Below are 234,159 nucleotides of genomic sequence, written 5' to 3'. Positions count from 1 at the left end.
ATATAGATATTGCCGATACAAATCTTTATGCTTATTATCGTTGTTGTTCGTGGGTGTGGCCAATATGAAATTTGATTTTATATTTAAATTTTGATGCATCAAATAATCACTAATTTGTGAATCAATCGTTAACATTTAATTCATACAACAATAAAAAATTATAAATTTCACAAAAAAGCAATTTATTGTTCGTTTAAAACGCTTATTGTGGAAAAAAAACCTCAAGAATAAACATTTTCTAAAATAAATATCTGGCAAAACATTTTTTTTATTGTGAATACATATGGGTCCATTATATATGACGTTACTAATAATACGTCAGTTATGACGTCATAAAGGCTCTAAACTATTTGGAATGTTGCTGAAAAGTTTTTATGCTCTGGAATGCTGTCATTATTTGTATGATTTAAGCCCAACTGGATGATACCATCAGATTATTGATTATCAGAAATTCACGCCAAATTGTTTTCTTTACTGCCCTTAACACACCCACCCCACCCCCACAATGCCTGCTATTTTAAAGCTGTTATTAGACCTACAATTTTATATTTAAGCATTTTGTTAAATATATATTTATTTTTATTTATTTATTTTTGATATTCTTGCGACAAGTTTAATAATGTTGTGCGTGTTAACAGACATGACTCAAATTGTAAACAAATTAAAAGAGAATGTAGCAAAGATATCACGCTAGACCTCTGTAAAACAAACGAAATAATAAAAACATAGCTTGCTGTGCAAAGTGAAAATTTAAAAAAAAAAGGAATTAAAAAACGCATTTGGATAATCATCTACATTTCGGCTAAACAGAATCTAGGTCACGGGCGCGGGTTCATCAAGTGCAAGTGTTTTGACGAAACCCGAATCGATACACACATGCATATATACTATAACTATATTCTTTTGTACCAGCATATATAAGCTATCGATATAATAACTGTATATTTTAAAAAATCCTCTGAGATGATTCTTATGCATGTAACACAAAAGTATGCAGTTTTGTTTTATCCATGAAATCTCATAGAGAGAGAGAGAGAGAGAGAGAGAGAGAGAGAGAGAGATTCCTTAAAATGTTTTTAAAACTCAAAACAATAAACCAAGAATATATTCTTTGAAACGTATGAGCGTAAGTTGTTTATAACTGGTTATTTTATACCCAATGAAGTAGATTTTTTTTTATAATACATGAAATAATAATATTTTTTAAATCTATTGTCAGCTTATTCTGGTGTAGTACACTTGTACCTCCTTCCTCAGTATTAATTAATTATTAGTGTCATGATATGTAAAAAGGACTTATCGGGGGGGGGGGGGGTAGATCCAAGACTTCCAGTTGAGGTTGAAAAAAGGGGGGGGGGGTCACAAACTAATGACAGCAAAACTTGCAATTAATGTAATTATTTAAAGTTTAATCCCATAAGTTGTCTTGAATTTAAATTTCTTTATTGTTTATTAATTGAAATCAATCTAGAAATTGAAAATTGCTTTATACTTTCCTACTCCTCTCATTTTTTTTTCTCAGTGAGAAGGGGAGGGGTGCCTGGTGCGGCGCCACCACTGTGTACAAAAACTATTTCATAAAGAAAACTGAAAAGAAAATATAGGGACAGCTCTTATTGTTTCTGAGGGTGTTACCTTTTTAAGCAAGATTTTGTTGAATAAAATCAATCTTGCGCTGATTGCAGGACAATAAGACAAGGATAAATGAACACCCGTACATGTCTTTCACTTATGACTGTGACCCACATCATATGGCCGTAGGAACCGGAAGGGGGGTGATAATTTTGCCGATATATAGATTACTATCATAAACATAGATACTATATGCTTGTGCCCCTCAATAAAAACGTCTGATGACCTTTTTTTTTTCTTTTTGCTTGTCAGGAAATTTTTGGTAGTGCCTCCTCAACTGTCAACTGAAAATGTATGGCTGAGCCCCCCCCCCCCCCCCCCAAATGAATTTGCTTCCTACGGGCCTGCACATATCAGCAATATAAATGCAGCTCTACTCTTTTTATAAACCATAAAAACCATTATGTGCAATGAAATCGAAAGTAGGAATTTTACACTATAGTTACGTATGCTAAAAACGAATATTTGCTCAAGTTTAATTATTTTGTACATTTACATGAAAAATAATCATATAATTTTCGCAGATTTCTATCTTTACAAATTCCTTGCAATTAAGATATTTGGGAGAGAAATATTCGAATATTTTGCAAGAGAAGGGGGGGGGGGTTCTAGCAAATATCGATAAATATAAAATAATGAACAGGGCTGATTTATTTTCTGCTTTAGCCTTGAATTAGTGATTTTTAACAGGTTTATCTTTCTTAAGAATATTTTTTTGGAAATGTATTCCATATTATTCCAAAGAAACTCACATTTAGGGCGACAATGTTTTGATGAGTTTTGTTTGCTTAATAAACCATTCTGATAAGTTGCGACACCCCTTTTCAATTAATCTATGTCTCTGTTTCGAAAACGACGTTCAAAATATTGTTACAATTAAATGAATAAAGGGATTAGAAACAAGTCTTTCCAACTTTTTACTTCCTCCCTTTTTCCAAATCATTTAGAACTTTTATATCTTAAAATACTCGCAAGTTAAGGATCTAAGAATTTCGCATTAAAAGTCTATTTCCATTTAAACAATTTTTTTTTTTTTTTGCAATTACTTCTATCCATTTATTGAATTACATCGTAGTTCTTCAGTTTAGAAACAGTCGTTTTAAGATCATTTCAGGTATCTCGTTATTTTTTTTTCTGACTGCCCTCTTCCCCAAGGCCACTTTGAAAAACAAACTTCGTGCCTGGACGCGCATTCCAAAGATCAGCTAATATTTGCAGGCGTGTAGGAAAAAGTCCGGAAAACTAAGTTGGACAGGCTATCGTCATTTGAAGCAAGTCGTTTGTTTTTTTTAATGATGTTCAATACTCAATACTTACATGTAATTAGGAGCGATGCATCGCACAAAAATGTGTTCAAGGGATAGAAATACAATGTTCCTTCTTAAAAATTATATTAGCATAGGGACCAGGTAGAGTGAAAACTTTCCGAGACAGTAACACAGATTATTTTTACTGTACATGTATCTATAAATTTCAATTAGTTAAACACGCAGTTGCCATCAAGACTGCGATGTGAAATCAATTTCCAACTGTCCTTAATTGTCTTAAATTAATTATGAAGTTTATTAGTAAGATAATAAATATCTATCCCAATTAATACTAGTTTTAATTCAAAGTCACATATGTAAAATCGCTCAAGGTAATTTTTCCGCCCTACGACGTTACGTTTCAAAAAATGACGTTCTACTAGCATTTTTCTTTTAAAACACCGTCATACTTCAAACTCTCTTTTTCAAAAAATATAATCGATATCGAAAAAAGAAAAACGGCAAAGAAAAGCTAAAAGTCAACACTATCAATTGACAAAACCCCGTTACTTTTTGAGACAGGGCCATTTTTGATGGTTCGTGGCTCTTGCTCTTTGACCCTGCTGTTCTTCACCAGATTTGCCCCCTTGTTATACTTGGCTCCATCCTATCTTCAGGGGTCATGATTTGAATAATTAAGAATCTACACAACATCAGGAAGCTTGCACATCAGTTTCAGATTTTCTGGCTCAGACTGGTTCTTTCTTTAAAGATTTTTTTGTTATACATGTATTTCAATATAAAACTATGGATTCCTAATGTGGCTCCACCCTATCCCACATGAGTCATGTTTTGTACAATATAGAATTTATGCTATCTCAGAAAAGTTTCATGTAAGTTTCAGCTTTTCTGGCCCAGTGATTATGAGGAGGAAGATATTTAAAGATTTTTCCATTAAATTTCAATGTAAAAATTTGATTTCCAGTTATGGCCCCACCCTACCCTCGGAGGCCATGATTTAAACAATTTAGAATCTACACTATCTCAGGAAAATTCCACACAAGTTTCAGCTCTTCTGGTCCAGTGGTTCATAAGAAGGTTTTTTAATGACCCCACTCTATTTTTGTCTTTTCTTGATTATCTCCCCTTGGAAGGGGACTTTGCCCTTCATTTTAAGAATTTAAACTCCTCTTTACCCAAGAATACTTTGTACCAACTTTGGTCAGAATTGACCCAGTGGTTCTTGAGAGGAAGTTGAAAATGTGAAAAGTTTACAGAGGGATGTACAGATGATGGAGAACAGGTGAGCAGAACAGCTCACTTGAGCTTTCAGCTCAGGTGAGATAAAAACATTCAGAACATGAATACTCATGATCTAGAGATTTGATGCAGCAGTTCAAGTTAGAATTCTATTCTGTAGTGGTACATCAGAAGGTGAATAGGAGAGATGTGTTCTGTATTATTATTTCTGCAGTAATTAGCTTAGCTTCATTCACCTTGTTTACTGTTCATTGTTCTTTTTTTTTTTTACTATCTATTTTATTTTTAAATTGTAACAATGTATGTTCACTCATATTGAGCAGAAGCTCTGAAATTTTACACAGATAAAATGTGTTCATCTTTTATATCATATTGTTTTTTTTTTTAAAAAGAATATTTACAATTGGCATTGTTAATGTCTACTTTAAATTTTTTTACTAGAAGGCATTAGTAAAATAAGTGTATTTTCTTTAGTTGTGTATAAAGATATGTATAATTATTTAGCTTTTATAGCCCATATATATTGTTCTTTTTTTCAAGATATGCTTTTTAGTACATATATGCTATATATAAAGAACAATAACCGTTGTTTTGTTGAAATGACTGCCACAAATATATACCGATTATTATAAATAAATATGAACTTTAAATCACTTTTGATTTGTGAGAACTTTATTTTCAAGTACTTTAAGTCATTATAATGCCACAGTGTTCAAATTTCACGATTTCTCAAAAATTACCAATCACGATGGTTTTAATTTCACGCTGCAAGAAATTAATTTAAATTCGTATAAGCATTTAAACGTTTTTTAAAAAAAAACTAATGATAGCATTCACAATGGGTTTAATTTCGCGAAAAAATGATGAATTGTGAACATAGTGAAATTTAAAACCATCGTGATTATTTTTGCCAATCGACAGTTATTATGCAGGAAAGTATGCATGGGAAAAATTTCATTTTCACATTTATTTAAATTAATAAAGTAGTATACTACAGAAACCAAAAATCGAGAAAATTTTGTCTCGCTAAAATACTAATACCTAATACATGTAACCATCTTGCAAAATTAAGGTGTCATGAAAATTTGGTGATTTACAGAATTATTTAGAATGGTGTTTAATTCTCCCAAAGTTGTTTGTTATTTATGAGTCCCATGTTTTGAAAAATGAACAGTACTGACTTGCTGAACAAATTGATAGGAATTATTTAAGAACAATACTGATTTGTTGAACAAATTGATAAGAATTATTAAAAAAAACATTTCAAGATGTCAATCAAACATTCTAGAGGAATAATTAAAATAGAACATGAAAAGGAAGGTTTTTTTGGGGGGGGAGGGGTTTCTCCCCCAGAAAACTTGGACACAAATTTGCAAGTGATTCACATATTAGACACAGACAAGGATGAGAGTATCTGCAGGGAGTTCTACAAATATTTCATATTCTCACCTGTGTTCTACAAATATTTCATATTCTCACCTGTGTTCTACAAATATTTCATATTCTTACCTGTGTTCTACAAATATTTCAATTTCTCACCTGTGTTCTATAAATATTTCAAATTCTCACCTGTGTTCTACAAATATTTCAAATTCTCACCTATCTGTTTTTAGCAGTGTTTGAAATAACCTTGTGCCCAACTGCCTGAGATGCATAAACTTTGCTGATGGTGAGCGATGTCAGACTGGACATAATCATTAAACTTAGTTTAACTGTTTAACAATCCAAGCATCAGAACTCGTAAATCTTTACATTTGCATATGTTTTCTCTTATATAACATGTTAGATCAATCCATTAATTATATCACAAGGTCAAAGGGTCAAAGTTGTTCATCCAAAGGAAGGTCTTGTCACAAGGATTACACATGTGAAGAATGAAAGCCCTAGCACCAACTGTTCACAAAAGTTATGGCCAAGGTTAAAGTTGGGTAAAATTTTGTAAAACTGGATCAAACTCCATGGTCAAAAGGTCAAATGTGATGGTTCCCAAAGAAAGGTCTTGTCATAAGGAATACACATGTGAAATATGAACGCTATAGCTCCAACCAATCAAAAGTTATGAGCAATGTTAAAGTTTTTGCGGACAAACAGACAGACAGAGGGACAGACAGGGCAAAAACTATATACCCCTGAATCTTCGATACGGGGGCATAAAAATCTAGGTCAGATCCAGCATCCAAAGCATATGTGGTAGTGTCCATCCCTAGATTCAACGTCCATGCAAGTTTGGTCCAGGTAGGGCTTATAATTACTTGGGAATGGACCTGCTCCAAAAATTTAACTTAGCCACTTATCTGGAAAATCTAGGTCAGATCCAGCATCCGATGCTTGTGTGGTAGTGTCCAACCCTAGATGCATCATCCATGCGGACAAACAGACAGACAGATGGACGGACAAGGCAAAAACTATATACCATGCAAGTTTGGTCCAGGTAGGGCTTATAGTTACTTGGGAGTGGACTTGCACCTAAAACTTTAACCGGGACGTCGACGCCAACGCCGGGGTTATAGCATAAGATCATCTTGTCTTCACTGAGGTGAGCTAAAAATTACTTTCATAGTTTTTAATGGTTAGGTAGACTTGTAAATAATATAGAACTTTTCCTTTCTTAACATATCTTCATACTTTTTCAGCTGCTTTATGGAATGCCACTTGTCCCTCTAAGAAGTTGTACTGACTAATTAGATCGGTGAACTATTAAGTAGGTTAGAGTCTCATGTCAATGGTTAATATATTTCTTTAAAAAGATTAGAATTTTTTTCAGGGATTGTGGTGTTATAATCATCACACAAATAAAACTTGTATTCATAGATAAAAATGGGACAAAATACCTTAGCTTTGTACATTTACTGTTCTTCAGAGACCAAGAGAGGCCAATGCGAGATGGAACGAGATGGGTTTACTAATAGTGCTCAAGAACTATTGTTCTGTTTAGTCCACAGGGGGAGAGTGACAAATGGGGGCAGGTACAAGCAAGTAAATAGGTCAACTTTTTAAAGATTTGTTACCGAGTACTGAATAAATTATTTTGCTGATCCCTGACCATTCTCTTTCTTCTGCTTTCGGGCAACATAGCTTAATTTATCAGCTTATTTTGTTTTATTTTATACTTCAATCTATGGATCCTTTATAGATACATTATACTCAGGTGACCATTAAGGCCCTTGGGCCTCTTGTTTTATGTTAAGTTTCAAACACTGGCTTTATTTTGGTATATTTTGTCAGAGTATGCAAGCACTTTTCCAAACAAACAGTAGTTTGTCAAATAATAATTAAGCAAATGCTAGGATGCATGATATACATAGTTCTTGTTATGCTTACAGGGATCAGGCCAACATACATATATTTATGATCTTGATAGGTCAAGTTGACTCATGTCTGCATTGTGGCCCATTGGTAGGTCAGATTGACTCATGTCTTCATTGTGGCCCATTAGTAGGTCAGATTGACTCATGTCTGCATTGTAGCCCACTGGTAGGTCAGATTAACTCATGTCTGCATTGTGGCCCATTGACAGGTCAGACTGGCTTTTGTCTGCTTTGTGGCCCACTAGTAGGTCAGATTGACTAATGTCTGCATTGTGGCCCACTAGTAGGTCAGATTGACTCATGTCTGCATTGTGGCCCATTGGTAGGTCAGATTGACTGTGGTCCATTAGGCCATATTCAACCCATCAAATGGTGCAGAAATTTTTTTTTAAATCAATAAAAAATTTAACACTTTTTAAGTTTATTAAAATGTTTGCATCAACACATACATGTACATTGTTTCGAGTTCATTCTAATTTTTGCAAAGGGATTTACAGAACTTTTTTTGACAAAGCTACAACTTTTAAAACATACTAGTGTACCTCTAAATCTGTTAATTCCTTGTTCAATTTAACTAAGCATTTCAAGTTGTGAAGTTTAAGACCGTAGAATATTTGTTAATTTATTGTCTCCCTTTGGGAAAGAATTTTTTTAGCTATGTCCTGGATAGTGGTTTCACTGGTTTGATGAGGAAAATCAACACACACACACACACACACACAAAATGCCTTTCTGCACTAAAGATTTTATATTCATATTTGAATATTGCACTTTATAAAATTGCACAATTTGAAGTATTTTGATGTACATGTATATCCATCATGAATCGTCTTGTTAAAGCTGAAATCTCTGTATCAGGATATGCTTAGCTTTTAACACAAATTATGATATGTTTTTAAAGTATCATATATATATAATTAAATATTCACACAAAAAAAAACACATCAAAAAATGAAGTTTATCCCAGACAGTCTACCTAAAAGTTCAAAACAATGTAAAATAAATAAATAAGTATATGTTATACATGTAGTATCAAATCAAATTAGCATGAACAGAAGCCCCAGTATATGTTACGTATAGAAAAATGAAATGTATAATAAAAAAAAAACAATACAGATCTAATATATTGTACAGTCATTAGTCTCTATAAAAAATACAAGTTAGTACAAATGTACTGATATGATCATTGGATGATTTTAAATGCTGTATGTGTACTTAAAAAAGCGGGCTTCATATTTTAGCAGCTTTGGCGCAGACAGCGATGTGCTAATTCATGAATACTGCTAAGAAATCATTTATATATACAATACAGGCACGGACCTGTGTAGTGCTAATTCATAATTACGCCAACAACTCCATACCCGGTGATTGTGCTAAAATTTGAATACGCCAATTTATGTACACGTAATTTATTGAATACTCTAAAACAAGTAGATTTTGGTGTACAAATGTACTGATATGATCATTTAGTAGATTTTGGTGTACAAATGTACTGATATGATCATTTAGTAGATTTTGGTGTACAAATGTACTGATATGTTCATTTAGTAGATTTTAGTCTACTAGTCTTTGGTCTTGATAGAACAATTGAATGATAATTACGTTTATTGCTCCAACATTGTAATTTTAAAGAATTAGTTATAATGAAAATAATACCCCCACTGTATAAGTATTGCATCTCAACATAACATATGCAGTATGTTGTGAAATCTTAGACAATGCATAGAAAAAATGCTTACATGAATTAATGCTATCATGTTTCATTCACAGTGATATATTGTACGTGTACTGTTTTAGCATACAAAGTGATGTACATTTATTATATAGCTAATAAATAATCTATAATAAAAAAAATACTAAAATTCTACAGAATTTTAGCATCCAATATCTTGGCTTTTATTGTAGCCGAGTATGCAAAATGTATTCCGAAACATTCTGGGAGCAAGTGTTCAATATCGAACCCTCTGTATAAACAAGAAAAGTCGTCTGGTCAACCTCTCAAAGGCAATATTTATGATATTTAGTAGTGGCAGCTTGGTAAGATGTGTCTATTTTCACACAAAATTGAAATTATTAATTAATAATTTAGTAAATATAAGCCTCAATAAAACCTCAGTAAGTAAAACATAACACTTGGTAGGGTCACTGGAAGGATGTGATACTGAACACTAACTGGACAGACTCTGATATTGCAGTTTTAATTTAAATACCAGTACTAAAAAATCTCATTTATTTTAAGTTTTTTAATTTAATAATTATTATAAATCAATAGGAAAATGTTTTAGCTATCTAATAAAAGGAGTTATTGAACTTATATTGGGGAATATTGAGACAAGTTGGCTGTACAAATGCACGAGCTTGCGAGTGTATTTATACAGCCAACAAAAACCCCATAATATAAGCTTGTAAAGTGTTTATACTATTTTATTGGGTGTAAATTTTGAATACTCAAAAACAAGTATATGAACAATATACTGATATTGATCATGGATGAGTATGCACATTACTGCATCAGCAGTACCAAAATATAAATCTCACTAAGGATGAACACAGTCTACCAGGGGATTCAAAAACCCCTGGACTACAATGCTCTTTACAGCACAATATAATATAGCGCTTTAGCAAAATACAGCACAATATAAGGTAGTGCTTTAGCAAAATACAGCACAATATAAGGTAGCCCTTTAGCAAAATGCAGCACAATATAATATAGTGCTTTAGCAAAATTAAACTTAATATAATGTAGTGCTTAAGCAAAATACAGCACAATGTAATGTAGAGCTTAAGCAAAATACAGCACAATATAATATAGTGCTTTAGCAAAATACAGTACAATATAATGTAGTGCTTTAGCAAAATACAGTACAATATAAGGTAGCCCTTTAATAAAATACAGAAAAACAGCTATCAAAAATATTTCCTATAACATTATTTCAGTCTCTCTTTTACAAAAACAAGTACAGTGTATATCACAGCATATGATGAGACCAGTAGGTGATCACTGGTTTAAACAAATGATTTTTTTTCTGGCCCAATAAATTACTCTGCATTCTTTTGGATAAACTCTTCATCCTCTGTTGAAAATTCTTCCAAATTTTATGGATTAAATGCCATTACAGCCTATTCCACGTAATATATCAAAATCGCTTATTTTGAAATAGAACTTTGCAATAAAACATTGTTGAAATCACTTCTATTGAATTATCTTTTAGTTTGAAGTAAATTATTGGTCCGCTGAGCTAATAATGTGTATTCTTTTGTTATGATCAATCATGTAATTGGTTAAGGTTTGTTTATGGTTTGTTAGATCAGATAGAAATTTAAAAACATTATGCTCACATGGCCAATTTTGCTAATTTAGAACTTGGGTCAAATTGAAAAAAATAATGTGTTTGTTTGTTGAATTTTAACATTTCTGAAGTCGACTGTATTGCAGTGTGGTCTTTTGGTGGCAGTTTTTGTTTCAGTGGTTAATTCTTTTGTTAGGGTGATTGATTGTGTGGTTTAACACCAGGCAGCACTCTGTCTACACTTGCCAACAAACCACATGTACATTAACTTATTCCTCCTATTCAGACTCTGGAACTCTGGGTCATTAGTTGAGGGGGACCATTCTAAAGCAAACTCCTTAGTCTAAAGAGATAAAATGGAAACAAACAAAATCATTTCAAAATTCTTGAAAATAAATTATTATAAAAAGATACAGAAGCAGGATAAAATTGATTTACATGTAAAATGCCTGACAAACCAGTGAAATGTATACATGTAGAATATTTGATAGACTATGTATACATGTAGAATATTTGATAGACTATGTATACATGTAGAATACTTGATAGACCAGTGAAATGTGTACATGTAGAATACCTGATAGACTAGTGAATTGTATACATGTAGAATACTTGATAGACCAGTGAAATGTATACATGTAGATTACCTGATAGACTAGTGAATTGTATACACGTAGAATACTTGATAGACCAGTGAAATGTATACATGTAGAATACTTGATAGACTATGTTACATGTAGAATACTTGATAGACCAGTGAAATGTATACATGTAGAATACTTGAAAGACCAGTGAAATGTATACATGTAGAATACTTGATAGACCAGTGAAATGTATACATATAGAATAACTGACAGACCAGTGAAATGTATACATGTAGAATACTTGATAGACCAGTGAAATGTATACATGTAGAAAACCTGATAGACCAGTGAAATATATACTAGTACTGTTAAGTATGGGTAGAGATTCCAAATCCCTTGGACATAACCAAGATATTGACATTCGAGATATCTAAGTTCCAACTGTACTTTACATACTAAAATACTCTATGCTAATGCAGACATTAAATCATATTTGGAAATGCTACTACAATGTTTTACACAGACCACTATTGCATTATTTTTTGACTCTGAATAAGTTTCCACCTTCAAAGAATGTTTTTTTTTCAATAAGCCAGATACAGACTGCAATGTATGGGAGATAACTCTAACATTCCCTAATGAAGTATCTTTTTTAACATCATTAGTTTGCTTTTACTTTTGGTCAGAGAGCTTACCATTTTCTGTGGAAGGACACGACCACAGCTTCCTTTATTGATATGCTCTAAATATGCCAGCTTCAGTGTTTTCTTCATTGTCAGAGACACACATTGGCTACATAACTTACACATCTACAAAACAAACTTCCATATTTTATCAAGTTACTCTTTTATTGGAAATGCTTATATCAACATGTATTTATATTACATGTATTATCATTATCTTGATCATGTTTTAAACCTCTATCAAAATGGATAATGGATGTCAGTTATTAGATATTTTTTTTTCATATCCCAAACTTTACATTCCAACAATTACAATCAATTAATGTACATATGTGTGCAGTTTTAAAAATTTAATTTTGAGGTAGATTTCCTTATTATAAAATTAATGAAAAGAAAAATAACACTAAAGAAGAAACACTTTTTATGTCTCTTCATATTATATCCTAGAAGTGTCATATTGTTGACATTATGCAGTGTGTGCGGACTAGCTCATGCAAGAATTATGTGATCAAGGAAATCCCTGTTTAGTGAATGGACATTTTCCCCCATTTTTGGGGGTTATTTTATATCCCCTTGCCAAAGGACTCAGGCTAGAAAACATAATGCATGTTGCATAAAAATCACATCCAATCACAAAACCTTGGAAATCCTATATATTGTAGATACAGATCATGTTCAAAGAATGTGACATGAATGTATAAAACTAGCTGTGATAAAGTATCCCTTTCCATTCAGATAAAAACAAAACTGAGGGGGACTTCAGAAAAACAGGTTTATAATGAAGTGACAGGGATGGACGATTTTCCTTTGTTATAAGCGAAATTTGTTATATCCCTTAAGTTTACACTATAGTTTAGTCAATTCATCATAAGCGTATTCTCTATAAGTGTGTTTTACTGTACATCATTGCAGCTATTATAAAACTGACTTACCTCTTCCCTGCAGCTATGTAGACATGATTTACTGAGGCACCACTCTGGGAACACAGATATATCTTTGTCTGAGACCCTCATATTTGCTTCATCCTCCGAACTTAAGTCAAAGACAAAATACAAAGCTTTGAAATTCATTTAATTCCTACCTGGTATCCTTAATATAGGTGTGGTGATGTATACGCAGAACAAAACAAGAAGTCTGTGAGCCAATGCTCACTACTAATACCCCGCTCTGATGTGTATATACGCTCTCATGTGAACTGTGAGGAGTTTTTGCTGAAAAAACTGTGATGGAAATTTGCTATGGACAGATGCATGGATAAACAAGAAGTTGACATTAGATTCGTACAAAAATGAATCCCACCATATGGCATGCCTAAACAAAGATTGTGCTAAAATTTCAAGCATCTGCAAAGAGTAGTTGCTGAGAAAACTGCGAGGAAAATTTGTTACAGACAGACAGAAACACAAGGGTAAAACAGTATACCCCGCTCTCCTTTGGAGTGGGGGTTTAAAAAAAGAAGCAGATCTTAAATTACTATAGTATGATGCTTCAACTTAACATTCTTTTTCGTAAGAATTTGTATTACATAAACTGTACAATATTTCTGGATAAGAATTCATATTACCGGTATATAAACTGTACAATATTTCTGGACAATCCCCAAAATAGATCATAACTGTATATTTCAATACAGTTTATACATGTAGATGTAATGAAATATAAGCATACCGACTGCAAAATCTATATAAATTGGTGCAGAAAAATTACATTTTAGCAATCACTGTCTGTTTGTTAGTCTGTCTGTAAAAACTTTTACTGGACATTATAACTGGTATATTTGTTAAATTATAGACTCATATTTATTACACAGGTAGATATTTATGTGAGCTACATGTATAACTCAGGTGTAACCTAGTATCATTTTTTTTCACAGGAACTGGATTTTTAGGAAAAGAAAATAATTGATTTTGTGCTCAAAGAGATCAAAGTAAAAAAAAAAGAAACAAGATTATCTAAGTTAACACCAATAGGTCCTGTGTGATTTTGTCAGAAATCCAGCCATTCTACTTATCTAAAAGTCAGAATGGAGAGTTGCCAAGAAAACAGAAATACATGTATTATTAAATTTGATCTCATTACTGAACAGATATGAAAAATGTGAATCGGATACCTTTTAGAGAAGTCATTTTTGACTGGCCTGGTGACTAAGACAACACTTAGTAAGTTGAACACAACTTTTTCATACAACTCCGCATTTTCCTGGAAGTGACCTGAGGACAGGTTAGGAGACATGTTCACCTGGAAATTACACACATGAACAGAAAAACATTATAATAGTGAATTGCCAAAGAGAGATAATATTGCTCTGTTGTGTCCATTATTTTTTCTCTCCTTTTTCCTACTGGGAAAAAAAATGTTCATTTGATATAGGCACAAATTTATTTTATCCATGTTTAGTATGATTTAATATACCTATAATCAATGTACCACAATCACATGCTTTATTCAATTTAACAGATAACAAAAGTGTATAGCAAAAATGCTATAGATTATGAAAATAATATACATGTATTTATCCTTTAACATTGAACACAGTCTATCATTTACCTCCATAAGGTACACATTTAAATCCTCATCTAGGGCAAAATCAAATCGAACCATTTCAAAGAAATTTCTGCAAAACAGTATAAGTACTAAATTATTACTTGCAAGTTACATTTTATAGAGAATATGTGTGTATTTTATAGCCATTGTTTAACATAAAATTACTTGTACTGAGGAAAGCACTACCTAAGTTTTTGGAACTTGTGTCCAATCCCTTTGACTTGTTGTCAAAAAAAATATGTTCAAAACAAGTTTTGTACTAACCTTGAAGATGAGTATTTACTTGCAGAAGAAATGATGGCAGCCTCCTTCTGTAAGTAAACAGTCTTGATGGCAGCAGAAATATCTCTCCACAGCTTCTTAGCATTGTGACCTACAAGGCAAAGTCAAAGTTATCTCCCTTGCTGCATTCATTTGGAAACAGAAAAGATAAACCAAGTATCATGTGTCTGGGTATGATAAGTATTCAAATTTTGATTTTATAGAACTACATAAAAGTGTGTCCTATTCAATTTTATGAATACAATAGTTCTAAACATGATCTTAAGGAAACAAGTCTGCGGTACATTAACTTACATAAATACAGTAATTTAATATATATTCCTCACCCTGACTTTCCAAATAAGCATCAAATGATTCCTTAAAGTTGAAATTTAATTCTCTGTACAACTTCTTCAGGGATGGAATCTATATATATGAAATAAATAATCAGTAAACTTTCCTTTATAAATCACTCAATCCCCTTCAAGTACAAATGGCCTCATATAACCCTTGGGGGTCGTGATTTAAATAAACTTGAATCTACACTACCTGAGGATGCTTCTATTTTTATATGATTAATCATGGCTTCTTGAGAAGGTTTTAATAGATTTTTTTCCTAATCATTAATTATTATTATGCAAAACTTTGATCTCCTATCATGGTCTCAGGGGTCATGATTCGAAGAAACTTTAATCTACACCACCTGAAGATTTGAAGAAACTTGTTTCCATATTAATACGACTAATCATGGCTTTGCTGTTCTTGAGAAGAGACTTTTAATGATTTGACTCTACATATTCCTATGCATAACTTTGATCCCCTGTTGTGTCCCCATCCTATCCCCTGGTGTCATGATCTGAACAAACTTGAACCAACACTGTGTAACAAAGCTTTCACATAAGTTTATTCTTTTCTGGCCAGCTGGTTCTTATGAATATTTACTAATTCATATTAATTATCTCCTCTTGAAAGATGGTGTGGCCCTTCATTTGAACAAATTTAAATCTCCTTTATCCCAGGATGCTCTATGCCAAGTTTGGTTGAAAATGGCATGGTGATTCTGGAGATGAAATTTTGAAAAAGTTAATGATGACGCTAACAACAACATACAAAGTCCAAATTTCCATCAGAAAAGCTCACTAGAGCAGAGCCTTGGACTAGGACGAGCTAAAATGTTCAACTTTTAGGTAGACTACAATACTGGCTGGCTGTTTTACAAAAGAACTTATGACTAAGACCAGAGTATGTTTTTGTGAATACTGAGTATTTTTCTTCCTTTAATAAAATTGATAAAGGTATATAGAATTTTTAAGACTCACAGAAAAATATTTTTAAAGAATAATTTTAATAAAAAATATAAGGTAGGCAAGATGTTAGACAATGCCAGAATTATTGGTGTTAGTATTAAGTCCTTTTGTAAAATGGACCCCAGAAGTTTGGAGATTGCAGATTTCTATTAAATAAACAAGATACAGATTTTACCTCCCAGACTGGCATGTAAGCATCACCAACAACGTACTTGTTAATGTTACGGGCATCAAAAGGGTAGTAATCTTGGGAACAGAACCTACAAATATTATAATGTCACTGCTATAGAGCTACAAATATTATAATGTCACTGCTATAGAGCTACAAATATTATAATGTCACTGCTATTGAGCTACAAATATTATGTCACTGCTATAGAGCTACAAATACTATAATGTCACTGCAATAGAGCTAAAAATTGACATAACCAAATTTGTTTATTTACTTAACTATAACAATGATAGAGAACTTCATTCAGTGGACATTTTGTATACAAATGAGAAAAACTGTGCAATGACAACAATGCAGAAAAGTTAATTTTTATCAGTGATGGAAATTGGTATCAATACCTAGGATGAAAAAATGCTCTGCTAAACATATGTTTAGCACATTAACATAAGACTCTATCTATGTGTATATTACATATGTAAGACTCCAAAGTCCGATGGTCATGCCAAAGTCCGATGGTCTCGCCAAAGTTCAATGGTCTGCGCCAAACCCCATTGGTTTGATGTCGGTACGGACGCCAAAGTCGAATGATTTTGCCATAGTCTGATGGCTCGTTTCTTATAAGACGCACTGCACTAAAGTGCGATGGTCTGATATGCCAAAGTCCTATGGTGCAGAGAAACAATCAACATTTATGACTCACAATATTCCAATTTCAATCCTCGACATTGTTGTCCTGCATTCAAAAGCCATCAATTCAGTATTCGTCCTCGCATACAATTTTACTGATTTTGCTTATTGCTTGCACCCACCAGAGCCATTAGGGTTAGTCCTTGCACACCACTCGACTGATCAGGGTTAGTCCTTGCACACTATAGAACTGATTATGGGATAGCTTTGCACCAACCCGAGAGATTTAGGGTTAGTCCTCGCAAAATATTCAACTGATCCACCCAAGATATCTAGGTTATAGTACTTATACACTTTTTGACCGATTAGGATTAGTCTCGCACCTATCCGAGAGGTTAGGGTTAGTCTTTGCATATTATATTTATTTGTATCAAAGATCTTGGCATGGCACGGCATTGCAATTTGACGCAGTAGTACTATGACGTCACAAGTATTAATTGTTTTTGGCACCATTGGACTTTGGCGTCACAAACCATCAGGGTTTGGTGCAGCCATCGGACTCTGGCGTGACCATCGGACTTTGGAATCCCATTGCACGAGTCCTACATATATATTTTACAATTAAAGAAAAAAATTATCAATCATGCATCATTGCATGGTGCCAGTATTAGACCAGAATCTTTGCAGCTTTTAATTTCATTTACTGGTAGTATGTAATGGTTATAAGCCAAAAACTGTCCATTATGTCAGATATTAGTCAGTCCGAGGTGCATTAGTGCCTAAGAGAGTCTAATATCTGACATACTGGTCAGTTTGAGGCTTATAACTTAGTGAAACATTTCACCAATATCGAATGTAGAAATTTAGCAGCTTAAATTAAAAATATTTCACAAGATAATCCTGCATGAAATTTGCATGAATAATCTCAGACTCTAGAATATACTATGGATGTCAAAATGATGTTCTCTTTGATGTCAAGTTATACTGACCTGAATAAAGCCTCAGATTCTAGAGTATACACTCTCAGTGGATCTATGGATGTCAATATGGTGTATACTCCAATGTCAAACTTTCTGTAATCAGTTTTAATTTATAAAATCACAATACATATCTGTATAAGAAAGAGGTCAGAAATATGGTTAAGCTTTCAACTGAGTTCATTTTGAATTTTTCTTAAAATCCTACATCCTACAAAAACATACAATGAAGTCTCCAAATACAAGTCATTTCCAGTCAATCGTATGTATTTTATGCCATATTGTTTAAATTAAAGCACAAAAAACTTAATAAATACACTGGTCATAATGAATTGGTCTTTCTGTCTATAATCTATAACAAAATGGCAAACGAAATAATGTAACAGGCACATTGAAGACAGAGATGTTTGCACTTTACTGATAGGCTACTTTCATTTTTGTTCATGCAGCATGGCTGACACAAAGTTGTAGGTACACAATAATAGCTGCAAAATATGGCACTAGTGGCAACCCTGTATTTACTTAGAGCTATAAAGTATTCTTTAGGAAAATACAAAAACTAAAATTGTATTTACTTTGCCTGGGCACAGTTGCATTGCTGTTTTTGTTTAAAATTTGAAATTTCTATTTTTATTAAAAAATATCCAAGTTTAATGGATTGAACTCACATGAAAATTCTTAAAATTCAATGACAAAAACATTCTTCATAACATCACGTCAAACACCTTGTGTTTGTAAACATTGGGCACAAGCTCTGTTATTGTTAATGTTTACGTTTTACTGGGTGTGTTCAATTTGTTTACTCTGCACACATCATTGAGCATGGACTGACAATACAAGTGAGTTGGTTTTGCTTTCTCACCTTTGTAAATTTTCTGTATTGTACTTTAAATATTTTTCATTGATACACGACAAATTTTCCACTTTCCTTAACAGCGGTATTATCAATTAACAGTAGATACTTCCATTCATATGTAGACTCGATATATCCCAGTGAGCTTGATATAAAAGATACCACAGAGTCTGACACATCTGTTTCATATTTAGATATTTTACTAGAAAAAGACGTTAATGGTAACCTAACAACAAAGCTTTATGATAAACATGATTTCAACTTCCCTCACTAAAGCAGCAATATACCCTTATCACCTGCATATGGGGTTTATGTCTCTCAGTTAATTCGATACACAAGAGAATGCTCTAAGTATGAACAATTTCTAAAATGAGGCAAGCTATTGACAAACAAGTTAATGAAACAAGGATATCAATAGTCTCGTTTGAAGTCATCATTTCGCAAGTTTTATGGTCGATACAATGACCTTGTCAGCACATACAACCTATCATTGAGTCAAATGCTGACTGACGTTTTTCATACTAATTGCTAGACCATTATTTATACCTTGAACTGTCTACAGATTTTTCCGATCATGACAAGGAGCACAGGCAGGTGTGACAGATCAGCAGGAGATGCTCACTCCTCCATGGCACCTGATCCCACTTCTAAATTTTGAGGTCCGTGTTTGCTCTGCTCCAAATTTGTATTGTTTCGTTGGACTTTTGAGATTGAATACTGAACATTATCTTCATATTTTATTCACTGTGCATATACACATCAATGAAATATGAAAATAACAAATAGTGATCAAGTTCAAAAGTCCACTGGAACAATACATAAACACAGACTTCTAAAAACATCAAAGTTGGGATCAGGTGCCAAGGAGGAGTAAGCATCCTCTATTGACATGTCACATCAACCTTGTGTTCCTTGTTATGCTTGGGAAAATGGAAAAATCTGTGGACAATTCAGTGTGAAAATAATTCTTATATAACTAACCAAAATTCTTATATTTGTTTTTTTTTTTTTAGAAATATTGTATATGTTGTTAAACATTCACCAACTTACATATATTGTCAAGTACATTTTGTTTCCTTGTGTCACCTTCTCAGTAGCTGGACAACAATGTAACAGGATAAAAGTAAATGTTATAACACTCATTCTCACAAACTATTTTGTTACTCATTGGAAGAAACTAAAAAACTACGTATATCTTTATATTTGTTAGAAACCAAAGTGAACAGCAAACATATCTTACCTGCCATCAATAAGAAATGGTTGATCAACAAACACCTGAACAAAAGAGCCTTCATCTGACAAGTCTAGTTCTGTAAATAGACAAGGGAAGTTCCTACAGTACTGACCCTGTACATGTTTGATCTTGATTCCTACAGTACTGACCCTGTACATATTTGATCTTGATTCCTACAGTACTGACCCTGTACATATTTGATCTTGATTCCTAGAGTACTGACCCTGTACATATTTGATCTTGATTCCTACAGTACTGACCCTGTACATATTTGATCTTGATTCCTACAGTACTGACCCTGTACATATTTGATCTCGATTATTACAGTTCTGACCCTGTACATGTTTAATCTTGATTCCTACAGTACTGACTAGGGCTGTATACTGATATATATCGATACGTATCGATATTCAAGAATGCATTGTATCGAAGAAATAACTTCCAATACGTATCGGGCAGGCAGTTTTCTTATAATTTTGTGAAAAAGTTAGGAATTTCAATCACCAAAGATTATACTTGACTGTTCTGAATTAAAACAGATCAATAATGGTTTAAACATTAAGGAGATAGGGCACCTTAAATAATTATTATAAAATGCATAGGTAATTTTTTTAAACATGTTGGTTTTACAGTCATTAAAAGTTTGAATTTGAAGTGTAATTTGTAATGACAGTGAGTATTAGACAAGAACTTTGAAATGGTTTATAAAACACTCATTTTTTATAAATTTTATGCATTAAATGATTTACAAGAGTTTTTTGATAGACATGCTAAAGTATCCAATATATCACATATCGCTTTATAAAATATTGTATCGTATCGTATTGAAATTCTTTGCTCAATACACAGCCCTAGCACTGACCCTGTACATGTTAAATCTTGATTCCTACAGTACTGACCTTGTACATGTTTGATCTTGATTCCTACAGTACTGACCCTGTACATATTTGATCTCGATTCCTACAGTACTGACCCTGTACATGTTTAATCTTGATTCCTACAGTACTGACCCTGTACATGTTTAATCTTGATTCCTAGAGTACTGACCCTGTACATGTTTGATCTTGATTCCTAGAGTACTGACCCTGTACATGTTTGATCTTGATTCCTACAGTACTGACCCTGTACATATTTGATCTTGATTCCTACAGTTCTGACCCTGTACATGTTTGATATTGATTCCTACAGTACTGACCCTGTACATATTTGATCTCGATTCCTACAGTACTGACCTTGTACATGTTTGATCTTGATTCCTACAGTACTGACCCTGTACATATTTGATCTCGATTCCTACAGTACTGACCCTGTACATGTTTAATCTTGATTCCTACAGTACTGACCCTGTACATATTTGATCTCGATTCCTACAGTTCTGACCCTGTAAATGTTTAATCTTGATTCCTACAGTACTGACCTTGTACATGTTTAATCTTGATTCCTACAGTACTGACCCTGTACATATTTGATCTCAATTCCTACAGTACTGACCCTGTACATATTTGATCTTGATTCTTACAGTACTGACCCTGTACATGTTTAATCTTGATTCCTACAGTACTGACCCTGTACATATTTGATCTTGATTCCTACAGTACTGACCCTGTACATGTTTAATCTTGATTCCTATAGTACTGACCCTGTACATGTTTAATCTTGATTCCTACAGTACTGACCCTGTACATATTTGATCTTGATTCCTACAGTACTGACCCTGTACATGTTTAATCTCGATTCCTACAGTACTGACCCTGTACATATTTGATCTTGATTCCTACAGTACTGACCCTGTACATGTTTAATCTTGATTCCTACAGTACTGACCCTGTACATATTTGATCTTGATTCCTACAGTACTGACCCTGTACATGTTTAATCTTGATTCCTAGAGTACTGACCCTGTACATGTTTAATCTTGATTCCTACAGTACTGACCCTGTACATATTTGATCTTGATTCCTACAGTACTGACCCTGTACATATTTGATCTTGATTCCTACAGTACTGACCCTGTACATGTTTAATCTTGATTCCTATAGTACTGACCCTGTACATGTTTAATCTTGATTCCTATAGTACTGACCCTGTACATGTTTAATCTTGATTCCTAGAGTACTGACCCTGTACATATTTGATCTCGATTCCTACAGTTCTGACCCTGTACATATTTGATCTCGATTCCTACAGTACTGACCCTGTACATGTTTAATCTCGATTCCTACAGTACTGACCCTGTACATATTTGATCTCGATTCCTACAGTACTGACCCTATACATGTTTAATCTTGATTCCTACAGTACTGACCCTGTACATATTTGATCTCGATTCCTACAGTACTGACCCTGTACATATTTGATCTCGATTCCTACAGTACTGACCCTGTACATGTTTAATCTTGATTCCTATAGTACTGACCCTGTACATGTTTAATCTTGATTCCTACAGTACTGACCCTGTACATGTTTGATCTCCATTCCTACAGTACTGACCCTGTACATATTTGATCTCCATTTCTACAGTACTGACCCTGTACATATTTGATCTCGATTCCTACAGTACTGACCCTGTACATATTTGATCTTGATTCATACAGTACTGACCCTGTACATGTTTGATCTTGATTCCTACAGTACTGACCCTGTATATGTTTAATTTTGATTCCTAGAGTACTGACCCTGTACATATTTGATCTCGATTCCTACAGTACTGACCCTGTACATATTTGATCTCGATTCCTACAGTACTGACCCTGTACATGTTTAATCTTGATTCCTAGAGTACTGACCCTGTACATATTTGATCTCGATTCCTACAGTTCTGACCCTGTACATATTTGATCTTGATTCCTACAGTACTGACCCTGTACATGTTTGATCTTGATTCCTACAGTTCTGACCCTGTACATATTTGATCTTGATTCCTACAGTACTGACCCTGTACATGTTTGATCTCGATTCCTACAGTACTGACCCTGTACATATTTGATCTCGATTCCTACAGTACTGACCCTGTACATATTTGATCTTGATTCCTACAGTACTGACCCTGTACATGTTTAATCTTGATTCCTAGAGTACTGACCCTGTACATATTTGATCTCGATTCCTACAGTACTGACCCTGTACATATTTGATCTTGATTCCTACAGTACTGACCTTGTACATGTTTAATCTTGATTCCTTTAGTACTGACCCTGTTTATGTTTAATCTTGATACTTATAGTACTGACCCTGTACATGTTTGATCTTGATTCCTCTGTGACTGTTCCTTTTCTGGACCCACAGGGTGTTTGGGTGCTCCTCTGCCTGTAAATAAGCTTTCATGATAATAATAAGGGCAACAATGAAATAACAAAACTGACAGTCTCTTCATAGGAAACAATTAAAAACGAGAGGCCTGTTGGCCACAACGCTCACCTGAGTAAACTTAGTAAATGTACTTCTGTTCTTCAAAAGATTTTTTAAAAGATTGTTATATTTCCATAAAAATTGAGACCCATATTATGGCTCCACCCTAACTCTAAGGGGTCTCTTAATCCACACATTAGGGGGATGCTTCAATATGACTAACATGGCCTTGCAGTTTTGGAGAAGAAAATTCTTTTCTTGTTTACAGAAGATAGGTCAATACTTTTTTCCTCAGAACTGTTTGGGGTCACCCTATTTCCAATCAACCTTTCTAAGGTTCAAGTTGTAAAAAATGCCCCCAAAAGTATATATTAAAAAAGTCATCAATTTTAATGCAAAATTGTGCCCTCTTATATCTTTTTAGATTATTTAACTGTAAAAAAAAGAAAAAGAAAAAGAAAGAGTTAAAGAATTTTCCATTAAATAAAATGCCATTAATTATTCATGCATGTACAAAACACAATTTATTTAATCGCCTTGTAAATATATCCTGTCAATGTACTTAACAACATGCTTTTAGTGTATCCTATATATGAAATGAGTATAAATGCAGGTGACAAAAATATAATTTTAAGTGATATTTAGAAAACCTTTTTAAAACAAGAGGCCCATGGGCCACAACGCTCACCTGAGTCAATATGGCCCTGCTGTTCTTTGTCAGCAGATTTCTTCTTCTATATATTCATACGGAAAGCTTTGATCAACTGTTCTAGGCATAACCTATCCCCATTTGCCATGTTTTGAATGAAATTAAATCTAAACTTTCTGAGGATGCTTCTATATTCATATAACTAATCATGGTTTTGCTGTTCTTGAAACGGAATTTTAAAGATGTCTGCCATCCTACCCTGGGGGGAAGGAAGGGAGGGGGGGTTCAAGATTTGAACAAACTTGAATATACACTACCTAAGGATGCTTCCATATCAATATGACTAATTATGGCTTTGTTGTTCTTGAGAAGAAGATTTTTTAAGATATTTCTTATATATATTCTTTTGTTAAACTTTGATCCCAGATTATGGCCCCACCCTACTACTGGAGGATGCCTTGAACAAACTTGAATCTACAATACTTGGGGATGCTTCAATATCAAAATGACTAATCACGGCTTTCCTGTTCTTGAAATATTTTAAAAGATTTTTCCTATTTATTCCTATGTAAAACTTTGATCCCCTATTGTGGACCCACCCTACCCCCGGGGGTCTTGATTTCGACAAATTTGAATCTACACTACCTAAGGATGATTCCATATCAATATGACTAATTGTGGCTTTGTTGTTCTTGAGAAGAAAATTTTTAAAGAATTTTCCTATATATTCCTATGTAAAACTTTGATCCCCTATTGTGGCCCCACCCTACCCCCGGGGGTCATGATTTGAACAAACTTGAATCTACATTACCTGAGGATGATTTCATATCAAAATGACTAATTGTGGCTTTGTTGTTCTTGAGAAAAAGATTTTTAAAGAATTTTCCTATATATTCCTATGTAAAACTTTGATCCCCTATTGTGGCCCCACCCTACCCCCGGGGGTCATGATTTGAACAAACTTGAATCTACATTACCTGAGGATGATTCCATATCAAAATGACTAATTGTGGCTTTGTTGTTCTTGAGAAAAAGATTTTTAAAGAATTTTCCTATATATTCCTATGTAAAACTTTGATCCCCTATTGTGGCCCCACCCTACCCCCGGGGGTCATGATTTGAACAAACTTAAATCTACACTACCTGAGGATGATTTCATATCAATATGACAAATCATGGCTTTGCTGTTCTTGAGAAGAAGATTTTTAAAGAATTTTCCTATGTATTCCTATGTAAAACTTTGATCCCCCATTGTGGCCCCACCCTACCCCCGGGGGTCATGATTTGAACAAACTTAAATCTACACTACCTGAGGATGATTTCATATCAATATGACAAATCATGGCTTTGCTGTTCTTGAGAAGAAGATTTTTAAAGAATTTTCCTATATATTCCTATGTAAAACTTTGATCCCCCATTGTGGCCCCACCCTACCCCCGGGGGTCATGATTTGAACAAACTTGAATCTACATTACCTGAGGATGATTTCATATCAATATGACTAATTGTGGCTTTGTTGTTCTTGAGAAGAAGATTTTTAAAGAATTTTCCTATATATTCCTATGTAAAACTTTGATCCCCCATTGTGGCCCCACCCTACCCCCGGGGGTCATGATTTGAACAAATTTAAATCTACACTACCTGAGGATGATTTCATATCAATATGACTAATTGTGGCTTTGTTGTTCTTGAGAAGAAGATTTTTAAAGAATTTTCCTGTATATTCCTATGTAAAACTTTGATCCCCCATTGTGGCCCCACCCGACCCCCGGGGGTCATGATTTGAACAAACTTGAATCTACACTATGTAATGAAGGTTTCCCATAAGTTTCAACTTCTCTGGCCCAATGGTTCTTGAGAAGAAGATTTTTAAAAAAAGACACCAAATTTTCACTTATTCTTAATTATCTCCCCTTGGAAGAGGGCATGGCCCTTCATTTGAACAAACTTGAACCCCCTTCTTCCAAGGATGCTTTGTGGCAAGTTTGGTTGAAAATGGCCCAGTGGTTCTGGAGAAGAAGTCGAAAATGTGAAAAGTTTACAGACGGACGGACAGACGGACAGACGGACAGACGGACTACGGACAAAATGTGATCAGAAAAGCTCACTTGAGCTTTCAGCTCAGGTGAGCTAAAAATGAAAACAAGCTTATTCAGGTAATTTGTGTCGCAAGATTCAGGAAAAAGAGAAAAGGGTGGAAAATCTGAAAGAAATGTAGATAAAGAAACAAGAGGCCCATGGGCCACATCGCTCACCTGAGCACATTGGCTAGGCAAAAGCACAAAAGCACAAATCAGTTCAGTATTGAAAAGGTTACGGGGGGGGGGGGGGGGGGGGGGGGGGGGAGGGGGGGGATACCTGATGATGCTTCCATGTCAATATAACAAATGGCTTTGTTGTACTTGAGTAAATTTTGAAAAATTTTTCCCATATAATCCTTTGTAAAAATTTGATCCCCCATTGTGGCTCCTCCCTATCCCAGAGGTCAATATTTGAAAATTTGAATCTACACTACCTGAGGATGCTTCCATTTCAATATGACTAAACATAGCTTTTCTGTTCTTGAGAAGAAATATTTTTTCTGCATGTTCTTATGTAAAACTTTCAATCCCCCATTGGGCCCCACCCTACCCCAGGGGTCATCATTTGAACGAATTTGAATTTACACTATCTGAGGATGCTTCCATATCAAAATGACTAAACATGATTTTCAGTTCTTGAGAAGAGGATATTTTCCTATATGTTCCTATGTAAAATTTTCGACCCCCCATTGTGGCCCATCCCTATCCCCGGGGGGTCATCATTTTAACAAACTTGAATTTACACTACCTGAGGATGCTTCCATATCAAAATGACTAATCATGGCTTTACAGTTCTTCATCAGAAGATATTTACCTATATATTTCTATTTAAGACTTTGATCCTCCATTGTGGCCCCGCCCTACCCCAGGGGGTCATGATTTGAACAATCTTGAATTTACACAACCTGAGGATACTTCCAAATAAATATGATCAATCAGGGCTTTGCTGTTCCTGAGAAGAAGATTTTTAAAATTTTTCCTATATATTTCTATGTAAAACTTTGATCCTCCATTGTGGCCCCGCCCTACACCAAGGGGTCATGATTTGAACAAATTTGAATTTTTACAACCTGAGGATGCTTCCACATAAATATGACCAATCAAGGCTTTGCTGTTCCTGAGAAGAAGATTTTTTAAAGATTTTTCCTATATATTTCTATGTAAAACTTTGATCCTCCATTGTGGCCCCGCCCTACCCTCGGGGGTCATGATTTGAACAAATTTGAATTTTTACTACCTGAGGATGCTTCCATATAAATATGACTAATCATGGCTTTGCTGTTCTTGAGAAGAAGATTTTTTAAAGATTTTTCCTATACATTTCTATGTAAAACTTTGATCCTCCATTGTGGCCCTGCCCTACCCTCAGGGGTCATGATTTGAACAAACTTGAATCTTCACTACTTGAGGATGCTTCCATATAAATATGACTCATCATGGCTTTGCTGTTCTTGAGAAGAAGATTTTTAAAGGTTTTTCCTATATATTTCTATGTAAAACTTTGATCCTCCATTGTGGCCCCGCCCTACCCCCGGGTGTCATGATTTGAACAAACTTGAATCTACACTACCTGAGGATGCTTTCATATAAATATGACCAATTAGGGCTTTGCTGTTCTTGAGAAGAATATTTTTAAAGATTTTTCCTATATATTTCTATGTAAAACTTTGATCCTCCATTGTGGCCCCGCCCTACCCCCGGGGGTCATGATTTGAACAAATTTGAATTTTTACTACCTGAGCATGCTTCTATATAAATATGACTCATCATGGCTTTGCTGTTCTTGAGAAGAAGATTTTTAAAGGTTTTTCCTATATATTTCTATGTAAAACTTTGATCCTCCATTGTGGCCCCACCCTACCCCCGGGGGTCATGATTTGAACAAACTTGAATCTACACTACCTGAGAATTCTTCCACATGAGTTTCATCTTCCCTGGCTCTGTTGTTCTTGACAAGAAGATTTTCAAAAGATGCTATTAATTTTTCACTAATTCTTTATTATCTCCCCTTGAAAGAGGGCATGGCCCTTCATTTGAACAAACCTGAATCCCCTTCACCCAAGGATACTTTGTGGCAAGTTTGGTTGAAATCGGCTCAGTGGTTCTTGAGAAGATTATGAAAATGTGAAAAGTTTACGACAACAACGACGCCGACGACGCCGACAGACAACGGACAAATTTTGATCAGAAAAGCTCACTTGAGCCTTTGGCTCAGGTGAGCTAAAAAGGTTAACTTTGACCTTTCAGCTTTAAGCCATTAAATCAACAGTGGTCTTTTTTTATTTTAAAGAAATTCATGACCTTAAGTTTCATTCAAAAGCTAACAAAGAACTTAATTTTATCATCTGAAAACTATGTATGCAATATATGAATTTCTGACCTTGGTCTTTGACTTTTGACCTTGAAATCCTCAAAATTAAGTGAGTGGTTTTTTCAAAAGTTATATTGACTAATGGTATAAAATGATACTGCAAAACTCAAAGAGAACTAAAGTTATCACCAGAAAACAATTTTAGGCAAGATATAAATTTTTGACCTTGACATTTTGGCCTTAAAATCAATAGGGGTCTTCTTTAAGTCATTGGGACTTCAGATGTAAAATTTAATTGCAAAAGCTTGAAGAAAACTAATCATCTGGAAACCTGATTTTGCAATGTATGAATTTCTAAGCTTGATCTAAGATCTTCTGACCTCAAAATCAAGGGAGTTATGGTGTAAAATTTCATTGCAAAAGCTAAAAAGCTTTTTGAGATATCATCCAGAAATGAAAGTGTTACACATAGACAGGATGCATGATTTCTAAACCTGAGTTTTGACCTTTTGATCTCAAAATCAATAAGGGTCTTTTTTAAGACCTTGAGAGTTAGGATATAAATTTTCATTGAAAAAGTTTGAAGAAAACTAATCATCTGGAAACCATTTTTTCAATGTATGTATTTCTGACCATAACCTTTGACCTCAGAATCAATAGGGGTCTTCTTTTGGCCATAGCGAGTTGTGTCAATGTGATATAAAATTTCATTGCAAAAGCTCAAGGATTTTTGAGATATTGTCTAGAAATGAAAGTGTTCCACACAGACAGAATGACAGATAAATAGATGGATGGATTTCAGACAAAATGTGATCAGAATAGCTCGCATGAGCTTTCAGTTCAGGAGAGCTAAAAATTTACTGATGTTTTAATCATTAGAAACCAAGTAAAGTTGTTTTATTAGATCTGATCCAGTGAACTGCACTCTGACTTACATATAATATATATATATGACCTGATTAACTGCACTCTTACTTACATATTATATATCTGAACTGATTAACTGCACTCTTACTTACATATTATATATCTGAACTGATTAACTGCACTCTTACTTACATGTTATATACTGTATGTGTACTTAAAAGAGCGGGCTTCAAAATTTAGCTGATTTCGCGTGAACAACGATGTGCTAAATATATGAATACCGCTAAGAAATCATTTACTAATACAATACACAGCATGGACATGTGTAGCGCTAATTCATGATTACACCAACAACTCCATACCCCTTGACTGCGCTAAATTTTGAATACGCCAGTTTAAGTGCATGTACAGTATCTGACCTGATTATCTGCACTCTGACTTACATGTAATATATCTGACCTGATTATCTGCTCTCTGACTTACATGTTATATATCTGACCTGATTATCTGCACTCTGACTTACATGTTATATATCTGACCTGATTATCAGCACTCTGACTTACATGTTATATATCTGACCTGATTATCTGCACTCTGACTTACATGTTATATATATCTGACCTGAATTACTTGCTCTCTGGCTTACATACTAAATATCTTACCTGAATTAACTGACTTGCACACTGTATATCTGGCCCCAAGGCCATAAACTAAGAATGAACTTCAGTCAAAATTTTGATATTCAGAATCTTGATTTTTTTTTATTGCACACACGTGTTGAAAAACTTGCACATTTGTTTCATGTTCAAATACAAACACACAATGAAAAATTTGTTCGATTATCAAAATTATTCCAAATTTATATTGATTTGAAATTTTGACTTAAGTCTAGCTGTTCTCAGTTTATCTGTATTCTTTTAACATATTACATATCTGACCTGATTATCTGCATTCTGGCTTACATATTGTATATCTGACCTGATTAACAGTATTCCTATTAACATATTACATATCTGACCTGATTATCTGCATTCTGGCTTACATATTGTATATCTGACCTGATTAACTGTATTCCTATTAACATATTACACATCTGACCTGATAAACTGCATTCCAACTTATACATTGTATATCTGACTTGATTGACTGCACTCTGACTTACATATTGATAAAATTTGTCCTTTTCCTTGGGAATCTTGAAAGCCCTGGGTATGTAAGGATTGTTGGAGACTGCCAGACTGACCTTGTTGGTTATGTAACCTGACCCAGGGAAATGGTTTACCTATACTCAGGTGATAAAAAAATTGAAAATGTCAAATAATGTCATAAAAGGCAATTTTAAATATTATTTCTCAGATAATCATAATAAATCTACATGTTAATATACTGTAAGTCGTTTTAATTCCACGGTGTTAAAATTTCACGATTTCTCAAAAAGTACCAATCACGATGGTTTTCATTTCACGCTGCAAGAAATAAATTTAAATTTCCTAAAAGCAATTAAACGTTTTTAAAAACTAATGATAGCAATCACGATGGGTTTAATTTCGCACAAACAAGATGAATCACGAACATAGTTAAATTAAAACCATCATGATTATTTGTCAATCTACAGTATATGCTTAAACAAATAAACTGATTGAACTTCATCTAGATATCAGTCATCAAACTATTAGCAATGTAACTTGTTAAACACACAAAATTACTGCATGTACCCTTAACATGGCTGAGATTTTATGAGCAAAACTTCCTCTTCTATTGACCTTCTGGAGAAAATGTTAAAGCAGAATCTTTTCGGATTGTTTTCTAAGTTTTAAATGTTTTAACACAATACAGACCTTCTGATGAGGCTTGAGATCTGAGATTTTTTTGGCAAGCTGTTCAAATGGATATTCATGTGACCAGAGTACATCCCAATCAGACTCGCCATCACCAACAACATATCCTATCCTCTCAAAAACAGCAAACACATGCTTCAAGTATCCAGACTCCAGCTGAAATACATAAAATACAACAAATCCTATCCTCTCAAATACAGCAAACACATACTTCAAGTATCCAGACTCCAGCTGAAATATATAAAATACATGTACAACATATCCTATCCTCTCAAATATAGCAAACACATACTTCAAGTATCCAGACTCCAGCTGAAATATACAGTGTATAAAATACGACATATCCTATATCCTCTCAAACACAGCAAACACATACTTCAAGTATCCAGACTCCAGCTGAAATATATAAGATACAACATATCCTATCCTCTCAAATTCAGCAAACACATACTTCAAGTATCCAGACTCCAGCTGAAATATTTAAAGCACAACATATCCTATTCTCTCAAATACAGCAAACACATGCTTCAAGTTTCCAGACTCAAGCTGAAATATATAAAGCACAACATATCCTATCCTCTCAAATACAGCAAGGACATATGATGATTCAAATATCCTGATTCCAGCTGAAATATTTAAAGCACAACATATCCTATCCTCTCAAATACAGCAAGCATATAATGCTTCAAATATCCAGATTCCAGCTGAAATATTTAAAGCACAACATATCCTATCCTCTCAAATACAGCAAGCATGTAATGCTGCAAATATCCAGATTCCAGTTGAAATATTTAAAGCACAACATAGCCTATCTTCTCAAATACTGCAAACACCTGCTTCAAATATTGAGAATCCAGCTGAAATATTTAAGCAAAACATAGCCTATTTTCATAATAACTGCAAATACAGGCTTGAAATATCCAGATTCCAGATGAAATAGCAGCATATAAAATGCAACATATCCTATCCTCTCAAATATTGCAAATATTAAGTCTCCAGCTGAAATATATAAAATACAACATATCCTCATCATGCTTCAAATATCCACACTCAGGCTTAAATATATTAAGTACAACATATCCTAATATCTACGCAAGTACTGCAAAACATGCTTTAAATTCAGATTCTATATCTGATTTATTAAAGAGAAGACTTATTTTAAGATTTTAAGATTATTTTTGAGAAACTATTGTTTCAAACTATGAAGTTGAACATTATTCTTGCATGACAATGGAAACCCCTTTGTAACATGTTCTTTGAAATTGCCTCTTTCTTGATCTGAGATCTCCTATGTTCAATGAATCTAGCTCTGTCCAAGAATGTTTTTTTAACCACTTAATACAATAACATCCTAGTTATCACATTGTTTCTTTTTTTGCTTTTCTTTAAACACACCATAATTAAATGAAAATTACTAGGACTTAAATACACACATTTTCTAATTATTTTAAAGCCACTGCCTTTTACTCAGCAAATAAAGTAAATAATATGATCCAATTTTTCTCAATCTTTTGGATTTTAATATTTTTGATTTGAGCTGATTTTGAACTAAACAAGACACCAAGGCAGACAAACACAAAACTCTTCCTCTATGAGACACATGACCTACCTTTTTGCCCTCAATCCACACTACCGGCATCCTGACAGCATATTTTCCGGTCCTTCCCTCCACCTGTGGCATATTGGCCTGTTGTAACACTCCAGTTTCCCTCATTTTATGAAGTTCATAGATATTCAGCAGTGTAAGAACGATCCCTAGTCCCAACACTACAATCACTAGTGAGAAAAGGCGGCCAGGTTTCTTCATCTTAGGTTTGGGTTTTCCAAAAACTGGTAGAGAGCTGTCCTGGAATTCGTGGAAATTAATTAAATGGTAAATAAATAAAAACAAATCTTGATCATATTAAAAAAACTCATCCAACCTTGATTTTGAAAAAAAAGTTATCAATAATAATTTTAATTTGTCTTGGATCAATTTTGAGGTAAAAATGATAAAAATGCAAACCACAATTTTGTAACATAAGAATCTAGTCAGGCACACATACACCGTCTTATCAATATATTCATTACACGTACATGTCATATGCACTTAAAGTAAATTACATCATTTATTAATTAATAATAACACCTTGCATCAAATCAAACAATATAAGTGCATTTTAAAGGCTGAATACTTAATTATGAATATAAAATTAAGTATATCCAAAAAAATATATACATATTTCAGTTAAAGTACATGGTCAATTTACTTTACCAAATTTTTATAAGGTTAAAACTCACACTTTAAGTATTTCTTATATTGTCTCTCTCTCTGCCAGCAGAAGAAAAATCTATAAACTACCTTAAAAACTTGATTAAATGTAAAGAAGTAATTAAAAAAAGGTAACCATTTGTAATTGACAGGAAATAGATAAAACAAGGCCTGAAAAACAATTACCTCCCTACTAAGAATATTCTCTAACACAAATGTCCATCTTGTTAACACTCATTTCAATTCACGCTTCTTCAAAAGACAGCCCTGTCTGCATGACATCAGGTAATATACAATAATGTTAAACACTTTACAAGTGCTACTTAGGTTATGTTACCTTTCCTAAGCTTGTAAAAAATAATGTTATGAAAACAATGTATAATGTTAACTAAGTATATGGTGGTGGGGGGGGGGGGGGGCTCTTTCATTCATCACATAAATATTTCCATTAACCCCTGATTTTCTAGAACAAATTTTTATTTTCTTTAAGCAAACTAATACTTTCTCATGTTCATCTCTTTGTCAAAATTATAAATTGTATAAATTAAAATCAGATCTTTGATCCATTAACCAGTGTTTTCACTAAGAACTGGCTACCGGCCAAATTGACAGCTTCAATTGATAGAGATGCCGCTTAGAAGTCAAAAATTTAAAAAATAATTGATGTAAGGTCCACAGTGATTTTGTTCATAAACATCAACACTTAGCCTGTTACAATTGATCTCTAACCCTTTACTTTGAAATAAAGGGAAAACATACTCAATAGTCATCAGAATGTGAAAAGATCAATGAAACAATTCCATTAGCATGTGGAATTGCACAAAATCAGTAGGCATGGCTAATATTAGATTCACTGATTAGGAGAGAGACAAAAGGTCAGAATGGTAGAAGGTAATTATAAATATTTACAATGAAAATAAAATATTATTAAAATATAATTTAAATTTTTAAATTATAAATATTTAAAACTTAAATTCAGTGTATAGTTTATGGTGTTTATGGATAATCAACATGGTGAAATGATAATTCTGCATACCATGTGATGCCAGGTACATACAGAATATCACAGGGGCGTAGCTTCCATTGTGGCAATGAGGCAACTGCCTCACTAGATTTTTCACCACCACCACCCCTTTCCATAATCAACAATACACTGCAGATAATACGTACAACTAATGGCATTTCTTTTAACATTTTTAGCAGTTCTATAATGTTGAATTGAAGTTTTAAAGAAATAAAAGAGTTTAATAAGATGCGCTTTCACCTTTAAATGTTTCAAAAAGTTTAGTAAACATATAAACTCTTTTACATTCTTTTACAATATGTAGTATCATGCTGAAGTCTTAAATAAAGAAACCAGTATAGCAAATGAAATTTCATTGCATTTTAAAACCCCCAACTCCATTTTCTGTCGGAGTGACCCCTCGAATGACACTACCCGGAACCTGCTGGGGGCTTAAGGCAGCCCAGACTTCTTGCTGCTACTGTACATGTATGGTTTTGCCTCACTAGAATTTAAAGTCAAGCTACGCCCCTGTATCACCTTTTTATATTAACACAAAAACAGACATTTATTTTGTTAGTATATCTATGTAAAATTCTGAACAAAAACCAAAGCACTAGAGGCCATAGATGAAGCAAACTTCAACACAATTAAACCCCTTAAGAAGTTGCCTTATTCATTAACTTTCTATCAGTAAGTGATAGCTCTTACCTGTATCTTATTACCTAAGATCTGTACTAGTTCTTACATGTAATTTGTTACCTGAGGTGTATACAGCTAGTTCTTACCTGTAATTTGTTACCTGATGTGTATACAGCTAGTTCTTATCTGTAATTTGTTACCTGAGGTCTATACAGCTAGTTCTTACCTGTAACTTGTTACCTGAGGTGTATACAGCTAGTTCTTACCTGTAACTTGTTACCTGAGGTGTATACAGCTAGTTCTTATCTGTAACTTGTTACCTGAGGTCTATACAGCTAGTTCTTATCTCTAACTTGTTACCTGAGGTCTACACAGTGAGATCTTACCTGGAACTTGTGGTACGATGAGCTCAAGTTCATTTTTCTCTATGTTGTATATTATTGGTGTAGATTTCTAGTGTTGGGTCCAGCATGGACAGCTGATGAACAGCCAACATTGGTTTTTTTTTTTTTACCAGTCTACATCATTACCTGTCAATAATCAATTAATGAAGCAATTCCTCCAACAGCAAAGTTTAATTATGTCAGTCCAGTACAGCATCTCAGATCAATAAAACTTAAATTCAATCAATCACCAAGTAGATCTATATTGACTACATATTAATTTTTTTTGTATGCAAGCTTGAATTTAAATAATCTAAATTATCACCTGAACATGCTGAAATGACAGATTCACTTCTAATCTAAAGTTTGCATTGAAATTACAAATGTTCTAAAATTCCAACCATTGTAAATTGATATACGTATAAAACTATCTTTATAATAAAAAAAATTTATTCTGTAATGACTTCATTCTAGATGAGTGTAGTCCAGTGGGTTAGCTTAATTGCTTAATGAAATTCATATACATTTCAAAGTTTTAACAGAATTAAGTAAATATAATTATACACATGGTACATTATGTGTGACTGCTTCCTTAAACTTGGGATTACAATGAAAATCTAACCAGGAAAGTAAACAACTGATCTTAATCACTGTATAACCGTATAAATGGACTTTTCCTTTAAAATACATATGTGGATTTAAATTCTTCATCTATCATTTCATTTAAAACTGCTAGAGGGTGCAAAAAAGAAAATATTTTTTCTTAGAAGTTGTGTTTTCAGTTTCAAAAATAAGGGCTAACCTTGACAATTTGCAAACTTTTTGTACAGTCACTGTGTACTATGTACTTATGTATAAGGGCCTTTACAAGTCCACCAATGATAAAATCCTGTTCTTTAGAAACCTTGTATTCTGTCTGATCACATTAAATCTAGAGATATTTAATGATTATCAAAACTAAGATTTTAGTCTGATTATAAGAACAAATAAAGATACAATGACAAAGAGAATATACGATTAATTACCTGTGATTTTGATCTAAGTCCTTGTCCTTATATTAAGGTTATGTGTCATCTCATACTGCTCGATTATTGAACGGCTTGTTGGATAATTGTACAACTCATCTGAATCCTGTTCTGATAAAAATAAATCAGCTTTATATCCTCAAACGGAAAAAAACAATGTCAACATTGGTTTATAAGCTGTTTTCATATTCAGGTATGCTATATTTCTATTAACACTTTTACTCAATACAACGGAACTGTGTGACTTTTGATAACTTAATGATGCATGTCTTTAGGTAGAATACATGTTCTAATTTAATACCTTTCCTCTCCCTATTTTGCCTCTCACCGCTCGAAATGATATTCTTTTATGAAAATAATATATTCATGACTTAAAATATATTTTTTTTCAAAAACATTGTAATTCAAATTTCAAAGGATTTCACTGAATACAGATATGTTTGATACTGGCACAATAACTTTACACAGAAATCATTTAATTCATTTTGTAAAGTATTGTATAAATTCAACTATATAACAAAATTCCTAAATTCTGATAATAATTCTGTTTAGTAGAAGCTGATCATTCTTCCATGTTTTTAGGTCATGGTAAAGTTCTGGGTCAAGTAGAATCTGTCACTCAGATTTCACCACAAGGTCGTTGTTATGAGGCATTCATTAATGTGTCCGACAGATACACATGTAAACATGGCTTCATTAAACTATCACCTCTATCAATCATGTGTAAGAATGATATATAAATTCATTCTTCCAATGTGAGGAAAATGTCGCTAATTTTTCCCAATTCAAAAGGAGGGGGTGGTGGTTTAAAAAACAAACAAAAAAATCACTGCTAACCTTGGTGAACTCGGCGAGAGAGAGAGGATTGGTTAGTAGATTTCTTTGTCATTGTCAAAGTTTTGAATAAACATAGGAAGATCGTAATAGTTTGTAGCCTGAAACTTAAACGAACCTTGACTGATTGTACTCTTTTCCTGGAAGAACATTATGATACTCTATTAATCTGTATGGAAGTCAAATTGAAGATACGTGATATATATTAACATGATCCTGTCAATGTCCTCAAACCATAACCATGCTGAAAAATGATTGTAGTGTCACTGTAAGAATAGTTTGCCATGTCCAGTTTTTACTGTGAAGTTATCTAACTTCTAAGACGGCATATAGTCTTTAATGATCATGGCTAAAATCATGAATGTGTGACGGGGGCTAATGTCCTATGCTCCTTATATGCCTCTGTTACAAGGTGCCAACTCAAAAGTATCTCACCATGAACATCTAGTAAGATTTGAACAATATGTTGATGATTTTTCTGATCCCAACATTAATGTAAGAAAATGTGGAAAGGCCATAATGAATCAAAATGATTTGAAAAATATAGTGAACTGATTCCCGAAATAACATTAATATATACATGTACTATTCAGGTACAGATCCAAGAATTTCTGTTAAGGGAAAGAGCGTGAAAAATTTGTCAGGGAGCCACCTTAAGGCCCCCAGTATGTATAGAGCAAAGCCCTGGTATGTGTCCAAGGGCAAAACCCCCAGAAGCTCCTGAATTCTAGAGATTTTAAGAGTAAAATGCAACGTCAATATAATAAGCTCCATTAGATACACTCAATCACAGAGGGTTTGATTTAGCATCAATTATCAAATTATTGAAGACTTTCAGCATCAGATTTCATGCCTTTTTTCACGTTTTTCTCGTGACAGTCCTTTATTTGCTCATGAATGAGTTGTTATTGGAGCCCCTCTATTCATATCTCTTGGATCTGAGCAAAATTTAATCCCCCCTCCCCCTTCATCATATCTGAAAATGCTTCTCCTCTTCTTTTTGTGAAAATCTTGAGATTTCCATATTTTTTGTTTTTAAAATGCGAAACTGTTGTAAAAAAAAGTTCATATTATAACATATTGTATTATTATTTTAGTCAGACATTTAAAATTTATTTTTATCTTACTGGTAATTACATGTATTGTATCTTATAAACAGAGAAAACTTACTAAACTGCTGTTTGATATAAACTTACTGCAGAACTTTAGTTCTCTGGGGAAAAAAATTGGTTGTCAGACTGTACTGTAGTTCAGAAGCAAGTTTTTTAAATACATGTGTTAAGGTACTAGACTAACACATGCATTTAAAAAACTTGCTTCTGGACACAAAACAATTGCACTAATTTTGGATTATTTCACCAATTTTTCTGAAACAGCCTATCAAAGTATTTTCAGTCTATGCGAAAGACATTGGACCGTCAGACATGACCGATGTGCAGTGCCTCTGGTCCGATGCATCATTTTTTACACCGGACCGAAATGTCCAATGTCTCAGTGTCCAGTTTTGAGCTTTATTATTTTGACGTGGAGTCATTTATATGTTTGTTATAAGTAAAAAATATCGCACAAATTTAAATACATAAATGAATGCGATTGAAACCACATGGAGACCGTATACAGTATAATGATTTCCTTGGTTCTGCATTTTCATGTGCTTCATTTTTTTTTTACATTAGATTTTTCGGTCTGACAAAATTTGGTTCAGTCTTGTGTGTTCATTGATTACACAGGACCGAATGTCCTGTGTGGTCCAAAAACTTTCGCATTGACTGTACTTTAGACAAAAATATCTTGACATTTCACTACAGATATTGTAACTTAACCAGCCTAAATAATGTCAAACAACTATGTTTTATAATGTGTAATGGTTTGGGCTGTGGATGTCGGTCTAGGTAGCTCAGTGGTTAGAGCACCTGACTAGTGATGCAGGGGTCCTGGGTTCGATTCTTAGTCCAGCCATACATATTCTCCTTTCCTGTTGTATAATTTGGTGCTTTTGCCACCTCTGGACTTGCAGGTGAAAAGAATTTGGGTTGTCTTCAAGGGTGAAGACAATTCAAAGGAGGGAGGAATGTTATGGTCTACTTTAATGGTTTGGGGCACCAAATGTAACAGGAAAAGAGAAAAATGTTACAGACTAGACCAGAATTCAGCCTCCTGAATTGCTAGTCAGGTTCTCTATAACTATATAATGTTATTTCGGGAATCAGTTCACTATATTTTTCAAATCATTTTGATTCATTATGGCCTTTCCACATTTTCTTACATTAATGTTGGGATCAGAAAAATCATCAACATATTGTTCAAATCTTACTAGATGTTCATGGTGAGATACTTTTGAGTTGGCACCTTGTAACAGAGGCATATAAGGAGCATAGGACATTAGCCCCCGTCACACATTCATGATTTTAGCCATGATCATTAAAGACTATATGCCGTCTTAGAAGTTAGATAACTTCACAGTAAAAACTGGACATGGCAAACTATTCTTACAGTGACACTACAATCATTTTTCAGCATGGTTATGGTTTGAGGACATTGACAGGATCATGTTAATATATATCACGTATCTTCAATTTGACTTCCATACAGATTAATAGAGTATCATAATGTTCTTCCAGGAAAAGAGTACAATCAGTCAAGGTTCGTTTAAGTTTCAGGCTACAAACTATTACGATCTTCCTATGTTTATTCAAAACTTTGACAATGACAAAGAAATCTACTAACCAATCCTCTCTCTCTCGCCGAGTTCACCAAGGTTAGCAGTGATTTTTTTGTTTGTTTTTTAAACCACCACCCCCTCCTTTTGAATTGGGAAAAATTAGCGACATTTTCCTCACATTGGGAAAAATCATTTATAGTAAATTAGAATGATAAAAAATGCATAAAATAATCAAACTTAGTAACAACAATAGATTTTGCTTGATTTTTAACTTTGAATTTGAGTTGAATTCATAAAGTAATCATTTAAAAAAAATTAACATCAATATTTTATTGAATGTGAACATGGCTTATATTAGTCACATCTTGTATCTTCTATTTCCTTGGAATTGCTTGGTCTAATTTCATAAAAAAAAAACAACAACTCACATTTAGACTCATAATCTAGTAAACTGCCTTATATTGATAATCAAGTTTACATGCAGTCTTTATTGTTTGTTTTTTCCTGATTTAATGAAACCCTATGTGTTGTCTATTTCCTGTTATTAGCCTAACCCTCTATGTAAAAATGGCAGTCAAACCAAAATCATTATGTCAACATGCAACATGACTTGTATCTGGGAACTGTTTACCAATTCATTGAGAACATTATAAGCTACTAATCTGCTTATATGGATATCTGCATTGTTTTACACATTCATTAAAAAATCGGCTGCATATGCATGGATTCGAAGAATAAAAATGTATATACTCTGTCAGCAAATTTAGCGACTTTTGTTCAAAATCAAAACCTAATTTTCCTATGTTTCAAATTGGGAAAAATATACTAATAATTGGGAAAAAAAGCTAATTTTTGTGAGGGGAAACAGCCGAATATTGGTGGCATTTTGACCCCAAAAAAATCACTGGTTAGACATACCACTCAAAATGTCTCACCGAGATCAATCATCATCGGCTCAAGCAGAGTCAAGTGAACTGAATCTCAATGAAAATTAAGGGGATGAATATGTAATAGATAGCATTCAGGTATTCTTCAATTCCTCTGTCTGAAGATGAAGAAGACTTGAATACTACCTACTACCTCTTCAGCAGCATTGATGCTCCTTAAAAAAAGAGTAGGGTTGCTCATTAGTAAGAAACAAAAAATGACATGACAGATTGATGAAATCTTGCCATTTCCTTATTTAAAAGGATTAAGGGATTGTAATGACACTGCGAAATAGACTTCTTTTATGGAGCTTCAATGAATTTCAGCTAATTTTACCACAGAGATGTTGCTACAAGAAATCAAGGTTCAGCAACAAATAAAGTACATACTGTAGAACTATGACTATTATCAGTCTTGTCAATGTCAGGACCACTTAGGTTTGTTTTGATTTGCATCAAAACAGCCATGAAACTTGTTGGATTTTACCAGCTTCTGCTGGTCAGTCAGGGTATGCGTACAATTCATCAAGTTCCTACAGGGTCATTTCTACATTTTCGTGAAGCCAAATCGGGATAGCGTGACTGGGGCTTTAACCAAGGCTCTTACTTGTATGAGTAGTACAAACCTGTATCAAGCAAAATGTCATATGTGATATACATTAAGGTTAAAATTACTTCGTCAGAGCATGTGATCTAACCTTGTCTACTAAATCCATATCAGAGTTTTCGACAAATGACCTGCGACCACTAAAGGAATGCATACCTTACTTTACAAGTTGTAATACCAGGTCCAGTACAATCTTTTGATTTAGCTATATAGCTTTATTAAGCGATTCAGAGTAGCTTAATTTAGCTATTTTATCACACTTTTTTCTTAAGTGTGTAATTTTCTCAGTATGTACAAAGATTCGCACCTTGGTGCAGTGATGATATATTCAACCTTGAACTCCTCTGAAATTGATGCATGTAAAAATCACTCATTAGATTGTGTCTCCTTGAAAGACTTTGTACTCAAAGTTCTAAGAGTTCTGGGGGCTATATAATGCAATTGATACAGTTATTTCTTCAATGAAATTATAAAGGAGGCCAATTATGGTCAACAGGATAATTGATTGGTAATAATTCAGTACAATGAGAAGCAATCATACATATCCAGGCCTCAAGGCACACAAGGTAGTGGACAGTTACTCAAACAATAGAAATTTATCTTTTGCTTAAAAAGTATTCAAAAGCCGCAAAGTTAGAACAATCTTTTGATTTTGGTTGCTGTTTTGACAGCCCATAGTATATGTATGAATAGTTAAATACATGCGACTTTTTGTCTATTTCTTACAAAAATCATTTTTGTGAAAAACTGCATATAAATAGCTAAATCAAGCTATTCTGAATAGCTTAATAAAGCTATATAGCAATTTCAAGCTATGTAGCTAAATAAATAGCTATATAGCTCAATAAAGAGATTGTACTGGACCTGAATACAAGTCAATTAAGGATTTTGATTGTCAATAAATTATTCTTATCTGTGTTGATTATGAGAGTTTAATACAAAAGAATAGACATTATTTGTCGCCACTACTTATTTACACTGGTCTTTCCCAATATGAAATTCTAAGATCGAAGCATAACGTTAAACAGATGAAGTTTTATCTGTCTCACTCTGATCATGACATGCATTTTGCATATCATCATGTTTTATCTGGTATATATAGGACTGTCGAATATACCTTACTTACCTGTCCAAAAAAAAGAAAATAAAATGCTAGATCTATTAGGCCTAATTTCTAACTGAAACTGTGGGCCTATCCAACTGAACATCCGTATCTCCCGGTGATCATTTCGCAACCCCTCGGGCGTTCTAATTTTTCTTACTTCACGAAAGAGTTCCATAATATTGAGCCTCTAATATTTCGTAATCATAATGTAACTTTAAGCTTTACTGGAGTGTAAGGAGCCTTTTTGAAGTTAGTTTAAGGTAAAGTTAATATAATTGTGTATTACTAAAATGTTAGAAACATTTTTTTCTAAGAAAGGAAAATTTATTCAGAACGGTGAGAACCACAATGCGTACGGCCATGTGTATGAGTGTCCCGAATTTCCTCTGATGTTATCATTTCTGTATGTATCCATATACTGTCCACCTTCAGAGAGTCTTCATTTAATATATCTGAGATTTCTGTTAAAAATGAATACGGTTCAATTAAAACACGTTTCCATTTTAGTGAAATTTGGGATTTTTTTTTAAATTCAACAGTCAAATTGTTGTTTTCTAATATAGGATACTTTATATAATTTAAACAATATAATATTTATTGTTACAGTGAAAGAAACATAAAAGGATTGAACAACAGGCACTGCCTATATAAATCTTCTCCATAGTTTATATACATGATATATGAAAAAATAAAGGGGTGTAAATAAGGCCCCCAAAAATATGTGTGTCTCCTATTACATGGAGTTTTAAAAATATGGTAGGTAGATGCTTTTTTTTAACGGTAGTGGGGTAGGGTTGGAGATTCAGTGTCTATTAAACATAATGAACAAAAAACAAGAAGTCTGTGAGCCAATGCTCACTAGCAATACCCCTGCTCTGATGTGAATTTATGCTCTCATGAATTCTAGATAGAATGTTCTGTCGTTAAAATGATGAATGTCCTACGGACCCAGTTTAACGATAGAATGTGTTCCGTGTATTGTCTTTGTAGCAAAGAAAATATGGGAGATAACTCCAACTCAGTGCATTTACTACGAAAAATCACGAGAGTTCCGAATGTCAACATGTCAACATGGTGTGTAAATTTGAAATGAGTAAAAAATGTTGGTGAAAAAGTGTTGAATTCTTCCATTATATGGATTAAATTTTTAAATGAAAGGTATTTACAGTCTCAAAAAGGTTTGTTATGATTAATTTGACTGTTATTTTCAATGCAACTTCATTAATTTTCTCCAAAATCGTTTCGGAGTGATTCTGCAATTTTCTGCTACATTACGGGTATATGGGAGGCATTCTAACTGTGGTCAGGGCCTGTCCCGAGACACAGTTAGATTATTCTAACTATCATGAATTCCAACATAAAATATGGCATGTCTAAACAAAGAGTGTGCTAAAATTTCAAGCACCTGCAATGAGTAGTTGCTGAGAAAACTGCAAGGAAAATTTGCTACAGACAGACGCACTGAAAAACAGGAAGTTGACATCAGATTTGTACAAAAATGAATCCCACCATATGGCATGCCTAAACAAAGATGGGCTAAAATTTCAAGCATCAGCAACTAGTATAGTTGCTGAGAAAACTGTGACAAAAATTTGCTACAGACTGCACAGATAAACAGGAAGTTGACATCGGATTTGTACAAAAATGAATCCCACCATATGACATGCCTAGACAAAGTGTGCTTAAATTTTAAGCATCTGCATTGAGTAGTTGCTGAGAAAACTGCAACGAAAATGAAAGACACATGGACACACAGACAGACACACAAGGGTAAAACGGTATACTCCCCTCTCCTTTGGAGGTGGGTATAATAAATCTAGGTTTAGACAAGGTTTAGACAGTCTTCACCTTTCCCTAAAAGCAAATTAGGGGGGTATTTTGAAAATTATGGGGGATTGATACACCTATAATTAACTACTTTAAATTCCCCCTATTTCAAAATGTTAAAAAACAGAAATTCAATCGATATCAATTTAAATTTTGTAATTAAAATTTTATTTAAATGTACCTAGATAAAAATCAATGTGCAGCAAACCATATGGTTGAACATTTAGTTTCATTACCAAAAAAAAAGAAAGAAAAAAAAGAAGTTTCATATTTTTTTATGAAAAATATTTGTTTTCTTAAATGTTTATGCTTAGTAACATTAAATAAAACAAATTAATAATATATTTTCCTCACTTAGGCCTATCCCAGTTATTGATAGGATATAAAAAAATGATTGGATGGCAGTTTTTGTTCATTTACAGATATTAGGCTGACCCATATATCTACTTGCATCCATGATGCATTTATAAACGGTAAGCTAATTGACAATGTCATGGGGTGCGTTCAAGAGCATAGCAGCTACGTAGCCTCTACATAAAGCTACAGTCTTGAATGTTAAGCTAGCTTAGCTGCTATGTAGGGAGAACTAGCATAAATATTTGATGCTAAGAACCTAATCCAAATGGCCACCCTAGTTATAACTATGCAGCACACAAGATTTTAACAAAAAGGGAGTCCGGATTGTTTTCTACATCTTAGCGAATTAAATGAAAATTAACATATATATTTTGCTTGAAATAAACTCTTTTTGTTCCAAAAATAAGTTTTTAACTTCGGTCAGATTGGTCATATAGCTAATTTAACATGCAAATTTATGCTGACATCAGAAATTCTAGGAGTCTTGACCTAGAATTTAAGTTGAAGTAATTTAGATGTGACTCCCTAATTTGTCTTGGCAACTTATCTGCCATCTTTGTTTGCCAAGGGTTTCTGAGGGTTGTAGAGTAGATTTGGGGTTGGAAACCCTAAGGGTTTGGCAAGTGAAGATGCATATATGCTTGTAACCATTACTTTCAGTCAATATGTTCATTCTGTGGATCAGAAATACACTGTAGGAATAAATACTAGGGCTGAGATGATACAACTTTTTCTATATCAATATGCAACACAATATTTGAGCCACGATACAATATGTATTAGGGCTGGGACGATATATCGAGATATCGATTCAATGTGAGGATGATACGCGTATCGATACGTATGAAGAAATATCGACATATCGTAAAGAAAATTCTGACTTGAGTTTTTCTTTGTTTACTTAACATTTTGGGTTAAATATATATAATAAATAGGCTAAATATAAACATGAAATACATAATTAATACCACTTGGGTAAAATGATTTTGTTTTACAACAGATACACAACTTCTTTGAATAAATTATTCTTATTTGTGAAGAAATGTTTCATTCATTTCACTCCAAAAAATATTTTATAACCAATTCAACATATCGTGATACATATCGTATCGTGGCTCAAATATCGTGATACGTATCGATATAGAAAAAGCTGTATCGTCCCAGCCCTAATATGTATCACGATATGTTTAATTGGTTATAAATTCTTTTTTTTGTATTGAAATGAACGAAACATTTCTTCACAAATAAGAATAATTTATTCAAAGAAGTTGTATATCTGTTGTAAAACAAAATCATTTTACACAAGTGGTATTAATTATTATGTATTTCATATTTATATTTAGCATACTTATTTTATATATTTAACCCAAAATATTAAGTAAACAAAGAAAAACTTAAGTCAGAATTTATTTGACGATATCTCCTCATACATATCGATATGCGTATCATCCTCACATTGAATCGATATTACCTCGATATATCGTTCCAGCCCTAATAAATACTATAATACAGTCAAATCTTGTTAAATCAGATGCTGATGTTTGTTTTTTTTTTGGAGCAAATTGTCAGGATTAATGAAGAGCCCTGATTACTGAAATATACTTTTTGTAATTGATAGACATACATGTAAATCATGTAAATGACAATTCTCTTCACCACAAATTTCTTTTGGAAGGTGAAGTGTCCAGTTTATTGGCATCTTTGACTGTACCCGTTTTACATAATAGTTCATGACATGTTTTAACTGCATGGTTAACTCTTATTGTTATTTATTTCAGACCAAGTGCAGGACAGATTTTGAGAGACTTTTCAGAATTAGAATGTCAGGTTCCAGGGATTGTGACATCAGTCAGATAGTGGACAACATTTACATAGGCGGAGAGAAGGCAGTACACAGAACTGATCAACTAAAGCAGAATAACGTCACACACATCCTCACTATTAACAATGTCCCCCTACATAGAAGCTACACAGAGACTTACAAATATATGTTTGTCTATGGCCTTGACCTAGAATTCACTGACCTTCTTGGCCATTTTGAGGAATGTTTTGATTTTATAAATGATGCTCTAGATAACGGAGGAGGTGTTCTTGTCCATTGCATGATGGGATGTTCCAGAAGTGCCACCATTGTGATTGCTTATCTAATGAATAAGAAAAAACTGACTTACAGTGAAGCATTAGAACTTGTTAAGAGTATGAGACCAATGGTATCCCCCAATGAAGGGTTTGTATCTCAACTTCTCCTGTTTGAGGAAATGGACTGTACAATAGATAAAACCCATGAGAAGTTCAGACAATACCGACTAAAGAAACTGGCCACCAACCTTCAGGGAACTACTGCTGAAGAGCGATCCAAACTGCAATCCAGTTATTTTGACACAAGTGAGGAGATCAAGAAAGACGAAGTAGTGTTCAAATGTCGTAAGTGTAGACATGCATTGTTTAAGCAGTCTGGGATTATGAAGCACACAGTGGGAGATGGAGAAGTGGCTTTTGACTGGAGAGGAAAAGTGTCTTCTGAGAAAGTGGAAAAATCCCCTGATGAGGTGGAGAGAGTATGTGCTTTATCCTACTTCATAGAGCCTGTGAGATGGATGGCTGGGTCTATCCAGGATTTGGAAGGGAAGCTAGCCTGTCCCAAGTGCAGCTGTAAAATTGGCTCCTATATCTGGTATGGGGAGAGGTGTCCATGTGGTGCCTGGGTGGCCCCAGCCTTCCACATACAGACTGCCAAAGTGGATATATGTAAACCAAGAATTGTTCCTAACAGATAATTACAGTCTGGTATTGGTATCCATAATGTAATAAATTATTTTCACATATTGTATGGCTGTATATCATTAGTGAGGTATGAGATTCTTTTGTTCCCAAGACTAATGGAGTTGCAGTAATAATCTAATTATATTGAATTGGAATTTCCAACTGAAAATTCATGTAGTGATTATTACATTTTGCATGTATTATTACATTTTAGGCAAGATACATGCAAATACAACACTGCTTGATTCAATGGTATTTTCAAAGTGTCAGATAACATCATGATCAAGGTTTATTTATTGATGTTGAACAGTACATTTCCTGATATTTCAAGTATCTTAGTCATTTTTGATGCAACAAAATTACACCATTTTTGAATTCTCTGTTAAAAACAGAAATCAATGTAATGTATGTTCAAGCCGAATGTATATGAAACAAGTTTTCAAAATTATAGAGAGCTTTTGATCACACTTTAAATTCCAAAATAAATAGTAATTTATCCATCCATACAGAGAGGTATAGCGCACTTAGTATACCAAATGGCCGGGTGTTGCTAAAACGCGGAACGGAAAACGGAACGGAAAACGGAAAGTATGATTCCAGGTTAAATCCCTTAAAAAATAAAAGTAATACCAGAAACACTATATATCATATATTTTTTTTTCATATTTAATCCTTAATTATTAAAATACGAGTTGATTTAGTCATGTTCATTCTCTTATTTATGAAGATGTCTGAACAAAGACAAAGCACAGGGTACAGAAAACGGAACAGAAAATATCTAATGCCGTACATATAAACATGTAACATGTTTTGAGCGAAAATGCGCGAATTTATCGGTATACCGGTATATCGTGATTTTTTATTGCGTGATACGTATCGTGATACGGAGACTAAAATATCGGTATTTGGTACAAAATTAAATTTCCAGACATTATTCATTTATTTTTTCGAACTATTAAATAAAAATTACAGGAATTTTAAAAACTGTTGAAAAGTTAAACTAAGACATCCAAACATGCTTTTTATTACATAAATAAAAATGAAAAACGTGAAGTTATGTTTTTACAGCGTATTTGTAAGAAAAATTATAGAAATTCATTAGAAATTGTAGTAAAAAATCCGTGTAAAAATATCACAATATCATCGTGATATTTTGGAGAAAAAATCGTAATATATCACGATACGAAATTTTTGGCGATACCCATCCCGAATAATTTTCAATGCATATGTACCCATGCACCTTAGGTGTGGATAACGTACATCTCTGTACCCCCCCCCCCTTACTAAAATATAAATAACAACTCTATATTTTCTCGAAAATATGTCATTTCCCCATCAATGTCATCCTGACGTTATTCTGTGGAATAAGTTTGTGCTGTTTTGCATAGTTTGGACATATACATGTATGCTGTCTTTCGTAAATCCCCGTTTCAAGTCCCTATGGATTGCATCAACACTCCCGTACTTGTAATAACCTGTTTTTAAAATTGTTTCCTGAATGCCAGTGATCGTTGTCTCTAACACAAATGTATACATACTCTGTCTTTCTCCTCCGCCTGTTTCAAAACAACATTGCCCCTTTTATAATCAGTAATGATGGTTTTGTCTTCGACGAATAAGCCATTTTTTAAATTCAGATTTGGATGAGTGATAAGTACAGGCACGGATGCAGGAATTTTTTCTAGGGGGGTTGGGGGGGGGGGGGCGGTTCCACCCCAGGCAAAAAAGAATTCAACCTAGAAAATTCTTGACAAGCAACCCCCCCCCCCCCGTAAAGTCCTTTCCCAAACGTGAAAAACCTATCTCGGGGGGGGGGGGGGTAGTCGTTGAGTTCTAAAGCTCAACACTTATGACTTTTCGTACCAACATTATACAGATCCGCGTTTTCGAAGGGGGGGGGTCCAAGTTCACTTTTAGTTGGTTTAGTATATACATTTAATAACTCTGAAAATTTAAGGGGGGGGGGCGCACCCCCGCCCCCCCCCCCCCTAGATCCGCGCATGAAGTGAGACATTCTGATAGATAATGGGATATGAGTCTAATTAATGTGTATTTTATTGACCATTACATGTATATATGCCACATGTTTTCAGGGAAAAAAATCATGAATAAATCACATTGTTACGATAACTTTTAATTAGATATGATTTACATGTATTAGATAAAGAATATTGCTTCCTAAGTCTGAATTATACCTGTGCTTAGTGAAAACTTGACATCAAATTTTCCGTTCCGTTCCGCTTTCCGTTCCGTTTTCCGTTCCGCGTTTTAATATTTTTCCCATGACCTACATCTTAATTTGGTATTATTGTAATCATTGATAGCAACCATATGAAAAATTATAAAAAAAAATTATAAAAAGAAATAATTTTCCTAAAGGGTTTTTATTAGGCAATTGTGCTATGTTTTTCAATCCCTTTACTCACATATTTGATTTTTATTGATTATTAGATTTAAAAAAAAAAACACAAAACAAAACAAAAAAAACCCATCAAAGTTAAATTAACTGGAACTGCCTATTAGCCCATCTGAGCTGAAACTCAAGTGAGCTTTCCTAATAATTTTTTTTTTGTCTGGTGCCTGTCTATCCATCCCTCTATATCACGTTTTCATCTTTTTTTCCAGAACTACATATTTAAGCAAACTAGCAACGAAGTATCCTTTAAAAGGGGATTCACTTTTGATCAAATGAAGATCCAAGGGGAGATAATTAAAAATAGTGAAAATTTTGGTGGGGTCATTTAAAAAATCACAAGAACAGATCAATTAAAATACAGTGAAAGCTTTCTGACATAGTGTAGATTCAAGTTTGTTCAAATCATGATCCCTGGGGCTATGGATAGGACTACAATTTATCAAGGATCAAAGTTTTATATGGGAATTTTTGGGGGGAAAAAAATTCCTAATCTTTTCTTAAGGTCAAGATCTAGTAAATAAAAGATGGCTACAAATTTCTCAAATTTGAGAAATAAATTCCTTTAATAATGCTTTTTAACTTTAGCTTGGTCAAATAAGGTGTTTCGGGGCATAATTTGTAGTTAATCAAGACGAAAAATCATATTTTAAACTGTTATTTTCAATAACAATTAAGAAAACCAGTCATGAATACAGGAGTTTTTTTCCATATCAGACAAAGGAAATGTATCCAGATTACCTACAGTCTCTCAGAAAACGGCAATTTGAATGTTCTTGGCCTCTTCTTTAAAATAATATTAAATTAAATATAGATATCGGGATTACTTTTCACGTGATTTCAAATTGAATTCCATGAAAATACTTTATTTTCTTCATAATTCTATTAGAGCCGTAAAGTACGGGAAAAAGAAAGTTGAAATTGATTATGACGTCATAATGGATCTAGCACCAAAAAGTTAGTCTAGAGTCATTTACTAGATCTTGACCTTAAGGTAGGTCGCGGGTTTGCTTTTGTCATCAATTTCGGTACACAATTTCGACGATTCGAGCGGTTGTTTTGTGCACATTTGATTATGACGTCAGTTACGTCACAAAGGCGACGTTGCATTGCTTCCCGTTTATTTCTCTGAAAATTACTTTAGCAATAGAATCTAGTTCGTACGAAGCGTAGAACGTGTTATTGTCCGTAATTGTATTGTCGTAAATGTATGAACCCAGAGTATTATAAGTTTGAATTCTGCTCTGATTATATGTGTAATGTATGAGAACAAACTAATAAAACATAATAAATGCGATGCAAAATGCAAGGAATAATTTATATTGCAAATGATACTAAACTGTTCAAGGTTAATCAAAGTGAGTTAGTGTTAGATTAAAGATATGGCATGCAAAATGAAAGTTACCGTAAATTCCTAAGCCGAAAAATTGAAAGGTTGTATGTATGCCCGTAATTTGCAACGAAGGGAAGGTGCGTAATGCACGATGTTTGCTCATCACAGCGGAAAAAACAAACAAATTTGTTATTTTTAGAATAATATCAATCCTCAACACTAAAAACGGATGAAATTTAATTACATGCATTTTCCTCTTTTTTTTAAAAAAATCGTTTTGTATTTGAATCTGATAAAGTCGTTCTCTATATGCAGGCTAGCAAGGAATTGAGTTATCATAGTGAAATGCATTAAACATGTTAAAATAAATTTATACAAACACCCGGCATATCGGACCTTTATGACACTCTGAACAGATATTAATATACTACATTTATTACTAAATACAAGAATCAAGTACAATTTTTTCTATAATAAAATTAAGATGTCTGCGCATATGCTGAATGCAAGTATTTTACATTTTGCCGATGAAAAATTGATAAAGGAAAAAAAAAACAAGAAAGAACAAATGTTTGAGAGTTCGGACTATATACTGAATTGCGATTGATATAAAAAGAACATTGCCGGACCCCCCCCCCCCCCTTTTTCAGTAGTGGGGTGTTTTTTTGTTTTTGTTTTTGTTTTGTTTCGTTTTTTTTTTTTGTTTTTTTGTTTTTTTTTACCGATTTCGAATGAAGTGATAAAATTCACGTGTTATTCTTGAAATCTTAATAATGAACTTGAACATCCTAACATTACTTGTATTAATTTATTATCAATCGCAGTGTTGTCGCTGCACATTAATTCTAATGCACGAAGAATGTTTATATCAATATACCGTTCATTCTTACTTTGTGGGCAGAATATGAATTTCATAATACTAGAGTACAATGTAAATAAATTGCTCTTCTTCCTAACACGTTTCCGCAATAAGTGAAATGCTGAATAAAATTACAGTGTGCATCTATGTCACCTTTTAGATCTTGTATATTCCTTATATGTAAACGCGATTACGTTCAATCTATGACGTTTTAGTCATAAATAACGCCATAAACGCAATATTTTGGCAATATAAAAGCAAACTTTAAAATTATTTAGCAAAAAAACTAGCGAGAAGACATATTGATTTTTTTATCTCAATAGTTTTAATTTTACCTCATCTTGATATTTTGAAATTTCTGAGTAATTCGTCTACGTCTTTAAAAAGTTATTCGACTTTTTCTGAATAAACTCTTCTGGTAAAATTGTTTTAAAAATGCAATTTTCCTATATATTTCTATAGTAAAGCGTAAAATTAGTACCGAAAACTATACCGCGTTTACATTAATATAGCATTAAAACCACGTAGGCAGATTTAATAAAAATTTCAGATAAAATGCCGCAAATTCTAAGGAACATTATATCAAATTTTCAGTATATGTTTTCTCGTAAGAATTTTTATGCAGTAAACCCGCGACCTACCTTAAGAACAGCAGGGCCATGATAAGTGTTAACAAAATAAATTACTTCAGTTAAATTTTGGAATCTCAAAACCAACAACCCAAATACTAGGGTTGAGGCAAATTGGAAGTCCAAACCATTTTCTGTATATACTGTAAAAGCACAAATTTTCATGCGGATAAAATTTTGTTGATTTGTCATCTAAAATGGTTTCGTGGGCATTTAATTTCGTTGTTATGAAAGTAACCCTATTCAATATATAGCCATTTTAAAAAAAAAATGTGGGGGATTTAATTTCTTTGATAATTGTCAACAACGAAATAAACAAAATTTAATACCCAATGAACATTTGTGCTTTTACAGTATTTTAACATTGATATCTTGAAGCTTTTTTTCCCAGCCCCATGGAGTTTGATTAAAAATTTGATTGATTACGTTTCTTACACTTGTAAGAATAAATGAATATTCATGTATTAGTGTTTCACTCACTGTTCATTTTTCATTGTTGCTCCGTTCCTATTTCACAAGCATGTTCAGTTTCACTCTGACTTCATTTAGAAAGTTTTTGTTTTATTAACATTTGTGTGGAGTGGTAGAGTATTTCAGGGACTGTGCACCATTCATATATATTCATAAGTAATAGCATTAAAAAGGGGGGGGGGGCTAGAAAGTGACCACAGGTGCTTGGGGACGGGAACAAGGTTCTCTTTTAGTATCAGAGAGTGTGAATTTTTATAAAAGGCTAGTATTGTGTGTTGGGGAGGGGGGGGGGGTATTGTCTATTTCTGTCACAAACAAAGGCAATAGAATACAAAGAAATAAACAGTCAATGTGTGTTGAAGAATTTATTTTTCGCACACATACCGTGCTACTGAATTGCAATGAACATCGATAAATTGATATTGGTGATTAGAGTAAAGCCATAAACAGAGTTGTGGTGATGCCTTGGTACCACCAGGTTCTCCTGGACCAAAGGAGAAGAAGGACATCTTAGAAACACGACCATTTCTGACCCATCTCCAGTCTCCTCCCTTTATCTCCCGATTCACATCTCGTCCCCCGATGGCATAATGCTGGCCTTTAGAAATAGTGTGTAAATTATTTCATGTGTGTGCACATAAAGTGTCCATTTCATTTAGGAGGGTGACTCGTAAAAACACTAGCTTTGTCAGCATTACAGAACTGAATGGGATTTTCCTGTAGTTACATGATTTGTTATGTACACATGAAGTTGTCGTCGATGCAAAATTGCAGAGGTCACAAATTAGAACTTTTTAAAAATGTAGATTCAAATACAGAGCAGTCAGATTAGGCTTAATGTATGTAGTAACTTGATGATAAAGAAGTCACTGGGACTTCAAATTTTGCTTTCTTATAACGGAGATTCTTTATATCCATATAAGGAACATAGTGAAGAGCCTTCTAGGGGATTCGTATTAAGTTCCATGTAACCAAGATTTCCTTATAAATGAGTCCTTTACAATTGAGTTTTACTGTATGTATTTCAAGGGCATTTCAGGTATATTTTCATAGAAATTCAAAATGCTCTAGGGGTAATGAAATATGGAGATAATGAACAATAAACAAGCACAAGTCCATGCATTAATTGGAATATACAATTTGGAAGCAGAGCAAACACTGACCTCTAAAAACATCACAGGTTGTATCGGGTGCCATGGAGGAGTAAGCATCCTCTATCAACCAGTCACATCCACAATGTGCTTCTTGTCAAGATTGGACAAAAAGAAAAACCCATAAATTCAGTGTAAAACTAGAGGTGCTGTGAGAAGTGAGTTTACAAAATAAAACTCCCTGCTCCCATATGGGTATAAGGGTAAAGTCCATTTTTTTTGCTATGGGAAAACCCAAATATCTGTCCAATCAAAATATAAAGTAGGAGGTGCATAATGACACCATGTAATAGAGATTCTTTGAAAGTATTAAATTTGATTCAGTGGTATTGTGACTATTGTCAGAGTCATGGATAAGAGATGCATGGACACCCGCAACATCATAGAAAGAATGGCATAGTCCGTATTTTGCTGTGGGAGACCTAAAATATTTGATCGAAAAGTAAAATAGGAGGTGCACAATTGCACTATGTAAGAAAGATTCTGTGAAAGTCTGATTAAATTTTATTCTGTGGTATAGGATAAGTTGTGGATTAGAGATGGGTTTCCCAAAGGAGGGAAGATGAAGCTGGAGGATGAAGAGTATTATGGCTGATCTTCAGACACTGCATACCGGTATGCTAAACCGACTCAGAAATTAGTTGTCATAGATAAGAAATTCATGACTTCCAAGAAATCTCATGGTAGCATTTTGACAATTTGAAAGGAAAACTCATAAAAATTTACAGCATGTGCATACTGAAACAAAAGTTTCCCCTTTAAAAATTTTGATAACAGAATTGAAAATTTTATTGGGTGTACTGTAATCAATGATAAGGATTTAACACTAAGAAAAAAGCTGGATTCAAGTAAACAGAGGGGGAGGGGGTCACCTTGCCATGGAAAAAATCAAGGGAGGTCAACGTGAAACAGGTCATGGTCACTATATTTTGGGATTTTAAGGGTATTCTTTTGATAGTTTAATTTCTAGCCCGAGCCAAGCTATTATTGGTGAATATTATATTTTTATCTGGTTGTCCTGTTTCGGGAATTAATAATTTGAGTGCTGTTCCATTGACAATGCATGCATATCATATAACAGTCAATGCATTAGTTGCAAAAATGTCGAAGTTCTTAATCATTTCCCATGACTCTCAGTGATTAGTTCCTCTTTCCATATCTATAAGTGAAGCCCCCTAAATTTTAGGAATTAGGTTATTGAAACATACATTACATGTCAGAAGTGTTACTGTTAATATCCTAAAGGGGAAAAGAGGCAGCATTTGAAGTGATACTCAAGTCCAAATATTTTTGAAGTCACCCTTGCATAAAAAAAAGATATTAAATTATATATGAAAGATATGCGAGTTATAATACGAAATCATTAAACTGACTACTCTTCAATAGATAGAAATTACCATTCTTCATTCCTGCCAGTTTGTATCGTATAATAAGATATTCATGAAGAGTTTCCAGGTTTGCCAAATATCCACCTTTGTGAAAGCAATTTACCTGTAAGGTAATCACTATATGCAATTTAAAGAATTTGTATGCAGATGATCATCTGCAATATACTCAATATCTTGTTATTTCTGCAGTTTGAAAAGCAATTTGAGGAGACATATTAAAACTAAATGTATCTCTCTATGATTTTTTCTTTCTTTTTAACATACTTAATTAAATAATTTTATTGAATAGAAAAAAAAGATATCCCTCACGTAAGCCTCATCCCAGGATGCTTTATCTGTACTGAAGTAGTAACAGTTGGAACCCAGCATTCGGTACGGGTAGCTGCATCGTTTCCCTGAGTATGTGTCATACTTTACATAGCAACATAGCATTGTAATTACCAAGTTTACTATTTGATACAAAATATAGCATTTTTTAAAGTAATAAAATCTAATTATAAGATTTTAAACAAACTTTAAGACATTAAACCTACCTGAAACAATAGTATAAAAAATACATGCAGCAAATATGACTCTATTTATCATACCCATCTTGGAATAGTGGTTGGATATCTTTGATTTACTTGTATATATACAGAGCAGTCAAACGATTATTTGGTGCAGATGTTGTAAAGCTAATACTGGATAGTTTTACCTGTTAAATTGTTATGTATTTACGAGGTACTTCAAGAACAGCTGTACTATTGATATGTTGCATTTAAATCCTTAACAGTCACACAAGTTACACCAATACACTGCAGCAATAATTTCCTAAAACATTTTCTGGACATCAAGACACTATGAGGTTTTGTTAATGCAGAGTTTTATTTAAAAATATGTTTTGTTTTTGTATTTAATTTTTAATTATTATTATTTTTAGACACAAGAACTTCTTTGCAAACTAAGAAATCAGATTTCTTTTTATTACACTTCCTGTTGAGCACCAGGGTAGGGCTACCTGAATTGATCATATAATATTGTACACATATTGACTGCATTAAATCTTTACAAATCTTCTTCAGCACTGGGCATTTAGCAAATAATGTCAATTCCATAAAATAATATTTGACAGTGCTATAGGTTTGAAATTAACAGAGAGAGAGAGAGAGAGTCAAAGTTTGTACATAGAGTAATTGTGCCTCATGTTTGCGGTGTACAGTTATATGTATCTTGACTCAGGTGACTGTGAAGGACCATGGTCCTCTGGTTGACCAGTATATCCTTTCTAAAACCATTTCAATAGTTTGTTTGCTACACTCCCTGAAGTACATGATATCACAAAAATTATTAAATGTATTCAGGGGACACAACTTTAACAATAGTCATTCAAGCACAGAGTTTCTGGACATCCAAATGATGAGCTACAGTTGATGAGGCACATGTTAAAGCATGGCATTAAAGTTCCTTCTTTCTTTTAGTTATTTATAATCAACCACTTAAGAAAGTAATAATCAAATTTTTATTCTCATTGTACAAATATTATAGTATACAACAAGCCGCTGACTTCTTTTTGGTGTCATTTGTGTGAGACTGTACTTCACTACTTTGTTCTACACTAGCAGACTTTGTCTGTGGTTGTACAGACACTGAGGGCGAGTTCTTTTTCTGAATGGAGGGAGTTTCACTTTCAAGGTCACCTTGCTTTTTACCGTCACTATTGTTTGAAGAGGAGTCTACAGTTTTGGGAACATTGGATGACCCCTCTGTCTTCTTGTCCTGATCATTACTTTCATTGGATATGGGAATGTGTTCCTCAATTTTCTTAAGCAGTTCATCAAATGCTTTTCCCTCCCATGTTAACTGAATGGACTCGTCCTTTGAGAAGTTAACATACAATAGTTGTGTAAGAACCATGCTCATTGGTCCACCTGGGGGCCAGTCTATTTTTTCCATCAACATGGGGATGATAGGTTTCTTCAGAGCATCAGCCAGACTGACTTCTCTCCTACAGTTGGCAGACAAAGCGTACTTAGTGGTAACTGAAGACAAGACAACCTTACAACCTCTGACCCCACAGTCAATCTTGTCATACAGGGAATCCCCTCCTCCCATTTGATGGATGTCCATCCAGCAGGTAAACCCCAGACTGGTCAGTCTCTGGTACAGGGCCATGATTTCTTTTTGTTTACCCCATTGATAGGAGATAAAAATATCAGGGGAAACCACTTTAGATGCAGCCTAAAAACAAAACATGTTTAACTATCCTTAGTTTTTGAAACATTGTGAATCCCACGAATTAAATATTGGTTCAAAGTAATTCTGTTACCTTATTTCATAAAAAAAGAAAATACAAACTTGTAGATATTGTATACTTTTATTTTTTTGTTTATATTATTATTATTAAGAATTTTTTATCATTACCTGTGTTATTATTTTTTATTATGCTCTTTCCTTGTTTTTATTTTTCTTGTATCACTTAGAACTAAAGGTTGAAAAGTATAGACGGAAGCTAGTCCTTACTTCATTCAAGATAAAGTTGAGCCCCCCTTTAATTACCAGTATTGAACGCATGTACATAAAAGTCGCAATATGATGATACATTTGTCCCATTTTCTCAAATTTCCCAAATATTGTCAACTTTTTGTCATCGAGTATGATGTTTTATATGTCATATTTGAATATGTTTTTGTACTTGTATGAGGGATGTCTTGTATAAATCAAAGATAGGTTTGGTTACATTCTATCCTTTATATAAAGCAAAAAGTATCTAAAATATAAATATTGATCAGAAATGAGGAAATTTTATGTAAATGTTTATTTTGTGACATCTGTGGAAATGAAAATCCAAACTGTTTATGAGACAGGTGTCATATATTCCTAGGTTCTTGATTACAATTTCTGCTATCCCTATTTTGATTTATCTACAATGTTAGACCCTCTCACCTTCTGCTGCTCGGTGGCTGAAGGTGAATTTTCCACTTTTTTGTCCTGTTTTCTAGGAATTACAATGTTTTCCACAACTGGTATCCACCAATTCTTATACTCTGTGAAAAGTAACAAACAATTACATTATTCTAATGGCTAAATAAAAACTTTTAATAGACTTAATAAAAGTAATTTTCCAATTATCCAGTCAATAAGATACAACCATAGTTAACCTTTCTCCCTTGGATCAACCTGAATAAATTTCCTAGCTCCCAATGCAATTAAAACCAATTGTTCAGTTGCTTTCAAAATGCTTATGTCCGGAAAAAAAAATAAACAGAAAAGTTACCTGGATTTGTAACACATTTTTTAGAAAATTACGAAGGTCAGTAATCCTAAACTTTCGCCAAGTTTCATTGAGATGAACCCAAAACTGCAGAGGTTTAAAACAAAAAATCCACATATTATTCTACTTCTAGTATTGAAACTGACATAATACTGATACACTGAAATATGAGCAATGATAATGTCTAATTGTGCACCTTTATGAAATCAGATCAGAATTGTAGGAGGAGAAGCATTTTAAAACTAGAGTTTTCCAAGGAATGCGTGTGTCATCTGCTTTATAGCACACCATTCAAGACGTAAATACTCTAAGAGTGGTCACCTATTTATTTGCTACTAGCATAGTAAATAGTTCCATTTATTTGCCTACAAAGGGAAAAAAAATCTGCAGATAGTAAGACTGAATAGAATTTGACAATCAAATACAAATATCTCTCAATCCCTCAAAGCTAAATGAATAATGAAATTGAAATTATTAGAAATTATTATTTCTCATTTTATTAATTAGTGTTTCAAACAATCCTCCAAAAGAGATTTCAGTCTGTCTTTACTGCAATTGTCAGTCTAGCAATCAGTTTTTGGAATACCAATCGCTATGTATTTTCGTAGTATATAAATTTCAGCTTATGTGGTAACTGTAACAGTATATCATGCATTTTCAAAGTACAGTGTCATGAGCTCATAAACATGAGATATAAATGCTAATTATCAAAAGCCTGCCACTCAAAATTCAAAAAACATAAATTAAACCGTCTGGATATTTTTTTTGCAAAGTAGGTCATGGTCAAGTGGACTGTAATGCTGTTATTTTTCATATTGTTTTAAGACAAACAATTCACAAGCTAAATAGCATAGACTTACCCCTTCAACGTCAAAAATATGCTCATATCAGCACTATGAATTATTTTGGGAAAAAAGATCAAAGGTCAAGTTCAAGGGTCATAAGGTTGCTAACCATGGTATTTTACAAAAGCTACTGTGCAAAGCAATATACTGTGTACTGGATTTTTTTTTTTTTTGCCCTTTCACACTTGCTAACAATTTTGCTCTGTTTTAAATCCGCCAAGTCACAGTTCTGTTATACTGTGTACTTTGAATTCCCCGTTTTAAATTCGCCCAAGTGTGATTAGGACGAAAATAAAAGGAGGACAAAAATATCCCTGTATACAGTATGTGCAGAATATCAAATCCATATCTCTTACAGTTTTGGAGATATAAGGTATGACAGATGGACAGACAGATGCCAGGTAAAGTGATCCCTAAGTGTTGCTCTGCTCTGCAGGTGACATAGAAATTATCTTTGTGACTTATAGGATAAACAAACTCAAAACAAACCAACCCTCTGAAATATTCTGTTGATCTGGCATCACTTTTAAACAGTTGAGCTGCATGAGAAGTTCCATAAACTTAGCAGCTGGCCAGATTCGGTCATCTTTGGTTTCCTCTCCTGGTCTTTGAAAAAATCTGATGAACAGGTACTCGCTGAAAATTGGTCCCATTGAACCTGTCGGTGGCCAGGGCATTTTCTCTAACAGAAGCGGGATCATTGGTTTCCCAAGGTTCACAGACAAATTGACCTGCCATTATAAAAAATGAATTTTTATGTTCAATGTAAAAGGCATATATTTCTCTCAATGTATACCAGTGTATCATTCAGAAATACAAAAATGACAATATGACTGCCAAAAGTTTGAATTATTCTATTTATAAAGACATTCTTTACACAGTTTATCACAGTCTGGCACAATCTATTTTGATTTTGTTACGCAAGTTCTTACATCAAAAGGATGATGTGCCATACGGCCCCCGGTAAATTGACAAAAAACTAAATATCTAAATTTTACTCTAATTTTTGCATGCACTTAATCACTGATATGTGTACCCTCATGGAATACTACTTTTACCGAAAATAGAAACATTATTTGGAAGATATACGTCTTAATTTTGAGTAGGGGTACTGTGTTTACATCCAATTCCCATTGAATTTTGGCCCCTCCCCACTCTTTGAAGCCCTTAAAATATACGAGCGCAAGTGGGTACATTTTTCTCCTTTGGCTGGTCACTGTATTTTATTAAAATCTACCTATATGTGAAAGGAGAAAAATGTACCTAACTGTGCTCACATGTTGTGTTTAAAAAATTGTAAAATCTAGCTGACCTTTCCCATTATGAACAGATCGACGAAACTATTTTTTCAGATGTAAGAATAAATTCATATGCTAACTGAGGCACCGGCGTGACTTTCTCACCGACCAATCAGCTAAATGAGTTGCATTATGAGTGAGTACCACAATTTTATGCTTGGAAAAAAAAAGGCATTTTTTTTTACTAGCTTTCCGATTGACATTATTTATGCTTTTCTGTCACAGATTAGACACGAATCACCAATTTCCCTGCTCATAAATACACAGAATTGATTTTTAAACTTACATTGTATGATTTCATAGTTTTGTAAGGCGTTTTGGTGGGCAATTGGCTACGTATATTCCCGAGTATCAGTGAATACACGTTTCATGTGCATTTCTTGGCCAAAAAGGATATACGCTGAAGTTCCATGTATATTATCATGCATTAAAAAAGCCTTTGCTGACCATTAAAAGTTTTTAAAAGTAGTAGAGATAATGTGTAAATTGACCTAAACCACGTTTCTGTGATAAAATGTTAACAGTAGTAAACCAGCACGTTTTGTCATTCAGTCATAGGATTGGACAATTGTTCTCTGTAAGCGACTATGGGCAAAATAATAACAATAGCCATATAAGGTATATTTCTCGGGCTTGCATATCCCTCTATTGTACTAAGACACGCCTATTCTCTATTCATAATAGAACACACATTGTCACAAACCAGGCCAAACTTTGCCGTCATGGGGTCTAAAAAATCATAGATAATGCAATAATCCTCATAATTATAATGTGTCCAAAGTATTGAAACTATTCAAAAGGCATCGTATTTATTCACTCTTGTTTGAAAACTATCAAAATCGTTGTAGAATAAATACAATTCGTCATAGAAAAAGGGGCCCCAGACAGTAGTTTTGGCACATCATCCTTTTGAGGGTTTTCCTCATGTGAGGGAAGTTTTGAGTTTGACCCAAACAGATGCCACCTAACATTAACATTATCAGAGGGCAGTCACAGACTTTCAGATGAGAATCAAGTCTGTATGATGGTGGACATAAAGATCCCTTACAATGTGATCTATTCCTGTACGTCTTAAGCCTACAGCCAGTGTTGTCATCTTGATATGAAGAAAAAATCATTGATAAGATGTAAAACTACCTGCATGGAGTTAGCTAGTATACAGAAAATTTAATACCGGTAATTTGTTAGAGAACATTGGCAAGATACTATTCATCCAGTGATGCCAGTTTTCCTACTGATGAACTTCTGATGACTGTTTTTAAGTTTGCTATAAAGGAATCTGCTCACAAAAATTCCTTTGACATTAGAAATAAAAACTTTTATTCATTTGGCTATATCTACCTCTCTGTTACAGTTGGGTGATTTTGCGTATTTCTCCGTCACACAAGAGATGACTACTTTGGCCGCCCTAATCCCAGAATCAATCTTCTCAAACAGCTTATCCCCACCCCCCATCTGCCCCACATCCATCCAGCATTTATATCCAGCCATCTCCAGGTGTCTACTGATGAGTTTGACCTCATTCTGGTGACCCCACTGGTAACTAAGGAAGATCTCTGGGGGTTCTGGGTAATCCACTGGTTCATCAGCTACCACCCCTTCTATGAATGGAAATAGTCACTGACGTAATCAAACCTTTTCTTTATTGATGATTATGAGAGAAAATTTACAAAAAAAGATATTTGTTAAAATAGAATATTTTTTATTCCAAAGATTTTTTTTTCTGAGTTTACAAATACATGATAATTAAAACATTGCTCATTTTTTGTTCTGACAATACCTGCAGCCTTCATGGCATTTTCCACAATAATGGCAGCATCCAAACGATTCATCTCCTGCAGGATATTCAGTACACCTCTAGATGCCTCAAATGTCTTGTGTGTGGCATACCATTCACTCAGCAAGGCCATGCAAGGATCTGATTGGGTGGCCCAGCCTCTGATGTCATCTGGACTGTAACCAAGGCGACTAGCCAGGAGTCTCCAGTCATGTTCAGATTCTGGGTTCAACAATTTTGTGACATCTCTTGACCAAGTAGGTGCATTACTCATAGTCTGTAGCATATAAGAAAATATTTCCACTTAAAATATTAGAAAAAAAATTTATAATGGTCAAATTACTTATTGCTACCTCCAATATATGACATGTATCTCCCACAGAATACAATATGTTCACTGATTTACCATCTTGTATAAAATTAGCATATACTTAAAAGCATCATTTTTTTAATCACAGGATAAATACAAACATAGTGAGTGAATCATTCCCTTTTTACCTTTTTATCCACCTCTTCCACTCTTTCTTTTGTCTCTTCCACGTCCACCTCTACTTGATCAACCCGTGTGTTCACCTCCCCCAGCCCCTCTTTGACATTTTCTACCTCCTCTCCCTGCTGTTTGACATCTCTCTGTACCTTTTTCAGTACAACCTTCGTTCCTGCCACACCCACCTCTAATTTTTCTATCTGTCCTGACTGCTCTTCAATGTCTCGGGACACTCCCTCTAGACTAAAATAAATATGCATATCATTTAGTTTGATGTATATTAAAACCCTTGATCCTGACTTTTTAAGGAGTGTCTATCATTTGTTAGCATAATCTTCATAAAACATCAAACCTCAGGAAAAGGATACAGAGCAAACAAACAAACAAACAAATAAACTTAATTCAGACAAGCTGTTTCGTAGTTGGATCCATCATCATTAAATAATGTTGTATTTTCGGACCCATTGATTCTTGAATTTATTTTACCATCCACTTTATTTTTATAATTTCTCTATCATCTCTCTCTTTTTTGGAAGCCTGGGCCTTTTCTTATAATAATTTGAATTTCCTTTACACAGGGAATATACAGTCAAACCTCATTAACTCGAACTCAATGGGACTGAGAAAAAAACTTCGTGATAACCGAGGATTCAAGATAACCAGAGTAAAATACTTGAGGAATAAGAAGATGGGACTTCAAAATGACTTCGACATATCCATGGTATTCAAGATATCTGTGCTCGAGATACTGTGCTCAACTGTATAGGCCCGTAGGAAGCAATTTCAGTTTGGGGGGCACAGCCATACACTTTCAGTTGAGGAGGCACTATCAACTACCAAAAATTTCTTGACAAGCAAAAAAAAAAAAAAAAAAAAAAAAAGAAAAAGAAAAAAAAAGGTCATCAGATGTTTTTATTGAGGGGGCACAAGCATATAGTATATATGTTTTCTATAGTCCTCTATATATCGGCAAAATTATTGGGGGGGGGGGGGGGGGCACGGCCACCCGTTTCCTACGGCCATGCTGTATATGCCAAGTTTGGTTGACTTTGACCCAGTGATTCTGAACAAAGTGATACTGTGAAAACTTTACCAATGACAGACCAAAAACTACATATGGATGACAAACAAATAAGAAAAGTTCATTTGAGCCTTTGGCTAAGATAAGCAATAAAGATGTTTACCTTCTGCCTTCCAATTCATCCACAAGATTTTCTGCTAGATCTCTCAAGGCTTGAGATTGCCCCTTTGTTTTCAAACTCTCTATATAGTTCCTGTCTTCAGAGGTGAATATTTCGGCACCAAAGATTGAATGTAATTCTCTCAGTCCCTGTATACTTGATGTCAGAACTTGTTCAGTGTTTGATTCCTTCAGTCTCTTCATCAAATATGAATACACTAATCCTTGTTTACTCTGGATTAGGAAAACAAAACAACAAACTTTTTTTTTAAAGACAATGATCAATCAGTCTCTCTCTTTACATTCATCTACAGTACACATTAAGTCTCTATTCTATTGGTTGTAACAAACATGTATGTGATTAAGTATGTGATTATAGTCGTGGCAAGTCTTTTTTTTATTGGCTCTCTAGTTAAATACCACTCCTGACATTTAGCTGCTATCCTAACATGGTGAATTAGTAGTTAGCAGTGAGTTATACCACACCTGACATTTAGCTGCTATCCTAAGATGTTGAATTAGTAGTTTATAGAAGTGAATTATACCACACCTTGTATTTAGCTGCTATCCTAACTAAGACGATTTGGTAGAAGACAGTTATATATCACACCTGACATTTAGCAGCTATCCTAACTATGATGGTGAATTGGTAATGAGCAGTTAATTCCATCATGAGTTCACTCTTCATTAGATAATCCTCCAGGAATGGCTCCAGGTTTTCAGCGCGAGTTTTTGATACTGTCTCCAACACTACCAGTACTTGAGGGTTGACATTTTTGTCCATGAAATGATGCTTAAACAGCAACTCCAAGACTTCTGTTGTGAACAGCTACAACAAAATCAGTTTATAAGATAATTATAAAACCTAAGATCTCTGATGAGACTGTAGTTCTACTGGTTTGTTCTATAATTGTGAAGAGAAAAGATGCATCTGAATTTGATTATTTTTTCTTATTTTTTAGTTTTACATTTAAAGAATAATGTATCTTGATGTTTTCTTAACTTTAATCAATCTTAATTTAAATCAATCCAGAAATTTACTATGACTAGCATTTTGAAAGAATTCTATTCCTAAAAAAAAGTTCATCATTGAAAAGAATTAAGCATCTTCAAGAAGTCTTCTTGTCTACCACGATTTATTGAAATTGATAAAAATTCAACACAATATGCAGCTAGGTTAAGGACTCCCATATATACGTCAGCTTATGCAGAGGTTCGGGAAAGCTATTATGACGTCACGTTAAAACAATACAAATGAATCTCGGCGAATAAATACTATACGTTCTTTTTAAAACACACCAAATACTTTCGTTCCTCATAAATATTATAATTATAAATGGATATGCAACTTATCTTGCCATAATAGCACTTAGCGAACGTAGAATGAAAGCCAGCTTGATCTCGCTGTACTTACTGAGATGACGTCATTTTTTAGTTTGACACGCAGTTTCTCTGTACTTGAGGCGTGGATCAAGCTTTTATCGTAGCTTGTAAAAATAAAAATAGATACAAAACACGCATAGTCGGACCAAATGAGAGACATATTCTGAAATATATTAATCCATATCTTATTGTCAAACTAAATTGATAATGTGTAGACTTTATATAAAGCGGTGAGGAGCACAATTGTACAGTAACATGCTAGAATGACAGGTCCAGCCCCTTGAAAATATCAAAAGTTCAACGATATCCGCTTCACTATGAATTCCAAATTTTTAAACACGTGTAGCTATTATCCCTACTATTCTGAAAAGTGCTGGGAGCTGGTTGTGTATCGTTTATTTATTCCGTAATGTAACATTATTACAATGCGTATTGCATTTTTGTCGGGAGTTAATAGAAAGAAGGCTAAATTTTAAACAATTCCCGAGCATGAGGAAGTTGCTCCCAGCACTTTTCATGTTAAGGAATTTGTCTCAAAGAAAACAGAATAAATTTTAAAGCAGAAAGATACCCGTGTATCGTTGAACTTTTACGATCTTTGTAGTAGTACATGTATGTTCTTCTTTCAAACCTGTCACGTGACAAACAGCTGATGTAAGCGATATCGCTTTGGCCGAGCTCAGCAGAGACCCGATATATACAAGTGCAAACACCACAATCCACATTTATCAAAACTAATGCTGTTAAAAAAATATTAAATTTGTATTCATTTTCGCTAAATGTATCAATGCGTATATTTTATGGGCGTCCTTAACCTAGCTGCGTAAATCCAGTTTCCAGCTAATCTGTGGCTGACTTTCCCAGTAATATTGGCTGTATACCTCAGGCTGGCTCTCTGACACTTTCTTTATCAACATGGCCTGCATTGCCAGTTCGTTTGTCTGTGTTTTCTGAGAAAATGTCTGGATCAGTGGCAGAAAGTAGGTCGCAAATGTCTCCGAATTTCCATCATAACCAGCTGATATAGCATCTGGAATTTACATAAAGAATTTGTCACTTTATTAAATACCAAAAAAATTACACGTAACAAAATCAGCATAGTACAAGATGATCATAGTGAACAATATACATATATATATAATAACAATGTATGTATCATAATTTATAGTGAATGAATAGCAGAACATAGTGGAGTAAAGCTTACTCCAGATAGAACTAATATGAAAGAATATTGGATCAGTCAATGAACCTAAATCTGTTTGGAGAACTTCAATCTACTAGTTTATACTTTAGTACATTAGAGGGATAAAAAGTTGGACCTGAACTTATGGCTCCTTTTTTCACATTTAGAAAATTTTGAATATTAATGTTTTCTAAATTTGTATTATTATTTTTAATCAAAATCAAGCCAAAACTGTAAGAGAAGTAGAATTTTGAAAGAATTCCACTGTTTTAAATAACCATGGTAACATGGAATCACAACAAAACTGTAGAAGAAGTAGACTTTTGAAAGAATTATGTATTTTGATGTAATCTAAATGTGTACCATAGCATTTAAAAATTGTTTACAGATAGACAGATGATGGATAGTTTATCACTGCTTAAGCTCTTCTGATCTCCGACAAGTAGGGATAAGAAAGAAAGACAATAATTTTGATGTTCTACAAAGGTTCACTAAAAAAGGTTGTGTGATTTGATAAATCCTGAATTTGTTTAAATTCTCCATGGAATGTCAAGGTCAAAATCCTTTTGTATTTTGCTCATGAAATATCAAATTTTATCAAACATCCTTTTGAAAAATGTCTTTTTCAGCCATATAGAGTACTTTATATAAAGCATTAGTATAGGGGGTTGTCTTTGTAAAAATGCCAGCTCAAACAGACTAGAGTATATGAACACCTGAACAGTCAACAATTCTACATCCCTAATCCAACAAAAGCCATGGTAGAGATGGATGCTTGGGAACATTCATGTTAGTTAACTTGATATTATTTACAAATAAAAGAAATGGATTATTTAGAAAAATGACTTTAGTTAACCTCATGACAATCTCTACCCTACTCCAGTAGACCTTTTGCACAATAATACCTGTAACGAGAACACTACCTACTAATATCTAACCTGAATACCTCTGCCCTCTTCCATAAAGTCTTTTTAAACAATCATACTTGTTAACCAGAAAACACATACTTAGAGTACTGGAGTCCTTCTCCCTGAGATAGAGATTAATGAGATCCTCCATGCCCTTTGTGTCCATTAACTGGGACGTCTCCTGTCCAAACAACTGCATTATGATCCTCATATTGGAGCTGATTAGCTCCTCCTCATTATCCATCAGTTTCTGTATGTGAGGAACTAAGGGTTTCAATCTTCCTATCGTCTTCTTCTCTCTGTGCTGTGGAATATACATTATATTGTTACCTACTGGGAACTAATGATAAATAAACAAGAGGCCCAAGAGCCTTGAATCACTCTTCTGATAAACTGTACAACCTATCACTTCTATTTGACGATTCTAATCCAAATAGTACCCAAAAAATATTAAATACAGCCTTAAAATTTCAAAAGTAGGTCAGGGTGACCTACTTTTCAGTTGTCGTACTCCAAGGACCCAAGATGCATCAACTGACAAAGTTTGATGATTCTAAGCTGATTAGTACCTGAAATATTTAATTATAGTCATATAAATTGAAAAGTAGGTCATGGTGACCTACTTTTCAGTCGACCTACTGTGAGGACCAAAGATGCATCAACTGACAAATTTTGATGATTCTTAGCCAAATAGTACCCAAAAAAATTAAATACAGCCACAAATTTCAAAAGTAGGTCAGTTGTCATACTCCAAGGACCCAAGATGCATCAACTGACAAAGTTTGATGATTCTAAGCAAATCAGTTCCTGAAATATATAATTAAAGCCATAAATTTTCAAAAAGTAGGTCATGGTGACCTACTTTTCATTCGACTTACTCCGGAGACCCAAGATGCATCAACTGACAAAGTTTTATGATCATAGGCCTTAAAATGTCCAAATTATGCCTCTAAAACGCTTTGAAATCGAATGCCTGCAAAGTTCAAAAAGTAGGTCACTGTGACCTACTTTTTAATACATATGTTTCATGGCCCCAAGATGCATCATCTTGCAAGATTTCATGATTCTAAACCTCTCAGTATTCGAATTATTGACCAGAATTGTTTTGTAAAAGATAAGCCATAAAATTCAAAAAGTAGGTCAAGGTGACCTACTTTTTAGTTGATGTACTTCGAGGACCCAAGATACATCAACTGTCAAAGTTTGATGATCATAGGCCTTAAATTGTTCAAAATGTGCCTCTAAATCATTTTGAAAAAGAATGGCCGCAAAATTTTAAAAGTAAGTCACCATGACCTACTTTTAAGTCAACATGATATGAGGTCCTTAGATGCATCAACTGACAAGATTTGATGATCCTAGTCCATATAGTAAGCAAAATATCAACATTTTGATAAAATGTAATTTTTGGTCAACTTTGAAGTGACCTTGAGACTACGCCCTTTGCCCCAGGGTGATGCCTTGAACAATTTTTAATCTACAACATATCCTCATCCTTTTGTGTAGGTTTGGTGATAATCTGCCCAGTGGTTCTTGAGAAGATTTTTTAGCAACCAGTACTTTTGTTTCTATTTTCCTAATTATCTCCCCTTGTTAAAGGGTCACAACCCTAGTTTTAGTATAAAAGGGAGCCCTTGGGCCAAGGATACCCTGTGACAAATTTGACAATAATTGGCCAAGGGGTTCTTGAGTTATGGCCCATATTCTAAAAAGTTTACGCACACTGCACAAATGGCCATAGCATTAGCTCTTTGAGCCTTTGGCTCAGAAGAGCTAAAAACACAGTCATTCATTAGCTAATTTTATCCTTATGATCAAAAGTTTCTTGAAAGCCATAACCCGTTCCAAGCAAAAATGAGTTTCATTGTACGTTTAAGTAATTAAATGAAAATAATGTACAGTATATAGTTTAGTATGCACACCATTTAAAATACTTTTAGAGTAGAACAAGAACAGATGTGGGTAGATGAAGGGTTCCCATAATATTTTGAGGAAAGTATCATATAATGTATCATATGCATGAAAACTATTCTTCCTCAAGTGTTACACAACTGGCATTTACAGCCTATGGTTACAATGTCCGATTGTTAAGTAGCAATACTGTGAGGAATTTTTGCGTAATCTCGTGTGAAGAACCAATCACAAAATAAGATTACTTACTTTTATTTTTATGGTGCTGAAATGCATGTAAAATCTACTCACGAATTATTGTTCACGTGATTTGACGTCTAAAGGCCATTTTATAATATAAAGTACTCGCGTTAAATAAGGAATCTACAGTATCTAGTTCTTAAAAATTATATTTCCTTTCTTTAATAGTGGATATGTTATCAATATTACAAATCCAGTGGAGAAGACATATAATGAGATGAAAAGACATCTTTCAGAAGACACTGAACATTAAAACTTGGGAGTTGTCAAACTGACAGACTTTCTATCATTCCAATTGTTCAGCTTCTCACCAAGGTGATGTACTGAGGTAATCCAGCTACTGCTATCAAACCAAAGATATTGAGGTGCTGTGTCTGCAGACTTATGTATTCCCTCTCCTCTGACAGACAGAAGAGGAAGACGCGCAGGAAAGCATCATCCATTTCCAGGTCCCGCACTTCATCACCACTGAAACAGAGGATTTATACTATGCACACTTCAAACTTAATTTACTTAATAAATTAATTTTACTTTTTGCATGGATTGCTAAAACAAGAGGCCCATGGGCCACATCACTCACCTGAGCACTGTGGTAGGAAAGAAGCAGAAATAAGTTCAGTATAGAAAGGTTTAAATCCATAAGTGGTCCCAACCTACCCATAAGGGGTGGGGGGTATTATTTGAACAAACTTGAATCTACACTAACTAAGGATGCTTGCATATTTCTATGGCTAACTGTTTAACTTTGAACTTACACTGTGGTCCAACCACCCTAAACCCCCCCCCCATCCTTGGGGGTCATGATTTGAAGAAATCTAAATCTACACTACCTGCGGATGCTTCCATATAAATGTGACCAATCATGGCGTTGCTGTTCTTGAGAAAAAGATTTTTAAAAATTTGTCCTATCTATTCCTATGTAAAACTTTGATAGTCCATTGTGGCCCCACCCTACCCCAGGGGGGTCATGATTTGAACAAACATGAATCAACACTACCTGAGGCTGCTTCCATATAAATATGACTAATCATGGCTTTGCTGTGTTTGTGAAGAAGATCTTTAAAGATTTTTCCTATATATTCCTATGTAAAAGTTTGATCGTCCATTGTGGCCCCACCCTATCCCCTGGGTTTCATGATTTGTAAAAACTTGAGTCTACACTACCTTAGGATGTATCCAGATAAGTTTCATCTTTCCTGGCACAGTGGTTCTTGAAAAGAAGATTTTTAAAACATGCCACCAAATTTTCACTATTTTTAAATTATCTCCCCTTAAATGAGGGCCTGGCCCTTCATTTGAACAAACTTGAATCCCTTCACCCAAGAATGCTTTATGGCAAGTTTGGTTAAAATTGGCCCAGTGGTCCTTGAGAAGAAGTAGAAAATGTAAAAAGTTTACAGACAGACAGACGGACGGACGGACAGACAGACTACAGAGAAAATGTGATCAGAAAAGCTCACTTGAGCTTTCAACTCAGGTGAGCTAAAAACTGTTCCCCACTGTTTGCATGAAAACAATGGATGAATCAAATTTCTAGAGTAATGAATGCCTACACTCTTGATATAGAATACTGATATTTAGATTACTAATACATGTATATAAGAATAAAAAAATGTTGTGTTTTAGTTCTTTATTCATCAAAATTTGGCTTCAAATAATTGAAGATAGCCTGTCAACTACAAACTATTAATTTTCAGTGAGCATTTTTCATGTCCAGGAATAGACAGACACCACCTGTAAAAATTCACCTGGATGACTTGACAAGGTTGTTGAAGAAATTAAGTCCTGCAGTAAATATCCAACCCATGTCCCAGTCATAATCATCATTCTGCAGTAGACAAAGGAACCTGTCCAAGTAACCAGCTATCAGGTGTTTGTTGTTCTGTAAATCATAAACAAAAGTGCAGCTGAACTTCATTATCTCAAAAAAAAAAATGATATATCAAATACCATTGATATGTCAAGTCAACTGGAAGTCCCAGTTACTTTATCTATTTTAACTTCAGTATCTCAAATTCTGGAACATCTCTCTGTTTTTTCTTGGTCCCAAAAGGCTTGTGTGCACTGATGTCACCTGAGTACCGGTAATATTACAGTCATGGCACTAACATTACAGCCATGGGATACATTTCACAACTTTAAAAGAAGTTTTAATGCTGAGTACATATGTTTTATGGACATAACATGATGCACAACCAAAGGATGAAATGGATAGCAATAGGTCATCTGAATTACACTGTTGTCCTAATTAAATAATATCAAAAATTTGATTTTTGTAATATACACTTTCATCTGGTTAAAAGATATGCTGTAAAAAGATATTTACTTTTGTAACAGAAATAAATACCCAGCATTGTAATGATCCTTCATATATATTTATTGACAAAATCTGAATAAGAACTGAACTACTACAAGGACAAACCTGTAAGGACACCATTTCACTTGCTGAATTACAGAGTGAGTCCACCATTATCTCCTTGCCAACAGCTTCCATAGTTACCATGACAAGCTCAGCTAACTCCACCTCCAATTGCTTAGCTACTTTCAGCAGTCTGCAAATGGCATCAAAATGATGGGTAAATGTCACTAAATGATGTCCCTTTCTTTAAACAATCTCAGTTTTAGAAGCAAAGTGGAATGGCCACAAAAATAGCTAACTGGTTTGATGTCCTTTTCTAGATAGATCTCTTCCTTTTTTCACATTTGGATTTACAATGTATTTCTTTTTAAAAATTCATAGCCAAGATTACACTTAATTGAAATCAATTTCCTTGTATTTTTTACTTGAAGTTGTATTTATTCTTTTTCAGACTAATGTAATCATATCTTCAAAATGACAAATGTGGTGAATGTGCCTCCTACTTGAGTTGCTCCATAAGCTCCTCCACAAAAGATCCAGCTTTTGAGGAATACTCCTCAACATTTTCACATGTGGAATAATCCACAGACGTCAAAGCCACTATCATCTCCCTAGCTGTGGACACATTCTCCTGCAGTTAAATAAAGAAAAACTTGCTAAAGTATCCAGGTCAGTTTATAAAGTATCCAGGTCAGTTAATAAAGTACCGGTATCCAAGTCAGTTAATAAAGCATTCAGGTCAGTTTAAAAGTATCCAGGTCAGTTTATAAATAATTCTAGTATGAGTTGATAAACAGCTGATTCATGATTCATAAAACAACATCACTTCCCTCACAAGACAAGGATTTAGACTGAAGATTAACACTATAAAGGCCCATGGGCTACCCAATGCCCATCTGATTTACCCTGGCCTTGCTGTTCTTGAGAAGGTTCTTAAAAAGATTTTTCTCTATACATTCCTAAAACAATTGTACCCCATATTGTAGCTTTTGGCTCAAGTGAGCTAAGAACTATATTTAGCTTTATGTTGCATTTGCTCATTAAACATTTCAAAAGTAAATTCACAATCCTGTTTACATTTACGTGCTATAAAAATTAATTAATACAAAGTTTCACAAATTCTATTCACCACTTTCTTTAGACCATTAAGGTCATCTGAGTAAAATTAATAAATACAACCCCGTTAATGATTCATAGAAGTACAAAATAAAACAAGAGGCCCAAGGGCCTTAACGGTCACCTGAGTATAATACAACAATTTAGAAGTTAAATAAACTGACAGATGATGCATTGTTGCCCTAAAGCAAGAGAAGTAGGAAGATCAGGATCAACAAAATAATAAGTCTAGTATTCATTATCAACTCATAAATTAAGTTCTAATCTGTCCCCCACTTAACACTATCACCATGCAGACTATTAACAAACTATTAGTGCTTCTGTACTATTTTTAAACCCATATTAAGACCTCTAGCATTGACCTCTCTTATGGTCTTTGAAGAACTTTTAATAAGATAAGTTACTTTTGTCTCATTTTATTTATCTATTGCTTACAAGTCTACCTGATTATTAAAACTAAGAGAGTACTTTTTGAATTATAGGATAAACATTCTTGCATAATTATATTATTCTATTAACCTTTCAAATACATTATTTACAGTGTTTAATTATCAAAGGTGAATGGAAAAGGGGAATAACTTCTCTCAGTAGAATACAAGTTAATAGAGCCCTGCCCAGGACCAGAATGCTTAGACGAATGGTCCAGATGTTTAAAAATCTGGTAGAAATACACTTACTCATATCATTTAAACTTTTACTCAGTTTGCTTCCGATATGCCCAGAAGCAGAGAAGAATTTCACAGGTACAATGCATTTTGAATTCACTACAGATTCAACAAAGCCTTACCCTAACACCAGAACCCAAGACCAAGGGTCAAGAAATTTACAAATTTGGAAGAGTTACCCTCCTCATCATAACTATGGACTTCGAAGAATTAACACTTTTCCACTATATTAACAAAAGCCCCCCCCCCCCCCCCCCCATTATGCTAGAACCCCTGACCCTAGGACCACAAGATTTAAAAATTCTGTTCGAAGTTCCCATTTTCATCATAGCTAAGCAATTTATCTATCAGCTCAACACTAACAAGCAGACAGGATTAACTAATGATTAATTAATAGAATTAGTGCTTTTTCACTATATAATCAATAGAGCCCCCCCCCCCCCCCCCCTCAAGAACCCCAAAAACTGAGGCCATATATTTAAAAATTTTGGAAGAGGCATCCTTGTCTATCATAATCATGCACTTAGTTTGTTTAAATAATCTCCAGTAGCAGAGAAGAAGATTTTCAATCATGCACTTAGTTTGTTTAAATAATCTCCAGTAGCAGAGAAGAAGATTTTCAAAGAATCAATGCATTTTCACTATATAATCAATAGAGCCCCGCCCTAACACCAGAACCCCTGACTCTGGGGCCATGAAATTCACAATTTTTGAAAAGGCATCCTTATGCATCATAACCATGCACTTAGTTTGTTTAAATGATACCCAGGAGCAGAGAAGAATATTTTCAAAGAATTAAAGCATTTTCACTATATAATCAATAGAGCCCCGCCCTAAGTAACACCAGAACCCCTGACCCAGGGGCCATGGCTTTCACAATTCTGGAAGAGGCCCACCTCCTCATCATAAATATGTACTTAGTTTATCACCTTAATGCCCAGGAGCAGAGGAGAAGATTTTCAAAGAATTAATGCATTTTCACTATATAGTTGATAGAGCCCCGCCCTAACACCAGAACCCCTGACCCAGGGGCCATGGCTTTCACAATTCTGGAAGAGGCCCACCTCCTCATCATAAATATGTACTTAGTTTATCACCTTAATGCCCAGGAGCAGAGGAGAAGATTTTCAAAGAATTTATGCATTTTCACTATATAGTTGATAGAGCCCCGCCCTAACACCAGAACCCCTGACCCTGGGGCCATGAAATTCACAATTTTGGAATAGGTACTCTTGCTCATCATAACTATGTACTTAGTTAGTTTATTAAATATCCAGAAGCAGAGAAGAAGATTTTCAAAGAATTAATGCATTTTCACTATATAATCAATAGAGCCCCGCCCTAACACCAGAACCCCTGACCCTGGGGCCAAGAAATTCACAATTTTTGAAAAGGCACTTTTGCTCATCATAACTATGTACTTAGTTACTTTATTTAATATCCAGGAGCAAAGAACAAGATTTTCAAAGAAGTAATGCTTTTTCACTATATAATCAATAGAGCCCCACCCTAACACCAGAACCCCTGACCCTGGGGCCACGAATTTCACAATTTTGGCAGAGGCACTCTTGCTCATCATAACTATGTACTTAGTTCCTTTATTTAATACCCAGGAGCAGAGAAGATTTTCAAAGAATTAATGCATTTTCACTATATAATCAATAGAGCCCCGCCCTAACACCAGAACCCCTGACCCTGGGGCCATGAATTTCACAATTTTGGAAGAGGCACTCTTGCTCATCATAACTATGTACTTAGTAACTTTATTTAATACCCAGGAGCAGAGAAGAAGATTTTCAAAGAAATAATGCACTTTCACTATATGATCTATATAGCCCCACCCTGGGGCCAGAACCCCTGACCCTGGGGCCATGAATTTCACAATTTTAGTAGAGGGCTCAATGCTTATTACAATGATGCCAACAGTTTGACTGCTTGATGTCCAGGAGTAAAGAAGAAGATTTTTAAAGATTGCATTATTTTTGGTGGTTTTAGCCCCACCCCTCAGGCCTGGGGGGGGGGGGGGGGGGCAGGGACCATGAAATTCACAATTTTTGTTCCCCTTCACCCATAGATGTTATATACCAAATTTGGTTGAAATTGGTTGAACGGTTCTTGAGAAGAAGTTAAAAATGTTCAAAAGTTAACGCACGACGGACGACGACGGACGAAAACAGATAGCAATAGGTCACCTGAGTGACTCAGGTGACCTAACAAAACTAAAGCATCATGACCTGCATTTTTGAGAATTTAATTTTGCTGTTAAAATGTGCTATTTTTATAAATTTTAATGTAATTTGAAGCTTTTTGATCAATTTGTCTGAAATAAAATATTGAATTGTTTCAGAAGAAAGACTTCTGTACAGTTGAATATATAGTATTATATAAGAAGTCAATATTGTACAGGACGACAATAATGTAATTCTGCTTCAAACAAAGCTTTAAAATATTTCTTCCATCACAAATATGAACAACAGAATTATATAATCATTCTTTTTTCCTGCCAAATAAATAGAGACCCACCCTAACACCAGAACCCCTGACCCAGGGCCATGAATTTTTGGAAGATGCACCCTTACTTATCATAACCTTTTGATTAGTTCATCTGCTAAATACACTAGAACAGTGAAGAAGATCTTCAAAGAATTAATATAATTCACTATATAATCAATAAAGCCCCATCCAAACACTAAAACCCTGAACCAGGGGCCATGAGTTCCCCAGTTATGAAATATGCATTTTTGTTCATCCTAACTATGAACTTAATCTATCTGTTAAATACACAGAAGCAGAGAAGAAGATTTTCAAAGAAATGGTACATTTTCACTATATAATCAATAGATCCCTGCCCCTACACTAGAAAAACAAATCCAGGCCATGAGTTTCAAAATTTGAGAAGAGGCACCTTGCTTACCTTAACATTAGTTTATCTGTTAAATACAATGGGCAGAGAAGATCTTCAAAAAATTAATGCATTTTCACAATAAACTCAATAGAGCCCAATCCTAAACCAGAACCCCTGACCAAGGGGTCATGAATTCAATTTTTGGTTGAGGCACTGTTGCCTATCATAACCATTTACTCAGTTAATCTGCTAAATACCCTGGAGCAGAGAGAACAATTTTCAAAGAATTTATCATTTCACTATATAATCAATAGAGCCCCATCCTTACACCAAAATCTCTGACCCAGAGGCTATGAATTTCACAATTTTGAAAGAAGCATTCCTGTTCATAGTAACAATGAACTTAGTTAATCTGTTTAATACACAGAAGCAGAGAAGAAGGTTTTCATAGAAATAGTGCATTTTCATTATACATATATAATCGATAGATGCCTGCCCATACACCAGAATCACAGATCCAGGGGTCATGAATTTCACAATTTTGGAAGACACCCTTGCTTATCATAACCATGCACTTAATTTATCTGCTAAATATAGTACCAATGAGCAGAGAGTAAAATCTTCAAAGAATTAATGCATTTTCACTAATCAAAAAAGTCCCATCCTTACACCAGAACCCCTGACCCAGAGGCCTTGAAATTTACAATTGTGGTAGAGGCATCCTTGCTCATCATATCCATGCAATTAATTTATCTGCTAAATATACAGGAGGAGAGAAGAATCTTTCCAAAGAATTTATGCATTTTCATTATATAATCGATAGAACTCCATCCCAACTCCAGAACTCTTGATCCTGGGGCCATGAATTTCACAAATTTGGTAAAGGACTCAATGTTTGTTATAGTCATGCCAACAGTTTTACTGCTTGATGTCCAGGAGTAAAGAAATTTTTTTGAATATTGCTAATTTTGATGGTTTTGGTCCCACCTCTTAGGCCACAGAAATCATAAAATTTACAATTTTGTTCCCCTTTGCCTGTAGATGCTCTATACCAAAATTGGTTTCGTGGTTTAGAAGAAGAGCTGAAAATGTTCAAATGTTTATGACTGATGAACAATGCATAGTTTTTACCTTCCATTTCCAAGTGCCTTTCCATTTACTTTCGTTGATGACACGATTAGCAGCCTCCATTAAATTTTTGTTGCACCAGGAACAACATCCAACAACAAAAGACAGCCAAAATCTGGCCAACTCTGTCCTAAATACAAGAAGTACAGTTGATGTATACCCAGTAATCAAAATACAGTAAAACATAGCTACAGCAAACACACTTATAATGAATAGATAACATATGTACTTTTCTGTTGGGGAGGGTGGTTATACAGTCACATACTTGGGTTTTAGATGACGTATGTATTTTTCTGATGCGTTTTCCAACTCGTCGCCTGTTGTTGTCTCTTTTGGAGATTTCTTGAGTATCTCAACTGCTGTCAAAGACCATATCTCAAACAACTTGGGATTCTATGGGAAACAACCAATCTATTTCCCTAATACTATTTAATAGAACAATGTTTATGCCAAATTTGGTATTTTAAATATAATTTTTACCATGGGAAAGCATCTTCTTACTACATGTACTACCAAAATTTGAAATTACTTTAGAATTTGTAACTTTGTAGATGTTTTTTGTACAAATTTCACACAACAATCCTTCCAGACTTCTAAAAATCAGCAATTTATGCATGTACCTAATGTTTCTAAAATTAACTACCTTAAAGCACTCCTCTGGAATATATCTATAGAAACCATCTAGCCTTTCTAACAGGGACTTTTCCTCTGGAGCTAAAGTCTTCAGACTCAGAACCTTCAACAATTCAGCAATGTCTCCATAAGTCTCCTCTATCATGTGGGAGTCCCTGAAAATACAGTATAGTCTATGGTGAACACCAAGTCCTATATATTTGTCAATTCTTACACTTGAAATCTAGATTACTTTTAATTGTGCAAGTAATTAGCAATATTTGCAATGCTTACTTAATCTGAAATATGTCTTTCAGTTTATATTTTGTTTTTTCAGCGATTTCTTGACTTTGAGGGAACTCTGGATCCTTGATAAAATTCTGAAGCTTCGTCAGCTGTTTCCTGTAGAAAACAGCATCTTGTAAACCCTACAGATAACATATAGAAAGATTTAATTTCATCTTGCAGAACATTATAAAACTTGTACAAAAGATTAATTGTATGATTAATATTATATCAAAGCAAATTTTTCTTGATCTATAAATTATAGTTTACTTGTTGATCTATTTCGAGCAACACATACATGTGACAAAATTCTTTTGTGAAAACATATACACCTAGGTTTAAAACTAAATAAACATAATACCCACACAAAATGGCTGTCTGTCGTAAGCCTGGTAGATTTTGTCCTGGGCAGTGATGAGTGTTTTTCTCAGTGTGACTGATATCTGGGGAAGCTGAACCAGATAGAAGACAAACAAGTCCAGGCAAGCTTTGTGAACCTCAGGCAACATCAGACGTTCCTTGTCGTCCTTCCTAAATGTACAGCAATGTATACATAGTAGCATAAGATGACCATGTTAGCCAGCTAGTCTAGGTAAGGGTGTTACTTTAAACAATAATTATTAATAAAAACTAAATGGATTGGGCAACAGGCAATGTCTATAATTACCATCTCCATAAAAAAATTCAAGGTATAAATATACTACATGTATGAACTGAATAAAATGTATGTTACAAAATGGGCAAAGAAACACATTCACACACAGAGATTAAGGTCAGATGACACATTCCTCAATAATATATAATTTTTTCCAAGAATTTGTCACTGAAGTATTGCTACTTTAACAAGTTTCCTCACAAAAATTTAAGGTACCTCATGAGGCATTTGTGCAAGATACCAGAGGATGCTATTTACTATATAATCCTATTTGAAATCACTAGCATTGCAAATATCACAATTTTTTGGTGGATTTATCTACTTAGACATTTTGGAAATAGTTTAAAAATTACAATACATTGATAACAAGAAGTCTGTGCGCCAATGCTCACTAATAATACCCCCGCTCTGATGTGAATACACAAGTTTAGTTATGGGACAGACACAGTGATAATCAGGAAGTTGACATCGGATTTGTCCAAAAATAAATCCCAAAATATGGCATGCCTAAACAATGAGTGTGCTAAAATTTCAAACATCTGCGATGAGTAGTTGCTGAGAAAACTGCCATCCAAATTTGCTATGTATGGTATGGACAGGTGCGTCTTTTTACCACAAGGAACCACAAGGTACCACAAGGATACCACAAGGAACCGCAAGGATACCACAAGGAATCACAAGGAACCACAAGGAACCCCAGGGATACCACAAGGTACCCCAGGGACACCATATACAACCTTAATTATTCTAAATATGGTTTATATGCACTTGTAAATTAGAAAAAAATGTTTTTGAGAGGCAAATTAACACTTTAATTATCTTAAATATGGAGCAGTTATCCAAGTTAAAAATTTAAAAGTAAATATACTTATTTAAGCTCAATTATGCATTTATAGTTCAGAGGAACAGTTAAACTATTGTATCTTTTTATGATGTACAAAAAGTTAATGGTTAATTGTGTATTGCAGTAGTCAATACACACACCAAAAGTTGATATCCGAGAAGAACCCTAATGATAACCCCTGTACCACTAGGATAAGCCAAGGTACCTGAAAGAAAATCCAAATGACACTCAATTCAACTTTTAAAAAATCTTTTCATGGTTTAAATGCATTTGTTAATTATGAATGATAACTGTTTATTGTATATTTGTATACAAAACATAAAGAATAAAAGAACCCCATGGGACGATTAGGACCATGATGAAATCTCTACAAACAAACCCAAAAAAACCACTTAGATTAATAAATGACATTCCATTCAACCTTAATAAATCTAAATATGATTTATGTCCATTTGTTAATTACAAAGTAAACTGTTTATTGTAAATATAATATTTCTTTAGGTCACCTGAGTCATTCAGGTAATCTACCAATTGTGATTTGATTATGTTTGTTGTTCATTGGTCATAAAATGTTGAAATTTTCAGCTTCTTTTGAACCACTGAACCAATTTTAACCAGTTTTGTGGGTAAAGTTAACCAGTTTTTATAGGTAAAGGGAAACATGAATTTTGAATTTCATGGTCCTTGACCCCTCTCCCCTTCTGGGCTTGAAGGATGGGACTAAAACCATCAAAATATATGCAATTGTTAAAATCTTCTTCTTTACTCTTGGAAATCCAATAGTCAAACTGTTGACATAAATGTAATTTAATTGAGCACTCTATCAATTGCAAAATTTGTGGCCCAGGGGTCAGGTTTTAGGGTAATCTGGTGAAAAAGCATTATTTCTTTCAAAATATTCTTTACTCTAGGATATTAAATTAGGCAAACATATTACCAGTAAATGCATGGTGTGATGCATATATGAGCAAGGGTGCCTCTTACAAAATTGTGAAACTTTATGGCCTGTGGATAAGCTAAGGGTTCTGGTGTAGGGTGAGGATCTATTGGTAATATAGTGAAAAAGCATCATTTTTTTTTGAAAATCTCTTTTGAAAGTGCTTACAGTTGTGTTGAGAAAATGTATACGGTGCCATTTTCAAATTATTTCTTTTAAAACCCCTTCTGCCCCTGGTATTTAAAACAAAAAATAAATTATTTATGTCAGAAGTGCAACTATAGATGATTTGGGGGAAAAAAACTTGCATCCTCATTCAAGTCTAGAAAGTATGAAAAACTACCCATAAATGGTTTACAATTTCCAAACAATGAAGTGCCTTTAATTACAAAAAAAAAAAAAAAAAAAAAATGAGTGTGTTATAAATTTAAGATGATGTTTTTTTTTGTAAACATATCTGAGAAGTCAGGAGCTAGTGCAACAAAATGAGTTAAATAGAATCACTTCCAAATCTTGTATTTAAAAAAAAATAACACTTTCAAAATTTTTTTTTTGCCTTATTAAGTTTTCAGAATTGCCTTATATAAATTGATATTAAGTAATTTGTTGGGATTTAATTTTAACACATCATTTATTAAACTTTCCACATGAGTTAAATTTATGGTCTGACTGTCTGTATATGATCAAATTTTTGGTGGAGATTTGTCTTTTTAAATAAAAATAGTTCTAATTTTTCAAATAAAATTCTGTTAACACTGGTTAATAAAAATTAATTCTGAAACTTTTCTTTGGATTTGTGTATTCTATTGGTATACTTAAAAAGTATTCAACTAGAATGTATATATATATATACATATTATGATCTTACAATTGGAAAAATATGTTAAAACAAACTGATTTTTCTCCAAAATTTCAGTTTTTGAATTCATGCACCTTATATATCCAAATGTAAGTAAACAACAATAATTTCAGTTAATTTACTAAAACTACACTGCTTTTGAAAAAATTTCCTGGGTAAAAATCGCAGGAAATAAACTAGAAAAACTATATATATATATATATATATATATATATATATATATATATATATATATATATATATATATATATAAACACAAAAACTTTTCTCAACGAAACATTTTCGTTCATTGTTTTCATAGCATTTATTCCTTAATACAATATAAAACAATCATGTACATGTAAAAAGGAAGTCCAAGGTTGTGAGTTAAATTTCTTTGTTATGGAAATGCATGAATTCAAACTTATTAATTTCTCTATATTAGATTGATACATTTTTTAAAAAATAAATCATCATGCATTCATGGCATTGTATGAATGTCTATAGATTGTACAGAATATGATCATCTCAATTAAGAGAAGTTTAATGGAATATAGAAATGATAGCATACATCTATTTTCAATGACATATGGAGAACTCTCTTGTGTACAGAATTTCTTGTTAGCATGCATGCATATATCCACAATTTCTGGTAATCATCAGTGATGATCAACAGTTTTCAGTGATTAACTTGTGTATACACAAGGACTGGTTACACCATACCTTAGGTGTATAAACAAATGTAAAACTGCATGGTTGGTGATAAAATACCTGGGTTTTATATAATCAACAAACTTAATAAGTTTTTCATGTACCATTTACAAATGGTTTTCCAAAATTTTTTCCAAACTTGAGTCTTGTTTCTACTACCCTGGTACTTTCAACTTTTCTACAGATCTACAGTCTGCTAAAGATGGGCAATAATTTTGAAAATTGTTTATAAAAAATAAAATAAATGTATAAATGTATAACCCATTCTTTCCTGCGCATCAGTGAATCATATATGGTGCCTGCCATTGGTAAAATTAACAATATCAATTAAAGTTGGCCAAGGGTTATCACGATATTAAACTTAATTGATGAGAAGCTGATTTCCTAAAAAAAATTCTGTAAACCCATTTTGAGGTAATTAAAAACATTTTTTTAAAAAATACCAAACTTTATATGGTTTGTGGGGAACTTGACAGATCTCCCTCTGAATTATTTCTTTTGGGGTTTTTAAATAACAATTCTCCGAGTTCAAAAATTGTATGCAAATTTTTTTAAAATAATTTTTTATTAAAAATTCATGTGATTTTGTAAAAAAGAAAAAAAAAAGTGAATGTGGATTCACTTCTTTGTGGCATAAAAAAGTTCACTAACTCCTTAAAATGGCTCTGTCCCTATACCAATTAACTGACAATGTCCCAAGATTCCATTTTAACGACGTTGGATCCTGATATTTAAAGTCTTAAACTTTTTTTGTCAAGTATATTTTTAGCTTGTACACACTTAGCTTAATTAAAAATCAAAACAAAAAATGGGGGTCAATATGCTTCTTTTGGCGCTACAGTACATTTAAAATGACCTTTTTGCACTGAATTTGTGTCTAATCAAAAATAACATCTTCGACGTTTTCCCTCCAATATTTTTTATCCAAATAAATCATGGGACAAAGTATGCTATTATTCTCTTTTAAAAAAGACACATTAAAATTGTGACAAAGAAAAATTTTCAAATTGCTTCGCATAATCAATTATTTGACCTTTCTGCACTCACAAAATGTCATTTTTCGGGCATTAAAAATTTAACAAGCAAGAAAAATATTTTAAAGTCTTAAACTTTTGCTGAATTTAAGTAGATTGAACAGAGTTATCTTATATATTCAGAAAAGAAAATCAAAAGTGGAGGTCTATGATGTTATTTTTTAGATATTACTAAAAAACTGTTAATTTTGTGATAAAATTGGCTCAATTTTTTCCTGGAGTTTCAGAATATATTTTCTATATTTGTCACAATATGATGATAGAATTCACAAAAACTGATTTAATTAATATTTTAGAACCAGCATTAAACATTTCAATGCACAAAATAGCTCTGTGTGCAACCAGCATGGAAAAATAGGAATCTAAACTTTACAGTACTGTATATATTTCAAAAGGGAAAAAATGATCATTTTCTTCTAAAAAAATCTTCCGCCACAAAATATAGTTCCTGGTTTAATCCTATTTGAATGGAATTTAATCGCGTTTTTTCATTGGATATAGTATAATTTGCATTGTAGAATCCAGATTTAATGTTAGAACTTAAAAATAATGCAGAATTTTAGAAATAAAGCGCCAGACCAAAATCTGCTCAAAAGCTCAGGATCGAACGTCCTTAAACCTCAATATAAAGAAGAGACATATTGCTTTCATTTCCCATAAAAAAGTTTCCTTTGAGGGTTCAGGTATTGCAAAATAGGCTTTGTGAAATTACAATATTCCTAAATTTAGACGAAAATGGATGAATTTGAGCATCTTCAGTTAAAGGCAGAGATTTTAAGCACCGCCTTCAAAAATACCTGGTCTGTGTACCCCTGTCAATCAAGTGCATAAAGGTACATCATTGGATGCTGTATTACTATGGAATATTTAGCTTGATAATATATATTCATACACAACTTTAGTATTGAAAATAATTATGATATTCTTTATGATAATATATGTTAAAATTTGGTATAACTTTTTTTCAAAGCTCAACAAATAATTTGAATAATAATATTTTTTTAATGGGTGGGGATTCTTTGACACACATTCAATAACAAATTAATAAAAACTAGAACTGTCCAAAATGGACAAATACCCCCCGCTGGGTTTTTCAGAGGTGCCAAATCACTAATATTTTATGGATCTAAGAGGTGTTTTCTTATTAACATTTAGAGTGAAAAAATAATTGCTCATTATATTTTTTTTTAATGAATGAAACCAAGGAACAACCTAATAAAACATCAATACCAATACATTGTAGTTACATTGTTTTTGAATACATAGAAAAAATAAATTGCAACTATCTGTCATCTTTTTGAGACATGACATTCTGCATTGATTGTTGAAGAAAAAAAATCAATTAATTACAAAATCAAATTAATCTTGATAACTTTATATCAAATTCATTTTAAAAATGAAAGGCTGGTCATCCAGTAACTATTTACTATGACAGACAATAAATTACAATTAAGAGAATTAAAGAACAGAGATCTTTAAATTCCCAGGAGATATAGATAACACACGCTTGATCAGAGATGCCCTAACAACTTCCCACACTGAACTCATTAATTTATCTCTAACTGGATGATGTCCACTCATGAATCCCACCATATGGCATGCCTAAACAAAGAGCATCTGCGATAAGTAGTTGCTGAGAAAATTGTGACCAAAATTTGTTATGTATGGTATGGACAGACGCACAGATAAACAGGAAGTTGACAATGGATTCATACAAAAATGAATCCCGCCATATGGCATGCCTAAACAAAGAGTGTGTTAAAATTTCAAGCATCTGCGATGAGTAGTTGCTGAGAAAACTGTGACCAAAATTTGATACGGACAGACAGCTAGATGGACAGACAGACAGACAGACACACACACAAGGGTAAAACAGTATACCCCCCTCTCCTTCGGAGCGGGGGTATAATTATGATAATTTGTTGTATATTACAAAGAGATACAAAACATATTCCAGCAACATGTCGTCAGACCTTACGATCAATGTGTGCATGAAATTTAATTGTATAATGACATATTCAATAGGAATACCAATCACGGTGACATGTACTTAAATGCGTGTCTACGAGAAAACCATGCAGAATTCTATGAAAGCAAGTTTTTCAAAATTTCTTGAAACTTTGCATACAAAGTGAGATCAAGGTCACTTACTTACTGCGTAAGTTTGGTGACGTCATTTGATTTGTTACCATGGATACAGGGAGAATTAGTTTATCGTCAGCCTATTTCTATACCCAGTATGGAAAAATAACACCTTTTGTACATATTCTGTTTGTGTATAAAAAATTTCCATAATATCTTCATAACTAATGGATTTAAGGAATTAAAACCTTTGAAAAAAATATTTACAGAATTTTTTCCACATACCTTTTTGAATGTGAAGAGCTACGAGTGCAAAAAGGTCACGATAATTGTAAGAAATAAAGATATTTGAATAGTCTGCAGAAAAACAGCTATAAAATTCCAAGAAACGCTTCCATTGATTTCATATTTTTAAAAAGTGATTGTTTTTAAATATATTATTTAGTATTAATGGGATTTTGGTTGCAAATTTAAATTAATGGAGTTTTCACTCTTGTAAGTGCTGAACTGCAAGTGCAAAAAGGTCACAATAATTCTAAGGGATATTCTGTAGAAAAAACAGGCATAGAATTTTAAGAGACACTTCAGTGATTATATTTTTTATCAAGAAGTATTTGTTTTAAGATATTTAAGTAAAAATAACAGGCAATTTGGTGGCACATTTGAATTAGTTGATTTTTTCACCCTAGCAAAATTACACAATATCTGGGTAGAAAGGCATACTGGACTACTAGAGTGATTACATTTTGAACGTTAAATCATTTCAGGCACATGACCTTCAATCTTCATGACTGAAATTAGCTTATATTTATCCAGAATGTCACAAAGATGCATGATTTGAATATTTGTTTAACCAGAAGTCTTTTTCGAGACTGTAGCTCTACTGGTTTGTACTTCTAACAAAGGAAGAGATAAGTAGCAGTTGGACTTGACTTTGCAACAGAAATAAATAGAATAATGATCCTTGATTTGGTCTCTTTTCATGGAAATCTGACTAAAACTAAAGGGGGAGTAGATTTTAAAAGAATTTTACAGAAATTTCTATTTTAGTAACCATAGCAACACCGTTCATCAAAATCAAAATCCGATAAAAAAAATTATGTATCTCAGTGTACTTTACTTGTGCCAAGTAATATTGGAATCAGACCAAAACTGTAGGAGTAGCTTTTGTTGACGGACAGACAGACGACCAACCCCTTACTATCGCATAAGCTCTTCTGGTCTCTAACCAGTAGAGCTAAAAATCATGAGTTTTTGACAAGGCTTAATGTATTATAGCAATGAACTGGCTATACATGTAGCTATGGGGCTCATTTTACAGGATCCCTTAGCATGAAAATGCACATTGCAAAAACTGCAAATACATAAAATTGCAAGTTTAACAGAGAGAGTGTTCAAAAGTGTGAACACATCAGTAAATAAAATCCACTTTTTCACAGTGTTGCCCAAATTTCATACAGTTCTTCTTTGCAAAAGTTGTTTTTAAACATGCAAAACATTTTATAAAAATGCTGATTTTGTTTGCCCTAAAATTATACAAATGAATGAACAGAACAAAGTTTATGTCTTTTTTAATACCATAAAGTCATAAAAACACAACTAGTATTTAAATGAAATATTTGACAATGCTCAATTAAATTCCTTCAACTGCATTTGAAAAATACCAAATGTATCATGTACATGTACATGTTACTTTTACAGAGAAAATTTAAAGACAGCAACATTATAAAAAATTTTATTACTAAGATGATCTCTAATTTTAAATTGTCAAAAAAAAATAAATTAAAAACTCATTTGAAGCTACTACACTGAAATAAAGCAAAATAATATTTGAATTAATATGACAAATAATGGCTATGCTGTTCTTAACAAGACAATTTTTATTGATATAACATTTGTATTCCTTTGTATAACTTTGATCCCCTGTTATGGCCCCCCTATTCTCTTGGGGGGGGGGGGGGGGGGGGGTCATGATTTGAACAAAATTTGAGTCTACATTACCTGAGGATGCTTCCATTTAAATATGACTAATTATGGCTTTGCTGTTCTTGAGAAGAAGATTTTAAAAGGCTTTTTCCTATGTATTCATATGTAAAACTTTGATCACCCATTGTGGCCCCACCCTACCCCTGGGGGGAGGGGGGGTCATGACTGGAACAAACTTGAATCTTCACTACCTGAGGATGCACCCATATAAAAATGACCAATCATGGCTTTGCTGTTCTTGAGAAGAAGATTTTTACAAATTTTTCCTATGTACATGTATTATATGCAAAACTTTGATCAACCATTCTGGCCCCACCCTACTCACGGGGGTCATGATTGGAACAAATTTGAACCTACACTACTTGAGGATGCTTCCTTTTAAATATGATCAATCATGGCTTTGCTGTTTCTGAGAAGAAGATTTTTAAAGGCTTTTTCCTATGTATTCCTAAGTAAAACTTTGATCACCCATTGTGGCCCCACCCTACCCCTGGAAGTCATGATTTGAACAAACTTGGATCTACACTACCTGAGGATGCTTCCATATAAGTTTCATATTTTCAAGCACAGTGGTTCTTGACAAGTTTTTAGGTGATGCCATCAATTTTTCACAAATTCATGATTATCTCCCCTTGGAAGAAGGTGTGACCCTTCATTTGAACAAACTTGAATTCCCTTTACCCAAGGATACTTTGTGGAAAGTTTGGTTGAAATTGGCACAGTGGTTCTTGAGAAGAAGATGAAAATGTGAAAAGTTTACAACCACGACAACGACGACGACAGACAATGGACATATTTCAATCAGAAAAGCTCACTTGAGCCTTCGGCTCAGGTAAGCTAAAAAAAAGTTTCATCCCTTTCCTTTGGAATGCCGTCGACAGCTTGAAGCATCAACTCTGTACCTTGGCATGGTGCAACAGGCCCTATTGCTAAATGTACTGACTGTAAAATATTCCTGAACAGCATTGCAAATAGTCCAATTTCTGAGATACTTGACACTTTAAGGGAGGGTAATCTCCATTTGACAGGATATGCTTTGCATGATTGAACAATTTATGCTGAGATCTTTCATCTTTTGACCAATTTATATGCAATGATGATATGAATTCAAAATCTGTAAAAGCAATGACAAATTGATGTTTGAATTAAAGTTCATAATTGATATTGCAATAATTATGATAATCAAGAAGACATTTTAGTACAGTAAATTTTCATTTATACCCAAAAGCAAAAGAGCATGTATTTTGATGTTCTAAATGACATTGGGAATTAGGGAATAATTTCAATTTTACAACAAAGGGACCTTGGCAATGCTAGCCTGAATCACCTTTATTTCCTATTTTGTAAGAGATCCAAATCCCTTAAATGGCTAATTGAGTTTAATGCAAACCTGCACATGATCCAAATATAAAACAAGCTAATTCAGAGAATTGTGGCCCCCACTTATGGAAAAAAATGAGGATGGAAGAACTGGACCAAAAAAAAAATGCAGATGGAAAAAGAAAAAGGTCAACCTTAACCTTTCAGCTTTTGGCCTTAAAGTCAATTGGTGTCTTTTTTTATTAAAGAAATAAATTCAAGACCTCAAAGAGAACCAAAGTTATCACCAGGACATTATTTATTGCAAGATATGAATTTTTCAACTAAACCTTTTAACTTTGAAATCAAAGGGGATTTCTTTAAGTCATTGGGAATTATGATATAAAATTTAACAGAAAAAGCTCAAGGGAAACTAAAGTTATTATTTGAGTTTTTTTTGTATTGTAGGAATTTCCAACCTTGACCTTTTGACCTCAAACCAATAGGGATCTTCTCTAGGCTGTAAGGAGTTGTGATATGAAATGATATTGCAAAAGCTCAAAGGCTTTAAGAGATATTGTTCCCAAATTAAAGTGTTATAGTACATACATGTGCAGACAGAATGACCAATGGACAGACCAATAAACATTTATTTGGGGGGTGGGGGGGGGGGGGGGAGGCTGTTACCTGCAGGTATTAGGTCATATGTTTTCTGTTAAGTCCATGACTTCTTCCATTTTCCTCCACTCTTTGCTCTGTAAAATAATTGAAAAAGCCATGAAGTATATATACTCTTATACATTACAGTTAATGCTAAAAAGGCTAATGCTGAAACATTTTGAATGAATCATAATTAAATAATTTTAAAGCTCAAAACTTGAACTATATGGACTGGACTTTTCAGTTTATCAGTCACATATTCAGGCATCTTCACCATTTAGACCTTACTTCACATAAACTATTCTTTGTTATTTTACTTATCAGTAATGTGAATGAGCAGTTACATGTATATTATCATGATTATAGTAACTTGTATGTATACATTATAAAATGTTAACCACATGTACAAACTCTGGTTCATGTCATTGAACTGCATGAGAACAATGTCCACTTGGTTATATTTTTCAGTGTGGAAATGAAACATATTTGTTAATTTTATTTTTTGAGATATTAAACATTGACATTATCTTTATTATTATGTAGAACCTTAAAAATATTATATTATATTACAGTAAGTGATCACCTGTTTGGTTTGATTCAATTGTTGCCTTGTCAATAGGAACACATTTCCGCTAAAGAATAAACATTAATTTTAATATTAACTATACAATACTTAATAATCCTCATAGTTACATGAATACTTATAACCAGTTATGTACACATAAAATGAAACAGAAATCACACTTGAGATTTTATTTTTAGAACTAATTCAAAACAATATGCAATTGAAATTTTATTTCCAAACAGGATCGGATCATTTACATGTGAAATGATCAATATTATGAAACTATTGAGTGTAAAAGCCATTCATCAACATTTACTGTAGAATCCTTAATTTATGTGAGTACTAAATATACTCAAATGAGAACAAGAATTAGCAAGTGGACTGCTGCTCAAGAGTTTTCACTTTTTACATGTATTTCAGCTATAACATAATAAAAGCAGGTAATTTTGCTTCATAAGTGAAACTTGATGTATAAGTTACTGAGTAAATTTTAGAAATAATTTGATAAAACTTTTACATATAATTATAAACACACAGTATATGTATATGTACCTTTAAGCTCTTCCTTCAGCTTTACTTCCATACTGATTTTTTAAAGTGTGTTTCTATACATCTTTTGCATATACCTGTAACAATTAGGAATCAAATTAGTTGATAGATATAAATCATTATAGATTGGACATGTAAGTTGTATAAACTTGATATCAATAGGTTTTCACAAACTATAAACACAAAGTCAGTAAATATTTCCAATTATGATATCACTTTGTGATATTATATTTACATGTATAGGGTTGTCCTTAAGACCTGTGGGACTGGGGAATTTCTTCACCTATAATGACATAATTCCCCAATTACTCTGGTATTGCCCTCTCAACCCTCACTAAGGGGAGGAACCCCCAACATGCTTTTTTTTTTTTTTTTTTAATAAATCTGTTTCATTTCTTATTGACAACCCAAATATCATGTACAGTGTCTCTCTGAAAACTTTAAGGTCAGAAATTAAGTTAATTTCAATGGTTTAGCAAAATTTCTTAAGTTTTTAAACTGCATAATGTTCTTACCAGTTCCAACAGGCAAAACCTCATTCAGCTTGACCCTCTCGGTTAACGGGTTTGCATAATAGCGTCTCCCCTATCAGGTATGGGTGACAACATGTTCTTTTTTCCTTTTCCAGTGTAGACCAAGTATATTTCTGTGTTTGACACATACATGTACATGTAGGTATGTTTACAGAAATTAGACTGTCCAAGTCCCATAACAGCTGTATGGTTCAAGATGGTTAACGATAAGAAGCGTTTCACGGACAGAAATGTTTTATGTGCTGCATTTAAAATACCTTGTATATTCAACTGAATCTATTTTACAATCTTTCAACAAAGCTAGAGATCTTTTATCATAATATTGTCCTCAAATCAACACTTCATCTTTTCGTCTGCCATTAAGACATCACACTTTTAATTCCTTTAAATAAGGAGAGTTCCACTAAGGGAGATAATTTTTCTAATAGTTTCAGCCAACTTCAATCTATTTTTAAATTAGCATAATGCCATTTGCAACCAAATTCCTTTTAACTATATATTGATTTTGAAGGATTTTTGCAATTAAACTGATATTTATAATGTTTTAAGCGTTTCTTGGGTTTTTACAGCATTCTAAAGATAGTGGTATTTTAAACACATTGATTTAATCTAATTTTAGACCCCACTTTTACAGAATCAGTGTTGATAAATGAAATTAAATACAATATTTCTAGTTAGAGCACTTCCTTTAAATTTATTTAATATGTAACATTTGAATAAAAGTGCATTTTTTCCTGCAATTTTTTTCTCTTAATCTATGGGTGTTTTTCAAAATATTTTCATAAAATGTGCTAAAAATAGAATGTAGGGCTATAATAGGGATCCCCAAAGGTACCTGACAGTTTTGATACTGGGATTTATTAGAGGACACATGATGCTAATCAGAAACAATAAAATCAGTCAAAATGATCACAATGCCTTTCATAATAAAATTTGGATTTTGCATGGTTTTCTCGTAGACACGCATTTAAAAACATTTTGTTGATCTGATATATTCTTGTACACAATTTGTAATGTTGTAATTCATTTGATACAAAAATTTCGAACCCCCATGTAAAAGAATATTTAGCTCATACAGTACTTTAAGTTCAAAGAAGTTTTTTCTAAGTTTATTTCTTTGCGTGTTATATGCATGCAGGACATGTCATAATATAATGTTTATAGAGACCAGTGTTCAATTTTTAGTTTATATGCATTTATTCTCTTCATGCGTATGCTCTGTACACATAAAAGCAAAGATAAAATCAAACAGAAAATGGAACAGTTGATTGTGGTTTATATTTTAGAACTCATTGACACAAATACTATGCTGCATTGTACAGGGCTATGGGCAAGTAATTTCAATAACTTTCTGACAATTTCACAAAAACATGTGTTGGGCATATACTATATACCACTGGTATACCTATAGAAGTATCAGATGACCATGTCAGCTAATGTTTTTGGTACAAGTGTTACTATTTAACTTAAGTATATATAATGCCTAAAGGACCATTTTAATGAGTCTAAGTAAATACTGTTGATCATGTTAAGTACATGTACCTGATATCCATGTAAGTTTGCTGGTCTTCGTACATCTGTTGGACTTGTATTATTATATTACATTTGTACTACACCAAGTACCTGATGACAGTGTAACAAGCTGGTCTGAGTACAGACATTCAAATATATCGTTTAACTGGCATTTTTTGCGATAATCCAATTTTCATTTTTTTTGTGAGCATTTTTAGATTGCAAAAAAGAAAATCGCATAAATCGTCACCAGTTGTTTACTATAGAGATTGCATAGATATTTTTCATAAACTACCGAGAGAATTACCAAAAAATAGAACTGCGCAATTTAAAAATATCAGTATTTTTCAACATTTTCACAAAAATTGTATTATGCAGAAAAAAAAAACTTAACACGTTAACACTACACCAAAGTACCTGATGACCATGTTAGCAAGTTGTTCTGGGTACAACCGTTGGACTGTGTTACTATAGATTGATACATCTGCCTCGTTCACATAAAAAATGGCTTTAAATCCTTCGACAACCTTCTTTAGTTTATCTCCATACAAATCCTGTTCAAAAAGAGTGAGATTACATTAGATTTTTCTATCCTTATAATTACTCTTAACATATTACATTTAGGGGTGCAAAAAAAAACGGCATCGCTAAATGCAGAATACATATTTATATCTAATGCATTCAAAAAATTGCTAAATCAAATCTACTACAACTTGTTAAAAGTTTCTGCCAAATATACATGCCAAATTTAAAACATTTCAACATTTATTTGCCAGTTAAAATCAGTAACCAGGTATTAATTCCATAATTTCTTCATTATTATAAACCAATTATTATTGAATCTTTTACTTGAGATCTGTCAGTTTGAAACCAATCCGAAACTTACTAATTTTCACTACTGTGGAAAAACTCTTAACATAAATACATGGCAAATTTGGTTCATGGCAAGAAATATTAGAGCTTTAGAAGGTCACAAAACTCATGAATATTTCTCACATGCAAAGAAAAGTTAGTTTACAGCACTAATTTTTTCAAAAATGATATTTGTTTTTGCTTTTTTATTTAAAAATTAAATTTAGCAATTTCAAAATAATTATTATAATACATGTAATAATAATAAAAATATTTGTCATTAACAGAATATATCATTAATTCAAGATTACTGAAAACTAGACATTTTTACCTTGAACTCTATGTTTTTTGTAATTGTTTTGAGAAATTCAGAATGACTGCTCCCTGGTCCTGATTTTAACAGACCCACATAAAAGTCCAGGAGTTTGTCCTCCAGAGTCTCTGAGGACAACAAATTTTCTTTTATTTTCTCACTGAAATAAAAACCTTTTTTAATTAATTAATACAAAATTATTAAATGTTAGTAATAGTGAATTATGTTGTAATTTTCACTATATATAATTACACAGAATCAAACCTTGATGCATTAAGTAAGATCTTAAGGATGCGATCAGCCAGGTCAAACCCTGGTGTCCGTATAGCTGGGAAACCAGTGACACACACTCTTCTCTGGAACGCTTCAACTATACTCAGAGTCCCATCACAATCAAGGGAAGATAACTCTGTATTGAACATGTTGATCTCCTCTCCAGAGTTATTTGCCACCTCATCATTTATGCATGAGAAGTCACAATTCAAAATAAAGGCCTCCATGTTTCTCAGCAGCAAGGCAGATACAGACTGGAAATAATCATTATGATTAAAGCTGAAGTAGAAACTATTTTTGAATTAGATGAACAATATATAATCTCACTTTCCACTTTTTAAATACTGGAGTATAGACTCCTACACCATTGCTTTGATCATTGTTTTTCTTGTGTGGCCATCAGGCAAATTCAATCGCAAGTGGCCAGATAGCTCGGAAGAGCACATCTCCCTGACTAGTGATTCAAAAGGTCCGGGTTCAAATCCTGGTATGAACCATCACAATTTTCTCCCTTGCCATTTACATAAATGTGACCATGCCCTGGTGAAGGACCAGCCAGGGAAGAGTACGTCTTATGGGTTGGTGTCTGGGGGTGAAGACCTTCAAGGAGGGACAAATGCGGCAGTCAGGCAGTTTCAATCACAGGTGGCCAGATAGCTCAGTTATAAGTAGAGCTTCAGAGGGCATCATGGGTTTGAATCCTGGTCTTTCTCCCTCATTGGTTACACTTGTTTACTTCTGCACGACACTATATAAGTGACAGTGATATTTCCATCTTTCATTGGACAAACCAAAAGGTACCTTTTTTTCAAAATTCCTAAAATTTATTTTGTACCTGACAGTCAAGAAGGGACGACGACATAAGAATCACAACATTCGGCTATTTCTTATCATTTCATATTGGACCAATGTAAAAAATTTGATTATTTGCTATTTAGATTTTTTAAATTATGTCATTAGTATTATACATTAATTTTCAGTTTTTACATACCCTAGATCACTTATGGAAAGGTAAACGCATACAACTCCATGCTCTAGCAATCTGAATAATTAACATTCCCCTATATATAAGCAGAGTTTAAACAGACAAAGTCAATATATCCAAACATATCTACCTAGCTTTGTTTGAACAGTTAAAAATCAGCACCAATCAAAAGTTCTTGTTTTTATTGATCTAACAAGTGAAAAGTCCACAAAAAGCTGTCTTTTCCTAATTGTCATCATTTTTTTTTCACTATGGTAACAACAATTTCTACACATTTGCATGCAGTACACCTCCCTCATGCAGTCATCCATGAATGTTTAAACATCTTTCAATGGCTCCATTATATGTGTAGCAGAATACGTAAACTGTGTGAGAGTACCATTATTGATTACATGCACTTCAGGTGTTTTATTGCCGAGAAAGGAATGTGAAATCATTCATATCTGTTTATGCTTAAATTTAATGGCACAAAATTGCTATCTGTAGTACATTTAAAACTCCAGGATTTATATCAACCTTGGGTGACAAAGAAAATTAATTAATTTGTCTTCATATTACTACATAAGATCAATTATGTAGTACAAGTAAATTTTAAAGGGTTGAAGAACACACTTTAAACTGTACACACATTTAAAATTAAATGGATTTTAAATGTGCAATTTAAATTTCTAATCAAGTCACTTGATATAAAACTGGAATACCTTCTGACTTTATTTACTTGAGTAAATATTATGCTCATTACCTTTCAATATTCACAAAAATGTAGAATTATTGTTAGCACATTTACCTAAATATATTTGCATAAATATATGCACGGATGTTCTCTACACAATCTTGTAAACTAATTTATCACCTTCAAAAATAGTATGGGTAAAACGTTCAAGTGTTAGTATTCAATATAAGGGGAGAAAAGTAAAGGACCAGACAAAGATTTGAACCAGGCCCCCCTGATCACCCACTAGATCACCTGATAGAGCTGTTTACAGCACAGCTTGGGTTACGGTTCTGGTTCTTTCGGTCAAACCCTACCCAATTAATAATATTTGTACATCAATCTAAATTCTGAAAAACTTAGCTTTAAGTTAGAACTCAATAGATTACAGCAATATTCTCTGCAGATATTTTCTTTTTCTTAAACCACAAGTCTCTGACAAGACTTATTACAACTCTACAGTAATGGTGTGTACTTATAATTAGGAAAGTCAAAGAATATTCATTCGATGAGTTGATATCTTAATATTTACATTTCCAATGTCTTTGTCCAAGATAAAATTACAAATTGTAAAAATACTTTATTTCTATATAAATCTACTGGTTCATCGATAGGCACGGTTAAAAAAAATCACGTGCAGGGCATGACAAATAGAGACAGAAGCGGGGCTATTAGCATGGGAATTTGCAGAATCAGGAGCATGTAAATATAAGGAATAACTGTCAGATTTTTTGGATTCATGATGATGATCAACCGATTGGCTTGCGTGATAATTTTATGCATAAACGCCTTTGGCGTTTATGCAAATTATCACGCAAGCCACTCGATTGATCACATCATGAATCCAAAAAATAAGACAGTTATTCCTTAAATATGAATTTAAGATTCTAATAATCATGCAGGTTTCTTTCAACATACAAGATATAACTATCAAGGATTTAATTGGCACAGTGCCAGATTTACCTCACTTTTATATATAATCTGTCAACTTTTTTTCAGTACTTTCTGAATGGAGATCTACTAAATTTATTACTTCATTTTGAGTTGTGCATTTCAGAAAATTTAATTAATTTGTACGAATCAAATGTTTAGGGATACTTTAAGGGGAAAGGAAATGGATATTCAGTGAGTTGTTTAATACTCAAAATTGTTTCTAGAGATTTTTCCAAGATTTTCAATTTGATGGTACAAATCTTGTAATACAAATGGATAGATTTGAATTAGGAACAACAAAATTAAATCTTTGTTAAACAATATAATGGATGTGAAGAGTGTACCAATAAATCACAATAAATTTCATTGATCACTGAATTACATGTTTAATCTAATCAGTCAGCAGTGATGTACCAGGCTCAATTTCATAAAACATAAATTACTTGATTATCCCTGGTCTTACGTATACATGTAGTTTTAAAAATCATTATTGGGAAATTAGCTAAAAAAAAACTGTCTACAGGGTTGTTTGTTTTCAAAACATTGTATCAAAGATTATATTGTCTTACAAACTCTTATTAGGTACTAGATAATTGTTAAATATTTAAATCTAAATAGAATACAACAATCTTGTCTTAGTAAGATATGATCAGTTCATTTGTAGCTTCAAAATATTTTTAATTTACATTTCAGTTGAATACACTAATTAAGAATCAATACATTGTTTCAAACATTGTTAAATATAAAATGAAGAATTCTTTATTGTACACTGCAAAAAGCTATACACAATTTACTTCCAAATACTGAGGAAAACCTGTCAAGAGAATAGGGTAGGAAGATTAACATTCAAAGTATGTCAGCACATTACATGTATGTACAGTCAAACCTTGTTATCTCGAACTCAATGGAACCGAGAAAAAGGGTCGAGATATCGAAGGATTCAAGATATCGAGGGTAAAACAGTGTTCAAGATACCACAGTTCAACTGTATTTTACCTAATATTCCAATACACGTACTTATAACAAATATTCAAATATGAATTATTGATATAATAGATATCCCCACTTAAAATAAAGAAGTATCTTACTACAGACTACTTATGTACTAAGTCTAATTAATCAAATTTGAAAGAATTTCACAGAAAATTCTATTTTTAGTGATCAAGTCAACAAAGTTTGTCAAAAACCCATAAATAGAATTATATGTCAAAGTTAAGTTTACTTATGTATGTCTTATTGAAAATGTACTGAAACTAGGAGGCATTTTAAAAGAATTTCAAAGAAATTTATGTTTTCAGTAACCATGGAATGCCATTTGTCAAAATTAAACAATATATAAAACTAGGTATCTTTGTAGAATTGTAAAATTTCAAAAGTAGGTCACAGTGACCTACTTTTAAGTTGATGTTCTATGAAGATTCAAAATGCATCAACTGACAAAGTTTGATGAATCTTAGCCAATTTAGACATGAGATATTTAAATATAGCCATAAAATTTCAAAAGTAGGTTGCAGAGACCTACTTTTTAATTGACGAAGACCTGAGATGTATCGATTGACAAAGCTTGGTGATTCTTATCCTATTAGTACCTGAGATATACAGCCATAAAATTTCAAAAGTAGGTCATGGTGACGAGAACCCAAGATGCATCAATTGACAAAATTTGACTTTTTTAATCCAATTAGTACCGGTACCCAAGATATTTAAATATAGGCTTAAAATTTCAAAAGTAGGTCACAGTGACTTACTTTCCGAAGACCCAAGATGCACGAACTGACAAAGTTTGATGATTCTAAATCAATAAGTACCTGAGATAATTAAATATAGCCATAAAATTTCAAAAGGAGTTACGGTGACCTACTTTTGGTTGACATTCTCCGAGGACCCAAGATGCATCAACTGACAAAGTTTAATGATTCTAAGCCAATAAGGAACTGAAATATTTAAATATAGCCATAAAATTTCAAAAATAGGTCACAGTGACCTACTTTTTGGTTGACATTCTTCGAGGACCTAAGATGCATCAATTGACAAAATTTGATGATTCTAAGCCAATTAGTACCAGAGATATTTAAATATAGCCCCAAAATTTCAAAAGTTGGTCACGGTGACCTACGTTTTGGTTGAAGTTCTCCAAAGACACATCAACTGACAAAGTTAGATGATTCTAAGCCAGTAAGTTCCTGAGATATTTAAATATAGTAAAATTTCAAAAGTAGGTCACGGTGACATACTTTTTAGTTGACATTCTCCGAGGACCCAAGATGCATTAACCGACAAAGTTTGATGTTCATAGGCCTTATAAAGTGTCCAAAATATGCCTCAAAATCAATTTGAAAACAAATCCCTGCAAAATTAAAAAGCAGGTCACAGTGACCTACTTTTGAGTCAACGATATGACATCCTAAGATGCATCAACTGACAAGATTTAATGATCCTAGTGTTTATAGTAAGTAAAATATCAATGTTTTAATAAAATGTAATTTTTGGTCAACTTCGAAGTGACCTTGAGACCACGCCCTTTGCCCAAGGGTGATGTCTTGAACAATTTTTAATCTACAACATATCCTCATCCTTTTATGAAGTTTGGTGATAACCTGCAAAGTGGTTCTTGAGATGATTTTTTAGCAACCAGTACTTCTGGTTTTATTTACCTGATTATCACCCCTTGTTTAAGGGTCACAACCCTAGTTTTAGTACAAATGGGAGCCCTTGGGCCAAGGATACCCTGCGACAAATTTGACAATAATTGGCCAAGAGGTTCTTGAGTTATGGCCCATATTCTAAAAAGTTTATGCACAAATGGCCATAGCATTAGCTCTTAGAGCCTTTCACTCAGAAGAGCTAAAACAAGAAGTCTGTGAGCCGATGCTCTCTAATAATACCCCTGCTCTGATGTGAATACACAAGATCAGTTAAGGACAGACACAGTGATAATCAGGAAGTTGACATCGGATTGTACGAAAATGAATCCCAACATATGGCATGCCTAAAAAAAGAGGGTGCTAAAATTCAAAGTGTCTGTGATGAGTAGGTGCTGAGAAAACTGTGACCAAAATTTGTGTTATGTATGGTACAGACAGATGCACGGATAAACAGGAAGTTGACATCAGATTCGTATAAAAATGAATACCACCATATGACATGCATAAACAAAGAGTGTGCTAAAATTTCAAGCATCTGCAATGAGTACTTGCTGAGAAAACTGCAACCAAAATTTGTTATGAACACACACAGACGGACGGACAGACAGACACACAAGGGTAAAACAGTATACCCCCCTCTCCTATGGAGCGGGGGTATAAAAAAACAAGTTATAAAGGGCCCCCTGTCTTTCGTCAGTGAATCAAATGTCAGTTGTCTTCATATTGGCTCAGACAACAATGGGCTAATTCATGAATAACATTAATAAATGATTAATAAATTAAATACACGACACGGATGTGGGTAGTGACTAGTCATAATTATACAACCACTCCATGCCCAGTGATTGTGCTAAATATGTCAATTTATGTATACACACAGCATGTTTTGACCTAAATATTTCAATCCTTTTACTAAAGTTATCACATTAAAGTTTTGACAGGCAGATGGACCAGCTGGTTAATCTAAGGGGATGTAATTAAAGAATAGCAGTGTACTAACACAAAACAAAATTTATTTTATCTGAATTTATAAACCTGAATTTTGACAAATACAGCCCAAATTTTACAACTGCATAAATAATACTGGAAATTTTGACACCAAATATCAAGTAGAAACTGTTACGTAATAAACATGGTATGCAATACATTATCATAAGTTGTGGAAATTAATTTTAACATAAATTTTTGTTTCTTACTGATGAACACACTGAAAGCACTGATCATACAATTTGGCCAATACTGTAATGTTTTCAGGACCACCGCATAATTCAGACTCCAGATCACAAATATTGCACAATGATTTGCTTTAAAGACAAATGATTGAATCATAACAGTTCATAAACAGTCATATCAAAAATAGAGCTTTTACAAAACATTCATGCTAGCATTCACATCAGTTACACAGAAAAACAAATCTGTACAAAAGCAAAATAAAATATCACTGGTTTCTCTGATGCAATGCACATTAATTAACCTATGTAAATAATAAACATCAGATTTATATGTCTGGAATTCAGCAAACAGAATTTTCACATCTGTTGGTTTCTTGCTTCAATCAAATGTTTCCAAAAGGCTCCATGTGCTGTATTATTCATTTGTAACAATCATACAAGTATATGACTTCATCAACTTTTACACTTCATTTTAAATTTACTTCATGAAATACAGTATGTTCTGTGCATCAAGTCGTACAAATAAAATATATAAATGTGCAAGAATTTCCGCTCATTACGACATGCACAGTATAATCAACACACAGGAATCAACATCCTCCAATCATTTTATGCATACCATATACATATGGAGTAAAAAAGATAGAAAATGATGAAGTAACAGACAAACAAATGGGATTAAACAAGTCATTTCCAAATTTGACATCTTATCCTACATACAGCTTGCAATAAAAACAACAGTGAATTTCTTTCCAAATGTCTCCTGTAATTGTGGATTCTCCATAACAATTGTCTTCCAGAACCTGTGTACTCACTACTAAATATTGCATAGCATTGTCTTTATCCATTTGTTGGTTGGTGGTGGTGTCCATGTGTTTGTTGATTGTGGTGTCCATGTTTCTGATGGTGGTGTCCATGTGTTTCTTGGTTGTGGTGTGCATGAGTTGGGTGGTGGTGTCCATGTATCTGTTGATTGTGGTGTCCGTGAGTTTGATGGTTGGGGTGTTCATTTGCTTGGTGACTTTGGTTTGGAAGCGGTCTTCGGAAAAGTAATATATGAGGTTCTAAAACAACGAAAAGAACTCATTTATAATAAACTTTATAGAAAATCTACAAATAAAAATAATATATCTCACCTCAAAAATTCAGATATAAATAACTCAAATCTTAATATATGATGAAATTTAAATTTAATCAATATAAATTTTAGTTATCTAGAAAAACAACATCTTCAGTCTTCACTGTACATGAAGATTAAGAATTTGAATCCCTAGCTGCTTTGGTATGGTGTAGAGTTAAGAGTAATTCCCCTTAGAAACCTCTAACCTGCTCATGCAAACTGCAACATAAAACAATATAGATGCTGCATCCAAAGCAAGAATGTTGTTATGCAATCCTTAAAGCAACTTTGCTAACCAAGTGATTTTGATAAATCCATAGCCTACCACATCAGAATCTTAATTCTTTTCATAAGACACAATCTCTATTTATATTTTTTTTAACGAGTGGTGTTTCTACATTGATGTAATTAACAATCTACAGTATATTTACTTTACCGATTCCTCTCGACTGAAAATTCCCAGGAATGAAAAAAAAAAGATTATTTGAAAGCCCTGATTAAGTACATCCTGATCTTATGATATGAGTAATTCTTCCATATTACTAGTGATCCTTGCAGATAAATATTCTTTTAATAAAATCTTTTTACACACTGTCAGCCTTATTTTTCTTTCACATGTATCTACCATTTTTGTAAACCAGTATTTTAAGAATGGACAAGACATAAACAATCCTGATCTATCTAATGGCACAATAGATCACTGGTTTATTGGGATTATCAGAAACACTCGCTTACTAAAGATAGCACACAAATATTTTACAATTTTTTTTTTTTTAACATGTTTTGTTCTTAGTTCACTTCTCTGCTGTAAATTGTAAATTCCAGAAAAAGATATACAATCAAACCTCATTATCTCTAACTCAATGGGACCAATAAAAAACTTTGAGATATCTGAGGGTTCGAGATATCAAGGGTAAAATACATAAGAAATAAGTGGTAAGGACTTCCCATTCACTTCGACGTATCCATGATATTCGAGATATCTGACTTCAAGATACCGAAGTTCAACTGTATATTGCTTTTTATTTCCTATGTAGCTTGTAACACGAGCTTTGATTGGTTACAAAGTCGGGGGTAAATTTCCGAACACCCGACTTGAGCCGGGGGTAAAAAAAGTAACGTCATAATGCACAGTTTCTCTATGATAAAAACCAAATAACATGACATCATGATGCATTGTTGGACGTAGTGAATCTTATCAACAGCTTGTTTTAAAAAGAATTTATTTGAGTACATAGGAAATAAATTCGTTATCCAGGTCCAATCAAGGGTGTACGGGATTTACCCCGGGTTGTATTCCATACACCCTTCGGCCTCAGGGTGTATGGAATAAAACCCGGGGTAAATTCCTGTACACCCTTGATTGGACCTGGATAACTAATAATACATATTGTGTTGTAACAGTATTAGTAAACACACCATGTTCGAGATACTCAAGTTCAACTGTATATTGCTTTATACATATTGTGTTGTATATTGCTTTATACATATTGTGTTGTACACGTATATTGCTTTATACATACTGTGTTGTATATTGCTTTATACATATTGTGTTGTATATTGCTTTATACATATTGTATTGTAACAATATTAGTAAACATCTCTACTTCTCATGCTTTTAAAGAAAACCAAGAAGAATAAGTTTTTTATGACCATTACTACATAAAGTATACATGTCCATTACAGTTTTTGCAAGCACAGTGCATACTGCTTCAGCTTCAATTAAGTCCACAAACCCTCCAAGACAGCACAACAGTGAGATTAACTTATGCCTGGTGCACAGGTATAGCATTGTTCTTTAAACATGCAGATAATCATGCTATCTTAAGTTTTAGTCAAATAAAAAAATACTGTAATGTTCAGGTTCTTCATAAAGAAAGGGGGCGTACAAGGTGAGGACAATTCCCTGCTCTCAGATAATGTGTTTCTCAATTTTTAAAGTTCACGGAAAAGTTTCATTTTTCTAAAATTATGTTTTTGGTAATGTCATCTTCAACACATTTGATTCATTTATTTCATTGGATGGCTTACTGATAAATAGAGGATATTCAATGTTTTGTAGATGAAAATGGGAATTTATTTCACGAGTGGGACAGGATTTTTTTTTATATTTTCACAAGTGCGAAGCATGAGTGAAAATATCAAAAAAGTCCTGTCAAACGAGTGAAATAAATTCCATATTCATCTACAAAACGTTGAATTTTCTGTTTATTACATTTTCTTAGATTTTCCCTTTGCCTCTGTCGTTTTGTAACACAGTGTCATAGGCTGTGACATCATAGTTGAGCGGTTTAGATGTCATAGCTAAGCCATTGCGAGATTGAAAAACATTGTAAACATGGATTTTTAAGGACATATTTGGAAAAACTTTGGCAGTATAACTATTAGTCTCTGTCAGGATGGCTCATTAACTCTATCTAATAACAGGCCAGGGATTTTTTTTTAAAAACTGTCTTTGTGAAGGGAAGGAAATTCGTAAGTTTTGCCGCATTTCTGATATTCTCACACTGTGAGAATACCATTTTGATATCCTTTCACACTGTGTCAGAATATCACTTTCATTCGATAAATAAATTACAGTATTTCACTGTTGAAAATGTAATATTGTTTTTTTTTAATTGACAGTTAAACATATTTAGTGGGAAATGGGTTTATTTGAGCCATAAAAAATGATTTTTGAATATGAATGGGTCAAGTCTCCATTATTCAACGACGTTTAAATGACGGAAAAGTAAAAGTAAAATCTATTTCATCTTTCAAAAAAATGAAGTCTGGACCCATTCTATATGAAAATCGAACTTTTCTGAAAAAATTATGTTTCAACAAACTCGTTTATTTAAATCACTGTGGACACATCTAAGACAAGAAGACTTCATAGCATAGTGGTTAACACATTCATTCTCACACATTCTCTGAGCTTAGGAGAAAGTTCGAATCATGTGTGAAGCCTTTTTCTCCTTTTTCCCCCTTTTTAAAGCATGCTTTACGTATGTACAATTTCTAAAATGAGGTAAATTATTGACAAACAAGTTGATGAAACAAGAATATCAGCAGTCTTGTTTAAAGTCATCATTTCATAAGTTCTATGGTCGATACAATGACCTTGTCAGCAAATACAATTTATCAGTGAATCAAATGCTGACTGACGTTTTTCATACTAGTTGTTAGGCCATTATTTACACACTAAATTGTTGACAGATTTTTCCGTTATTTCCCAATCATGACAAGGAGCACACGGCGGGTGTGACCGGTCGGCAGGGAATGCTCACTCCTCCATGGCACCTGATCCCACCTCTGATGTTTTGGAGGTCCGTGTTTGCTCTGCTCCTATTTTGTATTGTTTAATGGACTTTTGAGCTTGAACACTGTTCGTTATCTCCATATATTTCATTCCCCCCTTTTCACATACCTTATAATCATGAGTGAAAAATAAATTATTTCTTAATAATTCATTCAATAAAATAAAGGAAGCAAATGGGTAAAAGATATTTTTTACAATAAAACACTTTTTGTGAACTTTTAGAATTGAGAAAATGTTTTTTCTCAGAGCGGGGGATTCTCCTTGCCTTGAATGCCTCCATTCTTTACAGATACCACTGCAAAACATTTACAATATGTCTTGATATTAAATTCATCAGAAAAATATTTAATACCTTGCATTGAATGAATATGACATGCAGATAATAATTCAGGGCTTTACATTAACATTTGTTCGCTTGTTCAAAACCAGTGAAAACTTTTCACGGACAAGTGAGTACTGCTGGTCACTTGTCCGATTGGACTAGTTAATTTTCTGTGATTTTTTTAAGTTGAAAATTAAAAAAACTAAAACCAATTGTCAACTTTTGCAATGCATAAATTATAGTTAATTTTTGATTCTCATCTAATAAATTAGGGCCGTGGTCTTCAAACACGATCGAGATTGAAATTTCAGGGATTTTTTTAGGGTCTCTCCAGGGCCAAAATCCAACCCCATTCCCAATGCTGAAAAGTGCATGTTTTCCCAAAATTATATCTAAAAATTCCCAATATGAAAATAGTAAGTTGTAAATTATTAAAATAAAAAAAAACTTCAAAAATGACAAAAGGGTGTTTATGTTCTCTATGTGCGATATACGAGCCATCCTAGGAGTTCCGAGAAGTTATTCGGAATACTACAGATGTTTGCATGCATACTTTTTAGAGCGGGATTGATGTTTCAAAATTTAACTTGGGATCATTATTTAAAAAATAAACGTGCATCATGTCAGTTTCTACAGTTTGCCTAAGACAGTAATTTTCAGGCTGGGTTGGGCCACCCTTTATCTTAAAAATTGGTCTAACAATACCAATTAACCACTCATCTGGAACAAACCTACTATCAAAATTTTTTTTATAAAGAACTTACATAAAGGTAAAAAAGATGACAATGTTGTATAAATATGTTCATTTACAATGTTATCATTAGGGTTGGATACCGGTACTCGGTACCAATACCGTACCGAATAGTTACTTCAAAAAGACCGATAAAATACCGTTTCATTTAATACCGGTACTAATAACGGTACTATTTCTTAATCTTAGAAATATTTTAATACATTCAAAATGATTTAGAACTCGCTAAAATAGAATTCTCCGCACACTGAAAGGGTAGGCTAATTAACGAAATGGATGCTTAGTATGACTATACGACACTTGCTTTCGACTGCCAAATCAGTACGTATATCTCTTTTATTAAAAGAATTTAAATACATTAAAGTTAATCATGTTTTAATTTAATTAATAAAAACTGATAATAAATGTAAATTAAAAAGGCAAAATGTCGCAAAAATGTGATGTGCATTTCTATCCATCTTCTAATGTTTCATTGTTTAGTGCGACCAAACAAAATGGGTCCTAGCAACCATGGAAGTTGCGTATACTTGTGATTATGTATCTATTCAAGTTAATTTGTTTGAGATTCAATTTATTTGTTTTGTTGTTCATTTATTAAAAGGTTGAAATATAACATAGTTTATAAGCTCATTTTAGGTTATAACATTGAGAGGTTGATGATTGGTGAAAGCATATTTGTTATGAAATGAACCCTTATTCTCATTCATCAAGGTATAGTACCGTATCGTTAAAAATACCGTATCCTTTCAAAAATACCGGTATGGTATTGTACCGTTTCATCCTTAACGGTATCCAACTCTAGTTATCATACCCTGCGGCTTTACCATTTTTAAGCTTCTGAACTTCAACAGCCGCTATTATTTCATATTCACTAAAGCTGGTTTAAGCCAGTTTCATACTATATAAAATAATAAAGAAAAATGATTTAATATTTGACGTTTGCTTGTTTTTTCCTATTTACTTGTATGAAGATATTTTTCCCAATTTCAACCAAATATCGCTATTTTCCCCAAATTTGATGGCCCCGGCCCCTGGAATCAAAGCATAAAAAAATCCCGAATTTCCTTTGGAGGTTTTGAACTTCAATCTTACGAAGATCAGATTTTTATTATTGGGTAGGAAATTTGTAACAAAAGAAGACAAAGGTTAAACAATGGGTTGGAGGGAAAAGGCAAATTAACCCTTGCTGCTGAACCTATTTCTTCTTGTTGCTATTTTTCTGTTTTTAATTTACATAACCTACTTATGTAGGACAGGAGATTTAATTTCAGGCCAACAATAAAAAATGATTTGTTTGATGTACTTGGACCGACCCTCAAATCATCCCTACTCTATCATTTTTTTCCAATACTTTATGTTATATTTCCAGGGATACATTGTAATGAAAACATCAATAAATTTCTAAGTCTGTGATGTTAATGACGATTATCAATGTCAAATTACCTACCTAACCTTCATGAAAAATGTGGGTTGGAGTACATCAAACAAAAAAATATTTTAAGGAGAGACTCATAATTTGCTAAATTGCTATATTTCAAAAATAGTAAAACAGATGCGGTGAATATATTATATATACTGGACTATCTTAATTTACTTTATTTTTTAAGCTGTCAAATAGTTCTTTATTGAAAAGTTTTCAAACAAGTTAAAATTATGTTCCAACAAGTAAATTTAACAGTTACTTGTCCAATTGGACAAATATGAAAAAAAATGTTAATGTAAAGCCCTAAATAATGGGTTAGAAATATCCTCTAGGCAATATGATAATTATGCAATATTTACAGGGTTTGTTGAGATGAAATATAAGATGATGATGAGACTACTTCTGGTTTGGGTTCAAAGGTCGTCTGAACATCAGAATGTGGGGTTCTGAAAAAGTAAGGTCACCAATTCATTACTGAATGATATGCAGATAATTAGAGAATCCTTTGGCACATGTTTAATGATGGTTTAGAAGGTTGACTTTTAGACTGTTGTATCAGATGAGAACAATTCTCTCTTATATTTCTGAAGCACCTAAGTACCTGTAGTGTAAATGTAGGAAACCACAAATACTGAAGTGACCAATTTCAATGAAATTCTAAAGCATTTTATAATGATTAGAAGAGATTGACTGATGTCTTAGGGGTTTTCGACAGTAATCTTAAATGAATTCTTATTTAAGTAGTTTAAAAGCTGTAAACTGGTTCACCTGGTTAAAAGACTTAGTAACATGTCTAGGAGGTAGATTATTTATGACATCTACTGAAACCTCAAGCAGACTTACATAAGAGCTAGACCTTATAATATATCGAGTTTACCTGGTTCATGTTTCATGTAATGGATCCAGCCCTGGCTCTGCTGAACACCAAGACTCCGCCATTCTGTTTCTGTCATCAGCTTATTGGGAACCAGTTTAGCAATTTCTTTGGGTAACATCACATGTCTACAACAAATTTAAAATGCATCAATAAAGATGTCTGTTGATTAGGACAGTCAGGGTTCCCTGAAATACCTGAAAATTGTGGTTCGAGTTGGTCAGTAAGGCTTTGATTCAACATCTGTCAATCAACCGTCTTTATTCCTAGTCTGATCAGAGTCCAACATGTCCAAGATGCAAAAGTATACTGAATAATACAAAGCCAATATTTTAACAACCATAAATGACATGTCTTATATTTCTTGTGAGAAATTATATAAAAAGTAAGTAGATGCAGTGATTGGGAAGGGCTTGCGCCACGCGCCATAGTCGCATTGAAATGAAAATTGGCGCATTAAATATTTTAAAAAATTCAGTTATTGGGCTTATATGAACCCTAACTCTATCACCAGGGCCCTCTACAACATGTCAACGTGTTAATTAGAAAAATTTTTCCAGTTTAGTTTTTTCTCCCTTCATCTTAAACTTGTAAACATAAAAAATCAGTTTCAAAGATTTAAAATAGTATTAAATTGTTTTTTAGGAAAAGTTTCAACAGAAAAAATAATGTTAATATAACTTATTTTACATGTAATAATGTCACGCTATGTTATCCCCAACATGTAGCGTATTAAGGCAATTTGAGACAAAAAATAAAATATTTTTAGCAGTATTCAATATGGTGTGTCATATTAATCCTTCAGTTAAGACCTTCATAAATATTACTGACATGTAAAAATGAGCATATTGACGCATGTCGGAGGTATCGATGGAATAGCCCATAAAGGAATAAGTACTTACTGATTTCACATAAAATATGATAGATACAATAGATCACGTGTAATTGTTATTTATTTTTGACGCATTCTTGAACTTGACTGTAATAATTTCTTGGCATTTGATTGTAGAATTTCAGCGTGTAAAAAATGATGTCACAATCGCATTCGTTTACAAACGGTGCAGAGTTTCCTGAAAGTGACGGAGTTAGGGTAGTGACGGAGTTGGGGGGGGGGGGGGGGGGGGTTGGCGATACACTGAACAGGTCTGGTACAATCACTAGATTTAGCTACATAGCTTGAATTACCTACATAGCTTTATTTACCTACCTGAAGTAGCTTTATTTAGCTACTAAATCAAACTTCTTTTTTTTAATTAAATTAGCATTTTTCTCAGGTTGTGCAGAAAATCGCACTCTGATGCAGTGATAACATTCAACTTTGAACTCATCTGAAAACAATTCATGAAACTAGAAATATGTCCATAGGACATGAATGCCCCGCCGAGGGTATATTAGTAATGCAACATTTTAACACAAATTGAGAAAAGTGAGGTCAAGGTCAAAGGAAAGGTAAAGGTCAAAAAACATTGATGCAGTTGAATAGCTCTCATCGGTATGTATCAGCATATGAAGTTTGACACTAATTTAAGAAAAGTGAGGTCAAGGTCAGAGGAAAGGTCAAGGTCAAAAAATGTTGATGCAGTTGAAAACGTTACATCAGTATGTATAAGCATATGAAGTTTGATGAAAATATTATGAATGGTTTCTTTAAAAATGAGCTAAACACTAATTTAGGAAAAGTGAGGTCAAGGTCAAAGAAAAGGTCAAGGTCAAAATATATTGATGCAGTTGAATAGCTCTTATCGGTATGTATCACCATATGAAGTTTGACACTAATTTAAGAAAAGTGAGGTCAAGGTCAGAGGAAAGGTCAAGGTCAAAAAATGTTGATGCAGTTGAAAAGGTTACATCAGTATGTATCAGGATATGAAGTTTGTTAAAAATATCTTGAATGGTTTCATTAAAACTGAGCTTAACACTAATTTAAGGAAAGTGAGGTCAATGTCAAAAGAAAGGTCAAGGTCAAAAAAATGTTGATGCAATTGAATAGCATACATCAGTATGTATCAACATATGAAGTTTGATTACACTATCTTGAATGGTATCTTTAAAACTGAGCTAAACACCAATTTAAGAAAAGTGAGGTCAAGGTCAAAAGTAAGGTCAAGGTCAAAAAATGTTGATGCAGTTGAATAGCTTACATCAGTAGGTATCAACATATGAAGTTTGATTACACTTTCTTGAATAGTATCTTTAAAACTGAGCTAAACACTAATTTAAGAAAAGTGAGGTCAAGGTCAAAAGAAAGGTCAAGGTCAAAAAATGTTGATGCAGTTGAATAGCTTACGTCAGTAGGTATCAACATATGAAGTTTCATTACACTATCTTGAATGGTATCTTTAAAACTGAGCTAAACACTAATTTAAGAAAAGTGAGGTCAAGGTCAAAGGAAAGGTCAAGGTCAAAAAATGTTGATGCAGTTGCATAGCCCTCATCAAAATCTATCAGCATATGAAGTTTGATAAAAATATCTTGGATAGTTTCTTTGAAACTGAGCTTTGAACAGAGCTAAACGCAAAGTGTGACGGAAGGACAGACGGAAGGACAGAAGGACGGAAGGACGGAAGACGGACATGACAAACACTATATGCCCGGCCATATTCATGGCGGGGCATAAAAATCACTCTTGAACATGTTGAAGATGTGTCTTTCTGTGCAATTGCAATCAAAGTTCTAAAAGTTTTGGGAATATATACAACAGTTAATTTGTGACCAAACAGTTACTTCTTGAATATATAACAAAGGAAAAAAGTTTTGGTTAACATGATAATTGACTGGTAATTATTCAGCACAATGTAAAGTTATCATACTTATCCATGAATCACCGCACACAAGGTGGTGTCAGTTACTCGAACAATGGAAATACATCTTTTGCTTAAAAGTGTTCATATGCTATAGTGTTTGAACTATCTCTGCTTTGGATTGCTTTTTAAATAATCCCTAGTAAAAATATTAGTAGACATTTAGTTGCGATTTTTTATCTTTCTTACCGTAAATAAAAAGCAAAACTGTGAAAAGTTGGATTGAAATAGCTGAAAAAAAAGCTACCTGAAATATCTAAATAAAGCTACGGAGCCTACGGTAGGTAATTCTAGCTACGTAGCTAAATGTACTGATTGTACTGGACCTGCTGAAGTCGACTACGGCGACACTCTATTTTCTGGGGAACGTTATAGTAAAGTCATTCCAAATTTTCAGATACTACTCTGACTGGTCTAGTTTGTATTTAATTTTAAGTTAACGGGTTAATGTTGAGGCAATATTTCAGCCCTGTAGCACAACAACCAAACTAGATAGAACATTCTATCGTTGAAATGATATTGTTCTATGGACCCGGTTTATTGATAGAATTCGTCCCGTGTACTGGAAATTTAGCAAAATAAACGCAGGCGATAACTCAAAGTCAGTGCATTTACTATGATCAATCCAGAGAGTTCCGAATGTCAATATGGCATGTAAATTTGAAGGGAGAAAAAATGTTGAGAAAACAAGTTGAATTTTCTTCTTTATATGGATTATTTTTTAGGTACAAAGGCATATACAATCTTATTCTCTACAGAGAAGTCGACAGGCTTTCCCCTTCATCTACCTTGATGTAGGCGAAAGCCTGTCCACTTCTCTGAAGAGAATAATACAATCTCAAAAAGGTTTGTTATGATTAACATGGTAGTTATTTTCAGTGCAACTCCTTTTGTTTACTTCAAAATCATTTCAGAGCAGATCCGCTCTGATTTGATTCATTGCAAGTATATGGGACGTGTTCTAACTGTGGTGAGGGCTTGTCCCGAGACACAGTTCAATTATTTTAACTACAGTGCTTACGGTAGTTCCACATCATCGGTAGTTCCGGATCACTTTTTAGTTTAATAATTCTTTAAAAAAATAATTGTTGAAGAAAATTTGTTATCGGTATATCACACGCGAAGAATAGGGGGAAATACTACTTCCAGTAAAAAATGGAACTTTACCATGCACGATTTCGCTTCTTTGTTGCGTCAGAAATAAAGCGCCCTAAAGACGACGATCGGTGTTTTGACAGTTTTACATGTGCTTTTTAAGAAGAGTTGTGCTTTCTGTTATATATAAGATGAGTAAGGAACTTACTGGACCTCATAAAATGTTTACTTGTTATATGTTCTTCTTCACCATATATAAGACACTTATATCTATTAAACCTGTATATTTATAACAAAAAAAAAACATTATGAACCCACCGTTAATCTGCAGTTGCGGATCACTTCACTCTGCAATAGGGATCGTTTCATCATGTTAACCATATTATTTGGTATTCATGATCACTTTCATATGTTAAACAAAATATTAATGATCAGAATAAAATTAAAAAATATTTATTATCTTTTGTTATCCAATCTCATTCCATCACAGAATTGACAACAAACGCAGTCATGTCCATGTATGTCAAGAGCTGCAATATTTCAAACGATTTGCAATGTAGAATAATTTAGTTATATAAACTCTGTATATATCATTTTGTATATTGTTTATTTAACCTTTATAATCCACTAGCTGTAAAATGTATTTATGTTAAAATTGTTAATATAACACGTCTATTACGTACATTCAGACGTATTTTAGACGAAATGTCAGTTGAAGTGTAGGTCGTCACCGGTTCGAAATTTACACGTTTTCCAGAATCAAAACATGAAGGCTTGCGAAAAGAAGTGGATGTAGGCGAAAGCCTGTCCACTTCTCTAAAGAGAATACCGTAAACACTGTACAACCGAACAAGATCACCAAGTATTGTTATATAGACTCTAAGAAGAACTGACTGTTTGAACAAGATGTTCAGTAATTTCCAAGAATTTTGAAATCGCTTTGAAAATAATTTTGACCCTTAAAAGATCTTTACCCAAGTCTTTATGTACTGACATGAATAATGTTAGAGGAAATTCGAACGTGTCCTGTCCAGACACATCTTTATGTTTTACAATCAGGAAGGCACCACTTACCTATACTCATACTGCTCATCTGTGTATTTGTCAGAGTAATATATATTTTTATGAGCCATTTCACCTCCAAAAAATATTCTTTTTTAAAATGCGTGTAACCTGTATTCTAAACTTTGCGCCAAACACCGAGTTCAAAATTAACATGTGAAATCTGATTTGCTGAATATAGGTCACATGACAGAGGTTTTTAAGCCCCGATCCCGAGTAAAATAAAACTTCATCTGTTCTTTATATATCTCCACTTTACTGATACAACTGCCAACTCCTGCGAATATTATAAAAATGTTAATTACAAATGCAATGGCTTTGTCTACCAAAATTTTGTTTGATGGATCTTGAAAGTATCTCATTTTGAAAATAGAATTTTACCAATGAAAAAAAAACCTACATAAAAGCTCTTTTTTGTCTTTTTCAAAAATAATATGAAAGATTTCGGAGGCTTAAGATTCATTGCTCATTGATGCATAATATATTGTAAATAAGAGACACATTGACCTTATAGTTTTTTTAAAATAAAAAATTAGACATGGAAATGAAAAACACTAACTATTAATTAAAAAAAAATGTATGTGGTTAAAATCTTCAAGACTTAGAAACATATCATTTACAAATAAGAAATGCAAGAAAATCATATTTTAAAAGGGAATTGATATATAAATGTAAAAGAGATATAATCTCAATTATTTGTATTTTACTTTTTGGTCACAAATACCCAGAACGTATTCCACTTAGGCCTAAAGATATAATTAAAGTACGTGGGAGGGGCATGGGACATTCCGACTATTCCCTAACAGCAAAAGAGAAGGGTTTTTGCTGTTAACTTTTAACTTTTTGGTTGACCGATCACTTTAAAATTAAAAATTTTCATACAAATGCTTAAAAGTTTTAAGCATTTGTATGAAAATTTGTAATTTTAAAGTGATCGGTCAACCAAAAATTAATATAACGATTGGGAGTGGGGGATGGGTACATGACGTGAGAGGGTTCGAATACTAGTATACCGCAACAAAAAGAGGGTCGGGGACCCAGCCTTTAAATGAAAATTTCAATCAAAATTAAAAAAAAAAAAGGATAGAATAAGGTTCGAACCTATAATCATATAAGGGGAAAAATTTCACATGGATTTTTGTTTTGTTTTGTTTTGTTTTGTTTTTTTGTTTTTTGCTTTGTTTTGTTTTGGGTTTTTTTTTTTGTTTTGTTGTTGTTGTTGTTTTTTGTTTGTTTGTTTGTTTTTGGTACTTACTTATTTATACGAAAGCCTCGTAAGGTTACATATAAATAGGATGAAAAAAGTCATTATTTGGTTTTTACCCTTTTGATTGTAAAATTCTATATTTCATTTTCAATCCATTGTAGATTGATACTTCACAATTTATGAAGTCTTGATTACGTTATAAGTTTTTTTTGTTTTTTTTTTTTTTTTTTTTTTTTTTGTTTTTGTTTTTTTTTATTGTAACACCAATAGAGCAAATTCATACTGTCTGTAGAATTACAGTACTCTCTTGAAATAGGGATTTTGATAAAAAAAAAGTTATTCCAACTTTTTTGCATTACAACTATTTTACTATAATCGTCTAGAATGAATTGTATCAAATGTATGTGGCATACCAAATAAATATTTATCTAAGTTATGACCCTCCCCCCCCCCTCCTTTAATGAAAGGGAAAACAACCACAAATTTCTCTACACAGGCATCTTGGTTCATCGGGATGCTTACATGACATTACTTTACCTTCATATTTTCCCGTTTTATGCCCTTTGGAACTGGACTGAGCCTTCATTAATGTTTGGAAAAGTTTAAGCTCAATAGATGAAATTAGACGGTGAAAAAAAGTATGGCAAATATGTCATCTCCATTTACTCATTGATGACTCACAAATTCAGTCCATTAGACATTGTTCTATCGGACGTATCCGTATGTCATATTGTAATTTTTGAATTTAACGGGTGGTAGTAAATACAAAAATTACAATATGACAACTCGTATATGTGCCTGTATCCGTGTACGGATACGTCAGATAGAAGTCTAACTTTTCAGTATTGAAATAATTATATCATATAAGTCAATACGGGATTTAATTCCCCTAACATAAGTACTCCAAGAATTAGAACACGAATATACTAGTATCATTTTTAAATCTGAATGTCATTGGAGAGTGCTACCACCCACAAAACCTAAAGGGCATTTAAATGTTTCGATTATAAAAAAAAAAAAAGCTACATGAAAATGGATTTGAGAGAGTGCACACTGTGAATCTGTTGACTAAGGGATCACAATGGAATATGATGAGTTAATCAGAGGATTTGGAAATTTTGGGAATTATCAGAGGCGGTTATACATCGTGCTATTTTTGCCGATCATATTTAATTCGTTTAGCTCACCTGTGACTAATTTTCTCCTTGGACACCAGCAGCACAGGTAAGCCCGATAAAATGACCACAATGTTTAGATGTGTTAGGTTTATGTACAGCAGAAAATTGCTGAGGAATTCTCACAAAGTAGCTCCTCCATACCACCCCCAGAATGATTGCAGAAATTTCGACTAAGTCTTGATGCTAATATATTTTGTTGCATGGAGTCACACGTTAAATAAATAATGCGGTCGGCACTAACTGATTTGTTTGACAGTTATTTCTATTTTAGACTTTCAAATTATTTTGTCCCATGATTTGCCTTTGCATTGTTTTGGATTAAAATTTTTTATACCACTTGAACTAGACCCCAAAATATTGTTATGGAACAGTCTTATCGATATTTAAAACTTGTTAAGTTGCCAGGACGACTATATTTTTTTAAAAATATAAATAGAAACGTAAGAAAGAACCCAAACATTTTATTTCTTTTTAAAATCATCAATTTTCAAAATTATTGCATGCTCCCATTTCGGGGTTTCAAGTGTGTTCGAGTAAATTGTGACTTGCTTCTGAGCTAGAATACACAGAGGATAAAAAACAAAAACAAAATTAAGCTCCCCCTGCTCTAGTCACACTTTTATAGTCATGAGTAATTTAGATAACAAAGAATAATTAGAGGGAAATACCCCCCTTCTCTAAACCCTGTTCCTTTGGATATGAAAATTATTTACACAAGTAAGGACAGAGGTCACGCTTGACAATATCACAATAGACGAAAATGAAATTATCGATATTATCGAAATTTTAGATTCTAAAAAAGCCTCCGGTCCCGACAATTTTAGTCATATTTTAATAAAAGAAATAAGTAATGATATTGCAATCCCTTTAAAAATTCTGTTCAATAAATCTCTGAAAACCGGGAAATTTCCATGTGTTTGGAAACATGCTAATGTTATTCCTGTCTTTAAAAAGGGAGAGAAATCAAACCCATCAAATTACAGACCAATTTCCTTGTTGAGTTGCATGGGGAAAATCTTTGAAAGAGTAATGTTTAAATACATTTATAATCATTTAGTATCACATAAACTGTTATAAAACCTACAAGCTGGATTTATGCGTAGACATTCAACAGTCACCCAGTTAATAGAAATTTATCATAACATTTGTATTGCTTTAGACAATAAAGAAGTCACGTGTTTTGCTTTTTGTGATATCAGTAAGGCATTCGATACGGTTTGGTTGAAAGGTTTAAAATACAAATATTATTAGAAAAATACGGGTTTGTGGGTGAAGTTCTTGTTTGGTTAAATGATTATCTTACTGGTCGATCACAGCAGGTCAAAATTAAATCAGGTTCTTCAGTAGGAAGAACGAAAGCAGGAGTTCCCCAAGGTTCTATTCTTGGACCTTTACTTTTTTTAGTATATATAAATGACCTACCATATGGACTCTCAGGTCTCTCTAGACTATTTGCAGATGACACATCTGTGCCAAACACATCTAAAAACTTGAAGGATTTAAAAAAAAAAAACTTACTAACCATGATCTAAAAAAAATTAGCCAATGGTCAAAAAACTGGCTTGTAAAATTTAATTCTGAAAAAACTAAAATATTAATATTTGGCTGTAGTGAAGATGAAGTATCAACTAAGCTTTAAGTTTGACAGTCAAGAAATCATTCCATCTTCTACTCACTGTCATCTTGGACTTACGTTTTCGAATTCTGGGAAATGGACAAACCGCATTGATAATATTATTAAAAAGGCTTCAAAAGAAATTGCAGTTCTTAGAAAATTGAAATTACATTTATTAGGCCCTTATTTGAATATGCATCAGAAGTATGGGATAATATTTCTGCAGCTGACTGTGAAAGACTAGAGAAACTTCAATTAGAAGCTGCACGTATTGTAACTGGACTTCCTATTTACTCTCCCCGTAACTCTTTATATTATGAAACAGGATGGGAAACACTTGCTTATAGACGAGAAAAGAGAAAGTTATGTTTAATGTTTAAAATAAAACATGGTCTTGCGCCAGACTATTTATCGAATCTATTACCTCCTGAAGTCTCAGAAATAACCCAGTATGATTAACGAAATTGTAATAATATTGTTATACCCAAATGTAGAACGAACTTTTTTAAGAACCCTCTCTACACTGCACACTAAAGAGTTCTGATTCTAGGGTATTTTTCTGCAGTTAGAGTGATCTGCCCTTAGATTTAAATTCTAAAAAATAGAAATTTACAGTATATTACTCAATTTGTAATCAATTCAAGTATTCTTAACATTTTAAAAGGCCAAGATAAATTAATTGAACATGTTATTTACATGTATTTTTTCTATGACGGTAAACAACAGTGATTTCTATTCACTGTTACTGTGTTGTGTTTGAGCATTTTTCCTAGGGGGTAAATGCCAGGTACATAGGCAATTTCGCCACATATGATCCACATATGCATTGCCTTTCATATGAGGATCATATGAGGAGCATATGAGAATCATATGTATATTCAATCATATGAGTATCATATGTGGCAAATCATATGTGGATCATATGAATACGCATATGTAAATCATATGAAGCAATATACATATGATACACATATGAAAGACCCTGCATATGAGAATCATATGCATACTTTGAGAATGATCATATGAGAATCATATGAAACAGATCTGTGTGTGTTTATTTAATTGTCCTTGTTATAAACAGGTAAAATTCATTTTTATTTTAATTCAATGGGATAAAAAAAATGCGTTTATTCAATGTTAATCAGTTAACACTTGAATAATTTCATATTAAAAGCTTAATATGAATAAGTTGGTGTTATATTTTAACAAGTCAGGGCTCTCACACCACTTTTTGGGACTGGGGCCGGGGCCGTAAAAATTGGGAAAATTAGCGACCTTTTGGGGTATTTTGGGAAAATCATAACCAGACATTATACATTATATTCATGATATATTGAGTTTCTGGTGGTTGTTATCAACTAAATTTCTGTTTTGTAATATAGAGAAATATGAATTACAGGTCTAGTAACTACATATCTTACTAAATGTTCTTTTAATATTTGGGGAAGTGACAGATTGGGAAAATTCACACATTCAATTGGGAAAAAAGATACCTTTTTTGAATTGGGAATGGGGCCTTTGAACGGCCCCAAATATAGAGAATCGAGAGCCCTGCAAGTAGACTGCATGATTAAAAAATAATTTCAATAACATATACCAAGATGTGTAAATTAAAATGTATATTTCTTCAAAAGAATCAAGATGTTCCTTTCCTTAAGAAGCTTGGATAAAAAGGGAATAAGTACTGTTACCTCCCCCCCCCCCAAAAAAAAAATCCTTTCAAAAAATTCAAAATTTGCTTTCTTGAAAAACAAAATTCATCAAGAATAAATCAATTTGTATTTTATCCAAAAACCGTTATGGTTGGGTTTATTTTATGAGTAAAATTAAAATCATTCCACATTTTATTTACGGACCGGTTTCGGTTTTTATCAGATGAAAGTGTACGTCATGTTTGACGTCACTACTGCAGCAGAAGAGTTGGGTGTTGGAAAAAGTAAGTGATCTCAGATACGTTTTAAAAGACTTTTTAAAGGCTAGTTCATTGTGTTTAGATCATTTCATTACGGTTACAGATCCGTATAAACTTTCTAGTACTCTCATCACTTGTATGTAATTGTTAAATTAATCCCGTTCGTAAAAAGCCGATAAATCTAGTGATCAATAAGTAATTTTGGATTTGTTAACGATGAATGTTAAGGCCACTTAGCATCACTAATTTTTCTAATTTGTTTCCCTTTTGTTAATAGCTATATTCGATATGAAAGTGAAAGTAGAAACCTTGTATAGCAGTTAACGTAAAATGTTTGTTGATATCGTTATGCATTCGGTTCTTTCATCAAATTAATGAGAAATGTGTTTTAAATAATGTATATAGGAACTGGAGTTAGTGTCACAGTGCTGATTTTGTATTCTTTTTTTTTCAAAGAACCCCAAAGCTGATTAGACTGACGATTGAACACAAAGCTGATTTGACTGACGATTTAAACCCAAAGCTGGTTTGGCAGGCGATGCATGATCACAATGCAGGTAAAGATAAATATTTACATTTCCAATGTCTTTGTCCGAGATAAAATTACAAATTGTAAAAATACTTTATTTCTACATAAATCTACTGGTTCATCGATAGGCGCGGTTAAAAAAAATCACGTGCGGGGCGGAACAAATAGAGACAGAAGCGGGGCTATAAGCACGGGAATTTGCAGAATCAGGAGCATGTAAATATAAGGAATAACTGTCAGATTTTTTAGATTCATGACGATGATCAATCGATTGGCTTGCGTGATAATTTTATGCATAAACGCCTTCGCCTTTGCAGAATCAGGAGCATGTAAATATAAGGAATAACTGTCAGATTTTTTGGATTCATGACGATGATCAATCGATTGGCTTGCGTGATAATTTTATGCATAAACGCCTTCGGCGTTTATGCAAATTATCACGCAAGCCACTCGATTGATCACATCATGAATCCAAAAAATAAGACAGTTATTCCTTAAATATATACAATAATCATCACAGTATATATAAGTAATGACTTAAACATATATCAAAAACTAAATTAATCCAACTCTTTTTTTCTACAGAACAAATCCAGCACACTTATGAAATATGTATATAAGTATGAAAACATATGAAAATATGTAAGGCATAGATTATGCAACTTGCTGGCTATAAAAACTATGAAAAAATGTAAAACTATACAATATCTTATGGGGGATAATGACTTTTAGCTTAATCAGACATTCAAGGTACTATTACATGTGTATTGAAAGTACATTAGCTAATTTCATTTGATTATTTACATGTATATAAACTGACATTTATAGATTTTTTTTTCAACACTAGAGAATTTAACCTAAAGACTTGTACTCGCTCTCTTTTGTAGTTTCTTTTAACTTTTAGTTGGATTAGATATATGCCTAGAAATTATTTACTGTGTGAATATTTGTTTTATAATTTATATAGGTTCAATACACAGTCAGCCTCTCTCATAACAGACACCTGTCTTAAATATCCTAGGCTTATTTCAAAATAGGTAAGTACACCCTGTATAATAAACTTTGTTATATTTTTCCCAACAAAGTTTTGGGATATACTAGAATCACAATGTCTGTTTCTCTGCCTGTTTGTTTGTCTGTAGATTTTTTGGTCCAAAAATTATACATTTGTATCCGAATCTATTTAATTTTTTGCAATTTGAATTAATATATACTATTTGAACATTCCAAATTCAATTGTCAAAATTTTTGAAAAAAAGTTATTGCTTTTAAAATTTTATGATTTTATTATGAAGCATGTCTTCCAAAAGTGAAATAAATGTCTTGGAAATTATATAGGGTGTCAACAACTGTTTTAAAACATTACCGGTAGTTTTATCATATAAATGTATCACTGTCACATTTTCATGTACTTTGGTTAATGATTTGGGGGTCTGCATCAAGCAGAAATGGAGTATATATATTATATCAATTATTTTCTTTTTTTATATAAATTAAAAATTTACAGAGAGAATGTCAATTGGCTTAAAGAAAGATTTTATAAGCATCAACCCCTGGATTTCTTTTAAGGATACAGAAGTACAGGTATGATGAATATAAATGCTAGCTAACTATTTTGCAAGAATTGAGCATTTAAGTAGATGCACTGAGCATGTATGTCATATTATATGAAACTAATAAAGTTTATAGTCAATGTGTATATAATAGTGAACCATTTTTTCTTGAAGAATCTTAGTATGTGTATGATGTATATAAAAATAAGTGAAAAATGCATTGCTTTATTCATTCAGGAGATGCTCCGTAATCTGGCAAAGAAGGCTGGCTGGACATGAAATGTTATGGGGGTTATGTCTAGCTTTGGATCCACTGAATTCACATATTACAGAAATCAGATCAGAGTAAAGGTGTGCACACATTTTATTTATATATTTACATATCATCCTAAGAAGTATCAAAGTCTATTGCTAAACTGAATTACCTCATCAAAACAATATTTTGCACTGCATTCCATGTAAGTTATACATTGTGAATTGAATTGTTAAGAAAAAAATGTTTTAGCTGATGTGTAACAAAGAAGTTGATGTATAGAAGGTCCCTCCATTAAGTCTCTACATAATTATCGATGAAAATGTTTCCTTCCTCCTACAATTATGCTAACCAGAGAGGGAATACTTCACACTGATGCTAGAATGATGCTAGTATGAATACAGTAAGCAGTCAACATTTTAAAAATGTAAAAATATTGATGTTAAAATTTTGAGATTTATATTTGTTTATTGGAAGGACATCTTTGCTGGTAAATATGATCAATGATAGAAAATTAGTTCATGTTTGTTGGATGTCACAAACAATTTTTCCAATCATATTCATCTTTAAAATGATCACTTGAGCCTTCAGCTCAGATGAGCTAAAAACAAGTACTTTCATTTTAAATGAAAGTATTTGTTTTTAGCTCATCAGAGCCAAAGGCTCAAGTGAAGTTTTCTGATCAAAATTGTCTGTTGTCCATCATCATCGTTGTTGGCATAAACTTTTCACATTTATGTCTTCTTCTCCAGAACCACTGGACTAATTTCAACTGAACTTGGCAAAGAGGAATAATAGTAAGGTACCAGTAGGGGTTCAAAGTTCAACCTATAGATTATATAGGGTAAAGTCTTTAAAAATCTGGTTTTCAAGAACTACCACACTACAATTTGTGATATTATTTTGCAAACATCCCTATCCAGTGTTGTTTCAAGTTTGTTGAAACAATGACCACTGAACCACCAGTGGGACCCCTGAACGGTTGCAAAGTTTTACATAGTAATTTATACTTGTGTATAGGAAAAAATTAAGTCTTTTTAACAAATTCTACATTGCTACAATAGTGGGGCCTAAGGAGTAAATTTGATCAGTATGGAACAAATATCAAAAAAATACTTTTGCAATTTATTCCAGCACTTTTTTGTATTGTATTTCACAAAAGCCACTTGTGTCAGAGTTAAGTGAGTTTGCCATTGTTGCTCAGGTGAACAATGTGGTCCCTGGACCTCTTGTAGTTATTTTATTGGTAATTATTTTAAAAATAATTTTTAGAGATTATTCTGTGCGACAAACAAATTGTTCAGGAAGGGGACATTGGTGGATTTGTATTTTGGGTACAGTTCAAAGAGTCTTCAATATGGTGATGGAAGATCAGAGGGAGGACAAGTGGGAAAAGTTGACAGAGAAAGAAGAAATATCTGGAATAAATATGAATGAGGAGAATGTACTTAATCTTGTCAGACTTTGACATGCAAGGCTTTCTATATTTACATGTATAATGGAATATCATTTTGATTGTACAATCTCATTGTAATGTATTCACATTTTATATTTCATGCTTTATGCATAAATACATGAACATTTTTATGAAAAACTATATATATGTATCTTCATTTGTTAGATTGAGACACCATCCTTTGTGATTGCATACTCATTTATGTGTTAAATATGCTGTAGGTACATGTAATCTGAATTACTTATGATTTGCCATAAATTTTGCAATAGAGATTTCATATATTGACAAATGTTATTGCACATATTTCAAGTTTGCTAAGGACACTTCCATGTCATGTAGTATTTTTATACAAGTACATGATCTAATTATGTTATTCATTGGTATATGTATACATGTTCATCTCCTTGATCATTTTGCTAAAATCCTTTCAAATAATTTGTACTCATTTTAGAATATGTAAAATACATGTATCGACAAATGCTACTGACTTTTTTGTATACTTTCTTGTTTAAAGTGTGCACTGTGTGAAATTAGTTATTTCTGTTGATGAAAATACTTTTGGAAAATTGTGCAAGCATTATCAAATATTCACAGATATTTAACAGATCATTGGAATGTACTGAAATTTCATCTAAAGCAGAAATACCTGATTTTCAATGTGTACAAGTGTGTATTTCCTTTTGATAAATATGAAAAATAAAACCACATAAATGTTTCATATGATATACATATGATGCCCCTTTCATATGATTCTCATATGTAAATGACTTGAAACACACTTAAACTTTTCATGTGTAAATCATATGAAGTTATTTTCATATGAGTCACATATGTGAATTATATGTGACTCATATGATTTGCTTCATATGATTCACATATGATGCCCTTTTTTTATGATTCTCATATGAAACCAATCATATGATTCACATATGATGCACATATGTGGATCATGTGTGGCAAAGTTGCCTGTGTACTATATAGTGAAAATCAAATAGAAAAGCTTTATTGACACCTTTATAAATATATTTTTCTCAATGTCCAAAAAATATTTTGCACTGGTGTAGAGAGGGTCCTTAAAAATTCCTTCTTTCCATCTACAATATCATTATGGAACGCCTTGCCCTCTGAAATCAGAAATCTTGAAACTGTAAATGCTTTAAAACAAGACTTCTTAAATGTGAATCTCCCCCAAAATATTTTTCTCTTGGTGAAAAGAAAACAAACTCAATTCTAAATAGAATGAGACACAATGTGAGTCTCCTTAAGTCAGACCTGTTTAAAGTCAGGCTTTCAGATAACACTCGGTGTTCCTGTTGATATACCAATGAAAACACTGAACACTTTTTTTTGTATTGTAAGAATTATGCTGAAATAAGAGCAGAATTATTTCACACTATAAGAAATAAAAAAGGAACAATAGACCTTGACACAATTCTATTTGGGGACTCAAACTTCGGACAACAAAATAATACGAACATAAAACCGTACACAAATATATTAAGAAATCGAAAAGATTTTTATGAATAACCAGCGTAACCATTCTGTATCTATTACAACCCCTTTCCTTTCTTTCTTTGCACCCCCACCCTTTTCTTATTTCCCTGCACTTTTTTGTATTGTGCATTTGTTTGTTGTACATCACGTGTATATGTATATGTCATTTTGTTTGTGTTGGAGAGGACAATTCTAAGTTGGTAAAACTTGTGTCCAATCCTATTGATTATGTTCCAATAAAATATGTTTAAATAAATAAACACTTATTTATCATGTATACAAAGGAAAAATCGAGAGAGAAAAAACAACCTCAAAATAATTATTCCATACAAAAAATACCCCACTTTACATCTCTCTTATAATGTAAAGTAGGGTGTTACCAAATAACAATATTTAGAGTCTGTAACAATTACCAAATGGTACACTATATTTAGAACATGTCTGTAACAATAACCAATGAATCCACTATATTGAGAATGTTTTTGTAAAAACTACAAATGGATCCACTTTATTCAGAACTTGTTTGTAACAATTACCAATGTGTTCGCTTTGTTTAGAACGTGTCTTTAACAATTAAAATGTCCACTATATTTAGAATATTACGAAAGCCGGATAGGCTCATTTTTGACAAGACAAAAAAAATATTTAACTCGTTATAACGAGATAATTATCTCGTAATAACGAGTTAGTATCTCGTTATAACGAGTTAGTATCTCGTTATAACGAGTTAATTATCTCGTTATAACGAAATAGTTATCTCGTTATAACGAGTTATTTATCTCGTTATAACGAGTTGGTATCTCGTTATAATGAGTTAGTTATCTCGTTATAACGAGTTAGTTATCTCGTTATAACGAGTTGGTATCTCGTTATAATGAGTTAGTTATCTCGTTATAACGAGTTAGTTATCTCGTTATAACGAGTTGGTATCTCGTTATAACGAGTTAGTTATCTCGTTATAACGAGTTAGTTATCTCGTTATAACGAGTTAGTTATCTCGTTATAACGAGATAATTATCTCGTTATAACGAGTTAGTTATCTAGTTATAACGAGATAATTATATCGTTATAACGAGTTAATTATCTCGTTATAACGAGTTAGTTATCTCGTTATAACGAGATAATTATCTCGTTATAACGAGATAAAAATTGATCTAAAGGGTTGATATATCTAAGTAAAGAATAGACCATTATTTATAGGAAATATACAGAAGCGAGTCGATCAGATTTGTTTGAAGTGTGCCTGATAAAGATTTTATGGAACAACAGCATACTAGTTTTTTGTGTTATGCCTTTGATTAGTATTGTTTATTAGAAAGACCAAAGACAAATATACGGAAACTTGTGACCGCCTCATGTTGTTGTGTTATACCTTAAAATTGCAAAAATAGAATTAGTGACATCTTGAAATGGAATGTATATAAAGTCAAAATTTTGTCAAGGAGATCAGAAAAAAATGATATACTCTGGCTGATTTAACTGCCCTGTTCACGCTGTCTTGACTTTGTTAAATTCATGATAATTTTTGCGTAATATTTGTCGCAATAAAAAATGCATAGGAATAATCCCATTATTTTATATATTCCGAATAAATCGTGTGGATATGAAATCATTTGTTAGGCTTTAACGATCATATTTTGATAATTCCTTGCCTGTTAACAAGGAATACCAGTTCAATTTTATCGTCTTAAAGGGGCAAGATAAAAATTCAATGTCTGACAAAAAACTAAATTCACGTTGTTTTTATCATCAATCCCTCCCCCCCCCCCTCCAAAATAAATATGATGAATATCAAGAACTAATAATGTACTTATCACTTAATAATTTATACATTTCTTTTGTTTATTAAAAGAAAGAAACATTTTAATTTACCAATTTGGCATGAAATCTCATGTACAATATGTACAATATGTATTTTTTGCGTTATTATCAATGTTGTAGAATAAAAAAAACTTTTGGAGCTCTTTATTCTACGGAAGCCACAACAAAGGGTGAAGGTCAACATTAGTAAAAACAGTTGACATGTGATCCTTTTGGGTATAGAATGAAAGTTTAATATCTAAAGTTTACAATATGATACGCATTAATTAAGGTGTATTTCAAGCATAAATTATGCCTAGAAATGTGTATTGATCTTTGATATTAGATATTTTCACTCGTGCTTCGCACTCATAAAAATATGAAAAAAATCCTGTCCCACTCGTGAAAAAAATTCCATATGAACTACAAAACATTGAATATCCTCTATTTATTACCACTCCCCCCCCCCCCCCCCCCCAACCAAATCATCAATCTCTTTTTGAAATAAAAATTATGCTTGCAAAGTATACATAATAAATATTGTGATGAGGAAAAAAATTAACGACATTGCTTCAATGTTGTATTAATAATATACATGAACATAGGTAGTATTAGGCCTATTCGTTGATCAATTCTAAGCAAAAAGATTAAAAAAAGTGAACTGGCTTTGTAAACTCTGTAAACTTTTTTTTTTGCTTTTGTAAACTCTGGTTTGATGTTTTGTCACTATGTGGTAACACAGGACCCGCCAAATAGACGTGAATCTCAAAAAGGTCTCCAAAGAATCTCCACAGCTTGGAACCCCCCCCCCCCCCCCTGCAAAAAATATAAACAGTGAATCATGACAGAATATTAGATAAAATGTCAATATCATCAGATCAGATGTAACGTCTTATTACTTAGAAGGATGTAATATCATTTTTGCTTCATCATTCCTCATCATCGTGGACAATCTGCATAAGCTTAGTCACAAAGTTCAAGGGGGGGGGGGGGTAAACCAAGTAAAATATTTGACAAGCAAAAAGAAAAAAAAAAGATTTGATATTCCTACTTCGAGTATTCACCATTATTTTTGGGAGATATTTACTCAGGTAAAGAAAATATGGAGGAAGGGGCACAAAGATACTCTTGACCGCCCCCTTTTCAAAAGTGGTATTACTACGCCTATGATCTAACTGCTGATGTCTCACCATCCCCCTTCTTCAAAACATTTCTGAATCTCAAAAGAAACATATGTATCACACTGTAATCGTACATATTATATGTTGCATAAACGATATGTTGCACTGTTTCTCTGATATTTAATTTTAGCGGTATAGAAATTGATATATGAAAGTGTAAAAGTCGTCCAAAACATGTCGAAATAGTGTCATTCATCAGAAATAGTTGTAATAAATAAATTGCCAGATTTAAAGCAAGTGTGTTTGGCAGTATCATTTTAAGAAAAATATCGCGTCCTACTGCATCAATTTGAGGAGGCGTTCACGAATTTATGTGTAAATATGTTCTCCTTTGAGTTGCTATACTTATCAAAATATGATTATTGACAGCGAGATACCGGTAGTTCAAGATTTAATCATAAGTAAACCCCAGAGCAAATTAAATTTTCAACCATTTATCAATTGTTCAAGCTGAATTTGACTGATAATTACCAGCTAAAATTCAATGGCATTAAAAACTACAGCCAATTTTATTCCTATATTGTTATTAAATCTCGAAATGACGAGAAAACTATCTCGTTATAACGAGATAACTAACTCGTTATAACGAGATAATTTTCTCGTAATAACGAGATAACTAACTCGTTATAACGAGATACTAACTCGTTATAACGAGATAACTAACTCGTTATAACGAGATAATTATCTCGTTATAACGAGATACTAACTCATTATAAAGAGATAGCTAACTCGTTATAACGAGATACTAACTCGTTATAACGAGATACTAACTCGTTATAACGAGATACTAACTCGTTATAACGAGATAATTAACTCGTTATAACGAGATAACTAACTCGCTATAACGAGATAACTAACTCGTTATAACGAGATAACTAACTCGTTATAACGAGATAACTATCTCGTTATTACGAGATACTAACTCGTTATAACGAGATAGCTAACTCGTTATAACGAGATACTAACTCGTTATAACGAGATAACTATCTCGTTATAACGAGATAACTATCTCGTTATAACGAGTTAATTTTTTTAATCTTGTCAAAAATGAGCCTATCCGGCTTTCGTAAGAATATGTCTGTCAAATACCAAAAGATCCACTACATTTAGAACTTCAAAGGGATTGCCATATTAAGAATGTGTCTGTAATAATTACAAATGGGTCCGCTATATTAGAACATGTCTGCCACAATTTCAGATGGATCCACTATATTTAGAATATGTCTGTAACAATAACAAATGGATCCACTATATATTAATAAAAGAACGAGTCTGTAACTATTAGAAATGGATCACTATATTTAGAACTTGTCTGCAACAATTACAAATGGATCAATATATAAAGAACATATCTGTAACAATTACAAATGGATCCGCTGTATTTAGAACATCTCTGTTACAATTACAAATGGATCCGCTGTATTCAGAACGTGTCTGTAACAATTACAAATGGATCACTATATTTAGAACTGTCTGTAACAATTACAAATGGATCACTTTATTTAGAACACTATATTTACAGATGAAGGAAAATGTGAATTACTGAATGCTTATTTTTGTAAAGTTTCTTCTAATGACAACATAGATAAAGACCTTCGAATCAAGGACAGAGGCCAAACTTGAAAATGTTACAATAAAAAAAATGAAATTATCGATATAATCAAAATTTTAGATTCTGAAAAGGCCTCCGGTCCCGACAACTTCAGTCATATTTTAATAAAAGAAATAAGTAATGAAAATGCAATCCCGCTAGAAATTCTATTTAATAAATCTTTAGAACTGCGAACGATAGTATTGTTCTCCCGCCTACCTCCAAGTCAATTTTTAAAAGTTAACATATTTGAATGATTTTCACACTTATATAGATATTTATATGAATTTTCATAAAACATTTCTTATTTGGGAAAACAAAGAGAGAAAACCCTATAATTTTGGTAAAACTTGCGTTTTTCACTAGAGAAATAAACGGAAAACAGAAAATATTTTTAATACATCCCCCCCCCCCCCGGTGAAACAAAAATTCCTTTTTACAGGTAATATGGACTGTCATTTCACAAATTCACACCAAAGCTTTTTGTGTTTCACGAGGGGGGGGGGGGGGCATATGTTTACAAGCAAAAAACGACAAAAATCCTTACTTTTTTTTTTTTTTTTACCAATTTCAAAGGGGTTTACAACTAAAACATTGTATTTTATTAATGATATATATTTATTTTTATATGCGTAAAACATAAGAAAAGAGTTAAGGAACATTTATCCACATCCAAGAATATTTTAAAATATGGTTTTGCTTTAAAGCCCGATTTCAATGGAAAATATCGTCTACCCCCCTTATTTAAAAAGCTGGAATTAAGGGTAGTTAACCATTTAACACTGGTATTAAAATTATTAATCAATTACCATTGAACAGTTCTTTGCATTTTACAAAGATTTTATGGCCAAATTGCCATTAATATTTAATTAAATGGGTGTAAAATGTAGGCGGGAATCGAGAGTTAGCGTACGTAATTCTTTCCATGTGATTGGAAACATGCTGATGTAATTCCTGTCTTTAAAAAGGGTGAGAAATCAAACCCATCCAACTACAGACCAATTTCCTTATTGAGTTGTATTGGAAAAGTTTTTGAAAGAATAATGTTTAAATACATTTATAATCATTTAGTATATCACATAAACTGTTATATAACCTACAAGATGGATTTATGCGTAACCATTCAACGGTTACCCAATTAATAGAAATTTATCATAGTATCTGTATTGCTTTAGACGATAAAGAAGCCACAATCTTTGCCTTTTGTGATATTAGTAAGGCATTTGACACAGCTTGGTTGAAAGGTTTAAAATACAAATTTGAAAAATATGGGTTTGTGGGAGAGGTTCTTGCTTGGTTAAATGATTATCTTACCAGTCGATCACAACAGGTGAAAATAAAATCATAAAGTTTTTCAGTGGGAAGAACGAAAGCAGGAGTTCTCCAGGGTTCTGTTCTTTGGCCTTTACTTTTTTTTAGTTTACATAAATAACCTGCCATGTGGACTCTTAGGTATCTCTTAGTCTAGACTATTTGCAGATGACATATCTGTGTCAAACACCTCTAAAAACTTGCAGGACTTAGAAAGACTTACTATGATCTAGAAAAAAATGAATGGTCAAAAAACTGGCTTGTAACATTTAATCCTGATAAGACCAAAATATTAATTTTTGGGTGCAGAGAAGATGAAGTATCCAATCTACGTTTTAAGTTTGACAATCAAGAAATAGTCTCATCTTCTACTCACTGTCATCTTGGACTTACGTTTTCAAATTCTGGCAAATGGACAAATCACATTGATAGCATTATTTAAAAAGACTTCAACAGAAACAGCAGTTCTTCGTAAATTGAAATTATCATTGAATCGTGATTTTTTTTACTAAGATGTATATTACATTTATTAGGCCCTTATTTGAATATGCATCAGAAGTATGGGATAACATTTCCGCAGCTGACTGTGATAGGCTGGAGAAATTACAATTAGAAGCTGCGCGTATTGTTACTGGCCTTCCTATTTATGCTCCACGCAAGTCTCTATATTTCGAAACAGAATGGGGAAATACTTGCTTATAGACCAGAAAAAAAATTATGTTTAATGTTTAAAATAAAACATGGTCTCGCGCCAGAATATTTATCAGATCTATTACCTCCTGATGTCTCACAAACTACCCATTATGATATACGTAATTATAATAATATTGCTATTCCCCAGTGTAGAACAAACTTACTAAAATATTCATTTTTTTCATCAACAATTTCAGCATTGAATGCCTTACCTACTGAGATAATTGACCCTCTGTAATAATACGGGCTAGTTGGTATACTGTTATTTGTGCATGAAAATTATTTTATGAAAATTTATGAGTAACTTAAATACGTTGGATCGCTATCTAAAGAAAATGCCAGGACCTGGGCCCACCACAAGAAATTCTGCGGCGACTTTGTCCCAACCTACAGGCATGAAAATACCTAAAACAGATAAAACGACACAAAAAGCATCCGATGTCGGATTAAAGTCTCCAGGAGTAACACCAGGAGGAACTCCCACTAAATTCACACAAAGTGACATTTCACTACAACATCAATTAACAGAAATACAGAACGGACTTAAGCGGACGATAAAATCAGATGAACTGAAAAATTTGACTGATAAGAGACATTGTAACGGAACTCTTTGACAAAAATCAAGAAAAACTCGAAAAAAAATTCAATGAAAAACTAGTAAAAGTAAAAGCAGAAAAAATCAAAGCCTTAAGTGCGATATTGATAAGCTTGTAAAAGAGAACAGGGAACTCAAGAGTGAATGCAAGGACCTCAGTGCGGCATTGAACGATATGTACAAGCAAGTGGAATCAAATGAAAACATGGTAAAACATGTATTAATGGTTGGAAACCATAACGAGCAGTATTCCAGGAAGTACAACATCAAATTCTATGGTTTATATGAAGAACAGGGAGAGAATGTCCTGGACGTCGTTAACAACGCCTTGAGTCAGAAAACTGATGTACATATTGACCCGACAGAAGTAGTTGCCATACATCGAATACCCGGTCAGGAAAAACAACCGAAACCGATCTTGATAAAAGTGAATACAGCCGCGGCAAAATCCAAAATCATGCGAAAGCGATCCGAAGTGAAAGACGAAGAAAAGGGGTGGCGGATCGCGGACGATGTAACCAGAGAAAATACAGCACTGATTGCTAAGCTGAATGAGCACCATAAAATCTCCGCCGCATGGTATTTTAATGGTTTCGTTTATGGGCAGTGCGGAAAGAAAAGAATAAAATTTGACATTTTTGATGATGTTGATAAAAAATCCTTAGAAAATAGTTTTGCGCGGACTCGGTTTCATAGTTGGTGACATGATGAACTTTCCGGCTGTGAGCGACACAGCTCATGTGAGGAAAACAACTACCTGCAATTGTTTATTGAAATAAAACGTTAAAACCACTTAGTGGTGGGCTAGCAGTGGACAAGGAATTTATCAAAGTTGTCTTTTTTTCTTTCTTTTTTTTTTGTGTGTGGACATGTGTTTTGTGTGTGTGTTGATATGTGTCGTTTTCTTTTTGTTTGCATGGACTTGTTGCGGCTGGAAGGTTATATTTGTACTCATGTATCATCAGATCATATGTCCCTTTTCTCACCCAAATTTTCTTTCTCTTTCTTCTGCATTAAACAATGAGCATTAAGATGATGTCCCTCAATTGCAGAGGGTTAGGTTTTATAGAGAAAAGAAGAGATGTATTGAACTTCCTTAAACAAAAGCAATATTCAATTTATTTCTTACAATATACACATTTTACTGTAAAAGATTATGAACAAATAAGAGCTATTTGGGGATTCGCGAGTTCGAATCCCACTGTGGGACGTGAGGACCGGTCCTTCGGATGAGACCGTATAAACCGAGGTTCCGTGTCGCAGTAGGTGCTGGCACGAAAAAGATCCCTCACTGCTCAATGGCCGTAAATGCCGAGTATAGGACAAAATTTGCAGCTCTCCACCGGCAAGTGGTGGCGTCTCCATATGAGTGAAAAATTCTCGAGAGGGACGTTAAACAACAAACAAACATCACTTTCATTTTAAAGAAAACACAGGGCAAGATTTGTATTGAAACCGTACCTTGCCCTTTGCATGCGTCGATGCAAAAATATTCTACTTTTGTCAATTTTCCCGTTCCTGCGTCACGGTGTCATTTATCAATGAAATATAAAAGTTAAAACAGTGCAGAACGATGAGAATAACGACCGGTCTTACACGATGAGAATGAACTCCGACAATGAACAATGAATTTCGGCATACAATGACAGTATGCAATAAAAAGACTAGACGACAAACAAAATCAGTGCTCATCATCCAATATCAAATGCCCTTCGGCCATTATTTCGTCACAAGAATCCACTGAATACAGTAAACGAAACGTTAGGTAATGTACTACTTAAAAGGTACTCAGCAATTCATTTTGGTACAATGAAGCGCATTGAAGTGGTAAAATTCTCCGTTTGAATGGAACGTTTTGAGCTCTCTTTAGAAAGTTGATTGTCAAATAATGACACGCCTATTTCTTTAGAAAGGAAAAACAACGCTCAAATGGTTCATTCGAATATCTGTAGAACAGGTATTCCATAAATAAAATAGCCAGTCAAATTGACAGTCTACATAAACACCAAGTAACGTGTTCGACCGATACATGTGTTGTGGTAACTCCAATAAACAGGATAAATTCATAATTACGATGAAGCGCATTGAAGTGGTAAAATTTTTCGTTTGGGTGGAAAGTTTGGGTGTTTCTTATCGCACGTCAATTGCTACAGAATGACCTGCCCATTTATTCAGGAATGAGAAAGAAATATTCTTCGTAATACTTTAGGTCACCCCACTCTCTGCGACTAGTAACAGGATTTTATAAAGTTAGAAGAGAGAGTTAGAGACCCTGCTTCTGTAAAACACGTATTGCAACGAACATGTACATAATTATGAATTTATCATGTTTACTAAAGTTATCACAACACATGTACCGGTCGAACACGTATTAACTCGGTGTTTATGTAGACTGTCAATTTGATTGGCTATTATATTTATGGAATACCTGTTCTACAGGTATTCGAATGAACCATTTGAGTGTTGTTTTTCCTTTCCAAAGAAATAGGCGTGTCATTATTTGACAATCAACGTTCTAAAGAAAGCTCAAAACGTTCCATTCAAACGAAAAATTTTACCACTACAATGCGCTTCATTGTATGTACATGTTCGTTGCAATACGTGTTTTACAGAAGCGGTGTCTCTAACTCGCTCTTCTTACTTTATAAAATCTCCATTTCAGTGTAATTCATGTTACTAGTCGCAGAGAGTGGGGTTACCTAAAGCATTACGACGAATATTTCTTTCTCATTTCTAAAGAAACTAGATGAAATCCCGCGCACGCGCGGGAATTGAATTCATACCGCTACCGACAGAAAATATATTGTACTTTCTACTGACAGCCTACAGGCTTATAGCAGGAAGAAATAATTTGTTCAAAATCCCGCGTGAAGTAGATGTACGTCTCCACCCACCCACCCCCCCCCCCCCATTTTGTAAAAACTTAAAAAATAATAATTTCATTAATTGACGTTTATTGTGAAACCTGTTATACTATGTAATGGATATTGTACTTCAGATGCCCTTATTTCATTTCCGTCAAGGATAAAAGCAGGGAATATGCACATTTTACTGATAAATTGATTTTTTGTGTGTGGAGGGGGGGGGGGTGGTAAAAATTCACAGGTACTTGGGTCTTGGTTTATAAATATGTATGTACCTTATTGATATGTAAAAAATGTACTATACTTTTTTACATATCAATAAGGTACATAGATATTTATAAACCAAGACCCAAGTACAGGGACAGTGTAAAAATTAGCTTTTAACGCCTTATGAATAGGCCGAGTATTTGATACAAAAGACTATTCAGAAAAAAAAAACCCTGAATGTATTGATTAAAGCACAAAATTTTACAGCTTTTATTGTAATTGAACAATACCTTTTTAATTAATTTTCTTTTTTCATGTAAGTTTATTACGAAGTACAAATTGTACTTCGGGTTCGTTGCCACGATGCTCTCAGTAAGGAATATATACAAATTTTACCGATAAATTTATTATGAAACCCTACTTTATATATGTAATAGTCTTTCGATATATAAATATATTCACAACTTATAGTGTTATCAATGAATTACCATTATTTCAATGACCATTCACACAAAAGCTTTATTTTATGTTCATGCAGCTATAATCGCCTCGTTTTTCTTTTTAACATCGGGCTCGATGCTACATGATGTTCTAGAAGCTTCCGTCAATATTAAGATCGGTGAATGACGAAAATAATTTGCACATTTCCCTTTTTAATCGGTTATCACAACTTATTTCTTTTATATCATTTAAATCAAGTTTTGATTGAATAATTCAGTGATGACGTTTTATGAAATAAATACACGATTGTTTGTTGTCAGTTTCATTAAAAATTGCCAGTAACTTGGATCCGCCAACCAGAAACGCCACCATACTCACGTTTTTCCTATTTCATGGCTGTTTATAGAAAATGAAAGTAGACTTTTAATTTAATGTACGATACTTACAATGCGAGTGAAATCTAAATATAGTTTACGGACATCATCTTGTATATAGTTATTGTTACAGGAGTGAGTAAGAATTCTGGTGCATCCGTTTCGGAGTTTATTTGCAAAATTTATTAATTTATAAGTATAGATGGGAGTGTCATTCTGTACCAATTGACATGCGATAAGAAACACCCAAACTTTCCACTCAAATGAAAAATTCAATGCGCTTCATTGTAACTTGACTGTTTTGATTTTAGGGAATAAAAAATCTTTTGAATAGCATAGCAAAACAAAGGTTTTCCCGCCTGAATGGACATCATGCCAACTGACCAATGGAATTTATGATAATAGACAATGGCAAATCCAGAAGTTCGTGTAAGGGGTTTTTGAGGCCCGAAGGGTTTGGGGGGGGGGGATCCCCCGAGAAAATGTTATAAAAATTGGCTCTAAGTGATGCATTTTCCAACAGATTTTAGATAGAACTTGTTCGTTTTTCTTTCTTGCTATCACTGGACTTCTACTGGACTTACATAAAAGTTTTACCAAAATTCATTATACAAAGCTGTAATCCTTCATTAGGTTTTATTGAACATTATTCAATAGTTATTGTTTTTCTTTTTTTAGTTTAGTTTTTTTTTTATACTAATATTTAAAGAACTTTTTATTTTTTACATTGTAACTTCACCATGTTGATGTTGATCTGCCTTGCATATCTTCTTTAAGGTCTTTGTTCTTCGTTTCCTGACTCTACGTCAACCAACCTCCTCTGTCTGGGGAGTAGGGATTTCCCGGGGTTTGGTCTGGCTTCTTTTCCTCTATCTTCTGCTCTATCTCCAGATCTCTCTCCCCTGATTCTGTATTCAGTATCTTTTAGGGCATTACTATTCCTTGGTACCGGTCTTGCACAGTAGGCTTTCCCCTCTAAAATCCCCTCCGGAAAACTGGCTCTAGAGTAGGATTCCCCCCCCCCTCCCCGGAATATAGGCTCTAGAGTAAGATTTCCCCACGGAAAAATTACTCTGGAGTAGGATTTCCCTACGGAAATTCCACACCAGATTCAATTTTCCGGGGAAAATCCTACCCTGTGTAGTAGTTGTAGAGTGCGATTTCCCCCAGAGCCAATTTCCCCCCACTAAAATATAATGACTGTACTTATGAGGGGGGATGGGGGCGGGGCGACAAATTGTTACAAGTGTCCCTTCTTCAAAATGGTGACCAGATGTATTGAAAAATACAAAAAATGTAAATTTTATTATCATTTTCTCTTATCAACCGTCCAACCAATTTTTTTAAAGCATTAAAATCTTATTCTTCTTTTATTATTTTAAAAAAAAAAAAATTAAAGTCCAAGAAAAATATCTCCTTGTTCACAATTTTTTAACAGTGATAATGTTATGCAGATTAATGCTTTAATGTGTTCTCTTTAACTCCTAACAAAATATGATTACTGACAGCAAGACAGCTTAAGACTTTATCATAATTTATTTTTACCCCAGCCATTTATCAAATGTTCGAATGATAATTATTAATTCGAAATCGATTTAAAACTTTTGTAATTTTCATTCCATAATTTCTCATACAAATGCTAAAAACAAGAACTCTAAATATTTTGTTTTAACGAGATAACAAACTTGTTATTATACTGCATGTATTGCAAAATTTTCACCCCAAGAAAACCATTGTCAAATGAGGCGCAGCTGGAATATCACCCGTCGTCAAGCAGTGTTAACTGTTGCTACGCTGGAGGGCGTGGCTTACTTATTCAGCGCGTAATAGTGTTTTTAAACGAATATTTCTCGACGAATCAGATCCAACTAATTTACCTGAAAATGTAATATAAAGAGATAACTATCTCCTCGTTATAACTAGATAGTTATATAATTTTAACGAGATAAAGATCTGGTTATAAATAGATAACTAACTCGTTATGAAATAATTAATTCGTTTTAACGAGATACTAACTCATTCTTTTTACATTGGATTCAAGCAACATACAAGAAGTAAAAGGTATATATAAATGAAATTCTTCGAAAACATCTGTAAACTTTAGATAGCCTTGATGTTACTGCACATTAAAAATATGTGACACATACAAGTACCGCTATGCCATTAGAAGTGTTAAGACATCGAATCTGAGGAGTTTTACATTCTTTTTAAAAGCTAAATATTCGGGTTTAAACTCCTGATTGGAAAGAGGGTGTTGCAGTTCTTTTGTTATTTTCCCTAAAGCTGTAGCAGTTTAAAAGAAAAATTTTAAGTAACAGAAAACAGTCTTATTTTTTTTTTCAGATACAACAGTATATACAGCACAATGTAGAACAATATTTGCAAAATGCATATCGACTACCAATTTGCCATTAAATGAAGTGTAAGTTAGTCACATAGCAAAATAAGTCAAGTTTTCTGTTTTTCAAATAGGGAATCCCCATTGTTCTGAAAAATTGCCTCCTTGAAACAAAATGCATTTGATATACGCATAAAGAGAAAGGAGTTTTCTTCAAATCTGCCATTTCCGATTTTTGAAAGAGGCATATTTTTGAAAATCACAAAAATCGAAGAAAAATTATTATTCACCCAAAATACAAAGTGTGTACATAAAATAGCACACGATTATTCAGTGTCGGAGATGGTCTAGTGGTAAAGCGTGTGGACTCTATGCGAATATTCCTTTTACCTGAGAATGGGTTCGAATTCTGGAATGGCTGGTATATATATATATTTTTTCTTATACACTATAATGAAAGTACAATGTAAAAACTCTCTTGAGAGAGAAAGAGAGAGGGAGAGAATGTCAGACAATTGATGGGTAATATTGTAAATGCATGCAGAATTAAATTGTTTTCTTTGATACTGTCATCTAAAACTAATAAGACATACATTTAATGTTATTATTTAGTGGCAATGTCTTAAAAAATCTAAAGTACTATCATTTTAAATAATTTATTCATATTCATTTCGTTTCATTATTGTTCTGTTAATTAGTGGCTCAGATTTGACTTGAAACAACCAAATAGAAATGACTCAATGGAATTTCTTGGATATTGCATCAATAGCTTAATTATTGGACACATTTGAAAAATATTAACGCATGCTTTTTACAATACATCTTTCAGAATGATGTTTAGGAAAAACTATGCATAATGTTTAACATAAAATGTGAAATGTTTCGTCACAACAAGCTGTATAAATAAAGCCATCTACGTAGCATTATCGATATTTAGAGATAACTATTCATGCGTCGTGGGTATTTAAGTGTCCTGCTCGATTTAGGGAATAATCACGAGTTTCTGCAACACCCTCCATGCGCTTAGAAAAGTCGTACTACAACTGAACAGTATATAAGCCGAAAAACACTCATTTACCATATAAAAATCAGTTTCTCGTTTTTTTTTCACAAAATATTGCGGCTGTGGTTTATATTGACTCTATAACGAGGAGGGATATCCTACTCTGAGAAAGAAAGAGGGGGAAATTTGGCTCTGGTGTGAGATTTCCCCTCGGGGGGAGATCCTACTCTAGAGTACAATTTCTGGGGGGAAAGCTGGCTATGGGGGAAATCCTACTCAACAAAACCGGTACCTGTAAATAATATTCCTCCCCAGAATCGCTAAGATCTGCATTCTCCTTTACTTCTGTAACAGTTTCTTTGTTGTTTTCTTCCTTCTCCTGTGTTGGTTGTGCTTTCTTTAATCTTGGTTTGGATTTTGGATTTTCTGGAACAATCTGCTGCTGGTCTGGGTCCATGCATCCTATTAGCAACATAATATATTGCAATGTAGAGTTCTTGTTCTTCCAAGGCCATCTTCTCTTTATACTTTATAAACCGGAATGTCAGGGTTTGGTTGTTTGACGATTATGTATGCCTCTTCCTCCCATCTATCCGCAATCTTTTGCTTACCGTAAAAAGCCACAATTTTCACTAAAACTCGGTCAACTGGTTGTAAATTAGCACATCTTACCTTGCGATCATAATACTTACCATGCTTTGTTCTTGCTTTTGCTGCTGCTCTTAATGCCAACTGACCAATGGAATTTATGATAATAGACAACACCCTTATTTATAAATTGACTAGCTAATCCTTAAATCTACCTTAACCCATAGTCTTTGGCTTAAACCATTATTTAAATAGAAATGTTTATGATTTTAAACATATATAAATAAATAACTATATATATATATATATATATATATATATATATATATATATATATATATATATATATATATATATATATATATATATATATATATATATATATATATATACACACTAGTATATATATATATATATATATATATATATATATATATATATATATATATATATATATATATATATATATATATATATATATATATATATATATATATATATATATTAGTAATGCGCAGCGCCTTTGTAAATGTGTGGATGAATAAATGAATGAAATTCCTGAAATAAAATATATAAAGCATTAATTAAAATAAAATAAAACTAAGTACAACTAGGTATCACATAATCACCATTGTCCTCGCACGTGTAATTCCTAGGCGGAAGAAAAATTATTTCAAGTTCTTGTCTTAATATTTCTTAAAGGTGCTTGGACACAGATTTGAAGTTAATATTTTCTCACTTTTTCTGTATATTTCATGACTTATATGTTGCTATAGCATTTCATACTAAAATAAAATAAAAATCTTATTTCATCTCGAAGTTATTAACTTCAAATTTCTGGACGCGTTTGATTGACACATCCTTGCACTTTCACAAATTTTGATTTTATTCTTAATACTTAAGAAAAGTGGCAATTTTGTTGTGTATTAATGAAAAATATTAGAACTATAATCCAGAAAATTCAGAGTAGAAATGTTCGAAAGCAAAACCCACTCACAGTATTGTCAATCCGTGCTCAGTGGTGTGTGCAGACTTTAACAATTGAACACACCCGGTGAATCGTATACATTAACAATAACAGAGCTCGTGCCCTGTGTACAAAAACAGTTTACGTTTCACGGGTGTATTTAATTTGTTAAACTCTGTACACAACACTGAGCACGGGCTAACGATATTAGTGAGAGGGTTTGCTTTCGCACATTTCTACTCTGAATTTTCTGAATTATAGATGTAATGTTTTTCATTAATACACAACAAAATCGCTTCTTTTCTTAAATATTAAGGATAAAGATAAAATTTGTGAAAGTGCAATGACGTGTTAATCAAACTCGTCTAGGAATTCGTACTTCTAATAATTTCTAGATAACATAAGTTTTTAATTATATTTTCGTGCGAAATGCTATTGCAATATATAAGTCGTGATATTATACAGAAAATTTGAGAAAACATTAGCTTCAAATCTGTGTCTAAGCACCTTTAAAATACAATTCAAAAACCTTTCAAGGAACTCACTTTTTAGTGGCAAATCCGTAAGGGATACAAGACGGTTTATATGACAGATACGGGACTGGGACGAGGTGCAAAGCACCGATTCTCAGTCCCGTATCTGACATAATAGACCATCTCAGTTTTGTATCCCTTACGGGAGGGATGAATAGTTTTTGAATAAAAAACCCTTACTGAACCCTAATCAAATATTAGTTGTCGTTGTGGCACTCTACGGATGCGTTAATTAAAAAGATCTGAGCAACTTCATGAGATTAAGCGATTCTGAGGGTATTGTGAAGGATCTATTTTTTTTTAACAGATGAAGATTATGTGACCAGTAGACAAATATTCCAGGAAAGCGCCGTTTTTGTCCCTGGGATGTTGAAAGCGCGACATTTTTATGTCATCAATAATAATTGGAATTAAATTTTCCGAAAAAAAATTGGAGTTTTATGGGATAAGAAAATTTAGTTTAAGATTGTTATTTAAATTTTGATAATGATATGAAAAGATATTCTATTACAGATGTAGAATCCCTGGTTTAGACAACGACACTTATAAAATACAAAGTGAAAATCACCAGCAGTTAATCAACTTGACAATACCAAGAAAGCTAGACGGTGACTATGAGGAGTGCATGGTGGTTTCTAACGGCTCTCTGGAAACGTGCAACGACTGGGTGTACGACACATCTATGTTCCAAAGTACAGTCAATTCACAGGTAGGAGTGACGCTTAAATTATTTAGATTTTATGGTAAGGTTTTTGCTAAAAATACAAGTAACATCAAAAATCGCAAATAATTAGGCCGGATTTCATCCACTCTTTCAGAGCGACCAAAGGATGACTGCACTTAAGGATATGCGAAATCTGCGACAAAATAAACTTTCAAAACAAGCATTTTTCTTTTCATTGCAAGAATGGCCAACATCCAATCTACAACTTTATGTAATTACGTTTATAATAAAAGTGTGTATTTACGAAGTTCGAATCTGTTTTCAAAGGCAGGGGTCATCACAATTTCTTGAATCTCCGTACGATAATGAGGACGCCCACTTTTTTACTGACTTTATACGTAGTCAGCGCATGTTTGTCTATTGTTCTCCGTTTCACAATAGTTGTATATTTGCATAGATAATAATGTGTCAAAAGGAGATTAATAGACAAACATGCGCTCATGGTTAAAAAGAGAAAAAACTGCTTCTTCTTACATTCGCTCTCTGTGTTGTAAACAAGGATTGCGACATGTTGAATATTATAATTCACCACGTGATGTCCTACCTCAGGTAACTCTGTGAATACTAAATTCCGTCACGTGACTTGTAAGGTAGCATGTTTTGTGCTAACTAGGACATTGTGTTCGAATACGTTAAGTCATCTGGCATGGATATACAATCTGCTTTAATTACATTGACGTGCTCATATTGTTAGCTTCGTTTTGAAACCTTTGTCAGAAGTGTATTTGTGCCATACAGAATGGAGAGGGAGATTGGAAAGATTGACCACATTCTTTTTTTCAAACATGTCATTGTTATTTATCAAGTCTAATTTTAGACCCATATTTACAATGTTAGCTCCACCTCTTATGCATATCTAATGTTCATTCAAGGGCAGGTAAGTGTAAATTCACTATATTTTGAAAGCACTAAGGACAAAAAACATTGAATCATTTTATTGTATCACAGTCTAAAATCATTTTAAGATTTAAATTTGGTTCCAAATTGACAGGATTCTTTCATAAACATACAAAAATGAAATAAAGTTTAGATATAAAAGCAACAGAAGCAACCGAAAAAGACCCAAAAACAGGCGTTAAGTGCAGTCATCCTTTACATTCATTCATAAACAACAAAAAATATTTATGAATGACTCTTGCCCTATCTCCTATATCACACATTTCGGGCCCTGCTCTAAGGGTGATATATAACGATCATAAAATGATCAGTCAATTTGCCCGGAATATATTTCTTTCTTTTTTGGCCGACCTGTATTTTACCAACAGTGGGTTGAGATTGTGCAAAGGGAATGATCCACGTATCTATGTAAAAGGCCAACACAGTTCACTGTGTAAAATCATTGTCTAGGGTGAAATATATGGGTATATTTTTCCTATTTGTCCATCGTCATCGGGTAAAGGATGTGCAGGTACCTTGAATCAAATTTCTAGATCGTTGTTAAGGTCGAGACAAATCTTTGAGTAAAGTCTTAGTCTGGCATATATATTTCCTGCCCATTGAAGCATTTTTGCTCACACTCCATAGAGGTCTTAGTCTAAGATTCTAGGTCAAAATCAAATGTGTTTGTGAAACACTGATGCCCCCGTATGGCAGCTTATGGCGAAGGTTAAAGTTTCTCAAATGCAAGTCAAAATCCAGGCCAAAAGATAAAAAATGTTAAATTTGAAAGCCCCAGCTGCAACTGTTCAAAAGTTAGGGCGAATGCTAAAGTTTTTTAAAAGTAAGTAAAACATCAAGGTCAAGGTCAAAGTTGTTGGTATCCAAAGGAAGGTCTTGTCACAAGGATTACATATGTGAAGTATGAAAGCCCTAGCACCAACCATTCAAAAGTTATGGACAAGGTTAAAGTTTTTCGAAAGTAGGTCAAACTCCAATGTCAAGGTCAAAGTGGTTGGTATCCAAAAAAAGGTAATGTCACAAGGATTACATATGTGAAGTATGAAAGCCCTAGCATCAATCATTCAAAAGTTACGGCCAAGGTTAAAGTTTTTCAAAAGTAGGTCAAACTCCTAGGTCAAGGTCAGCAGGTCAAAGTGGTTGGTATCCAAAAGAAGGTCTTGTCACAAGGATTACATATGTGAAGTATGAAAGCCCTAGCTCTAACCGTTCAAAAGTTACGGCCAAGGTTAAAGTTTTTCAAAAGTAGGTCAAACTCATAGGTTAAGGTCAAAAGGCCAAAGTGGTTGATATCCAAAGGAAGGTCTTGTCACAAAGATTATATATGTGAAGTATGAAAGCCCTATCTCTAACCGTTCAAAAGTTATGGCCAAGGTTAAAGTTTTTCAAAAGTAGGTCAAACTCATAGGTTAAGGTCAAAAGGTCAAAGAGGTTGATATCCAAAGGAAGGTCTTGTCACAAGGAATAGACATGTGAAGTATGAAAGCCCTAGCTCTAACCGTTCAAAAGTTATGGCCAAGGTTAAAGTTTTTCAAAAGTAGGTCAAACTCCTAGGTCAAGGTCAACAGGTCAAAGTGGTTGGTAACCAAAGGAAGGTCTTATCACAAGGATTACATATGTGAAGTATGAAAGCCCTATCTCTAACCGTTCAAAAGTTATGGCCAAGGTTAAAGTTTTTCAAAAGTAGGTCAAACTCATAGGTCAACGTCAAAAGGTCAAAGAGGTTGATATCCAGAGGAAGGTCTTGTCACAAGGAATACACATGTGAAGTTTGAAACCCCAAGCACCAACTGTTCAGAAGTTATGGCCAAGGTTAAAGTCTCATAAAATTTTGCAAAAGTGGGTCAAACTCCAAGGTCAAGGTCAAAAGGTCAAATATGATGGTACCCAAAGAAAGGTCTTGTCACAAGGAATACACATGTGAAATATGAAAGCCATAGCTCCAACCAATCAAAAGTTATGGGCAAGGTTAAAGTTGACAACAGACAGACAGACAAACAGATAAACAGAGAGACAAACAGACAGACAGGACAAAAAACAATATACCCCCGGGATCTTTCGATCCGGGGGCATAATAAAATATATTCTCTTCCCTTGGCCTAATCTGTCTCATATTTTACTAATTTAAAGACACTGACAAAAATAAATAGAGAATTTAAATTGGAGGTGACGTAAGTTAGCCTCGTATGCTGTCCTCCAGCTACAATGGCGCCCCCTCTAATCACTACCATCTGCAATTTCTTATCTTCACTCTTCAGAAAATTAACCACTTTTTACGTGAACATGTGGTACAATAGAAAGCAAGGTTCAAATCAGAGATACATGTAGGTTGATAGTATGTAAACAATTATTAGTCTGGCCGAACCCCCAATCGGAGGTAAACGGGAAATATGAAAACCAAACCCCTAAACGGGGGTACGAGCATGCGTAGATGCTTAAAAATGTGTATACATTTATTCATTACTTTGGTTTGAACATATTTTATTGTATTTCTAATAACAAAGGGATTGGGCACAAGTTCTAGAAACTTATTACACCCTCTCCCTACATGTAAATTACAAAGATTAAATAAGGTCACAGTTAATTACGTACATTCAAAATATTCAATATTTGTGAAATTTACAAATCAATGCATTTTAAAGAATCATACATATAATTTTGTATATACATGTATATATAAATAAATATATTTTCATTAATACTAATCCTAACATGTGAATCTGCCAGAATGTTTAATAAAAGTTTGAACAAAAGAGAAAATTAAGACGTTCAATCTCCGCAGCACTCATTGAATCTATCCCCCATAATAAAACAAGTGTATATAGAATGTGAATTTTATCAAATAATAAAAAATTATCAAACTTAGAAAAGTTCATGTAATGAATTGCTGGGTCAATTTTAATTTAAGAGAAAAGTTGTTAATTGACAAAGAAAAAAATCTTTGGAAATATAATTTTGTAACATTTTAAATAAATACCTTTGATTATTCTTCATGGTATTGACAATGTAAGGAAGTTTGAATAAAAGACAATTGGGCCAAAAAAAAATCAGTTAAAATTTATTTTCAAAATATACCTTGAAACTATTTCTTGACATGTAAAATCAAATCTTATGAATGAGTTGTCTTTAAGTTGAACATTTTACGAAAGAGCAGCGAAAATGAATTTCCTTGTATTTTACCAGTAGAACATGTATAAAGAACGTGAAATATGGAGATATCAAATAGCATTCAAGCTCACAGTCCATTTAAACAATACAAATCGGGAGCAGAGCAAACAAGGACCTCCAAAAAACGTCATAGGCGGGATCAGGTGCCTTGGATGAGTAAGCATCCCCTGTCGACCGCTCACACCCTCAGTGTGCTCCTTGTCATGATCGGGTAAACCGAAAAATCCGTAGAAATTTCAGTGTATAAATAATGGCCAAGCAATTAGTATGAAAAACATCAGTCAGCATTTGACCTAATGATAGATTGTATTTGCTGATAAGGTCATTGTATTGACCATATAACTTGCAAAATGATGACTTAAAACGAGACTGTTGATATCCTTGTTTCATCAACTTGTTGGTTAATAGCTTGCCTCGTTTTAAAAATTGATCGTACGTAGAGCATGCTCTTGCGTGTCGAATTAACTAGGAGACATAAAACGTCTTGAGGATTGGTTTATCTTTGATTTGAGCATTTTAATGGCGATACCTGAGCGGTGAAAATTCATGTATTTGAACATTTTAAAAGATTGGACATTTGATATTTTCATATGTTATATATCTATCTTTCTATCTCTCTCTCTATCTTTCTATCTCTCTCTCTCTCTATCTATCTATTTATCTATCTATCTAGCTAGCTAGCTAATCTCAAAGCTTCACATAATGTAAATCTTTCATCCAATCATCTAATTTCATAGTTTTTAATAAATTTAATAAAAAAATATCAAGCAAATTGAATCACATTGTTTACTTCATAAAGAAAACTCATGGCTTCTTCATTTAAATCACCCATACGCAAGATTTGAAACACCATTTCTTTGATTGAAATTAATCATTTAAATGTATTAAGTAATGTAAATTACATCAAGGGTTATCCAATGAATACATGAATAATATTTTCAAACCTTTTTCTTGATACTTTCATTCAAATTTCACCTTTTTTCTTGAGTAATTGAAAACTTTCAGTACTACCCAGTATTACTTTAATGAGAAAAATTTTTGGTATATAAAGAAATATAAAGATAGAAATCATTTAATGGATATTAAAATTCTTTACACCCAATCAAATTAGCAGAGAAAATTTTGTATGAAGAAAATGTTTTGCTTAGAAATTCAAAGTTTTACGAAAGGTCAATGGTATGATTTGTGCAAATTTTGTTCGAGATCTCGTATGTGCTTCCAGAGCGATTTATAGTAAATCGAGCGTTCACATTCCAATAAAAAATGTCTAAAATATATGTAAGCGCCCGAGGGGTGCTAGCAATGAAGATTATTCATGTAATATTAATACTAGTATTTTTTTTTTAAATACAACCAACAAAATTGTGGAAAAAATTGGGGAAAAGTGGTGTCTCCCTAAATGTTGGGTCATTGTAAATAATATTTTTATTTTTAAAATCTATTAATCTTCAGTCACAGATGCGCTTGTGGCGGACGCATTTATTTCAATAAAGGTGTGTTAAGTGAAATATTCCAAAAAGAGGATTAACAGCAAGTATAACACCTGAAAGTGGCGTTTCAAATGTATTGCAAAGTATTTTGATAGTTGTATCAATAATTTCCCATCGAGTGAAACCTTGCAGCTACAAACTTTGAATCTAAACGTTGACACAACAAAGATCCCTCACTGCTACGAGCATAAGTTAAGCACCATGCATATGGCAAAATTTGTGGCACTTCACCTTAAAGTTGTTGACGTCTTTACATAAACGAAAAATTCTCAAATGGCACGTTAACAAACATACAATAAATCAAAAATACCTAGAGTAAATATTCACCCGATTTATTATGCATTTGTGATTTAGGAGTCGTATTGACGGACCTCGCTCACTGTATTTTTTAACATAAGATGTTTAAAGCAGCGTTGGAAATCATTACTCTTTGGACTTACTCCAATTGAAATAAGATCTGTCTAATTACGAGTCAAAAAATAACCTGATCTAAGTCATAATGAATATGAACTTGCCAAACAATACTGGGTTGAATTTTCTCACCATCCACAAGGCAGCAAAAAAGGCAAATAAAGAAGTTTTATATTCTGGCACAAAAATTTTTCACTCATATAGAGACATCACCATATATCCCCGGTACCGGTGAAGGGCTTCAAATTTAGACCTTTACTCGGCGCTCAGGGCCATTGAGCAGTGAGGGTTCTTTATCGTGCCAACGTCTACCGTAAAACGGGGCCTCGGTTTTTAAGGTCTCATCCGGAGGACCCGCAACTTTCACTTCAAAGTGCCAAGCGCTTGGCGAAGGAACAGTTGCTACCCATTTTTTTTTCGACTGAGGTCAGTCGCGACTGTTTAGGGTTTGAAAGTATATAGTTAAAGAGTAATTTAGGAACAAATGGTTTGTAATATTTTGATATGACTACTGAAAAACGGAGAATTAACTCTCAAATAATGTACATTTTTTGTGCGCAACGATGAATACATGGAACTGTAGTAACCTGATTGCCCCCTTTTTTTGACTAATGAGCTACAGATCTGAAGGTATTTTGTGTCTAGAATGCTTCACATGATTAAATAAAATTTCAATTCAGTTGAAAAAATGTCTAAATGAGCCTGCTTTGAGGGAAGATATCAAGGAGAGGGTATTATGATTGAAATAAATGCTAGCTCTATCAGTGATAAATGTTGTCTGCTGGTATTTCAAAGATACATGACACATGAGAAGTTTGTTTAAACATACATATCAGATACTATTTTTATAGTAAGTAACAAAATGCATTTTTTTTGTTTGTGTGTGTCTGTGTGTGTGTCTTTTTTTGTTTGGTTGTTTGTTTGTTTTGCTCTCCAGTGGTTTTCATTAGGGTTTCTCATCGATATAAGCTTTTGCATATACCAGTTACATTCGGGACGGATATCACATTTTACAGCATCACATTTTACAGGAAGACGTTACCTTGATTCAGAACTCTCAGTAATTTGATTGGTTATCTGATTGTGTGTATTGAGTTCAAAATTGTCAGAAAACTTAATGATATTTTATTTTATTTCTTTTATTTTCATTTAGTACAGGTTCATTTTAAATATCAAACATTAAAGCAGGCACATTTTACATTTAGTTTAACCTGGTTTGTGACAAGAAACTGATGCGTTCCCATGCAGTGATGGCGTATTTTATTGGTACCGTTGTGTCAACTATTGTGTTTGTTCCTCTCGGAGACATGTAAGTGACTTGAAGAGGTAACAAGTTCTTGCAGACACTTTATCACTCCGAGACTGAGACAGTTGATGTAAATGCTTGTGAATTTATATTTTAGATTCAGGTACATGCGAGTTAGATTCTTTCTTAACTTCTTAACTGCTTCAGTATCTGTTTTAAATGTAATTTTCAGAATCTATTGAGAACTGAGAGTTAAAATCAGTATTACATTACGAACAAGAATTCCAAAACTCAGGGTTTGCTTTTTAAACCACATTTATAAAAGCCTACTGTTTTTCTTAAAAAGAATGTAGGGATGCAATACGATATACATTGTACATGTATTATGATGTGTGAAGGTTTGTTTTCTGCAGAGTGGGCCGTCGATACATGGTTTGTGTAAGTACAACCCTAACCTTCATTGCCAACATAGCTATGCCATTCTCCATCAACATTTATATGTTCTCCGTATGTCGATTCTTTGATGGATTTTGTGGGAACTGTCTATATATGGCTTCTTTTATCATAGGTGGGCATTTTCTTACCTTTTGATGTTCAAAATATAAATTATTAACCTATATACCTTTTACATCAGATAATATCTATAAGGCAAATTTGTAACAGGCATGGAGTTTGTTGGACCAAAGAACCGTATTTTAGCGGGCACCTGCATACTTCTAGTGTATTGTCTGGGCGAGTTTATATTGCTCTTACTGGGGTTTTTAATCCGGGACTGGAAATGGTTACAATTTACGCTAGCTGTCCCTATGGCCATACCACTGTTATATTGGTGGTAAGTATCAGTACACCATAGCTTCGTGCATTGAATTAATTTTATTTATCGATCGATCCGGAGAGAAAGAGAGAGAGGTAGGGGTTTAAAACACTCTCCCTTAAATCTGTAATTTTAGGATATCTTTCTATGCAATAAGATGACATTGTGTTGTACGTTTTAGGCCTAAAGTGCTGCCAGAGTCCCCTCGCTGGCTGGTTTCTAGAAAGAGATACAAAGAGGCCTTGAAAATTTTGCGAAATGTCGCCAAAGCAAACCATGTTGAATTCAACAAAGACCTTTCAGGCGTAAAGATCAGAAATGATGAAGGGATTCTAAAAATTCTTAAGGAACTTCTCAAATCTCGAAAACTGATGTTTCGTTCCACCATAATGCTTTCTAACTGGTACAAAATGCTTTTTATGTACATGTATATAAAATAAATTTAGAACCCATTCTCACATCAATAAACACAGAAGAAACATTGAGTAGTTTGATTTTTTTAACAGTTAAGTGTCCTTTACGGAATTCTGTTCTCTTTCTAGGTTTGTGATCTCCTTTATCTACTATGGGCTTACCTTGAACATGGGAAAACTTGCTGGGAACTTGTTCATTAACTTTGCTATCGGCGTGACAGTGGAAGCTATGGGGTATTCGTTGTGTTTTCTGATGAATAAAACTGGCAGAAAACCGATGCACCTTGTAGTGATGTTTGGTAGCGGATTCGGATGTTTGCTTTCCATTTTACCAGCTCTTTTCTTCGATTCCTGTAAGTATTTTACTTTCAACCCATTTTGAAATGATACAAGTATGTAAAAAAAACTGCCATAACCATTTATTGAATAACCCATATCATATAATTTATTTTAAACATTCATCTCATAAAATAGATTTTTTTAACATGTTTTGTCATTGCCATGTGAATCATACGCTTTGTAATGTTGCCAAAGTGCTTTAACCTGTGCATATGGAGCTGTTGTTTTTCAGGTAGCCCACATTTTATTGACTTTCTTTCTAGCTTTGACATGGCTTTTAGTCGCTTTTGCGATGGTGGGCAAGTTTGGGATATCGGCAGCGTTTGGTGAAATCTACATTTACACAGGAGAGCTGTTCCCTACTGTCGTTCGAAGCTTCGTTCTTGGTTTCTGTGGAGTTGGAGCGAGGCTGGGGGCTACTATCTCTCCTTATATTTACCACTTTGTTAGTATGATTGCGAGCTTGTCTTACCTACGTAGAAATTCATTACTGTTGCATATTTTAGTGTAAACCAGTTACATTCCCAAAATTTTAAAAGGCTATTCTGAACACACTTTTGAACGAAGATTTTTTCACAGATATTGTGATATGATATAACGCATAAGCAGAATTTTTAGCGAGGATTCAATTTTGGCAACATTAGCGAGGGTTTTGAGATCACTTAAATTGAACATCTCTAACAATTTATACTGTATCGGTTGTTATAGCTATCGTTCTTGACATTATAAAATCGCTAGAATTACTTCTCGCTAAAAATAAATACCATTTTTGAGGGATAAATCGGTAAATTTCCGTCTCGCTAAAAATTCCACTTATACTGTAACAATCGAAGTTTGTCCCTTATAAGGGTTCCACCCCCTAGTTTTGGCAATAGCAAATTATTTTTAAAGGTAATTTCATAAGATATTTAAGTTTTGTAATTTCCACTGAAGCTTTATCTTATAGTATTTGATACAAAAACTTGTTGCAAACCAGTATGACACAATTTATCCAAGCGGAAATACAAAATTTTGGAATCGACCATGATGCACACGAGGGAGTAGTCGTTATTTGAAGAAATCCTCCGCGTGTAGACTTCCAAGTCGATTTAGAAAATATGTCACGCCATTATATCATTGATGACAAATCATGAATAATGATGAATCCCTGTCCAAAGTGGCAGTCATTATCGTAATGATAAAATTGTGCTGTTGTCTCAATACACTACTTGAATCCCAGAAAGTGTTTCATAGCATAAAGTCTGGGGGGGGGGGGGGGGATTTCCTTCATCGAACCTAGTTTGAGATTTTTTTTGTATGTTGCAAAACGTGATTTTTGGTGCCTTTGGATAGACTATACATTAATGATTCAGAATTTAAGCTTATTTTATGCGTTCAATTTTAACCCACTGATCTGTATCAAATCCCGTCAGATCCATATTAATAAGGAAACCTCCCCTCAACGCTTTCACCGACGTTTATCAAAATCCTGTCAGATCTAATGTGTTGTCGAAACCTCCCCTCATCACTATCGCCGACCTGTAATCAGAATCCTGTCAGATCCATTATATAATGTCAAAACCTCCCCTCATCACTATCGCCGACCTGTAATCAGAATCCTGTCAGATCCATTATATAATGTCAAAACCTCCCCTCATCACTATCGCCGACCTGTAATCAGAATCCTGTCAGATCTAATATAATGTCAAAACTTCCCCTCATCACTATCACCGCCCTCTAATCAGAGTCCTGTCAGATCCATTATATAATGTCGAAACCTCCCCTCAACGCTATCACCGACCTGTAATCAGAATCCTGTCAGATCCAATGTAATGTCAAAACCTCCCCTCAACGCTATCACCGACCTGTAATCAGAATCCTGTCAGATCTAATATAATGTCGAAACCTCCCCTCAACGCCATCACCGACCTGTAATCAGAATCCTGTCAGATCTAATATAATGTCGAAACCTCCCCTCAACGCTATCACCGACCTGTAATCAGAATCCTGTCAGATCTAATATAATGTCAAAACCTCCCCTCATCACTATCACCGCCCTCTAATCAGAGTCCTGTCAGATCCATTTTATAATGTCGAAACCTCCCCTCAACGCTATCACCGACCTGTAATCAGAATCCTGTCAGATCCAATGTATTGTCGAAACCTCCCCTCAACGCTATCACTGACCTATTTCAGAATCCTATCAGATCCATTTTATAATGTCGAAACCTCCCCCTCAACGCTATCACTGACCTATTTCAGAATCCTGTCAGATCCATTTTATAATGTCGAAACCTCCCCCTCAACGCTATCACTGACCTATTTCAGAATCCTGTCAGATCCATTTTATAATGTCGAAACCTACCCTCAATGCTATCACTGACCTATTTCAGAATCCTATCAGATCCATTTTATAATGTCGAAACCTCCCCTCAACGCTATCACTGACCTATTTCAGAATCCTATCAGATCCATTTTATAATGTCGAAACCTCCCCCTCAACGCTATCACTGACCTATTTCAGAATCCTGTCAGATCCATTTTATAATGTCGAAACCTACCCTCAATGCTATCACTGACCTATTTCAGAATCCTGTCAGATCCGTTATATAATGTCGAAACCTCCCCCTCAAGGCTATCATCGACCTGTATGAGAATCCTGTCAGATACATTTTATAATGTCAAAACCTCCCCCTCAACGCTATCATCGACCTGTATGAGAATCCTGTCAGATCCATCTTATATTGTTGAAACCTCCCCTCAACGCTATCACTGACATTTCAGAATCCTGTCAGATCTTTACCTTTTCACATTTTACAACTTTACCAAAACTACGCTACGAAAATCAGTAAATCATCCTCAAAAGCATATTATTGTGAAGGAGATTCAGTTTTGTTAAAAGAGAACGTAAGTTACGAAGAAGAAATGGCATATGTAGCGCAGATCACAAACGAATTTAGTCACTTTCCCCTAAAAAGTAAAGTAAGAGTTTTTTCTCGAAACACCAATGAATGAATTAACTTTCTCTAATAATAAAAGGTATATTTTTACAATTTTCGGAAATTCTTGGGCATATATCGAAAACGTGTTACATACCATGTCTAACAGTATAAATGTTGGCATCACAAAGTTAATGCATTTAAAAAAAAAACTACGCTGACAGTACCTAGTAAGAAGCTGTTTTGGCATAGTGAACAAAAAAGTCCGTCGTGTCATGTACACGCCTGTGGCTACATTTGCCGGTGATGTCTCGTGTTATTAGTCCCCTACCGGTGAAACCGGAGGGAACTATAGGTTTCCTCTGAGTCTGTCCGTCCGTCTCTCTGTCTGTCCTTTTCCGTCTGTCTAGCTGTCTGTCTGTCCCTCTGTCTGTCTGGCAGTCTGTCCCACTTGGTTTTCCGCACTTTTTTTCTAAACGCTTGCAGATATTGAGGTACGTGACTTTACCTTGATGAGTTACAGATCAAGTTTGAATTTCGTTCCGCTTCATTGATTTTTGACAGAATTATGGCATTTTCAATTTTAACGGGGACCAGTTTACACTTGCCGGTAGGGGACTAGTATTGCTAATGCAATACTCTCAGAATGCTTGTTTAATATGATTGGCTTAGGCTGATCACAAAAACAAATGGTGACAATGGGGTAGACATGACGGCGCGTAAGAAAGAACTTTTCAAAAAGTACAGATTTAAAGGGTTTTTAAATCATGACTCGAAATTGTTGGAACAAAATATGGGTACAAGGTTTTAACATAGGAACATATGAAAAATACTTTTAAAATTGTCCAAGCTCAAAATATAGACCAGAATTGATACATAATATATAGTAGGGTTTTCATAGTACTACCACTTGACTTATATTGAGCAAGCATAAGAGCATATAATGCACCCATAAATGTCAATTGATTCTCCTTAAATTAATTTTTTATTAACACATGTCATTACATGAAAACATTTCCCTATGATGTCTTTATTTTGTCTACAGAGGTGGTCGAACATTTATTGTATACTCTCTCCTAAAACCTGTTAAGTGGGGTTAATGATACGGAAACAATTATGTACAATTTAAAGATCATTTTTTTTTATTTTATTAACGGCTCAGTTTTTGGTCACATTCATTTGTTTCATTTCATTAAAAGCATCGTGACATATTTGAGTGTAGATCCAAGTGTTTTATGTGTTTATTTGTCAATACATAGTCCCTCAATCTCGAAATTGATTGGTCTCCTAAAAATAAGTTTGTCATTATCGGTAAGGTTCTGAAAAAACTGTATAAACCTGAAAGTACACATCTTATATCCTGTTCTGATTTAAAAAGAAACATAAAATATGAAATACCGTAATATATTAACATTTTAATTGAAAATGAAAAAAAATTACTTAGAATAATTTCCTGTTTATATCGGTACACAAGAAATCAAATAAACATAGGGTGAGAGGGCAGAACGAGAGAAAAAAATATTTTAATGTGTAAAGTATGCTTTAATGTGTATTTAATGTGTATGTAGGCTGATGGAACATTTGGGGAAGCACTTCCACTGATCATATTTGGAGGATCCACCATTATTGTAGCTGTGATGTCAATCAAACTGCCTGAGACAAGGGGGCGTAAACTTTTGGAGAGCGTGAAAGATGCTCAGCATGAGGATGCTCTTAAAATTGACAAGTGTGTAACCTGTGGTCCTCCTTATCTTGTAATATATATATATATATATATATATATATATATATATATATATATATATATATATATATATATATATATATATATATATATATATATATATATATATATATATACAAACATTAAAATCTAAATATAAATATTTACTCACAAACATTAAAATCTTAGACTATATTTACAATTATATATTGCTATGTTTATTTTTTCCCGTTATAGATATGATAACGACAATGTTTGTTCAGAGGACACAAGCGGCTGGAGTGAAACATCCCCGTTATGAAGACTCATCTCAGTTCATAACTTTCTACAATAGTTTAACAAGATCTCCTTGCTCTCCATGATACTTTATATAACCAAGATTATACAATGAAAGTACAACTTGGACCTTTTTAATATGCCTGTGTTTGTCTTTCATACAAATTGATAGGCTAGATCATTTTCGTACTGAACTGATGACTGATTTCTACGTTTACCCGATCATGACAAAGAGCACAAGGCAGGTGTGACCGGTCGACATGCTCTGATGTTCTTATAAGTCCGAGTTTGCTCTGCTCACAGTTTGTTTTGTTAAAATGAACTTTTGAGCATGATTACCATTTGTTATCTTCATATTTCATGCTTCTTTTTCAATGGGTGAAATTCTTCAAAATCAGCATTCAGTTTGAAATACAAATGTACTTTAACGTTCAGTCAATTGAAATGAATTTGATTTACTATACCTATACTGGATTGCAAAACGTCACAAAAACCTTAACAAACATAATTTGCAGGGTTCAGTATATGTTATGACAATTCTCTGCCTCTACTTTTCGCAAGAAATATTAACTGCTATGAAGGGGAAACTTCAGACGAACAATGCTACAACTTCTTGATTGGTTGATTTTTAACTCGTACAGAGACGGCACCATCTACCGGTGAAGGGCTATATTGAGCAGTCAGGGTTCTTTATCGTACCAACACCCACCACGACAAGGGATTTCGGTTTTTAAGATCTCATCCGAAAGACCCATGACACTACATTTGTTTACGTCTTAGGTTTGACGCGGCGCGGCGAACGGAAATCGAACCGGGCCTCCCGATCACGAAACGGACGCCCTACCACTTGGTTACCGTGACCAGTCTACGACTTACTGAAAAAGTGGTATAAATCATATATGGATTCTAAAAGCCCTGAAGTAACTAAATTTGAAATCACAAATCACAAAACTTTTGCTCAAAATTACTAACACCAAAACGTATGACTTTTCAACACTTTATACAGCCATTCCTTACGATAAATTAAAGGCATACGAGGGGTTATCAAAAAGTTCGTGGACTAGCGCCATAAAATTAAAACCGCTTTAGGTACATCAATGAATTTTAACACATTTAGTTAGCATCATCTTTTCTATCGATAGAATAAACAATAAATCATAAGTTTTATTTTTTAATAAATTGTTATTGTTTTTGTAAGCAATGGTATGTCCAAGCGGCGCAACCTCAAATATGACGTTTCTTCTACCTGAGTGTAACTGAGAAAAACTCTTTTGATATGAGCATTTGTCGTCAAAAAATCCGGTTAATCCAGGCATGTGGTACAACACAGTTGTTCCGTAAAATTTGCAATTTTTACCCCATTCTGTATATTCTATGAAATTTTATCGTAAATTTATATGGAGTGTACAAACAATTAAGGGTTCAAAAATGACGTCAAAAAGGGGGAGGGGTTTCTGTTTCCAACATTCTTTAAAGATTCGCACCTGGAAAAACTGGTATCAGACCTGGGGAATGTTTAAACGGGCTACAGAAAAATAAAACACACACAGAGTACTCGTTTTAAATAGCCGAAAAGATTCAGAGAGATGAAAGATGCACAGTTAAAGTCAATTTGTAGTGAGGGTGTCAAAAATCAGTCACGTCGAAAAGTGACGTTGATCATGTGTGGTAGAAATTGAACTCCATCAAGCTAAGTATTCTGGTATAATCAAGTGAGGATCTTTCCTTATGTATAGATACATTTACAATATTATATGCATTGAAAGCAGCTGTTCATGACATTATAAAGTCACATAAACAAGACGGACTTACGTCCTTACTAAATTCCATGCAGGTAATCACATCAAGATAAGTGTATAAGGTAGACGGAGTGGATATTGAGAAACAATGACATTGTCGGACGTCATGAAACTAAACGGCGACAGCGCCGGGTGATCATATAATGTCTTTTTTATTTTAGAATAATTTGGCAAATTATCAACGTATCAAGTTAAAATTTTCAACATTTCTTAAACATTTGTTGATTTATGTTTTTCATAAATTTTGTAAGCACAGACTACATAGTATTAATTCTATCGCATCAGTCCACGAACTTTTTGATAACCCCTCGTAGATAACTTTTTTCCCCAATAAAAACACGTATTTCTGAATTAATACCTTATGATGGGTTACCTAAAAATTACTTTGTCTATTTCTACACACTAGTACTCTAGTCATCAACGAATTTTTCAATAGCCTGCCTGGCTTTTATTGTTTGTACGTAGAACACGTTTTTGCGTATCGAATCAACTAGGAGACATAACCCCATATGCATGTGATAATGGTACATTGCTACATAGGAAAGTTGACGATAGAAAAGTTGAAGTCATCACATTTATCATACAGTTTAGTTTTGAGTTTGCCATCAATGTCTTTCTCAAGTAAAACATCTAAATATGAAACCAACGACAAGATAGGCAAATTTACAAATCCATATTTATTGAAGAAACAGTTATGTATGACTTAAGAACAAGGTACAGTTTCATTACAAATCTGGCTGTGTATTTTTCTTAAGTATGGAAGTGATGTAAGAAATTAAAATTCATCCCTTCTAAATCATAGGAATTCTATGCAGTAAGAATATATTAATAGTTTCATATGACCTCCTAAATGCTAATTGTGACGTCATGAACGTGTGCATTTTTCTATATTTTCCTAAAAAGTTGCAGAAGATATCAATTTTCAGTGGAATTTTCTTTCAGATAATATATAACACATGCATCGCCCAAAAAGATTATAGGATTTTACACAACATATCCGAATACTGAAGTGGGCATGGCTGTGGACATTGTTTTCTTAGGGGGAATAATCCCTGAAATGAGTCTTTTTTTCTGTTTAAAACTTAGAAACGTAACCAAGATAATAACGTCATATTTCCAGAATAGTCCTCCTTCTTGCCATATTCTTTCATGATGTATCACATTATATACTCAACTCACAATTAAGCCAATTTTATAACTTTTTGAAAACATTAAATTTTAAGGGCGCAATAAATCCCAAACTGTACCTTTTTCTTTATCGTAGGAAATGGTTGTATAAAGCGTCAAAAAGTCGTACGTTTTGCTGCTATTGATTTTGGCAAAATTGTTTCCTTATAAATTTTGTAGAAATTCTTTGGATTTTTCAAATCTGATTAACACCAATATGTTTTTGTACAATACTTCTGAAGTTTCTCCTTCACTGCTGTTAATATTTTCGTGAGGAGAAAAGAAAGAGGCTTCGTAGAACATTCACCAGGACACGCTCTGTAAGGATTTTAATGACGTCTAGGAATCCGGTATAGGTATGGTAAATCAAATTCAATTTGGTTGTTGGGAATATAAAAATAATATTTTATACATGATTCTGAAGAATTACTAGTACCTCCTTAGAATGGGAAGTACGTGTAACCAAGTTCCTCAAAAATGCAACTGTAATAATAAGCCTTACAAACAAAGACTATTGTTATCTGCTTTGTCAGCTGGGACCAGTACATATTGATTATACATATTGATTGTGTAATTTATTTAATTCTTTTTTTCAATTTTCCTCAATCGCTTAACACGAGATTTCAACACCCACTTTATACTTTTTTCTATTCTTATATTTTTTTATACAAAGTGTCAACGTCTTTTTTTATATTTGACCCATCGTCTGGCGTAATCATCGAGAGAATTCATAATAATTATGAAATTCTTTCGCCAGTTAAAAGATCGGGGCTCCCTAAATTTGGTCGTTTTTAAAGTGGTTTAATGTTTACGGTATCTGTTCCTTTATTGACAAATTAAAGTTTAAGCAACAGACGGATTTCTTGAGTATTCTTGTCTTCCGCAAAACATGGCGGCTTAAAAAGCCTATGATTGGCAATATCCATAATCAGCCTGTATTCTGTACTTTCTTTAGTCTTTTCATATAGACCATTTAACTTTCAAAAGGAACATAGTTTGGTGCGGATGAGACGCAGGCCTAATTGTTTGATCGACGTAAGGAAGAAATGATGCAAAGAGACATCATGTATAATAGGTTTATTGTAAGACCGATGTCCATGACTACGCTTACGACTTTTTGTTAAAAATGTCCCATCACATTCCATTTCCATTGCTATACCCTGGACTTGGAAGACTCCCCACACTGTCGACATTGTCATTGCAACCATACAGAAAAACCTAATCCATCATGTAACACAACTACGTAGAATGTATATCACATCCATATACATTACTTCTAATGAACAGGACCCTTTATATGCCAACGTATTGAATACACGTCTCTTTTTCTTAAACAAGTAAACATAAAAAATAGTTTTTTTTAGGATTTTAAAAAGCATTAAATTGTATTTTAAGAAAAGTACCAAAAACAGAAAATAACGTCAATATGATGTATAATGACGTGTAATACGTCGTGTAATAATGTCGCGCTAATGTCGTCTCCAAATTTTAGTGCATTGGGGCAAATGTAGACGAAAAATAAAGTATTTTTAGCTGTATTCGATATTGTATTCGATATTGTATATCATGTTAAATCACCATTTCGTAAGTTCTTTGGTCGATACAATGACCTTGTCAGCAAATACAGTCTATCAAAAAGTCGATGCTGACTGACGTTTTTTCATACTAATTGTTAGGCCATTATTTACACACTGAATTGCATGCGGATTTTCCCGTTTCATGACAAGGAGCACATAGCGGGTGCGATCTGTCGAAAGGGGATGCTTACTCCTCCATGGCACCTGATCCCACCTCTGACCTCTGATGTTTTTAGAAGTCCATGTTTGCTCTGCTCTCCATTTGTATTGTTTCAATGGACTTTTAAGCTTGGTTACTGTTTTTTATTTCATGTTACATCTTTGACATAGACCTTCATAAAAATGACTGATAGGTGAAAATGAGCATGTTGATTGATTGTACACTCATAAAGAGACGTCACCATATACCGGTGAAGGGCTTCAAATTTAGACCTTTACTCTACACTTAGGGCTATTGAGCAATGAGGGGTCTTTATCGTGCCACCGCCTGCCGTGACACGGGGCCTCGGTTTTTAGACTTCACCCGAAGGACCCGCAACTTACACTTCAAAGTGCCGAGCGCTTGGCGAAGGAACAGTTGATACCTATCTTTTATCGACTTAGGTCAGTCGCGGCCGTGATTAGAACACACGAAATTTCGACCACGGAGCGAGCTCTCCACCGACTGAGCTACCGTGACGGCCATGAGCATGTTGATGCGCATGTCGGAAATGTCGATGTAACAGTGCATAAAGGGAAATTTGCTTACTGATTTTACATAATATATGCTAGATACATCAGATTACGTATAATTGTTACATTTTTTAAATGCATTCTTGAATTTGACCGTTTTTTAATATCTTTTCGAAAAAAATGACGTTACGGTAGCATTTGTTTACAAACAAAGCGTTTCCCAACAGTGACGGAGTTATGGACGTAACTGAGTTCGGGGATTACTTGCTTGACAAGTGCAACTGCACTAAACTAAACTATATACTGCATGTCTGAAAAGATTATTCACAGGTATGAAATTAATATGAATATGTTACATATGTTATGAGGACGGAGTCATGGGTAACGTTCCTGACTCAGTTCAATTATTTCTCATCCTGATGGATTTTCTTAATCAAAAGATCTTAAAATCTTTAAAAAACTTTATTGGAATTAGCTGTCAACCTTTTGTAATGAAACATAAATATAAAAAAAATTATCAAATAAATCTTTATTCAATAACATCTGTAGGCGACCTGAAATAACTAATAAAGCGGTCAAATCAAAAGTGCATGACAATTTACTTGAGAGCCATGAGAAATAGAACGCTAGTCAATTCGTGGTTCAGCTCACCTTGCCTAAAGCTCGTGATTATTTTTGACCACGGCGTTCAGTAGTTTCGAATTCTTTAAAAGAAACTTGATTTTTATGTGATAAGACCCAATAATATTATTTAAATATTTGATGATTTTTTGACCCTGTGATTTGTAACACTGTAATAAAACGATTACATGATAAGCTTGTATACTCCGAGGTCGAAGATCGTATTTTTTCCTGTCTGAAAATCTGTCATTATCTCCAAAATTTGAACCTACCTAATAACTTTTGAACTAAAAATATATGTGGCTTAATTATAGAAATATATGAGAGCTTAGAGCTTTACTATTTTTTTTTATTTATCAAACCTACAATTCTCAACCATTTTAATGAAAAAATAAAATAAGTTACTCAAATCTAAATAAACATGTTTATGGAACGAGATCGGTACCAGACGAACATTTGGGAAGGATAAATAGTGTATATACATTATTTTGAAACTGCAACAGAGACAATATACGTTTCTAAATTTAGTAAATTATGAACTGAATTTGAGTTTGTCAGTGTGAAATGCGTTGGCCATAAATATGACATTAATTTAATGTTTTTGACCCAAAAAATCCCACACTTATATATTAAAAAAACTTTAACAGATTACACTTTAAAAATTGAACTATTGGGAATGTCACTTTGAAGTCTCTGATTACACTATAGCTCTTATATTAGTTGAAGACAAAAGTTATACCTGAACTTGAAACAATTTTGTTTGACCTTCCACACCGAATTATGAATTTTGATGAGGTCTAGTTGTTGCTAGGAGTAGTTTTTTGCAAGTATTTCACAGAAATTTTCATTTATTGCCGGGGAAAGGGGGGGCTCACCTCACTTTTTTTTTTTACCGAAAAGACTCTACCATCGATAGGAACAAAACTTTTCATACCAGGGCCGGTGTAACACGAATAGTGGCCTCCTTTCCCCAGGGGAGGGGGAGTCAATTTGTGTCGTACAAAAATGGCCCTTTTATAGAATAGAATATTTATTTATTCAACCTATTTGGGCCCACAGTGGAGCATAAAGATGAACAATGTCCGAAATTATAGTCATAAATAACAATAAACAGAACAAAACATACAATTGTATATTGAACAGAGAGTTAGCTGTCCATTATTGCAGAATATGTGGTTGCTTTTGTGAACTTTATCCATGGGGTCAGTTTTCAATGTGTTGCTTGGAGAATAGGGACTTTTGCAAGATGAATGGGAGTGTTCTGCAGATATGCAATAAGGTTTTGTAATTTTCATTTCCACCATAGGAGCCAAGCTATGTTTTTTATGCCCCGTCATTGAAGATAGTTTTTGCTTTGTCCGTCTGTCTGTCTGTTTGTCTGAACAAACTTTAACCTTGTCTATAACTTTCGATCGGTTGGAGCTATGGCTTTCATATTTCACATGTATATTTCTTGTAACAAGACCTTTTTTGGGTACCAACATATTTGACTTTTTGACCTTGAAATTTGATCCACTTTTGCAAAATTTTATCAAGCTTTAACTTTGGTCATAACTTTTGAACTATTAATGCTAGGTCATTCGGTCGCTATTTCATTTTTGCAAGGTGAACGTGGGTGTTCTGTAGATGTGCAATAAGGTTTTGAAATTTTCATTTTCACCCTAGGGATCAAATGGGTTTGAAAAACAACAATTTTGCATTTTACAAAACCTACGTTCCAAGATCTCATACATTTACGCAGTAGCCATTTCATCTTTTGAAAGATGATTGGGGGTGTCCTGATGTGCAGTAAGGTTTCGAAATTTTCTTTCACGCTAAGGTCCAAATTGGGGTTGAAAAACGACGCTTTTCTTTTTACAAAAACCTGATTTCCAGAATGTCCTCTTATATTTCAAGCAGTAGCTATTTCATTTTTTGAAAGATAATTGATGGTGTCCCGTAGATATGCAATAAGGTTTTAGAATTTTAATTTTCACCCTCGGGGTCAAGTGGGGGTCGAAAAACGACGTTTTATTAAATTACAAGAAAAGAAACTTGGTTCCCAGAACTCCTCATACATTGTACAAAGTAGCCATCTCATCTTTTTCAAGATGAATGGGGGTGTTTTGTAGATATGCAATAAGATTTCGGAATTTTCATTTTCACCCTACGGTGAAAAAAAATGTTTTTTTTTATTATACAAAAAATCTGGTTCCCAGAACAACTCTTACATTTTACACTGTGGCCATTTCATTTTAGTAAGATGATTGGAGGTGTCCTGCAGATGTGCAAAAAGGCTTTGGAATTTTCGTTCTCATCCTTGGGCCAAATGGGGCTCAAAAATGACATTTTCAAGATTCAATTTGGGTTGGTTTCTTCTCTTTTTTTCTTTAAAGAATAGCATTTTTCTTCAACTCCCTATTTAAAAATCAGAATTCACTTCATTACAATCTTGAATTTCAATTCTCTAATGAATTAGATTTGTTATTTGAAATACTAACGTAAACAGGTGCCTAGGAGGAGTAAGCATTATTAGTTATGTAGACACATATTGGACGAGGCGAGGTGTAAGGACCCCATGTATTTCCATATTACCCCTCTAAGTATCTACATAACGAATTTATGCTGTCGGAAGATTTTTTAAATGAAATATGTGGAGGTTAAGAACAGTATTCAAGCTCAAAAGAACAATAAACATTACGAAATAAGAGCAGAGCAAACACGGACCTCTAAAACTTCAGAGGTGGGATCAGGTGCCATGGAGGAGTGAGCATCCCCTACCGACGTGTCAAACCCGCCGTGTGCTTCTTGTCATGATCGGGAAATAACAAAAATCCGTCGACAATTTAGTGTGTAAATAATGGCCTAACAATTAGTATGAAAAAAGTCAGTCAGCATTTGATTTAATGATAGATTGTATTTGCTGACAAGGTCATTGTATCGACCATAGAATAAAGTTCATTTGCTCCGAGCTAATCAAACCGTTCCGTAACAATTGTATACATCGTGACGTCGTTTAATGGTTATGTGACGTCAGTTATTAGGTACCTTGCCAGTTCAAATGAGAACATGATCTAGACAGTGGCACGTGGAGGGGGCATATTGATTTGATGTGTGGTGGGTAGGTTACGTGGAGGGGGCACATTAACAATGTAATGTCGGTAGGCAGAATTATATGGTTTAATACAGTATTCTCGACCAATGAAAATTCAAGATTTTAATCAGAGGCAGGATAACTGATGTTGCCCGGTTACACCCGCCGTGAGCCCTATGTATTGGTTATGTAGACAGAACATTCCGTAGTCCAAAATATTATAAACACAAAGGCCTAACAATTGGTATGAACAGGTCGGCCAAATACAACCCAGTGATAGGCTATATTTGCTAACAAGTTCGTAATAACGACCATAGAACTTACAAAATTCTGACTTTAAACGAAGTAGTTGAAATCCCTGTAAAACCACTTATATGTCAGTAGCCTGCCTCTGTTTAAAATATGATCGTACTCAGAGCATACTCCTGAGTATCGAATAAGCTGGGAGACGTTAACAGCAAATGCAAGTGATAGCGGAATATTACTACATAAATAAGGAAAGTTGACGATGGAAAAGCCGAAGTCATCTCGTTTGTTATACAATTTAGTTGTTGTTAGCCCTTATCGTCGATAGTCAGTAAAACATCCAAATACGAAACAGATGTGGCAAACTCTGCAGTGTCTTTGATTTCAAGTTCACTGGGATAATTATTATATCGAGTAGACATATGATTGGAAGTAAATATTGTTAATTGATAAAACGTCGTCGATATATCTGAATGTCGAGTTGAGCAAGTGCTTTCATCTTCTCGTGTAGAAGTTTTTGAATAAATTCTGCTTCATGGGAATATATTTACATTCAGTGTTATTTTCCTTATGAAATCCATTGGAAATCAACATCCAATACCCTATAACACACTTGAAACTTTGTCACTGCGCGGTAGAATACACAGTAGGAACTATATGAATGTTCAATACTCTAGGAACACCAAAATGTATATTGGTTTGGTTAAATTTGATTAGAACAATTCCCCGTTCAAATTATTGTAAAAATATAATAATTGTAAGTAGGGATGTCAACGAATATTCGAGTACACGACTATCGTTCGATCATACCGACTATCGACTAAAATTTTCGTTAAAAATTTGCTACTTTATAGTATTCTTAAATTCAAGGTAAAATAAATGGATCTGCTCAGTTCATTTATCAACGTATCAGTGTTCAGTGTTGTCGTGAGTAAAACTCGGGGAAAGGTTTAACCGGTCCTCTTTCAAGGTACATGTATCACACCGGTAATTGTTTTCACTATGTAATTCTATATAGAATAAAAAATCATTAAAAATCAGGTATTCGAATTCATGAAAAAATATTTAGCAGGAAGTGTTAAACGTTACCAGTCACATCAGTTGACACCAAAAAATAGGGTACCTACACGGCATTTTCTGATTTTTTCCATCCGCAAACAGGAATACCCTCAAAACCACCTGTATTCAATGTGTTTATAAACATCCTGTGTGCACCCCAGGAAGTGGCCTCCTATGTCCCGAAAGAAATAGTTCCTGTCAAAAACCTTTAATATTTTACAAAGTACATAAAATATCCTAAGCACAGATACCAAAAATGTAAAAATAGAATAAGGGAATTAAAAAATTTCTCACAATAAAAAAAATATTTCTTTATTATGTATGGAACTACAACTAAGTTCATTTTGATTGGTCAATTACCGGTGTGATACCTTGAAGGACCTTTGAAGTTGTCAGATTTTTTTTCATTTTTGCACCTGAGATTTCTTAAAGAACTGTCACTAACATCCTGAAGTCTGGGGATCTAATTCCCATTACTGCTGGAAATATGATGCATTTATCTCCCTTACTCCAGAGCAGTCAAGAATACACACTGAGCACTCTGACAGAAGTTTTTTGTGCATATTTTGAAGCAGAATTTCATCCTTAATAGACTAAGCCTGGCAACTAATTTTGTATCCGTGGAGAGTATATGCACTGTTCTTCACAACAAACAAAAAATAATTCACAAGTCTGAGACCATTATGCAATTATTACATAATAAAATTGCATTTTACCCTCCTAAGAATGACAGAATTTACAGAAATTGTTAAATATTAGGCTGATAATAAAATCTGCATCTGGTCAATTTATGTTCCAAATAAAGCCTAGGTACTTGTCTACAACCTGCTATGCAGAAGTGTATCTAAAAGCTGTGTTGTAAGACAGGGCAGTCCAAATGATATCAGCATCTGGGGAGGTTCTGGACAGCTCTGACACTCCATTAAACTTGCTTTGATGATAAGAAAATGGAGAAAACAATTCAGATGTAATTTATTGTTGTGATTTATGTAACTGGCTTTCTCTGCAGACACAAATTAGCCATGAAATTCCAATTGAACATACATAATTATCCTCTTTTCATTGAATTACTCAGGAATTTCAAAGGTGTTTGATGAATTTGCATGATTAATTCAAGATTACAGCTTTTTGTTTCACCAAATTTACATAAAAATTCAACATTTAAATTTGAAAATATAAATCTTAAACATTTTTATGGGTCTTAACACTTTTAAATGTGAATAAATGCAACAAAGAAACTAATATCAGGCCATCCTCCATGATTCTTGGAGGTGGGTGGGTGTACAAAAACTGCTGATAAAATTTATAGGAAGTGACAAAAGAAGAACAGGGCACTTTATTAGCTGAATTATGGTTATTCTGATATTTTGATTGTGTAAATATGTCAAATTTCTTCATCACTTTAATTTGTAATTTATTAATATTTCAGTACATTAATGTGCTTAACAAATCATGCTAAAATAAACATCCTAACTGAGACTTAATTTAAAAGAGAGGGTCAACACCTACATAAAAGTGGTAAAATGACAAAAAACATTCTCCGGCAAACTGAAAAATCTTGAATGTCAGCTGCGAAAGCATGGAAAAAGTCTAGAGAACCATAACAGGCATACCATGGTGCTAAGTGACATTCTGTACTATATGTGTGATGCATGGTTGGGACTCGGAATAAGTATTCACTCTCATGCCCTGACAGTATTTATGCATTTTTGGTCATAAGCTTCTTATTTTTGAAAAATTCTTAATAAATTTTATTTGTGCATTACTTTTATTAGACAAATTTAACTCATTTCATTATTTCTATTCCTCCACTCCAGTAATAAATGAACCACTTAAGGTGAATAAAATGAAAGTAAACCCAGTCTCTGTAAAATTTAACACTTTTTAAAAACATGTTTTACTTCTTCACATTTTATCACAGTTGTTGCTTTTGTTGAAAACTCATTCGCAAACCCAGAATTAGTCCTTTCTTGAAAAAATCAGCCTAAAGTGCTTTTACGGCAAAGACTGTAGACACTATAATTGACTGCGGTCAGGTGGTGCACAGAGTTTAAAGTCATATAAAATAAAAAACCAACATTTTCTAACTTCTTTCTACATGTAAGATGCATAATCCTACTTTGAAAGTCATAATTTGGAGTTTTGAGGGTAAAACATGACATATTATTAGTATTTTACATAGAAATCTGTATAAATTAATGTCAACCCTGCTTCTAAATTTAAAAATATGTGCTTTCACACAGAAAGTTCATAAAATGACATATTTTGTTGAAATATGCTTTTATAGAATTAAAACTGCCTTTGATATGGGTGTAGATGATTTTACACAATCACCTTCAAGGTATCACACCGGTAATTGTTTTCACTATGTAATTCTATATAGAATAAAAAATCATTAAAAATCAGGTATTCGAATTCATGAAAAAATATTTAGCAGGAAGTGTTAAACGTTACCAGTCACATCAGCTGACACCAAAAATAGGGTACCTACACGGCATTTTCTGATTTTTTCCATCCGCAAACAGGAATACCCTCAAAACCACCTGTATTCAATGTGTTTATAAACATCCTGTGTGCACCCCAGGAAGTGGCCTCCTATGCCCCGAAAGAAATAGTTCCTGTCAAAAACCTTTTAATATTTTACAAAGTACATAAAATATCCTAAGCACAGATACCAAAAATGTAAAAATAGAATAAGGGAAATTAAAAAAATTCTCACAATAAAAAAAATATTTCTTTATTATGTATGGAACTACAACTAAGTTCATTTTGATTGGTCAATTACCGGTGTGATACCTTGAATTGTTCAAACGAATTTTTAGTCGGCCACCATGCATTGGCATGCTTTAAAATATGTCAGATCCAAATTGTAAAGTTTCAACCTGCAATTCCGTAAGATCTCGTATAATGCAACTATCAATTAATGAAAAATAATTAAACAGCTGTTACATATTTGTAAATATTTACATTTCCAATGTCTTTGTCCGAGATAAAATTACAAATTGTAAAAATACTTTATTTCTACATAAATCCACTGGTTCATCGATAGGCGCGGTTAAAAAAAATCACGTGCGGGGCGGGACAAATAGAGACAGAAGCGGGGCTATTAGCACGGGAATTTGCAGAATCAGGAGCATGTAAATATAAGGAATAACTGTCTAATTTTTTGGATTCATGACGATGATCAATCGATTGGCTTGCGTGATAATTTTATGCATAAACGCCTTCGGCGTTTATGCAAATTATCACGCAAGCCAATCGATTGATCACATCATGAATCCAAAAAATTAGACAGTTATTCCTTAAATACATGCAATTTGGGGGACGGTTATGAGAGTAATTTAAAGGTGTTTCTTTCTGATATTAATACCAATCATTTTAAAATTGTATTGATTATTTGCAAAAAATCTCATAATTAAAATTTATCGCAAACTCTCTTTGTTTTAATGAGTTACGCTTTAATTGTTTAACAATCACGGGTCACTGACAAGAGACATTCAAATGGCTTCAGGTGAGAAATCAATTACGGGTACATGTACTAGCAGCATGAAAAGAAAGGATAAATGCGAGCATTTGATGTTCTGTATATAGATAATATGCAGTAAATATTATAATTATTTGAAATCAAATACATTGGATACATATATTTATTACTACGTAAATGTTAACGATTCAATAACTCGTTGTATAATGGTGATACCGTACTAGATTAAATGTTGTACAGGCTAGCAGTCTGTTAAAGACAAATAGGAAAAATAACATGAAAAATTAATTTAAATTTCAACAAGTACTCGACTATTGTTCGACTTAAGCCTCCGACTATTCGACTAAGCTGTCCGAGTAAAATTGACATCCCTAATTATAAGTATAAAATTAATTTGTTTTTTCTTTCGAGCAATATTCATTTATTTTTTACCTTCCCAAGTAACGGCTCTTAAGTTCTCAAGTCCTGAAATCTTAATCAAGATTAACGAAATTTACAATTATGAAGAGAGAAAATTAGATAATGTAAATATAAGCATTGAATTCTTATTTTTAGATGTCGTCGGTCCTATAACAGCACCTGTCCGTACCGACAAATGCGCTGTATTCAATTTGTCCTGGTTTCCGAAGACTACATAAAAGTTGTCAATGAGGAACTCCAGAATCCTTTTAATATCAACTTTAGAGTACTTGTGTGTAGAATCAACGTAATTTTTAACAAAGTAATTTTCTTTGTGACCAATCACAAAAAACCCCGAAAGTTCCATTTTTATTGAAGAAGCAGTTGTATATGATATTAAAAAAAGCCTAGTTTTCATTTTTAAGCAAGATAGAATGCAAACGTATACTATTTGTGTTGATTGAGCAAAGCCTAAAATGGCTTAGGTGAGCTTTTCTTATCACATTTGTCTCATTTATCCGCTTGTCGTCTGGTGTCAGTCAACATTTCATATTTTCGACTTCTTTTCCAGAATTAGTGGAACAACTTCAAAATTCTTGTGTGATGGGGATTCAAGTTTGTTCAAATAAAGAGTCTTATCTTTGAAGAGAAGATCGTCTAAAAAAAATAGTAATAGTAGACTGGGGTTTTTTTTGCATCTTTTTCTCAATAACCACTTGGGCAAAAAAGGTCAACTTTATGTGAGTGTATAGATTCATATTTGTAATCATGGTCCGGATGTGTAGATCCATAATAGGAAATTGTCATAGGAACGTATACGTAAAACTCGTTCAAAATCTCAAAAAAAAAAAAAACCCAGCTGGGGTATGATTATTCATATTTTAAAAATGTAAGCATCCTCTGCTAGTGCAGCCTGGGGTAGCATGGATCCACAATAGCGTATCAAATTTTACAAGGGGATATATAAGATTTTAAAAAAAATCTCTAGAACAGCAGGGGCGTCATGATTACCAGTAGTTATAGGCCTACTTTTAAAAATATGCAAACATCCTCAGGTAGGTTCAAGTTTATTCAAATCGTGACCCTGGAGTAAGGGGGGGGGGGCTAAAATAAAGAATAAAAGTTTTACATGGGTATGTATAGGACATTAGAAAAGAATTGCATATATTATACATACATATATACATACACAAGTAGGGGTCAAATTTCTACAGGGGTCTTTTTTCTACGTTATAGAAGTTGTAGAATTATTAGCATTTAGTGGATGGAATGATTTTCTACGGTCAAAAGTCATAGAACTAAACCCAGGAATTTTTTCTATGACAAAAATTGACCCTCGGTCAACTTTCCATGGAGGTGAATACTCGTCGTTACATAGGCTGTCCCCACCCCTCTCACTTTTTGTTGTAGTGTATGTTGGAACCCTTTCAAGATAAAATGAACTGCTTACCCGTCAAACTGTCATCCTCATGATTTCAGGTTTTAAGAATTAGAGTTTTGTAAAACAAGTGGTTTTCTTTGTTTTCTGCTTGTTAGTTTTTTTTCCAGGTCTTTTTTTTCTTTTAACTTGCCATGCCCGCACTTTCTAAAGAAAGTTCGGGTATGTTGTTGTTACTCTGGTCCGTCCGTCTGTCACACTTTCTTCTTCCTCATAATCCTCTTTTATTTTAAGCAGTAACCAGTTATTCTTTTGGAATATGATAGGTGGTGTCCTGTAGATTTGCAATAAAGTTTTGGAATTTTAAATATTACCCCTGGGGCACTACGGGGGCCAAAAAATGTGCAATAAGGTTTCGGAATTTTCGTTTTCACCCTGGGGGTCAAATTGGGGTCGAAAAATTAATTCCTACTGATATAATGATGTGTACACCATGTGCAATCCAATACTAATAATAGTAAAACTAGTACCCTTGGGGTGACGCAAGTCCAACGTTAGGCGCGGATCTAGAAATTTTCAAAAAGGTGTACACATGGTACATGTAAAAATTTTATATTATAATTGCAAATGATGTATTTATATAACTTTGTACTATCTATTTCCAAAACAGGCAAATTGTGGATAGTTCTGAAATGTATGGAGATAACGAACAGTATTCAAGCTCAAAAGTCCAATAAACATAAAAAATTTTGAAGCAGAGCAAACACGGACCTCTAAAACATCAGAGGTGGGATCAGGTGCCATGGAGGAGTGAGCATTCCCTGCCGACCGGTCACACCCGCCGTGTGCTCCTTGTCATGATGGGGTAATAACGGAAAAATCCATCGACAATTCAGTGTGTAAATAACGGCCTAACAATTAGTATGGAAAACGTCAGTCAACATTTGACTTAATGATAGATATTCTTGTTTCATCAACTTGTTTGTCAGTAACTTACTTCGTTTTAGAAATTGTTCAAACGTAGAGCATGTTCTTGCATATCGAATTAACTGAGAGATATAAACCCCGTATGCAGGTGATGAAGGTATATTGCTGCATAAGTAAGGGGAGTGGACGATTGAAAAGTTAAAGTCATCACGTTTATCATAAAGCTTGGTTGTTAGATTACCATTAACGTCTTTTTCTAGTAAAATATCCAAATATGAAACAGATGTGTCAGACTCTGTGGTCTCTTTTATCTCAAGCTCACCGGGATATATCGTGTGGACATAAGAATGGAAATAACCATTGTTAATTGACAATACGTCGTCGATATATCTAAATGTCGAGTTGAAGGCCACAGCAAGTGTTTTCTTCTTTTCACGTACAAGATTTTGAACAAATTCTGCTTCATATGAATACAAAAATAGGTCTACTAATAACCGGGCGCAATTGGTACCCATGGGAATTCCAATAGATTGTTGGAAGACTTGGTCTCCAAAAACCACATAGATGTTGTCAATCAGAAACTCAAGCATCTTTTTAATGTCAACTTCAGAGTACTTGTGTGTACAATCAGATTGTTTTTTAACAAAGTAAATGTGCAAATGACCAATGACAGGGTAAGTAAATTTACGAGTTCCATTTTCATTAAAAAGCAGCTGTCAACGATGTCAGAAAGTCTGGACTTTAATTTATCGTGGGGAATAGTTTTATATCACGTTGAAAAGTCGTAAGTTTTTATGTTGTTGATTTTGGTAAAATTTTGTGATTTTAAATGTTCCAAAAGTTTCTTGGAATTTTTTAGTATCCACGCTTGATTTACGCCACTTCTCGAATATATTGTTACACAATACTCTTGAAGTTTCTCCTTCACTACTGTTAATATCGTAGTGAGGAGTAAAGAAAGAGGCTTGGTAAAATATTTACCGGAAACCCACTATGTATCTTTGTTTGTAAGGATTTTTATGAACTTTTAGAATCCAATATAGATATGGTAATTCAAATTCATTTTGGATTTTGGGAATATTAAAAATATTCAAAACTGACATACGATTTTGAAGAATTTCCTCCTTAGAAAGGGAGCTATGTACTGTGTAAATTTCATAGATGATATTTTTTCCTTGGTTACCCAAATATGAAGGAGTGTGCATTTAGAGGCGAACACCTTAGTGCGGGTATTGGGTATTACTGTCTTATGACAGCATCTTGTCAATTATATTTCTGCCCTTCCCCAAACTTTGAAAAATGTTTGCCAGCATTATCAGACCTCATGGGTTTATCATCTTCATAAAACACCAATATATTCCTTTTATTTACATCTCGACCATTTTTCTCGGTTTTATTTTTTGTCCTCTCACCTTCCTTGCCTTTAATTTTTGTTCTTTATCAATAGTAATAATAATACAAATACATGTAGCACGTTTTCTGTATTTTACTGGCATTGTTACTGTTGATATAGCATTAGTGTTTGTAAATTTTCATTTTATACTATTATTAATGCACAAAGATTTATTATGCATCTACCTTGCAGGATGTAGATGCAATACAAATATATGAAAAACGTACTGGATATGTTACTTTTTAATAAATGCTTAATAAATAAAATAATTTTTTATTCTATGTAGCATATTTATGCACAGGGGTTATCCCACTTTAAGCTATAATATGTCAAATACAGAAAATACCAGACAGTTTGTGGCATGTTAGGACCTAAATCTGCCTCAATTTTTTTCATACAGAAGTGTATTCGACATGTATCGTACTTAAAACATTGCCCTCTAAGGACAACTGCACTTAGGCAATAAAGAATAGGCCTTTTCAGTGCCTTTATAATCCAGAAAATATTACGAAATCGTTCTTTTTGGTTTTATTTCAACACTGGTGAATACTTTTTATCAAAAATCACGTTAAACATCACTAAAATTTGCAGGGATTTTAAATAATTGGGGACTTAGATGCCTATATAAAAAAAAAACCTCAGATGCGGAAACATCCTATCAAAGCTATTTGAGTTTTGTCTATTTTAAGGGACATAGACACAGATTTAAAGTTGATATTTTCTTAAACTTTCTATACAATATCATGACTTATATGTTGCTTTAGCATTTCACACAGAAATATCATAAAAAAACTCATTTTATCTGGAAATAATTGAAACTACGAATTTCGGGACGCGTTTGATTGACACGTCCTTGCATTTTTACAAAGTAAACTTTATCCTTAATACTTAAGAAAAGTATAAAAATTTTCGTGTATTAATGAAAAATATTAAAGATATAATCCAGAAAATTCAGAGTAGAAATGTGAGAAAGCAAAACCAACTCACCAGTATTGTCAGTCCGTGCTTAGTGATGTTTGCACAGTCTTACAAATTGAACATACCCGGTGAAACATAAACATTAACAATAACAGAGCTCGTGCCCTGTTTACTAAGCAGTTTACGTTCCACCGGGTGTGTTCAATTGGTTAAACTCTGCACACATCACTGAGCACGAGTTGGTTTTGCTTTCTCACATTTCTACTCTGAATTTTCTGGACTATAGTTTTAATATTTTTTATTAATACACAACAAAATTTCTACTTTTCTTAAGTATTAGGGATAAAGTTTACTTTGTGAAATTGCAAGAATGTGTCAATCAAACGCGTCCCAAAATTCGTAGTTTCAATAATTTCCAGATACGGTAGCTCAGTCGGTAGAGCGCTCGCTCCGTGAGTTCGAATCTCGGCCGCGACAGACCTAAGTCGATAAAAAAAAATGGGTAGCTACTGTTCCTTCGCCATGCGCTCGGCACTTTGAAGTGAAAGTTGCGGGTCCTTCGAATGAACCTTAAAAATCGAGGCCCCGTGTCACGGCAGGCGTTGGCACGATAGGGATCCCTTACTGCTCAATGGCCCTGAGTGCCGAGTAAAGGTCAAAATTTGAAGCCCTTCACGGTATATGGTGACGTCTCTATATGAGTGAAAAATTCTCGAATGGGACGTAAAACAACATACAATCAATCAATCAAAGATTTGTAAGCCTAAGATTTTTATACTCAGAGTGTACAGAAATTTTTATTATATAATATTATTTCAGGAACTTTATTTTTAATGGGAAATGACCTTGAACCTTGATCACAATCAGCGTGTTACAATATTATGATCAGTTTATTTAGACAGGCATAGAAAACACAAAATATACCATCCTGAAAACGAGCACCTAGGTAAAGATATCAATTGATGATGTGAGATGAAAATCATGCTTAACACAAATCTTCGTTTTTGTTTTTTTTTTCATTTTCTACCGGGCCCATAAGTGCACCTTTGCTTTTAGTTGTTGATTTACCTGAGACAGTCCGACATTTTAACAAAAAAAGTTTAATGGCCATTGAAGAAATTCTATTAAGGGTAATGGTTTGAGTCAGGATATCGGTCTGGGCAGCTCAATGGTTAGAGCACCTGACTAGTGATGCAGGGGTTCCGTGTTTTATTCTGGTTCAGCCATATATTTTCATATATACATATACCATATGTAATAAATATGAATATAGATACAATCTTGTGAATGGAAAGGAAAATGCAGATGTGAACTTTGATTTGAACTGAACAAACACAGAAAGTGAAGTAGATGCTGAAGGTATATTAACTTCTAATTGCAGACATTGAGAATAACTTTATAAAAAAATTGATTGCATGTATGATAGATAATTTTGAAATGTTATCAGTAGAACTCTTCTATTTGATTAAAGTGAAAGATTAAAAGCCGATTCTGCTTAAAAGGTAAACTTTTTTAATTATAGGTCAACCCAGGAAGGGAATTTCTGAAATTTTCACACTAAATGAAATCATTGCCTTAAGTTCAATAAGTTTGTTACAAGTTCAGAGGGTTGGTGTTCGAGTCCTTCTCTAGTCAGTTGCATTTTGTCCTCGTTACAGTATATTTGATTTAATTGGAAGTTTTTTTTCATTTATTAAGCTTTGCTGTTCGCTATATAATCACGTTTTTATTTTTTTCTTTTGTGCAGTAACAGTCCAATTATGAAAGATATCAGTATTGAGGCAGTCTGATATTACACTTAATATCAGACTGTTCACTAGTATCGGACTGTCAAAGGCAAATTTTTAGACTGCAAAAACAAAGGAATGACATCAATGCAATGTTTTAAATGATAGTAAAATTTTGAAATTTTACACACTGAATTTTCTACGGATTCTTCCGTTTACCCGATCATGACAAGGAGCACACGGTGGAAGTGATGACCGGTCGACAGGGGATGCTCACTCCTCCATGGCATTTGATCCAACCTCTGATGTGTTGGAGGTCCGTGTTTGCTCTGCTCCTGATTTGTATTGTTTGAATGGACTAAAGAGCTTGAATACTGTTCGTTATTATCTCCATATTTCACCTCTAACATTATTTTTATGTGCTAAATCATTATGAAAAAAAAGTGTTTAAGACCTTTCTGCTCTTTTATTTCAATAAAAAATCTCAACTCCTGGTTTAAGCAACATATCAAATTAACGTGTCTTAAAGTTGGGACAGGATTTCGGTTTCTAACAATAACACGTCCTCTGTGAACTAACCTAAAGGGTATTCTGTCCTAGATTAAATAAACATCGATGGAAAATTAGACAGTGTAGTTCTGACTTGGTGATCACCTCTAAAAACTAGGTCACTTGACAAATTAGAAGGACGGGTTATAAAAATATACACTTAAAGTTACATAGTAAGTCAATATCATGTGTTTCTTTTAAGATAATTGTATCATAAAGCTAACGATTTATGAAAAATATGAAGAAGGCGAAGTTTTGAGATATCAACTGCACGGTAAAAGCAAGAAAAGTGCAAAATGTAAGTGCCGGAAAAAAAGAAAAGTTGTAGTATCTATGGCGTGGTTGTTATCGTCAATTTCAAGGTCATGTGTCTTTTATTTTTAGCGTGAAACTTGTAAATAACATTGAATTGGAGCAATCAAAAGCGAAGAATAAGTTTTGATCATCTTTTTTGAAGATTATATCAAAATACTTGGTCATCCGACATTTATATCTATGGAATTGACACCATGGTAACTTCAACTTTCTCGTTTTTCTCGCTTCTTAAATCTTGCTTTTATTTTGAGCTGGAATATCTGTAAAATAAACTCTTGATCCAGTAAGCTATTTACAAACAGCTATTGATGGTTTTGACTCTGACATTAAAAAAGATATAATTATCAATCAATGTTTTTGTTTGTTGTTTAACGTCCCTCTCAAGAATTTTTCACTCATATGGAGACGCCGCCACTTGCCGGTGGAGGGCTGCAAATTTTGACCTATACTTGGCACCTAGGGTCATTGAACAGTGAGGGATCTTTTTCGTGCCAGCACCTACTGCGACAAGGGACCTCAGTTTACAAGGTCTCATCCGAAGCACCGGTCTCCACGTCCAATAGTGGGAATCAAACCCGCGACGTAAGGATCAACTCCTTACTCCGCGACTCTAGAGCAGACGCTCTTACCACTGCGCCACGTGTTCACATAATTAAGCACAGTTTATCAATTTAAAAATTTTAAAATTCCTCTGAAACATTGTTCATTAAATCTTGAATTTTTGTTCCCACTTACGTAAGTCTTCAAGGCAATTATAATCGAAAGTGATCAATTAGTCAGTCAAAAAAAAATAATCCATGACTCAAATAAAACTTGAGGCCCAAAGGCTTTAACTGTCACCTGAGTATAATATAACCCTATAAAGGATCCTTGGAATTCTAAATAATTATGATATCACGACAAAAACTGAGACTCAAAAACATGAAAAATAGGATGATCAGGGATCAACAAAATAATTCGATGGATAATCAGCAACAATCAAAAACTTGCCTGCATATACCAGTGCCATCTACATTCCATCACCACCACAAAACATAACGAAAATAGAAAAGCGTATTGACAGACTACACCCAGGCCATTGCAATTGGTCTCTCATGGTCTTTGTTTATATGTAATGCACTTTTGTCTAATTTTTATCAATGCAGAATTTACAATTCTACCTATTACCTGTCATATACATTATGTGCATTATTTACAGTGATTTTTTTTTTCATGAAAAATGAATAGCAAAGGGAAATAACTTCTCTTAAAGCAGAGTATAAATTCTAATACATCATCGTAATAAAACCCTGTTCTAATTCAGGTACTCATGTCTCAGGGGCCATAAATTTCACAATTTGTGAAGAAGCACTCTTGCTCATCCTAACTATGCACTCAGTTTTGTGCTAAGTTCTCAGGAGCAGAGAAGACTTTCTACGTATTTATTCATTTTCCTTTTTCACTATGTGATCAATAAAGCCTCGTCCTAACTCCAGCAAACCCTGTCCCAGGGGCCTTGAATGTCACAATATTGGAAAAGTCACCCTTGCTCATTATAACTATGCACTAAATTTGACTGCTTAATCTCCAGGAGCAGACATTTTCAAAGAATTAATGCATTTTCATATCTATGATCAATAGAGCCCCACCCTAACTTCAGAACCCCTGTCGTCCCAGGAGTAATGAATTTCAAGATTTTTGAAGAAGCAAATTTGCTCATCATAACCATCCGATTAGGTTGTCTGTCTTATACCGATGAGTACAGATAATTAAAAAAATAATGCAATTTTACTAAATAATCAATAGAGCTCCGCCCTTATTCCAGAACGTCCCTGGGGCCATGGATTTGACAATTTTGGAAGAGGCACCCTTGCTCCTCATAACCATGCACTTACTTTGTCTGCCTTATAACCAAAAGCAAAGATTTTCAAAGAATTAATGCATTTTCACTATATGATCAATACAGTCCCGCCCTAATCTCAGAATTCCTCTCCCAATGGCCAAGAATTTCACTATTACACATGTATGGAAGAAGCACTCTTGATCATCATAACCTTGCACTTGGTTTGTCTGCGTAAAACCAAAGAGTCGAGAAGATGGGGCCATGAATTTCATAATTTTTGGTAGAAGCTTTATGCTTATTACAATCATGACAACAATTTGATCTCTCCACTTGAAGTCCAGAAGTAAAGAAGAAGATTTTAAAGTTTGCACTAATTTTGATGGTTTTAGACCCATCACTCAGGCCCTGGTTGCGGGGGGGGGGGGGAGGTACCATGAAATTCACAATTTTTGACCCTCTTTACCCACAGATACTATATGCCGAAATTGGTAGAAATTGTTTTAGTTGTTCCAGAGAAGAAGCTGAGAAATATTTCAAATGTAAATGAACGATGCAAGATGACGAATAAAAACAGATGGCATTAGGTCACCTTAGTGACTCAGGTGACCTAACAAGATGCCAAAGGGTACATTGCTCACCTGAGTTATGTTGCCGCTTCTTTCCCTCAGATGATTGTTTTATAAGATTTTCCTTCTATTTTCCCATGAAATTTAGTTGAAAAAAGATTGTGGCACCACTCTAGCTTCGTGGCATGTTTAAACCAAACTTCAATCTACATTACATGGAAATTCTGAACATGAATATGTAAATTATGCAAGGTTGCATTATTCTATCGCCTATTAAGACAAAAGAGGGCACTATAAGGTGGCAAGTTATTTCGCCTCCAATCTAAAAAAAAAATAGAGTGCTCAAAGAAACGCATGTTTCGCCTGCTTTGAAGCTTCATTAAAGATGTAAATAAATCTAGAGTGATCAGCTTTTTTTTTGTATTGTTTTAATGGACTTTGAGCTTGAATACTGTTCGTTATCTCCATATTTCATTTATTATTAGCATGATAGTTCATGCATTTGGTGGCATCGATGGAAAGTATAAGACTGCGATAGAATCTGACAATCAAAGAAAATATGGTTCCCTGACCCTTAAATAAATAATCAAATTGAAATTATTAGAAATTTTATTACAATCCTCCTAAATAGATTTTAGCCCGTTTTTACTGCAATTGTCAGTCTACAAGATCCATTGTGGAATACCGATCCCAATGTATTTTCATAGTATTAAATGATTGATTGTATGTTGTTTCACGTCCCGTTCGAGAATTTTTCACTCATATAGAGGCGTCACCATAAACCGGTGAAGGGCTTCAAATTTAGACCTTTACTCGGCACTCAGGGCCATTGAGCAAATAGGGGTTCTTTATCGTGCCAACGCCTATAGTGACACGGGGCCTCGATTTTTTAAAAGGTCTCATCCGAAAGACCTGCAACTTTCATTTCAAAGTGCCGAGCGCTCTTAAATGTCGAAAATATGCTGTATATCGGCACTATGCGCTATTTTGAAAAAGGAGGTAAAAGGTCAAGGGCCACGAGGTCGGTAACCATGATAATTTACAAAAGCAACAGTTCCAAGCAATATATTTACAAAATATCAAATCCATACCTCTAACAGTTCTGCAGCTATAGAGTGTGACAAACAGACAGACAGACGGCGGGTAAAGTGACCCCTAAGTGCCGCTCTGCTCTGCAGGCGACACAAAAAGATCCTCACCTGAATTGAATTTTCTAATATGCATGCTTATTATGCCTTCAAACGGTTTCTGAAGCTGTTCAAATAAGATCGTTGAATAAAAAAAAAAGAATGGGGTATTCCTGGATCTAAACACGCAAAGTTCAGCTTTTCGTAACCAAAGACAGTATTTGTCGTCACATTGTAGGACAAAAAAGTATACCGTAAGAAGGACACCCACTCTAGCTCAGGTAAGCTATTCAGGGTGTCTTTTTTAAAGTAGGGCGTTAATTTTGTGCCTCATTGATTTTTCCACTGCCTTCACTAACTGCTCTGGACATAGGTACAGGCTAGTAGCGAACACAATATAAATTCAAATTTAGATGAAGACGAAATGGATTACGATGCTCTCATTAAAAAGCTGGGAACTTTTGGTCCTTACCAGAAGCGTCTGTTTTTTATTGTTTTCTTTCCAGTCATATTTAATTCCTTTGGTACGCCAGTTTCAAACTTTTTACTTGGAGACCAACTGTATAGGTAAGAAAAAATGTTAATTTCCTAAAGATAAACACTGTAATTTTTTTGTTAATTCCAAATGCCGTAATTAAGACAATGACATATCTTTCAGAATACCCATATTTGGGGTTCATATAAGTCATACATCAGTATTTTTAAGTCAATTATCGTAATGAAGTTAATATTTACTTTAACTCAGTAAATTAAAAATATGACACAATTATCCTCTCTGTGTAAGTGGAGCTGTAGAATGCGTTTTGAAAGAACAAAAAGCTTTTCTGAGCAAAAATATCACCATACGTATTTTAAACCTTTGCACAATGCTTTATTTAAGTATTTTTCAAGCATGGGAGTGTACAATCTTTACATTTTTTATTCCAAAATAACAATAACTTTTCCCCTGAATCAAACCTATTCATATTCGTAAAAGGGTTCAACGGGTTTATCGGTAAAAAAAAATATAAGGGGAAGGGTGGGGGGGGGGGGCGTGCCCAGGGTCCTATGGCTATGTTGTTTATTTTATTACAACGGTAGACAAATGTTTTGTTATCAACATTCAGTGTCAATCTTGCGATGCATGGGCAGAATAATTAGATATTCGATAATTATTTATAAGGAAACCACTCGGGTCTCGCAAGGTACATACATGTAACCAATCAATACACAAGTTCCAATACATGATTTAATGGCCATAGAGAAAAAAAAAGATATAAAAGTATTTAATAATGATAAAAAATTAATTAAACAAAACAATGGAAATGGACTCTCTTTACACCTTTAGGACTTTGAAAAATCGTATAGCCTAAAGGAATACGTATTAAAATTACTTAGTTCATGTATGCCTTTTTAATGTACCCAGGAAATCTTGAAAGACATCGTAGTAGTGACAAAGAAAAATCGCGGACCTGCTTTCCCAATGGCGTATATATTCCATATGTTGCCTACACATCATTTTCTTGATGTAAAAAAAATTATTTATACATGTATTTGGTTGAAAATGGAGGAAAGTTGATCATAAATCTTTATTTATTTACCAGTTATTAGAATATTTTTTTCATCAAATGCAATGAAAGTATTTTTAGCAATCCACACTTTTATGCCTATCCAATTTTTACAGCATACAAAAATTCTGATTTAAATCTAATATTGAAATGTTACCTTGAAGTCGATATCAGACTATTATTTTTTGGGGTTAATAGAAAGTCAAACAAAAAAAAAACATTTTAAAAAATTTATTTAGATTATTCAGTAAAGAAGTTTCCATAATTTCCTAGCACTGTGTAAGGATTTTAAAATTTTCTCAATTTTATTAAGAGTGGTCTTGAAGATTTTAATTTCCGTATTATAAAAATATGTTTAAATGATTTATAATTATATTCACTGGGAAAATGACAATGATAGATGTCTTCAAGATCGCAGAAAGTGGTCCTCTGACCCCCCCCCCCCTCTATTGAGAGGGGCGACTCCCTCCTTTCCTATCCCTAATTCGGCAACGATACGCTTTAGGTCAAATCTGTGACTTCGCATTAGCCTACACATTAGCAGAAAGGAATATACATGTACGCCACTGTTTCCCAATAGGAAAAATACATAAGAATTACGTTTTCAATTACTTATCTTGGTCTAAGGCTTTGAATACTTGAATTAATAAAAATTATATATACAATACAGACTGGAATTTATTTTATTCCATATCAAATAGATCAGTCTAACTGCACAAATGCACCCTTTAATGTAATGAGATGTATCCTTAATTAAATTACTGTGCAGTGTAAAGACGATCCTTAGTATTTCATATCAATAATAATTTTCTCCCTCATCAATGTGCTTATTAAATAATTTATCGACCTACTGCAGTTCAACGATAAGGCCATATAATATTCTATATACGTATCTATTGTTTTCTTTAATGAGGAAAATAAAATTTTATACATATTTTTCAAAACGTTACCCAAAATTCATTTTATTTTGTTTTGAAACATATAACACATTTTCTTGCATTATCATTTAAGCAAATGACCCATTTGTTATAAATATATTCAATGATTTCTTGATAGTAAAAGCTTAATATAGGGAAGTAATCAAATATTGAATCCGCCTTTTGATTACTTATAGCGACTTGGTATAAATTACCGACATATCATGTAACATACACACTGCATGTAAAGGAATGGAAAACAGTACCTACATAAAATGTATCAATAAATCTATACAGGTTTATTAAAGGAATCTTGATTGAAGTGTGTTATTTGTAACAGGTCTAATCAATTATATATAATTATCTATTTAGTTATTAAATCCCAGACAAAAATTATTGTGCGGTATATGTTTTTCTTCACGGCATGTTGAGTTTTCAAGGTTAGTCTCAGTCTAGATGAAGTGAAACCAGATATAACAATAATTCTGCTGGTTAACTTCAAGGTCAAGTTTATGATTTTCAGTCCCTGGATATGAAAAAAAAAACAATTTTAATGGATTTAAACGTCTAAAGCCACAGCGACAGCTCAGAAGATTAAAGTTTGATATCTGGTGCGCAGAGTTCAATCAACTCATTTCAGAGGTACTGACTGCTACATCATGTTACAGAAGTAGTTTAAATCAATATCAAAATTTTCAAAAACTCCAGTTTTTTTAAATTTGAAAATACAATATATATTTTTTTCAAAATCACTTAGATCAAACGAATGTCTTTTTAATTAACACTTTATACAACCATTTCTCACGATAAATTAAAGACCAGGGACCCTCTTTACGAAAAAAAACTTAGAATTAAGCTTAAATTTTTTTTTTTCTTATCTCTGAGGAGTTAATGTCAATAGTAGAAGATGTTAAAATTCTGCCTGGGTACAAAACAGATCATTCTATTATAGAAATTGAGCTCATAATTAATGATTTCCATCGAGGTAAGGGATTTTGGCGTTTCAACATTTCTCTTTTGAGAAATAAGGATTATGTTTCAAATGTAAAACAAGTAATCAAGGAGACACTGTCAGAATATAAAGGCCCAGATTCTAATACCAGTACTGATTCAAGTTTAACAATTCCTGATGATTTGTTCCTTGATATATTGGTAATGAAAATAAGAAGCATGACCCTGTATTATTCAGCTAAAAAAGTTAAGGAAAGAAATAATAGAAAACAAGAACTACAAACTCAAATAAAAGTTGTATTGGAGTTGTACAATGCATATCACTTAGAAATATATTCAAATATGCTTAATGACCTACAGATTGAACTAGAAGAAATAAGAAAATATGAACTAAATGTATTGCTATTAAGGAGTAGGTGTAAGTGGATTGAGGATGGTGAGAAACCCACTAAATATTTCCTGGGTCTTGAAAAAAGGAATTATGTCAATAAAAATATAAATACATTAATTAATAGCCAAGGCAAAATTATTAATAAACAAAATGAGATTTTGGAAGAGATTACAAATTTTTACATATCACTTTATAGTAATAAAGATCAATCATTAGAAGATGTAAACCTCAATGATGTAATACATGACAATGATATTAGAAAGGTATCCTCAGAAGCTCAAAAGAAATTAAAATTGGACATTAATAAACAGGAAATACTTGATACATTAAAAAACTTTAAAAATGATAAATCACCAGGTACAGATGGTTTTACTGCTGAGTTCTTTAAATTCTTCTGGGCAGACATTGGTACGCTGCTTCTAAGTCTTTCAAACATAAAGTCTGGTCGACTATCAGCTACTCAAAGATAAGGAATCATTTCAATTCTGCCTAAAGGGAATAAACCTAGAGAGTATTTAAAAAAATGGAGACCAATTTCACTTTTGAATATCACTTATGAATTATTATCTGGTGTATTAGCAAATCGTATTAAACCAATTTTGTCCGAAATAATTCATGAGAATCAAAAAGGCTTTCTTGCAGGACGGTACTTTGGTGAAAATTCCAGACTCCTCTATGATATTATACACTATTGTAATGAAAACAATAAACCTGGATTAGTCCTTCTTATTGACTTTGAAAAGGCTTTTGATTCGGTCTCATGGAAATTTATTTTTAAAGTCTTAGATTTTTTCAATTTTGGTGATTCCTTTATAAAGTTAATTAAACTTCTTCTGCAAGATGTCAGATTGTGTGTAATACAGAATGGCATTTTTTTCTGAATTCTTCAATATAGGTAGAGGATGCAGACAAGGCGATCCAATTTCTCCATATTTATTTCTCCTTTGTGCTGAGATAATGGGTATAATGATAAGGAATAATTTGTTAATCAGGGGCATTACTACAGTGAGTAAGGAATTTTAATTGCTTCAATATGCAGATGACACAGTACTGCTACTAGATGGTTCCAAAATCTCTTTAAAATCAGCTCTCTCTCTCTCTTGTTGATCAATTCTCAAAGTTTTCTGGACTAAAACCTAACTATGAAAAAACACAGTGTATTAAAATAGGATCACTAAGAAACAATTTGAGGTTGTCAGATGAATTCAAAAACTTAAACTGGTCTCAAAAACCCTTTACTGTTTTAGGAATAACATATTGTGTAAACCTAGAAAGTAACTCTATGTTTGAACTAAACTTCACACCCAAACTTAAAGAAATAAAAGCACTCGTATGTTCATGGTCACGCAGAATTTTATCAACTGCAGGAAGGATTACTGTGGTTAAATCATTGATTCTTCCAAAAATTACACACTTGTTAATTAGTTTACCAACTCCTCCAGAAGAAAAATTAAAAGAAATTGAAAGTATTTTTTATCAGTAAATATGGAACTTTAAAACTCCAAGAGTTGCAAAGAGTGATATTATTCAAAGCTACGAAAATGGAGGTTTCCAAATGATTTGTCTTGAAACTTTTGCCAAAAGTTTGAAAGTTACATGGGTTCGCCGCTTTTATGATGATACATGTAAATCCGGCTGGAAACACTTGATAATTGAAACTTTGCTTATCACAGATATAAGTTTTTGGACCTTCTTTTTTGCAAAAGCTTATTAAAACCAGCACAAATATTTTTTGGATTGATGTTTTTTCAGCTTTTTTAGAATTAAGAAAGTGTATCGAGACTCACTGTACGAGTATTACTGTATTTTGAGTCCTGTGTGGTTTAATGAATCAATATGTATTAATAGCAAAAGGGTATTTTATAAACAATGGTTTGAAAAAGGTGTTTGTTACATAGTAGATTTTTACAATAACACTGGTGAATTAATGTGTAATGAGGAGTTCCATAATCGGCACAATTTCTATCCACCATTAACCTTGTATTACGGGATTATAAATAATATAAAGAAACTAGACCTCTATTGCAATACAGAGTATATTGTTAATAACTTACCTTTTTACCCACAATTTTTGCAAATAATAAGAAAAAGTAAAAAGGGTTCAAAGGATTACTACAATGTATTTTTGAATCATAGTTGGAAAAAACCTAAATGTGAAATGAAATGGGAAAAAGAGTTTAATCTAGATGTGAACAGTAATTGGTGGAAGACTAAAAATAGTCTTATTTTTAAAGTTACAAATGACATGCAAATTAGATGGTTCCAATACCGCATTATGCACAGAATTCTTGCAACAAACACATTTTTAAACAAGATTGGGATTGTAGAATCAGAATTGTGTACTTTTTGTAATGTACATCCAGAAACACTGGGACATTTACTTTGGGAATGTGAATATGTAAATGAGATCTGGGGAAAAATTCAAGATTGGATAAAAGATATATGTGGAAGAATTGATACTGCAATGAATAAATTGGACATTATTATTGGAAAATATGATAAGTATTATAACATTGCAAATCTGATAACATGTATTGTAAAGAAACACATATACCGAAAAAGATGTTTAAAACAAATTCCTTCATTTGAAGGAGCTAAAGATGAAATTTTGTATTATTATAAATGTGAGAAATATATTTACAAGAAAAACTGTGATATTGAGAAATTTGATAGAAAATGGAACTGTCTACCATTAGAACAAGTCCTGAATAATTGTTCTGTTTGAGCTGAACCCCCTGCTGCTCAAACTACTTATTATTGAAACAATGATTTTTTTTGTATAATTTAGATAATAAAGCTTGCATATACATGTCTTGTATGACTGAGGTGTGACTGTTGTGTTTTCTTTCATTTTTTTTTGTATATAAAAATTCACCTGTCACAGGATGTATGTTTTGTATAAGAACTTTGTCAAATTAGTTTGCAGAATCCAAGGCTCCCCAACCTTGGCTGTAAACTTATTGATCATCATATTCATGTGATGGGGTAATAAAAAATTTAAAAAAAAAAAAGAAGAAGATAAAAATTCAATCCTACTTATTACTTAAAATTTTATAAAGCGTCGTTCGAATACTTCTGTATAAGAAAAATAAATAAATTTCCTATGACCTTGAATTCGACATTAGATATATTGACGACATTATGTCAATTGAAAATAGTATTTTTCATTCATATTTGACTTATCAGTGAAATTGCAATAAGAAACACCCCCAGTGTGTTATATAATGGTTTAATTTTTTTATGACTGTGAACTTTAATGGCTAACTAATAACCAAATCATATGACAAATGGGATGGTTTCAGCTTCTCAATCGTCACCTTTTCATATTAGCAATCACATTCATATTGTGTTTATGTTCATCAAGTGATTCGGTACGTAAGAGCATGTTCTGAGTACGATCAATATTTAAACTGAGGCAAATAAGTTTATATTAAAGAGCTTTAAACAATCTCATTTAAAATCAGCAATTCGCAAATTCTATAGTCGTGATAATAACCTTGTTTGCGAATAGAACCTTTCTTTTGACTGACATGTTAGGCCATTGGTTTATTTTTTATTTTTACCTTAATTTTGACCACAGACTATTCTGTTTCGCTTATCAAGACAGAGGGCTTACGAACTCTATGATTGATCTCACAAAACCTACAAACGATAGAAATACATAAAACAGTGACCTCTGGAAATTCTACAGGTGGGATCAGGTGAGATCAGGTGTAAGCATCCCCTGTTGATGGTCTCACCCGCCGTGAGCCCTATGTATTGATCAAGTAGTCGGAATAATTCGTAGTCAACTTTAGTTCAAAAATAATTGCCTAACAATTGGTCTAAAATATCTTAAACAAAATATGACTGATTGATAGGTTAAATTTGCAAACAAGTTCATTATAACGACCATAGAAATTTTCGAAACGCTGACTTTAAACGAGGTAATTAAGACTCTTGTAACATAAACTTATTTGTCAGTAGCCTGCCTCTGTTTCAAAATTGAGAGTATGCTCTTCCGTATATAATAAATTGGAAAACAAAAAACACCATATGCAGCTGATTGTGGAATATTTACTACATAAATATGACTGTTCCATATCTTAAGCATCTGATCCCATCTTTGGTGTTTCCAGGAGTCTGTGTTTTTGCCCTTTCTAGGTTTCGTATTATTTACACGATTTATGAGATTGATCCCTGTTCTTTAACATTTGTCATTCAGGAAGGGGAAGGGGGGGGTATTTTCCTACTCTCCACAAGATGAATACTTTCTTTGATTTATTGCAATGCATAGTTCAGAATCATGCATTTTCATTTGACTGACAAATCAATTGACAACTCAGCGTTTATTCGAGACCAAAAAACCTTCATATTATCTGTCGCTTTAGAGGCCATATATATGAAATTGTATAATTGACTTAAATACCGCCATACATTTGCATACATGCATTTAAATGGTTAACCAAAAAACTCGAAGTATTTAGTATATTTGCCTTTTCAAATTCTTTTGAATGTTTGCTATTCAAAATTTAAAAAATAAAAATTTGGAAGAAAAAAAATCAACGAGCCGAGGAATACATACAAACAATAAAGCAAGGAAACGTGGACTGTTTCATTGATATGCTATGTACGTGATTCTAAAATGTCACAATGCCAGAATATAATAGAGAGCATCTAACGAAAACAGAAGTGTCAAACAGATTGCAATCAGTAATGTTATGTGAATCTCACATTATGAGATTTTTTAATCATTTTTATTAGATTATTTAGACGGCTTGTAAACAAAATACGTATGTTCTCCACGCTTTAAAATGCAATAGGCTTATGGCTTTAAGCGTTACCTGAGTAGCAAGACATTTTCAACATCTTAGTACGATGTTGCTACCTCTATATCTACTACAATTTTGTATCCCGAACAATTCTTGCTAAAATAATCTTGGCTCATTAGTGTGACAGTCGAAGTATATCGCAAGTCCTTTATTGTGTGTCATTTCAATCAGCCTTATGACTCTTCCCAAAGTTGAGTTGTGCATACCTGTAATCGACATGCCCGTGTTCTTTGTAAATACAGGTGCAAAATCCCAGGTTTACAGAACGATACTTATGCAGTTCAGAATCAGTATCATGATGAAGTCATCAATGCGACAATCCCTAAGCGTCCAGATGGCAGCTACGATGAATGTAAAATCTTGGTTAATGGAACGATTGAAAAGTGCTCCGAATGGGTGTATGACCAATCAGTTTTCACAAAAACAGTTAACTCGCAGGTAAGGGCACGAATATGGAACCAAAAATACATGTGTATGTTGAATCTTAAGAACGCAAATCCTCTCAAATAACAAGTTAGTATGTGGTATCTAATTTAGTTTCTTGATCATTTATAAAGCCCCTGTGACTGTGAAAAACAGAAAATAAATTAATCACTTATTCAGCCCTATGCCTTAAATGTCTGTGAACATAACTTTAAAATAAACGCTAAAAAGGGTTTTAATAAATCTTTTTATCAGTAACAAGCGGCCTATGGGCCTTGATGGATGGATACCTGAATATCATGAGTTTTTTCAGTCTATGACCACATTAGCCTCACCAGGAACTGGAACTCAGGTCTCGGGTAACAAACATTGTAGTTTAGAGAGAACTGTTTCATCATCAATCGAAATTTCTGACAAGCGGAAAAACACTTCACGGACCTTTCCGACAAGCGGAAAAACAACCTCGAATGTGTTACGTAAGCATCCATGACAACCCCCCTTTTCATAAACTTTGAAATAATTGTAGGAAGACCTTTTATCTGTAGAGTATGGTGCTCAACTTTATTGAATGTAAAAATATTACCTAAAATATACTACAGGAACGACTTTTAACTCTGTCTTTCCAATGCTTTAATAAATAGGAAGTGACTCTATCTTGTAAATTTTTTTAACATCCGGTGATGTTAATACATGTATTCGAGGTTGTTTTTCCGACCTCATACGGGAAGACCCGAGATGATGCGATTGGTTTCATCATATATTCATGAAGCTTTTTCCTTAACTCCAAGACGCTTTACATCAAAATTGGTTGAAACTGGCTCACCCATCCAGAGAAGAAGTTGAAAATGCTCAAAATTTTATGAACGACGGACAATGGACGACGCACAATACAACAAAAACAGATAAGAATGGGTCATTTAAGTGACTCAAGTACCTAACGAAATGGAGACATGTTCGATACTTTAACCTGAAAAATATATTTTTATGCCCCCGTATCGAAGATTCGGAGGTATATAGCTTTTTCCCTGTCCTTCTGTCTGTCTGTTTGTCCGCAAAAACTTTAACCTTGCCCATGACTTTTGATTGGTTTAAGCTATAGCTTTCATATTTCACATGTGTATTCCTTGTGACAAGACTTTTCTTTGGGTACCACCATATTTGACCTTTTGATCTTGACCTTGGAGTTTGACCCAGTTTGGCAAAATTTTACCAAACTTTAACCTTGGCCATAACTTTTGAACAGTTGGAGCTAGGGCTTTTATACTTCACATGTGTAATCCTTGTGACAAGACTTTCCTTTGGATACCAACAACTTTGAAACTTTGACCTTGACCTTGGAGTTTGACCTACTTTTGAAAAACTTGAACCTTGGCCATAACGGTTTTTGCTAGGGCTTTCATACTTCACATGTGTAATCCTTGTGACAAGACCTTCCTTTCGATACCAACAACTTTGACCCTTTGACCTTGGAGTTTGACCTACTTTTGGAAAACTTTAACCCTGGCCATAACATTTGACCTTGACCTTGATATTTGACATACTTTGAAAAAACTTTAACCTTTTCAATGGTTCTACTCAATGGTTGCTGCTAGGGCTTTCATATTTCACAGGTTTATTCCTCGAGAAAAGACCTTACTTTGGGTACCAACATATTCGATTTGCATTTGAGAAAGTTTAACCTTTGCTATGAGTTGCCATACGGTGGCATCAGTGTTTCACAAACACATCTTGTTTTTAAATTCTACACATCATTATTAAAATATTAAAAGTATTGATTTCTTTGAATAAAACAAATAGCAATCATACATTTCATTATGTTGCTGACACAGTGTTAATTAAAATATCATATACCAAAGGTGACTGCATTATAGAATCTTGTTAGATCGTAGTTCTTTTTTTCATTTATGAATTATGTAATTCAGTAAATATTATATCTTTCAGTTTAATCTGGTTTGTGACAACGAAATCTTACACTCACTGTCCATTTCTGCATACTTCTTTGGCTATGTCTTTGCCACCGTTACTTTGTGCCCGCTGGCCGATGTGTAAGTAATAATTTACTATTAAATCATAGTTTTCTTTTCAGTAAAGTAAAATTATCTCATTTCTTAATTTCCAATTTTCATAAAATTATAATAGAATAAAAGGCAATAAATCCAAGTCAAAACTTGATTTTACTGGGTTCACCAATGAAAAAGGGTGAAGATAACGAACAGTGATCGATCTCAAAAAATCTACAAACAATACAAATCTGTGAACAGGGCATAAAACACGACCCCTGGGAATTCCAGAGGTGGAATCAGGTGCGTGAAAGGAGTAAGCTTCTCCTGTTGACCTGTCACGCCCGCCGTGAGCTCTATTTATAGATCGGGTAGACGGAACATTCCGTGGTCAAATTTAGTATAAAAACAAAGGCCGAACAGTTGGTATATAACACGTCAGCCAATATACAACCCAGCGATATGTTATATTTGCTAACAAGGTCAATATAACGACAATAGAATTAACAATATGATGACTTTCAACGAGGTTGTTGAAATTACTCTAACATCAACTTATATAAAGCAAGTATGGATAGTGACATATTGATGAAAAAAATATGTAGTTTTGATATCCCTTTACAAAATACATGTATTTCCCCAACATAAACACGTACCCTTTTAAAAACTCCTCTTCGAGCAGTATGATGTCTCTTGTTCAAACAAGAATCAACTTCTTTCCCCATTCAAGAGTGATTTGCTATATTTTGGTGGAAACCGGATGAGAGAAGTCAAAAATTTAATGTTATACGAATAGATGACGGGAAAATTTTGATCAAGAAAGCTCACCCGAGCCTTTGGCTTTAGGGAGTATACAAAACCATTCAAATTGAATAATATTCATTGATTATAGTCATTTATTTTTTTACAGGATTGGAAGACGTAAGATGGTGATTTTCGCCACTACCCTACAGTTTGTCGTTAATATAATCATGCCTTTCTCGTACAATGTGTTAATGTTTATCATTCTTCGATTCTTTGATGGCACCTGTGGTTTAGCGTATTATCATGGAGCCTTTATAATCGGTATATTTTTGTATACTTGTTACACAAACATGTACATACATTTCTCCTTGATTTGATTTAAAAAGTCTTATCTTATTGGGAAAAAATGATACTATCATTCCAATAACAGCGTGTCACTTTGCTTGATCAAGCGTGCTAAAGTTTCACAAATTGATTACCATATTACTCATCGATTGGATGTTTGATTTGAATGAAATCAGTGCCACTTTGCATAAGAAACACAGAATCCAACAATACCCCGATAACACTGGCCAATCATATTGATTGACTGTTTACCATTGCGGCAGTCAGCAGCAACACGTGGTCGGTGAAAGCCCGTTTTCTGTCCTCAAAGTAGTATGTGTCATATTTTTTGTGATTTGACCGAATGGAGTTAATACTCGTACATGAGAAAATTTAAAGCATGAAATATGTAAGGCTATACTCTGCTACTGTTATACTATATAGCGATCAATATCATCATACTTGCTTTGCCTGTCTACATGTGATTATGGTTTACTGCATTCTCGTGAACAATCGTTCAATACAATTGGTCAGTATTGCTGGGTTCTGTATTTCATATGCAAAGTAGTATTGCTTTCATTGAAATCAAACATCCAATCGATGAGTAATATGGTAATCAACATGTTAAACTTTATCAAGCTTGATCAAGCAAAGTGACACGCTGTTACTGGAATGATAGTATTTCATGTCATACATTTATCCCCCTCCCCACTTTTGTACACCCATTGTCAGTCTGTATAACAAAACAAAGGTGTTGAAATAAATAATTTTCTTTACCTGTAGGAATGGAAATGGTTGGGCCATCAAAAAGACTGTTTTCTGGGACGATGATTTTAGAGGTGTACGTCTTTGGGGAGTTTCTGCTGTTAATTTTTGCGTACTTTATAAGAGACTGGCGATGGTTACAACTGGCATTGGCTGTTCCGATGGTTTCTACAGTATGTTATTGGTGGTACGTTATTTATAATATCTCTTCTCCATATCTAATATATATCTGATGAACGTCTGATTAATCTCTCAGGTTTTAACGTTTTCTTTGTACATTGTACATTGATACTTTGTCGTTATAGACTGCTTTACAGTTTTATGTCTCTTGCTGCTTGAGCTTGCAATATGTGGATTTTTTTATTTACATTTATCCATAAATAAGCGATTTTTGCTATACATAAGTGAAATAATCACAGAGTTGCCAACATTGAAACATTGCAGTCCTTCTTAAAATTTATTGGTCATCAAAGGCACTCAGGTGAACTTTTTCGATCGTGCAATATCTGTCGTGCAACTAACAAACGTAAGCTATTGAACATTTTAAGCTTTTCCCGCTGAAGGACTGAAGAATTGTTCTCCATATTTAGTATAGATAACATCTTTGGGTAAAATTTGTGAATTTCATGTCTCTTCCTCCCTGGGGTCTAGGGGACGTTGTCAAAACCATAAAAAAAATATTGTAGTCATTAAAACTCGAGCATTCAAATTATTGACATGATTAAAATAAGAGCTGGGCTCTTTACCAAATTTATTTAAAAAATATCATGACACCTGGGTTCAGGCTCCAGGGAGATGCAATATATTGATAAGGCATTATATCTTAGAAAAAAAAAATTCTTAACTCCTGGACATCAGCGAAGCAATGAGAACTGAAAAAGGGTGAAGATAACGAACAGTGAACGATCTCATAAAAACTTCAAACAATACAAATCTGTGGACAGGGCATAAAACACTGACCCCTGGAAATTTCAGAGGAGGGATCAGGTGCCTAGGAGGAGTAAGCATCTCCTATTGACCGTTTACACCCGCCGTGAGCCCTATGTATTGATCAAGTAGAAGGGACAATCTGTAGTCAAATTTAGTTTAAAAATAGAGGTCTAACAATTGGTAGGAAACAAATCAGCAAAAATATGACCCAGTGATAGGTTATGTTTGCTTACAAGGTCATGATAACGACCCTAAAATTTTCGGAATGCTGACTTTAAACGAGGTTGTTGAAATCCTGTAACTTCAACTTATATGTGAGTAGCTGCTCGGTTGAAAAACTGGGCAAATAAGTTGCATGCATGCGATAGCGGAATATTACTACATAAACAAGCATTCTGAGAGTATTGCATTAGCAATACTAGTCCCCTACCGGCAAGTGTAATCTGGTTCTGTTCCCGTTAAGAATTGAAAATGCCATAATTCCGTCAAAAATTAATGAAGCGGGACGAAATGCAAACTTGATCTAAACTAATCAAGGTAAAGCCACATACCAAAAATCAGCTCAATATCTACAAGCGTTTAAAAGAAAATTGCGGAAAACCCGTAAAAATTGAAAAGGCCGTAATTCCGTCAAAAATCAATGAAGCGGAACGAAATGCAAACTTGATCTGTAACTCATCAAGATACACTCACATACCAAAAATCAGCTCAATATCTGCAAGCGTTTAGGAAAAAAGTGCGGAAAACCAAGTGGGACAGACTGACAGAGGGACAGACAGACAGACAGACAGACAGACGGACGGACAGACGGACGGACAGACTCAGAGGAAACCTATAGTCCCCTCCGGTTTCACCGGTAGGGGACTAATAAGGAAAGTTGACGATGGAAAAGCTGAAGTCATCTCGTTTGTCATACAATTTTATTATTAGTTGGCCTTTGTCGTCTGTAGTCAGTAAAACAACCAAATATATAGGTAATGAGGCAGACCCTGACATGTCTTTTATTTCAAGTTCATTGGGATAAATAGAGTCGACATATAAATGGAAATAACCATTGTTAATTGATATAACGTCGTCGATATATCTGAATGTGGAGCTAAAGGCCACTGTTTTCTTCTCATGAAGAAATTTTTTAATAAATTCTGCTTCGTAACGGGTCAGCTTATAAAGGAGCACAATTGGTGTCCATCGGAATTTCAACAGTTTGTTGGAAGACTTGGTCTCCGAAGACTTCATAAATGTTGTTGATGAGGAAATCTAGCATCTTTTTAATATCAACTTCAGAGTACTTGTGTGTAGAATCAGAGTGATTTTTAACGAAGTAATTCTGTTGATGACCAATCACAAGATGTGAAAATTTCCAAGTTCCGTTTTTATTGAAGAAGCAGTTGTCTTTGATGTCAAAAAGCCTAGTTTTTAATTTATCGTGAGGAATGCTTGTATAAAGTGTAGAAATTCGTACGTTTTGATGTTATAGACTTTTGAAAAATTTTGTGACTTCAGGTTTTCTAAAAGTTCTTTAGAGTTTTTGAGGATCCACATCTGATTTACACCACTTCTAGAGTATGCTGTAGCACAATATGTCTGTAGTTTCTCTTTAACAGCAGTTAATATCTTGGTTAGGAGTAAAGATAGGGGCTTGGTAGAGCATTTGCTGGACCCAGCAATATATCTTTGTTTGTAAGGATTTTTATGAAGTTTAGTAATTCAGTATAGGTAGGGTAGGACAAACTCACTTTGGTTGATTGGAATGTTAAAAGTATGAAACACTGAAATGTGATTTAGAAGAATTTCATCCTTGGAATGAACGTAATACATGTAGCTTTAGAAATGACTAATAGAAAGAGATGTATAATCATTTGCTTAAAAATAATGTAATATAACAGCAGTTCAAACAGCAGATCAAAATTACTGATATGCACATGATTGTCTGTATGTATTTGCATAGGCCTCAGGTCCTTCCAGAATCCCCCCGCTGGCTTCTATCACGAGGAAGAAACACAGATGCCGTTAAGATATTAAGGAAAGCAGCCAAAAGCAACAATACAGAGTTCGAAGATTTACCGAGTGACTTTAAGCTGGAAGAAGAAGACAGGGGTGTACGTGAGATCTTGAGAGAACTGTTTCACTCTAGAAAGCTCCTCATAAGATGGATAATCATTTTCTGCAACTGGTTTGTAATATCATTATGCTTTTCTGACAGATTATCCATTCTCAGGTTTGTGTAGGTTGTGCCATTTCTTTGTGTCATCAAGTTGCTGGATTTTAATCATTCAATTTGTACTATGTAGAGGATTACTGAGCTTCTTTATTTGGTAACCGTTTATATATATATATATATATATATATATATATATATATATATATATATATATATATATATATATATATATATATATAAGCTGCAGAACTGTACCTCTCCGAAAAAATATTGACAGTCCAAAGAGCAACAGTTCCACCCTTGAAATCTGTTTATTTTATTGCGTACAAAGTTGCGCTCGGTTCTGTATTGATATATATTGATATTGATTGTATATTGATACCTCAACTACACAAAAGCTTGATTTAAACAAATCCATAGTCCTCTGTGAACTACCTCAGCGCGTTGGTTCGAATTGTCTTGCCACCCAAAATTGTAGTAGGAATAGGCGAGGCTTTGAATGGTCTCAATTTTAGGCTCAGTAAGGCAATTACCAACGGTTATGGGAAATGTTCGAGGTGAATTAGTTAGAGAATACGTAAGGAACACACGGTTAGTAAGGTTTTGGGATGGCAGGTTCAATATACGGAGAAATAAATCGAGAAACAGCGCACTTTTCTGTGCGCAGTAAATATACGCCTTTTTTTCAACGAGTGGCACTGTAGCTCTCTGTTCCCATTTTTTCAGACCAGCAGATCTGCAGCTTTGTATATATAAATATTTATTTGTATTTTTGTTTTAAAAATGTATAGCATTTAAAATGTATTACTTTAAGCAAATATGGATTTCTTTTCAGATTTCAAATAGACAAGATTTTATTTTATCAGGTTTATCATATCGTTCATTTATTACGGATTAACTCTTCATATTGGGAAGTTAGGAGGCGACTTGTACATTAATTTTGCCATATCCTGCATAATGGAATTCATTGGCTACTTCCTGTGTATATTTATGGACAGAACAGGACGAAAACCCATGCATCTTACTGTGATGTTTCTTAGTGGAACTGCGTGTTTGGCTTCTGTGTTTCCTGTCTTATTTGGAGATGAATGTAAGCTTCATTGATGTGCTATTTTAGAATAAAATAAATGGTTCAACTAGGGTATACGGAACAGTAGATGCAGTCAAACAAGCAATCTGTGAAAATAATGTTGCTGAGGCAACACACATTCCCTACAAATTTTCATAATGCCTACATTCATGGTGGGAAATACTCAGATGAAATGCAGTTGTACTTTATATTGCAGTCCTGCTAAGCTGAAAAATGAAATAAATTTATAATCTACCCCCCCCCCCCCCTCTTCCCAATTAAAACATGCTGAATCTGTGTCAAAAATGTCTAAATAATTGTGGAAGTAATACATTCTTTAGTAATAATGCCATGTTTTAGTCAGAACTCACCAAAAAATATATCATTAGCAGCTCTGCTTAACAAAAACTGCATTAACTTTTAATGTAAAACTGAAAGATTAATACATGTATTAAAATCACTTTCAGAAAAATAAATTTTGAATTTTCCAACAGTTAAAAAACGCCAGATTGTATACAGAGTTATTTTCGCCCTGTGTTATTTTCGCCCTTTCACACTTGCAAATAATTTTGCCCTGTTTTAAATTCGCCCAGTTACAGTTCTGTTTAAGAAATTATACCGTGTTCTTTGAATTCGTCCACCTGTGAGTAGGGCGAAATGGGCGAAAATAAAAAGTGGAGAAAAACATAACGGGGCGAAAAATTCCCTGTATGTAGTATTTAAATTGTGTAACAAAAATCTTGATTCAATGTCTTAAATCAAATCTGAAATATAACTAACTTGCACATAAAAAACAGAGTCTAACTCAAAGGTTAATAATGACATCTCAAGAAACTCAATCTAAGTTTGCTATACATACTAATGTATCACATTTCATTCCAATTTATCAAAGTTGAATCACATAAAAAGTGAATAAAGCTCATAACATTGACATGAAGAAATGAAGTCCCCCCAAAACTCAAAAATGAAATAGGCGAAGATAACAAACAGTGATCGATCTCAAAAAATCTTCAAACAATACACATCTGTAAACAGGGCATAAAACACGGACCCCTGGAAATTCCAGAGGCGGGATCAGGTGCATCTCCTGTAAGCATCTCCTGTAGACTGGTCACACCCGCGATGAGCCCTGTGTATTGATCAGGTAGACAGAGTAATCTGAAGTCCTAACAATTAGTATGAGGTATGTCATAGCCTGCAACCACACTTTCGACAACAGTAGATTACTTCCACTAAAAACTCAAAAGTGACCTTCAACCACACTACAGACAACAGTAGAATGCCAAAAATTCAAAAGTGACCTTCAACCACATTTTTAGACCTATGTGTATGATGTTTCATGGTCTCAGGAAGAGATCTACTAGCCTAAAGGAAATGTTTCGATCACGGGGAACTAATTCACAAAAAATACTTTGTGTTCTTCTATGTTAGCTCCGCCAATAATGTCTATTTAGGGCCATGCAAATAAGATCTATTGGGCGGAGGGGGCAATAGTTAGTTTAAAGGAATTTCAGCATGCTAGTATCTTATATATAGTGAAAGTCAATGGAGGTAAAAAAATAAATTGTTGTTTTCAAAAATTAATAAGCGCAAATTTACAATACACTTCAGCTCACAACTGGATAATGATAGCGTTGTCCATGATCGGGAAGCTTGGAATATCAGCAGGATTCGGTGAGATTTTTATCTACACAGGAGAACTGTTTCCAACAGTCGTCCGGAGTTTGGTAATGGGAATTTGTAGTTGTGGGGCTAGAATAGGTTCCAACATTTCGCCTTATATGTACCAACTTGTAAGTTTTGTCAACATGATAAACTTAAGGTCAAGATCTAGTGAATGAAAGGTGCCTACAGATTTTTCAAATTTGAAAAACGAGTTCTTTTAATGATCCTTTATAAATATAGCTTGGTAAAATAAGGTGTATCGGGACATAATTTTTAGGTAAACTCAAATGAAAAAATGTATTTTAAACTTTCATTTTCAATGAAAAATAAAGAAAGTCATGTATAAATTTCGGAGTTTTTTCTATCACAGAAAAAGGAAATGTATCAATATTGCCCACAGTCTCACGGAAAACTGTTCGTATCTTCTTGACCTCTACTTTAAAATGATATTAAATTGAATATAAGTATCGGGGTTACTTTTGATATGATTTCAAATTGAATTCCATGAAAATGCTTCTTTTTCTACATAATTCAATTACAGCCGTAAAGTACGGGGAAAATTAAGCTTTAACGAGGTTCGCTACTGAGCTTTTGAGCATATTTTTATCTTAACCTATATTTAAAAAAAATATGCATAATGTTTTGATTCTTACAATAAATTTGGATTCTACAATGCCAATTCAACTATATTCAGTTAAAACTCCATGATTAAAGTCCATACCAAAAGCATTAAGTGAGGAACTATATTTTGTGGCGGAAGGTTCTTTAGAAGAAAATGATCATTTTTTCTCTTTATAAGTATTTAAAGTATGTTAAGTTTGGATTCCTATTTTTACATGCAGTCTGCACACAGAGTTATTTTGTGCAGTGAACTGTTTTATACTGGTCCTAAATTATATATTAAATAAACTATCATGAATTCTATCATCATATTTGATAAATACAGCAAATATAGTGTAAAAATCAAGAAAAAATAGCCCTAATTTAAGCTTAAAATAAGCACTATTTTAGTAATATCTAAAAATTAACATCACAGACCCCCATTTTTAATTTTCTTTTCTGAATATATAAGATACTTTTAACCATTCTTCTTAAATTTAGTAAAATGTCATTACTTTCAAATGATTTTTTTGCTTGTTAAATTTTTAATGCCAGAAAAATGAATTTTTTGAGTGCAAAAAGGTCAAATAATTGAACATGCGGAGTAATTTGAAAAAAAATCCATTGCCACAAATTTTAATGTGTCTATTTAAAATGAAACAAAACTGTGTTTGTTCCCATAATTTATTTGAATAAAAAATATTGGAGGAAAAACTTTAAAAATTGATTTATGTGTAAAACGTTTTTACTGTGCAAAAACGTCAAACTAAATGCTCTGTAGCGCCAAAAGAAGCGCATTGACCTCCATTTTTGTTTTGATTTTTAACTAAGCTATGTGTATAAATTCTAAAAATATACTTGATAAAAAAAATCTCATTACTTTTGTTGGCAGGATCCAACCTCTTTAAATCAATTATGACGTCATAATGGATCTAGCACCAACAAGACAGTCTAAACTCATTTACTAGATCTTGACCTTAACGCTAATTTTTACATCTTGTCTATACTTTATTTCCCTCCTCCTTACACATTATGTCACAACAATCTATTTTAGACGGATGGTAAAATGCATACAGCTCTACCATTGTTAATTTACGGCATCATCACCATTATTGTGGCTCTCCTTTCGATAACACTACCGGAAACGAAAAAGAGGAAACTGTTGGAGCAGGTGGAAGACGCGGAGCATGAAGAGGATTTAGCAACAGAAAGGTCGGTTAGTTTATACAGTCTGCTGACTAACGTCAATAATTTACCACTCTTAGCTGATGCATCTATTTAATTTATAAAAGCAAGGTAAAACAAAAGCGGTAAACTAAATACATGTGTTATCTGCATTTCCCATAATTTTGCGTTTAATTCAGGTTTGGTGAACAAAGCAACAATATGGACAAATTTTTTACTGGAGGAGCGATTTTCCCAAGCTTTACAATTATTTTTTTCTTGCAGAAACACTTGTACTGATCTACTCTTGTATTAGGAGAGGGTTTTACTCATTACTTACTTAATTCATCCCGAAACTCAGTCACTGGGGAAATATTAGGGGTGGGACGATACACAGATCTTACGATACGATACGTATCTCGGTACACATAACACGATACGATACGTATCTCGATATTATGATAAATTATAAAACTATAAAAAAAACTTTGTATTTTATTTCATTTTTGTCTTGATATTAAATCTACAAATTATTCTATATCAAATCATGTGTGCTTTGGAATTAATACTTGAAGTTCATCAATTTCATTGACTTAAAATTTACAAAAACATTGTTACATGTACACATTGCCAAATGTCTATAAACAAGTTGTTTACAAATAGTTGTGTAGTTCATCAAGAACACTGTCTAAAAATTCATTTAAAAAACATCACATGTACATTAATATTAATTGCTGAAAGTCTGTAACCAAGTTGAGTTTTAAAAAAATCCACAATTTGTTTCAAAATTTCAAATTCTTGAAATTAGAGAATCATACATTGTTATAAGCTGTTAGTACCAGATGGACTAATATCAACTGTTGTGGAAACGATACGTTCTGTATATATATAACACGCTTTCCAAACTGAACTTTTCTTGTCCCATCTTCCGAGGATGCTTAAAAGTGAAAATGATTTACCCTTATCTACACATTATTAGTTCTAACGCGTGTTTTCAATATCAATATCATCATAATCATGTCTTCGCTTCATACAAGCCGCCATTTTCCAAGGACTACTTTCATTTTCAATTTTTGGATAGGTCGTTCGTGTATCGTAAACCGTATCTTAGAAGAAAATATCGGTATGTATCGTTGTATCAGTATATCGTCCCACCCCTAGGAAATATGCTCCAAAAATTCTTTAAATTCTTTGAAATCCGTTCTCATTTTTTAACTGTTCATAGAACAGGAAAAGTCAATCACTGGAAAGAGCTGACAATCTGTCTGTCCAGGGTCTGTGTACATTTTGTTGCCAAATGCAAAAATTTTGCCTGTTTTCATTTAAAATTTACATCAAAATGCATGGTTTCAAATTTCAAATCATTCGAAGCAAGGTGAGAGAGGGAGAAAAATAAATAAGTTACAAAAACGTAATTAAAGATGGCATCAGTTCGGATATACTGCACTTGTATAAACCCTTTATTTTCAGCGAGATTTCCGAGAATGAAGAGAAACCGTACGTACCCCGGGCTGTTGAAGATAACGATAGCGAATATATGAAGTTGACAGAGACCAGTAATGGACATCACAAAGATGTACTATAACGTGCTGGACATAAGCGATACTATTTGGAGATGCACTTTGCAGCTGTTTAGGACCTTAAGGACGTGTTCGACTTATTTTCTTATAATCTTTATCTTATATATTTAATTTGCTTTGTTAAGTTTTGATGGAAAAAATATAGCTAATTTCCATGTAATTTATTGTACAGGTATATGTGTAATTTCGTATTTTTTTTTTTTCGCAATAATAAATATATTTTACCTAATTTTTAATGGTTTTTATCCCTTTATCGATTTTCCGTGCTTATGCCGCATTACACCGCTAAGAATATTACGCCGCTGAACTAGTGCGTAATCAAACGAAGACAGAAGTGCTTTTTATATTCTGTTCTGTCAATTATTGGATCATACAAGTGACTTTATAATATGTTTAAATAGATGTATTGAAAATGAAATGGGGTTAATGCGGGAGAGGTAAAAAATGAACTTTACAAATTAAACTTTCATTTATACATATAATAACAAACAAATTCAAAAACATGATACAAGGATTAGTTGATGTAAAATGAAAGGAAATTGCCTTGCTGAACAAGACATTCAGATATTTAAAAGAGATTTTTTATGGAACCTTTACCAATGTAAAAATACATCCTACTCTTTGATATTTACAAAGTTCAACAAAGTAGCATAATATTTAATGTTGCACGGATTTATAGTAAGGATGTTAACAGTTAGGAAATACGTCACCATGTATTTAAAGATTGGACTCAGTGTTAGTTCTTATAATTACTAAGGAAAGTTTACTTTTTGTGGGAAAAGTCGTTTTTCGGTTCCAATTGCTCTCCTGGAAGACAACTAAACTTCCGAAACCCTGAAGCATATCTACAGGACACCAACAATTATATTGCAAAAGATGATATGGCTACTGCGACAAATACAAGAGGGAATCTGGGAACCATGTTTTTAAAGAAAAAAATGTTTTAAACCTCCCAGATGGTCCCCAGGATGAAAATGAAAAATTCCAAACCTTGTTGCAAAACTACAGGTCATCAGTAATCATATTCCAAAAGATGATATGACTAGTGCGTAATATGAAGAGAGGAGTTCTTGGTACCATTTTTGAAGAGACATTGTTTTTCGATCCACCAAATAGGAAGAAAATAGTTTGAAAGACGGACGGACGAATGGACCGTACTAAGTGTAGGTATAAATTTAATATTTCACAAAGAAACCTGGGTAAAATCAATCGGTGTCTTGTTTTAAAGCAATAAAATGGTAAAAGGGTATTCTAAATATAAAAAAGATAGGTTTTGAAAAAATAGTGAGTTGAATTAGGAAAATATTATCTTTGCTAAGTAATAAGACTCTCCATTCACCTCAACACTTGATCGATTTCCCTTATGACCTTGGTAACAGGAAGTTATTGTTCTTCTTTCACTCACACTGTGGATATGGCATAACTCAATGCAAATGTGATTGAAATTCGGACGTTTCGTGTGATCTGAACTATAATACATTCAATGAACGCAATCAAATTTTATTTCATTTAGAAAAAATGCTTTAATTACTTTTATTGCCAATAATTTTTTTGACAAGTATAAATTTTAAAAATGGGGAATTGCTGTTAACAGTTAGCACAGGATATTTGAGTCAGAATGGTTAGTAGAGAACGGTTCGTTTCAAGTTTTCAGTTACTTTTGATTTAACACGTGTCAAAAGATGTACAAACTTTACTTGTAGCGGCTGTACTACTCTGGGATTTTAATTTTTCTCCTTTCTACACTTATCCATGCCCTTCCCCAAGGAGGTAAGTGAAAGTAAAATGTCTCAAATAGCTTACTCCTCCAAGTTCTTTAATAAGATGTAAATATGTAAAGGAAAATCAAACTTGGTACTTTGTCCGAATAAAATCAATAGTTTTTCCCTTGATTCGATTTTTGTTCTAAAAAAAGAGGAAAAGTCGTTTTTGGCCCATCCCAATGAAATGTAAGGAATATTAGATTTTAAAAATGCGTTTTTGTTCAATCTATGTATTCGGGGAGTGGGGTTGAAGCTAGAAAGGGTATTAAAAGATAGAGAATCTTTAAAAATCTCCTAAAAAAAATTACAATGCTACAAAATGGTATATTAACCTGCAAGCATTTTTGTGTATAATAAATTCAATTTTATTCTTAACATGGTCCTTGTCGGAGGAATAAGGCCATTAAAAAGAAGTTCTAAATTTGAACGCTCAGGGATAAACCCTTACAATTCTGCATAAACTACACAACTACAAAGCCATAGATAGAGTGGCGAATTTTAAAAGCATCTTCTAGTAATGTAGTGTCAACTGATTCCTCCATGGTCGGGACATAACGACAAAGGGAGTCCAAAGTTTTACATATACTGTCCAACTGGGGACATGACAGCTGGATATGTACCCCGTTAATAATTTCTTCACTATATACATGTACTTTACAATAGGTTAGATTCTGTCCCTTCCAAATTGTTTTTCCTTTGTTAAGGAATTAGCTATCTTTAAGAAAAATTTATAAAATGTTCTTAAGAACTATGAGCCACAAATTGCTAACGAATTCGCAGCATTTCGATGTAGTCTGTTCATATTATGGTCATATTATGCAGTCACCGTTATGCAGAATTATAGCATCGGGTCACAAAGGAAGTAAAAGTCAGTTCATTATATTGCATTTTATAACTGAAGGGACATACGTTTGGTGTAATTCATAAAAAAAATGTTATACTAGTAAATTAAAATAGCAAATATCCAATGCTGAAAGGTTTCTCGTTTCTTTGACTGATACAATAAAAAGAAATATACTTTAACCTCCAAATATGTCTTATTGTATTTTTAATTAGTTTTCATTTCCAGCAGACACTTTTGATTGGAGAGAACGCACCATTCAGTCGCTGAGAAGCCGCGGTCTTGTAGGCCACTATTCTGACAGACAATTGGACAGAAGACATGTGCTATTGAGAAAACACAGACTAGCAATGCGGAGATTCAAAGGGTCTCATCATAGGGGTTATAACATAGGATGAGCTCGCATCAGATTGGTTCATCATTATGAAACATCTGTAGCAATCACATAACTGCTATGTATAAAGTTGAAATGCACAGCAATTTTCTAGGAAATGGTTCACATGATAAAATCTTGACTAGTATTTGTCTAACATTTTTGTTAGTGTCCAGGTATTGGATCCTGGACGTAAGTAAAAATGTGACAAAATTAATGTGATCAAAAATAAAATTACTCGCAAAGTAACTGAAAAAAAAAACTCAGTATTAACAAGTGTTTTGTTAAGTCCTTGTCATCCATATGACTTCGACCATCGGTTCTACATGTAAGACATGTATGAATCAAGACCATTTTAGTCTCAATCAAAGTAACTTAGGAAAGTACGCTCCTATATGCATTTGGATTCCAAAATGACAGGATTTACATGTATGCTAATCTGTGTTTAATATTCATCTTTAAATTAAAAAATAATTGTTTATATACAACCTAGCCTAATTTTGTTTAAAGCCAGAGGGTCAGATGCTTTTTAAAAGAGTTTTTTTGGAACTGTTTTCTCTTGTGAAAGAATTTCAAACAAGAAATGTGATTAAATTGTTTAGGGTGGCTTTCAAACATCTACTAAAATATTGCGTTACCTGTTTATTCTCAACTTTTTTTTCAGACATCTGGCAAAAGTAAAACTTTAAATCTTACTTTATGGAACTGAAAATACACCATTTGATGTTTTCTTAAAAAAACACAAGGCTTTCGCTCACAAAACATCATGAAAAATAAATTTAATTTTTTCCAATTAAATTTTATTTATTGAATAAAATGAAATGTGATCCCATGTTTTTATTTAAGATTAATTTCAAAAACGAGGCAAGTTATTGACAAAGTTGATGATAATGGGATAGAAAGAATCTTGTTTAAAGTCAACATTTCGCAGATTCTAAGGTCGATACAATGACCTTGTTACCAAATACAATCTATCGTTAAGTGGAATGTTGACTGATGTTTTTCACACAAATTGTTAGGCCATTATTTTCACACTAAGTTTTCTAGATTGGTCAAAGATTGTTTCATTTGCCCGATCATGACAAGGAGCACACGGCGGTTGTGACCGATCGACAGGGGATGATTACTTCTCCATGGCATCTGATCCCACTTCTTATGTTTTAAGAGGTCAGTGTTTGCTCTGCTCCTAATTTGTATTGTTCCAATGGACATCAGAGTGTGATAACTGTCCGTTATCTTCATATTTCAAATAGTCATGCAAAAATGTTTGAAATGGCATGATTCTTTCACTGAATTTTAAGGAGGGACCTATGTCGTTCGACGTCAGAGCAGCGGTGTTTGGCGTCACAATGAGGCTTGTCGTTTTACTACTGTAGATCACTAAGTTTTCGCGACACCTTCTTTTCGCGAGATATTCATTAATTCTTTTTAGCGAGACAAAATTTTCACAAATTGTGGTTATTGCTCTATATAATCTTAAGGAATACTAATACATGCGAGAAATAATTTTCGCGTGCACACTGTCTCGCGTAATTATGCCAAAATAAAGTTCTCGCAAATAAAAAGTGATGTACAGTACTTCATATACATGTAGGAGTTTGCAGTTGACATTTGGACTAATATTCAATTCTGATAGAACAAAACGAGGTCCACATATTAGTAGTTATGTACTTATTCATATGTGTATATCAAAAATGGAGATTTGCCAAAGATTATATTTGTTATTGTCTTTTGTTGATTTAATAACATATAGCAATTTGAACCGAGAAAAAAAAAACTTCGTGGCAAAAACATGGAAGAAACCTTGAAAATATTTGTTCGTGCTTATGCAAGAAATAGAGTCTACAGTCCAAATGTACTGAAGTAATCTTATAAGGGGCAATGATTGTTAAGAGAAATTCCCTCCAAGACAATCACCTATCTTATCAGTGTGTGCTGAAAGATGACTTCAAGGAATGTGTATTTCATTTCTTTTGCACAAAATTTAAATATTCCGAATGTCTTTTGTTGAAATGTAGAATAAAACCATCTACAGAATAGTTTAGTTGAAGTGTTAATATTTTTTAAATCTTGTTGTATGTTGCTATTCCTAAGACTTATGCTAATTTGAAACGCTGTGTAATTAGGTCACTTTTTATCGCAAACAAAGAATGACAAAATCAGAAATCTGATAGAAGACATTACAATGATCAGAGTATGGATCTTATGTTTGGTTCCTTTGCTTGTTTATGCAGGTTAGTTACATAAGTATACACTTTGCAAGACCATGCAATATAGGTAAAGTTACATTAAAACATGTGTCTGGTTAAACCCAAACATTACCAAATATTATTCTGAATGAGTTTGTTTGTTTTTTTACGTCCCTGTCGAGAATTTTTCACTCATATGGAGATGCCACTACTTGCCAGTGGAGGGCTGCATTTGAACCTATACTCGGCACTCAGATCCATTGATCAGTGAGCGATCTTTTTCATGCCAGTACCTACTCCGACACGGGAACTCGGTTTATACGGTTTCATTTGAGGGACCGGTCTCTACCGTCCCATAGTAGGATTCGAACCCGCGACGTAAGGATCAACTCCTTACTCCGCGACTCTAAGCAAACGCTCTAACTACTGCGCCTGGGTGAGTCTGGTGATAAGTATTCCTTGTGTATTTTACAGATTGTCAGACAGGATGGGTGAAGTTCCACGAAAAGTGTTACTTTTTGTCTCACACTTTAGAAACCTGGATGGGAGCCTCGGTATTGTTTTATCATTACGTAGTGTGTAGTGTTAATGAAAAGTGGGGGGGGGGGGGGGGGCGGTGCCAAATTTAAGAAATTGATACGCCGTAGTTACCATTTTTAATCATGTATTTGGGAGTGAATAAAAACGAAACCCGTTTTATAAATAAACACAAATGACATGATAGTGGCCATTTCTAATGGTAAACTGTCAGAGATACAATGAATTGAAGGTGATTAAAAAAATAAATATACAAATAAAGGAATAAATAAATAAATACATGTAAATAAAGTTGATAGTCCTATAATATATTTGGGTGAGCAGTTTCCTATATACCACATGCCTTTTATGAAATATATTAAATATATGAGCGTACCTTCATGTACGTTGTTGGAATACCAACGAGAATTCTTAAAGTCAATCAAATAAATATTCCTCTCCGCACTGCTAAAGATCTCGAAAAGCATCAGAAACTAATTATACTCTCAACAATCAATTGAATTTGAATAACCATACCTAAACTGGATTTCTAAACTACATTAAAATCCTTACAGAGATACATAGCGGGTTCCAGCGAAGCGGATTATAAAACAGCGTAAACTGACCCAAACCAGGTTATACTCGATAATTTGGCCAAGAATTAGAGTCATTCCTTATAATTTAATTTTAAAATCATTAAATAACTAAGGGTGTAAAATTTCGTTGCTTTTTATTAGTTCAAATTTGCCGCTCAATAATACAACTGTAGTAACGGAAGTAACGGATGTGATGGAAAGCGAGGGGAGGTAAAAACTGATGCATAGGCCTAGCGACAGCCTTGTTGTTTGTTTACATGTGGTAAGATCGAATTATTGTTAAGTTAAAGGTACATTTATTAAATCTGGAATTTTCCATGAATCACGAGGACTGGAAATGAGAGGATTGTATGGATACAGATGATTCAGCTGGTTGTCGGGGGGGGGGGGGGTGTCCCCATACCAAACCAGGTTATACAGAAATAATTTGTGTTCCTTTTTGGATATTAACCAATCAGAGGCTAGAATACAAACAAAATTAATTTATATTCATATTTCATACTTATCATTCCCTGTTCTACAATTTTATGCATACCAATTTATGAAAAGTAGACAATTACTTTCACATTACATGTATCTGATATGGATAAGTAAAAAGCTTTGCAGTTTGATAAACATCGTTGTGACTAGAGTGGACAAGGAGTGATTTTGATAGAAGAGTCGTTTTGGTATTTACTTCCAGTAAGTGATATCATCTATTTAAAAAGGTCCTTTCACCTATTTAATTGGTGATATCACCAATTCATGTAAGTGATATCACTTATTCGAATTGATGATATTACCTTTTCAGTTTTTTTTTAACACCAATAACACCAATTCGAATAGGCGATATCACTTATTTGAATTGAATTGATAATACCACTTATTCGAATAGGTGAAATTAGCTATTCAAACTAAGTATGAAATAACAACTGTTCCTAAAACTATACCTGTACTGCATACGTTTACTCTATAAACATGATGCAATAACAGAAAGAAAGTTTCAATAAATATAGCAGAACTGTATGCAAGTAAAATATATATCAAAGGCAATTTGATAAACATTGTTGTGACTAGAGTGGATTGGGAGTGATTATAATGTATGTGGTTTATATGAGGGGCCATTTTGGTATTTACTTTCAATAAATGATGTCACCTATTCAAAAAGGTGCTATCACCTAATGAAACAAGTGCTATCACCTATTCAAATAAGTGATCTCACCTATTGAGCTTTTGAATTGGTGATTTCACAAATTCGAATAGCTGGTATCACCTATTCGAATAGGTAATATCACCTATTCGAATAGGCGATTTCGCCGATTTGAATTGGTGATACGGTAATACCACTTGTTCGAATAGGTTATATTTATGCAAACTATATGTAATGCTGCATGGATTTACTCTGTATAAATGATGCAATAACAGAGTATCAATAAATATAGCAAAGCTGACTGCAAGTAAAATATATACAACTTCATAGGAACCGATAACATATGGGCTTTTAAATTTCCTAAGACTATAAGACAGGGGAAAAGGGCACCCCAAATTCAATCGAAATCTGATTTTGAGCTCGAATACTGTTCGTTATCTCCACATATTTCATTTCATATGTAAAATCGGGTTGTTCCTTGGACCTTTTTTTGTAAAAATATATCATAACTTAAGAACAATGATCCCCCCTTTGTGCTAAAAAGGAGATTTTCACAGCAAATATTCAGTTTTTTTAATCAAACAATGCTGAAATAGTAGAAGATAAAATATATGGAGATAACAAACAGTATTCAAGCTCAAAAGTCCATTAAACAATACAAAATAGGAGCAGAGCAAACAGGGACCTCCAAAACATCAGAGGTGGGATCAGGTGCCATGGAGGAATGAGCATTCCCTGCAGACCGGTCACACCCGCCGTGTGCTACTTGTCATGATCGGAAAATAACGGAAAAATCCGTCGACAATTCAGTGTGTAAGATATAGCTCAAATTAAGTTTAACAAGTCTAGAATATACCTCATCATTTTTTTTTTAAAAAGTTTGTTTAAGAAAAATGAGATCAATATCATTCATTCTGAATCAATGCCAAGGGAAAAAAATCTTCAAAAGCATGTTAAAATTTATTCCTTTACTTTGCATTGAAGCTAGATTGTCTAAAAGAAGGGGCCATTAATTATTTAATATAGTATGAAATGCAAATAGGTGGTCTCACTCATTCAAATAAGTTATATCACCAATACACCATAAATAGGTGATAACACCAATTCAAATAATATAATCTATTCAAATAGGTGATATCATCTATTTAATTCAAATAGGTGATATCATCTATTCAAGTAGGTTACTAGCATATCACCTATTCATTTCGAATAGGTGATATCATCCATTCGAAAACGTGATGTCATCTAATCGAATTCAATATACAATATTACCTATTCGAATAGGTTATATAACCTAATCAATTTAAATTAGTAATGGTAAAATTGCCTCTGTTAAAAAATCAGTTACTGTAATTCTTACATTTCAGATTATTTGTCAGTTGTACCACTCAAAGCTTGCGGAACCTAAAACAAAATCTGAAATCGGATATTTATCCAGTGAGGTATCACATGTCAGTAAGTAACATAGATCAAGGCAAGTAAATATAGTGATTACAGTAAACTGTTGATTTATTCTGAAAGGTAACACTAGCAAAGAAAATCACTGATTCCTCGCCTCCTCTGTCTCTTGAGGTGCTGGTGAATTCTGGGTTGGGATTACAGACATTCTCATCGAAAATCATTGGATCTATGATTCCTCCTCGACTCCGATAGAAGTAACAGACTGGGGTCCAAACGAGCCTAACGGGCAAATGATAGAGAACTGTCTTATAATGTCTGCATGGTTTCATGGAAAATATGCCGATGTTGAATGTCATACAAAGCGCAAATTCATTTGTGAAAGAGATGACCCGTAAGTAATGCTAAATAGAAGACTGTTTTGCTGTTCAGTAAAATAAAGAAAATATGATGGACAGTTTCAATTAAAGAAACAATTTTGTGTGAGGTATACTTCTTTTTTATATTCTTTCAGATAAACAATTTTCGTTTATTTCTTACAGGTTGATTGGGCAAATTATTGGATAGAATACCGTATTGTAATGTTTTCAAAAGAATAAAAGTTTTTCTCACCTATTTGAGTTTATATCACTCGAAACATTTTCTGCATTGCTGTTTATTAGCCAGAAATTACTAAAAAAATAATAATAAGATTTCATTTTTATACATCATATGATAAATACGGATTCGTCACATGGTCAAATACCTAAATTCCCAAGCATTTTGATAGATTTGCTCAAATATTGTTAGTAGTTATGCTGTCCTTTCAAACTTTTTAAATGTTTAAGTGACTTCTTACATACAGTATTTATCCCACTTTTGATGTTTTTATATGTTTCTGTTGGCTCTGCTCCTAATTCGTATCATTCCAATGAACTCTTAAGCTCGATTTCTGTTTGTAATCTCCATATTTCATTAATGATTTACCATTAGTTTCATGTCTTTAATGACCCATATTACATTTAGACCTTGCAGATATTCAACTATTAACTGTATCTAGATTTTTCTCTACTTTTAGAAAATTAATTGTTTTTTTTTTTTTTTTTTTTTGGCTACCTATAAATTGATGATGAGCATCTCAAATTAAAGTTCTTATGTTAATCGACCTAGATTTACTAGACTGCATTATCATTTAGAGCGGCAAGCCTCAGTAGAGCACAGGGTTCCGGTTGAAATGAGTAAATCAGATTTAAAATTACCTTAATTAAAATATGGAGATAAAGAACAGTATTCAAGCTCAAAAGTCCATTCAAACAATACAAATCAGGAACAGAGCAAACACAGACCTCTAAAACGTCAGAGGTGGGATCAGGTGCCATGGAGGAGTGAGCATCCCCTACCGACCGGTCACACAGGGTCATACCATCTGCTCCTTGACATGATCGAAAAAACACCCGGAAAAATCTGTCGACAATTCAGTATGTAAATAATGGCATAACAATTAGTATGAAAAGCGTCAGTCAACATTTGACTTAATGATAAATTGTATTTTCAAGGTTATTGTATCGATAATAGAACTTGCAAAATGATGACTTTACACGCGACTGTTGATATTCTTGTTTCATCAACTTGTTTGTCAGTAGCTTGCCTCGTTTTAGAAATTGTACGTAGAGCATGCTCTTGCGTATCGAGTAAACTAAGCGACGTAAACCCCATATGCAGGTGATAAGGGTATATTGCTACATAAGTAAGGGAAGTTGACGATTGAAAAGTTGAGTCATCACGTTTATCATAAAGCTTGGTTGTAAGTTATCATTAAGTCTTTTTCTAATAAGATATCCAAATATGAAACAGATGTGTTAAAGAGAATGTGTCACTTTGCATTATACGGCTTAGGCAGGATAATTTTTCTTCTGCAAAGATTGGAATCGTTAATCCCTGTATAAACAAAGAAAAACCTTTTATTAGGCTCTTCAAGGAACGTAATGTTTCTGAACGTTTTCTGTCAACCTGTGCATCTTTGCAAACAAATGTAGTAAACTTATATTCCTAATATGGTCCCTAAGCAGGGAGTTTAAAGTTAAAATATACATAGAAAAAAATCTTATAATATACCAAACTATGGAACTACAGAACCACCACAAATCGTCAAATTTTACAAGCAAGTACCTTCATAGACAATTTCATTTTTTTTCCTTTAGGGTCTCTGCAAAGGGTATCTATCGTTTAACACAGAAGTGTACAGGGACAAATCTTCTAAAATCTTATTCTCAAGAACTAAGAGACACAATTGTCAAGCTTCTAGGCAGCATTTCCATGAAGTTTAATTGAATATTAATGATTAAATTTTGTTCATATAATGATCTTCAGACACTATGATGTTCAATTTTTACAATACTAAAATACTTCATTTCCATGGACTAGGTGGTTTTAATTGTAAAATTCAAACGCACGCACGCTCCTGTTATGTAGAGTTAAAAACATTCAATATACCGCTCCTTCGATCGACAAGGATGGCGGCACAAAAGTAGTCCAAATTTTAATAAGAAATAAACAAGAAAAATCTTTAAAAATATCTCTCTCGAAACAGGAAACAAATATTCAAACTCATATGCAGTTAAAAATTTACTGCAGAATCAAGACATGAGTGAGGGAGGTTGTCAATTCTTTCAATTATAATCTATAGCAAATAAGACCTACGTTTCGGCGTATTTCAACACGTTGTAAGTTGTGAATTGAAATAAAAAGTCTCTCAATTATCCAATGCTGAAGGTTTCTCGTTTCTTTGACTGATAAATAGAGATATACTTTAACCATCTATTACGTTTTACTGTATTTGTAATTAGTTTACTTTTCCAGCAAACACTTTTGGCTGGCGAGAACGCACAATGCAATGGCTGAGTCTTGTAGTCCAGTATTCTGACAGACAATTGGACAGAAGACATTGAGCCATTGAAACACAGCCTAGCAATTTAGAAGTTCAGAGGCTCCTATTGCAGATCGAGATATATAAATGTTCCGAGGAAAAAGTACACATGCTTATTATTACTAGACTAGAATTTTCTAATTGTGTCCATTAAGTGAAAGTTTAACTAACTTACAGTAAAACTTGTTGGGTTTTTTATATATATATAATTTGAACCCTAGAGTACAAAACAACGATTTCCCCTACACCAGATGGTAAACTCCTGAAAAGAAAAATCAACAAACTTTGAACTTCTTTTGTGAATTCATACCTGCCCCAAGGAGCCTTGGTTTGAACAAATTTGATTCTATGCAACATGGTTTCACATATGTTTGTGAATTTGTGGTCTTGTAGTTCTTTATAAAAAAGTATTTTTAAGCTTTTTCCAGTACATTCCAATATTAGCAAGGTTTTTAAGGCATATTTGTCCTGTGGAGAAAAAGTGGAATTTGTAAAAAGTATACGACCAACAGACGGCATACACAGCACGATCACAGAGGAGAACAGATAACAATAGGTCACCTACATAATATATAAATAAATTAAATATCTTGTCAATAAATAATTTATGAAATAATAGCAAATGAGCTACTCCAATACAAATGAATTGCAATTAGTTTTTTTTAAGTTTATTGAAATACCTAACATTTACCTAGCTGGGACCTGCGCCCCGAAATCTAGATGAAAAGACTTTCACATAATAAATGGGAAAGGGTCATAGCTCATTGTCATCTTAAATGTAGTTTGACTGTTAAGTTTTTAAGTGACCAGAGGTAAGATTTTCAAATCATATATATATATATATATATATATATATATATATATATATATATATATATATATATATATATATATATAGCCAACTTTTTTTAACCTTTGTGTTTTGACCGTGGGTCATGAATTACCTAATTTTTGTAAAAAGGCTTATTATGCTTTCAATTCTTTAATGTAATTATGCAAGCTATTTTCAATATTACAACGTACACAATATAAGTGAATGAACAAAAATGAGTTCTGAAAATATTTGTAGGGAAGATCTACTGAACGCGAACTGTTACCTCTAATATTCGGAAGGGAAATACACCTCGTGAATTTTTGTTGGTGGGGATACTAGGGCCAGAGTCTACAGACCACATGTTATGAATTGAACTTAGGCAATTGTTAGAATGTAGAGACAAGATTCGACTGAAACATTTGCCGATCTTACCATAATTATTGAAAAATGTCACTGAAAGAAAACTGAAAGTAAAATCAAATATTTTTAGTTGAAAAAAATTATTTTATACGCTTTTAATCTAAATGAAATAATGAAACTTACAAGAATGGTTCAGTGAAAGTTTGTGCTATTTTTCCCCATCCTAAGTTTTATGTGGAGTATTTTCATTTCTAATACTAGTGCAGTTTAGAACACTGTGTCACAAGGTTACATTTTATCGCAAACGGAGAGTGACATAATCGTAAATCTTGTAAGAAACTTACTGGACTACAATGATCAGAGTGTGGATTTTATGTTTGTTGCCTCTACTTGTTAATGCAGGTTTGTTACATAAAAGAGTTTTTTTTCTTAGCAATTTCATCGTCTAAGACATCATTAGAAAAACAAAAGAAGCCTTCCTTCTGACATAATTTTTAAAATCATTGACTTATTGGGCAAAGCAAGCTTATCCTCAATATAACTAGAATATATTTACTATATACATCTATATATTTTATGACTAATTTCACGAATAATAGAAATTGCCAAGTTTTCGGGACGCCTTGTCCCTTCCTCAGGACAAAGAAAAGTTTAGAAAGTCATAAAACAAAAGAAAAAGAGAAACAAAAACAACTATTACTACAACTAAAATACCAAATCCCATATACAATTCTGTTACAATTTTACATGTTTAATTCAAAAGTTGAAAACCGATTGATTTAAATTGAAATAATTCCTGACCTCTATAAAATACACCTGGTTTGTTAGTGTACTCTAGCGAAGTCCGATTAACATAACTGAACGAAATAATTACCGCTAATTAATCATGACTTAGTAATAAAGCGTAAATTTTTTTGGTGGTTTTTTTATATTTAACGTAACTTTAAATGATGAAAGAAACAATTGAAAGATATGAATACAGGTTAAATTTTCAAAATGAATTTGGATCTTTTATAGATTTTGAAATGTTTTCGGATATTAGAAATAACACACAATATAATGTATGCAATACATGTAAATACAAATGTTTAGGATATATATATATATATATATATATATATATATATATATATATATATATATATATATATATATATATATATATATATATATATATATATATATATATATATATATATATATATAATATCAGGAAATACTGACTATAGAATATATATTATATTTTGTCTGTTTTACAGAATGCCCGACAGGATGGAAGAATTTCCATAACAAGTGTTACTTTTTGTCGCATACGTTAGAAACCTGGATCGGAGCCTCGGTATTTACAGTGATAAATGTCTATTCTTGCTTAGTGCTAAAGGGGCTGGGACACAGATTTGAAGCTCTTTTTTTTTTTAAATTTTCTATATAATATCATGACATATGTTGTTAGAGCATTTCACACCAAAATATATTAAAAGCGTGTTAGTGTTAAAATTTTTGATCAGGACATGGGTAATAAAAGTTCAAAACCGACGGAGCACTATTTCAAACAAAAAAAGGGCACGCAAGAGAAAGGAATGGGAGAAAATAACGCTTAGAAAGTAAAAAAGAAGTATTAAATTACACTAATAAGACACTGTCAAGCTTTTTAGCACACGGTACAATATAGAAAATGTAGTTTCAATCACTTAAGATTGAGTTATTATATTTGATAAACAGGATCACAGAAAGCTTTGATGGGGAGGGGGTTATTGAAGGAGCAATATTTCGAACCAAAACAAATTAGCGAATATCTCTCTTTTAACATGCACTATGCTTTAGCGCAACGTGTGCTCCATTATTCGCTAACCTGTCTCTAATTTCAATGCGATAGTAAACATATACAGGAATTGAAAATCAAATTATCAACAAAAAAAAAAAAAAAAGCATGACAGTATGCTTAGTAATATGTAAAAGAAAAATTAAAGGAATTCACTGTTTGTGGTGTTTGCAATTGCTTCACTATTTGTGGTTAATATATTTATTTATTTTTTTTTATAAAAAAAAAAAAAAACCTCTCAAATATCTAATTAGTAAGCAGAATTGATTTTAAAATACTTCCCCGTCATGGTAGATCTAACAGTTGTTTTTGATATGATATTATTATCCTTTATTTTTTACTGTTTACTTTTATTCTCGTGAAAGAAATATCCCAAGTTTCGCGACCTTCTTTTACTAGCATAGACGTCGGAAGCAAATTGAAAGTTGGGGGGGGGGAGGCTAAACCAACTGAAATCTTCTACGTCGAGCACACACACAGGTCCCTATTTTCATTGCCTATATTATGTCTATCTTTGTTATAAAAAAAGGGGGGGTTAGCCCCCTAGCCCCCCCCCCCCCCGTTGCGACCTGACGCCTATGACTAGCGAAAATTTCTAGCCGGGAACCGTTTATGAAATTGTTCACTGATTTTGAATGTTTCATCAGACGCGAAAATTAGTAGTCATTGATGTATTTCAAACAGAAGAATCGAAAAATTGTCGTTTGTAATAATTTGTTAATTTACAGTCTTAACAGACATTGGCAGGTGTGTATGTGAATGAAAGGAGCGACATCTGAATGTAGACATTGCATGTTTAGCTTGAATTTCCTCTAATTCCAGTAAAGGTTCAACTATTCTTACTCCTCACCAGAACATTAACTGCTGTGAAGGAGAAACTGCAGACGTGCTACAATTTATTTAAAAAGTGGTGTGAGTCAAACGTGGATTCTTAAAAACTCCAAAGAATTCTTGGGATAAAATCTCAAAAGTTTACATACAACAATAGCATGAAAACATATGACTTTCCATTAGACTTAAGTGATGATAAATTAAAAAGCAGGCTTTTTGACATCACGAACAACTTCTTCCACAATTAATACGGAACTCGTTAATGTTCATATCTTGTGATTGCTCAACTAAACATGACTTTGTTACTAATCCTTCTTATTCTACATACATGTGTATTGAAGTTGATATTAAAAAGATGCTAGTTGGAGTTCCTCTTTGACAAAATCTACGTACTCTTTGGAGCCTAGCTTTTCCAACAATCTATTGGAATTTCGATCTTTTATTAGCACAAAAAACAGGTCGTTTTATATACCCATGAAGAAGAATTCATTCATAAACTTCTTCAAGAGAAGAAGAAATTTCTTGCTGTGAACTTCAACTCGCCATTTAGATATAAAGGCGACGTTTTACCAATGAACAATACCCGGTAGTTACTTGCATTCATATGCGACTCTTTATATCCCAGTGAACTCGAAATAAAAGACAATGCAAAGTCTGCCACATCCATTTCATATTTGAATGTTTTACTGACTATAGACGATAATGGCAAACTATACTAGTAAAACTGTATGACAAACGGGATAACTTCAACTTTTCCAAAGTCAACTTTCCTTTTTATGTAGCAATATTCCAATATTACCTGCACATGTTGGTTTTGTCCAACTGATTAATACAGAAGATCATGCTCTGCATACGATTTATTTTTAAACCGAAGCAAGCTATTGACAAGTAAGTTGAAATTACACAAGCTACTGACAAGAAAGTTGATGTTACAAGGATTTCAACAACCCCGTATATATTCAGCTTTTTGAAAATTGTACGGTTGTTAAAATGGCATTGTTTGTAAATACAACCTATCGTTGGGTCGTCTTTTGTCTGAAATGTTCATACCATATGTTAGGTCATTGCTTTTATACTAAATTTAACTCCGTCTACCTGATCAATACATAGCTATTAAGTGGGTGTAACCGGTCGACAGGGGATGCTTACTCCTCCAAGGCACCTGATCCCACCTCTGATGTTTCCAGGTTTCCTTGGGTGTTTTTGTTCAGTTCACGATTCGTTTTGTTCACTGGGTTTATGTGACTGATCACTGTTAGTTATCTTCACCTTTCACACTACAACCTTTCCACTCTACACACGAACTTCTTAGCGCCAACTACTTCATTACTACGGCTACGTGTTTTCTAAGTTTCGATACATGTAGCTGTCACTAAAACCTTGAGGACCACGATACGATCTCACGTCGTGACTGTCACGACAAATCAATGCTTCCAGCATGACTAGAAATATGGCTGTCTGGTAGTAGCGTAAATATGGCATGGTACAATCTTGTGCGTAGCTGCATCAAAATCGTACCAACGTCATGATTGCCTTCTCACAGGAAGTAGTTTTCCTATTTTCCACGATCGAATAGATCGTGAAGGTAGTTTACTAAAGACTTGTCCGAAAAGCTACATAATTACTATAACCGGACGTCCCCTGTGTTAGATAATTTTTGTACAATCATTCATGTAAACTAGGCAACGGGGTAGGACCAAAATTTGCTCTCATCATATTCAATGTTTATGGCATACATATCTTTTAAACCTCACAATATGATAAACTTGTTTTGACTGTAGTAGGTAGGGAGTTAATTCTGGAATATGTATCTCAGCTTAGAAAGCATTTTTCTAGCGATACAATTGGATTTTTTACGAAACAGTTAATGTAAATCTTACATTTCAGATTATTTGTCAATCGTTCCACTCAAAGCTTGCAGAACCTAAAACAAAATCCGAAATCGGATATTTATCCAGCGAAGTCTCGCATGTCAGTAAGTAACTCAAATCAAGGAAAATAAATATGGGGAAACACTGAAAACTTTTATAACGTTTTCTGGCAAAAATTATCAGATGTTATTTTTAAAGCTATATATGGCGTATCTGAGCTTAAAATAAAAATAAGAAATTGAGTGTAGATAAACATAATATATGTTATTTACGTTCAAATTCAAATTTTCACCGATTTTGAACTTGAATAACCTCATGTTTCCATAGTTAAATTGACTTTAAACTGTGTCTGTTATTTAAAAGCGGAGTCTATAAATAAATCCGTTATTGTTTTAAATTTCTAATATCTGAGAAACGTGATTGATATAAATTGTGTAATTTACAGGAAAGTTCTATCTTTATATAAAGTAAAAAAAAAAAAAAAAAAAAAAAACAAATAGAAAGATTTTTTTCATTTCAGTTAGTCTGAACTTTAAAAAATATGCCATATATGACTTTAACCATTGCGTGCTTTTGAGGTGCTGGTGAGTTCTGGATTGGGATTACAGACATTATTGCGGACAACCAGTGGATCTATGATTCATCTTTGACTCCGATAGAAATAACAAATTGGGGGCCAAACGAGCCTGGTGGGCACCTGGCAGAGAACTGTCTTATCATGTCTGCATGGTTTCATGGAAAATATGCCGATGTTGAATGTCATACAAAGCGCAAATTCATTTGTGAAAGAGACGAACCGTAAGTTTTGCAAAATAGGAGGAGTTTGTATGTTTCGGTTCAGTAAAATGAAGGGGAAAATAGGACAATCACGATCTAAAAAACGAGTGTGTTTCTGGCGTGAAAAAAAATGTTTTTACATTTTCTTATGCTTTCTACATTTTGTCAGATAAATAAATGACTTTCGTATATTGTTTACAGGTTGATTGGACAGCTTGTTGGATAGATTACCGTATTTCAATGACTCTAAAATAATAAATGTTTTCTAACCATTTGTGTTCACATCTTCCTAAAACATTGGCCCCACCTTGATTTGGTTCAGAGTATACTGTTAAATCCAGTTGGTCAATTCGGAGTAAATAAGGACAAAAGAAGGATTTAAAGAAAATCTTGTATCATTATAACTGAGTTAAAACACATGGTAAGGATGTTTGATCCTTCGTGATCTGGACTTGTACTGGCATTCTATGATTTAGTACATTTTTGCAGCTTAGCAAGAAAACAGTTGATTAAAATCTTCCTAAAATGTTGAGATGTTGAGAGAACAGAACGGAATAGATGAATTACGGAAGGGGGATCCAAAAGTGAAAAGAGCTCATGCAATTCTTGTCAACCCAGAGCGGTGTTTGGATTGAATATTTGAAAATCATTAAAGCCCTTGGTTATTGGTTAGTAGTTCATATTTGAGGTCTGTTACCCTGGGAACTTATGATAATGGCCTGTCTTACACTTGAAAATATAGTTTTCAGAGATAGAAAACTGAACATGTTAATTGTTTTTGTCACAGAGAAAAATATACCAGTAATTAGTGTAGTAATTTTTATTTAAATTGGTCTTGTATTAATTCAAAATGGATGATTCGCAATAGGGAGCAGAAAAGTGTCCCTACTTTTTTTTCAAGCTTCTTTATTTCCATAAGGATGACGTTTACTCAGGGTTTAAGACAGAAACGGAATGCTATAAAGTACAAAATGTTAAATAAAAATTTGATTTAAATGGGCAAAATAACCAAGTTATAACTCAATATCAATTTAAAAACTTAATACCTTATTATTTGTAGGAAATATGCAAGAACAAAAGCACATATAAAGTGATGCAGAGGAAAATTGGACTAAATTTTAATTTATTTATTTTTGAACACAATTTTTTTTTTGCAATATCATTCAAAAAGTTAAGATTCTATGTGTTTTTAAACATAATTTTGCAAATATTATGAGTGTTAAAGTTCATGTATTATTTAAAATAATTGAATGACATGCAATGAATAATTTCAAAAATATGAACGAAAACCATTCCAAACAATATATCTAAATAATTGATCTCACATAATTTTTATACCAGCAGAATAGGGGCAATAAAAACAAAATGATGCTATAAATAATTAAGAGTTCTTATCACTCAGATGTTTGAAATATTGGACTAAAAAAAAATAAAAATGGGTAAAAATTTGAAAACTGACAGAGGAAATTCGGACTGTAATAATGAACAAGTTTATGGATCAAACTGTTTTATTTACATGTAGCAAAGCTATTTCATTCCTATTATATTATTGAAAGAGTTTTGTCGCTTTTAATATTTTGTGAGTAAAGAAAATATTGGACAGAGTTTGAAAAATTGAGGTATTTTCCAAAAATACTCAGGGGACACTAGCATGAAAAGTAGGTCATTGACCTAGTTATTTGAAAGTGAATAATAACACTGCTATTATAGGTCTACAATGTACAATAGTTGTTTTTTTGTTCTTATCAGTGAAATTTTTTGTTATTTGAGTAAACGTCATCCTTAAGCCAATTGGTTCATCAGAGTAATGAGTACATGTGATTAAGAAAACATCATACAGAGAGAGTGAACGTAAAATACATGCATGTAAAATACATGTTATACAACAATATTATTTTTTCTTGACAATGTGGCAGCATTCAAAAATTTGCCCAAATTTAAAAGATCTTTCACATTATTAGTACTTGGCAATTGAATTAATTCAAAGACACTAGGCTTAGTATAATAGTACTTTTTCAAAAATTTCTCTCATATGTCGTTATACAAAGGGCATTTCAAAATAAAATGAAATTCGTTTTCTATATCATTGAGATTACAACATATGCATAATCTATTGATCTTAGTTATGATATTGTGTCAGCCTTCAATGTATGACTTGGTAACCTAATTTTTTTTAATACGGTAATTGTCTAAATATTTTGTCAATAGGTTTTGTAAAATATGATTGCAAGCAGAAATTGTCAGTTAAATGTTGATATAAATAAACCTTTGGAGAATTTGATATACTTTCTTTCTGTTATATTTTCCTTAGAAACATCTAAAAGTCGTTTTTTATAATACTATATGCTCTATCATTTAAATGGGGTTCTGTCTAAATTTGACCTAGTCCTAGAAAAGTAAGATTTTAATATGCAATTTTCTTTTGTTCTTAATTTGATCCAGTATTTAAATATTCCAAGTTTTATTGTAATAGCAAGTGGAAAATGCAAAGCTCAAAATTGATCAAGTTGTTTGAGGTTTTATTACAAATACCGAGAGTATTCTTACAAAAAATTAAATGTACCTTTTCTACATCAGAACATCTATGAAAACCCTATTTGGTATGATTAAGTTCATTAACCTCAAGACAACAGATCCACAATCTGCAAATATGCTGATTAAAATGTCGAACATACCAATTATGCACTCTCTCTGCGACACAATTCAATGTCAGGGATAAACACACTACACATTTGCCCAAAAATTGATTACTTATTCTCTGTGGTCCAGATGTACATCTGTGGAGTAGTTACTGAACATGAGGGCTAATGACAAAGGTTTCGTCTTCTGAAATTCGTAAATCCAAAAGGACCAAAGTTTTATTTTCTGTTTCCGCTCATAAGGAGATCGATGTTTTTGTTTATATGGTTACTTGACGGAACCTGCGAGTACGTATACATCAGGAAGTAAAATTCAAAAGGAACTAAAAGTGTTTTGTTACCTAGTTTAAGGAATTATTTTTCCTTTCGTTATGAGCGGTTTTTTTTTTACTGTCATTAATTTTATTCCTGTGGTTTTCTTTCTTTCATTCTTTTTGTTAGGCCATTATTTACACACTGACTTGTCTACGAATTTTTCCGTTTGCCCAATCATGACAATGAGCACATGGTGGGTGTGACATGTCCACAGGGGATGCTCACTCCTCCATGATGTTTTTAGAGGTCCGTGTTTGCTCTTCGTTTTTTTTTTTTTTTTTTTTTAATTTTGTTTGTTTTTTTTTTGTTTGTTTGTTTATTATTATTATTATTATTATTTTTTGCTGTTCAGTCTTGGAATGTAAAAGGGAAAAATACAATGATCAATCGCATAAATTTAATAAAGAATGCATCTTGTGAACAGTTCAAAAACACTTACACCTGGAGCCACCAGGTTGGGATCAGGTACCTATCGGCCACGCCCGAAATGTTCAGGTAAACGTAGTAATCTGTGTCGACATAGGCAAAATTAGTGTAAAACAATTGCTTAACAATTGGTATGAAACATATCAGTCAAAATAAGACTCAATAATAGATTGGACTTGCAAACAAGATCATTATTATGATTATAGTGAACATAAAATTTGCAAAACCTGACTTTAAAGGAGATAACCTTGTAACATCAACTTATTTTTTCAGTAGCATGACTCGGTTTAAAAATTGATCGTACTAAGAACATGCTCTTGCGTACCAAATAAGTTCGAAGATATAAACAACTATAATGCAAGTGATATTGGGATATTACTTCATAAAATAGGGAGGGAGTTGACGCTGAAAAAGCTAAAGATGTTTGTCATATTGTTTAGTAGAAATGATACTCGTTGCTCAAAATTAATATTGATTCTGATTGAATGATTACGATTTGGAAAATAGCAAACTTATATATCAGCAAATTGTTGTCACAGTATGTTTTGAAGGTTTCTGTTGGAGAGAACTTTAAGACTTTCAATTAAATTGACTGATAGAAATAAATTTGATTTGATTCGCGGCAATCATGTTCTACCGCAGGAAATATACTGTAAGGATCGACTGGCTTGCTATAAACTTTATTATCATGTATGTACTTTGTGCAGTTTGTACTTATATTTTTTGTGGACACAAATAGCAACAGTATAAATTGAGGCGTTGCTTGCGAGAAGAAAAGAAATAAATTTTAAGAAAGTGCAAGACATGCGCGATTTGACAGGGATCATTGATCTCTGCAAATGTTTCAAAAAACACATTTCCCTTTTGCTTTAATTACGCATATATTTTTAGCAATTTTATATTTAAAGTTCGTTCTTTCGTCCGAGCTGTTAAAAGTAGATCCTAATTTATGGAATTAAGTGCTTTAATATGTTTGACGTTTTGCACACTTTGTACTGCGTTACCTTTATAGATTTATTACAAAGGGATACACTTCATATACCAGATATTAATATTGAACCCACGCGCAGGCAGATTTTCTAATTAATATAATCCACGTACGCGAACATCACACCTGTTCTATGAATGGCTGACTCCACGACAAAAAAAACTTGATTCGGGAAACTGCATAGCCAAAGAAAATGACAAGTTTGATAGCTTTTGATCTTTGATGTAGTCTCTTGAATAGACAATGATATTGTATTATGTTTTATAGGTAAAACTGACAGCCCGATATCGTATTACGTTTTATATAAGTGAGACTGACAGCCTCATGAGGACCAGTTTGTGACGGATTTCAGAAGCAAGGTAAGCTTGGTCTCCTGGATTCAGAACGTCCTCACGAGATTGATTTGTTTTCTGTGTTCTTTATATGTCATCTGACTCATCTTCGTGGCCTATTGTTATCGTCCGTCTTCTTATAAACTTTTGAGCATTTTGTCTTCTTTTTTGTAATGGCTGATTTTTAGGATTTAGTTTGTCATACTAAATATACATGTACATGTATCTTAGAATTTTTCTAGCAAGCAATATTTTGCAACAATCAGACGGCTACCAAATCAAAGCCAATGACTTTAGTGTTGAAAGCCAAACCTTGAACTAATTTGGTCACATTGTTTCATAAGTTCTGCTCAGTTCCTGAATATAAGCGAGCAACATGATAACATGATTTTGATGAACAATGAGCATTAAATTGCTTAGTTCATATTGCAGGGCATATCATAACTGGTAAAGAGTTTGTGTCTGTCATGCTTTTGCGGTAGAAAAAATATACTACTGACTTATCAAAAAAAATTGAAAATATAAAAATGCAGCAGACAATGAAATATATGATGTAAAACTCCAACTCCTGGTGACCAAACAGATAAAATGAGAATCTCGAATAACATTAACTAACTTATGCAAGTCAACAATTCATATAGCTGCAGAAATCTAGAGTTTGTTCGATATTTCTCAGAAAGATACTTTTTTGTCTTCTACAAACAAACTTTGAAAGCAGCAGATCTAAATTGAAAACATATACATGTATACATATATGAGTTATAATAAATTTGAGCACTGAGAAGCAAATGCTGCAAAACAAATGGATTTCAGTTCTTTTATCTAAGCTTTAGCAGCGTTAGAAAATGTAATGATGGAATTTCTATACATGCTAAGTATTCTTGATCTGCTTTCAATTAAGTTGAAAAATCTGTGCAATATTACGGGAATATTGTAGAGTTGTAATATTATCGATTTTCTACACATGTATAGGATTATGCAATAACGCCATATTTTTTTAATCCTAGATGCCGAGCTACCCAAATCCTTGGTTACTGATATGTATTGTAGTCTTGGAAAAAGTGAACTATGTTTTTGGACAATTTAGTCCGCCTTCAAAACCAGAATTAATTGTCCAACCTTCAAGTTTCCAAAGCGCTGGACAATTAAAACCAAACCAGATGCAGCAAAATATATATCCAGATTTGTTGGCTCAACGTCAGTACTACAATGGTCTAATGAGCCGAATGTTGGAGATCAATAAAAGTAAGTCCTCTAAATCCAGTCTTAACAATGTGGATGAAATCAAGGAGTGGAAATTCACCGATCCACACAATATGGTGGACACATGGGCCCCACATAGCGGTAGATGGGAGTATTTGGGGGACTGGAGAGAATCGGACCGGAAGAGCAAAGCAGCTCCGGCAAGGGCAGTTCAACGAACCAACATCATAAAGTACTTTTTTAGAAGAGGAATTTTATTTAGACCAAAATTGGATGGAAGCAATGTGCATCGACCAGTTCACAATATCCCAGTTTTTCATTCGAGACCAATGGTAAATAATGATGAATAATTATAATATTTATAAAAATTAATTCGATTTTAAAAAATGCACTGTTGTTTAAAAAATATCATCCCCACTGACATTCATTGAAAAAGGAATTATACAATATCTCTATATTTTCTCCTTGAGTACGTTTAGCTCACCTGAGCCGAAGACTCTAGTGAGTTTTTTCTCATCAAAATCTGTCCTTTGTCTGTCGTTGTCGTCTTCGTGAACTTTTCAATTTTTATCTTCTCCAAAACTCGATTAATTTCAACCAAACTTGCTACAAAGCATTCTTGGGTAAAAGGGATTCAAGTTTGTTCAAATGAATTTTAAGGGTCATGCCCTCTTTCATGGGGAGATAATTAAGAATTAGTTTAAATTAAATGGTATCTTTCAAAAATTTTCTCAAAAATCACTGGACCAGAAAAGTTTAAATTTATGTGAAAGATTCATTACATAGTGTAGATTCAATTTTATTAAAATCATGACCCCTGGGGATCAAAGTTGTTCAAAGGAATATGTGTGAAATATCTTAAAAATTCAGACCGAGAGGCGTGGTTTCGATTCTCGTTTGCCGCGCCTCGTCAAATCTAAGACGTAAACATAGGTAGTGACTGTTCCTTCGCCAAGCCTCGGCACTAGAAGTGGAAGTCACGGGTCTTTTGGATTAGACCTTAAAAACCGAGATCCCGTGTCAAGGTAGGCGTAAGCACGATAAAGAACCCTCACTGCTCAATGGCCCTGAGTGCCGAGTATAGGTATAAATTCGAAGCCCTTGACCGGCATGCAGTGACTTCTCTATATGAGTGAAAAATTCGAATGGGACCTTAAACAACATACAATCAATAAATCAATCAATCTTAAAAATTCATCTTCTCAAGAACAGTAAAGCCATGAGTAGTCATAATAATACAGAAACATCCTCGGGTAGTGTAGATTCAAGTTTGTTCAAATCATGACCCCCTTGGATAGGGTTGGGCCACATTAGACAATCAAACTTTTTCACAGGAATATATAGGGAAAAATCCTTTTAAAAAGCAAAGCCATGATTAGTGATATTAATATGGAAGCAAGTTTTTTCATCACACTCCACCTCCCCCTGGGGTTAGGGTGGGACCATTTATATATTTAAACATTTTAGTCCTGAACTGATTATTGTATATCTCTAACCAGAGTGCTCAGGGGAACGATGTGATCTATTGGCCTTTAATTGGCCTTTTGTTTATATCTATGAAAAATTGGGAGTTAAAGATTTTTTTTATATATTTCAGAAACTTTTTAGATGACTGCGTCACGTTCCATAATTGTTTCATATTTGGATGGCCATCTGTTTGTACATTCGCAGTCAATTCCTTAAATCTCTACGACAGTTTGGAGAAGAATAATAACGTATTTACACAAACACTACAAAACAGACATCCCTTCATAAAGAGACAGCATTCTTCCAAGTAGAACCGACCCAATAATGTTTATATTTATATTTACTTGCATAATTTATTATATTTTTGTTTGATTTTGCATATTAAAAAAATTGTTCATATTACATACATGTTGTCCAGGACAGACTCTTGGAGCCACCACGTGTGTCGGAAGATAATTATTCTAACTCAACCCATCGGTTCCTCAAACTTAAATTTGCCAACAAAGGAATAGATGCTGTAATCATAAATAGCATTCTTAATTATAAAAAAAAAAATCAGTCTTGCATTCCACCATATTTCAAGTTGAAATCTACGCCTTGCATTTTCTACAGATATTCCCAAACTGTTGCCTCCAAACTTTTCAATTATAAACAACCCTTACAATGCCTAGATATTACACATCTAACACAAAATTCTTTTAAGTGTTCTTGTTCTTTTCCTTCGTTTAACTACATCCCGCTGGACACGTCATTACCAGTGATGTTAATATATGACGGACCAAAAGCAATCATTCTAAAAGGTCCTATATACAGAGAGCCCCGATCTTTCAATTGGCGGCAGAATTTCATTTCTTTTGTGAATTGTGTCGAATGTTGGACCACATATGAAGGGGAATACCTGAACACTATCAGAATGGCTTAAGTGTTTTAGAAATATATTAAAGATTCGTGTAAGGAAATTAAAAGGCAATACACAAACGATCTATCCTTCCGCTTTTACTAAATTGGAGGTGATAAAAGAATTAGAAAGAGTACACGAACAATATATTATGGTTCCAGCAGAAAAGGCTTGTACCAATATCGTCTTTGTTTTATAACTGTATTTTAGAAGAACTTGGTTTTAACTAAATTCAACATATAATCATAGTTCACTTTCTAAGGAAGAAATTCTTCACAATCGCATTTCAATCTTTAATACTTTTAACATTTAAGTCAAGGTGAGTTCGATCTATTTTACCGGATTCCTAAACTTCATAAAAATCCTTACAAACAAAGATGTATTGTCGGGTCCAGTAATTGTTGTGCCAAGTCCCTTTTTTATAATAATAATTGTAAAAAAAACAATAAAAAATTATTTAAAGGGGGTAATCCGATTAATGCAAAGCACTAGTCTTCCTCGGGGCCATTTATGCATGTATAATACAATTATGAATGCAATAATTATAACAAAAACAATAAAAAATTATTTAAAGAGGGTAACCCGATTAATGCAAAGCACTAGTCTTCCTCGGGGCCATTTATGCATGTATAATACAATTATGAATGCAAAAGTACAATAATCATATAACAAGTACATGACACAGGTGAAATACATTTGAAAAAGTACATGTAAAATAAGTTACAAATAAGGAAATGCTGAGGCAATTAATAGATTTTTCTACATTTTTACGAAAGAATTGTGCAGTTGGTGAAAAACGTACATATAAAGGTAATTTGTTCCATAAATGAACACCTGAATATTGAGAAGAATTTTTGTACAGATTTGTCGATACTTTGGTTGACGAAGGTCAAAATTGGTTTTAGAACGTAGAATATAATTATCAGAAGAATTGAATTCAAAGAAGACTCTCAGATATTCAGGTGCCATACCACGAAATGTTTTGTAAAGTAATATGTATTTGTGAAAATTAGTCAATGCATATGTGGTCAACCAAACAAGTTTCTCAAATAATGAAAGTGATCGGGCATCTGGAAACATATCTAATATAATTCTGACTAGGGCAACTATTTAATAATAATTAGTATTTAAAAACTGTCTATGCCAGCACCTGGAGCCTTGCCCCAAATAGTCAAACAATAATTTAAAGAAGGCAGAATGTATGCATTATAGAAAAGTTTTCTTGTGTTTAATGGGAGATTTTTTTTTAATTTTACGTAATATAAAAAGTGTATATAACAAGGATTTACAAACAGAATCAATATGACTATTGTAGCACAATGAATGATCAATATGCACTCTCATAAGTTTTTTTTCTGATTCACTTTCTTCATTCCTCACAAAAATATTAACTGCTGTTAAAAAGAAACTGCAGACGTACTGTGATACAGCATATTCTAGAATACTATATTGATAAATTGAAAAAATAATTCTACATTTAACAAATGAAAAATTCATTTTCTTATCTTTCTGTATTGATGGGGTACTATAAGCTCTAAAATATTTTGAAATGATTTTCAGGAATTTGGAGAAATTTATATATGCATTTAACGACAAATTTTGTTTTAAATATTTTTTTAAATATAATACCTTTGGACGAGTCGTGCACCTTGTTTGCTGGATTTCTTACTTTGATCATACAAGACATAGCATGGAGTACTCTTTTTTTCCTTGTTGTGCTACTCAGAAGACAGCCCTCCGTCTTTATCGGCCGCAGTGGATCTATTTCTGGTTGTGTTAGAAAGTGCAAATGGGGAAATGAGGCGTTATTTTTTGCTTTTTCGAAAGAATAATTCCGTATTGAAAGTATGTATCAAAGTTATGAATAAATAATTCTGAAAACAGTTTATGTTATGTCTTAATTATTTTTAGTAATGCCTTTCAATTTTTGTCAATTATAATCAGATATTAATTTATGATTTTACAAATTTCATACCACGGGAGTGTACAATGTGTATATAAAAGCAACTCGATATGATAACGAGTTTCCGGAAAATTACAGTTCTTGAACAATTAGAGAAAATTGGTACTGAAGTTGGGTTGGCACTGTTTATGATTTAAAATAAATTTCCAAAACTGTGAGTGAATTTCATCTACCGAAAATAATAGTTTAAAACTTTTTCACAGACAATAGCTAGGTTGTGATTTCTGCATTTGTCAACTCCGTTACATTTTTTGTTGTTGTTGTTTGATCGTTATCAGGTCTTTGGGATTTCAATTTAAAAGAACCATTTTTCCAGAAAGATTCACCTAGATATTTGAAAATCTTACCTGTTTCAGACTGGACAACATGGAGACTGAATGTTACATGATTTTTTTTCCTTTCCCAAAAATAACAATTTTAGCTTTGTTACTTCTTACATGCACCTTCAAGTACCTCATGTTGCAATATTTGTAGTAAAAAAAACACATTTATTTCAACCTGTAGATCTTTTTAACCAAAAGTAATGTATCGTCGGCATATAATGGAATATTATTTTCTAAAGTAAACAATAATAGTATACTGTTTGTCTCGTTTTCCATAAACTTAATACTTAGAAAAAATGACAAAGTTACTTATTTTCTTGACAACACAACTGGAATCACCTTGGACTAACTGACGAAAAATGCATTATGCGTTTCTGTCCTCCACGTCAACACTAATGGAATCACTATGGACTTTGATGACCATATCATGTGTTACTGTACTGCTTGTAAACACGACTGCTGTATCATGATCGTATGTTACTGTACTAAGGTTACTATTCCTCTAGCTAAAACATTACATAACGCACTGAGGAAAGCTTACTTACCTCTAGATTCACGGTCTCGGATATACATAATTAATGTAAGCTCAAATATATGTATATCTATACAATATTCTGTCTTGTGTAATCAATACAAAAAAATAGGTATTATACAAAAATGTAACCTGGAAAAGATAAGATATTTTGGTTTATTACTGAAGACCAATCAAAATCTATTGATTGATGAGAACACTTCCTCACTGCTGATAATGCTTTCATGTCATGAAAGGAAATTAAAAAGGTTAAATATCACGAATAACTAGTGATTTATGGTGTTTCTATAGAGTAATAGATATTGGTTCAGTGACTCCTGGAATTTTACAATCTCATGCCTAGAATTTTTTCGGCAATTGGTAAAATGTTAAATTAATATCACACAAAAAGACACTTTACGAATGAGCGTAGGGAGTAGTCCGGTGAATGTTAAAATTGTTAATTCAAAATGAAAAGTGATTGAAGAAATGAAGAATATGAAGTTTTTCGTTTGCTATTCATGCCTTTTTCTAGTAAAATATTCAAATGTAAAAGAGATGTGTCAGATTCTGTGGTGTCAGTTATTTTGAGTTCACTGTGACATATCGAATTAATGTAGGAATGAAAATGAATATAGTTAATTGATAAAACGTCGTCAATATATCTAAATGTCGAATTGATTTTTTTTGTTTATCGTCCCTCTCGAGAATTTTTCACTCATATGGAGACGCCACCACTTGCCGGTGGAGAGCTACAAATTCTCACCTATACTCGGCACTCAGGGCCATTGAGCAGTGAGGGATCTTTTTCGTGCCAGCACCTACTGCGACACGGGACCTCGGTTTATACGGTCGCATCCGAAGTATCGGTCTCCACGTCCCACAGTGGGATTCGAACCCGCGACGTAAGGATCAATGTCGAATTGAAGACCACAGCAAGAAATTTCTTCTTTTCAAGTAAAAGTTTTTGAAAAAATTCTGCTTAATATGAATGCAAAATTAGGTCTACTAATAACAGGGCACAATTGGTACTCACGGGAATTCCAACAGATTGTTGGAAGACTTAATCTCCAAAAACTACATAGATATTGTCAATCAGAAACTCAAGCATCTTTTAAATATCAACTGTGGATACTTAAAAAAACTCCAAGGAACTTTTAGAAAATTTGAAATCACAATTTTTTTTATAAAATCAATAACATCCAAACGTACGACTTTTCAACACTTTATACAAACAATCCCCATGATAAATTGAAGTCCTGGCTTTTTGACATCATAGACAGCTGCTTTTTCCAAAAAAAAAAAAATGGAACTCGTAAATAAACTTACCTTATCATTGGTCATTTGCAAAATTATTTTGTTAAAAAGCATTCTGATTGTACACACAAGTACTCTAAAGTTGATATTAAAAGATGCTTGAGTTTCTGATTGACAATATCTATGTAGTTTTTGGAGATCAGGTCTTCCAACAATCTGTTGGAATTTCCATGGGTACCAATTGCAATCCATTATTAGCAGACCTATTTTTGTATTCATATGAAGCAGAACTTATTCAAAAACTTCTACATGAGAAGAAGAAAATACTTGCTGTGGCCTTCAACTCGACATTTCGATATATCGACGACGTATTATCAATTAACAATAGTTACTTCCATTCATACGTCGACTGGATATATCCTAGTGAGCTTGAAATAAAAGATACCAGAGTCTGACACATCTGTTTCATATCTGGATATTTTACCACAAAAGACGTTAATGGTAACCTAACAACAAAGCTTTGTGATAAACATGATGACTTCAACTTTCCAACCGTCAACTTCCCTTACTTATATAGCAATATACCCTTATCACCTGTATATGGGGTTTATGTCTCTCAGTTGATTCGATATGCAAGTGCATGCTCTACGTATGAACAATTTCTAAAACGAGGCAA

General features: G+C 33.4%; 9 protein-coding genes and 1 long non-coding RNA gene across 10 annotated transcripts; 6 read left to right on the top strand and 4 right to left on the bottom strand.

The window, feature by feature from the left end:
* Positions 1-10,328: 10,328 nt before the first annotated feature.
* On the bottom strand, positions 10,329-36,479 carry LOC133181842 (probable tubulin polyglutamylase ttll-15). Its single transcript, XM_061316468.1, has 16 exons — positions 36,378-36,479; positions 35,356-35,499; positions 32,683-32,919; positions 31,074-31,229; positions 30,398-30,517; positions 23,210-23,285; positions 19,986-20,055; positions 17,905-17,988; positions 16,292-16,376; positions 15,157-15,235; positions 14,813-14,921; positions 14,552-14,618; positions 14,115-14,242; positions 12,937-13,036; positions 12,017-12,130; positions 10,329-11,080 (listed from the first exon to the last, which is right to left on the bottom strand). Exons 2-16 carry the CDS (start codon positions 35,386-35,388, stop codon positions 10,952-10,954), a joined length of 1,587 nt encoding a protein of 528 aa, XP_061172452.1. The 5' UTR covers positions 35,389-35,499; positions 36,378-36,479; the 3' UTR covers positions 10,329-10,951.
* A 6,211-nt stretch (positions 36,480-42,690) lies between these two features.
* On the top strand, positions 42,691-47,521 carry LOC133183348 (dual specificity protein phosphatase 12-like). Its single transcript, XM_061318304.1, has 2 exons — positions 42,691-42,771; positions 46,474-47,521. Exon 2 carries the CDS (start codon positions 46,516-46,518, stop codon positions 47,470-47,472), a length of 957 nt encoding a protein of 318 aa, XP_061174288.1. The 5' UTR covers positions 42,691-42,771; positions 46,474-46,515; the 3' UTR covers positions 47,473-47,521.
* Positions 47,522-53,526: 6,005 nt separating this feature from the next.
* On the bottom strand, positions 53,527-56,293 carry LOC133183996 (perlucin-like protein). The gene is made up of 5 exons (XM_061318870.1): positions 56,236-56,293; positions 56,012-56,097; positions 55,712-55,805; positions 54,327-54,404; positions 53,527-53,761 (listed from the first exon to the last, which is right to left on the bottom strand). Exons 1-5 carry the CDS (start codon positions 56,291-56,293, stop codon positions 53,529-53,531), a joined length of 549 nt encoding a protein of 182 aa, XP_061174854.1. The 3' UTR covers positions 53,527-53,528.
* A 918-nt stretch (positions 56,294-57,211) lies between these two features.
* On the bottom strand, positions 57,212-95,044 carry LOC133181846 (uncharacterized). The gene is made up of 22 exons (XM_061316471.1): positions 94,809-95,044; positions 94,563-94,704; positions 93,797-93,933; positions 79,540-79,705; positions 79,184-79,317; positions 78,921-79,065; positions 78,543-78,670; positions 78,281-78,407; positions 73,027-73,154; positions 72,587-72,716; positions 71,913-72,046; positions 70,476-70,632; positions 68,113-68,317; positions 66,804-66,952; positions 65,150-65,368; positions 64,544-64,773; positions 63,371-63,602; positions 62,876-63,149; positions 62,437-62,696; positions 60,291-60,528; positions 58,625-58,725; positions 57,212-57,919 (listed from the first exon to the last, which is right to left on the bottom strand). Exons 1-22 carry the CDS (start codon positions 95,042-95,044, stop codon positions 57,221-57,223), a joined length of 4,371 nt encoding a protein of 1,456 aa, XP_061172455.1. The 3' UTR covers positions 57,212-57,220.
* Positions 95,045-101,103: 6,059 nt separating this feature from the next.
* On the bottom strand, positions 101,104-114,180 carry LOC133181838 (cyclin-dependent kinases regulatory subunit 1-like). The gene is made up of 4 exons (XM_061316464.1): positions 114,026-114,180; positions 109,059-109,183; positions 108,541-108,627; positions 101,104-102,328 (listed from the first exon to the last, which is right to left on the bottom strand). Exons 1-3 carry the CDS (start codon positions 114,082-114,084, stop codon positions 108,578-108,580), a joined length of 234 nt encoding a protein of 77 aa, XP_061172448.1. The 5' UTR covers positions 114,085-114,180; the 3' UTR covers positions 101,104-102,328; positions 108,541-108,577.
* Positions 114,181-116,195: 2,015 nt separating this feature from the next.
* On the top strand, positions 116,196-156,453 carry LOC133181841 (organic cation transporter protein-like). The gene is made up of 10 exons (XM_061316467.1): positions 116,196-116,444; positions 142,210-142,405; positions 149,592-149,695; positions 150,046-150,200; positions 150,296-150,464; positions 150,628-150,849; positions 150,989-151,212; positions 151,462-151,643; positions 155,685-155,842; positions 156,077-156,453. Exons 1-10 carry the CDS (start codon positions 116,302-116,304, stop codon positions 156,138-156,140), a joined length of 1,617 nt encoding a protein of 538 aa, XP_061172451.1. The 5' UTR covers positions 116,196-116,301; the 3' UTR covers positions 156,141-156,453.
* LOC133183347 (uncharacterized) lies at positions 121,449-122,330 on the top strand. The gene is made up of 3 exons (XR_009720629.1): positions 121,449-121,491; positions 121,962-122,038; positions 122,245-122,330. It is a non-coding gene; the product is annotated as an uncharacterized LOC133183347 (long non-coding RNA).
* Positions 156,454-181,346: 24,893 nt separating the features above from the next.
* Positions 181,347-203,205, top strand: LOC133183346 (organic cation transporter protein-like). Its single transcript, XM_061318303.1, has 10 exons — positions 181,347-181,501; positions 189,794-189,989; positions 191,916-192,019; positions 192,885-193,039; positions 193,826-193,994; positions 196,686-196,910; positions 197,765-197,988; positions 199,579-199,760; positions 201,287-201,444; positions 202,867-203,205. The coding sequence occupies exons 1-10, from the start codon at positions 181,359-181,361 to the stop codon at positions 202,979-202,981; spliced, it is 1,671 nt and encodes a 556-aa protein (XP_061174287.1). The 5' UTR covers positions 181,347-181,358; the 3' UTR covers positions 202,982-203,205.
* A 13,008-nt stretch (positions 203,206-216,213) lies between these two features.
* On the top strand, positions 216,214-221,191 carry LOC133182457 (C-type lectin domain family 3 member A-like). Its single transcript, XM_061317305.1, has 4 exons — positions 216,214-216,262; positions 217,120-217,199; positions 220,401-220,488; positions 220,963-221,191. Exons 1-4 carry the CDS (start codon positions 216,214-216,216, stop codon positions 221,184-221,186), a joined length of 441 nt encoding a protein of 146 aa, XP_061173289.1. The 3' UTR covers positions 221,187-221,191.
* Positions 221,192-225,682: 4,491 nt separating this feature from the next.
* On the top strand, positions 225,683-228,935 carry LOC133183345 (uncharacterized). The gene is made up of 3 exons (XM_061318302.1): positions 225,683-225,888; positions 226,869-227,396; positions 228,662-228,935. Exons 2-3 carry the CDS (start codon positions 226,869-226,871, stop codon positions 228,674-228,676), a joined length of 543 nt encoding a protein of 180 aa, XP_061174286.1. The 5' UTR covers positions 225,683-225,888; the 3' UTR covers positions 228,677-228,935.
* Positions 228,936-234,159: the final 5,224 nt, after the last annotated feature.

This window comes from Saccostrea echinata, unplaced genomic scaffold (assembly GCF_033153115.1).
Source record: "Saccostrea echinata isolate AGI-Se365-2 ecotype Australia unplaced genomic scaffold, CSIRO_AGI_Sech_v1 ptg000009l, whole genome shotgun sequence".
Taxonomy (NCBI): domain Eukaryota; kingdom Metazoa; phylum Mollusca; class Bivalvia; order Ostreida; family Ostreidae; genus Saccostrea; species Saccostrea echinata.
This window is presented reverse-complemented; position numbering and strand designations above follow the sequence as displayed.

Bases quoted from the DNA above. Each gene is read 5' to 3' on its own strand.
- LOC133181842 (XM_061316468.1), bottom strand. From the start codon at position 35,388: ATGAACTTGAGCTCATCGTACCACAAGTTCCAG. The intron at 14,922-15,156 runs GTGAGGAATATA...TTTGCCTTGTAG, and splicing joins TGCTTATTTGGAAAGTCAGG to GTCACAATGCTAAGAAGCTG. The intron at 14,619-14,812 runs GTTAGTACAAAA...ACTGTTTTGCAG, and splicing joins AGTAAATACTCATCTTCAAG to AAATTTCTTTGAAATGGTTC.
- LOC133183348 (XM_061318304.1), top strand. From the start codon at position 46,516: ATGTCAGGTTCCAGGGATTGTGACATCAGTCAGATAGTGGACAACATT.
- LOC133183996 (XM_061318870.1), bottom strand. From the start codon at position 56,293: ATGGGTATGATAAATAGAGTCATATTTGCTGCATGTATTTTTTATACT. The intron at 55,806-56,011 runs GTGAGGGATATC...ATTACCTTACAG, and splicing joins CATCCTGGGATGAGGCTTAC to GTAAATTGCTTTCACAAAGG. The intron at 54,405-55,711 runs GTAATTTCTATC...CTTGACAAGAAG, and splicing joins ACTGGCAGGAATGAAGAATG to CACATTGTGGATGTGACTGG.
- LOC133181846 (XM_061316471.1), bottom strand. From the start codon at position 95,044: ATGGAGGCCTTTATTTTGAATTGTGACTTCTCATGCATAAATGATGAG. The intron at 66,953-68,112 runs GTATGTGTTTTC...TGTAAATTCCAG, and splicing joins GAAGGACTCCAGTACTCTAA to ATGCTATATCAGCTGGTTAT. The intron at 64,774-65,149 runs GTGTGATATATA...TTCCTAATCCAG, and splicing joins GGATAGCTGCTAAATGTCAG to AGTAAACAAGGATTAGTGTA.
- LOC133181838 (XM_061316464.1), bottom strand. From the start codon at position 114,084: ATGGCTCATAAAAATATATATTACTCTGACAAATACACAGATGAGCAG. The intron at 109,184-114,025 runs GTAAGTGGTGCC...AATTTGTTGTAG, and splicing joins GATGAGCAGTATGAGTATAG to ACATGTGATGTTACCCAAAG. The intron at 108,628-109,058 runs GTAAACTCGATA...TTACTTTTTCAG, and splicing joins TTACATGAAACATGAACCAG to AACCCCACATTCTGATGTTC.
- LOC133181841 (XM_061316467.1), top strand. From the start codon at position 116,302: ATGGAATATGATGAGTTAATCAGAGGATTTGGAAATTTTGGGAATTAT. The intron at 150,201-150,295 runs GTGGGCATTTTC...AATTTGTAACAG, and splicing joins TATGGCTTCTTTTATCATAG to GCATGGAGTTTGTTGGACCA. The intron at 151,213-151,461 runs GTAAGTATTTTA...CTTTCTTTCTAG, and splicing joins AGCTCTTTTCTTCGATTCCT to CTTTGACATGGCTTTTAGTC.
- LOC133183346 (XM_061318303.1), top strand. From the start codon at position 181,359: ATGGATTACGATGCTCTCATTAAAAAGCTGGGAACTTTTGGTCCTTAC. The intron at 197,989-199,578 runs GTAAGCTTCATT...AATACACTTCAG, and splicing joins TGTCTTATTTGGAGATGAAT to CTCACAACTGGATAATGATA. The intron at 199,761-201,286 runs GTAAGTTTTGTC...AATCTATTTTAG, and splicing joins CGCCTTATATGTACCAACTT to ACGGATGGTAAAATGCATAC.
- LOC133182457 (XM_061317305.1), top strand. From the start codon at position 216,214: ATGATCAGAGTGTGGATTTTATGTTTGTTGCCTCTACTTGTTAATGCA. The intron at 216,263-217,119 runs GTTTGTTACATA...TCTGTTTTACAG, and splicing joins GCCTCTACTTGTTAATGCAG to AATGCCCGACAGGATGGAAG. The intron at 220,489-220,962 runs GTAAGTAACTCA...CGTGCTTTTGAG, and splicing joins CAGCGAAGTCTCGCATGTCA to GTGCTGGTGAGTTCTGGATT.
- LOC133183345 (XM_061318302.1), top strand. From the start codon at position 226,869: ATGCCGAGCTACCCAAATCCTTGGTTACTGATATGTATTGTAGTCTTG.